The following is a 233,722-nucleotide window of genomic DNA, read 5'->3' as shown; positions in this document are numbered from 1 at the left end:
GGTCCAGGGAACAGAGAGGCATGCCCCACTGGGACCGCTGAATTTCCTGCTCCTAACTCTTTGGTTTCCTTCTGTTCATTCCTGACTGTACAGTTACTTGTTTAAGCACACATTGAACTGGAGATAAATGGGTTGTCCCAGCCCCAGGTATATGCTTTTTTTTAAAAAAAAAGTTACTTCCTGTCAGTGGTGAGATGGGCAGTAACCCACACTGGATTGTATTTCTCCCTACAGAGAAGGAACTTATCACAGTAAGTACCAACATACGCTTGTATCCCCTGCAACCTCCCTCACCCCTATACCTCCCAGATCTTTTCCCCAGCCCTCTAAGGGGGTGCAAAGGGGAGGAGAAGGGGAAGTCCCATGAGGCAAGCAGAAGTCCCAAATGGGTATCACTTCCTGAATTTAGTTTATTAAAGTTTAGTTTAAACTTTATTTAGTTTGCTATTCATACTAGTGTTTGAAACGCACAATTTATTTGTAGAATGGCTTGTTTGTTTATTTTTTAAAATTAGCTTACACATTGAAGTTTGTCAAATTGTTGCACTTGGCAAATAGTTAATTTGCTCTTCTTAGGCTTCTCATAGCCTAGTCCTTTGTTTCTTTACTCTGAAAGATAAGCCCTGCTGAACCCCTGCTTCCGTTTAAGTAAGCACATGACTGTAGTCACTGTCTTCAAAGGGTATATACCGTACATTGTTTTATATAGCATTTGAAATGTGTTTTCAAAGATTTTCAGGCTTTGGGGATGCCTGTGCAAGAAGAGGGAGGGAGGTGTTTCTTCCAGGTGCCAGGCTGATATTTCTGGCTGTGGAGTGTCAACACCAACTCTGGCCTCCCCTCCCCTCCATGTTGGCACCATCTGCTTCTGACTAAGGTAGAACCGCCAAATAAAACCTGGCCGTGCATTCCCTTGCTGCCAGATCAGCCAGCTGAGAGGCTGGGAAAGGAGAGGGGGGGGGACATTCAAATTCCTGGCTCTCGGAACCTGGGAACGCCTTGGCTCCATGCTACTTCCCACTCCACCCCATGAAAACCACAACCTGCAGTCACAGTTCAAAGACTGGCATGGCTTAAGATCAGGATCACCAATTCCATACAACAGTAAACCAGGAGATGGGTCTAGCTTGAGGTGGCTCGCGGTGTTTTTTAACCATTTATTTCCATAAGCTCACGTGAGTGGTTTATCTGTATTCAATAAAGTGAATCAGATCCTACAGTTAGGCAGTTTCTGCCGAATGGGGAGCATCAGTAAGGTAAATGTACCATGTAGCCTGTCATGCAGCCACTACTTTACGTGTGGTGTAAGGGCACTGGCATTTCAAGAGTTGAAGTAAAAATCAGCTGCCTGTCCCCTCTTGTATGTGGAATGAGGTGGGGACACCATCATCAGCCAACAAAATGTCTTGGGCCATCTCCGAAACTTAACAAGATACTTCCTCCCAAGATTAGCTTCTGTCAGAAGCTTTTTTTCTGTTCCGGTGCAGATACAAACCAAGGGCTGTTTCACATGCCACTTGACAGTGAACGTGGTTTTGCCAGCCTTTTTCTTAACCTGTTCACCCTGCTTAAATTAATGGGAAGGTGCCACAGCACTGCACTGGGGTCACTGCAGCACAAGAGCAAGCAAAACAGAACAGGAGTCCCAGTGCGCACTGTGGGGTGCTCTCTCCAGAGAGATTGGCCTCACATCTTCCTTAACTTTTTGGCACCATCCCAACAATGTTGTTTTTTAACCCTGCTGAATTTTCTGCGTGGCTTTTATTATTTTGTGGCCTCTTGGTTTATTAGATTTACATTTTAATTTATATATATTTTTGCAAGCCATTCTACGAATATAATTGAAGGATGGCATAATAACAGATGGATAAATATAGTGGCTATTCACTAATAGGTAAAGGTAAAGGGACCCCTTGCCATAGGTCCAGTCGTGACCGACTCTGGGGTTGCGGTGCTCATCTCACTTTACTGGCCGAGGGAGCTGGCGTACAGCTTCCAGGTAATGTGGCCAGCATGACTAAGCCGCTTCTGGCGAACCAGAGCAGCGCACGGAAACGCCGTTTACCTTCCCGCTGGAGTGGTACCTATTTATCTACTTGCACTTTGACGTGCTTTCAAACTGCTAGGTTGGCAGGAGCAGGGACCGAGCAACGGGAGCTCACCTTGTCGTGGGGATTTGAACCGCGACCTTCTGATTGGCAAGCCCTAGGCTCTGTGGTTTAACCCACAGTGCCACCCGCTTCCCTTACAGAAAGTCTGAGTAGCTACCTGCTCTATGACGTGTACTTCCGGGAATATGTCTAGATCCAGAGCCATTTTAGATGACTGACCTGCACCTTTGACAGAAAATCCCTTCCATTGCACATAACCCTCTACCACTAATTTAGCATGTAAGGGCCACAGCAAGCATGTTCTCTTTAAAAATAGTTTCATCTAAACTCATTAATGCTTAGTTTGCACACAATGGAGTATCTATCTGAGAACTGCTATATATTAAAGCCACATAGGTTTCTGCCTTACACTGACACAGACCATTGGTCAATCTAGCTCAGTACAGTGGTACCTCGGGTTAAGTACTTAATTCGTTCCGGAGGTCCGTACTTAACCTGAAACTGTTCTTAACCTGAAGCACCACTTTAGCTAATGGGGCCTCCTGCTGCTGCTGTACCACCGGAAGCCGATTTCTGTTCTCATCCTGAAGCAAAGTTCTTAACCTGAAGCACTATTTCTGGCTTAGTGGAGTGTGTAACCTGAAGCGTATGTAACCTGAAGCGTATGTAACCTGAGGTACCACTGTATTGTCTTTGCTTACTGGTAGTAGCTCTTCAGGTGTAAGATGGGGGACCATTCCCAGCCTTGCTGGGAGATGCTGAAGGTGGAACCAAGGGCTTTCTAAATGCAAAGCAGATGCTCTACCTCTGAGCTACATCACTCTCCTGGCATAGTTGTGTGAGCAGAGCTGCACACTTTGCAGGTGATACTGTGATTTTAAGCATCTGTTTTGCTCAGTTATGTAATTGGTAGTCCAGAACTACTGTCTTTATAGCTATTCAGACAAGCCTTTGGAAACTACGTAAGTTGCAGACATTGGCTGCTGTCAGGGCAAACTGTATTTTAAGTATTGTTTTTAAGCAGCTTGCTTTCATTATTTTGTATTTTATGTTTTTAAATGTTGTAAACTGTCTTAAATACCACCTTGAGAGAAAGGCAGGCTTTAAGTGTGACTACTGCTAAAATATATTTATTCATGTTGAATTGCTACAGCCTCAACAGCTTTTAGCAATAGTTGGGGTTTTTTCTATCAAATGTATCAAGTTTGATGCCTTCACCCCCACAAAAACAAAACGTTAAAATACACGCAGGCCAAATATTAGATCCTGCCTTTGGCACTACTAGATACGTCCTGCCTTGCAGATTCTGGCTTCTATATTGTAAACTAGGGTGACACCACGTGGTTTTATGTGTGTACTCCACTTTAAATTTTATACTAACTAAATCACATATTGCTGTATGCTACTCGCACAAAGTAGGCTTCCAACATACTTTTGGTCCTATATGCACAAAGTTGGAAGCGAATAAACACAAAGACTCTGTAAGCCAACTCTTCTAGTACTTCTTATCTACAAACTCGTGATCTTGTCCTACAATTGTGAACTGGATGTGACCTCCATCTCGATACCCTTGTCACCTGTGACACATCATTTGATGGCAGAAAGAGGCTGTTGGTTTCTTTTCATCATCAGTGCATTCTAAAAATGGTTTGCATCTCATCAGTTATTGGATGTTCATACCTGTAGAAAAGCAAAGTCCTGGGCCTTGAGCAGGTGTACATTTTTATAGCAACCTGGATGGAGGTCTAGGGAGGTTGGGGCAAATAGGCAAGAAGCAGGCAAGTCACAAACACTGTATTGTAGTCTGCAGTGGATTCTACAGTCATCAAGTCCCCTGATCACTTATGTATTAGACCAGCCTTCTCCAACCTGATGCTTTCCAGATGTTTTGTACTACCACCTAAGTGGGGATGATGGGGGGTTGTAACCAAAACATCTGGGGGCACCAGGATGGCAGAGGCTGTATTAGACAGGGTCAGATTTGCCAGCTATAAATCATCTCTTCTCTGTTGCTGATTTTCATTCCTTCTTCTTGTACAGCTTTTAAATTTGTAACTTTAACATGGAATTCGTCCCATTGGTTAGAAAAGGAGTTCTGCGTGTCACATAATGTACAATTATAATTGCATAGTGAATTAGGGGTTTTGTGGTTCCAAGTTCTTATCAAGACTATGTTTGCTTTACTGGAATAATATTTTTACTCGTTTCTTCTGTGATTCTGATTCTGTAGCTTCTAAAATTGTATTATCTCATCCTTAGATGACCTCCTGTGGGAAGCACACACTTCTCATCTGATGCTGTTTCTGGTGCCAATAGTTCTGTGTATTTTGGCAATGTTGAACCATATCTTCCAAGTTCTCTTCCCCACTGTAATTTCTCCACCGCTGCTTGTGTGGTAGTAAATTATGGATCACAGTCTTCCATTTGTATTGAGTTTCCATACAGTAGCAGAGCCATCATCACTCTTTCTGAAGCACTGAATGATCTCAGTCCTCAGTTTGAGGGGGAAATCGCCTTCAATTGTTTTTCCTTTAGTCTAGTTTCTCTACATAAGACAAATGCTCCACCTTTTTTCAATTACATTTTGAAATGTCAAATGTTGAAGTGCCGTGATTCCTCTCTCACTGCACTTCAAAAAAAGTATTAACACCTGGCTAGTTGTATGAGAATATGGATGGGAAGCCGGATTCAAATGCAACATGCTGCAAAGTACTGCCTACAAGTACTGTTCAAATAAAGATTAAATACTTCGAAACTGAAAACTGTTTGGGTTTTTTTGTTCATACTTTTATATTACCTATTCAATTGTCTGTTCTCTAGGGGGTTCACAATATGTTAAACTTAACCAGCAAAGCATTAGGAGTGTTATGTTTGAATTCCAGATATTGGTTTTGTGGTAATTTTTGACTGCCTCTTTTGAGTTCTGTTTTCTAAGCACTTCATAACACAATGCCAATGCTTATTATTTGTTTTTAAGTCAAGGAAAGTCCCATCAATGAAGAGATTTCATTTCCAGAACCATGACTCCACTGGGGGGGGGGGAGGGAGTGAAGAACCATAAGAGATTAATAATTTATGTTTAAATTTTTTTCCTATTAATTTTATTTTAATTATTGTAAATCACCCTGGCATCATTTTGATAAAGATGTGACATATAACTCTCTAAAATAAATGAAATAAAATTGGCCAGAACCCTTTTTGAACAGTTTAATTGACCATCTTTGGTCAAACTAGTTCCCAGATGTTAGCAAATACGTGAAAAGCTAGTGACACCTTTGCAGTAACATTCTTACTAATATATGCAAAGGGTTGCTTATTTAGTAGAAGATTTTTTAAATGGCCAGTTATCCTGTCCTGTTAAAATCAATGAGAACTATATACTTGGAATTCTGCCCATGAAATGTTACTGGATTGTGGTTTATGGATATCAACAGTCTAATGCTGAATCAAATGCAAACAACAATGAACTAGAAATGCTACCCTATACAGAGGGTCATATATTAGAATCCAATGAGAAATGGGAATGAAAAATTCTATAGTTCAGTAGTTCCCAACATTACAGGACGCAGCATTTTACATTGAAATATGGGATGATCCTTTATTATATAGGACAGGTGGCAACCCTAGTTGGGAAGAGCGAGACAAACTTAACAGCTTGACTGCAATAAGCGAAGAGCAATTAGTTGAGCTGGAAATCAACTGAATAAGGACTGGCAGAGGGAAAGAAGCAATTACGGATGTAGTCAAGATTAATTTAGTAACTGAGCGCCAAAATGGGAGCCGTTAAGGTAAAACGGCCCGCAAGAGAGTGGCAGGAAAGCTCGCAATGGGCTGGAGCCCCGAGAACTTCCAGACCCGCGCGCAGGAGCAGAAATGCAGCACGCCTCTGTGAGTAGACCGAACACAAGGGGAAAGGGCGGGGAGGCGGGAAAGACAGGCTGCTGCTGCTGTTGCTGAAAGGCTTTTGGCAAAGCTGTGGAAATGAGCAGAAAATGGGGGGGGGGGCGCGCAGAGGAGTCTTCCCGCTGAGTTCGCATGCTTGTTTCTGAAGCACAAAAGTGTAGGCCTGGCCTTGCCTGCCCTCCCTGTCAGGGCGCCTCCTTTGCTCGCTCCCGGACAAGAGAAAAACCGAAACCATTAAGCCTAAGAGGAGCAGCGAAGAGTAACAAGCGTCCTTCTCCAATCGCCGCCCTTCTCCTTTCGAAGCACCCCCGCCCCGCCGCCCTTTACCTACTATATTAATGCGAATATTTTGTGGAAGTGGCGCCTATAGTCAGGTCAATATAGTACATACCTGTCTGAAACACACTAGATGAGAACGAGAGGCATCTGTAGCCCCTGCCGAGAGGGGCGAGGGCTCGCCGCTGCTTTCCGGCAGGTGGCAGGAACCTGGGCTTGCAGGGATGTAGACCCGCCGCTCCTTCCCTTCCCAAACTTCCCTTTTTAAAGCGAGCGTCTGACAGGCAGTAGCAGTGTTGTACCAGTGCCTGTGACCCAGGGCCAGATTTAGGTTTGATGAGGCCCTAAGCTACTGAAGGTAATGGGGCCCTTTATATGTCCAGCTGTCCTTTGTCAACAACAAATTGTCGCTGTTTTTTTGTGTTGAATATATTGCTATATGGTAGGTAGATAATTTATTACAGTCAAAGACCAGCTCACATAACATAACACAATAAAAACAGCGTTCATAAAGATAAAATATACAATCGGAGCAGATTGCAGCAATAGCTCATGAGTTGAAATTGAAATATAATATACCCGTCCCACTGAGATTTGGGCTACTATAAAAAATGGACCCTGAGGTGCCCCATAGGGCAACTTCAGCATTTCCCTTAAGCTAAATGCTTTGTGGTAATTTAGGGGCCTAATAATATGTATTTTATCAAAGTAATTGTTGAACTGAAATACAATTAAGAAGTATATTAATACTGAAATACAATTAAGAAGTATATTAATAGTGAAAGAATTATTAAGCTCTAACTTAAAATGCTTGGGGGCTCATTGCTTACATCATAGGAGCCTACACAACACAAAACACTGTTGCTGTATGTAGGTTTTATTTTATTTGTTTTTTATCTTATATTTTGGAAATGTACATCCAGTTTAGTTTTTCTTTAATTTTTTTGGGGGGCCCCCAAGAGTGTGGGGCCCTAAGCTATAGCTTGTTTAGCTTATACAGTACGTAAATCCAGCCCTGCTGTGACCCACTTTTGGATCCCAGTCTACAAGTTGGAAAGATGCTCCTCTAGCTGACCTTACCGTATCCTGCTTTTCATGCAACTGTAAACTAAGGTTAAAACAAGCCTTCATTAATCAACTTGGGTATTATGTGTGAGCCAAGCCTCAGTGCCTTTACTGTGGTTTGTTAACTAAAAGAAATCGTGATATGTTGTGGGCTTGCTGGCATTAAGTTTGGCTTAGCATCCCAACAGTTCTTTAAACGGTTTAAGTGTGGCTCCCCCCCCCCCCCGCCCAACAGGCTCCAAGCTACTGTATAGAGATGCTAACCTAGAACGGTTGAAAAATGAAACCGCTTCCCATGTTTGGCAGTTCCCACTAGCTGTGTTAACAGCAGTGTCATCTTTATCATGAAAGTGTTAACCTGAGCTCAGGTTGCCAGTGGGTGTGGCTTAGCAGGCTCTCAGCAGCCTCTGACCCCACCCCCTTTCTCTTCTCTTCCTAGAAGAAGCAAAGAAACCTCTGTATTCAACAGCAGGTGGGAAATACAAAATAGCTGGAAGGAAATCAAGTCAAGGTTTATTTGATCATATGAGCATAGATTTGTGGTTTGCTTAATAAACTATGGTTTAGTTTTGGCCTATCATGATGTGTGAACCAGGTTTGTATATATTGGTATACTGATCATTCTGGTTATGTCCCCCCCCCCCCAAATTAGAAATTAACCTCTGACTGGACTTTTAGCACAAAAATACACATAAGTGTTGAGAAGTGTGATAGCATCTCCATCTCTCTCCAAAGTTTTTGTAATATTAGTCATGGGGGGGAGGGGCAGGACTGAGACCTGTGACTGTGTCCCTTGTGCTGGCTTCTGTTAAAATGTTGGGTTAGCTGAATCCAAGCTATTATGTTTTTAGTAAGGGCACACTGTGAGGGGGAAAAGTTAATCTCCCCTTCTCTCCTCTGTGGTCCAGTCTCATTCTGGATCACTTTCCTCCCTACAGCCCCAGCTATTTCAAAAGCTTTTTAAAAGATGGGGATACTTTGACATATATCTATCGCCATATATCTCAGAGTATCTGAGTCAAATGAAATACACAAGGTGTGTGTTGCTGGTTTGTTTATTTAATTAAAAAGATTTCTAGCCCACCCCTCTACCAATTGGTCTTCAAGGCAGTATATACATAAACTGCTAAAACAATACAAGAAGAATATATAAAAACATTTTTTAATGGAGCAAAAGAGCTGCTACTATATTTTGGACCAGCTGCAGTTTCAAAAAACCATTTCAGAGGCAGTCTGATGTATACTACATTATAATAATCTAACCTGGACATTACAAACTGTGTCAAAATGCCACAACTGGAGCACCAGTCAAAGTTGGCAAAAGATGCTTCTGGTCACAGATGCCACTCGAGCATCCACACAGGACCTTGTTTGCCCAGCTGAGCATGTGTATTCTATACAAAGCATACTGAAGTGCATTTCTAAGCATTACTTGGACATGCCAGAGAGGGCCCCCACCTGCAGGCCCATGCAGAGCTTGTCTGACGCCTAGGACAGGAGTCTTGTTAGAATAAAGTTACACACTCAAACAAAGCAACCAGTCCCTGGCAGGGTCCCCCGAGGCCTGGGGCAAGTGTACCCTGCTGCCCACCCCTGCTCTGCATGGCCCTGCACCCCTATCAGCAGTGCCCAACAACACATCCTCAAATATTTAGCTGTATATATTTTTCATCCACATCTTTATCACACTAATGTAACACCAGTATAACCTTGGTAAGGATAAGCTGTAAACGGACCTTGGACACAGATAAGAAAAAGCTGAAAGATGGATTTTATAAAGATGGATTTGTTTGTGGAGAAGGGGTTAACTGGAATTTAAACAGATTGTAACAGAGGAGGTTGTGGTGGTGATCTAGAACAGTGTTCTTTAACCTTAAGTCTCTGGCTGTTGTTGGTTTACAACTCAAAACATCCCCAGCCAGTTTTGCCAGTGGTCAAGGATGTTGGGAGTTGTAGTCTAGGGATCCATGGTTGAAGAACACTGATCCAGGAAAAGCTTTTTGGGAAGTGTGGCATGTGAGTAGTCTCTGGAAAGCAGAACACAAACTGGCTAGAGGGAGTGAAGGTCAGGATGTTGCTTGCAATGATGGCAGAAGATAAATCATGCGGAATGTAGGGGATGTAGAATACAAACAAATCTCAAGGCCAGCATATAAATACTACTTTCCACTTGTTCAGGTTCAGCATGAAGGTGAATACTGGAGTCTTTGAATAGGGCATTACCACCAACTCTCTTTCTCCTTACCATGGTTTTCTGTTAGGAGATCTGCTATGTAGGGTCCCATGCCATTGAACGAATGGCATTAAGTGTGTCGCGTCTACAGTATCAGTGTAGGAGGAGGACACAGTTTGCTCTGCCTCATTATATGGGAAGCCAAAGTACTGTGCTTGCTGGACATTTGCTTGCTCTCTAGGAAGTGACTGCAGAGTCAAAATCTGCTGGGCCTCAGTACCAGAAGGATGTGTGTAATGGTCTAGTGTGTTGAATGAGCTGGAATCCATAAAAAATAATGGGTTGTAAGATTTGGTCTGCAGTTGGTCCTTCAAGCCATCCCTTAGCAAACTAGAAGGTGTTTGTGAGGTCGGGACTGACACTGCTGCTGTTTGCATTCTGTAACATCCTTGAAAATTACATATTTGTAAGCAAGGGCAATCCCAGCACAGACTGTGAGGAGACAGAGATGAAGTCTGGTTGTATTTGAGATAATGATCCCTACGTGGGTCACCCACAATGTCTTCATATTTACCAGGTCCAGCAAGAGTATTTCCAGAGTATTTGCTGGCACTGAGAGACAATGCAGTCAGTTGCTTTGACACGGCCCCTGCCTGATCTTGTTGTAATTCAGTTGATTCAGGCTGCCAGTTGTCTTGAGGTATGTTTGTCCAGTCACTTGTTGCATCCCTGTTGTCTTCTCCTTCCCACTGTTGGGGATTACTGTGAAATGTTGCCAAGCTGTGTGCTGAGCTCCTGCCAATAACACTACCACTGTTAGAACCAGGTAAATGTGATGTATTCCCATCTCTGTTCTTTACTGGATTTGCTCTTGTCTTCTCTTCTTCTGTCCTCTGAGCAAGTGAGTTGATCTTTGTCTTAGCTCGGAGCTCATCAGCTACAGAGCGATGGTCCCAAGTCAGTCTTTCTGGGTGGTAATATTTGCACTTGATGCCATATGTGCATTTTTTGCCTGTGGGGGGAAAATGGAGCAGATAATTTGCTAAATACATGTTCAGTGGGATACAACACAGGGTCGTGGAAGCATGCCTGCACTGCAGATAAAAGCCTGTTGGATGCTTTTGAGCTTATCAGTTTATAAAACAATTAATATTAAGAGCGAATGGTATGTTTTTCAGAAACTCATGTCATTCGCTGCCCTGGGTATGCCTAGAGTATTCTGATACTTCATCTTTGTATCAGAAGGGCCATTCAGCCCTTTGTGGCCATTGTCAGAACAGCATGCTTCTCCTAACTTGAGGATAGCTTTGCATGTGCAATGAGAATGTGGCATGTATATTTCTCACATTGCTGTACAACATGTGAAGTGTGGGTATCTTACCCCAGGCTATTGTTTCACTTGGAAGACATGCAGAAGCGTATCATAATGCTTTGCTCAATAATAAACCCCCGTGCTCAATCTGTATGGTGAGAGTCACTAGAAGGTCACCAGCAGGAGAGAAAATAGCAGTTAGCACCCCTGCAGCTGAGAGCCTTCCCTTCAGTTACCAGCAACAATCACAGGAGCCACTGGAGGGAGAGGAAGCCGCAGAACCTTCCACTGTGCTTAGATCCAGCTCCATGACCTGCTGAAATCTAGAACTAAGAGGTAGTGTCTGAATTTGTTATTTTCCTCTACCCTTTTATTCTCTCTGCTTCTTATTTTCTTTCTCTTTTGCCATTTTTTAAAAACAAATTAACACAAAACTAATTCAAATTTAATACAAATTTCTTTTTATGCCCTGTCTTTTATGTAATTGTTACTGTCAGGCTTGCAGTCTTAGTATTGACCTCTGTAACCCACTTTAGGAGTCTTTTTTGGCTGAAGAGAAGGGTGAAAATACTCTAAATAAATAGAGAAACAAATACTGTATAGAGTGGGGGAAAGTAGCTATTACATCACATACTACCTGCTATCTTTTGCAATGAAATGGGGGAGTACTTGCAATTGTTTTTAAGGTGGCAAAAAGTTATGGTGTGCACACCTGCTTTATGTGCTTCTGTTGTCACCTCTGTTGAAATATTTGTGAGCTCCAGAAGTTGAGGGAGCCTGAGCATTTCTGCATGAGGTTGATGCACATGTTCCCCATTTGGATTTTACACTGAAAACATGACAAGCAGGTGCATGAATCACCCACCAGAGGAATTAGAATTGCATGAGGGAGAGCTGGGATGAGCACACTAGGTGCATTTCCCCACTGCTTTTTTCATCATTCTCCACAAATTGGAGGCAAATATCTGCAATGGAGGCAAAAATATTGTGTGGCGTCTACATGCGTCTACATGAGTAGGGAAGTTTCCCCACTTCGGAATTTCTCTCCAACTTGAGTGGAGCAAGCATGTATACATCTGCTCTCCTTGGTTGTATGAGAGATTGGAATGTCTGAATAACACTCGTGTCTTGGTTCTTTCTCTAGAGCCTCAAGTTAATCTCCCACCAGGGAGGCAGATAAAGCTGTGAATGGTATTAAACAAAACCTACCATAAGGACAGAGCTGCCATTTTGGCTCGGGAATCTGTGGCATCTTGCTGAGAAAACTGTCAAGAGAGGGTCCGTGCCGGCCTAAGGGATCATCAGGAGGCATAAATCTGAAAAGGAAATGATCGCAGTTTATTGGACAAACATCACCATATTTTCTGAAGTGTATTTGAAGTTTACTGAAGGGATTCTTAGCAAAAAAGATTTGCAACATGTACACAGTTCCTCCACTGATGGGAAGATAGGTAGCATCTTATATCTAGCTGTATTAACTAGATAAAAAATGGGCAGAATTAACAATCTGTGGCAACATAGGTACATACAATTAAGTTACTTTTTTGGTTATGGCCAAGGTTACAAATAATATGTGTACTAACAGATGCAAAGAAAATGTCTTAAAGGATGCCTTTTCAAAAAGCTAATTACTTTCCCCCCTTAATGTAATGAGAACTGCAGCTGACCATACTAAGGTTCAGTTTCACTCAGATACGTGACCCAAGGTGAAATAATATTTGCAAATAGGCCAGTCTCTTACTTGTCATTGACAAAGGAGTACATCAGTAGTCGCTGTTCAATGAACCATTTCCACTCAGGATTTTCGTTCTGCAGGTCCCGAAAGTTATCGTTGGAAACAATGATCCCATCTTGCTCATACGCCAGTTTAACTATGTACCGATCATCATAGCATACCAGCCTTTTGCCTTTCATTCTGCGGGATGGTGTGTACACAAGAATTGCTTCCTTTGCAAGTTTTTCAAGAACATGCTGATCTATGTAAAAATAAGAGAAGAGAATTAAACAAAAAAAAAGAAGATCCCAAGCAGAAGTTTGGAATAAGAACACCACCACAAATCATGCAGGGAATCCTCAAAAATGTGCTTAAAGGTTACTCCATTCAAGTCACTATATTAGTAACTAACAGCATAATCAGCTGCTCAAATTAAATTTAATTATTTGGATTCAATCCATTTTAATTCCATTGATTTCAGTGTAACTGGAATGTGAACTGATCTGTAAATTACTTGATTAAATTTAAAGAGGGCCAGAACTCCACAATGTGGATTTTGCATGCTCAGCACTTAATAAACTGGACCAATCAAGAGCTCAAGTTGGCTTGTGCTAAGAGTGATGTCATCAGAGTAAAATGGTGGATTAATATCTGAGCTCTGCTCTAATCTGCACTATCAGTGATCTGATCTACCAGTTAATAAGTACGATTCAGGTCTACATGATCACCTTTCACTAGAGTGAGTTGGCTTGCAGTCCCAAGACAATAAAGCAGGTCATCAATTTATGGAACAGACGGGAAGAGAACTAGGTGAATTACAGTGATGCAGTTGAGGATGGTGCATATAAATCTAAAAAATAGTTTGCTGTTCACATAGTAGAGTAGACGTTAACTTTGGGAAGCATAACATTCCACTATGAGTTGGAATTCATTTCTACAGGGATAAGCATAGACAGATAGGTTGAAACAAATGCCACTGACATGGGTGAGGAACTTCAGCTCATGAATCAAATACAACCCTCCTGGCTTCTCTTTCTGGCTCTTGAAATTCACCTCCAGCCATAACCTTCACTTTCCTTAAGTGTTTCTGTGTATTTTTGTAGAAACATATTGCTTTGGGCTGTGCAAGAGTCACATCGGTTGCTCTGAGACTTTTTCTTCTGGACTAACCCACTACTGGCATGTGGCCCCCGGAAGGGTGTGCATGAGGAAATGTGGCCCTTGGTTCCCTTGCCACTCTGTAGTCTAAAAATCACTTCCTCCATAACCATCCTTTAATATTTTCATGTTATTAGTTAATCTGTTAGCTACTGAGTACCTGCAACATCCTTGTGAATTATGGAAATACATAATGTGATATTCTTTCTTTTTTCTTTTTACCAGTGCCAGAGGGAAGAAGGGATGTTTTCATTCATGAGCTGCTAACCCTAGCCATTGACCTGGAGTCTCGGACATCTCAATATTAGTGTTAGAAACACATGGCAGAAAAAGATGCCAGGCTATTTGTAAGAGACATGTTAGTTGGGGAGACAGAATGAAAGTGATTGGCTCTCTTGCACTCTTTAAGCAATACAGCAAAGGTTTGAAAGAAAAATATTTAAATACATAAAAGTCTCTGTTTATAACAGGAAATAATTCAGTTGTATCTACTCTATTTTGCCCATCTTATTCTCATAGACCAGCCTTGGAAGAGTTTTCCAAAGCACACCTGTTTGCACCAACTCCTGTGGGATGTGTCTGAACTAGGAGCCAAAATGGTGACCTCATATTTTGCAAGCTTTTATATCTAAAATATGTATGGGAGGCATGCCTACCTGTAATGGGGTTATCAAATCGGCTTGGTTCCTTTCTCCATGATGGGACAAAGACTTTGATATATTGATGGCCTCTCTGTTTGAACCAGTCCACCACCAGCTGAATTCCCAAGCATGAAAACACTTCCTTATTTCCATGACTGGAAAAAAAAGAAAAGACAGAGAAAGGAAGTATGTTTTAGGGTCAGAAAGTCTTGCTGCTTTTTGACAGTTTCTGCCTATGATATCTGCTCAGTTTACATGTGTTCTAGTATTTTGTATCATTGATATTCTGTAGGTATGTCTCATGAAAATGTGAGGGCAGAGGCAGCTATTATTGCTGACTGTTTCCTTCCCTTCTATGCCCCTGCTGTTCAGAAGTCACCTTGGGGAATGATGAATCAGAGCTAGATTCTTTATCATGGCAAATCAGTTCAGAAATATATGTAGATGGAGGAAATTAAAAGGGCAAGGATATTAAATAGGCAAGGCATGGAACCAAGTACAGTACAGGGATGAATGAAATTTCTAAAGTAATTTTACTTCAGCCTCTACTATCATCATAATTTAATTTGTATGATGCCTTTCCATAGTTAAAATGATGCTCAAGGTGGCTGACAACATGACAAGATTTACCTAATTAGAAACATAACAAAAAGTCACAAACAACACATCAAAAAGTGTACAACCAAATTCAACAATTTCCCACATAAATCATAATGAGATCTAAAAACAAAAATTTATATCAAGAACAACAACAACAAAAATCCCAATACAACACCCTAAACAATGCCACAGCCCAAGAGTCTATTCAGTTGCTTTTTTGACTGGATTCCGTCAGGGCCATGCTCTCCCAGGCCAGGTGCACTGGACTTTATGATCACCAAACTCAAATGCTAATCTAAGTCAGCATCCTTATTACCTCTCTATCAAAGAGATTCTGCATGATCATAGAGTTCCCATCCCCAGGATTGTTGTCCTAGGTTGTTTCCCTTGCCTACCTATATGAACAATTCTAAAATCATTGACTCTCATACGCAGGTCTGTGAGTTTATCTGAAACTGAACTCCACCCACAAGAGAAAGGAACCTTGCAGTTGTTTACCAGGATAAAAAGAGGTGAGTCATTGATTTTATTGGCATTTGCTTAATCTTTCAGCAGCCTGTTGAGTATGAAAACAAAGAGGTTTAATTTAGTTTAGGGCAACAGTATCTAACCTAGTCCAAAATATTTGGAGGGCACCAACTGCTTTAGGGCTTCCCTGGATATTTGATATAAAAAAGGACAATGCAAAATGGAAAGTGTTAATAGTGGGAAGCCAGTAGTGGAGTTTGTGGCTCTAACTGCAATAATACAGGGGCAGGTTGTTGGTAGCTGAAACAGAACCCCCAGTGGCCCAGTTCATGTGCTATAGTATCACGAATGCAGCAGCAATACAGTAAGGAGGAAAGTGGCTCATGAACAGTAAACCATGGTTTATGGTCTACTATGATCTGCAGACACAGCCAAAATCTGCATAATTAAGGAGCAAATGAATACTTAGCCATAAAAAAATAAAATTAATATCCATTATATGCCAATTGTGCTGCCAAGCTTTCTCAAAAGAATCATGGAGATTGTAGTTTGGAGCAGGTATTGAGGTTTCTTTGTTAGGAATCCCCAGTCCACTTTACAGAACTGCAATTCCTAGGAATCCTTAGGAAATTGACATCATTGTTGAACTAAGGTTGCAAGCCTAACCCTGCTAGTCTGCACTGAATTCAGAAGGATTGACTTCTGAGTAGACATGGTTAGGATTATGCTGTAATTTAAGTCTGTAGAAGAGATATACCTCTTAGGGAGGTCCTGTTTGGGAAGCAGAATTCTAGCATGCTAAAGAGATTGGTTGCATGTGTGCTTAATAGGCAGACACAGCCAAGCCAATCTGTTTGTCCCTCTCTTCACATTTCCCCTTAAATGCAAGCTCTTGCAGCTATTTTCTGTCACCATCAACCAATCTCTGGCTTTATCATCAGGAAGTCGGCCGTTTGTATAGAGGCCTGTTACCATAACAAATAACTCTTATCTCCTTCTGGAGAACATAATTTTGCATCAAAGCAGTCAGCGGCACAGCAACTTCCTCATGTGCAAACTTCTGCATGGCTTACTTTAAAGGGATGAGAGAGATGAGATGCATGCCAGTTTGGGAAAATGAGGCAAATGGGATAGTTCACACATGCATGCTTATCTCTTGCTTGATGGCACATGCTTGTATGAATGTGCCATCATCAGTCAACCACCCCAAGAGAAGAGCTTTCAGATCACCACACTCCAAACATGATGCAAATCAGTTATTTGGTTCACTTGGAAATGGGGGTGATGCTCCTCTGAACCCCATAGTGCATTTCCCATACCTCAGGTGTCCCATCTTATATCTACGGACAAGCTTTGGCTTGCACAAAAGGGCAAGCTTAAGAAACAGAGAAGTCGCCGAGATAACAAAATGAAAAAGATGCTTGCCTCATAGCAACATTGCTGCCATCAATCACAATAGCTCTCAAGACACTGGAGGGATCATTTCCTTCCTCGGTAGACTGTCTGGAAATTGGCAAAGGCCTGCATGATCCATGGGCAGCAGGGGTGGAGTGAAAACCTGGCGTCCAGTTCTCAGGCTCCTGAGGCCTGCTGCCCACCTGAACCAACTCTTGTAGCAAATCGTTCTCTGAGGCATCTTGACCTAGTTTCTCCAGCACTTGGCGGACTTGCTCCTTTCCATAGCCCAACTTGTGGAAAAATTCCAGCTTGCTCTGTTGCGCTTCCATTTCTTCTCCAAAGATAGGAAACTCACAGGGGCACTTTAAAAATGGAGACCCTCCTGTGGTTTCGTGTGTGCTGGTTTGATGGCAGACTTCCAGTCAATGGTATTGATCCAATGCAGCCAGTTCAGCTTTAGAGAGGAAACAAAAGGAAAACACTCATTTAGTGATTTGCTGTTTAGTAAATACTAAAGATAGCAACCTTCCTAGTCTTCAAAGTATGAACCATGTATCATTTAATGGATAATAAGCAGCTGTCATGGGCTTGGAGAACGCTTGTCTGATTCCCTCCATTTATTTATGTATGCTTTCTTAAAAAGACAGTGTTTTTATAAATTATAATAAACAAGTAGTTACATCAGCATGTTGGCAGGATTTTGCAAGTAACATTAATATATCAATTAAACTTTTAAAAATAAAATATTCTATTTTCTGTGTCCCTCCTGTTTCTAGCTTGCTGTTGAGCTAACAGATATTTCTGACTGGTGCAATTATGCACATTTTATGTGGATTAAATGATACCGAGTTCCAAAATATTTCTGTTCTTAGAGACTTCAGCCCCCTTTTTCCTAATACTAGGGAGGAGTAATTTGCACCTTGAGAAGAATGAACAGTAAGTTGCCTTTCTAAAGCCAAAAGGGAGGCCATAAGGTTTAGTTTTCTGTTAAGAAAAGCTCAGGAGGACATTTGAGAACCCTTGCTGCACAGAGCTCAGTTCATATCAGCTGCCTTTGACTTACCAAAAGACTCCAGCCTTTCTTCTGATATTCTGAGCACAAATGATCTCCTCTTATTAAATATACCCTCTGGACAACCAATATTCGTCAGAACAGCAGGTATGTTCCTAAATAGGTGTGCAAGAGTGACGTATGCACAAGCCTATACATATGTGCATACGCACAAGCAGCTCAGGCTTATCTCTGATTATAACATCCCAAAACAACGTAACTGAGGGATTGCACTTCTGCAGTGTGGTTAGTAAAATACAGATATCATCTCTCTTAGTTTGTGAAGTGGCTTCAAATGCCGCAAGTGCTTAGCAATTAACAAATCTTTTAAGCATTGAAAAACAAAAACAAATTCTACCCAGCTTGTTGTGGTTATTCAGTTTCTTTGAGGATGGCTGGTCTGTGCTGGGTTGTTTTTTTATTTGTATGTCTACCACTGTTCATAATTGGAAGGGATGAGGTTATGAAACAGGATACTTTACTTGTGGCATTTTTTGGGGGGGCAGCGGATTTAACTCCAAATGATGCCACCATGCACTCCTAATCTCATCAACTGCAATGCTTTGTGACTGAGGGGGAAACACCTGTAAGATGGGGTCCAGCATTATCATGGAATTCAGGCTGCTACGGTGGCGCCATTGTGCCCTAGGGTCACTCTGGGGAAGCCACTGCAATTCTGTCTGTTCAGCATCATCTTGGAGATTTGTCTCACCACTACCAGCAACAGAAAGATTTAATAGACAATGAAAAGAAAACTGGGGCTCGTCGTATACATGGGTAGTGCTGAGGGGTGTTTTCTTAATTTGGAGTCCCTAAAAATAGGGGGCGTTTTATACACGGGGGTGTCTTATACATGGGAAAATATGGTATGTAATACCTACCAACCTCTAGGTATTGTATAACTCAGTGTTTCCCAAACTTTGGTCTCTCTCCAGCTTTTTTTTTGAACTACAGTTCCCATCAACGCTGACCACTGGTCCTGCTAGCTAGGGATGGTGGGAGAAGATCAAAAACAGACCCAAGTTTGAGAAACGCTGGCATAACTAAACACTAATAGCGATTGCAGCTACTTATTCAAAGGCTTTATCAAATGGCAGCCTCACGGGGTGAGAGCCAAACTCCATGTCAAATGCGTATTTTGACCTTGCAAGTCTGGTTATTCTTTTTAAAATAGCAACCTTGAATAGGGGAGGCATTAGAAGAAGAAGAAGAAGAGTTTGGATTTGATATCCCGCCTTTCTCTCCCCTTCAGGAGTCTCAAAGCGGCTAACATTCTCCTTTCCCTTCCTCCCCCACAACAAACACTCTGGGAGGTGAGTGGGGCTGAGAGACTTCACAGAAGTGTGACTGGCCCAAGGTCACCCAGCAGCTGCATGGGGAGGAGCGGAGACGCGAACCCGGTTCCCCAGATTACGAGTCCACCGCTCTTAACCACTACACCACACTGGCTTAGGGTTTGGTGGGGGGTCTAAAAAAAACCCAGCCAGCAGGTGGGTAGCACCAGCAGCAATGGCAGCTGCCCAATGCATATAAATCCCCTGAAGCTGCTATTTACATTGGGCAGGTGCCGTTGCTGCTAATGTCTGCACTGACATACAATCGCTTTCAGAGCACCATTCACAGGGTCATTGCCCTGCTTGTATCTTCACCAAACATGCTCTCAAATGTTACAGGGTTGTTGTTGTTGTTGTTGTTTTGACAATTCTGACAAAGGATGACGTCTGATTTAGACCAGCAGCTGCAACAGTACATCAGATGTTGCCAAAGCAACTTCAAAATGACACAGAAAGGGTGAGCTCCTTATCTTCTCTGCAAAGAGGCTTGCACACGCAAGCTGTGCGCTGTGGTTTCCTTCTGGCCTGTAGTGTTTCCAGCACAAAACCGGAGCCTAGCAGGAGGAAGAGCTACCAGACTGCTCAGCTTAATACTGGCTTCTAACACGTGCCTAATAGCAACGGGTGTGTGCACCTCTACACATTACTAACTGCAGAGGAGCTGAACCCATCCAGCTCTGCTCCAGCCCGTGGAGAAAAAGCTGCCTCATTTAAAGAATGAACCAAAACGGATAAAAATGCTTCCACTGGGCGTGCAACTGGCCTTGGGGGCATAGTAGGCATTGTTCACTCCACATTTTACACTCCCTTTCCCATTATCTAGAGGCTTAGGAAGGGGGCTGCAGTGAGTGCGGCCTGCCTCGGGTGTCATGACTGAGAGGCGTGACAAAATGGCAGGTGAGTGGGCAGCAAACCTTGCACCCAGCGGCATCAGCTCTTCTGACCCAGCGGCAGAGAGCAGCCCTCTTCAGCCGTGGCGAGGCGCACCCAGCTGCAGCAGCTCCGTTGCCGGGTCATGTCTGACCCAGCTGCAGAGAGGAGGAGGAGAGTGAGCAACAGCTTCCCTGCCACTCTCCTACCCTGAACTGTGGCGTGTGGGAGGGCACCCTTCGCGCCCCGCCCCCCTTGGGAGCACGTCCTGCCCTGGGCAGCGTGAGCATATGTTCTGCCTCTGCCTCTATCTAATTGATTCACCTGTGTGCCAGGATAAGCTGGTCAACCTCTTTCCCCCCCACCTGGAGCCTTGGGATGTGGGAGAGGGAGAGCTGTGGGAAACCTAATGCCATGCTTAGGTTTGTGTGTGCTGTGATTAAGACAGCACTCAGTCCAATCACTCAAGAGAGGAACTTCAAAAATTAACTGCTTAAAAATTACTTTGAATCAGGAAGATCAATCTGTGCAAGAATAAATGTTTAATACTGAGAACGTATCAGTCAAGCTGGTGGTGAAGTGAGGGGGTGGACAGATTCAGTTAATCTGTCCACCCAACAATTACTAATTACTGTTGATTATGAAGAAGTCAAGTTTTACACTTTTGCCCCTCAAGGGTTATGCCATAATAATAAAAGTGTTAACTTTTATGGTGCTACACCCTTGATTATTATTTTTTTTGGATCCGCAACAGTCTAACATGGCTATCCACTTAGAAATGGTTCCTTTCTATGGCCATTTCCTATCCTTGGCGCTCCCATCAGTGTTTTCTTCCTTACTGTTGAAAATGAGGTAAGTTCCTGGTTAAAGGGCATGGTGTGTGTGTGTGTGTGTGTGTGTGTGTGTGTATGCATGCATTCAAGTTACTGTAGATAGTGCTGCATAATACAATAGCAACATAACACCTTGAGCTGAAACTCTCCCCCTTTTATTAATCTAGCGCCTAGTTTTAATGAACAGTAGCTGCCTATGGCACAATGCTACAGGTTACAGGCAGGGAAAGTAAATATGAGTATCTCTCACTTTCTGTTTTCCCTTGCAGTTGAAAGTGTGCAAAGCCACAATTTGGTTTTGCCTCCTATATGTTTCAGCAAGATCTTTCTGATCATAAGTAATGTTATCCAAAGGACATGGCACACGAGAATGCAGTTTTGAATCCTTCAAGATGGAACAGTGCCTTGAAGATGGACCTTTTGACCTACAGAACCTCATCCCCAATTCCCTACGACTCAGTGGTAAAAAGCACTCTGCCTATGCTTGCAAGGATTACCGAATTTTTCGCTCTATAGGATGCACTTTTCCCCCTTCAAAAATGAAGGGGAAATGTGTGTGCGTCCTATGGAGTGAAGACGCCATAGCCCCGCGACCCTCTCCCGGCTGGAGAGGTGACGCGCGGCTATAGCAGCAGCCTCTCCGCTGCGCCTTTCCGCTGCTCCCAGATCTGCTCTTTGGGGCTGGTGGTGGGCTTCCCCCTGCCAGCCCCAAAGAGCAGGTCGAAAGGAACCTGAAGCCTGGAGAGCGAGAGGGGTCGGTGCGCACTGACCCATTTCGCTCTCCAGGCTTCCAAGGTAGCCTCCTGAAGGCGACTGAACGCACCTTACACGGCACCTTGTTTTAGAGGGGGGAAACAAGAGGGGGAAAATTCTCCCCCTCTCTGAACAGCGCCTCCTGCCGCTTCGCTGAAGGGGCGCTGGGCAGAGAGGGGGAGAATTTTTTTTCTTGTTCTCCCCCCTCTAAAACAAGGTGCGTCCTATTGTCCAGTGCGTCCTATGGTGTGAAAAATATGGTATATTGGAAAGGCAGGAGACATATGTGGCAAACATTACAACAAGTGGGGCAAGGTCTAAACCCTGGTTCACACTAAGCTCTGCTTTGCTTCGCTAACCCATCCAAGTGCATTTGCTAAACACATTGAAAAAAATAGTTGGTACTTACAATGAAGTGCAATGTCTTCCCTCAGTGACCAGAGAAATGTGAGGCTGGATGAGCCATCGCTGTTATCCAGCAGCTCATTCAGCAGGTTGCAGTGCATTTGCAATTCTATGCACTCAAGGAAATGCTACCTGTTTTTCAAGGCGCATTGTTATTGGTGCCAACTGAAAGTACAATGTGCAAACTGCAACTCATTTCATGGGAACATTTTCACTTCCTTAATTGGACATCTCATAAAATTTAACTCATTAGACTTTGCTTTTGCAAAATGAGGCAAGGAGAGGGGTGTGTCAGGACAAAGGCCATAGCCATTTGGTGATAACGTGCTTTTATAAACCATATCTGTACTTATCTTTGATTGGAACAACCTTTCTTAGCGTAAGCATATACAGAATTTTGTGTCACACAGAACTTTTCATTGATTGTGTTCAAGCATTCAATTAAAAATGGTAAACATGGGGTTTCCCCCCCACTTTCAGCTACTTTCTGAAGATTCAAGACCCTCTTAAGAATATAAGGGGGTAGGCAGGAGGACTCGACTATGTGAAAAATGAACATAATATTTTAGCTGCAGTTCCCGCATTTTCAGCCTTGTATTCTTGTTATAAAAAAGCGCACCTAGACATTCTGTTGTTGTGTCAATAACCTAGATTTAAGGTGCCATTTAGCTCCCAGCTTTCCTATCTCTGTTTCTAACAGTTTTTTTCTATTACTATTGAGGGTTCTCCACTTCAGATTTAGCCATGCTCCTTAGAGTATGCACCTCTTTAAAAAACAAAAACTGGTCACAGACCACTTTCTATACTCTCCAAGAGGAAAAACAGAAGTCCACAGCTAGCAGTATCAGAAGCTGTGTAAGCTCATTGCATAGTCCTGTGGATCCCAGATGTTGGAAGCAATCAAGTGGTGGAAGAACCCAGGCTTCAGTGTGTTGCAAAATGAGAAACCTTACAAGATATTTTGAGATGGAATTGTGAATATTTCAGTACTTTAGAAGCAAAATTAACTCACGCACACCTAGCCCCTACAAATGTCATGGCCTAGCATTAAGCTGGTTTGGTTTCTCATGAGAAGCACATTAAGCCCCTTTTGGAACTCCCGCTGAAGGAAAACCCACCAGCTCCCTTTGCTGCTGCTAGTTAAGGACATGGCAGGAAATCAGTCTGCTTAGGAAGGCAGTTGGCAGGTGAAGGCTTTTAGTTGCCAGACTGCCCTGATGAATCTGTTTCAGTTTTAAGTGTTTTAACATTACAGTGGTACCTCGGGTTACAGACTCTTCAGGTTAGACTCCCAGAAATAGTACCTCGGGTTAAGAACTTTGCTTCAGGATGAGAACAAAAATGTGCAGCAGTGCAGCAGTGGCGCGGCGGCAGCGGGAGGCCCCATTAGCTAAATGTGCAGCAGTGCAGCAGTGGCGCGGCGGCAGCGGGAGGCCCCATTAGCTAAAGTGGTGCTTCACATTAAGAACAGTTTCAGGTTAAGAACGGACCTCCAGAACGAATTAAGTTCTTAACCCGAGGTACCACTGTATTGTGTTATCTGAGTGTAAGCTGGTGTGCGAGTCTTCCCCTCCAGTTCAAAAAAGAGATCTTAAGGAGAAAGGGATTGAGGGGGATGAGTGCATGGATTTCTGAAAACGTACGTTTGTGTCTTGGTACCACCCAAATGTTATGGATTCCCAGCTCCCACCAGTCTTATGCAGCAAGGCGAAAGGTCAGAGGTTATGAAGAGGAGGAGGAGTTTGGATTTGATATCCCACCTTTCACTCCCCTTAAGGAGTCTCAAAGCGGCTAACAATCTCCTTTCCCTTCCTCCCCCACAACAAACACTCTGTGAGGTGAGTGAGGCTGAGAGACTTCACAGAAGTGTGACTAGCCCAAGGTCACCCAGCAGCTGCATGTGGAGGAGCAGGGAAGCGAACCCAGTTTACCAGATTACGAGTCCACCGCTCTTAATCACTATACCACACTGGTCTTGGTGTTGTAGTCCAAAAACATCTAGAAGACAATAGGTTGGGGAAGTCTGGTCTAGAATGCTAAAAACTATTCTCTATCTTTAATAGGTAGGAACTGTCTGCCATGCATGGGAAGCTCATTTTGGAGGAATAGCTTTCACCTGGAAAGCTTCACTTCTGTAAAGATTTTTTCTACAAAAACACTGGCAGCACATCTTTACAAAATATAGTATTTCAGGCACAGGGAGCTTGTGCTGGAAAGTTAAAAAGAATGTGGGAGTTTATGAAAGCTACAGCACAACCCCATGCCAGTTTACAAAGCAGCAAATCCCACAGTATTCAATGGGTCTTCCACTCAAATCAGTATAGAATTACAGCCTCTCTTGTCCGGGGGGGGGACACACACCATATATTCCTTAGCAAGAATGCATTACCGAGATAACATTTAAAAAACAGCATAGTTACATTCCAACCTTTGAGAGATTTGCATATACATTACTGGCTTGTTCTTTTAATACATAACAGAGGAATACAGAGCATCTAAAAAAGAAAATGATAAACACGTGGCAAAACCAACGTCAGTCCTCCCTACAAGTATTTTATACCTTGGGTTGTGGTTTAATAAGCATTTCCTTTGTATGCTGGCTTGGTTTTGCATGCAGCAACAAGTTCTGCTGGCTGTTTCAACTCAGACATTTCTTGTTTGTACACTATGTTAGCTTTCTGCAGTAAAGGGGGGTTAATTACAATATTGAAGGAAGTAGAGAGAAACTAAATAGCCCTACTCTGATTCCTATTTGTAAATTGTACCTGGTGGTGGTGGTTGTTTTTAACTTTAGTAATTTATAGCATGGTGAAACACAACTGTTTGTGAAATGTTGTTCTAAGCTGAAATTTTATTGGACTAAGCCAGTCACTAGCAGGGCATGACTTGGTCTTCTCCAATTCTGTTGTTGGCTTCTGAAGAAAGGATTCTTTTCTCATACCCTCTAAAGTGACATACAGAAACTTCAATGCTAGTGTGGAGTTTGCTTGTTGCTTGCCTTGCAATAACTACAAAGTGGAGAGACTTCTTCCTGCAATGAATCTAGATCTCTGCATATAGAAAACAGCTTCAGGGAGAAGTGTGTAGGTATTAACAAACAAACAAACAAACAAACAAACAAACATGCTTCTGAATTATGAAATGTGTATTGTAAAAGATGGCCTTTTAGTGAAGGCCTCACACAACCAAAGGAATTTAGAGCTACTTTGCACGTGACAAAGTCTTGGATATCAGTTCTGTCTAGGAACTGGATGTACCAACTGTGTATATAGCATGTGTAATTAAGACACAGAACACTACTTCAATACATGTAGCAGGAAGCCCCAACTGGAAGCAGGTTTCCATGGCAAAATAAAGCCATGTCACACATAAAGACACACCCTTCAGTTGCATGCAGTTTCCTATACAGAAAAGATAAAGTAGGAAATTAATTATGAATCAAGTAACTCTTAAGAGCTGACAAAAAAAATGTTTTACGTATGCCCTCTACCATTAACAGCTGACAATACTAAGGTTCCTTTTTGGTGGGTGGTGTCTGTAATAAATCAAATAATGTGGTGGTCTTGTCACCATTCCACCATAAACTGAGAACAAAATGCTTCAACTCCCCCCCCCCAATACAGTCAAAATTCTACTAAATTCCACATTATAGGATGTCATCCTATAGAGCCCCAGGATCAAAAGTCAAAAAGGAAGACTGAAGGGCCTTTGGGGAGTGGTTGTAGCTCTCAAAGGCAGAAAAGCACCGGGGGAAGAGTTTGTTTTTCTTAATCCTCATTCATCTGTACTTTGACTTCTCCTTCTCTCTGGGTTTCTTAGGGCTTCTGGCTTTCCTCTTTTCCTCGTGGTATTTGTCCTTTGACTTTCGGTATCGGTCATCTCTGTCCCAAGACTGGCTACGGCTACGGCTGCGCCGCCTCTCTCGCTTTTCGCTTTTTCTTTTCTCTTCTTTCTGCCTTCGGTCAAGGTCCTGCTTTAAGAAATGTACAGAGAGTTGTAAGGATTAGAAAGGGGTAGGAATGACACAAATTAATTTGAAAAGAATACACAAGCTTGCAATGACATAATTCAGAATCAGATGTAAATGCAATCAGAGCTTACAGCATTCTTTTTGGGGCTGTGGCAAAAGATCAGTTGCATGAACAGCCTTCCTCTCAAACCATCTTTGGATACAACCTAGTATCAGCAATGTGTGGCTGAATTAAAGTGGTTGCTTCATTCACCTGGTTTTTGAACCGTGTAAAGTTAGGTTTCTGCAGCAAGGACCACTTGCTTTAGCAAAAGAATACAGAAACAAAATTTATCATGGGCAATTTTAAAAACTTTAAAACTCTCCCTTCCTTATACAAGAATGTAGTTTCCTAATAATCATTTCACCATATCTGTTATCTCTACCCCACCCCACCCCAAGTATTGTCATTAGTAAAATAGATTCAGCCAACATAACTTGTATAAATAATGGATGAGGAAAGTATGCATGTTTCACAGGCTTTGTATGCTTACATAAAAGCCCTTCCCTTTCCTTTGCTTCAGTCCAACAAAAGTGAAAAATCTAAGCCTGATTCCAAAAATCAAGCATGTTTTACAGGATCAAGAAATGTAATATATATCTGTTATATTTTGTGACATGTGTGCTCTGAACTTTTGATGCTGTTGTGCAACACTGTATTATTCAATGCCTTTCCTTTTAAAAACAAATGAAGTCTACTACTATTTTATTTTATTTGCTTGGTTTTGAAAAAGGACATGAAGAAAGAGATGGTATCAATAAATCATACAGGAAACATCCAGTATAAGAAAGCAAGTGTGGAATTGTTTGAGGCAGGAGACCTTCAGACAGCTGAGAATGGTGCAGCTGTAGGAGCCAAGGTCATGGAAAGAATATATTGGGATATGAGAGCAGAAAGTAAAGTGCTGGAATGGGAAAAGCGGATAAAGCTTAAACTCATGAACCAGAAAGCAAAAGGAGAAGAGAAACAGCAGCAAAGAGAAATGTGGCAGCAAAGAACATGCCAGCCCGGAAGAAAAGCTGCTGTATTAACTTGCTCCTTAAAAGAGAAGTGCAATCAGATCCAGAGCACTTATTTCTTCAAGTATGCTACCTGCACCAGCATCAGCTTCCTTTCAGCTGGACCAGAGTTTGCAGCAGCTGCACCGTCACTAACTGTGAAAACTACCATCTGAATCCATTTCTGATGCCACAGGACCAGAGGAGGTAGATCCTGAGTGATGAGCCAGTGGCCCTGCAGAAACTGGTTGGCAACAACTATTATCCCTGACCATTGGCTATGTTGACTAGGACTAATGGGAGCTGGGAGTCGAGCAACATCTGGAGGGCCACAAATCCCCTATTCTTGAGCTCCATGACAAATTGTATCTATGCTGGAAAAAATGTAAACGATGCTCCTAAGAGACAGGGGAAAGCTGATCCTGAACTGAGAAAATATATGTTTAGGCTGTATGGCAGGCTTCACCAACCTGGTAAACCTAGATTTTTTTTTGGGACACCCAATGCCCATCTGTCCTAACTAGCATAGTCAAGAGTTAGGGATAATGAGATTTGTAGTCCAGAATAATCTGGAGGGTCACAGGTTTACTACCCATGATCTGGCTCTTCTGGCTAATAACCTAATATAGATGGATATTGCCACTCTGGAGATGGGGAATGCATTGTGGAGACATGGGCTTCGGTCCTAACACTGTTAAACAATTCACATTCTTTGACATGCAAATGCCCACTTGCTTACTTTCTCTAAAAAGAGAAGAAACGAGGACTGGAATCCTACAGGAATCTTCTAAAAGGGTGGCTTATGAAGAAAATCTCAACAATCTAATTGTCCAACCAATGTGCTGCCACACCGCTGGAGCACGATTTCTGTTCTCATCCTGAAGCAAAGTTCTTAACCCGAGGTACTATTTCTAGGTTAGCAGTGTCTGTAACCTGAAGCGTATGTAACCCGAGGTACCACTGTATATCTACTGGGTGTTGACTGAAGTGTGATGAAAACATTCCATGCATCTGACCCAATGTTTCCCTGATGCAGCAACACATCATTAAACTGAAAGGACAAGAGCCTAGCACCTTAGACTTTTTGGACCTCTTCTCATCCTCATCGGTATCATCTGAATGGTGGCATTTCTTCTTCTTTTTATCAGAGTGCCTGTGACTTGTTTTGCTGTCATCCTCTTCCTCCTCCAATACAAGGTCATATCTTGAGCTAGAGCAGCCTGTTAAGGAAAGCTTGGGATACCAATATTAGGGATAGCCAACAAGTTGGCCAACAGAGTAACACCTTGCAGCACTATCAGGCAAAAACGTGAGTGAACTGGATCCAGGAGAATAAAATGACAAAGTAAAATGGTCCACTTCAGTGCACCTCTGGATTCATTTCTGGAAGGTCAAAGCCAGTGAATGCACACTACCATTTTAACTGCATAACAAAAACAAATGCCGCCACCCCCATTTCACAGCTATTCTAAGGCACAATTCAAAGGGCACAAGTAGGGAACAAAAGCTGTCAAAAGATATTTCTGCATAGAGATGATGGTTAGACTCCATGTCACAGCATCTGTAATGGGGTTACTATGTGGTTCAGCCAGATTGTACAGTAAGACGACCCAGGCAAGCATCATCAAGTCTGAGGGAGGCAGCATTGGCAGGGCAAGTAGAACACACAGAGCTCCCACTATATGAAAACATGCATTTTTAAAAGTTAACTACTCTGATTCGAACCACAGCCTGAGGATGGAGCTGCTCTGTTTTGAAGCCCACTAAACTGGAATATGGCCCAATACAGATATTTAGCTGGGGCTATTTTGTTTTGGTCAAGGAGTTGGAAACGCCAATTGAAAAGTGATTTCCACATTTCTAAATTCAACTAAGATTTTAACTAAATAAGTGAATTAAAATTTTACATGCACAGAATTACATCGCAAAGGAGTTAACATACAAAAACTACTAGTCTGAGAAACAGTTATTAGAAGTTAAGGTAATAAAAATCTATCTACCAAATTGAAGGTAAAATGCTTTTTGCAATCCTACTGCAAGATTCCAATAAACTAGAAACATAGACCATATGTATCCAGGTTGTAGGCTTTTTACTCAAAAATAGTAAAATAGGAGTTTTTAAAAATAACATATAATTATTTAGTTGCAAAGGATACTCTTGTTTTGGCTTCACCTTCTCCTTCAGACTTAATTTAGGAGTTTTGTCACGGTCCTTTTCATATTCTTTGAAATCATCCTTAGTATACTTCCCACCTGTTTATAGGAAGAGAGAGAAGCTGCCATTGATCTTGAATGCAAGTAAGAAACTCATTAGAGAGATAATCCAGGATCAGTTTTGTAACCAGGACAAAAATCACGAGTCACCTACACACCCAACATTTGGAATTGTCAAAATAATAAATATAAAACTTTTTAAAATGTGGGAGAGAGGGAAAATTCACTGCTTAAACGAGTATCTTTAGCTATGTGCTGCCATCTTATGGTTCAAGGTCACAAAATGCAAATGGCTAAATGTTTTTTAGAGTTGAGGTTCCAAGCTAGCAAGAAGGGACTATTCAGCAAAGAGAGAGAATTGAGAGAAAGGACACCTAAAATAGTCATTAATGTCTCCCTTTCTTGGTCTACAGATTCTCATGCACAGCAGAGCATATGTGCAGCTGCGCACCAAAACTCCTCCACATTCTCATCTGCCTAACAGAAGCTCTGAATTTTTGGGTATGTCTGTGATTCTCAGTACGAAGAATAGATTTTTAGAAAGGTAGTCAATTCAAAACGTTTGAGAAACATTCACTTTCAATGTTCATTGCCTCCCAGTTCCCCCAGCTTCTAATGGCTGCTACCATTAGGGATCCTACAAGTGGCACTCCTGATTGTCTGCATATTTGGTGGCTAGCTGTCTTGGCTAACAGAACTAGGGAGGGACACCTCTGTTTGTTCTAACACCTTCCCAGAAGCCTGGTGTAAGGGAGAGGGTTGGATTGCTTTGCCCTTATTCTCCATCAGCACAAAATACTATACACTACCCAATTTGAGAAGTAGGGTATTTATAGGATGCTAACTGGGAAGAGATCACATTTTATGGTTGTTTGGCAATTTCATAACTAGCAAACCTGAACGTGACTGCTTCAAAAGCTAATGTTTGTCTGCTCTCCTAAAGGAGAACTGATGGTTATAATAAAAAAGTTATAGATATAATGCGTAAAATAAATTACCTTTTCCTTTCCATTTAATCTTTGCAACAGACTGGCTGAAATCCACGTGTATCCGCCTGTCATCTATTAAAACATTATCCATCTTAAAGTAAGCTTTCTCACAATCTTCTTCCTGGTACACATTTTGGAGAAATGTAAAGTTAAAATTAGAAGATGACATTTTAAAAAACCCCAGCAACGGCAGTATATGAATGGAAAAAGGAAATTCCAGTAGCTTAAAAGTCCTCATGCTTCGGATGAGGAACACCAACTGTTGTGTTGGCACTGTGATATTGTGTCATCCATTATTGTAGAGATTTGTTTCAACTTAAAATGTTTGGTACCAAGTTTGTGTAATGAAACCCCAAATGTTTCTACACAGTGGTTATCCAAAAATGCATTAATCTATCTATCTGTATGGTCAAGGAATCCAAAACCATTTCTGCCACAGCCCTGTGCAACGTACACACCACAACTGTTCTATGTATTCATTTATGAGAATTTAAGAGAAGCAAATCAAGAACCTAGTTCTTCCCATGCATTAAAAACTGTCAAGCCATTTTCAATTTCTTAAATGCATAAACTAAACCAGAAATTGAAAGGAGCACAAGCAACATTCTCCCAGGATAACCAGCTGTGGAAACAGGCACCCAAACAGGAACTGACTTTCTGAAAGTTTAGGGAATATAACATTTACAACCATTAATTCTCTCACGATCCCAGTGAAACTGGTCACTGTAAGCTATATTTTATGAATGGGGATCTAAAGCTGAGAGGCAGTGACTTCCCAGAAGTCACAGAAATGAAACTACAGCAGAGCTCATTTGGATCTTCCCAGATGATCATTATGCACTATCCAGGACACCAGAATTGTTCCAACAGAAAATACTTTCCTAAAACTCGCAACAGAAGATTTGTCATTAAAGATTTTGGGTGTGGGTGAGTTGTACTGGTGCTTTGAATGTCATAAGCGGCTCCACCTTTGTAATTTTAATAGCAGCATTATAAAACCATTTCATAAGAAACAAGTAGAACACACCTTTAGGTTTTACCCTCCTATAAAGATGCTACATAAAATGAACTGTGAGTACAGTTTTGCGAAGCCACATACCTTTTCAAACTCGATGAAAGCATAGCAGAGGGATTCACCTGTCTTCCAATCTCGAATCACTTCACAACTGAAAAATGAGTAAAGCATTTTGTTCTGGAAATCGCAGGACAACGACAACAGTGGTATGATATCAATGGGCTGAAACCTTCCTCAACAAGTCCCCAAGAAAAAACAGCTCTGTATCTGCTAACATGGATCACATTTTCTATACAGTGGTACCTCGGGTTAAGTTCTTAATTCGTTCCGGAGGTCCGTACTTAACCTGAAACTGTTCTTAACCTGAAGCACCACTTTAGCTAATGGGGCCTTCTGCTGCTGCCACGCCGCTGGAGCACGATTTCTGTTCTCATCCTGAAGCAAAGTTCTTAACCCGAGGTACTATTTCTAGGTTAGCAGTGTCTGTAACCTGAAGCGTATGTAACCCGAGGTACCACTGTATATCTACTGGGTGTTGACTGTAGTGTGATGAAAACATTCCATGCATCTGACCCAATGTTTCCCTGATGCAGCAACACATCATTAAACTGAAAGGACAAGAGCCCAGCACCTTAAGACTTTTTGGACCTGAAGCGTATGTAACCCAAGGTACCACTGCACTAGCCATTGCTGTTAGGTCTAAAACCAGGAACAGAGGGCTGCCTCCTACATCACAAATTCTGGGTATAGAGTGGCTTCATAAGCAATTGCTGCATCAGAAGACGCAAAATGCATAAGGATATGTGTTAAAAATGCAGGTCTTGAGAAACCCAACATTATGATTTGGATCCAGACATCTTCGTCTGTGAATGGAAGCGCACCTTCCATTTGCAGGTAGAACTCTGCTCCAGAAGAACCTCCTGCTTTTCTATCTGGGTGCTCCAACTGGTGGAAGCAGTGAGGAGAGGAGATCTTTCCCAATCTTCCCTTCCCGCTACAGCCCTCTCCCAAGAGGGTCCCTCATGCAGGAGGCATATGGGGAAGGGAGAATGAGCAAGAATTTCTTGCTCATTCCTTTTGCTTGTGGGATAATCCAGTTAGCAGAGCTCCACTCTGTCCTAACGAGGCATGCATAGGTAAAGCCCCTTCTCTGTGCGCATACCTCCCTCCCCACTCTGTCCCATAGCCCCTGGGGCACTGTTCTAGGGAGCAGACAGCAGCATGCTTGAAAGAGGTAGAATTCAAAAGTGAATTGACAAGAAGAGGCAGGGACAAAAGAGGAAGAAAAAGTGCATCTAAGGGGAAAAGGACTCTCGGAAGGAGAGGGAAAGACACCGCACAACTTCTTGTGACACCATGTTTCCCCTAACTTTGTTTCTACACATGCTGAAGGGGAGGGCAACCATAAAACACCTTCTTCTAGCCATAGTAAAATTCCCGACTCCCACCTACCAGCACCCGCCTCTGCTGTTCAAGTCTTAAAAATTTCTAAAATAGCCCAAGGTTGAAATATAAGATTTATGACTGAAACAAACCCAAAGAAGAGCAATCAATCCCAGAAAGGAAGAGTTTTAAAATTACTTGCAAACTTCTTGCTTCTTGTGCAGATTTTCAATAATTACCTTTTTATTGGTCCGAATCGGGAAAATATGATTTCAAGGTCTTCATCTGTTGTCACAGGATTAAGTTTGCAAACGAACAAGACATTTTCAGGAGGCTTGATATCTGCATCAGGCAAGTCTCCAACCTGGAATACAAGTGTGATATGAGAGGAGATTTTAGTCCCACTTTATAGAGAATCTCAGGCAAGTCACATTTAGACATGTTTTGACATGTAATTATTTAACATATACAACCTTTTAGGCATGCATAAAATCCTTCTGATTTATCTTTATGTCCCATTGCAAGATCAATTATTAGATTTTTTAAAAAAAATTGAACCTACATCTAGATTCAACAGACAGTCCTAGTAGTCATCATATCTGATGCTGTGATAGCTTTATTTATATTCACAAAAAGCACATGCATGTCTGCAAGGCTGACTTTGAGTTAAATAATCGAACATATTTACCATTTCCAAAAGAATAGCCTTAGTTTTTGCTTCTTTCTCTGCCAGAATTTCTTCCACTTCATCAACAGACCTCCCTTTGAAGTCATCAATCTCCTCATCAGCTCCTATTCTTCCACTCTGTCTTATATTTAAAACAAATAAAAGAAAGACAACTATTTAATAATATTTAGCCAGTGAGTATATATTGTTAATTTTTTTCAATTCATTTGTGACTCAATGCATAGCTAAATTGAAACTAACTTTACTGCCTGAACACAAATTGTAAACATACACAGGAAGACATACAGAAGCACTTTACAATCATTATATAGATGTGAGTTCAAGCTTAAGAGATTGATTACAGTCCTGTCCACAGTACAGTCATACCCTGGCTCTCGAACGCCTTGGCTCCTGAACAAATCGGCTCCCGAATGATCAAAACCCGGAAGTTGAGCGTTCCGGTTTTTGAACGATTTTCGGAAGCCGAACATCCGGCACGGCTTCCGATTGGCTGCAGGACACTACTGCAGCCAGTTGGAAGCCGCGCTTTGGTTTCCGAATGTTTTGTAAGTCGGATGGACCTCCAGAACAGATTCCGTTCGACTTCCAAGTTATGACTGTACTATGTACAGTGTTTTTTGAAATTATACACTCAACAAAATGTAAGAAGTTAGCACAGGTTGACATATATCACATACATATATCACAATAATCTATATTGTGAACCACCAGACATGAACATGCTTGATGACAATTATAGCAGTTAATTTGTATTTTTCTCCTTCTAGTATGAGTTACAGGATGACCCTTATTTTTCTCAATTCCACAATGAACGCACCAATTGCTCTCCCCATTTTCTTCACCTTTTAAAACCTGGACAGGGGAGGGGTGTAGATGCCGTTCCATTTCTGAAGTTCAAGGCAGCAGTGTATCTATAAACCTAAAGTTGCCTGCCATGTTAATGTCTGAAGCACAGGCATATAAACCTGCGCCTTAGGAGGCATAGCTACATAATGTGGCATGGATAGCACATGTGCCTGTTTGCCTGTGAAGACACTTATCCTCCTCCTTATCTTTGGTCAGACATATGCCTTCTTTGGAAAATACACCAGTATATCTTTTACATTTCACATATTGCACCTCCATGTTTCTGCAGGCATTGGGGTGTGTGCAGCCATGCATTCCAAATAAAAATGGAAGATATACCCAGAAATAACAATTTTGATAATCTGTCTGTTTGAATGTTTCAGCCCTTGAAAATATAAATTCTTTCACATCACAAAGTGTTAGCTCCAGTCTAACATAGTTTAATCAGAGATTGATGAATGCCTTTCAGGATAGGCTTTTTTATCACATTGCTTATTGAATTGGGAGGAAAGCAGCAGGTGGAGGGAGACTATCCCTCTGGGAACCATTCCTCATGCAAGTCACTCTGCTGAAACCGAAAAACACACATTACTATTGTCCTTGAAGAGGATTCACTGTCAAGACACAGCTTGATTTTTGTTTCAGTAGTAAACTTTCCATCTCCACCAGTTCAGGTTCACTTTTTTCTTTTTGTTTTACTCTTTTCATTTTGCATCTGTTGAATGGGCACCATGATTAAGGACTGAGGATTTGTGTGATGGTGGTAAATATTCCTTGTTTATCTATTTTCTGATCTCCCTCTCCAGTATCAAAAGAAATTAAACAGCAACACTCACATCCAACTGTTCCTTGGTAGGCTCTGGTGAACGATCTGGTATTGCCAAACCAGGAGGGTCATCAAATGGATCATCCAAGATCACTGTATGGTTTATCCTAGACAACAATTGCAGTAAAAGCAAAGGATAATTTCATGCATATGTGTGCATTGTGGCAACAAATGCATCAGTAAAATACACTCACACTCTAACCTCTCAGATGGATAATCAGAATCTGTAAGAAAGTATTTAGGTCAAGTATGGCACACAGCCAGACAGGCAATGAACAGAGCATCACTGTATAGTGCAGGGCTCTTGCAGCTTCCCAAAAACATGTGAGCTGGCTTTTGTTGGAGGAAGGTTCAGATCCTACTGCAGCATATGACTGCAGAGATATTCTCTTGGCTAAAAGAGAAGGCAAATCATATTTGGCCAGTTCATAAGACTGTCGCACTAAAAGCACGTCCAAAATAGCCAAGAGCTGATGGTCATACAACTGACTGGCAACGATTTCAGAACAGACCCCCCCAAAAGTTAAGAAAAATACCATCACGTAAAGCACAACTGAGGTCACCTGGCAATGAAAAGCTGCATATAAACACATTAAATAAATAATAAAAACATTATTTTGTGGAATTCACTGCATATGGTCATTGTAACTAGTTCAATTGACTTTGAAAGACGAGTTCATTGAGGATAGGTCTAGCAAAAACGTTTGGCATGATAGGCCAAATGGACCCTCCAGTGTCAGAGGTGGTATACCACTGATCAGAAGGTATTGGGATGTGGCATTTGGGAACAAGTATTGATTGCTATGTCATGCATGTGGCCCTCTCAAAAGAATCTGGCTGACCCCTGAGGGGGATGCTGGACTAGAAAGACCTTTGGGTCTGATCAAGCAGGGATTTTCTCATATATGTAGTCTATAAAAGCAAAAGAGAGTCAAACCTGATGTCTTGATATGGAACAAAATCCTTGTCAACGAAGGCTTCATTAATTTTCATCAACACATCCATGCCTTCTGTTACTTCACCGAAGACTGTATGTACACCATTCAGGTAATCTAAGTTGTCTCCTGTAGTAATAAGAAACTAAAAAAACAAACAAAACTATTTTGAGTTAACTGCATGGTGGAAATCTCCAGGTATTTTAAGATGTTTCCTTTGAGACTGTTTGCTATCAACAACAGCTTCCAATACCATCAATCATGGTATATTCTGAACGGGATTAGGAACTACAGGAAATATATTGTTTTTTCTGGAGCGCAGGATCCAGAAGAGAGGCTATTGTAATATGTTATGTGTTACATGTGGGGCTGCCTTTTAAGATGGTTTGGAAACTTCAGCTAGGACAAAATATAGAATCCTGCCTGTTAATAAGTGCAGACTGATATTCACATGCATGTTTTGAAACATCTGCACTGGTTGCCGTCCAGTACCATTTGGAAATATTGGTTCTCAGTTTTAGGTCCTGACTCTCTCAGGGATCATCAGCTTTGAGATTTCCCTCTCCTCCCAAAGATTACACATTTACATTTTTATGCCTTTCCAAACCTAAGAGTGCTAAAGTCATGTAAAAATCTAAAACATTTTAAAATTTACATACTTTCCACAATATTAAGAACTATCTCATCTTGCTTGACACTGTGAACAAGTAAAAGGAAGACAATACTGTATAGGAATTTTGTGCATGTGCTTTATTGTGGTTTTTAGAGTCAATGCTCTTCTATTTATCCACAATCTATTTAAGTATTAGTTTGGGTTTTTAATGTTGTGGCAAGTCTTGTTAGTAGCTGTTCTTTAAGAACATATATGTATCATGTGCATGGATTATGCCCAGTCAAATTGTTATTTTAATTCTTTGTGGCATCACTCCTTTCACTTATCCCACCTTTCTTGTAAGACTCTTCCAGTGCTGTGGACTGACCTGAGATCCATGCTGATCACTGCCATTGTTCACCATTGACACTGTACCCCTTTTCTTGTGTTTAATTCTTGGCACTTTTTCTGTTTCAAAAAATCTAGCTTGGTCGCCATACAATTTGCTGAAACACACAAAGGTAATATTCAGACAAAAAAACTAAACAAATGTTATAGTCTACTTACATCTTTCCTCCACAAGAATAGAAAATGATCAGTTATTGGCAGTGCTTGTAATACTGGTAATTAGTGTTTTAAACTTCATTATAAGTGCCTCAGTCCAACAATCAGTTTAAAATGCTCCAATATGCATGCAAAGCTCTTCTATTAAGATCATCACTATTTGTTTCAATAGGAGACCAAGATGCAAGCATGTTCCTTTCAAATGAATAGGGTACATCAAATAATGTAGGAGCTCTCTGTGTGCCTAAGAAACTCTTAATAGGGTAACTACACCCACGTTCACAAGCTTTTAGAACTGCTTTTAGAAAAACAATACATTGGCCTTGATCCGTCAAGCATGCATCTAGTTCCATGTGTTCAAAGGAGTGGTGTGAATCTTGTTGGATTGGCTACGAAGATGAGAAAAATATTCATTTCCATTTTTAAAAGAGTAATGTTCCATACAAGGGAATCTCCCTTCTTTAGACAGCTGAACACAAAATTTGTCAGCATTACTGGAGGGGGAAAGAACACCTAAGATAGTCCAGATAAGGTCTATTGGTCTTTCTGCTGGGTTTAATTACCCAATGAATTGTCCATTCCAATGCATGTTTACTTGGGCAAAGGTCCCACAGTGTCCAAAGAGACTCACTTCCTGGTAAGCATACATAGATTCAAGATCTAAATGAAACTCACCAAAAAATTGATTCACCTCCACGGCCAGTCCCCTGTGGGTCTCCAGTTTGTATGATAAAATCTCTCTGAATGAATGCAAAGCACATAATGTTACCTATCACCATAGTTTATTATTATTATTATTATTATTTATTAATTTTATATACCACCCCTTATCCAAAGATCACAGGGCAGTTTACGAGTTTTAGAAAAATAGGTTTATTAAAATTTACTGCTTGCACTGACATTTGTATGATGCAGACTGTAAAGCTATTATTTCCAATATACAGTACAGGGGGCGTGATCTAAGATCGTCTAGATCTAGGTTCAACTCTCTTTATCAACTGTATAGCATAAAATCTTTAAAGTGTTTAGTGATTTAAATGTTCAGTTAAAATAATAAAAATAAAAACCATGACAATCAATCATAACAAATACTTACTTGTATATTATGTATAAGGCAGTAATTGTAGTACTTGATTTTGCAGAGCTTCAGAAAATTCAGGCAAGCTGCAAGAAATTTAAAGCAAATGAACCAGTCTGCATGTTTTGCTTAATAAAAGAAACTTTCACTGTTCCTCCATTATATGTAAGAACAACAAAATCCACAACACATCAAGGCCTGCAGTAAGAGGCTAGTGGAAACAAACCCTGTGCCAACAAACCACTCTAGTCAACCCTTAACTGAAATTTCAGAATAAATAAGTCATCCTGAGTAAAATAACAGTGAAAAGATGATGTTCAGATGTTAAATGGGGTTACACTCCCTTTAAAGGAGCAGATGTGCAGTTTAGGAATGCTTCTGGAACAACGGCTGTCATTGGAGGCACAAGTAGCCTAGATGGTGCAGCGTCTTCCATCAGCTTTGCCTAGATCAGGGGTCGGTTTACCTCACTTGGGGTAGATCTGTGGGCCAGATCACATGCGCAGCCACGATTTCCGGCGTCTGCACAGACATGATTTCCGGTGTCTACATAGATGCGATTTTCGGCACCTGAGCATGCACAGACATGATTTCTGGCACCGCAGAAGCGAGGCGCTGCGCTGGTTTAGTGCAGCGCACGGGGACTTGCCGAGTGGGCGGCTCAGTGGCGGCTTGTGGGCCGGTTAAACAACCACAAGTGGCCCATGGGCCTTAGGTTGTCTACCCCTGGCCTAGATGCTACTCTATCTGGACAGAGATAACCTAGCTTCAATTACTTATATGCTGGTAACCTCTATGGTAAACTACTACAATGCTTTATACATGGGGCTGCCTCTGAAAACAGTTCAGAAGTTACACTGTTGCACAATTTAGTGGCCAGATTACTGAGACCAGAGGTAAAGGGACCCCTGATCATTAGGTCCAGTTGCGGACGACTCCGGGTTTGTGGCGCGCATCTCGCTTTACTGGCCGAGGGAGCCAGAGTACAGCTTCCGGGTCATGTGGCCAGCATGACTAAGCTACTTCTGGCGAACCAGAGCAGCGCACGGAAACGCTGTTTACTTTCCTGCTGGAGCAGAACCTATTTATCCACTTGCACTGTGTGCTTTTGAACTGCTAGGTTGGCAGGAGCAGGGACCGAGCAATGGAAGCTCACCCCGTTGTGGGGATTTGAACTGCCAACCTTCTGATCGGCAAGCCCTAGGCTCTGTGGTTTAACCCACAGCGCCACCCGCATCCCTTACAGAACGTCTGAGTACAGTACACCAATTATGTCTAGATTGCAATAGCTACTGATTAGTTTCTGTAATCAATTCAAAGTGCTTGCTTTGACCTATCAAGCCCTATAGTTTAGGACCTCAAGGACCACCTCTTCTCACATGAACAAATCCAGACCTTGCAGTATTTATCCTACTCACATAGATAAAAAATTAGAAAAACTTCAGCTCCTTAATCTTTGGGTGTCAAGTTACTGCCAAAGGCATGAGGCAAAACCAATAAACAAAGCAAAAGAAAGATTGCATTTTAAAAGTACCGTATTTTTCGCCCTATAGGACGCACCGTCCCATAAGGTGCACCTAGTTTTTTTTGGGGGGGGAATAAAGGGAAAAAATTATTCCCCCCCCCAGGCGCGGGGCTGGGGAGGCCCGAGCTTCCCCCGACCCCAGCCCCCAAACAGGCAGCTCTCTGCAAGCTGTGGGAGCCCAGCGCTGGCTCCCGCTGCTTGCGGAGAGGTCCGCGAAGCCTGGACGCACTGATCTCAGCGCGCGCAGGCTTCGTCATGCTGGCAACTCTCCGCAAGCAGTGGGAGCGCTCTGTGGAGAGGTCCGTGAAGCCTGGAGAGCAAGAGGGGTCGGTGCGCACTGGCCCCTCGCTCTCCAGGCTTCAGCGAAAGCCTGCATTCGCCCCATAGGATGCACACACATTTCCCCTTCATTTTTGGAGGGGGGAAAGTGCGTCCTATAGGGCGAAAAATACGGTAATCCTGGTAGGACTTCCGAAGAATCAACGAAAGTTGTCTCCTGGAAGAAACTTTACTTGTAGAAATATATATCGCAAGAGAGACTGTGCTAGAGGATCTACGCTTTGCTCTCTTTATCTACAACATTGCAAAGGATGTTGTTTTGCTTCCAGACTGCACAGTCTAGCCCAGCCTTTCCCGACTTGGTGCCCTCTAAATTTGGGGGCCACAACTCCCTTCAGCCCCAGCCAACATGGACTACGGGAGCTCTAGTACAAAAGACCTGGATGACACCCTTCCACCCCCAAAGGTGGGAGAAGGCAGGTCGAGCCACTTGGAGGCACACCACCTAGGACCGGCCCTGCGGGGCGGTGTGCAGAAACCCAACCGGTGCAGCGCAGAAATGCAACGAGGGAAGAAAGGCCGCGCCGGAGAGGGACACTCGGGAAAGGCATCTGCAGCCTGTTCGGCCTTCTGCTGGCGGACGCCGGAGCTTCCTCTCACCTCTCGGCCTCTCCTCCGTGTACAAGTCGATCACCAGGTCTCCCAGCGTGGTTTCCAGGAGCACCGCCATGGCGCCTCGCTCCGCTTCCCGACGGCCTCTCTCGCCCCGGAAGGAGCCGCCTCAGCGCCGCTCCGCCTTTTCCTCCCCTGCTTGGCAACAGACTCACGCGCTCAGAAGCCGCCTACTCCGTTGACTTTAGGCACCATTTTGTGGCGGTGGTAAAAAACCGCCCGGAGAAAACACTGGGTTTTCCATAGGTGTGACTGGCCGGAGCGGGACCGGGACCAGCCTGTTCCCCATAAAACAGGTCGCAGCAGAGGCAGAAGCGTCTGCTCTTTCCGGCGAGGCAGGTCGTGCTTCGCGTGGTGAAGGCGCAGCGCGCCTGCCTGGAAGTGACAGCAGCGCAAAACTTCTGCCTGCAGTTCTGACCGGGGATCCGCTCGAGCATGGGATGCTTGAACTACCTGCGCGGACCTTGGCTGCAAATGCAGCCCGAGAACTGCTTCTAACCTGCGATAGAGTGGTGATTTTCATTGAGCTCCTGGAAGTCGCTTTCCACCACAGACGACAGACCCTATAGTATAATTGCATTGGCATTGGTGGGGCAAAGTTTCAAATGCTTTAAACTCAGAAAAACACATTTTAAAAAAACCACTATGACATAAATCCTTCCTTTCGCCCACTCACAACTGTTCGGAATTTCTCCAATGCAGTCCATTGGCAGCTCTAACTTCTTTCTCCTGGAATTAAACAGCTTCAGAAGGAGCCTGGATGTTATGTCTAACTGCTCTATAACTCTAACTAAACTCCCTATCTCTATGGTTACAGCAGCTGGAAGCAGTGCCTGCAGCGCCGCGGCCAAACAAACCTCTCTGAACGCGCATAAATTGGGGAGGGGGCGCTGCCTGTACCTAACAGTACAGTAAATTGTGCTTTGTGGAGGGCATACACATATTTCACAAGAATACCACTGAACCTGCAATTTGCTGTTTCCCTTTCAATTGCTCCTTCCCTTCTGAGCCACCAGGCATAGAAAAATTCAGGAGTTAAACCATAGGCGTAGCCAGGATTTTTGTTAGGGGGGGGGCTGGACTTTTCGGGGTGGGGGAAGAACCGACGTAATTGTTCAGTTTGTTAAGTATTTCTATTGTTTTACTGTGCTTGATGTAGGGGGGTGCAGCTGCCCCCTGCCCCCCCCCCCACTGGCTATGATCATGAGTTAAACTGAGCAATGAAGGAGTAATGGCTAAGTAAATATTCATATGTCCCCATCAACATTCAACATAGCAACAGTAAATCATTCACTAAACAAATGGAAAGAGATCCCAGTAGGAATTGATTTGACAGAACGAAGTGGTTTAGGAGGAGTTATTGCCATCAATCCCATCCACAAATGAATCAACCGCATTACATTCACAAATTCTAAAAATACGTTTTTATTCTTGACAAGTTTAGATTCTCAGGTATGAACACTTTTTTGTCGGGGTGGGGTGGGGATAAAGTAACTTTTTTCCAGGCACACCTGTTTTTTAATTACTACAGTACTTTCGTCCCATTAATAGACTGGCTTTATGCAGCACATTGATTTCAATGGGATTAGGCAATTTGGATCATGCAGCAAGCTGATTCATGACCTGATAGTTAGTCCATGTGAAATGGACTAACACGCATTTTGCTTCATAGTAAATATTTTTGAAAACAAAAAACCTGATTTTTAGTGTGCTTTTTTAGACCCTCATGAAATGGCAAAACAGCCAAGTCTTTTTAGAGAGGCAACCATACCCACCTTTAGAATAACAACTAACTCATTAACCCATTGCATTGGTGTGTTCATTGGGGTTCACTCTCAGGATTGCAGCCTCACAGCCTCTTAAGAACATAAGAGCCATCCACTGGATCAGGCCAAGGGCCCATCTAGTCCAGCCTCCTGTTCTGACAGTGGCCAACCAGATGCCTGCAGGAAATCCCCAAGAAGGACTAGAGTAAGAGCACTCTCCCCTCCTGCAGTGTCCAGCAGCTGGCATTCAGAAGCACGTTGCCTCTCACCTTAGACAGGGAGCAATAGCCATCATGGCTAGTCGCCACTGCATTGTTTACTCTTCCAGGTTCCTCTGCAATTACAACAGAGATGGCCTTTCCCATGGTGACAGTTCAACTTTGCAATTCTCTCCCAGAGAAGCTTGCCTGGTGCCCACACTAATGTATTTCTGGTGCCAAGAAAAAACGTTTTTTGAATTCCCAGGCTTTTAAACTTTATCTGTTTTATTTGGTTTTGTTTTGTTTTCCAAGTAAAAATGCTGCCTTTTGCTTTGTTTCAACTTTCTGTTTTGTTTTTAGCATTATTCATTTCTGCTGTTTTTAACCCCACCTAAATAATATTCGAAGGCGGAGGAAAACTCTGTATGGCAATACACAAAAAGATAATGCTCTGGTGGGCATTATCAGGGGATGGATGCTGAGGAGCCTTCAGTGCACACTGAATAAAGCGGGATTTATTGCTGACTAAACCTGCATGCCTATTCTCATCTCTGCTAATTTGAGGTAGGAGGACTAATTTATCTGAGACAGGTTGCTCTTTCCCCCGCGCAAATCTCCTCTGGGCTGTTTGGCTCCAACTCCTAAGCCTTTCCCAAGGGAAACCTTTTTGACACAGCCTTTCTCCTGCCCTCAGCAGCACTTCTCCTAATCCTGCATCTTTCCCGGTTGTGTTGTAGTGGCTGCTGCTGCTACCGTCTCCTCCTCCTCCTCTCCCCTCCCCTCCCCTCCCCTGCCGGACTCCTCCCCGCCTCTGCTTCGCCTGCCGCCTCCTCTGGCTTTGTTGATGTTTCACTTTGTTTTAATTCCCGGCTCCCAAGATGGAGGCGGCGCTGGGGCCACGCGAGTTCCTGCGGCTGCTCCCGGGGCTCCTTCTGCTGCTGCCCTCCTGCCTGGCCGCCCCGGAGACGACAGCCGCTTTCTCCCAGCTCGATAGCCAGGTAAGGGAGAGGAAGGGTCTCCGGGCAGCCTCATCTTTATTCTGACGGCACCAGGACGGAGAGTACACGGAGGGAGTGGGGAAGAGGGGCGAGCAGAAGTGGACCCCTCGGAGGAGTCCGATAAAACCAAGAAAGAAGAAATGCAGTGGGTTGGCCCCTAATCTTCCGTGCTCATCTGCCCCTTAATTCGGAGTAAGGAAGCGACATGCTGCTGTAGATAGGCGCGGCGGCGTTGCATTGTTTGTCTTGTCTAAGGTGCCGTGCGAGTGTGCAAGACTGAGTGTGACGTGCAGGAGCTTCGTGTGGACATCCCGAAATGGTGCCCTAGTGCCCACCTGTGTGAAATGCTCAGGCTTGTACACTTTGAAGGTGTTTGGGGGGGGGGTTCTTCCTCCCCCACCCCAGCCCCGTGAAGGAGCGATGTGTATATTAATATGTATGCAGAATTGCATAAGATGTGGCATCAGGCCTTGTGTGGCTTGGATGTTGGTATGAAGTACGTCAGCTGCGTGCTTGCTATATATGCACACAGGCATATGCAAGGGACCGAATGGATATGCGGTGAGAATACAGGATGTCCACTGGGCTAGGTAACACCAAGATTAGATTTTATTTGTCTGATTTGAACTTTGGGATTGAGTGCTTTCTTTAATGCATGTGGTCTGCGTTGAGAGAAGAGCATGATATTCTCAACTGTTTCTGTGCGGAAGCCTTTAATGATAAGCTATCCAACAAAAACAAATTGCTTTTGAGTGGAAAATAAAGAGGAATGTTTAAGTGATTTGTAGGTGTTACAAATCCTGTGATTTGTGGGTGTTACTAGTAGTTTCTTTAAGTTAATCACATGTTATAGCTGTGTTAGCTTGAAGCACAGGAGTGGTTTTGGTACAGTGTCCTTTTCAAGCACTTAAGATTCAACTTCTGATAGCTAGCTAATTGCTAAGAGAGCTAACCCAAAATCTCCATCACAAACATTTGAACAAGCAATGATTAGATTTGGATTAACTTTATCCCTGGTTTTCAGTGTGATGGAGTAGTATATGGAAAGATCCACTTTATGAAGAACTAGCAAAGTAAATACCTCAAGTGAGCATTTATAAGACACACATTCACTCTATGTTTTTTATATCGTTTATGAATGAACTGAAGTTTCACATGAATATGCTGTACTAGAAAAGTCAATAACTTTGCTTTTTGAAAGCATTTTTTATTTTAGAAAAGGAAGGTGCAAGAGTCTGGGGACTCTTCTTTATAAGAGTGGTGCATATTTACTCTTCCGGTAGTGATTCTCTTCACTACTAAGGTGATGGCTACTTGCAAGAAATAGTAGGAAATGTGAGAATCACCCTCTGTGTCTTTGTGGTACGTAATGCACAAAGAGCAAAGGAATAGTTGACACATCATAAAACTTTGATATAAAGAATGCACTTATTTCTTAATAACCCCTAAGAAGTAGATGCTGCTTGCATAAACATAAGGGTAAAAAGATTTTGATCAGTACAGGTGTTCATGACTTGCTAAGGGTCTGGACTGCCAAAAAGAAGTATTTTTGAGGTTCTTTTGTGATTTGTTTTCCTCTATAGCCATCTCAGTGATTCCTAGGAACTATAAAATCAACAGGAGAATATCTAAGAGGAAAGTGCTCAGAAGTTCTGTCCTTCAGGCAAAACACTGCTAGTGTTCATTCCATGAATCTGGAATGATCTTCCTTCAGTTGTTTTACTACTTCCCTACCTCCCTCTTCCCCAAAGAATTCTCATTTTCACCCTCAACATGTAATCTTTACATCTTATATTTTAAAGCCTCCAGAAAGGCTTATTGCACCACTAGAACCTGCTGGTAGAAGTTTACCTTCAGAATACAATTATTTTACAAATATATCTTCTTGAAAAATTGTTAGAGGAAAGGACTAAGAAAGAAAGATATTGAAAGGCAAAATAATAAAATGTCTGTTCAGTCATTTGCTTATGGTGCAATCCTCCTACATGACCACTATTGCACAATTTCTTGAAATTTTTCTAAACTACGTAGAATATGCTCCACAGTTGACTCCCCCCCCCTTTGTTCTGTTGAAATTAGTCATTCTTTGCATTCGTCACAAAGAGAACATTGTGAACTCTGGCCTTTTTGTCATAATTTTGTGGTATAGAGAGTTTTGAACTGAAGGGTCATTAAGTGCACCCAAGAAATACTCTACCCAGTCATGCAGTGTGTGTATTTGGCAGGGCAAAAAATGCTGGGACACCCAAGAGATGTGTAGTGTGTGTGAAAATAATATAATGTGAAAAGTACTGTTTTTTATTGATTTGTATTTTTTATTATTTAAAGTTTTATCACAACATTCACAATATGTGCCAGCATAAAAGGAGGGGAGGGGAAAGAGTGCTGGGCGGGGTGACAGTTAAAGGAAATATAAACCAGGTTATATATACAAAGCCAGCATACCATCAGCTGAAGCACATATGCAGGCTAGTATACATTTGGTAAAATTCAGACCTAAGATGTTCATTGAAACTGCTGTACCTCAGTGAATTATTGTAAGGATAAATGAGCTTGGTGGTAGGGCTGGGTGATATCTGGTTTTCAACATCACAATATACCAATATATCACAATGTCTGAAATAAGGATGGAGCTATGTAGAGGCATTGGCTGGATTCACGGTTTCCCCCACATTGTGATTTTTGCATAGGGCACACATGCACCACCTCCCATGATTTGTGATAAATTGCCAGGTCAAAAATTAAGAAACCCGTATCACAGTATGGACTCCGCCCAGCTCTTCTTGGTGGTTAGGAAATCATGCACATTCTCCTAAGCGTCTTGGAGGAAAGATAGGACATAAATGCAAATAAACAAATAAACAATAAATAAATGAAGCAGTTCCAGAGAGGTTATGCAAACTTAGGTTTGCTAGCTGCAAACCACCCCAAGAGCTTTTTATTTTGTTTTCCTGAAAATATAAATGCCAGCAGTAATTTGGATTCCATCTCTGGTGCTAATTGAATTGTAAGGCAGAGAGCAGAAGTAAAGTATTGGTTAAACTTTTGATAAGTTAGACATTTGTCACAGTGTGGCACGTGCTCTCTATTCATGGCACTCTCATGCACTTGTGTTCTCATATATATAGCTTATAAGCAGTTGGTTGCCTTAATTTTTTTAATTAAAATATAAAGCAGGTGTGGGGAACCTTTGGCTTGTTAGCCCCAGCAATCATGGCCAATGGCTAGGGATGGTGGGAGATGTAGCACTGCAACATCTGGAGAGCCAAAAGTTCCTCACACATCAGCTAAAGGATAATGTGAACATACAACAAATAAGGATATAGTTAATATACCATCATTTTGACAGTTGTTTTAATATAGGAAAACCTGGATATGGAATACAACTGGTGTAATACCTATTCTGGCGCTGTGGGTTAAACCACAGAGCCTAGGACTTGCCAATCAGAAGGTCGGTGGTTCAAATCCCCGCAACGGGGTGAGCTCCCGTTGCTCGGTCCCTGCTCCTGCCCACCTAGCAGTTCGAAAGCACATCAAAGTGCAAGTAGATAAACAGGTACCACTCCGGCGGGAAGGTAAACGGCGTTTCAGTGTGCTGCTCTGGTTCACCAGAAGCGGCTTAGTCATGCTGGCCACATGACCCGGAAGCTGTACGCCAGCTCCCTCGGCCACTAAAGCGAGATGAGCGCCGCAACCCCAGAGTCGGTCACGACTGGACCTAATGGTCAGGGGTCCCTTTAAAAAACAAAAACCTATTCCAGCAACTCAGATGAGAACCTGTTGTGCATTGTAGAATGCAATGTTTATTATTACTCAATATCTGGGGCACAGATCAGGATAAACTGCAGAAAGTGGAAGTAACTTGGTGCCTGTTCATCAGATTACAGTATACGTTTTCTTTACCAACCACACCATGATCAACTGACTGCTAGATCTCACAGCTTTTGAAAACTTGGTTGTATTCAGTTCTTCATAATCTAAAGGTCTGTTATCTAGTTTTTATAAAATTATATTCTACTTTTTGAATATATAGGAAACACTGATAGATTAAAACTGATATTGGAAAGGGTTTTGGAACTGGAAATAGAACCAGCTACCTAGTTGATGCCATATTGAGGAATCTGTAACATGTTTCTTTCTTTGAAACCTCTTTCTCCTTCTCTCATACTTGCAGGAAAGCATCAAGATTAAAGTTACAATGCTGGAAAACAACAGGGATGGGCAGGTATGTCAGACTTCCTGTACTTGCTTTAGCTTAGCCTTTTATCTTGTGATTGTGATCAGTCAGTGGAAATCAAGCATGTATTTAGGGTCTAACTAATCTGTGATAGATACAGAGTAGAAGGTACCGTTGATGGTAGCAAGTGATGGCACCATGTGACTTCTTGTTTTGCTCCCCTAAAAGATGATTGTGATCAGTGGGAATTGCGTATGCCTACTGAATGGCTGGTGTAGCTTTGCAAAGCATTTTGGGGTGTCTCCAGGGAATATGGAGGTGAGAGGATGCAGAATCCTGTGGATCCTCAGCCTTGCTCACTCCATTTTGACCCCTACCACCAGCAAAACATCTACACCTGCAGAGCTTTCCAAACATGTACTGGGGGACCTCTGGTGCCAGCTGCATCCCATAACCACTTGAATGTCAGTTCCATGATTGCAGCCTTAACTTCTTAATGTCTGAATTCTGGTAATTTCTAAAATGATTATTTAGATCAAATAATCTTAACAATTGTGCTTGACCTTGTATTACAAAATGTGGACATTTAACATGTTTGATTCTGTTATTTTCTTTAGGTCATCCTTAATATTACCTATGTAAATGGTCAGGTGTATGTAAATGACTTTCCGCTGAAGAGTGGAGTTGCTCGGATTAAATGTCAGACTTTAATATGTAAGTATTGTTTAATTCCTTACCTGTGCTGTGTGCTTCCATGCAGTTCACCACTCATGAATAATGGTATAATAAATAACACTATACTATATACACATCTGTACTGTTAAAAATAAATCTCCACTGTTAAGGTATATTTAAAATAGAAAAAAATATGGAGTGCCCTCTCTATTTCTCATCCACAGTGCTCATATATTCTGCCCATAAAAAATAATGAGTTCAAACCTTCCCTTTCTGGAACAGTTAGCGAAGTTCCTGTTCAGTTAATTTATTTGTTAAAGGCAAAGAATTTGTGCCGTAGACTAGGCAGTATAAATGCAAGGATGTGACTCCACCCTGATAAGTCCTGTCTGTCTCCTTTCTTAAACTGGCATATATCCAGATACAGTTGTGTAAAAGAAAGAATAATAATAGAATGTTGGGAGAGTCTTTCCGATAATCTTTCTTCTCCTGTAGACTTTCTTAGTTTAAGTTCAATCTCTGCTAGAACTAGAGATTTGATTGAAAAGATTTCCTAGTAATTTTTATAATGTAGTTATTGAAAATGGAAATACTGTTTCCCCACCCCCTCCCAATCTGCTTTGTCCTGGACAGAAACATCCTGATTTGGGTGTACAGGCAACATTTTACATAATGAATGAAGCTAAAGCAATTACTTTCTATGGAAGAACATTTTATGCACAGAGTAGTCTCTTGATGCACTGGTTATGGGTGGTCTCAAGGTTAAGTTCTGAGATCATCTACCCTTTATGATCAGCTCTTGCACTAAGGGCATGCTAATGTGTTTTAAGCATTGGCTTTTGAAAGCCTAAAACATTATGTATTAATAAGTAAACATGGTTTACTTTAAGGAGACCAGGCAGTGGCTCATCATGGTTTGGATGCAGCAAAAGTGCTCCTATGCTTAAAAAAATTAGTATAGATCTTCTAAAGGAAGTAAGTTCTCTTGAACTGAGTATGTCTCAATAACCATATTTAGAAATGAGCTCTCACTGTTCTTTACTCAGATGCAGTCAACTCTCAAACCATCACAATACAAATTTGTATTGATTTAATATAAAATCTAACTGCTGTTGGTTCTGTAAGCCTTACGTTTGAGTTTCTGTTAAATTTCCAAGATAATAATATAAAATGGTTCTGGGGTTGTATAATAAGAGTGCATGTTATTAATTCCCACAATGCATTCAGACATCCACTTTGCCTTACTGGAGGGATGGAGGGAGGTCAGGGTAGGAGGGGGTCTCAACTGACACTAAATACCCCAATTCTTGCAGAAGAAAATAGTGGTAGTTGGAACAAGCCCTTATTTTTTTTTGTCTTAAACTCCAAAGACTGATTTGACTTGTGTATTGTGGATAGAAGCTGCCTACATATTACCAACAGGGTTGGACGCATGCATGTGCAAAGCCAGCAAGATAGCCGCTCCTTCCCTAACAGAAATGTCCATAGGAGCAAGGATATAGTACTTGCCCCTGGGGCAGGGAGTTTGGATGATTGAATGGAAGCAAGTGTCCTATCATTTGCTTTCCTTCATTTTTGTGCCAAAAAGTCGTGGGGAGATTGGTCTTGGTAGACATGGTACACGCGGGTGGCGCTGTGGTCTAAACCACTGAGACTCTCGGGCTTGCGATCAGAAGGTCAGTAGTTTGAATCCCCATGATGGGGTGAGCTCCTGTTGCTCTGCCCCAGCTCCTGCCAACCTAGCAGTTCGAAAGCACACCAGTGCAAGCAGATAAATAGTTATCGCTGTGGCGGGAAGGTAAACGGCGTTTCCGTGCGCTCTGGTTTCCATCACAGTGTCCTGTTGCATCAGAAGCGGTTTAGTCCTGCTGGCCACATGACCAGGAAAGCTGTCCATGGACAAATGCCAGCTCCCTTGGCCTGAAAGCGAGATGAGCGCGGCAACCCCATAGTCGCCTTGGACTGGACTTAACCGTCCAGGGGTACTTTACCTTTACCTAGACACTTGCTGTGTGCACTTATCTGAACACTATACCTGCTCCCCTTTGTCTGCTACCAATTTTCACAAGTCCAAGCTTTAGTGGGAATGCAGTGCTGAACTCAGTTCTTGGGAACCCTATGGAATGAAGGAGGCTGCTTGTGTTTCCACTTGATTTTTAGGAAAACAAATACGCAGATGATAAAAAAGTATTCTTGTTTGCATTCAGGAAAACCTTTGTACTCTCTTGGCCCATGACCACTTCTTTTGAAAGCTGCCTTGAATCCAGCAACAAGCAGTTCTGTTCCAGTGCAGTGAGGAGCCAAATCTAATCTGAAATGCACGGATCACCCATTTATGTGTACCTTGTTTTTAGAGATCATATCTCTCTGTATAACCACTATATGACACACAGTTCTTCATTGATAGTGGAGAGTAGTAACTCTGAAACACTACAGGAAGAGGAGCGATTAGGAATTGTCAGCGTTCGCATTATGGTCCACGAATGGCCGATGGCATCCAGATCCAACTTGCGATTGATTGTTGTTCAAGAGGAAGTGACAGAAATTGATGAAAAGCGGGTAAGTCATACCACTTTAAATTATTATATTTGTTGGCCAGTTTTTAAATTCATTGGAGCACTTTGTTCCACCGTGAATGGGTAGTTTAGTTGTATGATATGATACGGTGTCCGATGTTTATGCTATTATATGTCCTCTTTGGGCAGTGGACCCCAAGTACATTATTTATTTACTTTAAGTATATTCTGCTCCGTATTTAAACAAAAACATTGAAGCTGTTTACTAAAGGAATTAATCTAAAAAAAATGCAATACAAATTCCACATTTAAAACTAAACAGCAGCAGCAGTCACCCCACATTTTGAGTAACATAAGCAACAATAAATATCTTTTAAAATATACATAAGTAAAAGAACTAAAAACCACAAAACAAATAGGATTTAAAAAGAAACCATAACACCACAACAATATATACTGTATATCATCACCAAACAGGGCTTTCCAGGGACAGGGAGAAGACAGAGCTCATCTAGACTGGGACCCATTGGAAAGCCAGCCCTGCTGCTGTCACCTAATGATATTGACCTAATACCTGTTAACAGAATTTCTAGTACACAGCTCTTTTCAACTGTAGTCTGATCTTATTGTAAAATCCACTCCTGTACTGCAGAAATTAATGATTCTAATCAAGAAACTGTCAAAAGAGACACTCTCTTTCTTCTTGTTGCCACACACATTTAATAACAGTGCTTTCAAAGAAAAAGGGTTCTGAGTTCTATAAAAGTGACAAAACTCTTCCTCTCAAATAGTTCTGGTATCCTGGTGATTTACTTAAAATGTATGGTGTTTTTAAATTTTCAGCATGAGATAACTTGCCACACCCAGTTGAGTATTGTGTACCACTGTGTACAGTACAGTACTGTTTACAGTAATTCTGTGTTGTATTGTGTTTAGTGCTCTAATTGTTTTATACAATATGCTCAGAAATGTGAAATGAACTAAGTGTGAAGTGAACTACTAGGTATTTGTTTGCTTCAACTCTACTGTTCAATGCTCAAGTCTAAGTTTCAACAGAAGTGTCAGTGTGGATAGGTAATTCTTGATCATGTCAGCATTCCAGCTTGGGCACCTGAAAGCCTGGCAGAGGGCTGAACGATAAAACTTACATCAACAAACGGCATCCTGCGACATTCCTCTTCATTGACATGTCTCTAAATTGTTAGGGTTTAGCACTTTACAGTCAGATTGGATTCCACCCCCCCTTCACAACTCATCATGTCAGTGTTGGCATCAGGTAGGATGATCTGAATTACTAGTGACAAAAGGGCAGGAAAATAAACAAACCAGTTCTGTAATTAATATATGACGGTGCTCTAATTTTGGTGCCAAGACTTATTCAGTGAGCACTCATGGCATCCCATCTCCTCCTAAAGAGTTAATAGATTGGTGATTTGTTTAGAAAGTTTCGTTTTCTGAATTCCAGCATGAGAGAACTTTCCCCATCCAGTTGCATTCTATGCATAATGGGGAATTGTTGTCCAGTAAGTCTGTGTTGTGTTATTTTTAGCACTCCCATTGTTTTATGCACTACACTCAGTCTGCTGCTTATTTCTGAGTGTGATAAATGCAGCCATTAGTTTGTTTAAATGCCTTTTTTCAGCTGAAGAGTAGGGTAAAAATACTTCAAAATACATATGCCTGCTCTTTCTCTTCCCTTTTAAGGGAGAACCAGTCAGGATATTAAGTACAATTACTGAAGCTGAAATAACAGCAACAGACACTTTGGAAACAAGTTCTACTGATTCAGAGTCATTTACTTCCAGTTAAGCACTTGGTAGAGTTTACACATCATTTATTAAAGATTTCTCATTACCATACTATTCCAGGCGATGTGATTCACAAGATGCCTGTCTCATTTTTATCCCCATGGACTTTTGTAAATTCTATTCTGCATTGAGTTCAGAATGCGGCATATTAGAACAAAAATTCTACACCTTTATAGTGACAACTTGGGAGGAGGGGAAACACCTTGAGTCCTTGGTGAAAAGCCCCTGTGAAAATCAGCCCGACACTTGGTGGCAACTGAAAGGGCAACTTCATTGTTATGAGTGATCAGAAAAGGGAACTTTGTGGGGCTGTATGTTAGTTATGTTAGAAAAGCTCAGGATGTTACTGGTTCAAATCCACACAGAGACAGAAACCTTTTAGGGAGATGGGTGCAGTCCAGGTAGGCTGGAGCTGCTTCCTCTGAAGAGCTGCTTCCAGTCAGTGATGACCGAGCAGTTAACATGCCACTCTCCATATGCCATGGACTATAACTTCCAACTTTCCTGACCACTGGCCATGCTGGAGCCCAACAACATCTGATGGGCACCATGATAGCTGTAAACAATACTGAGCTGGATGGACAAAATAATCTGACTCGGTATAAGGCAACTTATACTATATATTCACAGAACTGAAAATAAAAGGGTGCCATTATTTAAGTCTGTGGGGTATTCCTTCCTTATCTGAGTGCAGTTGTGGTGGTAGAGGGTCCCGTGTTTGGATTAGAATGAGGGGGCAGCTTCCTTCCATCCCATGATTTTGGAACTCAGGAGGCAGAACTTTCCAGGAATTGATGTGTTCATGGTCAGTCATGTCCAAGTATGGGAGCATCGTTTGGAAGGGAGGGGGAAGGAGCAAGCCATTCATTCATTCCCTCCCATCCAGTCAAACAGAGGCAGCTCCTTTCTTCATCAGTTAGGCCACAGCTAACAGATGCTGTTCTGTGGATAGTTCTATTAGCCAGATGCATGAAATACTAGCATTGAGATCATCAGATGAAACTGACAGCTCATACAGGAATTAACATTTGGCACAGAATTATTCGCGATTCTCTTCTTCAATTACTTTAAAACAAAACAGCATTTCCATACCACATGACACTGCTGCTTTTTCATACTTCCCCACATTGGCCCTCATTCTAGAGAGATGTTCAGCATGTTTATGTTGTAGTGGGTAGGCCCCATTTCCTGGTAATGTTTTAATGACAGATTAGGAGCATGGGTTTGTTGGCTATTTGCAGATTAGTTGCACTGTAGAAAGCTTGTTGGGGAGACCACACATTACAAGGAACACAAAATAACTTTAGCTAGGTTTTAATAACAAAAACAAAAACTCCTTTTACATTAAATATATCAATAAGCATAACCCAACCACCAGGGTACTGAGAGAGCTAGGTGCTGCTCTTTATATACTATACCCAATTGCTGACACAGCTTAATTAACAGAACTTAACAGCACCTGCTATACTGCTTCACAGCTGTAAAACTAGGTCACGTTATTTGCTCTGGCCCTTAAAGAAATACACATCTTGTGGAACAATAATGAACCTTCAAATTTCAAGAGACAATTCAACAGGGTTGCTCTTTAGAAGAGAGTCGATATCACATCCTGCACTTCACCTTAATATCTCTTTAGTGAGACTCCAAAAAGGGCTACAGTGAGTGGAATCTTTATTTAACGAGGAAGAACTATGGTTCACTGGTAGAGCATCTGCATTGCTTGAAAAGGTATGAGGTTCAGTCCCCAGCATCTCCAGTTTGGGCTGGGAATGGCTCCTGCCTGAAGAGTGGCTACTGGTCAGTGTTGACAATACTCCGCTAGATGGACCATGGGTCTGGCTCAGTATAAGGCAGCTTCCTATGTTCTAAATCAAACAGACTTTTCATCTTGGCATTCTGTTTATCTTTTATACATCTGCCTTTTTATTTTCACCATTTCAAAAAAGCACCTACTGCTCCGGTTTCAAGAGGATTACTCATAAATAGTTATACCTCTCTTTTGCAGGTTCAGCAAGATGAAGTGACTGAAATAGACATCTTGGTAAAGGACTTAAGAGTCCTTAGGCACTCAAATTACACTGTTCCTTTGAAGGAGAGCATGCTGTATTCCATCCCCAGAGACAACGATATCTTGTTCACACTTCCAAACATTGCAGGAAAAGGTATGCAGTGATGCTGATCTCTGACAAACCGGTTTGACTTCTTCATTACAGAAAGTGTTGCCATAATTTTTTGCCTTTTCATTTAAGTTTTCCTGTATTACTTTTCAGTATCCATACACCGAAAGGGAGAACATCCAATCTATTTTAAGTTGATTGATTTTAAAATGTCTATAGGCTGCTTTTCCGATGTTCTAAGTGGTGTGCATCATTTAAGAACAACTTGGTAAATGAAAGCAGCAAATAATGATAAAACAATCCCCAAACTAGTGAATCAGCCAAAATGCCAGCTAAGAAGTCTTTCAAGTCTTATGGGAAATGTCCAGAAATTGACTCCTCAATTTTAAAGGCAGGTCAAATTTGTTTGTTTGTCATTCTTTTTAGTCTGTTGTATTGTGAAACAAAATGCACAGGTATATTTGGATATTCTCAAAATGTAGCATTACTTTGTTATTTTGCTTGCTTGCTTTCCCCTGGAATTATCTATGGAGGTGGGGAGACATCTACTTGTTAAGCTAACCTCTTTCTTTTCTTTTTAAAAAATAGATATTGAAAGCCCACTACAAACAACCAGTCACTACCTTCTAAGACAAGTAGAAACTACAGTGGATGAAGAGACAATGCCTGGCAAGTTGCCAGAGACTCCTCTCAGAACAGAGCCTCCATCCTCTTACAAGGTCTTTTCTGTTACTGTTACACCACTATTGTAGGGTGGGGCATTCCCATGAGACATTCCAGGAGCCTAAATTATGTGGGGGACAACAAAACAGCAGGGCAGAGTACTGCTGGGACAGAGGAAACTGCTCCCTACCCTTTCCGAAAAATATCATAGAGTTATTCTGATTGCAGAAGGGACTTCAACCCAAAACCCCAATGGTAGGGAAGGCCAAGAGCTGGGAGTACATGAACCTTTCAGAGATGAGAATTCACAGTGCCCGAGGCCAAGCTTGTGTGTTCTCAGCTCCTTTCCTCCTGGCATATGAGAGCACAGGTGTCTTTTTGCACATTCAGCTGAACTCTTACTGGTTGGGAGTATGGTCTTCCTCCTGCTCTACAAGATGATTGAACATATGTGATGTTCATCAAGGAGCTGAATGTTTCTTGCCCTGTAACTGAACACAAAAGAGAAAAGTTAATTTAAACATGAAAAAGAAAACATGAAACCAAACTAAGAACCAATTGTATTATAGTCAAAATCATGTGCAAAAAAAGACATATATACCTTGAGCTAAAATGTATTGGTATTTGTATGCTAATTCTAGAAGTTTCAGATCCAAGATAAGCAAATTAAAAGTTCCTGGAATTAAAGAAAAGCATATTTTTAAAACATAGTTAAAATATCAGAAACCTAATGGTGATAATCTGTTTCCTACTCCTGGGTATAAAAATCCACAGGCCCCACTAGGAGTGAAGTTAGTCTGCATCAAAGAGGACATTACATATAATAAATTTAAAATCATAAAAGAAGAAATCCAATCACAGAAATACCAGGCGTCCAAAATAATATATTATGAACATATTATTATGCTCCTGACCAAAACTCTGATGATGATTTTCAGACAGACAAGCTGGGTAGGCAGCCAAAGGAGAAACTATTGTGATAATGGACAACTTAAATTATCCTCACTCTGGGTAAATATCAGGTCATAACAAAAAGACAAATTTCTAGATACAATAAATACTTTTTTCTCAAATTCAGCATTTCATAATCAGTGTAAGCTTGCCCAGAAAGTTCAGTAGCGTGGCATTCAATTTCAGAAGAGGAAGTGTCTAAAAATGAGAGGTTAGTTACAAAGGAAGTTGAAAAAATTCTGCTTACTGCTGCAGTCCCCAGAGCCATTTTCCACACTGTCACCAATGGTCTCCCAAGTCTCTGGAACAGATTTTTGAGGGACATGGTGGGGTTATAGAGAGAAGTAGTAAATTGGCACCAATTACTTCTCCTTCTCTTATATAAACAGACCCCTCTGCTAGATCAAGAGCTGTTCCAGTATCACCCAATAATTATAACAGAGTCAGATAAAAATGTACAGGTGCAAACGAGTCCAAGAGAACGCCAGTGTGGTTAAATAGCAATGTCAAGGAAGCAGTCAAAGGCAAGTTAGTACCCTTTTTGAACAAAGGAGGGAAACAAAACAAAATCAGCCAAAACAAGTGTAAGTTTATGAGGCAAGCACAGAAGGAATTTGAGAAGCTTCTGGCAACTGGGGGGGGGGAGAGAGGGGAAGGGAAACTTTCCTTCCATGATCTTCTTTTTGTTCACTTATCTTAAGATCTAAGTATCTGTGTGGATTCAGCATATATATCATGTGCTGAAGGCATAGAAGAGGAAAAAGCTGCTGCTGTCAGGCGGTGTTTGCAAACTTCACCTCTAAACTGGCCGCTGTTGGATAGAGTGCAGGCCTAGAGCCACCAGTCTGATCCGCCCCCGCTAGTCTTAATTTCTCAATGGGATGTGAAAGATGCTTTATTAAGAGTGACTCACGCCCACCTTTTACTGTCAGCCCACTGTTTATTTATCAGTAAATAAATAGTGGTTGAGAGCTAAAAAATCATTTAAATTGGAGCAGTTGGGCTTCCAAAGAGGATCTATGGTCTGAGATTTGAAACAGATATAACACCTTCTGTGTTTAGTGGATCAGGGCATCAGTGATGGGTAATTAACTGGCAGTATTGTTGCATTTGCAGGTGATGTGCCAGTGGGTGGAATACTTGAGAAAAGAGCTCTGCAGGTTCTGGCTGCAGTCCTTTCCAGTGTTCTTTGATCTAATGTTGGTCATTGTTGTTGGAGTTGTTGGAGCAGCTTTAATCATCAAAGTCTTAAAAGTGTTTTGCCCCTCATGTGAACCCAGGTAAATGCCTTTCTACATTTCATTCTGTAGAAGCAAACTGTTACTTCAGAAAAAAAGCAGCTTATTTCTGACTACAGTTTTCTTTCCTTGCTTAAATTTTTGTGAGCATAGTCCAGTTCCACAAATGTAGTTCTCCTAAAATATTATAGAAGAATGGTTTTAAAAGGGTCAATATATTATATTTCAGGTGCAGCTGTTTTGAACAGTTGCTCTTCCTAATAGGCACTATAAACGCAGAAGACAAACTTTTTTTTAACAGTCTTAGCTTACCATGCTTACATATCTGTTGAAGTAAACTTGTTTTTGTTGTACAGTTTTCAGTTCTGAAGCTGAAACAACACTGTTAAACTGGGCATGACAACTGGTAAGAAAAACCTTGAATTTCTGAAGTCTAGATTTTAATGACTACCTGCTTCTTTTTCAGGGGAGTCCTTCAGGTTGATCTCAGTGTCGTCCCTGTGGTCGGGATCAGCTTACTTCCAGATATTCCAGAGAAGACAGATAATATAGAGGAAAAATGTATTTAAACACATTCACCTTAATTGTATGAATTTGTTGACACGGTATTTGACACTTGATTCTTAATATATTGTGTACCCTTTCCTATACAGACTATGAACTATCAATGTTTTAAAATGTTTTAAGAGGCCCCAAAGACTACATCTCCACTTCAACCACCTTAATAAGTTATTGACAGAAGGGGGGGGGGAAATAGCAGTTTCCTTCCATAAGGACTTCAGCAAGTTCTAACTTCTATGAAGTAATTTCCCATCTCCTCATAAAATCATCCCGACTACACTGGTTGCATGAACCTGCCACACTAATCTAAATAACCTGCTGCCTTGAAACATCCTGAAATTTCAGTAATGATACGTGAACATAATTAAGACTGCAGCCTTAAGCTCCACAGAGCAATGAAAATAATAAGTCATTAGACCCCAGCAACATGGAATAGCATGGACAGGATTGTACACACCTGTGAGAAAAGGAAAGCTAATTTAGGCCTGCTGTCCTTAAGCGTGCCTTATGGGAGAGGTCGAGAGATAGCTTTCATCCTGCTCTTACAGCAAATTCAGTATTAGTGCGGTGCTTTTTGGTGCATGAAAGGCAATCTAACATTACAAGCACTTTATTCAGTCATTTTTTTAAAAAGGCCTCTTCCCACTAAAAGTTGTGTTTGTAAAACTGTACTTCTTGAAGTTGCAGTACAGTATAAATGCCTCTTACCCAAGAGAAAATGTCTTCAAGATCCCGATTTACTAAGAATTGTTTTACATATGGATTTGTACGATCACAGCTTTACAATAAATCCTTATCTGTTGAGAGAAACTGGAGGCCTTGTATCATTCATGTCTATCAAGGACAGCAAGGCCCGACTCTTGCAAAACTGGTTTGCTTCGTATATTTTACAGGGGGTGGTTTATTTCACAGAGTTGCTACACTACCCTTCAGCATTACTGCTCCGAACATGCCTAACAAAAACACACCAGATGTATTTAACTGCTTAGAGGCGAAGAAAGCAGCAATGTAAAATAAATTCTCAGCAGCAGATAAAAAACCCAATCACAGATTTAAAAAGCTTTAGGACTGTGTTGAAGGGACGCGGGTGGCGCTGCGGTCTAAACCACTGAGCCTAGGGCTTGCTGATCAGAAGGTCGGCGGTTTGAATCCCCGCGACGGGGTGAGCTCCCGTTGTTCGGTCCCAGCTCCTGTCAACCTAGCAGTTCGAAAGCACTAAGTGCAAGTAGATAAATAGGTACCGCTCTGGTGGGAAGGTAAATGGCGTTTCCGTGTGCTGCTCTGGTTTGCCAGAAGCGGCTTAGTCATGCTGGCCACATGATCTGGAAGCTGTCTGTGAACAAACGCTGGCTCCCTCGGCCTATAGAGTCGCAACCCCAGAGTCGTCCGCGACTGGACCTAACAGTCAGGGGTACCTTTACCTTTAGGATTGTGTTGAGGAGTGTTGCTCAGCGGACCGTAAGGAGTCTGTCAGCAGAATAGGGAGGGAAGCAGCATCTCCTCCCCTGCACATCCCTCCTAAGTTAGTATGGAGGGCTGGGGACTTTCCAGAGCAGATTTGGAGAGAGGAAGGGAAATTGCTTTGCTCCTTATTCTGCTGCTGGAAGCCTTACCTTCAGCCAAGCACCACCACTGAATGATCAAATGCTACTTTGGGGGCTCTTTCTACAGCTGAAAGATGGCACATAAATGCCTTTATAACATGAAAGGCCTGGGGAAATAAAAAAATATATTTGCTTGATGCCAGAAAGATAACGGAGGATGCAACAACTGAAATAACCCATATCCTAGCTGCTACCTGCATTACCTTTGGAGATGGGAGGACACAGGGTGATCTCAGCATGAGGGCAGGTTCATGTAGCTATCAAGCCTATGACTTCACATGAAAAGAATGCCTTCATATATTTTATATTGAAAAGCATTCCATTTTTGAGATAACTGCCATGCTAGAACACAAAGCACTACATATTCATAATACTGAAATGCTACTGCTGCTTGGTGAATAAGGTCTCCAGAGCAAAGTGTGAGACAAGGCAAAATATTTATTTTCTTACCAGCACCATGTTACCTTTTATATATTGCCATTGGTTTTCTCCTGTGAATTCTCCTTGTGCCATTTGTGTTTCCCAGCACCACCTAGCATTGATTCCCATTGAATGTTTATGTAATTCGCTAAAGTTACAGAATTAGGGGACTGTTAGTGAGTGGTTCCTTAGGCTGTATGGATGGGAGATTGCCTGCTCCTGATGGGATTATATACTCTGAAGGAGCAGGTATGTAGCTTGGGGGTTATTTTGGATTTTGTAGGCAAATAGCAGAGCAAGCTTACTCTATTTGAATATAAAAAATTGAAAATGTGGATCTATGTCAAAAAGTTTTCACCCTGTTATCTGTAAATAGGTACCTATAACACTTCCCAACTAATACTATTGCATTAGTTGGGTGCATAGATTGAAGTAAGGCTAGTTTACATGCAAATACCTTGTGCAGAGAACAGAAGGGACAACTGGTGCAAGAGGTAAAAAATGAGCTGCAATTTAAAAAACTAACTTTATTAAGGATATTGCTGTTAACTGTAATTACAAAAGTTAAAAAATAGTACCCAGTGCCCTGTTGCACTACTTTTTAATTACTTCTGGAATTGTTTGAAGACTTAAGGCAGATATCTCAAGGTAGGAAGGCTTAGCATGATCCAAATTCGAATATCCATTTCTCATATTTTTCAATGTCCGCAGCAGAGACTGACTTCGAAACTTTCTTTAAAGCCATTTCAAAATCTTCCATTGTGGTTGGCATGTGCATTTCATCTCTGGAAAGATTTCGGATTTCTTCTGGTGTCAAGCCTTCAATACGCCTTCTCATAGCCATTAGTGAAGCATCCCTGTTGGTATGCAAGATTGGACTTAATGAGAATACACAATGCCACTGGTCCTTAGTAAATGGCTAACAGTAGCTGTAGATGAACACTGACATGCTTAAAATATCAAACAGACTGCGTGGAAAGTTTGACCTTCAGCACAAAAACGGAAACACATCTGGGGACTTCGTACTGTATTCAGTACTGCATGGATAGGGAACCTGTGGCTCTCCAGATGTCGGAGTCAGTCCAGCAACATCTGGAGGCGTGCAGGCTCCGACTTCTACAACTGTGGATTAATAACAGTTCAGTAGATCACATAATTCTATTGCAGTAATTTGGAATCTGAGACCCAGCTTGAAACCCCAGCTTACAGAGACACCTTTTTATCATTCTTTTCTCTCTCTCTGATCATGCATGTCTTATCCTTTGTACAGTGGTACCTCGGGTTACATATGCTTCAGATTACAGACTCTGCTAACCCAGAAATAGTACCTCGGGTTAAGGATTTTGCTTCAGGATGAGAACAGAAATCGTGCAGCGGCGGCGGCGGCGCAGCAGCAGCAGGAGGCCCATTAGCTAAAGTGGTGCTCCAGGTTAAGAACGGGCCTCCGGAACGAATTAAGTACTTTACCCGAGGTACCACTGTATATTCACAGAAACCGCTACACATTTTTGGTATCTCCCTTTAGCAAAATGTCACAAGAATCCAGGAAGTTGCCTTATACAGAGTCAGAGCATTGGTCCATCCAGCTCAGTATTGTCTACACTGACTGGCAGTGGCTCACTAGGATTTCAGGTAAGGGATATTCCCAACCTAGGAATTTATGCATTCAGAGCAGATGCTTTACAGCTACAGCTCTGTCAAATATCAAAACTGCCTTCAATGGGAAGACAGTAATTTCGGTATTTCAAACAGTGACACTGGCTAGGCTAATAGATGACAGAAGGCAAGGGGTGTGGAGTCGTTTTGGAGGGGCTGATATGGGGATTACCCTCTTCATTTTGCAATGGCTGAACAGATTCACCTGAGAAATGGCACAAATAGTGCAGTTGAGACTGGTATGGGGGGTTAGATAAAGATTTGAGACAGGGGAAAAATAACGGAGAGGGAGTAGAGGGGAGTGGAAGAAGAGAAGGTAACTGATGTGGATGAGGAAAAAGTGCATATGGCCAGAGAAAAAGGATAAAACAAATGTAGAGCGGAGAGGAACAATACATGAGAGACGTGTGCACCAAGAAGGAAAAAGCCCATCGTGGCAGAGAATGGGGACTAAGGGAAAAAGGTATACAAACCTGCCATTCCCCAAGTTCAAGGAAAGCAGACAAATAGGTTGAATCTGTCTGCTTTCCTTGAACTAGAGGAGAATGAAGAGGGAGAAGAATAAAGACTGCCTGACTGGGAAGTAGTTTCAGTATATTTATATTTTTTATCAAAGCAACAGTAAGCCAGTGGACAAACAGCAACATTAATGTATTTTCATAAACAAATTTTGGATTCCAAGAAAAGCCCCAATTAAATGATTATTCATTCAAATTTCTGAGTAGGTATGCTTAAAACAGGCCTTAATTATTTTAGAAGTGTTACAGTTTTAACGTACCTGCAAACATTAGTAATGTCAGCCCCGGAATAACCTTCCATATTTTGTGCTATATTGGCAAGGTCAACATCATCAGCAAGTTCCAACTCTCGCAGGCTTATTCTTAGAAGTTCTTCTCTACCTTTGGCTAAAACGGAACATTTTTTTAAAAAGTAACAATATAAATAGTTGGAACCACATAGCATAGTTACTAACTTTCACAAAATGCTGAGGCTTTCAAAAATGGGTTCCTAAACCTGCACTTAGTTCTGCTTTTTGCCACCCGAGAAGCTTGTGTGCCAAAGTTTACAAGCAACACTCTACCAAGGAAGGGAAGTGATTTTCACTGCAACCCAAACTGCCACCCTAATCACAGCTCTGGAGGTTCAGGAGACTTCCCAGGGGAGAAGGGAACCCTGGGAGGGAAGACTGGGAGTTGCGGAGCCTCTATTGGATTTCTGCCCCTTCCATAGAAGGCAGCACAAATCTGGGATTCTACTTCTTGGGGGAGTATTTTCCCCGGAGGCCACTTGGAAGCACCACCCCTATTTCCCAATACAGTCCTACACCAAATTCAGGTTCAGAATTCAAAATTCAGCATAAATAAAAAGGTTGGTTTCCCCCAAAATGGAAGTTGTTCTACCTGATGGTAAAGGAATATAAATTCTCTTCTCCAGCCGTCGTCGTAAGGCCTCATCAATATCCCATGGAAAATTAGTAGCAGCTAGTACCATAACCATTTTGGAAGGGTCATCATTTTCAGAAGCCCCTCCAACACCTAAATCAGAAGGAAAGAGGAAGTTATAAGGGGAGGTCACAAAATTCTGGAAGCTATCCAAAGTTAAAGCCAATGTGAATTTTAATCACCTGCATAAAATGGCAACAGATTTGCACTGAACAATTTGAATAAAGTGTCTCTTGGCTATTGAAGCAGCTCCCCCTGCTGCTGCATTTAATTACTAAAAAAGAAAAACAGGAGCAGAACGACTAAGACAGCTTTGTAAAGAGGGAAAACTCTTTTCAGAAGTCTATCCACTGGTCTGCAAAATTAAGTCTGTTCAATGATTCCACAACCATAGTAATTCAGACAGTGGCTACATCCATACGATACATGTATTGCACAAAGCTACTACTTTAAACAGTCATACATAATTTCTGATCCAAAGCAGAAATATTAGTACAGTGTTGCTACTATAATGTCACATCAAAGTTCCTACTTCGAGCTTCACATCTCTTTAACACAATGTGAACTGAGCTTATTTACCATCCATCTGAACGAGTAATTCTGCCTTCACCCTTCGGCTGGCTTCATGCTCCTCAGAAGTTCCTCTGCGACTACAGATAGAATCGATTTCATCTATAAATATTGTTGCTGGTGCATAGAATCGAGCCTTGAGAGACAAGATGAAGGAACATCAATTGAACTTAAATCACCAGAAGTACCGTTGGGCTATGTTTAACAACTTACTGCACAAAAAACATGGCATATAACCTTGAAAGTCCACTCAATTACAGTTTTTCTCTCTCAAGTCAGCAACCAGCACCGGATTTAGGGTGATCTGGGTGGTTCCCCCGCACAGGGTGCCAAGATGAGGAGGTGCATCATCATCATCATCATCCCCACTATATGTACCTATGTACCTCAAAGTTTTTTGGGAGGGAGGGGGAGGGGGAGAATGCCAAATTTTGCCTTTGCTCAGGGCACCATATTACCAAAGTCCACCCCTGAAGCAACAATCTTGGGTTCCCAGATGTTGGACTTCAACTGCCATCATTCCTAGCCATTAATGTTATGCATTAATCCAACATCCTGAGACCCAACAAACTTTCCAATAAAATTCTGGGCAGTGTGCAAGCGGGCTTCGGAGTGCTTCATTTTAAAATAAATAAATTGTCCAGTAGCACCTTAGAGACCAACTAAGTTTATTCTGGGTATAAGCTTTCGTGTGCATGCACACTTCTTCAGATACTGAAGATACGTATCTGAAGAAGTGTACATGCACATGAAAGCTTATGACCAGAACAAACCTAGTTGGTCTCTAAGGTGCTACTGGACAATTTATTTATTTTTTCCGACTGCGTCAGACCAACACGACTACCTACCTGAATCTAGATTCATTTAAAAAGTAATAGAAGTTATACATTAACTTGAATAGTATGAAACCAAGGGAGGTGCTACTATGCAATTCACTGCTAAGTGGCAAAGCAACTTGTAAGACTTTAATGGAGAGGGGTGGTGTGAGAATGAGGCTGGCTACACACGCACACACACACACACACACCCCTCTATATTTTGTGATACAACTGCATCATGCTTGTCTGGTAAAGGAGAATAGCCCACTGCAGTCAGATAGGACTGGTACTGTGTTAAGACAAAATTATGACAGTACAAGGAGTCTTGTCCATGATAGCCCAACGCTGGTCAGGCCTGCTCAATGTAACACAACAACCATTACATACAAACATGCATACCCTTTAGCTGCTGTACAACTAGAAGTCTGAAAAAAGCTTAAATATAAATTTCAGATGAGTAGCCAGGTTTTTGGAACACCTGTATATTCTAGAAACTATTATTCATCCAAAATATATATCAAAGAACCAACAGTGAACTCTAAAATCACCATTTCAAATAGAAGTCGAACAAGTTTTTCAGATTCTCCTCTGTATTTTGAAGTAAGTGTTGACGATGATATGTTGAAAAAGGTTGTCTTGCATTCAGTAGCTACAGCTTTTGCAAGCAGCGTTTTTCCAGTGCCAGGAGGACCAACCATCAAAACACCCTATGTAAAAGAAAGGAAGTCCAAAAAAAGGTTCAGAAAGTTTCTCATTTGAGATATCTAGAACACATTTTCCACTGGAAATTGCTTTAGAACTTCCTTTTCTCCAAATGTGCTTTAATATCATGTCTAAGAAAATGGTATCCTAGCTTTGAGGATCAGAACAGCAGGCATTCTTATTTAACTTGTTTACATATCCAGATCACTACACATTGCATTCAGTGGAATTGTGATATATTTTGCTCTATTGCTAAAATGTGAGAAATTCTAGCCATACAATAATTGCATTCAGATATTAGGTTAATACTAACTCATCATTTTCTCTTAATAAAATTGTGCCCAATCAGGACATAAGAAAACATTAATAATTCAAAACTAAATTGCATGATTTTACCTTCCAGGGCCTTCTAATCCCCTTAAAGAATTCTGGCATCCACATGGGTAAAACCACTGCTTCCTTGAGCAACTTTTTAGCTTCCACTAAGTCAGCTATATCATCCCTGTTTAAGAAAAGAAATTAACAGATTACAACACGCTAGAAGCAACTAATTACTGTTCCATTCAAGAGTCCCTATCACAGTTGGACAGTAACCTTGGGTTAGCTTCTAAAAGATGCATTCCTACCTGCAGCTGAAACCTTCTATGACTCTCTACAGAAGAATATCAAATAAATAATTTCCCATTTGAATTCTATCTGCTCCCAGGTGTCAGCATTCTGTTCCAAGTAAATTTGCATACTCTGTAATTCTGTTCCAGGAGAAAACTATCAATACATCAACACACTTGTTGTTTGTACAAAATGTTCTTTCACATGGAAGTCTATCATAAAGTTGTTTTTAATATAAAAAGTTCAGGTGTTTTTTTCATTTAAGCATTTCAGTAATATTTATCATCCCTTAAAGTAACCTGGCTTAAAATGCTCTCTGAATGCAGGCACCACATTCAGTTAAATTTTGACTTTTTAACACACCAAGTTAAACTATGATTTTATATATAAACCAAGGGCAAAAGTGATTAGAGGTGAAGCTTTATAAATACATGCATTTGTTATACAAATTATAAATATTCAAGAAGTCAAAAACCACAGAAAGGTATTCAGTGGGTGTCCCACTGCTGACAGGAAAAATATATTAGCAGACTGAGCAGGCTGGCTGTTTCCAGCAATTCCTCCTCCCCCTGCAGCCCCTCAAACCACCTTCTCCTCTGGAGAGTTTCAAAATATAAATTAAGTAACAAACATACAAACAATCACAACCACAACCGTTACATTCTAGGTTATGGAGAAACATTATTTTGTACGGTATGTGCCAGCCCTTTCTTTGGGCACAAGTAGCCTAATATTATTCATGTTTACTCAGCAGGGCACATTCCTCAGGATTTAGTAAGAATGAAGTGTTTCAGTATGAAGGAATTTGCTTTTAAAGTACAGGTTCATAATAGAAACAGAAACCAATCCATTGGTTGTATATGGCAAGTAAAGACCAAGGAAAGCAGGCAATTTGCTTCTCTAAGTCAGAAGAGTGTTCTCCCCCCCCCCCTTTCAGGCATTGAACAGGCCCAAATACAGACTACACAAGCTCTAATTTTAAGATGCACAAACTCATTCTCCCACCCTCAATGAAAACTGGCTCATGTAATATTCTAAGAAAAATTCTGTTGAGGCAAATTGATCATCTTTTCCAGGGATTCTTGGTACAAGTGTATATGTTAAGCTCATTTTATAACATTCTTGCCTTATGTATACACAAAGGAGAAAAATGTTAATTCAGATAATTAGCAACTCTTAATAACTGTTGACTGCCCACATTGGGACAGTAGTCATTTACGCTTCAGCCACTAAAACTACATCCTGTTCATACCAAATACAGGGTGCCAACCAATGAGTGAATGGCCACTCAGCTGGCTACATGGTAACAGGATTGCTTCTAAGCAAGGAAGTCTGTATAGCAGCATTAGTTAAGAGTGTGCTTATTATTCTTTCAGACCACTGATGTTGTGGTATAGCATCTAGTTGTGTACCATTATTTTGCTGTTCCTGGCTGCACAGTAGGTATGATGTGGTGATATCCCCTCTATAGAAGCCTTGTGCTAGATTCAGCTGAACGATGCAAATAAGTTGGCAGGTCACAGTGGACAATATTTTGCACTGAGCTAGGCCTGATACACTTAATTCCTTGAATGTAATATCTTGCTATAAACTGAATGAAAAATATTATTAATGGAAGACCTACAATCTGTTGTCAGGTTAAATTTAATTTTTAACGAAGCATTGGCATTACCCTCTTTAAAGGATTGAGCTTACACACATACTTCCCAAGTAAAAAAAATTACAGAGATGGGTTACACTTACCATCGAACATTGGGATTTTGGGAAATGATGTCTCTTTCCAAAGCTTCTACTAAGTCTTTGTCGTATCCAGTGCTATCAAATTTCTTTGGCTCAGATTCTGAAATGTCAGACGAGGGCTTATTCTGCATTACAAACACAGTTTGCATATCAAACCTACATTTGTTATTTTAAAATTGTCCACACAATGAATCACTATACCTGGCTTAATGCCCACTTAATTATAATAGAAGCAAGGGCCCTGTAGGCAAAAGTGGCCATAGTCTACACAGCTTACAGCCATTCCAGAATAATGCAAATTCAAGATGGAAATATGGCACTGGGTGGAACTATTAAAATCATCCCCAAGTGCAGGCTAGCTAATTTAGAAGTCAGCTGAGCCATGAACTGATCAGGCACCTTGTTATAATAAATAATTCCGTTACTGAATTGTGGCATTAGGTATATTTATATAGCATTTTACAATGGAAATGTTTTGTAAAAGCACCCACGGCTCCACCCAAGATTATCAAAGGCTGGAAGGACATAGTGGAGGTCTCTGCTAGTGGAAGAGGGGAAACCATTTTTACCAACCCCATCGATCCCTTCCCCAAAGATATATTCTGGAGCGTTGAGCAGTGCTGGAGTGCCATGGTGGGTGTTGGTGAAAATGGTCCCCTTCCATTAACCGAAGCCTCTACTATATCAAGTTATTCTGTGAATGGAATGACTCCATCCATTTGCGGAAACCACAGGAGAGGGGGATGCTGTTGTGCTCGAATCCTGCTTACTGGTTTCCCACAGGCAGCTGTTCAGCCACTGTGAGAACAGGATACAGTGGTGCCCCGCAAGACGAATGCCTCGCAAGACGGAAAACTCGCTAGACGAAAGAGTTTTCCATTTTGGAGGTGCTTCGCAAAACGAATCTCCTATGGGCTTGCTTCGCAAGACGACAATGTCTTGCGAGTTCCTGCTGGTTTTTTCCCTCCCCCCCCTTTTTCTAAGCCGCTAAGCTGCTTATCAGCTGATCCGATCAGCAGATAAGCCGCTAAAAGCTGCTAATAGCGCTAATCCGTCAATGGGCTTGCTTCGCAAGACGAAAAAACCACTAGACGAAGAGAATCACAGAACAGATTCTTTTCGTCTTGCGAGGCACCACTGTACTTGACTAGATTGGCCCTTGGCCTGATCCAGCTGGCTCTACTTCTGCTCTTATGCTCACTATAGCCTTCAGACTCTCTGAAAGGAAATTCTAATAATATTCATCTTTGTACCATTTGACAAAAACGCCACGTTTAGTTTCATTACTGCTGCAATTCTATACACATTTACCTGGAAACATGCACTACTGAATGTAATGGGGCTTCAAAATTGACATGTTTCAAACTACTCTTCCCTAAAACCTTACACCTCCTGCCTCTTGAGAATGTTGACAGTGTATATGAGAGAGATCCAAATGGGAGAGGGGCACGTCTAAGAACTTGAAAAGCTAGCTTCACATTTTAGACACTCACTTTTTCTTCTTTCATTTTATTCTGCGGATCCTTCTTTTCCCGGCCACGGATTATTTTGCCTTTATCGTTAGAGCTTCGGGAGGAGGGACGGCTGGAGACTTTAGGCGCTGCACTCGCTCGATTATTTTGGCTCCTGCAATCACTGCAATGAGCAGACTGACGTTTCCTGGCTCCTGGTGAACTTCTGGTTAGTTAGAAAATGGAAAAGAGAAAACTGTAATAAAGCTAAACTAAAGCAGCTTTCAGCATAGGGACAAGTGCATAAGCATTTTGTTTGGACCTATGAGGATCTGAATTGTTTACATTATGGGGCAATAGATCTTAGGAATCCCCCCTCCTGGGCAAGGTCTGTGCTGAGGCTCCATGTGGACTGCCAAGGTATATATACTGGGGACAGGGCAGCATGCTTTTTCCCTGACTTAGGAACTGGAACCAGTGTGTGGGTCTCACAGACATTTTAAATGTAATGTTTTGGGCTTCCTTGATCCACTTTACACTCTCGGCGTCTCTTACCTACGTTCAGCAGGTACAGGCAGGGACCAAACTTCTCCATCATGAGCCGGTAATTCTTGCTGCGCAGCTTTCAAAGGCGTGTTGTCTAATTTAAAGCTTTCTAGTGTTTTCATGATATCCTTCACGTGCTTTGCTTCTACACTTATCTCCTGCCTAACCTGATTGAAAACATGAAAAGTATAGCTTTAACAGGTAGAAACGTGTCCCTAGCTGAGCATACGTAGCTTTAGAAAATAAATAGGGCTCCATTAGAAGTTGCTAGAGATGTTTAACTTCAATTGTTTGCTTTTTTCTTTTCTTTGTTTTGATAGTGTATCAGTCTTTTATTTTTATCTTTATTTTGGATGAAGGGGCCATTTGGAAGTTTTCAAGATAAATATGTTACTTTATAGGAAGTTGACCTGGTCTACCAAAGATTCCCAAATCCTGCACCAAAATGGGGAACAAATGCACCACTTATGCTAATTAACTTGGAAGTTCATTTGCATATACCATTCCATATTAAAGGTACAGTATTATTTCTCTGTAATAGCTACTCTTAAGGATCGCCCATATTCTAGGTGCCCTTTGAGGGAGTTATTCCAGAACAGACCTCTGTAATCTAAAGTTCATAGCAAGCACGGTAATGCACCTCAGAAGCCCTCACACTGGTATTTACTGCAGGCCTTTCAAGGTTACCTGGGCTATTACAAGATATTCCAGTACTAAATAAGCACGTCATAATGATCCACTATTATTCTATTTATATCCCACTTTAAATATTTATATTCCAGAGGCATATGTAGGATTTCCATGTGGCCTCCCATCCAGGCATTGATCATACCTTTAGTACTGAAAAAAAATACAACTCCCAGTGTGGCAGGAGCAAATTCTCTGACAGGAAATTTCAGATGATCATTCACACTGAGGTCCAGCGCCAAGAGCCTTCTGGCGGTTCTCTAGCTGCGAGAAGCCAAGTTACAGGGAACCAGGCAGAGCGCCTTCTCGGTAGTGGCACCTGCCCTATGGAATGCCCTCCCACCAGATGTCAAAGAGTAGGACAACTACCAGACTTTTAGAAGACACCTGAAGGCAGCCCTCTTTAGGGAAGCTTTTAATGTTTAACAGACTACTGTATTTTAATACTTTGTTGGAAGCCGCCCAGAGTGGCTGGGGAAACCCAGCCAGATGGGCAGGGTATAAATAATAAATGATTATTATTATTATACATGAAAGAACCACAATATGCCAGAAAAATCACATTTTTCTGTGCATAAAGTTGTGTTTTTGAAAAATATTAAGGGCGAGCATTCATAAATGCAACTCCTCACCAGTAGTCTGAAGTGATACATTCCAGGAAGGGCTCAGATGTTCACATGATAGTGATTAATTAAGACAATTCATCAGAGCAGTAAGTTTTAGATTAATCAACTAAGGCTGCAAATCCAAACTCCACATACCTAGGAGAAAACCCCATTGAATTCAATATAGGACTTGCTTCTGAGTGGACAAGGTTTGGCTTGAACTCTAATTAAGCACTGGCACCAGATTTTAATCAGTGCTGAGTTTATTTTTGAGGCTTTTTAATTATTAAAATAATAGGTAACTTAAAAATTAAAGGTGCCCTTTTCTCTAACAATTAGTAGCAGCTTTTCTTTAGTAAATGTAAGTCAGGAATTCACCAAGAGGAGGTTTTAGAAATGTGCGTGTTTATAAAATTTAATCGATCTGTTGTAAGCAAATTATTATCAAGCAATTTTTCTTAAGCTAAGGACCTTATGAATTAAGTGTAAGTAAGAACCCAATCAATGGAAAAAGGATGACCCACCTGTTGCCATTTCTGCTGGAGGTATGTGTCTTTGACAGAAGAGAGGTATTTATTCATTTGGTCAAGTACTCCCTGGTAATAGACCATTGCAGAGTCATAATTTCCCAGCAAGGCGTACTCACGGGCCAGCTTCACATTCTCACTTATCATGACAAGACTCATGGTCAACATAAGCTGGGGAGGAAAAAAATGCTGCAGTTGGAATACACAACAGCTGGGGTATAAAGAAAACCTGTCAAATGTGTAACATGGAAATGTGGAAGAATGGAAAGGTTCTCATGCTGTATTTCAATTTTTCATACATTATGTGAAAAATAGTACTACAGAACAGTTACATTTTGTCACAAAGCCATCTCTCTCAAAGACCTTTCAATCAATTGTGAATGTGGCTGTTGTCAAATAGTCATGACACAAGCATTACTCAATACATAGTTCTAGCATGTTTTGTCTCCAAAGAACTATACTTTAAATGATAGAAGTTGCACCATAGTCTGTAGATTTGTCATAATTTACGTTAGACTGTTAATTGTGAATAACTATAACATAAACTGAAGAATTAAATTCTATGGTATATAGCAACCAGACACATGGCTTCCCCTCCAGTCCCAGTTTCATTGCTTTGTATTATTCAAATTCAGAATTTGAACTATTTCCCCTACCAGTCTTAAAGCACCTGACTTGCATACAGAAGGTCCTAAATTTAATCCCTGGCATTTCCCGGTATGGCTGAGAGACACAGGTGCAATCTACACACACATAAAAAATGTTCTGAAAATGCTTTTTTAAAAGCATTTTTAAAAATACATTGAATTTTCCATAAGGTTCACCATTGCCATATACAGTGGTGCCTCGCAAGACGAAATTAATTCGTTCTGTGAGTTTTTTCGTCTTGTGATTTTTTTGTCTTGCGAAGCACGGTTTCCCTGGGTATTAACGGTTTTAAGAAAAAGGAAACAAACTTGCAAGACGTTTTCGTCTTGCGAAGCAAGCCCATAGGGCAATTTGTCTTCCGAAGCAACTCAAAAAATGAAAAACTCTTTCGTCTTGCGAGTTTTTTGTCTTGCGAGGTACCACTGTAGTGTCACATCATATATTGCACTTAAAAAGTTTTATTTGCAGCTGTATAGCTGAGTCCACAGAGTGGCCAAGGGCTTTTAAAAGCATAGAAGTACATGAGATGGGCTATGATGGGCAGAAGATGTTCCAGTAAAGCCAAAGAAGAAGAAAAAAACCCATACTTTTTCTCTCAGAATACATTAAATATCCTGGGCTGCCCATATGTATTACAGAAATGCTATCAACAGGAGGGAGGCTGATGGAAGGAGAAGACACACTGTAGTTGCCCAACCGCATTGTGACTTCTTAATTATTATTAAAAGTTCTCTCTTTATATCACTTCAGAAGTGATGTGCCTGACAGTGCGATTCTATGCAAGCCTATTCAGCAGCAAGTGCCATTGAGTTAGCTGGAATCTACTCCCAGCATTCCAAGAGTTCACCCTTAGAAAACCTAATGTATCTTAATGGCTCATTCATAAAAGATCATTGTTCTGGTGAGACTTAAATAAGCAGCCATAAATGTTACATTAAATGTTCTGCACTATGTTCTAAGTAAATTAATCTGGTTATCCATGGAAGAGAGATTTAGGATAGAATTACACTTAAAAACAAATGCAGGATCATTTCTGCAGTGTTTTGTGTTTAGTGGAAATTTTACTCTTTTGATTTCTGCTTGTTTGTAGGTAACACGAGATTAAAACTCAGGGAATGACTCTCACTGAAGTTGGTAAGAGCTCTCTGCTTTATCCCTTTAAAACACATTTCACTGCGTCAAGTGTTGCTATGAGATTTAGTATGCAATCCATTCAGAGTTACATGTTGAAACTAGTTATAGATAGCATTTCTGGCTACAGAACCTATATTAATAGAAACTCAAAACACGCTGACATAACTGGCAGTAAGTAGTGCAGGGTGCGGCAGCAAGTTTGCAGCTTCCCCTGCCGATAACACAGAGGCCCAAACTACATTGACCTGATAAACAGCTATTAGCTGTACATTCTACTGATCACCATGTAATTTTTAGAATTTTATTTTAGGATATTGGTATATAATTTTGATTTTTATATGTTTTGATCGTTTTGTACACTGCTTTTAGATTTTTTTAAAAAAAATTAAGCTGTTTTTAAGTGTCTTAAGTTTTAAAAAAAGTTTAACAAAACCATTTCATTGAAGATACCAACCACACTTAAATTAATGCTAAAATACATTGCTCTGTTTAGTATGTGGCTCTTTAATGGGATTTACTTTTTGTACAGTGCTCTCTCATTTCAAACACTCTTCCTCTGGTTTTCTCCTTGCTTACCATTACTACGGTTTCATTCAGTATTATCTACTTCCTTTCTTTTTTGCCTGCCTATGACTTTTCAGACCACTCTTATCTCTCGTGCTTTACTGCAAAAACCAAACTGTAATATGCTTTTAAACTCTGGAATCCAAAAAACCCAAATCTCCTTTATGACTTGCCATTACTTGCTTAATTGTTTTCATCATCTTGCTAAACTTGTAATTTCAAACTAGTTTAGTCATCAGCTCATGCTAGCAAACAGGTGTATCAGGTATGAGAACCCATCTTACCCATCCTAAACATCTATGAGAAAGCTTGCCGAAATCCTGGAAGCATGTTTTCTCACACAAGTTGTACACTAAAAACTTCACAGCAGTTTCCAAGACTTGTAACTTTTAACAACAGCACTAACAGAAGCTCAGCTTCCAAAGAGAAATTATGAAGCTTATAAAATGCATTTTCAGTCATGACATCATACTTTAGCATTGTTTTTTATTCAAACCATCTATTTAAATATTTTTTTAAAAGTGTGTGTGTGTGTGCGCGCGCTCTGCTGCTAAATGAATCTCTCCCAAAACAATACTTGGGCTGGATCAAGTGTGGGGACAAAGCGGGCAAGTGCCCCTGGATGGCACATTTGGGGGGGGGGCTGCAAAATTACTGGGTTCAACACACACACACACTTCAATGCTGAAAGGAGTGAAAGGGCCGGGAGGAGGCTCTCACTTCACTCTGGCGGAGATCCCAACATTGGGTCTGGCCTGTTGGGCTGGCAGCAGAAGGCAAACAGCAGCCAGACAGTGCAAGAGTGGCAGCAACAGAAGTAGTAGAGCCCAGAACCTCCCCGGCCATTTCTGCCTTGTCTAGGCTCACTGTTGCCTGGCAGCCCTTGTTCCAAGACGCAGCAGGTCCCAAGGCAGACAGATGGGCAGCCCTCCTTGTTTTCCTCTTCCTTCCACTTCACCACTACAGATGCAGCTGCACCCCCTCTGCCTTCTTGCTGGAAATGCCCAGGGCAGCACCCACAGATATGCTGTCATCAAATGCCTCCTTTTTTCTCCCACCCGATCCTCAGCTTTCAGGGTACACACCCCGCCACAGGAGATGAGTCCAGATAAGCGCCTCTGCCTCCTTTCCCTTCCACTCACCTCCTGCTTCCTAGTATCCACTGCACCAAGCAGGGCAAGCACATGAACCCTGGGCAGAGCAAACCAGGAGGGCGGCCCCCTTGCAGGCACTGCCCTATATACTTGCCTCCCATTATGCTTTACAATTAGTAACCTGTGTGTGGGCTAACTGGGAACACTGACAGCTTCATACATCCAAGAAGACAGAAGTGTATGTAACTTGATTTCCTGTATTGGATGGTCCTGGCTACTAAACTATTATTATTATTTAATTTTGCTTTTAATTGAATTTTAAATCTGACAGCGCAGTATAAAGGAAACTAGCAACTCATTTTCAAAGCTCCCTTTCCTTGACTTAACCCACCAACCTATATGAGGCCTTTTTAAAGCATATGTCTTTAGGGAGAATGGGTGGCACCCTAGGACAAAAAACAAGACTTTTGCACCCTATGACAAAACTTGTAGATCCAGCACTGAACAATACTACATAAGGAGAGTGTTGCTTCTGAAATGACAATTCAGAATTCTGCCATCTGCTAGAGTTTCACAGTTAATTTTGAAAAGTTATTTGTAAATGGATAACAGGGATAGACAAAAGCATTGCCAGTGGCGTAGCATGGGGGGTGCAGGGGGGGCCGGCCGCACCGGGCGCAACATCTGGGGGTTAGGGGGCACAAATCCACGGGTTAGGGGGCACAAATCCACGGGTTAGGGGGCGCAAATTACTTGCCTTGCCCCGGGTGCTGACAACCCACGCTACACCACTGAGCATTGCTACCTTCATCCCCTCTGATATGCATGTTACTTTGTTCATTCTTTTACTCTAAAACAGGGGTAAGTCAACCTTTTTATACCTACTGCCCACTAATGCATTTTTCTTGATGGTAAAATTTCCTTACCGCCCACCAGTGCTTGTGCCGTAGAACCCTCTACCACCCACCTAAAATCCTGAAACGCCCACTAGTGGGCGGTAGGGACCAGGTTGACAACCCCTGCTCTAGAAAACCAGAGCATTATGGGCACAATGTACCCAAAGTCAAAGTCCCACCAATATCAATTTTGAGAAAATTAAAACACTGAAATCAAGAGAAAATGCTTGTTGTTGTATTACAGCTTGCTACACTATGCTTCCAGTTCTGACCTGTTTGAAGATCGTTTATTAGGCTCCTGTACACTTATTAGAACCAGAACACTTTGTTGCCATTATTAGTTGTACATATAATAACAAAAATAAAATATGGACTAAATAACAACATTTTGATTACAATGTTTCCAGTTTTTAGAGTCTGAGTGCCTTCCCTGAGAAATGTATATCCCTCTTTGCATCTTTTAAAAAACACACTAGTCCAGTAGTAGTTGGTGGAGCAGGGCCAACCTTCCCACTGCCTCTGCTGACCCTCTCAGTAATGAGCAGTGACCCAAGTGTTGAAAGGAAAGATAAAAAGTGAAGCTTTACCCTGTTCTGCTGAGCACTACTGCCTTAGCCACAAAAGTTATACCCAGATCCCTTGGAAAAGTGAAGAGTGTGGGTGTTCTCGCTTGGGTCTAAAAAACAAGGTGTCTAAAAACCAAGGTGACCGCTGCTTTAGGGGGACTTTCACAAACCACAGCAAGCCTCAAGCTCATATTCCTCCTTTCCTCTTCCTGTGTAACCGGGAAGATGACCTTCTGCTGAACCAGGGATAACCAAAGAGGTGTCCCCCAGATATTGTTAGACTACACCCCCGCCCCGATAACCAAATGTCAGGAGTGATGCAGCTGTAGCCCAACATCTGGAGGGCAAAAGATTGACTACCCACAAAATTTCAACAGATGCAATAATTTTATCAAGACCAAATGCCCATTCTTGCAAACTTCAGGAGCAGACCCTGAGTAATCATTTTACATTAGCTCGCTTGCAACAACAACAGCAATAATGCACAATCCTGATACTGAATTCTCCACTCATAGGGTTTATTATCTACAGGACAAGAAAACAATGAAATATTTAGTCCTATAAACACCAGCATTGTTTCTAATATTTATATACCATCCTTATTATCAAATTTCAGGGCAGCTTATTCTGAACGTATTTAAGAAATAACACAAAGCATTAATGCAACAATAACAGTGGAAAAATAAAAAAATATTTCACTGAAAGCTAGGTGTTTAAAATACAGGAAATGCTTGATAAATGTGGCCAAAACACAAGGTTGGTACCTGCCATACTTAAGGGAAGAGGGAATTCCAAGAGCTGGAAAGATCTCCCCCTGAGTGCTTCAGGATGCATGTGTGCAGGTGATGGAATGACTAGGAGGGCCTGATATAGAGAACTCAATTAACGGACAGGATGATATGAGAGAAGGTGCTCCCTCATGTAACCAGCTGTTCAGGGTCTTATATGTCAATAAGCACCTTGAACCTGCCCCAGTGTAACATGCTCAATAGTAGGCAGCACCATTCAGCAACCAAACCACTGAGTTAGCCACAGGTCCTAAAGTTGCAACAAGCACAACACAGAGCACATTGCAGTAAACCAACCTGGAAGTTAATGGTGTATAGATTAGCCCTGTCCAAGAATGGCTATGGCTGGTGCACCATTCAAGGCTAGGAAAAGGCACTCCTAGCCTCTGGGGCAACCCATGCCTCCAGTAGCAATGATGGTTCAAGGTGTAACCCAGACTACACACCTGAAATTTCAGGAGGTCTGCAATGCAGTCATGCAGCAACTGTGAAAATAGGCAACTTCCATGCTAAAGATCATTAGCAAAGGAATGGAAAATAAAGATCTCAATATCATAATGCCATTATACAAATCTAAAGAAGAAATTATAAAGATGCATAAAATTATGTATTGTTACAAAAGCTGGGTGCCTATCACTCTCTGCTGAGCAGTGGCAAGAGCTCATGCTCATGGGGTTCCAGGCACTGTGGTCCTTTGAAGAACTGAGACATGGTGGAAACTGTCCTGGCTTCAGTCTGCATGGGAGGAGTCCAAATCTTACAGCATGGTCATTTCAAGAGGGCTTGTCCCTGCAGCAGTGAAGCCCTGGAGTCAAGGCATCTCCCTCAGCCAGCCTGCCCAAAGATGGATCCCAGTCTCTCTTCCTCCTCCTCCTTCCCAGACTCCTTTTTCCTGTCACCTCAAACACACAGTCACCCTGCCAACCTTCCAAACCCCAGTCTCTGTTCACACCTTAGGGCAGGGGGGAAGGACAGTTCTCTTGCATTGCCAAGTTATTTTAATTAGTGGACCACTGTTAAAATATTGGTCAGATATCACTGGAACTCTATTGTTCCTTAATGGCCCTGTTTTGAATAGACTAGCCCAGGAATTCCTCTGCAGTTTGTACTTCTTCTTTCACATCCTAAATACTACCATTTATTAATTACTAGGATTTGTGGGGCGGGGAGCACTCCAAAATCTCTAACAGTATAGTATGGAAAACTAGCAGAAAAAGAAATTTTTTCCTTCCTCTCTCATAACTTGGGAACATCCAATGAAGATGAATACAGGAAGATTCCGGACAGGTAAAAGAAAGGGCTTCTTCACACACAGCACATAGTTTAACTATGGAGTTCACTCTCACAAGAGGTAGCATCACCAACCTGGATAACTTTAAAAGAGGATTAGACAAATTCATGGTGAATAAAGCTTTCCATGGCTACTCGCTACAGTGGCCAGGGGTTCTACTTCCACTTTCAAAGGCAGTATGTCTCTGAGCACCAATTGCTGGGAATCACACTCTTATGGCACAGGGAAGAAAGAAGTCCCCCCACCCCTCCAATACTCACGATGATGTCCCCACTCCGCCCCCAACCATACAAAAGGAGAGACTGACTTACTCCAAAAGCAGGTGTTGTTTACTCCGGAAAGCAGTCCAAGGAATGGCAGGACGAGTAGCCCGACAGTGACGTCTCCCGCATCACCTGAAATCCTAAGAGAACACGTAACTGGGCAAAGGGCTCTCCAGTCACCCGCGGGATGCCTCACACGGGCAGGTGCTGGGGGGGGCGGGATAGGAAGGGAAGGGAATGCAAAGAAGGTCTCGAGCAGGAGGAGGAGACGAAACAGGGTCTGGAGCCGCAGGAAACCGGGAGCTGGGGACGCGGGCGCCTCACCTCGCGCTCCCCTCCAGCCTCTTTTCGGGCCTCCTGGACGAGGAGAGGCTGACCAGCAAAGCCCATTCAAAGCCCTCCCGCCAACGCCGCTCGGGGGGCGACATCCCACTCCGGATGCTATTGTGGGGGGGGGGGCAGAAGCCGCCCAGAGAAGCCGCCGAAGGAGGCGGGCGGCGAGGGAGGGGGCGCTCCGGGCTCAACGGACGGGGAAAGCGAGGCTGGCGGAAGGGGGAAGCGGACGCTCACTCACCTCTTCGGCGCGCTCAGCTCCGTAACGGCGGCGACCGTGGCGGTGGCGCTAGGGCCCGACTCATCTCAGCGCCGCCTCCCGCCCACTCCGCGCGGAGGCACTGTCGCTAGCGCGCAGGCGCCAGCTCTTGTCCCGCCCCACGGCGTCCTAACGTCCCTACGGCCCCGCCCACCGGGCGGTTCTTTTTTTCTCGGGACTCTGAGTGGCGTGGGATTCTTTCCCCCCTTGGTTCATTTATATTCTCTCCTCCAATCAGAACTCGCGGCGTCACTGCTGGGCGGGCTCTTCTACCCGCTTTTTCTTTTTTACTTTCTTTCCCCGCCTCTACCTGCCGTATTGTTTGGTTTCTCGAAGTAGAAGGATCCGGCTGGCCTTTCGCTTCTCGCTCTCTTTGGGAAGGGGTCTGGTGGTCCCTGACCTCTTCATGTCAGGGACGGGGATCGCTACGCCGAGGTGCCTTCTCGGAAGTCTTTCCCAGCCACAACCTCATCCTGCCGCTTCACCCCCCGCTTGGCGCCCGCGCCTTCTTGCCTGCTTGGAATGTGCTCTTTATCTCTGACAACAAGGCTTCTTGCACGTCTGAATGCAGGATACAGAGCGGGCTGAGTGTGTACAAACTAGCCTACTGGACCTGCCTGTCTGCCTTCAGGCACTGCAGTCACCTGCAAGGGACTCCCACAGGGCAGGGTTGATGTTGCCATGTCATGTTTGCAGACGTCTTTGTAAGGCAGAGTTGGTCTACCAACAGGTTGGTTGGTGCCTGTAACTATGACCCTGAGGGGATCCTGCCATCTTCCATTTCGTGAATATGACCAAGTCAGCACAGACGTCACCGAAACAGGAGTGCGAACATGCAGGGAATGTGGGCTTGGGAGAGTGCATCTTTGAGGCTGTCCTGCAACCTGCTGCCCAAAATATTTCTGACTCAGCACATGTGGAAGGCGTTGAGGCATCAGGTTTGGTGTTGCCCTCTGTTTTCCTGAAATTAAAGGCTATATGATTTTGAGAAGGGGTCCTCCAGATGTTTTGGTTGGTATCTTCCATTATCCTTGATCATTGGCTCTGCTGCCTGATGGGAGGGGACGTGTGGAGGGTAGATTCCTTCTTTTGCTTAGTGGCATAGCAAAGCCAAGGGAATACCTTTTTACCTTACCTTACTGGCAGCAGTAGGATCATGCTACACTCATAGCATTTCACAGAGCCTCATACATTTCACAAACTAGTATCATAGCAATGCAACAGCCCAGAGCACCTACCAATAAGTAGACCTCAGAGTTAAACTGGGCTTACTTTCAGGTGTGTATAGAAAAGCAGCCTAAAGTGCTGTGTATTTTTTTATAGGTTTGATTTTATATTTTATTATATTTGTACTTTGGAATGCTACTTCATGTTACTTTAGAATAAAGACCAATAGGATAGGGTCTTAGATTTGTACCTAAGTTGGGAAGAAGTTACCAGTCTTATGAACTGTGGTTTTCAAAATACCTATATTTATGGGGGGGGGGGATTCCATTACATGGTAAGATTTATACTCTATTTGTACACTGTCCTGGGATCCCATGGCATGAGAGCAGCTTTAGAAATACAGTAAATAACAACTGGGGGCAAAATCTTAACCCCTGGATGCTTATGTCAGATGGTAATGGGATGGTATGCAGGCCTATCAGCTGATGAAGAGCACCACTGGTGCGGGTGCATGGTACCAGTGGCTCCAAGTTCTGTGAGGGCAGGTGTGAAGATACTGCTGCTGATACCCAGAGAAGCTCCCCCCCCCCAAAAAAAAAACACCCCAGGACGTTAGAGGCCTTGGAGCTCTGAGATCCAAAGACCCGTAGGTCCCTGACAGCTATACAAGCCTAACACTAGTGCAAGGGAAAATGTATGAAAACCACCCTTCACCCATGTGGCAGAGTTTTGGATAAGCTGATAGATGGATCCATCTGTCTGTTGCTCCCTGTTAAGGATTTGGATTGCTCTGTGAGCCAGGTAATCATGGCCAGTATAAACAAATACAGCATAACATTTGAATGACCAGGATTTCAATATCTCCATTCAACAAAGAGGAGGAAGACCAAACCAACACTTTTCATCAGTATAAAATTATATTTGATTAGCAGCTTATTCATTCATTGAATTTAAATTTTATTACCTCAGCAAATGGTACATTAGAGAAAACTGATTTAAAAAGTGGAAAGAGATCCATAAGACACTCAAGGAATTTAATGGATTACCAAGTATTACATGCAGAAATATGTAAAGATGATTGTTACACTGTCCGTCAAGGCACTTCTCTCACACTACAGAATTTTCTTAATAAAAGTGTAACATTTACCAGCAGTGTTTACAATACAAAAGGCATATATACAAAATGCAATATAAAAGTAAACTTGAATAGTGTCTTTCACTGGAGGGTATATTAAGGCATTTTAAAGTTTTACTATCAGATGTTTACCCAAATATACCATTGCTTTCCTTTGGCTGCATTACAGCAAATACTAATGTCTTGTTTAAAATACCAGAGATCTGCAGCCAAAAATTAACAGGTACTTTGGGTAACAGCAGCAGCATCTATGAACCCACTCACACTGCATTCTCTAGTAGACGTACAATATCAACAAAATCCCCCAAAAAACTGGTTCTCCATCACAGCTTTGCATACTGAAACAACATATTTTTTTTAAGTCTCCAAAAGAGAGAGAGAAGTTTTAGTCAAACATTCTGTAAGGTTGGTTATGAATTAGGTAGAAAAGAATCAGCAAGAGGGCCTGCCCAAGGAAAGAATGTAAGCAAATAGTACAACCGCATTTACAATACAATTACATGATTATAGAACATTTTATATAAATACAGGTCATATGTGTATGTGGAAAAGCAAAGCAATGACATTTTTAACGTTTTAACTGAAAAGTTTATTTAGAAACCAAGTGTGGAACAAGTTTATGTTTTCTCTCTTTTGTTCGGTCCCGTCACAAACTTTTTTGTTGAAAATACTACAAAACTAAAAAAATAGAATTTCTTCTACGAAGAAAAATGTAAATTGTGCAGTCTATAAAATATTTGAAATTCACACCAGAGACTACTTTGAAAAAAGTATGAGAAAATCTACACATGGACACAAGGCAACTATAACATCACAATTGCTTATGAGCGTATCTTCTGTTTTTCCAAGGGCACAACTTGGCAATAAAGACACACAAACTGAAGTACATTGCTAATAAAAACTGATGCTACAATAAATCCAGTCTGACTACTGATAAAGAATAGGTTCACCAAGACTATAAGTCACAAAGAGTGGGAAAGCATGACATTGTTTATATGAGGACTCTCACAAACACCAGTTATCCTAATTTAGCACTCCTTCCCCAAGAAAAAGTAGCATTTGTTGGAATGTTTTGGATGGACAGTAGGGAACAAACGAGGCAGAATATTATTTTTAAAATGTTCCAAAATGCAGAGTCACACATCACATTCATAATTTCTCTGAATATAAATATTAACAAGCTTAATTAAAATAATTAATTTGGGGTCTACATTTGTGAATGTTACATCATCACTCCTTACCTGAAAACAGTAATGGGCAAAATTTAGAAAACTTAACAGGCCTTATTTGTGCACCTAAAACTTTTGATATGTTCTTAACATTTGGATTATTATTATGGTTAATTTTTATTTATCACTTGCCCTTCAACCTAAGGTCTCAGGGTGGGTCACAACAATTTAGAATACAACTTTGTAGTTTGTTGTAAACTTTTTAATCACAAAAGTAGGGTAGGGTAGGTTCCACAAATATACATCTCAAGTGTCAAAGGCCTGGATAAAGAGGTGTATCTTCAGCATTCTTCAAAAATTTTGTAGTGAGGGTCCCAGACACACCTCTGTGGGGTGGGAGTTCCAGTTTAGGGGCTGTCACCAAGAATGCCCTCTCTAAGCCTCGCCCAAAGTTCTTGGGGGCAACAAAACTATAAAGAGAGGCCTCCTCTGCCGATCTTAACACCTGAGGGTCTGCAGGGAAGGAGATGGTCCTTCAGGTATATGAGGCCTAAGTAGTTTAGGACTTTAAAGGTAAACAGTAAAGGACCCCTGGATGGTTAAGTCCAGTGAAAGGTGACTATGGGGTGCGACACTCATCTCGCTTCAGGCCAAGGGAGCTGGCATTTGTCCACAGACAGCTTTCCGGGTCATGTGGCCAGCAGGACTAAACCACTTCTGGTGCAACGGAACACTGTGATGGAAGCACCATTTACTTTAAACACTAACATAAACACCTTAAACTGGGCCCAGAAATGAACAGACGACCAATGCAGCTGTTTAAGAAAAGGGATTATATGATTGAAAATGGAATCCCAGCCAGTCATCCTGATCAATTGAGCTTTCTAAGGGCAGACCAATGGAGAGTGCATTGCAATGATCAAATTGGGAAGTTTCCAGGGTCTGGAATACAGTGACCAAATCATTTATTTTCAAAATGGTGCATAGCTGGAAAAAGGCATTCATAGCCACTAAGGCTACCTGAAACTTCAGTTGAATCCAGAAGCCCTAAGCTATGGACCTGCTGCTCCTAGGACAGGGTAACCTCTTCCAAAACAGGCCAGCTTCTGGACTTGAGAACTCGGGATACATAAGATCTCTCTGTTTTCTCTATGAGTTTAGATGATGAACATTCTGTTTTGAGACTGAGAAAGCAAGTTCACATGTGTACTTAGCTGTAGATAGCAGTTTAAATTTATCTGGCTTTAGCCAGGAATATATTATATTTTATTGCAGGACAAAAAACAACAACTTGCCAGTTTAACTGGAACTCCTATCAATAATAAACAAGGGACAACCTTCAAAATCCTCTTTAAAATAGGACTTTTTATTTTTACAAAAAACACATCTCAAAAGTTAGAATAACTGTACACTGCATCCTATATAATGCTAAAGTTAGACATTCCAAGGTCTGATTCACACTTCAGCTCCAAACACAGAATTTATGTTTTGTAGTGTAGGGGAGCAAGACAAGACTATCTGGCCACCCACAGAACTTTCACAAGATTCTCTAGTTAAGACTAAAAGCTTTATACCAGCTAAGGGAGGGTGCATGAATTGTTTTTTTTATACCCATCATATGTAGGACCCACACAAGGTAAATTGTAAATCAGAATGTTAAATGATAAAGGTGCTGGAGCAATTGGTTTTCTTGAAGACAGATATCTATATGCATTTTGCAGTAGCCTATACTCAATGAATATTACTGTTTTTAATAGAAAAATATTAAACATGCCTATTGCTCAAGAGGTAAGCAGGCCAGAGAATGGTCTAAAGGGCACAAGATGTGGTTCTAATGCTGAAAATAAGCAGCCCTGACCATGTTAAACTATACAGGCACAAGATTATCTAAAAAATTCTTATGAGCCATTTATGTCATTATCAGAGGAAAAGCAAGGAATCATAATAAATAATAAATTAACTCATTGCAAAAGAATAAGCACTAATCAGGGAAGGAGATTCTTCAGAGCACATCACATTATTTTTCACAACCAGAGTGATATATACATATTCTTAAGTAGTTGTATGACTACTACAGGATGTTGAATCTGCTAATTCTTCAAGGGTGAAAAGGCTAGCATATGGGTTTGAGAGGGTAACTATTTGTGCATCTCTGTGTTAGAGAGCAGGACGTTTAGAATAATCTGTGCAGGGGGGAACTGCTTTCTAAAAAAAATCAAGCAAGCAAAATTGTATGATCTGCCGTTTTTCCTTTAGTTTAAAGTAGCTGGCTCTGGGATGAAGAACTATTTACCTTCTACAATCACTGAGGTACAAACAGATTTTGTGGGTACAACAGTTACCTGCAACAGCAGCATGTGCCCTCTATACAGGAAACAAGAAATATCTTCAAGCCAACATGTACCATGGAAATCAGGATTTAGCCTGTTATTCTTGGAATGATGAAACAAGACGCTGCAACTTCAAAGGTATCCCAGAAGCAGTCTACTGGAGAGATAAAATTATACCTAATCCCCAGTAAGCAGGATTACTAGTTCAATTCAAATTAGTTAATGAATCTGGGAGTAAGGTACTGAACCACCTGTTTCAAAACAAGCCCTTTGGTTTGAAATGATACAGCACAAGGACAGTAATAATGGAACTGCAGGGAACCTGGTTATGGCGTTTCTTACAGGGATAGGATAAGAATTCATAGTAAGTATGTATCACAGGAACTCAAGTGTTTTCAGTCTTTTCCAATGCAGGATGAGATCAACCAGCAAAGACATTTTGTGATAGGCCAGTATCACTCTACACACACGCTCCCCCGCCTCAATTTTATGTTATGGCACCACAAAGCCAGTAATGCTTCACAAAACAATCAAGCAAAATTAAAATAATTACTAATATGTGGACATCATCATTTATTGTCAGAAGAAACACAAACATTCCTATGCATGTTTACTCAGAAGTCAGTCCCACTACATTCTCAACAGTTTACTTCTAAATGGGTTTTGGATTATAATCCTATGCTTCTTTGTTCCAAACCCACAACCCCCACAGAGTGCCAGAAAATCCCTACTAGTTTACTCTCTGCAGTCTCATCTAGAGTGAGAATTTGATAAATAGTAAGGAAAAACAACTATCAGTTTAGTAAGTACATGGTATTAATGATATTTGGTCAAGCTAAGGCAATTTTAAAAAATGAAAAATTATGGGAGGAAAATAAATGTATGTGGTCTATATACAAATAGACAAGTCTCTAATTTCCTAAAGAAATTACAGTTTCCTAATTTGAATACTTTACAAAGGTGTAACTATTTATTTTACAATTTATTTTTCCTAACATTACTGTTTTCTATATTCCTCTTTAACAATGCTGGGAAAAAATGAATGCTTGAAAAAGGACTTCTGTATTGATAGGGAGAAAAGAAAGACAGGAAAAACCACTAGATCAACAATGATCATGCATCCTTTTTCTCCACCCCAAGTGCGCAGAAAACCAGCTTTCCAATTGTTTTTCAGGTTCTCTTGTAGCATACATCTTGGAAATCCCAAAGAATGGTTTAAGTCCTCCACTAAATATAAACTAGATCATGATTTTGGGCCTCTCTTCTGGTCCTCTCCTCATCTTCATCTGATTCTGACTCCAATCTATGGCAATTACTGTATTCATATTCAATAGGCTTGGGATAGCTGTAAGGGTAACCATTGTCATCAAAAAACCTTCGAAATGTAAATTCATAAAAAGCATGTTCAGGATGTTTGCCATTTTTATACCACCCATTAAGTGTGTCATTTACATTCCCTTCCTTGTCCTCACTCCATAACTTATCTGGGTCAATTGGATCAAAATTTGATGTGTCTGTGGGATGCGTAATTTTAGGGATGTAGGAAGCAGGTTGCTGCCGCAGATCACTTGAAAAATCAATAGATTTAAAAAACGGATGTGCTTTTATTTCATCTGCACCATTCTTGCCTAAGCGGTCTTCTGGCCCACGGCAGAGCTTAATAATAAGGTCAGATGCCTCTGGCGTTAGTTTTGCTTGCAGTGGAATGTGCAGTGATGTTTTCCAATTGATAACCTTTAGATTAAAAACACAAACAAGTGCAACAAAATTAGAAGACTGTTTCAGTAATAAAACACCTAACCTCACCAACAAGTGAAGAAACACTTCTGAAACAAATTCGAAAGTAGATTTTCCTCAGATACCTTCATCTGTGTTTCCAATGGTGTTTGTGCCAGGAAGGGAGGTTGTCCAACAAGCATTTCAAAGAGAATCACCCCAACACTCCACCAGTCACACAGCTGTGTATATCCTGAAACAAAAGAAAACTCAGTAATTCAATATTTCAATAAAAATTCTAGATTTGAGAATACACCAGCTATTTTTTCCATTTCTTTTTTTCCCATCATGTTTTTCAATTTTCTACTGCATGTAACTTTATTTTCAGGTCTTAAAAATGGGCTGATGGTTAGTGATGCTTTTGCATGTGGCACTTTAATGTGTATGCAGTTTGGCTTGATTCATTTTCAGAAATGTTGCTATATTCAATGCTTATATAAATTATTGCTGAAATGTTATTGAATATAATTTGTTTTGTGGAAAGGCAGCATACAAACAGAAGTCTAATCTAATTATTATGCAGCTGGACTGTTAAAAGTCAGGAGCTCTATTACACGTAGCACAATAATACAAAATTTAAGATCATAAAGTGTCACAGTACAGTCGTATTACAATGTTACCTGTATGATAAAAACATTTTGAAAAAATGGTAGGCTTACCAAACAGGGGAAAACCTTCATTGTTCATGTTTGCGTTTGTAGCTGAAATGAGAAGCTACCTTAAAAATAGGTGCTTTTTCTATCTAGGTGTACTTTACCACAAGCAGAGGAATCTATACAATGTTGGATAACTGATCTTCCCCTATTATGATGAAGAGTTCTTCACATTGATACACTATGTTGTGTTACAAAATATAGCAGCATAAATTGTCATTTGTATCACTGTATACAGTCCTGTATTATAGCGGTGCTTCCTTATTATACCAGTTTGCGTTTTTGGGTAATCATTTTCAGAAACTAGCACCAAATTACTTTGTCAAGGAACAACAGGAAACATTTACCTGTCCGCAGCAATACTTCTGGTGCAATATAATTTGGTGTCCCAACTAATGAGTGTGCCAGACAGCGCTGGTGCTGACGTGCTGCTCTACGTTCGAGTGGCTTCAACCTGTCTCCACATCTACAGCTTGCTGGATCTCCCCATTCATTACTGAAATCCATGCTGTCCTGACGTGGGTGGTCACCTGCAATAGAAAACATTTTGCAAACCAAAAGAAGCAATTGTGAAGGGGGTGACTGGGAAGCAAAATCTTGCTCATCTTTGCTGTATATGTACAGTGGTGCCTCGCAAGACGAAATTAATCCGTTCCGCGAGTCTCTTTGTCTAGCGGTTTTTTTGTCTTGCGAAGCAACCCTATTAGCGGATTAGCGCTATTAGCGGCTATTAAAGGCTTAGTGGATTAGCGGCTAAAAGGCTATTAGCGGCTTAGCGGCTTAGAAAAAGGGGGGTGGAGCGGGAAAAAATCGGAACACTTGCAAGACGTTTTTGTCTTGCAAAGCAAGCCCAAAGGGAAAATCGTCTTGCGAAGCAGCTCAAAAATGGAAAACCCTTTCGTCTAGCGGGTTTTCTGTCTTGCGGGACACCACTGTATTTTAAATGATGTCATTTCACAATAGTCATTAATATTTTTTGAAGTGGGACAAGATTACAAAAGACATCTAATATTATATAATGGGTGATTGAGACTACCTCTGCTTTGATAATGACTTCACAAAATGTTATGGTGCTCAATCAGGCAGCAATGTGGAAAACCTGCTAGTAAATACAGATAAACGCTGCTACTATATATGCTAATATGCAGTAACAAAATGCTATTATTGCAAACATTTCTCTTACCACTCTGGTAGTATTTGGAATCATGTGTCCACCGAAAGCCAGTACAAAGCCCAAAGTCAGTCAATTTGATGTGGCCATCACGATCAATCAGAATATTATCTGGTTTTATGTCCCTATGAATGAATCCCATCTTATGGACACTTTCAACTGCGCAGATCAGTTCTGCTATGTAGAACCGGGCCATATTTTCTGGGAAGACCCCCATTCGAATTAACAGACTCATCATATCTCCTCCTGGAATATAGTCCATAACGAAGTATAAATTGTCTTTATCTTGGAATGAATAGTACAAACGAACTACCCATTCATTATCAGCTTCTGCAAGGATATCCCGTTCAGCTTTAACATGAGCAACCTGATTCCGAAGTAACACATCCTTTTTACGTAGAGTTTTTGTTGCATATAAGGCATTTGTATCCACCTTTCTTGCTAAGCACACCTCTCCAAATGCCCCAATTCCAAGGGTCTTAATCTTAACAAACATTGATTTATCCATTTTTGCCCGTTTCAGACGGATGTAGTTAGATTCCTTTTGGCATAACATTTTCCTCATTTGATCCTGGGCTTCTTGGGATAACCCAACCTATGCAACAAATATGAAATTTGACAAGTAAAAAAAACGAATAATTGCTCATGGAAAATGTCTACAAACTCAGGTTTAGGACAAGCAAAGCACCAGTCCTTAAATAGGAAATAATGCCTCCATTTTTATTGTTTTAATTTCTGTATTGCAATATGTTAGGAGTCAATGAAAACACTTCAGAACAAATATGACACAAAATGTAGTTTTCAGGAATGGTTAAAAGGCGTGATTATAACAAAGCCATACACTAAGAGCCATGCACAATGAGGCTCAGGATTTAAGGACAATTGGTTTGATGAGGGTCTTGACTGATGAAAATAGGCAAGCTGAACACAACATTCTGTTACTGCTAAGAGTTTGGGGGACAGGATGGCTTTGACTACTTTCCTTCATAGAAATGTTCTTAATAGTCAGCTAAAGCTAGATCTCATTCACATTTCTTCTGTTTACATGACAAGCAAAGTAGTATTCTCCCGTCAGGATTCAAATCTTACTAAAGAAACTGCACTATTTCTTCCCATGTGACTTTCTACCCTTCACTGTTAAAGGACTCAATTTATAATTGTGTTGAACACAATCTTTAGAAGAAAAGGAGGGTGGAAAGTTATACAAATAAGTGTCTGGCAAAATAAGTAATGAAAGTACTAAATAAACCAGCCACTTTTAAGTATACAGAATTAAGTAAAATACAAAAGTATAATTGTATCATTATCCCTGTGCTACTGCAGACCATAAATAATTTTATAAAACAGGAAAAGGAAGGAAGATTAGTAATCTGATATAAATACATTTAAGTACAGTGAAAGAATACATGCTTAATTCAAATGCAAATAAGCATGCAGGGTCCCTAAGAAAGAGTCCATGCTATTCTGTAAATGCAACACTTTTCTCCAAAATATTACTTGCCTACCCAGTAACGAAGGGTAGAGATGTCAGGAAAGCTTCCAACACCTTAATAGTTAAATCAGCTGTTAGTGAAAGTGAAAAGGAAAGAGACTAAGAATGAACATGTAGAAAAAGCAAGAACTGGAATTTGATTTACACATCAGTTAGCTTACTATTACATAAAGATACAATTTAACAGGGATATTTTTTGAAAACAAAACTGCACTTCTAAAGAATGTCACAGAAGCAGAGAAAGGTGGTTCACCCTTGATTCCAGGGAAAGTGTAAACTAGAAATTAATAACATGCAGCTGAAATTCCAATGCTTATTTTTAACACGGGTAATAAAGGCAATTCCACTGCTTTGTCAAAATATATCTGTCTGTAACAAATCAAAAGAACTCACAACTGATTAAAACAGTTCCTTCCTACATCACATAATTTTGGAGGGTATACAGTTGTTGTTTTCTTTCAAAGAGGCCTTTTACATTCCATCCAATAGCTTAACATAAAATTATCAAGATTAAGGAAAACCCTTATATCTTGTTAGCCTGTATTCATCACAGGATTTATTAAATCTCTCAGTCTACTGAGTCACTTACTTCTAGGCTCATGTCTGCCACAAAAAATAGCTGCAAAGCTCAGATTTAGAAGTAATGGTCCTAGCAGAATCAGTGTTGCTAGAGTTTGGGGAAAATAATACTTAATCTCTTTGGCACATTCCTAGGGAAGCTGCTTCTGACTACACTTGTGTATATCCTTGGCTGGCCACATATAGATAAGTTTCCGACTTCCCCATTCCCAACTCTCATGGCATCAACAATTTGTTTCTCTTCTGAGCAATAAAGTTGAAAGTCTGCATACTGCATTTTTAGATCACTTGTTTCTACCCATTTTCCAGTGCTTCCTGATTGCATGCATTCCTTTTATAGTTTCTTGAATGCACCAACTTGGCTTCAGCAGACATAAGGAGATAGGTTCTTTTTTTGACCAAGAACCCTGTTTTCAAAAAGGAAGGTAGGCCTTTCCTACAAAGGTATAGACAATGGCTAGAGAGCTTCAAGCTCTCCTGTGATTCCAGCCTGATACCCTGATTAGAGCAGCATTATTGCTGATTGTTAGAGGAGCTTTTGGTTTTTCAGGGTTTCCCCCCTGCAAATGAGATTCCTTCCATTAGGACAGGCTTCCTCAACCTCAGCCCTCCAGATGTTTTGAGACTACAATTCCCATCATCCTGGACAACTGGTCCTGCTAGCTAGGGATCATGGGAGTTGTAGGCCAAAAAATATCTGGAGGGCCGAGGTTGAGGAAGCCTGCATTAGGATCTTTAAGTTTAAGAGATATGTAACAACACCTGTGGTCTGAGGCTGAATTCTACCACTACTACATCACAGAGTGAACAACAAGAATCCATAGGACAAAACAGTATCCTGGAAATGCTGCCCTGGGACTTTAATTGAAGGTGAAAGTATAAATTCTGCAAATATATTATGGAACTGAATTTGAGATTGTACAGATACAGGCTTAGATCTTAGGCTCAGAGTCATTTCTGGTAGTCAAACAGCAACTCAGGATCAAAGCCATTTATCTGCTAGGTATAATATTTAATTATTTATTTATAGTTTTAAAAAGAGAGTAAATGTAGAACTATAACAAATGCTACATTCCTACAGAGCTAGACTATCATCAACTGTGCACATGGAAGAGGTAAGTTAGTAGCATATGTCACAAATGCCTGCTATAGAAATGACCAAAAAACCTGAAACAGCTCCTTGCAGGAGCTTAAGTATATTTTGCTCATGCAACATTACTTCAGAAACAATTTTTTATAACTTTTCTTCCTAGACACAAATACCCAACACATCTACCTTCATACTGTTGCATGATATAAGGGAAACAACTCAGATTCAACAAATTATCTAAGTATGAATTTTGGGGGGCTGTGGCAAATGATAGTATTGCATCTAACAGTAACGGCCGATGTGGTACACTAGAGCCATAGACATGTCCTTCAGACACCAACACTGCTGCAGCTTACCTGGCCATCATTGGAGTGGAGTGTCAAAAAGTCGATCTGGTACTCCCATTGGTGCATTCATGGAGCCCCAACCTCGCTGATGCTCCACCTAAACACTGCCCTGGTATGCTGCAGCAATGGGGCTGCCAGGAAGATGGCTCCACAGTTCTAACCCATTACACCAGCTGCTCCTGGCATTTGGGTATAAAAGATCTCAGATTCAGAGTGTTTGGCCATGAGTAAATCACTGAAGGTCAGCCTAGTGCACCTCAGAGATTTGACACAATGATATAAGGCTTGAAAAACATTCCACACAGAAGCAACACAGAAATAGGAATTAAATAATTAGAAGGCTTTACCCGCATCATTTCATTTTCCAGTTGTTTCTTACGATGGAGTCGCTGCTGGTGAGATTTCAGTATGTTTTCGACATGCTGCTCCATAAAGAACTTAAAAGCCTGAGGAGAATAGCTCTGAATGCGGGACTCCCTTCTTTCTTCATCTCTCTTGTTTTTCCTAACAGGGACTGGTGAAGTTGTTATTTGCTTCTTTTCTCTATCCATTCCCTCGCTGTTCTCATTCTTTTCACTTTCTTCTTCTTTAGGGAAACTGGGCTGATCCTCTTTGCCAGGCTTTGCAACAGAATCGTAAGGAGTGACAGGTGGATTTGGGTGTAATAAATGCTTCGGATAAGGTGGTGGTGGACCTTGATATGTTGGAGCCTCTGGCGCAGGTGACAGGACTGCCATATTTGTACATGGTCCCTCAGAAAAGGAGATGGGTTGGACAGCCTGCATTGGTTGTGACATCCAAGAAGGGTGAGTAGGAGCTAAGGCAGTTTGCAGCTCTGGTTTCAGTACACGCATACTTTTTACTGGCTGCTGTATAGGAGCTGGAGTAACAGCAGTTACTGTGGTCGCAGAAGTCTGTGAATTGGTAGCATGACTTTGTCTGCTTCCAAGAGGGTTATTGAAGGAATTTGACCTTACTGGAATATTAGGTTGCCAAGTTGGAATTTCATGTCCAGAGGACGATTGGGGCCAGGATGTTGGGATTCCAGGAACATTTATATTGTACAGCTCCATATTGTGGCTGTTTCTGTTTGGAACCATCATAGACTGAGGAATGTTCCCATTAGGATATGATGGGGCTGCAGAGCCTCCTGCTTGCATTTGCAAAGGTGTGGGGCTTTGCTGGCTTGCCGGAGACATGGGGTAAGGCGGTGGTGGTTGACGATTTGCTGAGTTACCAGGCACAATATTTTGATGAACAATATAATCAGTCTGACAATTGCCATTTTGTATTCCAGCCCTTCCAGATGAAAAACTAAATTTATTGTTAACTGAACTTTGCATGATTATTGGTTGCCTGCCAACAGGAACAGAGCTAATACCTCTTTGTCCCTGTGTGGAAGGATTCATCGATGATGGATTTATAGGTTGCGGAGGATAGCCATCTTGCCATGCCCCTGGTGGCACTGGAGAAATGCGAGAGATCATATATTCCATGCTACCAGAATACCGTTTTGTCTGAGAATTTGTTTCCCAGGAAGGAGGAGGTGGAGTTGTTCCTCTGGGAGGTGGAGTTGTTCCCCTGGGAGGTGGAGGAGGAGGGGTTACACTCCTTACTTGAGGTGGAGGTGGCGGATTTGCTCTTTGTCCATTACCAGGATGAGCCTGAGCAAATCCTGTTATTCCAGAGCCAGACAAGGGTCTTCCTCCATCAGGCTGAGAAATGGTATTCTCGGAATGAAATGCCAGGCCATCTACCAATGCAGGACCATGTCTCTGAGGCACCAAGGATTCTTTAGAACCTTTCCAGCTCTGCCTGCGGTTGACTGACTGCTGCACTCCCCCTATTTGTTTTAAAAACAAAACAACAGTATGCTTTTTATTACACAGTGCACTGTTATTTCAGAACAGGAATTTCATAGCATTAATAAATGTAATGTTTCATGGAAACAGAAGCAAACTTCAAATATAACTTTGAATAAACAATATGAATGATTCATTTGAGTTTAAAAACATTAATTAAAAAGAACTTACTTCTAGGAATAAGGGGAATGAACTAATTCAAATTTATGCACAGAAAAAGACTGGAAGATCCTAAAGAGTTTATACCCTCAGGCATGCTTTCCCCAACCATTTTTTATTTTTAAAAGTTAAGTTTATTTTCCCTCTCTTGGTTGTTTTGTTGGGAGGCACTGTCCATTTTTTTAGGGGGTATTGCCTACTTTGTTTTATTTCTTATTTGAGGAATTAAGAGACCTGACTGGGGTGGGGAGGACCCGAAATATCACAGGTGTTTCTTCTGGATATTTTGTGTAACTACGTATTACAAACAACTGCATGTAACTGAGCCCAAACAGATTCCCCCCCCCCAAAGGAAAGCAGCAACAGGAGGACACTATTTTTTCTATCCAGATATTTATTTGCACCAAATTGTTCCTATGCTCAAGAGGCTTTTCTCTCTTTTGTGGTTAATTTCTGAGTATGATAGGACAAAGAAAATTGTGGAACTCCACAAGAAAGTCTCTGGGGGAAGGAGGCATTTGATTTTCAGCACAGACATGGCAGGTGGAGAATAGACTAAGCATCCCTCCCTCTTACGCTCCTTTCCTGAGGCAGTTTTTCATTTTTTTTTAAAAAAAGGCTTAGTTATGCACATTTGAATATAATATGTTAAGTAACCCATTGCTGTAAAACTTGGTCCAGATCTCTATGTATTGCCTTTCTCCGGCTATACCCAGTTTTCCAGATGCCAACCCAAAGGTGGGAAAGAAATGGGGCTGGAGCTAGCCAGATGAGATGAGGAAGCATTCTCAACTTACTTCCCTTCTTTGTGCAGGGGCTTCCTGGTGTACTGAGTTAGAATGAAAGCAATAGCAAAAAGACACCCCCCCCCCCCCCGTTTCAACAGGCCTTTAATTAAATACCCACTTCAAAAGTTAAATAACACCATCTCCGTCCAACCCGATGTCAAAATGAACTGAATACACAAAATTAATTGAGCTGCAGTAGTTTGTTGTAACATTGTGTAACACTGAACATAAAATTTTGTAGCATATATAAATGAAAATGCTACGTTTTAAAAAGTCTTGTCTTCATTGTTTGGATGTTGAACTTCCAAAGCTTATTTCTCTGTCCTCTGCCATAAGATTTCCAACCACGGCGGAAGTGGCCAGTTTCACATCTTGTTTCCAAGGCCATATATTAGAAGTGGTTTAGTCATTCTGGCCACATGACCCAGAAAGCTGTCTGTGGACAAACGCCAGCTCCCTTGGCCTGAAGCGAGATGAGCGCCGCACACCATAGTCGCCTTTCACTGGACTTAACCATCCAGCGGTACTTTACCTTTTTTATCTTTACACCTACCTGGTGGTTTTGTGCCAGCGTTAACAGGTCTAGCTGCTGCCGCTGCCATTTGTTCTCGCCGAGAATCTTGGTAGCTCATTTTACTTATGAATTCAATTGCTGCTTCTATACTGCGGCTGTTGGTTTGTCTCAGAGCTTGTACAACCATATCCTATTTGGAGAGTGGGAGGAGAAAGGTTTTAAAATAAAACCTCCAATAACTCACAACAAAAAAGGGTGGAAGGAACACATTCAAACCTTTAATGCAGCATGAAGATGTCTAGATAAGATCTAGATTTCAGTTCCCCAAATGTGGCCTAATTTGCATACTATGCAAAGTATTTGCTAATTATGCAAATCATGTGGGCAGTTGGGAAAGGATGTATCAACCGTCTCCTGCTGGTATCTCCCTCCAAATTACACCTTCCAGATGGCAGAGCTTCTTATATACTTTTCCATAGAGAGTGTAATTTAACCCTCAAAGACTAAATAAAAATTCAATAGATTTTATATATTGTAAGAATTCTAAGACTGCAATCCTTTTCTGGGAGTAAGCCCCAATGGACACAGTAAGTCCACTTCTGTACAGTATATGGTTGAATTTACAGTTTAAGTTATTATCAACTCTCTTGCAAAGGCTGATGCATCCTTCGCAGTCTGTCCTTTTTCTTCTGCACGGAAGTGCCTTACTACATTTCTATCTGTCTCTGTAGCTTGGTGATTCTTTTTTTGTCACTCCTTAAGACTTTTAAATGACATTTTATCTAACTCCAATACTGATAACTGTGAAGTTGAAAATGCAATACTATCCTATTCAGAAGTAAGTTCCATTAAATTCAGTTTGGCTTACTTTCAATAAACAGGTACAGGATTGTAGCCTTAGGCTTCTTAGTGCATAGTGTTGTACAATTAGCTATTAAACTTGAGGCAAACTTTCCCTGAGCTCTATTAGAATTTAACATTTATTCTTCCTGGTACAATGTATTTTAAGGTTGGGGATTAGCAGTGTGGGAGAAAGTGTGATGCGGGATTAGGAGGAAAGAGTGAGTGTGGGGATTATACTGATGGCAGGGTGGGATCAAAAGCACACTGAGCTGCTTCTTTCTCTCTCTTTAGAATACATAAGAGAGTGGTCTTAAAGAAAACACAAGGCAGACAAAAAAGAGGGAGAAGGGGGAAAGGTAAAGATAAAGGTAAAGGTCTGAGCTCTCTCCTGACTCAAGTCAGTAGACTGAGGGAAGGTGCTCTCCTTTAGAGGGTAGTTGTGCCTGATTTCAATAGCTCCACTTTCTGGAATAAACAGGAGCAGCAACCCAACTGAGGATATATATTCATCCACCAAATCCATTCCTGCCACCCAGACAAAGGGATGCCTCCCAGCTGCAAGGGAGTGGGAAAGAAAACAGAGGGAAAACTCTCCCTTACATCATGCAGTACGTTTCTCAATTCAGTGGTGTATGTTGCAGGCAGCAGAAATAGCTGCAAGGGGATATCTTGCCACTTTCCCTTGAAACTCCTACTCCCTAGTTCATTACATATTCCTTTCACCAGTGGCAACAAAAAAGCACTGGGTGTGAGAGAAAGTAAAGCAAGAGGTGAAGACTATGAGAAGACAAATACAAGATAGATAAGATGGTGTCCATAGAGAAGAGGTTTAAGAAAAGGAAGTGACAGCTTAAAACTGTCTCTGATAAGGAATTCAATGAAGGTAATTCAAACAACAACCAAGACAGTGGCCAAAATGAACTAAATCAGCAGCAGAGTTAAAAGGATGGAAGAGACCAGAGGAAGCTGAGAAGAGCAAAGCTATAAAGCTATAAATTAATAATTAATACTACACCAGTGCCTTGGCAGTGGAAACGGACAACAAAAAAATACATATTAGTTATATTTATGTTTGAACAATTTTTTGAAACAGCTTGAATAAAGAGAGGAATTAAAAACAACTTTAACTTTAAAGGAGAAGAATGATGCAAAGTAAAAGAAAATAAATATAGTGTACGTAGAGAAGTAGAAAACACCAATAGCCCAGTTTGGCAAACGTTAAGAGAAAGCGAATGGAAACACATCTCGCCAGAAATAGCAAAAACTCAAGCAGAGTTATCAGAAATGGAAACAAATATAGAAGTGAAGCTGCAGGTTCAGCATAAAACAAAATAACTAACAAGATTGTGAGGAAAGAGAAAATGATCAAAAGCAGATGACTGACAGACTCCAGAGAAGAGAGAAATATGGCAAAGGGACTTGCTCTGGTAAGCCTGTTAGGAATGCAGCCTCAAAAACATGATGCATCTTAAAAGTATACAAGTTACACTGAAAGAGTTGGGTACTTGGGCTGATTTGTTGCACCATCTAAAGCACTTGAATTTTATGCACTAATGAAATCCCAAAAATAATAAGATACAAGAAACAGAAAACACAAAAAGAGCAACAGTGTATAAAATAATCATCTCATTAACATTACTTATGGTATTAACTTTAATCAAATAAGAGGTTGCTAGCAATCTGAAATGCTTGTGGAAAAGACCTGAACCACAATCAATAAAGAAAAACAAATCCTTTTGAAAACCAATAGAACTAATTATAATCACTAGAAAGCCAAAGTTATACACTCTGCATTTTGGACTGAATTCTAGACAGGAACATTAAGCTTATACTAGGAATGTGCATAGGAAGCAGCAAAATATTACCCGCAACACTGTTTTCTGAGACCCCAATAACAAATTACAAGCAAAACATTCACAATGATTTCATATGGCTTTTGCACTATCATTAATATAAGTAACCACTTAAATTTGTTATTTTACCTCATCAAATCCAGCAGCTTGTAGATCTTGCAACATCTGCCGATTAACTTCTGATGTTCCTCTTGTTGAAGAACTTGTTTCATTTGCAAAGGGAAGCAGAGAATTTCGAATTTCTTGTAATGCTTTATGGTAGGTCACAAATTTAGGAGGATTTCGACCCTGTCTGGGATCATCAGTTGATATTTTACCCACATTTTGCTCAACTTTTGCAGCTTCAGAGGGCTTAGGCAAATTTCTAAGGCTTTCTCGTATTTCTTGCAACATTTGCCGGCTGCTACCAGTGTAATTACTGGCAGGAAAAGTTTTAGGCCTCATTTGTCTATAACCTTCTGGCTTCTCGCTTCTCTTCATGAAACTGTATAACCCTTAACGAAGATTCACCTTCAATATACTCAACAATTTGGATGGCAACTTCAAAATTCACGGTTGACCTTGATTCCAGGAGGATAACCATTCATTCAAACCTAGGTCAGCCACCCTAAATAAATAAATGTCATTGTTATAACATTTTCCAATTGTTGTTTTCCTGCCAACAGCAAAATCCTATGCATGCTTAGTAAAAAATAACTCCTGCTGGGATCATTTGGTTTTACTCTCAATTAAGTGTGCATAGGATTGCAGCCAGAGTTTTATTTACATGTTTGTTTCCAAATGATTTGATCTGACAGCTTTAGCAAAATGCTTTATTCTTTATAACCTAGCTTGAATTGAGGGAAGCAGGCATGGAGAGACTCTATAAAGACACAACTTCAGAGATATCCGTGTATAACTCACCCAACGTAAATGTTCTGTGTGCTGTCAAAAACTGGGGATACTGATGGCATTGACTGCAGACTCTCAAAACAAACTAACCAAGTCCAAGACTATTATGCAAAAATTCAGACCTCTTTTTGCAAGAAGTCATTTCTGTTGGGGTAAATTAAACTTATGTCTAGTTTGTGGAGAAAGAAATATTTTAAACTGCTTTTAAAATGGGGGAGGGGTGTCCTTGAAATGCACTTTTGGAAAAGCTTTGTTGGAGGTTTACTTTCAGTAGCAGTAGTCCATTTTTCCCCTCTGAAATTTTTAAGTGAAGCTAAGTCATCTGGTGCACATCTGGATTTATAAAACACAACATAACTACCATTTTCTCTGCTCTACAATAGGCTTTTGCAACTGCACACTCTCTGAAATGGACAAGTATGTTATTGGTCTCTGAGCCTCACCAATCCTCAGTGAAATGGATACTTGAAACTTTTATTCCTATTGCAAATTTAATGAAAGTTCATTTTGATACCCAGATCAGGCTCCAAACTGGATTTTCCATTCCTAGGTAAGTTACAGCTGCTGAAAATTTGCTTCTCCTTGCAGCTGTTTGAAGGCACAAGAATCCAGTGAGGAAAAGGTGGCAATTCTACTTGTCCCCCAAGGCATCTTTCTAGACTAGCAGCAGGATTACCAACTTTATTTTCCTGCTTCCGTGAGTTTAGCAGTAGCCTGATATGAAAAGCAGCGTTTCTATGAAGACTGTACTCCAATGCACTTAGGAATAAGGCCACTTCTAAGTACACTGGCTGGAAACTGCTTTCCCCACAATTGATATAGACATGTTATGAAGAGCTTCACCTGTTTACTTTCAGCATGTTAAGCTACTGTCAAAGGCACAGGAATGCAATCCAATATACACTACTTTGGGAGCCAGTCATATTCCATTCAATAAGTAATCATGCATTGGATCGAGCTGCATGTGGCAAAATAACTGTTCCTGAAGGTAACATTTTGCTGGTTTCTCTATAGGAATGATGTAGTGTCACTATGTAATGACTAATTATATTTCTGAAGTAGGACATAGTCAAGATTACTAACACAATCTTACTCAGAAATCCCACTTTGTTCAATGAGGTTTACCCTAAAATAAGTGTGTCTCACAAAACTGTAGTACAGTACTTCCCCTATCTTTAGCTCCATCTCGATGTACCTGGCCCCACCTCCCAATAGCTGCCCTGTCCTCTTTCCCTCTAGTCACCTCTGGGGTTAAAGGGCCCTTTGGAGATTTGGAGGGCATGTAGGGGAGCTAAGGGAGCAAAGGAAGGGGAGTCCCATTGCATACACAGAAATCTGCTGCACAATCAGGTGGACATCACTAGATGTTGTCCTATATATTTGCTTTCAATGAAGGATGTTCAAGGTAGTGCTAAGAACATAGGCCATCAATCCAGTTAAAATACTGCAAAGATAGGCAAAGACCTGCAGGACTATCCACTCACCTTTTAAAAAGGACTACCTACTTAAAGTCTGCATTTTCAACAAAATGATCTACTTCTTCCCATTTAAGTCAGTGGACAATCCAACTTTGATTTTAATGAGCCTGAACAGTCCTCAATGGAAAAAAAGAACAGCTTCTAAAGTTTTTATCCACACTTTACCAATGGCACATTTAGTTCCACATTTCAAATGAGGTGTGGGCTTAAAAAACCCAAAAAAGTATCAGCTACACTGCAATTTGCTTTTGAAGCATAGTACTTTCAAAAGCAGTAGTGAAAGAATGTGGGATCCACACCTGTAATAAAGAAAGAAATAAATCCTACTAGGATGGCCAATATGAAAATACCTCTTTGAATAGGAATCAACTAGAAATGCTCAACACTATATGTGAACTAAAATATTACATGTTGTATTAACTTATTTTTTAAAAGATGATAGGAATTGGCTTGTGTCCCTTCTGTTTTCTTTCAATATATTAAAGTTTAAAACTATTTTTCTCTTCCTGCTAAATATCACTAAAGGTAAAGGTAAAGGGACCCCTGACCATTAGGTCCAGTCGCAGACAACTCTCTTGGATAGCGGTGCTCATCTCGCTTTACTGGCTGAGGGAGCTGGTGTTTGTCCGCAGACAGTTTCCAGGGCATGTGGCCAGCATGACTAAGCTGCTTCTGGTGAACCAGAGCAGCGCACGGAAATGCCGTTTACCTTCCCGCCGGAGTGGTACCTATTTATCTACTTGCACTTTGACGTGCTTTCGAACTGCTAGGTTGGCAAGAGCAGGGACTGAGCAACGGGAGCTCACCCCATCACGGGCATTCGAACCGCCGACCTTCTGATCGGCAAGTCCTAGGCTCTGTGGTTTAACCCACAGCGCCACCCGCGTCCATCACTAGTCATGCTTTAATTCACAAAGAGCTGGATTCAGACCTGCCATGTTACAAATGAAAAAGGCTTCTCTACTGGAAATGTGTTGATTAAAGGAAGCTGCTGCTCTGCAAACTGGACATTCTTGCAGGTAGAATGGAGATGCAGTATTTGCTGATTCCACTTAAGAGTCCTGAGCGCCAAGTTATTGTATTAAAATTTGAATTCCATATAATTTTAAATAAATACTTCAGTATCTAGGACAACACAGTACAATTGCTAAACAAATAGAAAATCATTAAGTGGTCTGCCAAGACACTCAGCAATTTTCAGGTGGTCCAGGAGATAACAAGTTTGGGAACCACTACCTTAGATCACAAACATACTTGGGAGTAAGCCCAATTTAAATAAATTAAACTTGAATAAACATGTGTAAGATCAAGCTGTTAGGAGACCGATAACAATGGAGCAAAAGTCCAATAGCTCTTAAATGCCAATGCAATACTATAAACCAGGGGTCAGCAAACCTTTTCAGCAGGGGGCCAGTCCACTGTCCCTCAGACCTTGTGGGGGGGCGGACTGTATTTGGGGGTGTTGGAATATGAACAAATTCTTATGCCTCACAAATAACCCAGAGATGCATTTTAAATAAAAGGGCACATTCTACTCACGTAAAAACATGCTGATTACCGGACCATCCGGGGGCCGGATTTAGAAGGCGATTGGGCCACATCCGGCCCCCGGGGCCTTAGTTTGCCTACCCACGCTATAAACTATGAGGGCAAAAGACACAGCTAACTTTTATAACTGTTAATACCTACAATCATTATGTCTCAAAAACACCACATTGAGGCACACTTTTAAAACAAAAGAAAATAAAGCACAGTAATCTTTTCATTCCTCCCCCCTTAAGTAAAATTTATATATCTGAGGTTCTGTGTTTTTTGTTTACAATATTCCCTCTCTCCACCCTGGGCACAAGATAATATAGTATGCCATCTAGGCAAAAGTTTGTCTATTTTATTATTTGTATAGCATACAGCAGAATGTTAAGCACCTAATATTTAATAATGACAATCAATACCAAAATACTTGGAAGTGGAGCTGTGGTTTAAAGAGAAAAAAACTTCAACTGCAGGTTTTTCTTCACAATTAGGCTATTTATGACTATAGATCAGTTCAACTCAAAAGTGCACCTATGCAAAGTACTATACAGTACTGTAAACCAGAAAAAGAAAAGCCTATCAGCATCATATCAGTTAGATAATGTTCTCTGTTAAGTGATTTGATCTTGCAGATTAATCTCAGATTCACATTGGTGTTATACTTTGAACAGACATTCTTTTTCATCTAATCATTATTCCAAGCAGTAAGATGAAGCATTAAAAAAATTATAATACAGATCTGGCTGGTTGGAGAAATAGTAGGCAGGTTTCTAAACAATTCTGATCTGCCCTGGGAGAATGTTAGCTACTACCTTTCTTTAACTATCATTTTTTAAAAACCAGTCAGCAAGATAGAGAGATCTGACAGGAAAGCGAAATTCCAAATAGAGAAATAAAAGAGAACAGCTACTTCGTAAAGCTACTTACTTCTCGTCAGCACGGCATGAAAAAGTGGGGAACGGATGGAGAGCAGGAAATAAATAAGGTGGCTGCAAGCGGGTGTCTAAGGTTGAATGGGACGGATGGTCTAATAAGGAACGCCCACGACACCAAAAAGGCCAGAAACCTGCCTGAGAGAAGCTGCGCGGAGACGGAGGAATGCGGGGGGAGGAAGGAGGTGAGACGCTCACCACGCAAGGGAGGCAGCGACGTTCTTGCCGTGGCAGCGAAGGACCCGTTATAACACCCCAGGCCAAGGCGTGCGGTGCGCAGGGCCTTCCCCATTAACTAGCCACCGAGTTTCCTTCCCTGAGGCGGAACTGCAGCCAAGCCTTCCTACCCACCTGCCTGAGGGAGGAGGAGGAGGAGACGGCAGCGCCTCAAGGCGAGCGATTCCCAGAGGGGCGGGAGCGGCGCGTCTCTGCAGCGGCCAGCAAAGCTTCGGTCCCCGGTGCTGATGGCAGCAGTTGCTCGTCCCCTCCCCCCTGCAATATCTCCCACCCCCCCTTTTTCCGGGGTTCAGTTCCGGGCCGCCATTTTGTCGGAGGGCCTGTCGCCCAAGGTTCCCGGATGTAAAACCTTTTCCCGTCTTCCTTTGCGTGTTTCGCCGGCTTCTGGCCTCCTCCTCCTCTCCCCCCGCTTTGGAATGCGAGGAGTCAGAAGCCTCCGCCTTCTGGGGGGGGGGTGCGGGTGATGCAACTGGCGAGGGAAGCCGGGCCAGGCGAGCAGTGGGGAAGAAAGCAGGCGCGTGCCTGTCTCGCAGCGCCTGTGAGCTGCTGCGGGGAGACGGCTCCCTCTCACCGAAGGGAGGCAGAGGAGCTGGCAGTGCCAACGAGCAGCAGCAGCCGCAGCCGCCTCCGCTTGCTTCTGCCCGGGAGGAGCACGCAGCGCAAGCGGCTGCTCAGGCGGGCGAGCAAGCGGGCCAAACAGTAGGGCCTGGGCAATGATATGAGCGAGCGAGAGATGGCTGCGGCAGCTGTTCCTTGCAACTAGTTTCGTTGCTCGGTTGCCGGCGAGCAGTAGGTGGCTGCAAGGAACAGCTGCAGTCTCTACTCATGGGTCGCTTCTCGCTCGCCTGCTCTGGCTGTCGGGGGGTGCGGATTGGGCCCATTGGGTGGGACTAAGTAGAGGACAGAACCAGGCCAAGGCATTCTGATTCCTTCGGCTTAGCCTACCCCCCATTCTTCAGGGAAACAGTTCTCAGACCCAGGACCCACTCTTCACCCAAAGTAGGGGACACATTCCTTAATCTTTTACCGTGCATTTGCATGGTGGTAGTGCTCCTGTTGTGGCCCACCTTGGATCAGGCCACAACTCACAAGTGGCATAGGGCTGTTTAACCTAACCCTAACTGAAGACTTATTGTGGAGGTAAAACTATGGCCTTCACGTGGTTTCTGTAACAGGACAGCCTTCTTTGGAGTGCATCAGTGCCTTCCTACCCACCTACCCCAAACAGCTCTTGGTCCTATACACCTGGAGGAGGGCTGGAACAAACTATTCACTTTTGGTTTAAATAGCTCACTTGGACCCATAGACTAAGGTTACCAGACGTCCCCAGATTTACAAATCAGTCCCCTGACAAAATCCATCTACGGTATTTAGTAGGAAGTTGAAAAGTGTCCCCGGATTCATTGAAAAAAATCTGGTAACCTTATCATAGACCCTTCTCCTGGCAGCCCTGCTTACAGCTATCAAAGACAGCTTTATTATTCAATAAATATGTTCAAGTTCTATAATAATTGTTTAAGCACTCGAGTGTAGGAAAAAGAAAACCAACTTCTATTGACTGTTTAATAAAGTTTTCTCATAAATGATACATGCAGTCAGTGATTTCTTAACAATTTTACAAACAGTTGTGTTTCTTAAATTGATAAGGCTGTTGAACCTTAGCACACTTAACTGGGAAAAAGTCTTCCTGAAATCAGTGGGACTTACTTCCAAGTAAAAATTCATAGTAACAGTGCTAATCTAAATGGAATTTGTATGACAGGCCAAAGATTGATCTTATTGTCAGATACAGTGTTGGAGGTATGCAGTGTCACATTAAAGTTACTATTTCAAACCATTTCATGGCTTACTATTAAAATTTTGAAGCATTTTAACAGTCTACTGTTTCCGTTTTCTTTTGCCAAGATTTATATTTTTTCAGCTTCGATTAGAAGTATTGTAACCTAATTGGTACATACAAATGCAACATAAGTCTCCCCAAAACAAGCATTTGTTCAGAAATTAACCTACTGCCACTATCAGTAACCTAAACATTAATTATACTCTTCATGATTGCTGAAGAACTGTAAAAGTGGCTGAACTATCCTTTTAAATTTTTGAGCTTTAGGTAGCTTACTGCAAAGAGGAGTTGGTAACCCATGAACTAGAAAGAAATGGCAATTATTTTTCTTTTATGTAACATGGTTAAAGAATCGAGGCTGCAATGTGAATTGTAGTTTATCTGCCATTACAAATAATTCCCCTAGTTTATGACTAGAAAATGTATGTATTTCAGCATTTACAAGTTCAAAATCAGCTTTGGTGGAGATAAAATTATGCAAATAGGTTTTTTTTAACATAAATAGATTCTGCATCAGTTCCATATACAAGACACGATCCTAAAACATCTAAACTATTCACAGATAATGTTGGATTTGAAACTAAATTTGTGATCTCCATGCGGTCTTTAGTGGGATCATTGCTCAGCCAGGCACTTGTTACAGATTGATTAACTGCACTGTGAGGCAGATATGTAGTAGTACTTCTCCCACCTAAAATAAAACACAAAATGAGTTAATTTTTAACTTAAATGCAGAAATTAGAAAGTCATTGTTCTCCATAGCAAATGTGATGACTAACCGTTTTTCATGTTGCTAACAGTTTAAGTATTTGGCTTTGCTGCTAACATCCCAGAAATATAGCCTATACCTCTTTCCTTCTCAACTTAGGGATAGGGTGGTGCTATGGTCTAAACCACTGAGCCTTTTGAGCTTGCCCATCAGAAGGTCAGCGGTTCGAATTCCACTACGGGGTGAGCTCTGTCCCAGCTCCTGCCAACCTAGCAGTTCGAAAGCACACCAGTGCAAATAGATAAATAGGTACCACTGTAGTAACTAAAGTGGATGGGAAATGGAGAATCAAACCCTACGAGATGATTAGAGAATATGTGTACGATTGGTTTAGTCACCAACAGATTAACCAGATGCTTAGTAGAGACATTAAAGAAAGAGGGTATGTAGACAAAGACTCAAAATTCCAGACGGAAATAATAAATAACAAGGTGAAAAACATATCTAAAGCATATAGGATGCTGTTAGACTGGAATCTGGGAGACGAGGAGGTGAAATCAGTGATGATTCGTTGGGCAAAAGACGTAGGCCACAGTATACAATATGAGGACTGGGAAAGATTATGGAAAGATGGATTGAATTTCACAGCGTGTACGGCGTTAAAAGAAAATGTTATGAAGATGTTTTATAGGTGGCATCTGACACCTGTAAAACTTTCAAAAATGTACAAGGTGAACAACAAGTGTTGGAGATGTAAAGACGCAGAGGGCACCTTCTACCATATGTGGTGGGAGTGCGGAAAGGTAAAACAGTTCTGGGAAAAGGTATATACAGAACTGAAAAAGATATTAAAGTACACGTTTATAAAAAAATCAGAAACTTTCCTATTAGGAATATTACAACGAGAGATAAGAAAGGAGGATTGCAAAATGGTATACTATGCGGCTACGGCAGCAAGGATCTTAATAGCTCAAAGATGGAAACAGGAAGAAACTCCAACAGTAGAGGAGTGGAGATGTAAACTAACAGAATATGCAGAGCTAGACAAATTAACGGGAAAGATCAGATATATAAAAGATCAAGTGTTCATCAGGGACTGGGGAAAATATGCAAACTATCTGGAAAACATCAGTGATGGACAAATAACGTTAAGGGGGTTTAGAGATGTACTGTGACAGACCAAGGTTATTGTATAAGGAAAATAGAGAACAAAATTGGACACAATGACAATATAAAAGATGAAACGTGTGACTTTACTTATTTACTCCGTATGATTCGCGGCCAGGCTGAAGGAAGTCCCAAAAGAAAGAAATATGTTATGAAAAAACTATGGAAACAAGAACTTTGTGCGCTTTTTTGTTGTGATTGAGAATTTTTGTCTTTTTCTTTATATGTTTGTGTTTTGTTGATCTTTTGTGCGTGTTTGGTCTGTATGGAATAAAAATAAAAAGAATTTGGAAAAAAAAAAAGATAAATAGGTACCACTGTCGTGGGAAGGTAAACGGCATTTCTGTGCGCTCTGGTTTACGTCACAGTGTTCCATTGCACCAGAAGCGGTTTAGTCATGCTGGCCACAAGACCCAGAAAGCTGTCTGTAGACAAACACTGGCTCCCTCGGCCTGAAGGCGAGATAAGTACCACAACCCCATAGTCGCCTTTGACTGGACTTCACCATCCAGGATCCTTTACCTTTTTTACCTTTGCCTTCTCAACTTATGAGAGCCCAGTACAAGAGTGAGACATGGTCCCTAGAGCCAGCTCCAGTTAGTAGGCTATCGGCTGTATTTTATACCAACTGCAGTTTCCAAACAGTTTTCAAAGACAGTATACAGTCAAAGTTCAGTATACAGGTTACCCGACCACCCTATTCATTACCTATGAAGTCCTAAATGGTTTGGGACTTGGCAATCTGAAGGACTGCCTTCCAGAACATGAACACTTCATTCTTCAGGTCTTGTCCATATCCCCTTGACAAGTTAGGCAAGTTGCCCTGAAGTTAGGCAAGTGATAATGGGAAGAGGATTTTCTCTGTCACAGTGTCTCTTATATTAAATGCTCTCCCAGGGAAACTTCCCTGGTGTCTACCTTAATTTCTGTTTGGTGTCAGGCAAAGACTTCATTGCCAATATGTTTCAACATACTTTGTAGATGGTTTTAAGTTGTTATGACTGCTGAATTTTATGTTTTTTATGGGTTTTATTATTAGAAATTATATTTTCTATAGTGTTTAACCATTTGAGTTGTATGGTTCTCTTGGAGTCTTTTACCAAAGGGCTGCCTATAAATAACAGAGTAGCAGCAGCATGGGCAAAACCACTGTTCTTCAGGTGCTACACGTGTTATGCTACATAATGCAACACATTATTTCATTCTCTTCCCCTGGCTCATCTCTGTTTTTAAAATTCATGGCCTAGCCTTCAACCACTTGATTTCAAGGGGATCTCTTCCACCCAACTTTCAAAATTTGAGCCTTTCATTCTAGCACCTCCTTTTCTACATTTGTGTGTTTCCTTCAAGCACTACTAACCTTTCACTTCCTTTATCAAAGCAGTAAGTCACTGCTGAAAGTTTCATTCCCCAAACAGAGTGATTGTAAACATACCACATTACCACACCAACTTGGAAAATTGGCACCAGATACTGTACTACTTTCACCACAGAATCCCTTTGAGATTTCTAGTATATGTATATATTTCCTCCCTCCTCACATTAACCACAGATGGGATAGCAGAGAAACATTAGGCCAGTTTACGAACTTGAAATGTAGATTTGTGCCAAGTTTTACTGCTCTATCTTAATTTGGCTAGAGACACAGCATATTAGAAATAAACAGAAAATGCCAAACTGAATATCGCAACAGAAGAACTCTCTGAAGATGAGCAGACACAAAAATGTAGTAACATATATACTTGATAAGCCCATGTTGTCCCATGCTTTTCCTTTACACTCACTCCCAAGTCTACTGACAGAAGATAAGCTCCTTCAAGTTTCTCAAAAATAGGAGATTTACCTGTATGAAGGAATGATTTTCTTTCAGACACATCAGTGGAAACATCCCAGTGCCACAGAGCTCCATCTTCTGAACAAGTGAACAGATGATCAGGATTGGAGGGATGAAAGTGGACTTCCCATACTGAAGAAGTAAACAAATTTTATTGCAATATACACTAATCTGGACATAATAAAGATACTATATAGCATGAAGGTGTGTAACATTTTACAATAATAGACTATTATTAGAGGTTGAGTCTAATACAGTGAACCTAAGTAGAACAGAAGCTTGAATTTTTACAAAGTAGACTCATACATATATTTTTTCTATGAACTACGAAATTATTTTGAGTATGCACACTGCCTCTGGAACAGAACCCTCACATGGGGTGTGATTGTAGCTTTTCCTGAAATGAATTTTTATTGAGAAAATACAGTGAAATCTCTATTGTTCCCTCTTGAGCACCTTATGAGGGCATTCCACTACCTAGACTATGTTCCCAAGTTACAGTTGCTACGCTCTTGTATATTTTGTAAAATGTGTCATAGTTTCTGTGCTAACTCTCCTGTCTCCCAGCAGAACAGAGGGTGACTGTACTGGGAATAGGTTCTATTTAAGAATTTTGTAATAAATTCTCTTATTCATTCATGTTCTGGAAGGGCTAATTCCCTGATATGAAGACACACACATGCTCCTAGGGGTCCCTTGCAATGCTACAATTCTATTACAGTACCCTATGAATCTGGGGGCACAATGTTAAGAAAGGCTGGCTTAGAGCCATTTCTCTTTTACCTCATAGCTCGTATATATGGACACACCACAGCCATTTGAATAACTGGAGATTGTACAGACCTCCCAAACATATACCCATGTATATGTCAAGGAGGAGAGATACAAGGGTCTATTGAGCTCTATAGAAATCCTGCCTCGCCCTAGTACTGTACTCATGTGTGGAAGGCTTGTACCTCTAGTTGTTGACATTAGGACAGGCGCAAGAATTACACCTGTTTGTTTCGGTACTTACATTCTGCGTCATGAGCATTTAGCAAGGAAACTGGCATGCCGCCTTGTCTTACATCCCAAATACTCAACATTCCATCTTGGCTGCCTGTGGCTACAATGTGCTGCTGACTAGGGTGCCTATCCACACAGTGCAGTGGAACTCTTTCCCCTGTCCTGCAAGGCAAGAGGAACACACCTTTCAATGGGGAATCAAACAGGCTGTAATCCAGGAAGCAAATGACATTTAGTTATAGTGCTTGGCTTTAACAGCATTCCTTATCCGAGAGTACATACTTACAATGAAAATATCTGTGAAGGCTCATTTCCTTGCTGTCTGAAATCCCATACTTTTAGCTGACCAATGGAATTGACTGTCAGGATCTCTGTTGTGCGAAGTTGAGTAACTGCATGGAGTGTACTGCTGTCAGCATTATCTACAGGAAATTAGAAAAAAATTAGAAAAAAGTTCATATCATCTAAAATTGTATCACTCTTAGCAAGCATTGTTTGTTTATATATCAGAAAAGCAGAGTGAACAACTGTTTCTAAGAAGTAACTGTAGGATTTACCCCAGGAGATTAGAATTTTCTGGCATGTAAACTACTAGTTGGATATACTAATATACCTTCTCATTAAGGGTATACTAAGGTTGTAATCCTATAGCCATTTACCTGGGAGTAATCCCCACAGAATTCAATATTACTGTTTCTGATATATTGCTCACACTTCTGTCTACCAAGTGAGACGGGAATTTTTGTACAATGCTTATTAAAGTGCAAAGAATCCAATTAGAAACTTCATGAAAGTAAAGGTCAAGTATTTTAAAGTGTACATGGCCCTTCACAAACGATCAACACCAGAATAACTTCACTGGTGTATGAGAGAAAAGTGTTGCCTCCCTGAGAACTGCTGACTGGTTTGTTATGCCACTATTTAATCATTAAATATCTCAATACCTTGGTTAAGAAACCAGTAGCAATTTTAGATTTTGTGAAATGGCTAAACAGTTTTGGTCTACAGCTTCCATTTTGCTGAAGCTATTGTTTCTTGTTCACTTTTCTAACCATTACTACAAAAGCACTTTTTTAACCATATTCGTTAAGATCTTACTGTTGAAGCTTTGCTGCATTGCATATGAGTTCTTATGAAAACCACAGCAGAACGTGTCTGTCTGTAGGTCCCTGAGAATATTCTTTGCTCTAAAAAAACCTAATAATTTTATTAGAGAATGCTTTTAATGAAAAAGCAAACTACAGGCATTGCAGCAGAGTATACCATTCCTATGGAAATTGGATGTGTGCAGAAGGAGTCTTAACAACTAATAGCAGTACTAACATATAGCAAAGCATGAGCTATACTTCGGTTCAAACAGGAGAGCTGTCAGTTTGGAAAATGTTTATCTCATCTGCTTAAAAACATTCAAAACACCTTGGCATGTAGATTAAGGCAGATGACAAAGGGCACCATCCAAAATTTAATGTCTTCCTGAGCCTCAATGAGCTGGTGGTTTATAGGGTAAGGTAAGCAATGCTGCACATGCCCATCAATGTACAGTATCAGTGTAAATCACATTCCAGTATTTCATAGTTGTATATACTTTGTTCTAAAAGTGTACTTAATATTCTTGTTCCCTACAGCTATGATTAAGTTCACATAAAAATGGCACTCATGGATCTTCCAAGGACTCCCCAGACAATTGATTCATTTTTATCCTGAGCTAGCAAAAGGTGAGCAGGAAGGTTTACAACAATATGTTGCACAAATATTTAGGACTTGAGCTCAAATTACTTACCTATAATACGTTTAGCTTCCTTATGGTCAACTTCAAACACATTTATCCTACCATCTTCACCAACCGTAAAAATTTCAGGGCTGTTGCATATGATCCCAGTGCATGATGCACTGCCACCAGATGCATCATAGTAATGTGCATTTTTCCATTTCTGGTTTAAAGACAGAGTCTAAAAGACAAAAGAGAGGATTAAACAGCCACCCTATGTGGAAAAAGTTAGTACAGTATCTGAATTTAGAGCTGCGATGCACACATTCAAGTTCAAAACTCCATCAGATATAAAAGGTTTTTGGGTAGCTTTATACAAATTACCACTTAGGCTAAACCAATTTACAGAGTGCAGTAAGACTGCATAAATGCAAATTGTAAATAAAATGGTACAATGAAAAATGCTACAGAAGTAACAACTACATAAGTTAGCTACTAAAGTTTCAAAAGTCAAGATAACAATCTATGTAGTATATAAATTGCCAGTAAATATATCTTCAGTTTTGCAAGCAGACACATACTCTATTTCTGTCTGCTCCTATACACCCCACATCTTCCAAAGGATTTTTTAAATGTTTGAAGTACAAATGCATGAGTGACATGTCCAGGTTTCAAGGAAGCGACACAGAGGTATTCTGTTTCCACCTTTCCTGGTAACTAGAATATGTTGGATGGGCAGCATCATGAAAACCTTAATTAATGGTTTACCACAGATGTGCAGATGGCTCTCACCTCACTTCCTTTCTAACACAGTCAGGAGCTACAAATCACAATCCCTAACTTAGTGTTACATCCAAATTGGCAATCGTGGTTTGTTTCACTCCAAACCACAATGTCAAGTTAAGGTTAGTTCTTGACTTAATCGTGTATTTTTCTGGAGAAAAAGACATGATGCTAAACCAGGGGTGGTGGAATGTTGCTTCTTCGAGGGGAAGAGCAAAACAGACATAATCTCTATGTTCAGGGCAAAGCATTTGTTATTGTTAACACAACAAGCAAATTGGGTCGGTGTGTACACACTCACAATTAGCATGTCACAGATAGCTTCCAAAAAAACCTACTGTTTTTCAAAACCTCAGTGCAGCAAGAAGGCAGGAGAGAATGAATATGTGTATGCTGTGAGACAGCATCAGCAAATTTATGTGTGTTGGCCACACCATCAGCTCTGGCCCTATCCACTCTGGTCACACTTACTTTCATTCTGAACCCATTGGCATGTGGCCCCAGAAAGCTGGCTATGAGGGAATGCAGCCCCTGGGTTGAAAAAGGTTCCCCACCCTGATCTACAACATTTCAGGTCAGTGCCTTGCAGTTATTTATCATGAGTAACCAACTCCAAGGAAATCAGATTGCCAGACATATCCCATCAAACCATTCTGCAGGAATGGTTTTACATTTAATCTGAAAGACTGATTACACACAGCAAATCAAATGGTAAGTTATCAGCAGACGTTCAAGGACAAGGGCAAATAATTATGGATGGAATTCAACATAGTGCTAGGTGGGGTATGAGTGAGGTCTGCTCATGCAAACGGGTTTCCAGTTTCTTCTGCCTGCACACCTCCTAAATACGTTCCAGGAATTCCAACCCACCAGAACAGATTTGGGGGGTGTGCAGGAGGGAGGGAAGGTCCCATTGCATGTCATTTAATGACTTAGCTGAATCCCATCCATTGTTTATTTATACACTACCTTTAGGTCAAATAATCTCTGAGACAGCTTATGACGCATTAAAAATACACAAGTACCCAGTGCCCCTTATTCTTCTGGCCAGTGACAGAGACTGGCCCTTGGTTCTACAGTTCCATAACTGCTGATAGTTGCAGCGTAGCCTTTGATGAAGTCCCAGACACAATTGGGGGGGGGAGGAACCCCATCTAATATAGGACTACATTATAAGTGGTCTAATGAAGTAGAAATGTTTCACTGTTTTCTTTTGTATATTGAGCTTTATATTAACAGCACAATCATATGCAGTAGTACTCAGAAGCACGTCTCACTATGATTAGTGGTGATTAGAACTGCAGACTATTCCACAATGAAGGTTTTGTCAACATTAATGTATACTCAGCTAATATACATCAACACGAACCTGACGAGTTGTATGGGTATAGTTCTCATAAAATGTTCCTAGAGCTGCCTAGGGACCACACAATTACACTTTAGTCAACTAAGTGCAAGAGAAAGAACCACTTCTATTAGAGTTTTTTAGCTGTCATTTATATTTAACAGCTTCACACTTGCTTATTTTAGACATGCAGAGCAACTGTCATAGTAGCTGAAATTGAATACTATTTACCTGATTATTTTGATGATGTCTGAATATGGTCACACTTCCAGTGGATGAAGCAGTCACAATTCTCTCCTGATCCAAAAACTAAGGGAGAAGAAATCCTCAAACATGTTAACACACAAATCTATATTTACACAAGATTTGGTAAGCAAATTGTATCAGTGTCCCATATTTAATTTCCCCAACTGTAGAGGTTAGGAACTTCCTTTCTTACTGGTATAACTGCAACACCTTAACTTTATTAACATGGAAATTAAATGTCATTAAGAGCTATTTTTATAGCACTTTTACCTCCATATCCATAACATCACCACTGTGTTCAATATCACATAGCAGATGTGGTTCTCCATGGTATTCTCCATTTGGGGTCAAACTTCCAAAGTCTCCAACAGACCATATTGAAATCTTATTTTCCTGTAGGATTACAAGAAAAGCAAGCTCTTGTACCAGTATAAGAAAAACCAAACTTGGATAGCAACCTACTTCAGCTACACTTTCATTCTTCATGCCAAGCTAAAAAAGCGTCCCAAATGCCATAGTATCATCAACAAATATATGGAGTTAAAAGGTAGATACAAAACACTATATATTGTGCACACCACATAGAGGTAAAAAGAATGGAAACACAAAACTGCTGGATTTTCTTTTTTACACACGTAGTACCTAGTGATCTGTCAATAGACAGCTTACCAGGTTTCTATAATTTTGTACAAAAGCTTTCAGTGATCACATAATCTACTTTATTGCATTAGTGAGGAGAGGGAACAAACAGAGAGAAAGCTATTAAATTACACTTCCAACACAGAATGAAATGATTATTAGTATATGCCAGTTATTTCTAAGCCACCCCACACCTTAATTACAAATGGCTAGTAGTTGTTTTAATCGTTCATTAAAAAAAAAAAGAGAGAGAGAGGGAAAGGGGGGGAAGAGTTCATTTTCTAGGGAAACCCAGCCAGATGGGCGGGGTATAAATTATTATTATTATTAATTTTTATTATTATCCTAACATTCTCACTGGCTCGGGGAGCTCAACAGTTAAATAAGAACAGGCAAAATCACACAAAACACAAAAACCGCCCAGTTAAATCGTAACTACTACTACAAGTTGAATAAACTAAAGAAAAAATATGGGGTCTGGGGCTTCGACGGACCTCTGAGTCTAAGCGAATACAGCTCCACCCCCGAGATTCAGACACGGAAAACGTGCACGTAGGAACGGAAAGCACCGAATACGGGGAGGGGGGAGAGTGCTGCACCCCTCTTTCCAAGGCAGCTCACCCTGAGGCCACAGGAGAGAGGGGCGGGGTGGAAAACCGCGTTACCTCGTTATCCCACGAGCCGGTAGCGAAGACGTCGGGAGGTTGCAGGGCAGCGGCAGACACGGGCCGCCAGCGGGCCTTACTAACTTTCTGGGACACGTACTTGGCGGCCACATCCTCCATGCTTAAGCGGGGAGAACCTGCCGCGTCTCTTACCTCCGCCGGCTTTCAAATGCGCCCTCTTGATTGGTTGACACACGTCACGGGAGACGGCGAAGGAAGCGGGACAAAAGCCTGCCAGGACTGCGCTGCTCTCTCTCAAGGAGGCGTTAGGCTCCCGAGATTACTGGGGGGAGTAACGCGGGATGCTCTACCTTTGGCTTTTCCTTTCGTTTTCTAATAGCTAGAATTGCAGGAAACGCCGAGGACCTGAGGTGGGATGTAAAGCATCTCCAGACGTTCCTTCCATGTCGGTTTCTCTCAGGACGTGATGGTGATGCCCCACATCTCGTAATATATGTCAATACTGAGCACCCTAATAAAGACGAGGGACCTAATGGCACGAGGGAAGGCTTGGCTTTCTGTCATCCTTCTTGGCCACCATCCCATTATGTGCTACTATGGGCGTTGCCAGGATTTATGTTAAGACAGGGAAAGGACACCCACCTGTCATCATCAACTGGTTCTGTCTTGCAGATTTCGAATAAAATGTCTCAACAAGTTGTTTTAAATTACTTTCTTTTCACTCCAAGTGCTCAGAAAAATATCTCAAAATCTGCAATTTCTACTTTTAGTTAAGTATTTTTATCTATTTACTTATTGGGGGGGGGGAATCTGTCTGCCCTGGCTACATCCATGTGTGCTACAGCAGCAACTGTAAACATACCTATTAGGAAATTCTAGTGAATAGAGTGGCTTTTACTTTTGAGTAAACATGCGAGGGATCATGCTACACAGTGTCATTCGAAACACACTTCCTATGGAATAAGCTTCGTTGAACTCGCTGCCAGTGGGATTAGCTGAAGAGTACAGTATTCATAGGCCTGTAAAGCTCCTTCCTTGTTTCTTCTACAATTTCTAAAGCCAGACCTTGATACTTCAGAAACCACATCATGGTTTCCCCGATATGTCGCTTCAAAATTATGGGATGATAGTGTATTTATATGGATGGATGGATGTTTGCTCAGTTCTGGGAGAAAGAAGTGTGTGTATACGTAAGTAAAATATGAGTTTTAGTACTTCATCAGCAAGAGAGACCGAAATGTGTTTGGTTTGGAGGATTAATTTTTGTGCAAGACAAAAACAGCACTCGATTTCATGTGACAGTCTCAATAGCATCATATCCATGCACCCAGATCTTACTTGCTCAGTCATATGTCTCACTGTGTTCAATGAGGTTTATTCTCAGATAACTATACATAGGATTGTGGCTGTAAACTCAAACTGGGCCAGGAATTATTGGTTATTATGTACTTTCAAAAGCTATAATGGCTGGTGGGTATTGCTAAGTTGTGGGTGAACATATCAGACAACACAGCGATTCTTCAAACAGCTCTTGTTTATTCACAGGGCAGAACAGGACTGAACTGAAGGGTTCAGCCAGCCTGCTTATATAGAGCTCCACTAGAACACAACAGTAACCATTTTCTGTAACTATCCAATCACTGAACATCACTTTCGATCCCTTATTTGCATATTTGGACCTGAACTATCTACAGTATCCCCCTGCTGGCCCAGGGTGAGAACTTCAGTACCTAACAGGTATAGGCACACTTAGCTCTGCATAGAATTGGACTATAAAATAGTATAGCATGCATATCGGATAGCTTCTTGGCAGTTACTCTAGCCTCTATAAAAACTACATGATTTCAAGTGGTGTGGTAAGGTAATTTTAGACTCTGTACTTAAAAGTATTAAGGAGGGTACCATCTTTAGAAGGCAGTGTGTATTATTTTGTTACTTCAAAATGTGGTATATCAGCCCTGTTGAGTGGGGCCCTGAACTTCTGCTCCAAAGTTCTGCCCTCTAAGCAGTTTATGTAAGGTAATATTAAATATTCATAGAAAAATGCTGATAAAATCAACACTTTTTAAAAAGTAGGCATAATGTAATTATCATAATATAGATAAAATCAACCTCCTTAAAAACCAATATACACAAAAAATATTTTTTTTAGCAGACATTGCACACATTACAACAAACAAGCTTGCCTATAGGCAGGGAGTTCTGAAGAACAGTGCTGCCATAATAAAATATTTATTTATCTCAAGTGTGCAATGAACAGTAAATGGCTCTTGTTAAAGTAATTCTCCCTCTCCGGTACATAAACTGCAGATTCTGGGATTCTTCCTCATCCAAATCTAGGCAGTTGAGGGAGTGTAAGCAATTACCAATAAATTAATTAAAGAAGCATGTTTCCCTCATTCTCCTCACAGGTTAGATGGAACAGCATTCTTCACCCTCTCGACTTGGCTGTTTAACAAGAGAGCCTCTTCCTCTTTGGGTGGGCCTTATAACTTTAACCTATAAGTGTTATGTGTATACTTTAGGTGTGCCCTGCCTGGGGAGCTATGTGAGTGCTGTGTTGTGTGCGCTCCCCTTCTTGTCCTTGGTGGGTTATGCTCCAAAACAGTGGTTGTGAGGAGCATAAAGGGATTCAGATCTCTGCCTGGAGGGATGCTTCAGAACTCACAGTAGGGGTCAGTTTTGGCTGTGCCGCTTGGGCTGATGAGAGGGAGGGCAGAGTGGCATCGCCATGGGTGCTGTATGTATGGTGATGCAATGGTGTGTGCTACAGATGCGCTTATCTTGCTGAGAGTTCATTGGCTCCCTCCATGGGTGGGCAGCATGTGGGCATGGCTGGCATCGCAGTCGCAGCTTAGTGGGCACTGGCTGTTTTCAGGGGTGTTGAGGGCTTGTTTGCCATTTTCGTATTGTATTTTCTCATTGGGTGTGTTGTCCCTCCCAGCTGAGCACACACCAGAGCCATCAGCGATTCCACAAACATTCCCCAGCCCTATCGTTTTAGTGGACAACATCCTTGTAGCCCCTTTCTGTTGTTTCCACTGTCTCTTTTTGTACGTCATTTGATTTTTTTGTTGTTACGATTTTCTCTATGTTGTACCCAGTGCTGGGGTTGGTGGGCTATGAATCTTTTTTCTTGATACATAAATAAAAATCATGTGGCCCCATTACAGATATGTCCTATGTGCCGCCGCCACCACACTACAGAAAGCGTTATGCGTCCAGCCAGGCGAGTATGTTGCGCTTTGCTCCCTGCCGGCGACGCTGCGAGACTTTTCACCCCCTAAAACTGAGCTCTGCCTCAAAAGCCTACCCACATTGCACTGCAAATAAAACTGCAAATGTGCCTTATGGGCCATGCCACTGTTATTTATAGCCCGACAGGAGAACCAGTCACATGCTTCCGTTTAAAGGAGCAGCCAACTTCCCACAACCTCGGCTGCGAAACCCCTCGCCGTCCTCCGCAACCCCAAGAACCCAGCCTCCTACCCCGCCCCTCCGCTCATCACCAAGAGGTTCCCCCCCTTCCCGGCCCGCTCCCCTTTATTCCATGTACTGCGCCTGCGCACACCAGCCGCGGTTGCCCGGCGGCGGCGCCCGTTCAGAATGTCGAGCGCGCGGGGGGGCGGGGGAGCGGCCCCTCCCTCCGGCGGACGCGAGGCAGCGGCGGCGGCAGCTGCTGCTGCGGGAGGGAAGGAGGCGGCGCCTGTGTCGGCGCTGGAGGTTGTGTCCTTCCTGGGGAAACTGCTGTGCGCAGTCGCGGCACTGAAGGCGGCTCTCTACCTGCTCCGCAGAGTCTGTCTAGCTATGGCCTGGAAGTCAGGAGGCGCCAGTCACTCCGAGCTCATCCACAACCTCCGCAGTGAGTGCGTCTGTGGTGTGCGCGCCGGGGCCGGTGGCCAAGGAAGGGGGTGGGAGGAGGAGGAGGAGGCAGAAGGAGGGGCCAGGGCGCGCGCAGTCCATTCATGTACCACACATACACAAGCGCGCGCGAACCCCGTCGCTAGGGAGTGACCGTTAGTTGTCGGCCCTCAGAAGCGCGCGCTGGGGTGCCTTCGCCAACGGCCTTCGCGCCTGGCGGCTGCTGGAGACGTGGGCGGGTGGGAGGTCGCGAGCACCGCGGGGGGGGGGTGGAGAGAGAGAAGAGAGTCCCCGCAGTCGAGCGGGTGTGTCTCGGTGCGGCGGGAGCTTGCTTGAGGGCGGTGGCTGCTGTCGCCACTACTGGAAGAGAGCAGGGCTGAGTCCCTCCGCTGTTTCGCAAGCGGGGAAGCGGCAGCGGCAGCCTCGGCTGTCCACCCAGCTTCGCCGCTGGGCCCGGCAGTCGTGGTAGTCTCTCTCTCTCTCCCGGTTCCGTTTCCGTTTCCCGCGTCTTAAGGGGGAAGGCAGCTAAACGGCCGGCTCTCAGCTGTGAGCATCGCGCGTCGGACCTGCCAAACGTCTTTTTAATATAAAATAAATAAACATTATGCGGGTTACCTACTGCAGGGGGCATGTGTTATGTAGTATCCCACCCACAGGTAAACAACCGATGCATAGCTCACAAAAGCCGGAAAGTGCCAGGTTTTTCAAGTCGTTAAAGGCAAAGTTAGGTTTCAGGTTCATCTGACTGCAGAGAAGAATGAAACCATCTAAATCTAAAATGTCCCTTGGATAGTGTGGCAGCTGCTCTTTCGCTCTCCCCTCAGACATTATGCAACCGTCTAGTGAGTCTCTTGGGGTGCTTCTCATGGGTTCAGCTGTTAACATCTTTGTTTGCCATGTTAATGTGTGCTGCAAATGCGAATCCCATAATGAGAAAGTTGGATGAAATGGATAATTTGTTGTTTTTATTTATTTACAATAATTGATTAACAGCCTAATCAAAAAAAGTCACTTATTGGTGCACACAAAACAGATATCAATATACAATTCAACAAAATTTAAAAGCAGGTACGCATAACTTGTTTACATGGCCAGGTTTGCTGAAATAAAGTTTTTAGTCGGTGTCTAAAGCAGCATAATGAAGGTGTTTGTTCAGTGCAAGTTTTGCGCATTGAAGCTGTGCAAGTAGGCACATAAGGGGCTAGATGACCCCACAGACAAACTGCTCCCAAGCTGTTACGGGCTTTATATGCTAATAGTAAGACCTTGAACTTCGCCTGATAGCAAATCAGCAGCTAGTGCAGTTCTTTGAGTTGCTAGTAGGTTCTCACTCCTGTCAGCGATAATGCTATAGCATCCTGCTCTGACTGCATCTTTCAGAGCAATTGCAAGGGAAGCCCTGCATATATCATACTTTAGTAATCCACTTTCAGAATTACTAATGCCCTGGGTTACTTTGGGCAAGCTATCCTAGTTGAGGAATGGCTGAAGCTGGTGGAAGGTGCTCCTAGCTACAGAGCTCACCTGAGCCTAGTTAGTGACAGCTGGATCCAGGAATAACCCCAGACCATTTACCTGCATCTTCTGAGGAAGTGTAACTCCCATCCTTGGAGGCAACTGGCCCGTTTCTGGGACACAGGAACCACTCACCCACAGAGCCTCAGGCTTGCTTGGATCAAAGTTCTGTTTATATGTCCTCATCCAGCCTACCATTTCATCCAGGCACTAGGCCACCACTTGTGCAGCCTCTCCTGTTTCAGATTTTATTGAGAAATAGAGCTGAGTGTTCCAATATGTAGTCTTTTTATATGCTTTTTCTTACCCTGAGACCATCTTTTGAGGGGTGGGAAAGGCATACAATAAATTATTATAAGCATCTTGCTTCAAATGTCCTAATAACCATTCCTAGCAGTTTCATATAGATATTAAATAACATTGGTGATAGTATAACACCCTGTGGCACTGTCATGGGACCAAAAATCAATTCCCTAGTCTTACTTTCTGGACTCGGTCCTGTAAGGTAAAATTTCAAAAAATCCCTGTAAGCTATTTAGGAGGATAGCATGGCAGATAGATTGAGGAGGAGGAAGGACTTATTCTTCTTGTCCCATTCTCAGTAAAAGTGATTTATAAGGGCAGCCAAGGCAGATTTGGTCACATGGCCAGGCCTAAACCCAGATTGGAATCAGTAGATAAACAGTATCCAGAAATGCTTACCGGCACCTCCCCACTCCCCAGTGTTAAAAGTGTGGCACTTACTGTATCAACTTCATGGTGAATTCTGGCACAGGGTTGATTTCTTTAGGAGTGGATGTTGTTTCTTTCAAGTCAGGGATCACCCCCTCACACTATGAAGTGTTAACCATGCCCTCAGTCCAACCAGTCACACCCCTCTGCTAGATTTAATAAGCCAAGAAGGAGCCATGGTTTGGTACAGAGGAACAAATGCCTTGTCTACATCACCAGGCTGCATAAATCGAAAGTAATCCCACAATATATGACAATCTGTGGTAGCGATACCACAAATATAAATTAGTGATGTCATTTGTTTGATGGAGTTGTGATTTTTGTTTATTAAAGCATTTGGGGCTATTACTAAATTATATGTGTTTGTACAAAAAGCACCCAAATAAATGAGCAGCAGATCTCGAAAGTAAGAATCTTGAGTTCCCATTCCTGCTCCATGAAGTATTTTACAGGAGAAGCTGGTTGGAAAAGATTTATAGGTCTTAGTCAAAAATCATTTGCAGCAGCTCCTGCTGTCTGTTCCTGCTTTCATATTGCAACTAAGCAAAAAGCTTTAGTATCCTGTTTGTTGTATTTGGGAATGCAGCAAGTGGTTTAAATAGCAGAGTAAAAAACAGTTGGAAAATTTTTGAGATTTGTTTTATATTACATTGTATCTTAATACTTTTTCTGTTATATATGTCTATAAATTCATTATAGGACAGCAGCTTTTAAATTTTGGAGGCAGTTTTAGTATGTGTCAGTCTCTACTTGCTTAATAATAATAATAATAATAATAATAATAATAATAATAATAATAAAGATAATTTTTATTTATTTATTCCGCACCCATCTGGCTGGGTTACCCCAGCCACTCTGGGCGGCTTCCAACACATATAAAAACACAATAAAACATCAAATATTAATATTTGATAATATTTGATAATACAATGTAAAAAACTCACAACATATCAAATAAAGGACTATTCAATAATCCATTAGAATCTAATAGTAAGCAGTTGTTTACCATAAATAAATTGGACATGTGGCTTTTTTTATGCCTCTGACAACAGAGCAGTTAGGCTGCTGAGACCACATAACACCGGTCCCGAAAGACCTACATTGGCTCCCAGTACATTTCCGAGCACAATTCAAAGTGTTGGTGCTGACCTTTAAAGCCCTAAACAGCCTCGGCCCAGTATACCTGAAGGAGCGTCTCCACCCCCATCATTCACTGAGGTCCAGCTCCGAGGGCCTTCTGGCGGTTCCCTCACTACGATAAGTGAAGTTACAGGGGACCAGGCAGAGGGCCTTCTCAGTAGTGGCACCCACCCTGTTAAACACCCTCTCATCATATGTCAAGGAAATAAAGAACTATCTGACTTTTAGAAGACACCTGAAGGCAGCTCTGTTTAGGGAAGTTTTAAATGTTTGATGATGTATTTTTTATATATTTTTATATTTTGTGGGAAGCCGCCCAGAGTGGCTGGGGAAACCCAGCCAGACGGGTGAGGTTTTATTTATTTATTTATACTTCTATAATAGAAACATAACTTTGCAACATTCTGACTTCAACAGCACATGCATAGTTATATTTTATGACTGTGTATATCCATAATACTCATTTTATTTTGTTTCTTATTTATCTATTTCCAGTATTTTATATTTATCCTTTGTAGAAAAATATGCGTAGGTGGCCAGAAGGATCTAGATCAATAAATATACAAAAATAATAATTAAGTGCAGAACAGGAGTCAAAGACAACACCAGAAAGATCTAACTTAAGGAGTTTAAATCTAACTAAAAAGAGAAGGTATGCTGAAGTTAATCTTTTCTGCCTGGCCTGCCAGATATTTAAAAACATTTATCTATTAAGAACATATGGCTTCTTCCACCAACCCATCACTGGAAAATCAATGATACTGTCTAGCAAAGCAATAGCGTTTCCTGAGAATAGTGTAGGGAAGGTGGGCTTGTGTTATTTCTCTTTTTTTTTTTATAATATTTTTTATTAGTTTTACAAAAGTTTTTATAACAGACAAACACAAAAAAGAAAACAAACAAACAAACAAATATAATTTCATAATGTCATTTCATAAACTTCTTTCCTCGGACTTCCCCATACCTCCCCTTTCTGCATCCTCATGTCCAAATTTTATAGCAACTTATAAATGTTTTTTCCAACTCTAATTCGTCATAGTCCTTTCTTATTCTAATCTTATATTACTGCAACCCTTTCTCTCTATAGAATCTCGACATTCTAAACTTCATCAAGTTTATAGTAGTCCTTAAGATAAATCTTGAATTTCTTCCAATCTTCTTCCGCAGTCTCCTTTCCCTGGTCTCGAATTCTGCTCGTCATTTCCGCCAATGTCATATAGTCAATCACTTTCATCTGCCATTCTTCCACGGTGGGTAGATCTTGTGTCTTCCAATACTTTGCGATCAGTATTCTTGCTGCTGTAGTTGCGTACATAAAGAAAGTTCTATCCTTTTTTTGCACCAATTGGCCGACAATGCCCAAGAGAAAGGCCTCTGGTTTCTTAAGAAAGGTATATTTAAATACCTTTTTCATTTCATTATATATCATCTCCCAGAAGACCTTAATCTTCGGGCATGTCCACCAAAGATGATAAAAAGTACCTTCAGTTTCCTTACATTTCCAGCATTTATTGTCAGGCAAATGGTAAATTTTTGCTAGCTTAACTGGGGTCATGTACCACCTGTATACCATTTTCATCACGTTTTCCTTTAAGGCACTACATGCCGTAAATTTAATTCCGGTGTTCCACAACCTTTCCCAGTCAGCAGACATAATATTATGACCAATGTCCTGTGCCCACTTAATCATAGCTGATTTAACTATTTCATCTTGTGTGTTCCATTTCAACAGCAAGTTATACATTCTTGACAAATTCTTAGTATTGGGTTCTAGCAGTTCTGTCTCGAGTTTTGATTTTTCCACCTGGAAGCCAATTTTCCTGTCTTGTTTAAAAACCTCCGTTATTTGATAATAGTGGAGCCAATCTTGTACTTTGGGTTTTAGTTTCTCATGGCTCTTTAATTTCAGTTTCTCTCCATCCTGTTCTAAAATCTCACAATACTTTGGCCATCCGACCTCCATATTAACTTTCTTATGGGCCTTCGCCTCTAAGGGTGACAACCATCTAGGGGTTTTGTTTTCCAGCAGATCTTTATATCTCATCCAAACATTGAACAACGCTTTCCTTACAATGTGATTTTTAAAGGCACTATGCACTTTGATTTTGTCATACCATAAATATGCATGCCAACCGAATGCATTATTGAAACCTTCTAAGTCCAAGATATCTGTATTCTCGAGGAGCATCCACTCTTTCAGCCAGCAGAATGCTGCTGCCTCATAGTACAATTTTAAGTCCGGCAGGGCAAATCCCCCTCTTTCTCTTGCATCTGTTAATATTTTATATTTTATTCTGGGCTTTTTGCCCTGCCAGACAAATTTCGCAATATCTTTCTGCCACCTCTTGAAACAGTCCATCTTGTCAATAATCTGCAAAGTTTGAAACAAAAATAACATTCTAGGCAATACATTCATCTTAATTACTGCAATTCGGCCTAACATTGATAATCTCAAATTTGACCATATTTCTAAGTCTTTTTTAATTTCTAACCAACATTTTTCATAATTGTCCTTATATAAATTCAAATTTTTAGATGTTAAATTAACCCCTAGGTATTTCACCTTCTTAACCACCATCAAACCCGTCTCTTCTTGAAACTTATTCTTCTCCATATCTGTCAGGTTTTTCCCTAAGACTTTAGTTTTTTGTTTATTCAATTTAAATCCAGCTACCTGGCCAAATTGTTGAATTATCTCCAACACCTTTTTTGTGCTAGTGTATGGCTCTTGTAGGGTCAGAACTAAGTCATCTGCGAAAGCCCTTAACTTGTAATGTTTTGCTCCGACCTGTACACCTTTAACTTGCTGGTCCTCTCTAATCATGTTCAGCAACACCTCCAGGACCGAAATAAAGAGCAATGGGGAAATTGGGCACCCCTGTCGTGTTCCTTTTTCTATCTTAAGTTCCTCAGTTATTACATTGTTTACAATCAACTTAGCTTTTTGTTCGGAATATATTGCACCCATACCATTCTCAAAACCTTGTCCTACCCCCATCCCATGAAGGTTCTTTTTCATAAAACTCCAAGAAATGTTGTCAAAAGCTTTCTCCGCATCCACAAATATCAAAACTGCCTTAGTATTTATGTTCACCTCTAACTTTTCCAAAATATCTATTATATTCCTAACATTGTCTGAGAGGTGTCTCTTTGGGAGAAAGCCTGCTTGGTCTCTATGAATCTTTTCCATCAATACTCTCTTAAATCTTTTTGCTAAAATGTCTGCAAAAATTTTGTAATCCACATTGAGTAACGAGATTGGGCGGTAGTTCTTCAATTGAGTCTTTTCAATCTCTGTCTTTGGTATGAGTGAAATGTATGCTTCTTTCCACGATTCAGGTGCCTTTTTTCCCTCTAGGATCTCATTACAGACATCCTTTAACGGTTGTATTAACCATTCCTTTAACGATTTGTAATATCTGGCAGTCAGTCCATCTGGCCCTGGAGATTTGCCCAATTGCATGTCCTGAATGGCACCCTCTATCTCTTGTTCTGTTATTCTCTGGTTTAAATCCACCTTACTTTGAGGAGAGATTTTTTGTAATCCATGTTTATTAAGGAATTTATCTATATCTTCTTCATTTTGTAATCCTTGGGAATAAAGTTTTTTGAAATAACTCACAAAACAGTTTCTTATCTCATTTGGTTTAGATATGGTCCTTCCATCCACTTCCAAACTTGAGACTGTGTTTAATTTCTGTCTTTTCTTGAGTTGCCATGCCAAGAGTTTGCCACATTTGTCTGCCGACTCAAATGTCTTTTGTCTCATTTGCTTTATTTTCCACTCTATCTCTTGGTTCATCAATTCCATATATTGTGTTTGGTACAATTTAATCTCCCTCAAAATCTCCTGGGACTTTGGTTTTGACCTTAATTTTTTCTCTCCTTCTTTTATCTTTTCCAAAATTTTTTCTCTTTTCTCCCTCTGCTTTCTCTTCTTTATGGAGTTTTGTTGAATCAAAAACCCTCGCATCACAGCTTTACTTGCGTCCCAGATCACTCTTCTTTCCACGTCGCCCCTTAGATTAATTTCAAAATAGTCCTTTAAGGTTTTTTGGGCCTTCAGGTGGAACTCTCTATCTCGAAACAGGGTGTCATTCATTCTCCATCTAAACTGACCAGTTGTTGTGAGTTTCATTTCCATCTTCACGGCGTTATGGTCGGAGCAGGTTTTTGGGCAGATTTCTACCTTCTTAATCTTCGGAGCCATTCCACTAGTAATCCAGATTTGATCGATTCTGGTCCAGGTCATCTTTGCTTGGGAGAAAAAGGTTCCCTCTCTTTCAAGAGGGTTCCTTGTTCTCCAAATGTCTATTAAGTCCATATTTTCAGCCATTTCAAAAAAAGTCTTCGGGAGTCTCCCTTCTTTAGTGAGTATCAGTCTTTGTGTCTTGTCCATGTTTGTAGAAACTACACCATTCATATCTCCCATGATTATCATGTTATATTCCAAATAGTCCATCAGGGTTTCATGAAGTTTTTTGAAGAATTCTGCTTTACCTTCATTTGGTGCATAAATCCCAATTATCAAAAATTTTTCTCCTTGTGCTTGAATCTCCACCGCTAGATATCTTCCTTCTTCATCTTTAAAAATCATTTTTGGGGCCCACTTCTCTTTTACATAAATCACAACTCCTCTTTTTTTCACTTTGTCCGACGAGATAAATTCTTGTCCCAATTTTTTATTCATAAGCAGTCTCCTGTGGGCTCTGGTTATGTGGGTTTCCTGTAAACAAATCACGTCCAGTTGTTCTCTGTACAAAATGTGGAATACTTGTCGTCTCTTCAAAGGCATGTTCATCCCATTACAATTCCAGCTAAGGAATTGCAGGGCCATCTTGTTATTTTTCTGGTATTCCTCCAACTGCTCCCAATTGTTGTTCCTCGTCTGTTGGAAGTGGAAGGTTCTGTCCAAATGAGAGATTCAAGATGTCTATTACGTTCCTTTGCTCAGCAATTGGGTCTACCGTTCCTTTCTGTAGATCTTCTTGATTTTTATGCAGGAAGCTGTCTTTGTCCTGTATCGTCTTTATTTTCACCTTCTTCCCCCTATAGTCAAAGGACAGTCCCTGTGGAAATTCCCACCTAAAACGAATGTTGTTCTTCTTGAGCAGGTAAACCAAGTCCTTATAAAAAGCTCTCAAGTCCAGAATGTGTTTCGGGATATCTTTAAAGATCTGTATCGGTGAATTCCCAATTTGTAAGGCCTTTTCAAAATGCAGTCTTAATATTTTGTCTCTTTCCTCCTTTGATCTCAAAGTGATCAAGCAGTCTCTCGGTACCTTTCTATTCTGTCTTCTGCCCAGTCTGAATGCCGTTGTAATTTTAATTTCGTCTTCCTCTAAGTCTTCCCAAGCATCAGCAAACTCCTTCGTTAAAAAGTCTGTAAGATTGTCTCCTTCATCCTCTGGAATTAATCGTAATTTCAAATTCCTTTCTTTTCTTTGTAGTTCCCACAATGCCAGAGTTGCTTCGTGGTCATAGACCTTCCTGGCAATCGGTTCTAATTTTTCCTGTGTCTCTCCGGCAATAGTTCTGGCTTCCTCCGCAATTTGACGTGTGGCAGAGTTCTCTTGTGTAAGCTTATTTATAGATTCTGTATTCAAATCAAGTCTTGCTGTCAAATCTGTCAATTTCTGTGAGTTCTCTGTCAATTTCTTAGTGTTCTCTGCCGTTTGCTTTGTTAAATTCTCCAGGGATTGATTTATCTTAAGAAGGGCTTGCGATACTGCATCCATGGAGACTGCTGTACCTCTTTCTTGTCCTGTTGTCACTGTAGAAGTTATTCCTGAGATCGAGCCTCTTTTCTTGTGTTGCTGCAGCTGTTGTTGCCTTGTCTTGGCTCTCGTGCTTATCTCGTCTGCTGGGCCACTCATATCCCAAGGTCGTTTCCCACAAGAGCCTTCTCCTAGGAAAATTCCACTGTCCCAAAGCGTAGCAACTTTTAATTTACCCTCTAGAGGGAGCAAATCAAAATGTCCACAAACCGAAATAAAGAGTGTTAAAAAGCAAATTTATCAGGAGGCTTCTATAAGTATAATGCAACACTTTCCCAGTAAATAGAGTCCCAGCCTTCCCTGATATAGTGTATCCACAAAGTCCCAAAACTTTGTAACAAATAAACAATAAAGCTTCCACTTTGTTACTTTCACAGGAATCTGAAGTCAGTTCAGTGTTCCTTTGTTTTATGAGCAGTTCGTACCAGGTTGGAGGCTGCAGAAAGTTTCCTTTTCTTTTAAATTAGTCATGCAGCTTATAAAGTCACTTTTTCCTCCCCTCTGCCCTGCAAGCTGGAGGGGATAGTCAAAGTCCAAATGTCGGGTTCAAGCATTTAAAAGCGATTTTCCCTTACGGATGCAGCTTAGTAACTTCCGTTGCTTTGGTTATCATGCAGTCGGGGGAAGGCAGACTTCCTTAATTTTTGCCTTTCCCGTTTTCAGCCTAATTTCAGGCAGTTTTAGTTCAAGTAGAGGTTCAGTCTTACTCACGGGTCTTTTTTGTCCAGATTATTCAGGAAGGGAATCGGCGCTCTCCACTAATGGCGACGCGGCTTCACTCTGCGGGCTGGGTTGCGATTCTCAGCACCGCGCTCCCCCGTTGTCGTTCCGGAGCCTTTAAAAAGGCTCTTTCTGCGGTAAAGAGGGGGCGCTTCGGGTGCCCACCGAATCTCCTTGTTCACAGGATCCGTTCCTGTGATTTTAGGGGTCCCCCGCTTGCCGAAGCAGGTCAGACCCGATCTCGCAGAGCCGTCCTCTCTCCGGAGCTCGGAGAGAGAGCAGCCATTAGCGCTGGCGCCGAACCGGAAGTCGGCTTGTGTTATTTCTCTCCCTACGCCCCTCTCTTATTCTTGGTGTTGTAGGGATGAAGAGTTAAAAGCTACATCATAGTTTATTAATAAGGTAGGGGTGTGAGCAGGGACTTAAATAAGCTGCAGATTTGTTTCAGAACCTTTTGCAACATAAATATGTATGGTGCTTGCAGGCAGGACAACGACATGATGTAGTTTGAATTTTGCTACTAAATAATGAATATGACTCTTAGTACTTAAAAACCTTGGAAAGTGTTACATAAATTCTAGTGCTGCTTTGCAAATTTTGGATGACAATTTCAGAATGATTTTCATAGCCCTAAAAATGATAGAAATGTGATAAAATGAAATAGTAAATATCCAGAAATGTGACACAGATAGGGCGGTATTCAGCTAGGTATTAGTGAACTCATTGAAATTAATGAGCATGACTAAATATTATTTTAAAACCTGATTCTTCCCCTGTAAAATCATGCTCAACTGTCGTTTTTAAATCTTCTGATCAAGAAGCTAACCAATCACTGTGTCAAAGATCACATTTACTTCCAAAGTTCACCCTTAAAACCATTCTAGTTTGAAATCTAGAAAAAAAATGATCTGAAAAAAAATCTAGGCTCTTACAAAGCTCTGTTTTCTGTTGCAGCTACTAAAAAAAGAAAGATTTTTTTTTTTTACTAGTAGATAGTGCTCCACATCTGGGGTGAAATGTTAGTTATCAGACAGTTATTTTTCTCCCCTTCCCCCTTGTTATCTTCTAGTCATTTCCTGATTTAAAAAAACTGTTTTTCAAAATGAAATGTAGTGGTGTTCCAACTGCCTGTGACTATTTTGCTCATTCTCATAGCAAAGGTGAACATATTACGGGTATGAAGATTATTAAACAATTCATAGTTTCTTGAACTCTCTTCTCAGGCTTATCTATAACTTGTACTATTGCTGAACCACAATGCAGTAGTGTATTTCTTATTTTACTACATAGTTGGGAAGAGACCATAGTTCAGTACCTGAGCACATTATTTCACACAAAATTCCCAGTTCAATCCCTGGCACCACCTGTTAAGCGGGTCAGATAGCAGATGGGAAAGACATCTGCCTGAGACTCTGGAGCTGCCAATCAGAGTAGACAGAACTGGACTATGTGGACAAATAGTCCAACCTGGAATAAGGCAGTTTTTATTATCTTAGATGTTGCAGAATTATTTCTTCTGCAAGAATCTAGTTCTGCAATCCACAGAAACAGGGACAACCCTTAATTAGTTTAAAGTGAGGTAAGGAAGCTGGACCAATAGGGTCCATACAGGTACTGTATTCTAATAATGAAGCACGGTTATCATATTTAGTTGTAAATCTATTTTTATGCTGTTGCAGCTGTACTCTGAAGCTTTTCTCATTTGTTCTTCTAAAAAAATGGGAGGTTAGGAACTGGTTGACCAATAAATAAATAAAACAACACACTTATTGAGGGGGTGGGAACCAGCATGACTTGGTATCAGTGCTAAACATGTGCTGATATGATGCTTGTCAACAAAGGTACCATAGCCCCAGCCACTAAATCAGTAATCAAGGCAGTCAGGAACTGGATTGTACATTGTGGATGTTAATTCAATTTGCATGTGTTTTCTCATTGACAACTATGCTGAAATAAGATTAGAAGATACACTCTCAGGGTAATGCCCCATCTAGAGTTCACATATTTTCTTTCTGGAAATTGTGGCACATTTTTCAGAGTGCGGAACTGAAGAAACTCAGATGTGTTGATACACATTGGATTTGCCAGGCTTTATATAACTCAAAGAGCTGCAGTGGTCTATTCTTTGCTGTGTTAGAACAAGCATAGCTGAATTTTGGTTACATGTGTTCTCTGCTGCAGTCCCATTCTTGCCTGGATTTCAGTGCTGTATGTGCTTAGCTGCTCTGCTAAAGAAGAACTTAGGAAATGTGGCACATAACCTTAGCAGGGGGGGGGACACCAATCCAGAAACAGTCAATCACAGGCCAAAGTCCTAGATGAGGAATTTGTCCAAACAGGCAAGACTAATATTTGGCCCACCCCAAAATTCAGGTTTTATCTGGAAGCACTTACACCCAGGCCATCTCTAGAATAACAAAGGGACTGGCAGGGATAGGATAAAGCGCTTTCCCCACTCTGAACCCTTAAATAGCTGACTATAACAATAACATCAGCACTACGCAGTCCAGAAGACTCGTGGTCCAACTTCTAATTTATTTTGACAGTGGGTTTTCATAGTAATGTTGAAGTGATGAATTTCAGCTTCCATAATTTGCAGATAAACTAACAGCAGTATATCACTGCTGTAGGCTATATTTTAAAGTATCATCTTCCTGAAGTTCCCTGATGTGAGTTGGTTCACTTCAGAGCTGCTGAAGAAGGGAAAAGCCAAAACATTTTGCCACAAGAATTAATCTCTTTTTTTTATAATCTCTTTTGTAATATATATATATTGTTTCAGTAATTAACTCAAACCTTCCTGGATTCATAGCAGACATTTGTATTGCTGTTTGGGTCTTGAAAAATTCTCTCCTATAAAAGTTTACAACTGAGCATTACATCAATTGACTGACCTCTTGTGTTTTTTCTGAAGACTGTGGTACATTTTATTTTGTAGTTTCAGTATAATGGTATTGTGGAATAATATTCCCTTATATTTTGATTTGCCTTTCTTCCAGAAAATGGAATAATCAAGTCAGATAAAGTATTTGAAGTAATGCTTGCAACAGACCGCTGCCATTATGCAAAATGCAACCCATATATGGATTCTCCTCAATCAATAGGTATGAAAATTATGTATTCAAAGTCTTTAATGATGACTAAAAGCTTTATTTTCCTAAGGCCTTCTTGTGTTGAACCAAAGGTGAACTGTTCCAGAAGTGTTGCAAATGCCATCTCGTTAGTCAAGATAACTCTACAATTAATTGGTTGTTGTTGTAGCAATGATTTACTCTTGAAAACTGTTTCTTTGTCATTATAATACTTCAGAAATGATATATCTAAGTCCTCATTTGTTGGCTAGCAAAGGTGCTAATGTTGAACATTTTGATAAGTGAGCTGTTTTGTTACTCATATCATTCTTTAAATGTTTCATAGGATTTCAAGCAACAATCAGTGCTCCACACATGGTAAGCGTTATATTTATATACTGTCAGCCTGCCTCCTTTAACAACTAAACTTTCATTTTCCTCTTTCTACCCTGATGAAACACCCCAGTGTAGTACATGGTGGGGGGAACCTAATGCTTATCCCCCACACCCTTTTTAAGTTACAGATAGGTAGCCGTGTTGGTCTGCCATAGATACACTGAAACTGAAAGAGTTTCAGTGTTTCTGAAGAAGTGTGCATGCACACGAAAGCTCATACTAATGACAAACTTAGTTGGTCTTTAAGGTGGTACTGGAAGGATTTTTTAAATTTTGTTTTCGACCCTTTTTAAAGATACTGTTAGTTACTAGTGGTTTAAGAAGGTAGGTTTTTTCCCTCTCCCTCATGTTTTTCTTTGTGGGTGGGGTTGGCTTCCAACTCTGACACCCGTTAACATTCCATATCATAGTTGCTGTCAATAGTAAACTTGATTGATAGATTCACAGCCTGGCACAAGTTTCTTTTGAATGCTTTTCTGTCTTTCTGTGTCTAGGCTCATTATGTAAGCTCAATAGATTTTATTAGGGTTTAGAGAGAAAAATACAAAACTTAATAGCAAATCTTAAGCTCATGGGTTCTTGTCAGATAACCTTTGGGGGTCCTAAAAGCCATTTTTCATTTAGTAACATATTTCTTTGTATACTGGCCTCGATCCTCTGAACTGTTATTGTGTAAATGGACAATTCTGAAATCAAATTTGGGTAGATAAAGGGTTTGGGGATCTTTTTACATTTACAAATTGACAGTTAATATACTTACTTTATGTGGTTTGAAATTGCAGCTCTTAAATTGTGAAATTGTTTGATATCTATAACAGCTTGATTGAGTTCAGTTACTGGATTCTCTGTAGGGAATTGCATAGTTTGAATTCTTTATGAAAGAACATAAAATCATAGCATTGTACACTGGGCAAAACCAAAAGTAAAATACCAACATCTTTTCCTTTTTTCCTTTGGTCAGCATGCATATGCTCTAGAACTCCTATATGAACAATTACATGAAGGAGCCAAAGCCCTTGATGTAGGATCTGGAAGTGGAATTCTTTCTGCATGCTTTGCACGAATGGTGAGAGGACAATTCTTAACCACTTACAATAAATATATGACTCTTGTTAGGTTTCTGTGTGCGTTACAAAATGCTTTTTTATGTCGTTACAAGAGAATTGCAAGGACTTGATTCTGATATTATTTTATACTTTTAGGAGGATAGGTCTTTTTGGGTACCTTTACAGCAATGCCTTACTGTTTCAATAAAGTCCAGCTCATAAACTTCAGTGAAGAACATGAAGCAATACTAGCTCAAATCAGCTCATATTTTTGTTTTTTTGTATTTAATGCCACCTAATAGTTGGATTGAATATTTTGAAGAAAGAACAGCCTATGAAGTATGGAAGTACTCCATTCTGGGGCAAATTCCTGTGTAATGCTTAGTAATTATAACCTGAAAAAAGATCCTCAGGGCTAAGGGATCCCTCCAGACCTCTTTGTCTGGCTCTTGGGACTCTCCCCCAGTGATGCTCATTCTCAGACCTCACTGGCCCTGCTCTGCACCCTCCTTAAGTGCTTTTACCTTGCTGGAATATGCATTGTGAAAATGCCTCTTGTCTGCCTGGGTAGAAGATGCAGAGATGTGTAGAAGCATTTGACTTATATGTGGCTGGAATAAAGCTTACTGTACAAATGTAAGAATTGCATCCATTGCTCTGCTGACTTGTTGCCTCTGGCCCATTGACCATCAGCATGCAGGTTCCCCAGAAGGTTGCTCATGAGGCATTCATGCTGCAAAATGTTTCACATCCCCACTTCAATACCTTCCTTAGTGATTTTTCTTACTGATCATGTAAGAAAGCAAGCAGGGGTGTGCAGGATTTTCTGTTTCTATTTTCTTTTGCAGAGTGTGCGATGTGTATGACATGCCATTAATATAGAAGTAGACTCTAGACTCTGCATTCTTCTTTTAACATCAACTTGCAACATGGAACACACTCTTATTTTTTTTTAAAAACCCACCATATTTCTTTTCCATAATCTTGTAAGAAAATAAGAACTGTCAAGGTCCATCTAGTTCAGTATTCTTTTTCCAGCTAGTGGCTCCTTTCCATCATCTCAGTATATCTTAAGAAACCCTGAACTTTAAAAAAAGTTGCCTTGTCACCTGTGTAATCCTGCTTAGGTGAATCAGCAGTCAATACTAGTGCTGAACAGATTATATTGTATTACATTTCAAATGCCAATAGAATGTTAAGTTAAAAAAAAGTTCTGTACATAGCAAAATAAATTGCTATTCATGTATTTCATAGTAAAACTGCTAACATGCAGCACTGGTTTGAGGCCTTAAAATATTCATATCATCTTGGAATGTTAATTACAATATCTTAATATGAAAAAAAATATTGGGAAATGACTTCATAAGTATGGACCATGAGAAACTCAAAAGTATTTATGGCAATAACTTTATTAGAAGAAACTTGCATGCCAAACATTCTAAGGCAAAATGGATGTGATGAAACTGGGGTAAGAGAAACAGATAGATAGATAATAGGAAAAACCCATATTAGGTTTTATCCTTCATCTCCTGTAGCCTTTGCTTATAACTTCAATTGAAAGTAAAAGTAAGAAACTGAATACATACATAGTACATTCCATACCAAAATAAACATGTTTTGTTTCAGGTTGGTCCCAAAGGACAAGTTGTAGGAATTGATCATATCAAAGAGTTGGTAGATGACTCAATAAATAATGTTAAAAAGGACGATCCCCTATTGTTATCTTCAGGAAGAGTGAAACTGATTGGTAAGTACTGGAGTATATTAACAGTAAAAAATAGGTATAGGAATATGGTTGTTCACTGCAGGGTCTTACTTTTTGTAGTAGGTTTTCTATGAAATATAAACAACTAGAGTAGTTAGGTTTACTATCCAACTTATATAATTTTATTTAATTATTATATTTACTTTTTGATGGGTTTTTTTAAAACAAAAACCTTCCAAACCCACTAATAACTTCATTTTCAGTTACATGTGCTTAGGTCTGTAATCTTTTGCAAGCTACTGTGCTTAGTGACCAGGTCATGGGATCCGATCTAAGAAGTTTAGCGTTGGCACAGGGAGTCATAGCCTTTCAAACTGGGTTTCATTTGTGGGTCCACTCTGTAAAAGTGTTTCCTCTTTATGGCACTGCAGTTGCACAAGAGCAGAAATCACTAGGAGCCCTTTCCAATCCTCATGTACAGCTGCCTTTTGTTGTGTCCACATCTGGCTGCATTTAGTGAACTACTGCTGTTTGGTACTAATTCCCTGGAACCCAGGTCGTTCATTCCCAGTAGAAATTTCAGTTGGGAATCTGATTAAAATTTAGGAGGCTAATTATGGCTATTTTTAATTTCAACATTTTTTTGCTGGTTCCACATAAACTTAGTTAAGATTTCATCTATGAGTTCAGTGTCTTGAATAAGCTGAGGACAATATGAAGTCAGCTGTTCCTCATCCTTGTATATATCTTTCCCCCCCTTGTAGTGGGAGATGGAAGGTTGGGATATTCTGAAGAAGCTCCATATGATGCTATTCATGTAGGAGCTGCTGCACCAGTTGTTCCCCAAGCAGTAAGTGATTTATGCATATATATGGTACATATTGTTTCCTATGATTTTTCTTTATTAATTGAAATGATTAATTGGATGCTTATACCTGCTTTAAATGATGGGCTTTTTAATTAATTTCATTAAATGAAACACATTACAACAGTGGAATTTGATTTGGTATACTAATAGGTGATATTGATGTTTTTTGGAATTGGGGGTGATGGTGGTTTGGAAATGAAAAGCTTTGCACAGGGCAGGCCCAAATCCCTTTTATTTTTTTCAAGGCAAATAAAGACTGGGACATTCCAAACTATCCCCTCTCCTTTTACCTGTTTCCAGAACTTAGCTTCCAGTACTTTTTCAGGGGGAAGGGCTAGAACTGTGGGCTGTGTCTCAGACCATTAGGCCTAAAAGCTCTTACCATCAAGGAGTATAATACAATATTGTTTGTTATTTTACATTGTACAAGGTAGGGATCTTAGAGTTGTATCCATCTATGTAATTAAGACTCAAGAGCAGACCCATTGAAATTAATGGACCTAAATTAGTAATTTCCATTAATTTCAATGGGTCTGCTTTGAGTATAACTAACACTGCTTAGGAGTACACTTGTTGTGAATAATTAACTTTTTTTAATTTATAGCTTATAGATCAATTAAAGCCTGGTGGAAGGTTAATATTACCTGTTGGACCTGCTGGAGGAAACCAGATGCTGGAACAGTACGATAAGCTAGAAGATGGCAGTGTCAAAATGAAGCCTCTGATGGGAGTGATATATGTGCCTTTAACAGATAAGGAGAAGCAGTGGTCCAGGTGGAAGTGATTTTCTGTTCAACTTTCTTCTTCCACACACTTACACATACAAGGTGAAAGGGTCTTGAATCTTGATTCTTAAGACATAGCTTGCCAAGGCTGCTTTTGCTCCCTGCTTTCTGCTTGACTGTACCACCAAAAGCAACCTCTTGCATTGTTACATCACCACATGCAAGTTTTTGTGTGTCTCATTAAATGCTGGGGAAAATACCATTGCACTGATTGCGTTTATTTCATTTTTCATTATAACTTGTGTCTTCTTGAGGTTCTCTAGTATAAGCTAAAAATATTACCTACATTTTGAGACTAAAGTATTCCCAAAATACAAAGTTCTTATTGCTGTCTTGGGTTAGATTTTGATAAGTATGCATTATAAGCAAGGTGCAATATATCAGACTGTGTTTCACACTGCAAGTGTCTGCCTGACTTCTATAAAGGAAAGGAATTTCCCAGTTTTCAAAAGTTAAACATTGCTCAGACACCTTTAGAGCAAGCAATCTAATTACGGATATTTTTACATGTTAGTTGTTTAGCTTTAAGACAAGTTCACTATAGTTGATCAAAAGCAACCCAAGCCCAAATACTTTACATTTGCTATTTTCAAAGAAGTTGGTATTGGATGTGTGATAATGTTTGTCATATTTTCTTCAAGCTGACAAACTTTTCATTTTCAACAAGCTACCAGGTCACAGAGATTTTTAACTCTGGGAGCTGTCAGGGTTTGTGGATAGCTTTGTAGTTTAGGGCACACATAACACAGTAGTCAGTGCTAAAAGGGTGCCTATCATTAGCATGCATATGAATAAGTCAGCAGTCCTGCACAGCTGGCTAGATAGAAATGCTTGTGAACTGTCTTTGTTGATGAGATAAACACATGCCTGATTAGCTCTCCAAATCTATAAAGTTTTACGTTGACATTTAATAAAAATGTAGCATTTCTAGACACTTTACAGCTGTAGAAATATCTGTGCAAAAATAAACTAATTAATTTTGCTTTTCTGCCTTCAATGGAAGGCTCACTGTTTTGTGGGAACAGTATTGAGCTACTGCGTAGCATACCGATAACTTCATGAATGAATTGCTTCTGACCAAAAGCTGCTACAAAAAGCTTGTTTCATATTCAGAGACCTAGATTCTGCTGAGCAAATTAATATTTGCTATTTGTTTAAATGCTATATTAATATTTTATTGATGGATAGCCTTTGCTTCCGAAGCAGATTTAGTAGAGCCTTATAACTTATTACTGCTACTAAAAAACCTGAGCCTATGACAAGCAACAGTTACCGTATTTTTCGCTCTATAACATGCACCCGACCATAACACGCACGTAGTTTTTAGAGGAGGAAAATCCGTAGGCATGCCACCCGTAGGCATTCCCTCCATAACACACACAGACATTTCCCCTTACTTTCTAGGAGGAAAAAAGTGAGTGTTATGGTGCAAAAAATACGGTACCTCTAGGTTAGTGTGCAATTTCCCATTTTCACCAAAATAGTGTTTTTTTGCTGATAATGGAGAGATAGCTCTACACAGCTAGTATAGGCTGTGTATAGCCCTCTTAGCCTCAAATAACTGCTGGCAACAGATGCATGGTATTCACATTCTCCCACTCAGTGAAGGTTGCATATTTGGTTATGTCCTTGTAACGTCCTGGGTAGAAGCAGAAACCTTCACCCCTGCAGTTGCTGTTTGGAAGGCAGACAGGTATATTTTCTGTTTTTATGTAATAGATAGATTAAGGTGATATGGTGTAGTGTGTCATAAAATAGGAAGGTCTTCTTTTCATTAAAATCTCCATTAAAGCTAAACACTTTTGAGCTTAGCTATTAGTCTATCCATTATTTGAAAACTGACTGAAGTGCCTCAAACAGAACCTCCATTTGGAAATTGGTTATAAATATTGACAGATCTGAATGAAGCCTACTGAAGATCATGAAGGTGTTGCAACAGTCATTAATACAGATATTGCTTAAAGAATTTAGAAACATCAGAGCAACTGGAAGAAGATTCAGTTTACAAAAATGTCAGCTAGCACTCCCGAGATACAAGCTAACAGCTAGTGCAGTGAAGAAAATGCAGAATGAGTAAGCTGGTCAGTAGGTTTTATGCTTACATTTCAATTAATCTGATCTCCCTACCTGTAGGGATCAAGCCATGTGTCTACTTATTTGCAAATAATAATAATAATAAATTATTTATATTATTTATACATTGGACACTTCGTTGTGAGAGAAGCTGGATTGGGGCCAGTTCACATAACTGCTTTCTTTTCCCAAGCCTTACTTTTTACAGCACTCCGTTGTGGTGATAGATATGGCTGTCATCACAAGGTGATTGCAAAAATCAGTCTATTTAAATACTGCTCATCAAAGTAATCGTATTTCAGAATGAGCTTACAAACTAAAATGTACATCCATTTATTTGAATGTATGTAAAATTCTAAAAGGTTTCAATTTGAACCACCACAAATATAATCATGAGGAAATCCTATCAGGGTTGTGCTTCTGCAGCAAAAGTTCTTAAGCCACAAAAATGCAAGTCTCCAGAAGACCATGACCACAAGACACAATTCCACCTCAGAAGTCCTTGCTGCTGCTGCTGCTGCTGCTGCTGCTCCTTTGCTCTGCTTTACACCCCAAATCATTGCATGCCTTTTTCTTGGATTATATTTCCCCCCACAACCAGTGATGGCACCAGAAAAAATGGGGGCACAGAAGGGGCTGAGCATATGGTGGGCGAGCTGTTTTCTGAAATTAACATAACAGAATATGCTAATGACAGCAAGGGGGAGGCATGTGGAGGTGGCTCAAGCTCCTTGTTGGGGGGGGGGCACGCCAAAGAGTTGATAGAGTAGCAGTAGTATGAAGTCGTGTATATGGTTTCTGACATTTATGTATGCTTTTACTTTGCCTGTTAGAAAGATACTTGAATACTGTATTTGTATATTCACTATTGCTATAGAAGAAGCTACACACATCTATTCCACTGTGAATCTTTGTCCTTGGCTTCAGGTCTTTCAGTGGTATAGAAACTATTTAGTACTGGATCAGTTAAAATCAGTTGAGAAAGATGTTCTGAAAAACAAGCAGTATTTTATAATTTGTATTGCTCTGTAATTGGCTACTGCTTTGGTCCATGCCTCATCGTTATAACAGTGGCATCAAAGGCTCTGTTCTTTCTGGTTTGTGGATAGGGAACTATAGGTGAAGCAAAGTAACTAGTTCAAACCCCCTCGGTAAGTCCATGACTTGAACTGAACTCCTCAGATGTAAGTCTACCATACTGCGGGCCAACTAGACTTCAAGTGCAGATGTAGGTCCTGTTCAAAAAAACAAATTAGCATTAAGAGGCAATGAAAAGCAGCAGGAGTAGTTGAAGAGTTTAAGCCTTTCCTTGCTTGCTGTTTCTCAGCTACATATATCCTCCTGCCACTCTCCACAAGGAATTTACAAATTCAATGCCTTGTTTGCCCCAGGGTGGTCTACATTCCTCTGGACAGAACAAGGGTCTCCCTGTTCACTGGATGGGGAGCCTGTTAGCAACACTATGAAGTCTAATTTTGAACTTAGGTTTCACATTTTGCAGCCTTTGGTGCAGGTTCCAAGAATAACTGGACTATAATGGCAAATGAATCTACAGTATATGGTATACAAAGAGCTAAAGCATTATCTTCTTCAGTAAAAAGGTAGACTTGTGATTTTACAGCTAATGGCATTTTAAATAACACTGACTGAAGCATAGGAAGTATTTTTGCTTTGATTTATGTGGCACTACTAGTTTGATATTCTTGACCCTTCTTTTGGCTTAAGTACCTGAACAGGCTTATTCAATTTTGCTGCAGTATCTGAGAACGAGTTTAATTTTGAGGAGTTAAAGTGGAAGACTAGACTTGTAATTTTTGTCCTCTTTTTGCAGGGATGAAATGTAAAAGCTACGTCATCTGACCCAAACATAGTGTTAACAGTGGACTGCTCATCTCCAATTCTTAAAAGCTTTTCAAAACCAACAGCATTGCAGCTTGTTTTGGACTTTGTTACACTGTTATCAGCATGGAAAAGTGTGGTGTTTTTTATTTTGTAGAAGTTAATGCAAGTTTGATAATGAACTGATGGAAAGTTTAAATCTGGGCAAATGTTTCTTTTCAACATGCCCTTATTTTCACCTGTTTAAAGAAGTGAAATATGTCTGCAGAAAGCCAGACAGACCTGCAATTTGTTATCTTCTTTATTTTGGATTGGGAAACGTTCTGAACACTTCTTTCAGCTCCAGTGTTCGTCCATCAAACCGCTTATCTGCACTTTCTGACACTACATGCACACTATATGGTTCCTGTGTTCAGCTGTCTTCTAGATGCTACTAAAATGAGATTAAGTTCTTCAAAGCTTTCAGCGTGGTGTCATAGACTAGCATGTAGTATATACAATCAGCTGCTTTCTTCCCTTTAAAAATCAGATATTGTGTATATAAACTTCAAGACATCAGAAGTGACAGCTCTTGTTGAATACACTGCTGTTCAAGATGGACATAACTGACATAGTTTTCTCCCTTTTACTTGTAGAATAACTTAGAGGTTTATAGTAGAGTATTGTTTGCAAATTTGATGTACCTGAATTTAAAACTGTATAACAAATACTGTGTAAGCTATGTCCTAATCATTGAACAGTTTATGCAATGCTGCTTTGCCAAATAAAATTCAAAACAAAAAGGGTTTGCAAGTGCTATTTTTAATGGGAAGGTGTCTGGGTAGTTGACCCATTTGCTAAACATTAGAAAAGACTTTTACCAACAGCTAATTTTCAGAAGTGTGAAAGTTCTTGTGTGATCCTTATGTTGTTTTTGAAACACATGTTCACTTTCTCCTGTTGTACCTGCAAGGAGACACTTGCTTTTTTAAAAAAGCAACACCCCTTGAGTGCTTATTGTAACAGAAGTGTGTGGTTTTGTGTGCAGCTGTTGCTACCTATCAGGTAGTGTACATAATCCCTGATGTTTCAAAGATAGGGCATAGATCTGCACAGAATTTGCATATGATTTGTGTCACATGCAAATTTGTGTCCTTTTTGTAGGTGGAGTGCCTAAAAAATATGTGTCCATAAAAATAATAAAAGGCACACAGAATGTGACTAGGTAAAGCTTTTCCCTTCATATTATTTCCATACTAGAAAATATTTAACCTGTTGAACTCTTCTGCCTGCCACACAGCTATTAAAGACACAATAACCATGCTTTCCCCCTATGCCAACCCTAAACCAAAGCCTAGGTGGCAATCCTATATTCACTTAACCTCAGAATAAGCTCCATTAAACCCAAAGACGTGCAATCTATAAATTTCAATGAAAGCAGCAATGTGTAGTAATTGTTTTACTGTTTTAACTGCTTTATTCTAATTGTGATAAATCATCAGTATCAAGATCAGGGCTTTTTTCAGCTGGAACTCACTGGAACTCAGCTCTGGCACCCATCAGGTGGGCACCATTGCCATTCTAAGGGAACAAGGGAGGTGTTCATGGTGAGTTCCAGCGCCTCTTTTTCTAGAAAAATAGCACTGATCAAGATGACCTTTTGAAAAGCATATCTAATACAGGAACAGGATGAGAGAAGAGATCCCAAAGATTTGAGCATTACAGAAGCACACTGTGAGGATCAATATATTTGCTGTTGCTTGTCAGATACTTTTAAAGGCAAATAGAGTGTTAGCTTATTTTCCAGACAATACAAATCATTATGCAAACAGAGGTTTAGGGGAATGGAGAACACTGGCATAATTGTCTTTGCAGGCATTGTTGTTACGTGGTGATGAATAAATCACCAGTTCCAATAGCCCTGTTGAACATCTTTTAGTTGTTCAAGCACGTTTACAAATGCTGCAAAGGACCTCATTTATTTTTCTTCATAAAATGCATGCAATATGTAATGGCTCCATTGTTTTTAGAATGTTTGCAAAAACAATTATGCTACAGCCTGCCTAGCAAAAGGCTGGTAGGCCTGACAGGAGCAAACAGAACTTGAGAAGCACTGAAACAATGGGAAATGTTTTAAGAAAGAAAAATTAAGGTGAGTATTTAAACCAAAAAGTGCTTTTTTGCACTGCCTCTTACAGTTTGGAGAAATAAGCTCACAGCAGTAGAAAAGGACTGCCTTGTACAATGTTAGCTAGTCCGTGCTAGGTTTTATGTCTTCAGTTAAGTAAATGAGAATGAGGCTATGGGCATGGCAGGGTAGATATAACTCCTCTCTCCCCCCCAACCCCAATGATCCCCAGCTATATTTTTACTGATTTATTTAGATTTAGCCTAACAGTTTGGGCCAGGCAATAAGGTTAATCATTACCTCAGTTAAATTATTAAACTTTCAATGTGCTGTATTCCTGGCCAGCAAAAACCAGCTTGAATACAAATGTCCTACCTTGCTTCCAAAAGATATGTGAAGTGACTCAAAATGCAGCCATGGGTCACATTCTAAAGCAGGAAAGAGGAAACATGGGTGATATCCAGTTAAGCAGTTCCGTAAATGCAAGAAGTTCAAGGACTTCCTTCCCCACTGCTTGTGCCCCTCTTCCCAAATCTACTCTGGAGGTTTCGGGTGGGGGAAACCTCAGAACAGGTACACCAGGAGGAGAAGAGAATAAGCTCCACTGTAATCTGAGGTCTTTCCATTGATGAAAGAACTGGCTGGTTGAGGCTGATGGGAGCTGGAGTCCCAATGGAATCAAGAGAGCCCCATATTCTCTGTACCTGCCCTTAAAGGATTCTGTGAATTGTGGCCTTCAGCTTTGTAGATAATTGTAAGATTAAGAAGGGACAGAATTGGTAGCCTCATAGAGCAGGAATTTCTTGTTAAAATGGATCTGCAGTGAAAATAGTGCGAAGAAGGGGAAAACACATTCATAATAGCACTGTCAATAGTAAGTCCACTAGTTACAGCCCTGCCCCTGTGAAAAATTATAACAATTATTTGTAAAGCTTAGCATTTGGACAAAAAAATGAGGTTGTAACTCTAAACTGATAAGCAAGGAAAGGCAATCAAAGATGATGGAGCAAAGCAGCGTGCAGCTACATTAGCATGTAGTGGGGCTTTTCCTTAACAGCAGCACTTCCACCCTGGGTCACATGATTTTCTTGAGAAGTATACATTAGCTCCACATACCTGAAAGTACTGTCAATTTACTGTTAAAAGTCACGTAACATTCACCATAATTTTGTGTCAAACAAGTAATTTGTACATGGGACTATTGGTTAGAGAACTAACGGCATAGCCTTAACACAAATGTTTCTCTTTTTAATCAGTTAAAAATGCAAAGCAGCTGGTAACAGCAGCAGACCTGCTGCTTTCAAACTCCACAGAGGCCTGCTTCTTAGCAAAGTGGTAATTGGCAAACTGGCTGTCAAGGAGAAGGTTTCTAGCCTAAGCTTCTCAGTATGTTAATTTGCTATGTGAGGAGACTGTTTTGGGTGGAAGTGTTCTATGAGAACCGGATGTTCAACAGTGAAGCCCAGTCCCAGGCAGTAGGTTTTAGAACCCAACTAGGCATGATGAGGCCATCTATCGTGTGTCTGGCCAGTTTGCACATAAAGCAGAAACTGGGTGAGGGGCTGAGCTAATGAAATGCAGGAGATCAATTATATGCTAAGAACAAAAACAGCCCTGGCTACCTCTCTTCCCCTTAGTCGGTTTCTCCAGAACCTTTCCTCTGTTCTCAGCTCTGACACTGGCTCCTTTTATTGTTTAAGACACAACTTCATATTATAATGGGACAGAAATGTGAAAGGAATGCATGTGCAGCTATCACAGACTAGATTACCTGTGTGGTCCCTTCCAACTCTGTAATTCTATGGTTCTGGAATTGGTTCTATGGTTCCACTGTTTTGCAACAATACAGAACCCTGCGAACATATATTTTTGTTTACATAGTTACTGAAAGGAAAACAAGTATTTTGCAAGGTATTAAGAATAAAATAGGTTTATTATCTCTTACTTTACATTATCAGGTTGGGACATTGGCAATGTGGAGGTCTGCGGTAGGATTCAAAGTTGTAAGTTCATTAGAATAAGAGAGACATACAGAATCATTGCATGCCTTTTCTGTATTGATTTGTACCTGGGTCCTTGGATGGGAACTTCTTTGCACGGATGGATAAAGAGGAGGGTTCACACACAAAAGCTGATACACAGACTACAAACTTTACTGTATAACGAACACTTCCGACAATTCAGTCATACATTGAATTCATCAGACGACGGGATGAGCTTTAAAATTGATGCAACTACTGAAACCTTAACTTTGCTGTGAGGGTCCAATCAGCAAGAATCTTTCAAGCTCCATGAAAGCAGGCAGCGTTGTATCAATAGCAGCAATGGGATGTGTTGCTAAACATAAGGCCTAGTCCATATCTGTAGCACAATGAGGTGGCAGAGTCCTGAGCTATTAGCATAGAGTGTACAACTTCAGACTGCTAGGGATGCTATCATCTTTTTGATCTTCAGTTTAAAGCGGGGGATAATGCTGCTCATTGCCCATGATAAAGAGATTGCTTGAAGGGTGGGAATCCTCACTGTGTTTAGAAAAATAGCATAGCAGAGGCCAGTCTCCCCTACGGTCCTTCTGCTTGTGCTGCTAGGTTTGTTTTTGTGTAACAGAACACTAAAACATCTCTCTTCCCTTTTCCACTGTCTGAAGTGATACAAACCACTCATACCACTTTAAGATCCAAGTACTTCATTTTGCTGCCTGTATAGACCAAGCCTAATGTTTCACCTTGGGAAACTCTGCACTTCAACAGAGTGGCTTGTAAATAATCCCATGCCTGTGACAAGTAAGAAGCAAGCCCAGGCAAGTAGGTGAGTAGAAAAATATGCTTCTATTTGAACCAATCTTGAAGTGATAATAGTGCCATGTTATTTTAAAATAAAATAATGGTTTTAAATTAGTAAATAAATATCCTTTCTGTAAAAGGAAGCTAAAGAAAGATCATTTACGGTATGTCAAAGGAATCTAATTTCTCACCTAAGGCCAGATGCAGAGAGCCAACACAACAGGAAATAGATGTGTCTAGGATCTTATATGACTGCTGTATTCTTCCATGCCCTGACCTGTGCCATCCCTTGGGACATGGGAGTGGTGCAGCAATGTGGATCATCAGCCACCCAGAAACCAATATTCAAAGTGGTGCTGTAACACTGCATGATGCTTCTTTGCAAAAAAGAACTGAGGGAGTATTATGGATTACAAGGAGAGGGCAGTTCCTGGAGAACATGGCATTTAATCCATCGCAGGGCTAACTCCAGCCACATTACCTTAGATATGGCAGTATTTTCATGGGACTGAACCGATACACAACCCAGTAAGATGGAATTTGCCTTATTGACAATCACAGGATAGTGCTAGAGCTCTGGCAGAGGGAAGCCAGTCTGTTTGCTGGTGCAGCTACAAACATCTCTACCACTGATGTTAGAAAGAATATTTTAGAAGGTGGCTGCTGTGTTTTCTCTTTAAACATGAGTTTTTACTTTTTTTTTTTTTTAAAAAAGAGGAAAGTGTAATATGCAAGAGGCACACTTTTTTTGAGGAAAGCTCAAGGAAAGGGAAGTCACCTGAACCCTGCTTTAGAGATACATCCCATTTATGAGGTAATCGGATTCCTCAGACATCAGGGGCCGAGCTTTCTTAAGTTTCTGTCTCACTAACCGAAGTCTGCAAGCTACCATGAGCAGCAGCATAGCAGTGATGGCCAGCCCAAGAGCCAGAGGGAGGACAGCACCTTTGAAAGGGAAAGAAAGGAGCAGTTAAACAATGTTAACACTGGAACTAATCAAGAATGTGCTATATAAAGCCAAATAATTAATAATAATAATAATAATAATAATAATAATAATAATAATTCACCAGCATGTTAGTATACATTTCTTTTAATACATACATTTTTGTATGCCGTTTTGCTGAATATACATTTTCCCCCCAAGTGATTTCCCCCCTAATATTTTTGTACCTTATTTTTCCTAACTAGCATTTTTGGTTTTGCACACTTTCCCCCTAATATGCATAATTTTGGGTTGGAGAGATGCACCACAAAACTTGGAGAAGTGTGAATTTCAAAAGACAGCTGTCTTGTGGTTTGTGTGTTGCTTTGGGAACTGCAAAATACGTAGGTTTGCGTTAAAATGTGAAATGAACCAAATTTATCTTTCATCACTAATGTCAACCCAACTTAAAAACATTTGACACCGGCTGCTGTCCCAATTACTAGAAAAGGATTTTCTTAAAAAGTTAACAGAGGATGCTTGGTTTCCAGTAAAACAATTCCAAGTTTTGCAAGAGTGCCTTGCAGGTATGATGCTTAGTGCCAGGGGTTTAAGGGAAAGGTGCCTTTGAAGAGCCAGGCAGCTACTATGAATTGTAACGGTGCTTTTCTCCCCTTGGGCACAAAAACATAACTTTTGCCTAGTGAAACTGTTTTAAAACAACCTATTGAGACTTTGTAGCAATATTACCAGTTGGTTGTCTGTGTCACTTTGATAAACAGGACGCTGTTGACCAGGGGTCAGCAAACTTTTTCAGCAGGCAGACGGTCCACTGTCCCTCAGACTTTGTGGCTGGACTATATTTTGAGGGGGGGGTGAACAAATTCCTATGCCCCACAAATAACCCAGAGGTGCATTTTAAATAAAAGGACACATTCTACTCATGTAAAAACATGCTGATTCCTGGACCATCTGCGGGCCGGATTTAGAAGGTGATTGTGCCGGATCTGGCCCCTGGGCCTTAGTTTGCCTACCCATGCTGTTTACTGTCTGAGCATGCACCTAGATAAAGCTTAGGCCAGTTTTCAACACATTTCTTTTTTATTTGCCATGGCTGCAAGTTACATCAGAATTTTGACTTTATATCTGATCATGAAAATTGGATCCTCTACTCCTAGGAAAGAAATGTGGTCACATGAAATTTAGTGCTTAGGGCTATCAACGCTGCAAACAGCTGTACCTGCAAATAGGAAAACAGTGCTGCAGATTTCTCTCTCCTTGCCTTCACTCTGAAAAATATGGGCACACAACCTCCAAGCTGAAGGCTGATCTCCCCCTGTGTTCCTCTCCATTCTGAGCATCCTGCATGTTTAGCTGATCAATCTGCCCCTTTTTTTCTTATAATAGTAACACTTGCTTTACGCTTTTTGCATACTGGATAAGCTTGCAGGCTTTGGCATGGACACAGTACCCATGAGAACTGTGCAAAGCTGGCATTTGCTGCAAACTGGAAGAACAGGTTTTCCCTGAGGTCAATAGGAGGGAGAAGACTGCGTGTCTAAAATGCAGCTCATATGCTTCTGCAGTGTAGTTGTGCAAAAATTATGTAAGTCTGTATGCACCCTCACACAGGGGTCATTACCAGGAAATAAGCCCACCATTGCTTTTGTGATTTAAAAAGTTTCTCTTTAAGGTCCAGCTTGTTCTGCCTAAGGAAACTGTATAGATGGACTTTTCCTTAAACAAATCTTTGTCAGAAAAGAAGTGCACACCATCAATTGTCAACTGCTGTAAGAATACTTTGTGCTAACCTACACGTCATAGGGATGATACAGTGGTGCCCCGCAAGACAAATGCCTCGCAAGACGAAAAACTCGCTAGACGAAAGGGTTTTGCGGTTTTTGAGCTGCTTCGCAAGATGAATTTCCCTATGGGCTTGCTTTTTTGCAAGTTTGTTTCCTTTTTCTTAACACCGTTAATACAGTTGTGACTTGACTTCGAGGAGCAACTCATAGAACGTGGTGTGGTAGCCTTTTTTGAGGTTTTTGAAGCTTTTCCAAAACTTTTCCGACACCGTGCTTCGCAAGACGAAAAATTCGCTAGACGAAAAAACTCACGGAACGAATTAATTTCGTCTTGCAAGGCACCACTGTATTATAAACCTGGCTCCCATATATTATCTCAGGATCATGCTGAGTTTTCTGCAGGACATCCTTCTGTCCTTGGGGGGAAGGACCGCATACCAGAAGCCCAACAGGTCAGGAAACCCATCTATTATCTACACTGAGGGCCAAAGCAGACACTATGTTATCTACATATCTTTGCAGGGTGGGGGTTGTTTAGTTTTATGAAAAGACAAATTGCTGGCAGTGCTGGATTTAGGGTGGTGTAGACAGTTCCCCCTAACAGAGTGCCAAATTGAGGGGGTGCAAAATTGAGAAGATCCATTTGGGGGTGCCAAACTGTGGGCTCGTACAGGGCGCCATATTACAAAAGATTCCCAAAGTCTGCCCCCATTGCTGGAATAGAAGGTCTGATCTGGAGCAGGATCCCACTGTTGGGGATAGGGGAGTTTTAACCCTTCCCCCAACTATGGCCCTGATCTGGATCAGCCCCCCCCCCCAATATCTTAAATCTGCATATGACAATAACGGTACTGAAATGAGTGGAAGCTTTCCCCCAACGCAAACTGCAGGTCAGTATTCCAGATCCAGATTGGGACAACTGTGAATAAACCACCCTTGCTGACCCAATCCAGGAGATAACCATCATGCAGGGATGTTATTCCTATAGCTTGTGATTAATTGGTGATGCAAGTTGTTAAGATTGTATGGTTAAGGCATTTTGTTTTGTTTCTAATCAGTCCCACTCTGCACATTAATGGGAATTAAAACATTCAGTGACACCTAACTCTCTGAGTTTAAAAATACAGCATTGTAATTACCTGCTTCTGGAACCGGATGGCTCTTTTCGATGGGAGTGCCCTTTAACACCACAATGTTATTTTCATTTTTATAATCTGTGTCTTTCCCTGAGGTTTTAGAGTCTGTAAATATGGAGCAGGATATAGAGCTATAAGTCATATTCCATATACATAACAAATCATTTGCTTTACAGTCTGCCCTCCCTTCTATGTTTTTTTCCAGTAACTACAGCACATAGAGTGCTATCATCAAGTAGAAGCATAGGGGCTCCTCTTCGGCATCTCTTAACAGGCTGCAGATGCATTAGTATTGTTCCTGGCTGCCACTGCATATTTCCTGTCTTCTAATAAGAGGATTATTCAAGCAGCTCCTGGGATTTCAAGGGGCTTATTCTGAGCTAAAAAAACAAGAGATTTTGCAGTTATGTTGTACTGCAATATTCCCCGCTTCTAAAAAAAAAAGTGACTGATTATTACCATGAGCTTTTACACATTCAGCAAGGCAGTCTGATTCTTGAAGGAAGTTGTTTTCATTGCCTTTGCAGCCGCCATAGACGAAATGTATGCAAGTGCCAGAAAAAGCATCAAAATGCCAGCGAGGGAAATGGCCATTGCAGGGGCCAGCAGCAGGAGGCACCAAGCACAGCTCTGCGATTAAAGCAGGAAAAAGAAACTATAAACATTATGTCTTCTAAAACATCTAAAAATAAGCCAGGGTTTAGCTTTTCTAAAGTTTGGTACTTATTGCATTAAGTATGTGATTTAATGGTTGTCACTATTTTATAACACTTCAGATTCTTAACTATGAAACTGATTGATTTTGTTTTTGCTTTAACATGCCTGACTACTTCTGCTCTTTCCACATCAATGGCTAGAACTGTGTCTATCTCACGTTATTAATTGAATCACAGTAGAAAAGGCAAAAGAGTAATTGGCACGCAAAAGTAATCAGCTACGGAGACCATATGGCACCTATTAGAGCCAGATGCTGGGTGAAATGTGTGTTGGAATATGCAGCAAAATGCTAAGAGGTATAGGCTCAGGGTCATTTTGACAATCTTTCCCATGTCCAGGATGAAGGTGTATCATGTTACACCAGCCAAGGAAGACTTTCTACGTAGACCCTGCCACTCTGAATCTTGTGCAACGCTATGAGGTTTGATAATTCAGAAATGCGGAATACAGCTCTAAATCTGCACATGACACTAAGAGCTATCAGAATTAACCAGGGTGAGAACACTTTCTTACTCATAGCATACACAATGATAAATACCTCCATGATCAGAGATGTGGGAGGGAGGGAAAACAGTGTTTCTATGATCAGGCTCAGAACACGCAACATTTTCTTCAAATTTAATTGAGATCAATGGGCTTTAATTCTGCACCGGAGGGTGGTCTTTATTTTTGCCCAGGTTAGTCTTGCAAGTACAGGTGCTTAGCAACATAGTGTTGCCTGTATTGGTTATAAGTGGTTAGGAAGAGGCATACTGAGAACTATACTAATGCTGCAAAACATGACATCAAACTTGCACTGTGGTGGCAGTGTGTTAATGTCAGAGATATTTAAGGTATATTCATTATACCTGGCATTAACCCAGTAATTTGTTTCTTTGGTCCTTGAGAGGATGATTTGTTGATCTTGTCTGCATCAGATGCTTGATTGCTTACAGTAGTTTTCTGGGTGATTTCAAATGCAAGTTCCTTGTTGACATCGTTAGTTTGTCCAATGCTGTTTTGCTGGATGAAGCTAGTGGCTGGGTGAGTTATTGTCTTTTGTCCTGAAGTAACTGAATAAATTAAAACACAGACATTGTCTTTATGGGGTGTGCGTGTATGTTGTTTAAACACTCAAATAATCAGATGACTGACACTGAGAGCGCACTTTCAAAGGAGCTCACTTGCAATGCTGATCAGGAGATTGCTGGTGACAGCAAGCCCCATTGAAATTTTCCATCTGCAGGTGTGGTTTGAATTCAAACCCCTCCTGTCAACAGACATTTTTCCTCTGCAAGTCTGTAGAGGAAGAATGTCCATTTGAAGGTGCATAAGTAAAAGATGCGTGTAAACTCAATGTGCTGTTTACTCACATTTCTGACAAAAAGCTTCATCAGACCCATCCAGACACTGCTCTTCTCCATCACAGGCATAGGTGATATCAATGCAGCAACCATCATCACAGAGGAACTGGTAGCGAGAACATACCCCAAAACATCCTGTAACAAACCAACTCTCAAGTTACATGAAAAGAGAACCACTAAACTGAGTTGTTTAAAACTGGAAATGCTGAAATGGGAGTTACAGAAACTATACATTACGAGATTATTATACTGCCGTTCACCAAAAGTGGTTAGATAAATAAATAAATAAATTCTAAAGCCACTTACAAGCCTCCTTTGGCATTGTGGCATATAAATGAAATAATGATAAAGATAGCAGCAACAACATAATACATAATAAACAAAAGCATTAAGATAGCTCTTAATGGCACACCCTTTCCCCCCTCATCATTAGAGAGTAAGCTCTGTCAATTTCATAATTATGGGCAATATCAACATTGCACAAGTGTAAGTTTGCTTGTGCGATGAGACTTCTCATTCTCCAGTTCACAGTGCTTGACAGATACCATGTGGTTGCAAAAATATTATTTCAACCGTTTTCTCACCTAACATGGAGTGACCCACTGGAAGTACGGTCACTGAGACATTATCTGAGCTTCTTTGGCCAGCTGTGTCTGTCACGGTCAGCTCCAGCATGTATTTCCCTTCTTGCAAATGAGAGAGCTTCAGAGTTCCGGGTTGTGGTACCTGTCCCAAAGAAACCAAGGCATTAATTGACCAAGTCCTGCTCCTCACACCCTTGCTATTTTATAGTAACACAGGCAGAAGCTCTCAGAATGCTACCGAATGAAGCCAACATCCATGCTTTGACACAAGCACAGACCTGAAAGTCTGCCAAGCAGCTGATAAGAATATATATATATAGAGAGAGACTGAAATTGGAAACAGTGAATAGTGGTAGTGTAAAAACGTAGTAAAGCTTCAGCATATTGGACCAGTGCTCTTTTGGTAGCAAAGAGGACAGGCCCAGAAAATAAATATTTGACCATAAGAAGTGCAGTGGTATCCTAAGAGTAATATCAAAAAATAAACAGAAAGGTGATCAACCCATTTCAACTTCTTCCTTCTTAATGAAGATTTCATGCCAACTGCAGGGCTAAATAATAAACCCAAACAGCAGGATTCCATATATGATAATAGTAAACACATATTCATTCCCTTATGCATAATATGAGGAAGGAATGTTTGCAAGGCATGTTCATTTAAGGCTAAATGCCCATATTCTTAATATATTTGCAATATATACATACAGTATACGTATATATGTAATAACCCAATTTCCTGACAAATACCAGCTTTGAGAAATGAATATCAGCTAAACAGTCTACAGTCTCTAAAACATTTCATTTTGGCTTTTATCTGAATGCACTCTGAAAAGTTCACATTGTTATTTTTCCAACACCAGGACAAAATTTAGCAAATAATTAACTTGCACTACAAAGTTATAGGTACCTTCATATCAACTGAAGGGGCACCTTGAAGCAGTCTCCACTCATACTGTATGATTCCATGGTCATCTCTACTTTCTCGGCCATCTAGAATCACCCAGTTAACGGGCAACTGAAGCATAATGTCTTTCCCTGCCTTGCTGAGAGGTGGCTCATCAGCTTCTAAATAAAAGAAAAGCAATCTGGTTACTAAAAGAAAAGAGAGCACACATCCCTGGCAAGTTTTGAGTTCTCTTCTGGCACACAAGTGCCTTCACAGAAACACACTTGGATGGTGAAGGCACAGCACTGTGAGATGGGAAAGAGAAGGGAGGCAGGCATACTCATTGGACTGGAAGGAGAGGACTGAGAAGGCCACACAGAGATCCTACTCGGTTTTCATGCAGCCTTCATGGAACTTTTGAGGGCTCTCAATGCCCCTTTCTCTGGGGAAGCTGCTTCCACAGCCTCCCAAGAGGTGAAAACCCCCACTCTTTAATGGACAAACATAGAAGTCACTTGGTGCTGGTCCCTTGCCAGTCTGAGCAGAGGTGCAGTTGTTGCTGCAGCTGTTCACTTCCCCTTTTTTCCATTCCCTAGCTCTCTCTGCTAGTGAATGCAATGAACTTGTTGAAGAACAGAAGCAGAGGCATGGACCTCTCAGTCCAGGCAAGTTTCTCTCCCTGCTTCTTACCAAATTAAAAAGAAAGAAAAGAGATAGCTTCCCTGAGAGTACTCACATTTTTCTCTAGGACCTAAAGACCTTGGCTCTTACGTCTGAAAACTGGCTGTGGTTCACACCAGTCTTGTGGAAAAAACCACTCTGCTCATCATCAAGGCATTTTTGTCTTCTCAGCATTAGCATGCTTAAACTGCAACCTTTCATTTACTTGTAAGAGAGCAAATATCTTCTGTAAGTAATGCAAAATGAGTTGCAATAACCTCCTTGTGCTCTGAAAATGAAGGTAGAAAAGTGCCCTTCCCCAAATGCCCAAAGCTGCATGCATTTGCATGTCTGGAACTGCCAGACTTGCGTGTTCATGCCACTTCACTCATCACAGGATTTCTATGTGCAGAAATCGACAAATTGTGCAAACAAAGATTTTAACAATTGAAGATTCTGCATGAGCAATGTCCCTACATATAAAGCAGTGATTCACTGCAGATCCCCAGTGTCTGCACATCATGACTGGCGTGTTTATAATGTGTTAATTTCTACATGGAAGTGCCTTGCGCAGAAGCAAGTGAGTCATGCTTCTGTAAGGGCTGCCGCCAAAGACACAGACACTGTGTCATCCTCACCTGAGGGGGCAGAGAGTCTTTGACTGGGAGCTGCTTGACACCAATGCAAAAGCACTGCGGCTACGTGTTGAGGAAGGAAATTCATGCATGCCTTTGTGTGTTCATGAAGGACCTTAAAAATATATTGGGTGGTATTCAACTAAGTTTTACTCTGAGTAGACCCACTGAAATGAATGAATATGGCTAAGGTAGGCTCCTTAATTTCAACAGCTCCACTCTGAGTAAAACTTAGTTGAATACCACCCAGAGAGTGATACTAAACTAAATCCTACTTGGCGCAGACCTAGTGAAATCCAAGGACACTTATTTCAATGGGTCTCCTCTAAATATATCTTAGTTCAGGGGTAGCCAAGGTGGTGCCCACCAGATGTTGTTAGATTCATCAGCCCCAGCCAGCACGAGTGATGGGAGTTGTAGTCCAGCAACATCCAGAGGATGTCATGTTGCTTACCCCTCAGTTGGATATCACCCACAGAATTGAGAGAGGAGAGGAGAGGAGAAGAGAAGAGAAGTGAGTGACACTTTTGCCACTTTGTCTGTCAGCTTTATGTATACTTTTCGAACAAGAGAAGAGGTTGGGCCGAGAAGGAAATAAAAAATGGAGAAGCCCACTACCTTGCTCGCCACCCACCACTACATAGGCCTGTAATAGGGACACAGAGATGTTGTGAACAGCCCTGTGATCTGCAGGTGAAGGGTGGTATACTAACTAACTAACTAAATAACCAGTCAATCAGTCAATCAATCAATCAATCAATCAATCAATCAAGGGGGCCCAGGCAGAAAAAGGGTATGGCACAAAGATGCACTCAGTCTGCCTGAAGCACAGTGGGTGCCTACATAATATATACTGTACAAAGATTCATCTCACTCCATCTATGGGGTCACCATAGGAGAAAGAGCTGCCCTCTTTCTGCCCCCCGCCCCAACCGGCCCCTTCGTCTCCGCTGCGGACAGAAGCTCTAGTATGTAAACAAGGCCACCCTGTAGCGACTGCTATTTCCTTCTTGGTACAAGTCTAAGGTGAACACCAACAGCCATGGCTCAGTTCCAGGCCTTAAACCGCTCGGTTTCCAAGAGCCTCCCGGGCCCCCGCAAAGCGCCTCGTCCCCACGCCCCCAACCAAGTGCCGGTCTCAGAGCGCCCATTGAACCAACAAACCCAAAAGGCCCCAAGGCGGCTGCCGCGGACAGAAGGCCCCTTCTTACCCGGGGCGGACGGGCGGCTGCTGGGCTCCAGGCCGTAGCTGCTGTAGCCGCGCTGCGGGGAGAAGAGGCAGACAGCGCGGCCGCGGTAGGTGCAGTTGAAGAGGTAGCAGCGCAGCGCGGCGGGCGACTGCTGCGGCTGCTGCACGACGGCCAGGGTGCATCGGGCTTCGGCGCAGCAGGCGTCCAGGCACTGCCTGGGCCCCGCCACCGAGCCCGGCGAGTCGAGGAAGGTGGCGCCCGCCGCGATGGAGTCCTTGGTGCGGATGATGGTGTCGGGCCTGGCCGAGAAGAAGCCCGACGGCCCGCCGTTGCCCCCGCGGCAGCGGCCTGCTGCCACCTCCGCCAGCTCGTTGCCTCCGCCGCCGCCCGGGGGCTCCTGCTGCAGCAGCTGGCGGCGGAACTCCTCCAGCAGCGACTCGACCCCGGACGCCGCCGCCGGCGACCGGAGCTGCCCCGACGCCCACCCCGGCAGCGGCAAGAGCAGCAGCGAGAGGAAGAGAGGCAGGCCCGTCGGGCCGGGCACCTGCGCAGCCATGGCTCCGAGAGGGCCGCAGCGAGGCCGGCCAGCGAGAGAGCCGAGGGGACGCTGGGTGGGCAGGCGGAGAGCCCCGCCGCTACCAGAGCCGCCCAGGAGGCGGCGGAGGAGGCGGCGGCGACGGGCGTCCCATGGTGGCCCCTCCCCGCCGGGGACGCGGAGGGAACAGCCCGGCTCCGATCAGCACCACCGAGCGCTGGACAGCTCCAAGACGCACTCTGGCGCCGCCTCCTCCGAGCCTCCGCCCGCGCGCGGAAGGCGGAGGGCGACCCGAGGAAAGCTCCGCCCAGCGGCCGTCGATCCCGGCTCCCGCTTTCTCCGCTACGCCGTATGTTTCACGTCCGAAGGCGGACTTGTTTGGAGATGCGGGTCTGCTTATGCGCGAGAGCCGGCCGGGTATAAACGGCAAGTGGGATTGGCTGCTCGCGAATCATGCGCTTTGGTGCTTAACCTGCCCGGTTCCAAATGGATCGCTGGCTTTATGCACGCAACAAGTTGGCATGCTTCCAAAGGAGAACAAACAGAGTCTCCAAAAACCTTCCAAAACTGCATCAAGCAGTATTTGATTTATTAATTTTATGTTTAACCAACCTTGCATCCACAAATGCTAAGGGTAGTACAGAACACAATGTAAACATAGGACAGAACACCTATAAACACCTCTTGCAACAAATGGAATCAATGGGCTCATGGGCGTAGCCAGGATTTTTGTTAGGGGGGCAGGACTTTGTTAGAGGGGGCAGAAGCAACGTGATTGGTCAGTTAGTTAAGAATTTCTATTGTTTTACTTGATGGGGGGGCAGTTGCTCCCCTCTGTCCCTCCTTGGCTTTAAAGTATAGGAAGAAATTCCTCACTACATAATTAATTCACCACCAGTTGTCTTAATACTCGCCCTATGTTGTACTCTTGGTCATTTGTAACTGAGGATGAGATAGTTAGAGTTATGGGACTCAAGTCTGCAAGCAGGATCCCTAGGTAAGAAGAGAATGGAAATGCCAGTGGTCCATCCTCTACAAATCATTTTGACTATCCAAAAGGCCTGTGCATTGATGGAATGGATGGCCTTATTCATTCACTCTGCATGAAGAGTTAACTCCTTTTATAATGTAGTGGAACGCTCAATTATGTGAATTTTGTGAATTGGCATTAAAAAAATTAAACTTTTATCCGAGTTAGTCCATACTTCTCTTAGAAGAGGGAAAACAGCATCTGAATTTATACATGTGATAGAAGTTTATTAGACTAAACAAGCACCCCAGATGAAGCAATTTTAAAACATTTCTGAATGATACAGAGCAATAAACCTCTGAAGGTAGCCATCAGTGCTTCTTTCCTTTCGTGCATCTCTTCCATTTACTGTAGTTCAAAATAATCTATCAAGAAGCCAAATGCCCATCTTGCTCTTTCCCCCTTGCAGTACTTGACAATAGCAACAGCAAAGAACACAGAGAAGATCTTCTTCTTTAGCAATCACTCGTAGCCAATTAAGATTGTCTTCCATGAACATAGTCTTAACAGTGAGTCTGTAAGTGACTGTGGAGGCCAATTCTGGATCCATATGTCCTTCCACAGTGGGGACATAGGCAGGGACGCGGACTTATAAAAAATATTGGGGGGGGGCCCGGGAAAGCTCATGAATAATAAATAAGCTCATGAATATGCAAATAAAGTGGCGCCGCCTCCTCGTGAGCGAATAGGGGAGAGTGTGCTGCGCCTATTAATCAGCTCCGGAACAGCTGATATGCGGGAAACGTGGGGCTAGCCGGAGAAGAGAGGGCGAGCCCCCTCCGCTCCGGCCCTAAACCGCTGAAACCGCCAGGAGGAAGGAAATTCCCCCCGGCAGTGCCTTGGCAGTGGCGGTGGTGCTGTGAAGCAGCGAGGCAGGAGCCCCCGCCCCCGGGGATTCCCTAATCTCGCGGGGGATGGCCGGGGCTCTCCGACTAGGGCGCGCGGCTGGCTGGCTGGCTGGCGAGGGAGCAGGTGGGGAGGAGGCGGGGGACGGCGGCGGCACTCTGCTGGAAGGGCGCCCGAGATTATTGGGGGGGGGCTGAGCCCCCCCCAAATTTTTTTTGAGGGGGCTCGAGCCCCCTCAGGCCCCATGGAGTCGGCGCCTATGGACATAGGTTTTTGGGAGGGAGTTGATCACGGTGAGGGTTTTCCAAATGTGCTTGTTTCTCCTTTTAGACCTGAGTTTGTGCTTCTTTAAAGTCCATGACACCTTTGGTAAAGGTTGTTCTCCAACTGGAGTGCTCACAGGCCAGTATTTCCCAGTTATCAGTGCTTATACTACATTTCTAAAGATTTGACTTGAGAGCATCTTTAAACCTCTTTTGTTGTCCACCAGTATTTCACTTTCCATTCTTAAGTTGGGAATAGAGTAGTTGCTTTGGAAGACGATATAATCAGGCATCTGAACACCATGACCAGTCCAATGAAGTTGATGTTGAAGAATCATCCTAGTGTTTATTGGTTTGGTATCCAATAGTTTGTTCACAGGCTGCAATAAAATAAGATAACAGATAGTTAGATGCTGGGATGCTTTTACTATGTAAATGCTTTCTGTACCTATGAATGAGTGCTCTTGGTAGATTGGTAGACTAACAAGATCCCCTTTTCCTTGCCACCTATAGCATCCTTTCCTGACTTGGCATTCAATGCATGGAAGTCAGAGTGGGGATAGAAGTTGCTCTGCTTTGAAGATGTGAGTGCCCAAGAGGCTTACAACCCATCTATTGGGCTGCAGTCTTTTGCTTTCAGACAAGCATAGGAGCAGGGGTGTACCTAGGGGTTGGCCAGGTGAGGCCCCACTGAGGGAGCAGGTGCAGTGGGTGCAAAAATCATTCCTCTCCACTCTGGCTCGGAGTGTCTATGAGCCTGCCATGCACTCAGACAGATAGACCAATGGAGGAGGAGGAGGGGAGGTGGAGCAGAGCAGACCCAACCCTGATGGCTGCGGTGGGTCATTGGCAGAGAGTGAAAGGCAATGAAAAGCAAACTTTTTTAGTTTCTGCTCCATGGTCTCTCCTGGCTTTGGAGGTGCTGATACAGCTCCTTCCCAAGGGTGCAAGGGAGCCTCGGTACCTTCCTAGGTACCTTCTTAGCCACTGCATGGAAGATGGTGTTCCTCTAAGATATGAACTCATTCTTTTTTCAATGCTGTTGTTGTAACATAGTTTTCTTTGACTGTGTGTATGTGTATGAGAGAGAGAGAGATAACTCGGACTGTGTGCGTTCTGAGTGATTTCTGAGTTAGGGGCAGAGTAGAGCTTGATCTGATCAACAAAATAATATTTGGAAATTCTTGGAAATTCATTTCCTCACTAAAGTAGCACTCCAAAACCCCTTAATGCCCAGTTCTGCCAGGCTCACTCAGTCTCCCAATGGTGGCTGCCTGAGAATTTTCACATCTGAGACTGTGACATCACAAATGGTTAGAGAAGGGGCTAAGCGTTCCTAACTGTGAATATGTCTGTAATTATGCACAATCAGATGGACTTCTATAACAAGAGTAATTTTAGGTTTTCTTCAGAAGGTGGCAGCAGCTTACTACTTATTACAACAGACTTCTTGGGTGTGGGTTATTAAGATATCTGTCCCATCTTTCTGTATTAATTGTTGACTGATATTGCAGAATGAATAAAACATATACATAAACCAGATTGCTTATCAGCTCAGTGGTTAAGTAAATTATTCATTGTCTATCTCAAAATTCAGTTTTTTCAGAGGGATGTAAAAAGGGAATGAGAATGTAGAGGAAACTGCTGTTAATGTAATCGGTATAGAAATTCTCAAAAATCATAGTTATGATTCATTAGGCAGCTGGCTTGAGCACTCTGTAAAAAGTTTGCTATTATAATCTAACTTCCACCTCCATCACTGGAATGTGCTCAGATTTATAATACAAATTGTAGGAGGAATTCTTTCTAACATGGCAGATTCCTATGACACAGATAAGAAGTTGAATATAGGCAATCCTTGTTTTGTGTGAGGGTTGTGTTCAAGACCCCCGTTTGTGTTGGCGGAGCACGCATGAGCCTGCCCCGCCCCTTTTTGTGATGTCTTTATGAGATTTTGTGGCTACTTCCAGATTCATTGGTGCTAATTCCTGCATGATTGTGCATCATTCTGACACACCTAAATCAGTTGTTCTACTTCAGAGCTACAGTAGAATAGTATCAAAGTGTGTGTGTTCAGTTACAAGTTATACAGGCCCTTTTGATGAAACAAACCTCGACAACTCAGTTTAACAAAACCATGTAACCAGAATTGCTGTGTTCTAGCCTGATTAGACCAATGCAACTTAAAAAAATAATAATCGTTTGGTATCCATAAGGGACGCGGGTGGCGCTGTGGGTAAAACCTCAGCGCCTAGGACTTGCCGATTGCATGGTCAGCGGTTCGAATCCCCGCGGCGGGGTGCGCTCCCATCGTTCGGTCCCAGCGCCTGCCAACCTAGCAGTTCGAAAGCACCCCCGGGTGCAAGTAGATAAATAGGGACCGCTTACCAGCGGGAAGGTAAACGGCGTTCCGTGTGCTGCGCTGGCTTGCCAGATGCAGCTTGTCACGCTGGCCATGTGACCCGGAAGTGTCTGCGGACAGCGCTGGCTCCCGGCCTATAGAGTGAGATGAGTGCACAACCCTAGAGTCTGGGAAGACTGGCCCGTACGGGCAGGGGTACCTTTACCTTTACCTTATCCAGATCATACACTTTTACTAAATACTATGGCCAGACTATCCATTTGGTATAACGGGAAAATTATAGGGTTTTTAGATAAGTGACTTTAATCTCATAAGCTCCTGAGCAAATGCAGGAATCACTGTAGCTTTCTTCTCCTACATATTAACGGACAGTGTGATACAAATACAGAAAACAAGACATGTTGTGTTAGAAAGCACAGAGTAGTTCAGCCTGGACACAGGCACAAATCTGGAGATTGTGCATTAGCTTTGTGGCAACGTACAGCTGAGCAAGGAGTGGTCTGTATAGGGTCACTCATTACCAGTAATCCATTTTACATTTGCTACACCTTGATGGGATTCAGCTTACAAATTGCTGCATCCAACATCTGATTCAAGTTAGGTGTTGGCACCTGGGTCTCTCATGGAGGCCCCAGAACCTTTGCTGCTTCCCCTTCTTGCTAAATCAGACTCCTCAGAATAAATTAGTCAGGTTGAATCTCAACCAGGGTTGGGGAACCTGCAGCCCTTTGGATGTTGCTGGAGTCCAGCTCCCATCATCCTGCACTATTGGCTACACTGGAGTCCAACAGCATCTAGGGCTCTAAATTGCATGGAATGGGAAAACCTAGGAGCTTGTAGCAGAGGATTGTTCCTCTTTCAGTTTCCACTTCTTCCCTTCAACCCTGTGTGCCCTTGTTAGTTCTGGGTGGTGTTGAAATCAAGAAAATTCACTACTATTAGCTTCAGACTTAAGAGATATCTGGCAAGCTCAGAGATGCTAAGAACAGTTATACACATAGGTAGTAAGTTAGGGGGAATGATTCATTCACTTTGGGGTTTGAGCCCCAAAGTGGATGAATCTCATTAAATCTGTTTTTTTTCATCTGCACAGTACAGCTATGTTCAGGTTTTAAAAATAACAGGCATGAAAAAAACCTCCTAATTTTTCTTCAAAATATTGCAAGCTAATTTGAATATAAATCAACACAAAAACAACATCTCCCCAACCTTCAGCAGTTATAGCAGAAGCCCCCTCTTCAGATTTAGATAATTGCTTCACAAATAGCAATAAGCTGTCACAGGTGCACAACATTCATTTATATAAAATATTGTCAGTTAAGTGTTTTTTTATATCAGTCTGGATTATTTCTAAGGCTGTCTTTGGCCTTGAGTGCAAGTGGCACACACACAATCAGATTCTCCCTCCCTCCCTCCCTCCCTTCCTCCCTCCCCTTTAGCCTTCCTAATATGAATTAAATCAGAGAAAAGTGTGCAGAAGCAGTGTTTCCATCCCTGCTCCACCCCCCATATAGATTCTCTTCACCAACTACTTTTTTTAAAAAAAGCCAATTGTATGATATATTTTACTATATAGAGTGTGTGAGAGTGCAGAGATTGTTTCTCTGCCCAGATACTGCATAATTGACTGCACAGCATTCGGTAGACACCACGTGGCGTAAAAGATGAGTACAGCGAGGAACTGGTGCCAGGAGAAATCCCTCAAATCTTGTTTTTTTAAAAAGCAAATGGCAAATGGAAGAAAAGCAATTTATTTGAAGGGTTTATCTTTTAATTTGTCTGTGGCTTTAAGGGAGAAATTCACCCAGGACAGTGAATGGCCCTCTCATGCCAAAGCACGGCTAGTACCTGCTGAGAAGGTGGCCTCTGCTGAGTGAATGCGAGAACCATAGGACAAGTAGGTCACAACTGATGGGTAGTGAGACAAACTTGGCACATGCAGATATGACTAAAATGGGGTCATGACCGCTCTCCTATCAACCGGAGGGCGCCCTTTGCATGGACGCTCACAGCACCCCATCCCTGAGACAACGGCAGAAAGTTCCTGGTCCACCTCCCCATGTCATGGCCCTTTGATGTTCCTGCCAAACCTCAGTTCTAATGAACCTATCTGTGGCAGGGGAAGGCAGAGCTCTTCGCGTAGTTAAAAGGGGTGGATCCTACCTGATAGCGTGCAGTCGGCTCCAGAGCTTCACCTTCCCTCCCCTCCCTTTGTTTAATGCTCTTTTATTACAGGTTAACTTCTTTTACAGGTACAGTATGCAGGCGCTGCTACAGCCTTAGGATGGTTGCTGTTAAGGGACCAGGAAGGAATTTCCCTGCATTGGCAGGTTTCGCCTTCCCCATAGCAGATGCCACAACTTTAGTTTTAGGGCTTGGGTGGAATCCTTTAGTTTATCTTCCCTAAATGGGGGGGGGGTTTGAAGTGGTGATGTCCCCCCCCCCAGCTGTGATTCCAGGGTTCTCCGTTAAAGGGGCTAAGTTGGAGGGGAGTCACTGACCATACGTTGAAAGGTTGTCAGTGCACGCCTCAGTGTTGTGGTGAAATGGGGGTGGACACTCTGTAAACAAATGTCTTCCAGAGCCAGCCCACTTCCCAGACAGACCTGACTACCCTGATGTGTCCCAGATCCCTGGCTGGGGACTGGGAGGGATACACGCCCAATGGTCTTCCTACATCTGAAAGTTTAAATAAAGTTGTGGCCAGTTTAATCCCATAACATGTTGTCATGAGTCATTCATTTCTTCTGGGTGGCTCTTGGGGTTGGGGGTCTCCGCCTGGGCACGCAAAGCACACATATCCCACAACAAAATAATAATGGGGAACCACTCTCCTTCCTTATTGCTATGACTGTGTCTTCTCCATAACTCTAGAGTTACTGGGAGACTGGGACCCGATTTTGCTGGAGCACACCCTGGTTTCTGAAAGTGAGGATCTGTCTCCTGAGGTCTTTGGCTCTTCCGGCCTACAATAAATATAGCAGGATATTGCAATGCCTAATATTGTGGGGATGATAGTTAGGGAGAGGAAGGAGTCGGAAAGAATGTGGAGGGGGGATAGTGAAGAAAGGAGATAATAAAGGAGGAAGAGAGATGGATAGAGAGGAGATGACATGGGGCGTTCTTTCCTCCATGTCCGGGTCAATGATTCCAGCAAGGACAACTTTATCTGTCATGCTGTAATACAGAAGTCTAGGCTGCAATACCTGGAAACGGAAGCAAGACAGCCCTGTACTTCCATTCTCTCTGAGAGACACATTCTCCATCCCTGACAGGTTGTGATCACTAGGAATGGATACACCTCTGGGGAGCACATTTTCTCATCCACCTTCTGTTATCTTCTTTCTTTCCCAACATGACTCTGATCCCTTTATTTAAAGTTATCCCTCTTGAAATCTGTTGCTTTATGATAATCATTTCCCTTTCTTCACATGAAGTTTTAATCTTCCTTTGCTCTGTCTGATTTTGGTGATCTTTCCCCACAGCCCTTACAATTCTAACCAAGAGTATTGGCTTGTTTGGAGCTTTTTCCCCACTCCGTAACAAAATTTGAGACAAATAATGAATAAACCTGAAATGCAGCAAAGGGAATCTTCCTATACATTTTCTCTCTGAAAATTCAGCTGGTGCAATTAAAGTTGATTTGGTGCTCTAGCATGTCAAACTCCCCCCCCCAAAAAAACCCTACCCAGACTGTTTTGCAACAAAGAAAGTGACAACAATATGCACTTGTTCAATGGCTACAACTGAACCAGCTTGCACATTGGATATGATTGCTAGGTCCTCTCTATTTATCAGTGTTAGCTGCAAAACCTCAAATCTAGTATCCCATATGCCAGAGTTTGGGGCTGATTTGTGGTCTATATGTCTTCTTTTATAGTGTAATCATTTAAAGCTTTGCTAGCTGTGTGTGGTGTTAGTCACATTTCTCTGAATTGTGGCCAGAAAAATCTTTATATGTTTTTATTCTAAATCAAGGTTCCCCCCCCCTTGAAATTTACTATTATGTTCTATCTGCGACTTTGAATGTATGAGAATGAGCCGTAATTGCAACACACAGCCACATTTTCCTCCAGTAAGAATAATTTGGAAGGAAAGGCATTTCTCTGGGCTTATCTCATGAAAACACGCCTACATTTCCACATGAAACAAAATAACAGTGGTCTTTCTTGTTCAGCTGACTCTTGCCAAATAATTAGATTACCGCTATCTCATTAGCATTGAAATGGCATCACCAAAGCACACAAAATGAATGTTTCTGTTCTTTTCACAGAGGGAATTTGGTGCATATTTGCCATCATTGTTCAACCATTTGTTGCTGCTGTTCTGCATTGATTCACATGCCTGATTTCAAGGGCAAGGAAACAGTGTCCATCTAGTAGATGTTATTGGACTACACCTGGCCAACTGTCACCATTGGGCATGCCAGCAGTGGATGATGTGAGTTAAAGTCCAGCAGCATCTTCAAGGGCATAGGTTCCCCACCCTTGCCTTATTTGCTAAAACTGTTCACAGCCCAATGGCATGTACAGGAAGTCCTGCGAAAGAAGATCAGCTGCACGGTTTTGGCATTGCCGGTCTTTACTATTGACACGACTGGGATAATTCCACACCTTTTCTCATTCTTCACTGTTCCACATGGTTGATGGAAGGAGAGGGTGGCCAATGCAGTCATCAAGCTTTGCTTTCCAAGGTTTCCCTATGTTTTCCATAGATGCTTTTTCTGGTGAAATTTCTACCTGGATATACTTCCAGTGGCAGATTTATATACTTCATGCATTGATTCTGGCCACATTTCAGAACAGTCATTTATGTGTAAGTCCAATTGAAATCAATGGGACTAGAGAGAGGGGGAGGGAGGGAGGGAGAGAGTTGGCTTCTTGTCTTTATGGAAAAACGTTCCCATAAACTTTCCTTTCCCAGCTATCCAATTATAATATTTTGTTACTGGGAAATTTGAGCTGTGCATGCCCAGTTTGTGGCATGGAATGCTAAGTGCACTGTCCTTTTATGTCATAGGCAGGCACCCATAGTTCATGCCAGTAACACTGATGTACCCAACACAGTGACCTTTGTTTCTGGCTGGGAGAGGGGTGGTCTGAAAATTGGGAGTAGCGGTGATCACCGAATTGCCATGGTCAGAGTACCAGTGGCAAAGTTTGCTCTTATGTGCCAGTCCCCTCCTCTGCAGGGTTAGAGATCCCATTAAAATGGTCAACCCCAGACACTTATGGACTCTGAGGCAGTGGCGTAGCGTGGGGGGTGCAGGGGGGGCCAGCCGCACCGGGTGCAACATCTGAGGGTTAGGGTTAGGGGGCACAAATCCACGGGTTAGGGGGCGCAAATCCACGGGTTAGGGGGCGCAAATCCACGGGTTAGGGGGCGCAAATCCACGGGTTAGGGGGCGCAAATCCACGGGTTAGGGGGCGCAAATCCACGGGTTAGGGGGCGCAAATTACTTGCCTTGCCCCGGGTGCTGACAACCCACGCTACGCCACTGCTCTGAGGGATGTTCTGCTGCTAGAGCTGGTGATTCTCCTAAGGCCCTAGTTGAGCTATGGAATGGGGAGAAAAGAAAGGTCATAGACGCAATTGCTCCTGATTGTCCTCTCTGATGAGTCTGGAAGGCTCCCTGGTTTGATGGTGAACTTCAGGCAATGCTGTTGCACTCAGGTCCTGCTTGTGGGCTTCTCGTAGGTACCGGTTGGCTACTGTAAGAACAGGATGCTGGACTAGTTGGGCACTTGGCCAGATCCAGCAGGATTTTCTTCATATTCCTGTACGTATTTAAGAGTGTTGTACTGCAAAAGTATGTGAGTTATTCTGTGTCATTAAGTGAAACTTGTTGATTAGTTCCCCATTGCCCTATCACTCAGAAAACCTACTGAAGGAATGTTCCATCAAGGAATAACTAGATAACATTGCTGTCTTTTTTATAGACAATAAATGGATATGCACATTAGCACCAAGCTGGCGCAACATTCTGTGCTGAAATAGACTGAACCAGGATGCAAGGACTGCAATTTAGTACATATGCAGTTGCAGGCAGCTTAGTCATAATGTACGATGCACCAATACACACACGTTTCAGATAGAGCAGTATATCACAAAATGATTAGGCTTTGGGTGATAAACTGCATCATTTGTTCTCTTTGCAAAATGGAAGAGTGAAGTCCTTTCTGTGGAATTAGAAACGTTGTGTCTTGAGTTATTTGTCAGGGATTGGTGAAGGAAAGTTGGGATTCATTGAATCATGGGATATAATAGGTATTGTCTTCCATGGAGAAATAACTAAAGACTTGGTCAGAGTGAAGGAACTTTGTTAAGCATAAAGGTCAACATGTGAAGTTTCATTTGAGTCAGGGTTTAGCCTTGAAACTTGTTACCACTGTTGGGATTTAACACTGAAAAAAAATGTGGAAAAGTACTATCGTGCCTCTGAGCACATGCAGAGAACTACAGACTTAGGATGAGATTCAACTAAGTAGTAGTAGTAGTTGTTGTGTGTAATTTGGTTCACTTATGAAACATGAATTATCCTCTTCTCCTCCCCCTGCACCCTCTGTGTGTCCCCTAAATCTGCTTAGGAGTGTTGGGGGGGGGGGACTCAGAAGAGTTTTAGGGTGTGTGCAGGTGGGCCACACAGGGAGAGGAGAGGGTGGAAAAGTCTCATTGTGCAAGCAGACCTCATTCCCTGTGCGCATTCCCCACTTAGTGCTATGTTGAATTCCACCCTAACCTTTTAAAAAAGGAATGCTCTCTGGATTCTACAGCCCCCATTTAACTCCTTCAGAAGTCGCACCTCATGACTTTAGTGAGCTGTACTGATTGACCATTGAAGAGCAGAGTATACATTTTTAATAATAACATTAATAAATAAACTATCGATCCCCTCCAGGCTGCTGAACATGTGGGTTCCTGGAGCCCTTGATTCTTTCTTTGCTGCAAGTATAGTGTGGCTCTTCTCTTTATTCAGGCAAGAAGAAGGTTCTACTTTAACAGTGTTAATGTCTTGTGTCTTGTATTGCTCAGGGTTCACATGGCAATTCTGTGGCATAATGGATGGATCATAGAATCATAGAGTTGGAAGGGACCATGAAGGTCCAACCCCCTGCAATGCAAGAAACTTTTGCCCAACTTGGGGCTCAAACCCACGACCCTGAGATTAAGAGTTTTATGCTCTAGTTCAGGAGTCTGCAACCTTTAAGACAAAAAGAGGCACTTGGACCTGTTTCCGAAGAAAAAAAACTGGGAGCTGCAAAACTCGTCATTATAAAAATAACTTTTTTGTCACTTTTTTATTATTTCTTTGTTTGACCCCTCAGACTTACTCCTCCTCATAGAAATAAACGTTAAATTAACAAGTTACCTTTTTGTGTGTGTGTGTTCTTCACTCCCCTTCAAAACAGTGACCAGCGTACATGCCCCCTTTCAATGTAGCGGGTGGGTGGGCGGGAAGGTGATGTCGGGACGGTGCGAGACTAACGCATGCACCGCCCCCATGTGACGTCACAGCCAGTACAGCGCCCGCCACAGTGGGGAGTGTTGGGGCGCACAATGCGCCTCCTCCCCTCACTAGTATCCGCCCCGGAGCCGCGGCAAAGGTGTAAAAGAGCCACATGCAGCTCCGGAGCCGCGGGTTGCAGACCCCTGCTCTAGTTGGATGACAAGTAAAGTAACAACGGGGGGCTGAGAATGAAGTGGGAACAGGTGAGACCATGGAGAGGGAGGAGAACTACAGACCAGCAGAGAGACCATCCACTGTTGGAGAGGGACCCTATGCTTGATCAGAGGACACCTGTCTGAGACCATCCTGCTTGTTGGATTGCATTCCAAGCCAGTGGACTGAAATAACTTCATCCTAGTAATTTTTATTGGGAATGGCTCATGTCTTTTACAATTTAACTATCTACCTCTGATGAGGGGGTGGTAGTATTTGACTACTAGAGCTGGGCATTGCAGGATCCTGTGACTCGGAGGAAGTTTGTGTTCTGTACTTCTTGCCTGACTTAACATCTGATGTGTCAGATTTGCTGAGATATATCATTGTCATAACTGCCACACAGGCACCTGTGGGTTCTTAACCTACAAGTCTGAATGCATAAAAAATGTGGGGTTTTTCCTACATTGCAGGTGGTTAACATAATTCACCATGCCTTATAAATTTGGTAGTCTGTTTTTTTCCCCTTCAGGAAATCTTTTTTTCGTGATGTACAGAGTCTAAAAACCACCCAAGAACCTCTCATGCATCCTCATCCATAGCTGATGCACCCCCCCCTTGGTGTTTCGTGTGTGGATGACCTGGGCTCTGTGCTTGGACACCAGTTTGATTCGGCTTTTGCTGAGAAGCTCCTTTGCCAAGGAGCCTCAAATCTGCAGCCTTTCAGAGACCGCGGCAGGTGGAATGAGTTTGTAGTTTGGCACCTCCTTGCGCAGCTTGTTGTAAGTAGCTTTGTCAAACCAAACAAGGTTGTTCAACTTGTCTCTTACTTTCCCTTTGGACCACTTATTCTTCTTGGCTTTTCCACCGGACTTGTCCTTCTTGGCTGACTAGCCCACGTCCTTCTTCTTCTTATCGTCCTTTGGAGGCATGGTACTGTTGGAGCGGCTACCATAGCTGCTTCTCCCTAGGTGATTTCTGGCCAGAAAGCTTTGCTGGTCTCTGTTGAGGCAGGACAAGAGAGGCATTGGTCTGGTGCCAGATGGAAGCCTTGGAGGAGACGGGGAGGGGAAGCAGCAAGCCACCAGCCTCTTTGCCAACCAATGAGACGATCCATGCAGTGGTTACAGTGTGAAGCTACCGATGCTGACTTGGGGGTGGAGATGACAGCAAGTTGTCTTTTGAATTTCATACAGGTAGACAAATCATAAAGAATAACTTCTTGGCATTTGTAACAAGAGATCTCTGTGGGCAAAAGGTAAACGGGATAAAACGAATAGCAGTTCCAGGTGAATGGCACACACACACACACACACACACACACACACATTTCAGCACCCAACATGAATGTAAAAACTTGGTTTTGAGAAATGCTGTACATCTGCTAGCCCCAAGGCCTAAGCTAAGCTGATGTTTAGCTAAGGAAGGCTAAGAGGAAGCAGACTCTGGTATCAGCATGTGTTTTAACTTGTTACTTCAGTGTCTGTCACAAAGCAATTTTGGACATAACATACTGTGCTACACAAAGGAGCATTCTTCTGTGGGAAAGCAGTTCTTAAGCACTCCGTTGACTTTTCTGACAGCCAGCAACTTTTTTCATATAGTAGAACTGTATCTCTGAAAGCTGCCACAGACTAGCCTGTAGGTAGGGATGGGTAAATATATCATGTTCTGTTTTTCTCAGTTTCTCATCTTTTCAGTCTTCAGTTCTCCATATTTCCACATCAAGTTTGCATTTTTAAAAAGTCCTCATAAATGTTTTTCAGATTTTAGTGCAAATTTTCCCTAATATACATATTTTAGCAAGCAATTTCCTCCCAGTATAATGTGTATTTGTTGGTTAGTCTCACCAGTATATGCATTTATAGGCATGCTTTTTAGCCTAGTATATACTTTTTATGCATTACTTGGCTGGAGAACTGCATTGCAAAATTCAAAGAAGTGTGAGTTTCAAATGTTGACTGCCTTTTAGTTTGTATGTTGCTTCTGAAACTCTGAATTGAGCCGAATTGAATTTCTCCCCCACCCTGCCTGTAAGTCACCCAGGATAAAAATGGATACCTGATCTGTGCTGAGAAAGTCAGAATTTGAAGCAAAGTATACTGAATATGGGATGCGGGTGGCGCTGTGGGTTAAACCACAGAGCCTAGGACTTGCTGATCAGAAGGTAGGCGGTTCAAATCCCCATTACAGGGTGAGCTCCTGTTGTTCAGTCCCAGCTCCTGCCAACCTAGCAGTTCGAAAGCACGTCAAAGTGCAAGTAGATAAATAGGTACTGCTCCGGCGGGAAGGTAAACAGCGTTTCTGTGCGCTGCTCTGGTTCGCCAGAAGCGGCTTAGTCATGTTGGCCACATGACCTGGAAGCTGTACGCCAGCTCCCTCCGCCAATAAAGCGAGATGAGCTCCACAACCCCAGAGTCGGCCACGACTGGACCTAATGGTCAGGGGTCCCTTTACCATTTTATACTGAACATACCACCCTCCCACCCCAAATTGTGGGATATATTTATCAGAAAGATATGAATTGTGTCCTTAGCTAATAAAAATAATGTATGTTAAAGTGAAATTCCATTCTCCCATGTCAAAGGGAAAGACCTTGGTCACCATGCATTGGTGCAGCACAACTGCATACTATGTCACACAACTAATTGTACCAGAACAATTTACCCTGCGCACAGCTACAAATGCCACACTCTTGACTGCTGATGTGTCACATCATATTAGAAGCTTTTTGCTTTGAGCTTGTGGGATTTCTTCAGTGTGCCTGGTTCTTGACTCACCTCTGGGATTCTTCCATACAAAACAGTTGTTCCAAAACTGCAGATGACCATGCTTGCCAGTTATGAGCTGTACTGAAAATATTTATCATGGACAAATATTGAGGCTAAGAAGTGACATCTTCTACTATGAACAAGATTTGAAGCCAAGTCTCCCTCTTTTTCAGGGAGTATCCTTTGGACCACACCATCAGGGCAGAAGCCGTGACAGAGAAGAGATCTGCTGTTTTCTATTCCTATCCTCATGGCTGCTCATGATATTGAAACAAAGGGAAAGGATTGTCATCTCAAAGGGCCATAAAATTGGGGCCTTGTGCCCCATTCTTGCACTGCATGTAACTGAGAAGTAGCTATTAATAATAAATAACTGGTGAATACTTATTATGGTTATTTCTCACACGCATGGAAGACAATACAGTATAATAAAATTAAATTAACAGTTACAAAACCCTGCCGATGGGTTTATAGTATTCATTCTCATGAGGAAAAGGACAGAAGAGAGTGAGAAGGAAAGATGATGAAGCAAGAGAGATACTAGGTTAAAATCCCAGAAAATTAGAGAAGGGCAAGGAAGATAGACCTTCCCTGAAGCACTTCTCAAAAAGTAGAACGGGACTGAATCATAGGAACATCTGGAGGCACTCCGGCGCAAATATAGCCCTGCCAAAGAAAATGAAGGTAGGAGACAACAATTTCCTTTTAGATCCTGCTACAGGCACCCCAGTCTCCAAGAAATGAGAGGTTTTGGGTTGCCAGCACATACTTTGGGCTTGGTTTCCTCAGGAGCAGAGGAATCTGCCTTGTTTTAAGTCAGACCATGGATCCATCTAGCTCAGTATTATCTACAGACTGGCAATGGCTCTCTGGGATTTCAGACTGGGGACATTCCCACCTGGAGATGCCAGAGATCGAACCAAGGACTTTCTGCAGACAAGAAGATGCTCTACCACTGAGAAGGTCACTGGAGATGGATCTTTGTGATACATGGTTTTATTTGCACATGTAGACAGGCTGAACATTGGATTGAAGGACTTTCAGCATCAATACTCCAATAGAACTTGCTCCCCCATTAGTATTCTATAGCAGTGAGCAAAGTCATACTTTGGTTTCAGCACAGAGAGCAAGTCAGATCTCTGTCTCTTTGAAACCCTAGTTCCAGACTAGCTGAGGTCCATTCTTCTTATGCTCACCGATGACATTGATTCCCAGCCAAGGCAGCGGAGTGAGGCCTGACCCCTTCAGCATCTCCATCTAGTTGTTTCTTTAGCAACTTGTTACCTGCACTCTTTAGTCATGCAAAAAGAGATACTTAACCGCTTAAGCAGCCTCTTCCTCTGCAGAATCAGACTAGCCTCCCAATCCTATAACAATATTTTCATTAACAGTGGCTGGTCCAATTAAAAAAAAAAGTCACCTTACATATTTGTTTAGAGTCAAGTAAAAGGAGCGCTCATTGCAGAACTCCAAAGTAACTCCCCCTTTTCTCTGTTTCAGTCACTTGCAGGCTGCAGCAAAGATGAAAAAGAACTTCTTTCTTCTGGCAGCCTATATTTCCCTTTATCCACATTCAAATCCTGACATTTTTTGCTTCCAGATAGGGAGGGTTTTTCTACATTCATGCTCCATCTTGTTCTGTTCTATTGTCTGTATCTTCAGGCAAGAGCAAGACTCCCAATAGGTTTTGTTGCTGGGTGTTAAATCTTCCAGAAGTTTTCAGCTGCTAGCAGTTTTGGCCAGGCAGAAGCATAGTGCAGGAGGGAGGTAGAATTCCTACATAATATGTGTATGTAGCTGATGAGATACAATTGTTTCCTTAAAAACCAGCAGTCTTCACTGCTGGCAGTAATACAAATGTGTTTGTGGGAGTTTCATTGTCAGTGGCGGAGCTTCATGCTCCAGCACTGGGGTGGGGTGGGGGTGGAGAGCAGGCGGGGGCAGGGCTGGTGCACATTCTGGGGGCGTGGCGCACCACCTACGAGGGTGTGGTGCCCAGCGTGGGTGGGTGGGGCAACCACAATGGCACCCCACCAGGATCGCACTGCCGGGGACGGTGCACTCCCCCCGCACTCCTCTTCCTTCGCCAGTAGGGATTGTTGGCTTGTCTTTGTTCTTGTTTGCTTATGTTTTTTGTCTTCTCATTTTATGTTTTTATGTTATGAATTGCTTTGTGATATTCAGATGAAGGATGATATACAAATTTAACAAACAAACAAACAAACAAACAAACAAACAAACAAACAAACAGTGATTCTGTTCTAGGTAGTAGATCCCCAGTGCATCTTTAAACTCATAAAACTGTTTAAATGTAATATGGGTTAGTTGCTTATGTCGGAGGTTGAAAGCAAAGCCGTGCAAGCAAAGAGCTAACGTTCAATGAAACAACCAAGAGTAAGACCCACTGACAACAGTGCAGGGTTGTTGTGTTTCAGCTGGGCAACGAAGGGTGCATGAGAGTCCCCTCTTGGGTGTCCACCTTCGTCATACTGGATACCTACTTTGAGGCAATTTTGAACATAAGATACTATGGGGCAGAACAGGATCCCATTATGAACATTGATCAGTTATATGAAAACAGGAAATGCAGACTGCATTTTTGTCCACTGCATCAGTAGTGAAGTCACACAATGAAAATTGTATTGCAGGAACATCAATAACTTGATGAAATGAGCGTCATAAATGCTGGTATTGGAATAAAAAAACCCATCCATCATGAAGGCCATTCCAGCTATCTTGTGCTATGGACGAGGTAGGTACTTTAGATCCAAGTGAGGAAGAATGTCCAAACCTGGCACCTCAGTAGCACACATAGCAAACTCCTGCCTTTCCACTGTCGGCCAAAGGACTTGTCCACACTGGAGTTTATTGTGTGTTTGTGTTCCTATTTAAGTGCAATAAGATGTTACCGTCAAACAATACCAGTCTCAAATCTTTCCCCCTGTAAAGTTGGATTTATGCAGTATGGGGATAATATGATAGGTTGGGGTGGGGTGGGGTTCCAAATTGCTCCTGCTCCACTTGGGGTTTTAGGATGGGTGGGTCAATCATCACTTTCTACTAGTCTCCCTTCCACGCCCACTGCTTCCATTTCTTTTCTACCTGTGCTCGTAACTATTTCTGATACGCTCCTGAATGAAGGATGTATTTTCTTACTCTTGATTCCTGAGATTCACACCAAACGAGAAATCTCCAGAAGCATACCACATTACAACTAGTATATGTATATTTCTTTTGATACCTCAGATTTGCACAAAAGCAGAAAACTGCACAAGCAAACCACATCAAACATTTTTACACCAAAAATTGCACAGCAATCTGAAAAGTGTGTGCTGAGAATTTACAATTGCTTTTATTTCTTTTCTGCTGGAGTATAACCAGATAGATAGATAGATAGATAGATAGATAGATAGATAGATATAGATCCCTCAGATTTGCACAAAACCAGAAACTGGTACAAGCAAATCTTCAGTTGCCTGACTTTGTGCTTTTATGCACTTCTTGTGCAGAGATACTTGTTTTCAAAAAAAAAACAAGGTGTGTATGCAGCTATCTGCATGCATACTCTGTCAGTACTTAATTGATATAATACAACCAGCAAATCAGAAGATAGGAACAAACACAAAAACAAGCACCTGGTAGTATGAACAGAAAATACCAAAGCTCCTCCTCATATACAAATACATGTGGATGTGGACTACTCTTGTCTAATCTGAATGAGGGAAAAAGTAGATTAACAGCTAAATAATGCCCAAATGTGGCTAGGTTCTCAGTCACATCTATTATTTCCTTTACTTCCCCTTTTAAACATGTAACATTAAGCAACAGTTTGGCTGATGGGTAGGACTGATCTTTTGGGCTAGGCAAGATCATGCAGTCAATTCAGGGTTCAAATTAGGCTTAAATGTGCCTTCTGTACCTTTCTTATGTTGTTTGTTCCATGTTGTTAATTAAGGGATGATTAGGGAAGAGAAATCAAAATGTATGCTACAGATTTATGTAAACAGACAGATTTAAGTGAAAATTTACATGAGCCTCACATGTGAAAATGTTCTGTGATATCAAAGTGGCTTGCTTAAAATCGCGGTTCAAGCTGATAAGAGTTACAAACTTTTCTTTCTTTCTTTCTTTTTCACCAGCCCCAGTGTTCGATCTGCAGACATTATCAGATTATAATGCTTATCTCCAAACAATGATAATGCTTTACATGTTGATTTCTACAGATTAAGCTACTATTAAAGGCACAAGAGCCAGTCATTTGATAATACAAATGATCAATAAAGAAGCCACATTTACAAAGTAAATGAATATGATAAAGGTAACTTTTATTACCCTAAACAATGGGTTGTAACTGTTACTTTAATTTCTCATGCTTAAGAAAAATTCAAAAGAGCATTTTTTTTCAATGAAAAGTTTCAATGAATACATTTATCATCAGTTAATTCATTTTTCACCTTGTTGAAGCCAGACAGTTTATCAGTAAACAGATAATAATCTCAAAATCAGCTGATTGGACCTTATCTATTTCATTCTGTCACATCCCGAAATCTCAGAGCTGATAACACAACCAATCAATGTATGCCAAGGACTAGTTTGAAATAGAAATTGTCCCCTTAAGAACTCCAAGTGAGAAACTAAATTTGTTGTGGTGATCAGACTCAAGAATGGGGGCAAGCAAGGGTTTGTCTGCACATCTGAGAAAGAATATTGGCCGCCTTTTGCAATGCTACTTTGGCTTCAGACATCAAACCCTTATTTCCAAGGCTCTCCTCCACCTTTGCATGCTGATTAGGCCAGATCTACGCATGCAGCAGAATGAGGTAATGGCAGAATGAACACTTCTATACTTCAAAAGTGGGCATACCATTTATTTATTTTTAATCCTCACGTAAGCAGAAACATTCCAGGAAGAGAGATTCTAGCCAAGCCCTCTTCTTGACCCCATGCCCCTAAAAATGGCATGAGAGGCAAAAGTTCAACCAGTGAAACTTTTTGCCAGCAGAAAGATGCAGTGATGGGTAAAGTCTAAACCCTCTCAATGTTAAAGCCATAGGAGCCCCACTGTGTGTACATTTTGTTTCCATTTTTATGCAGCTGAAGACAGACAGACAGATTTGAAATCCATCCATCCATCCATCCATCCATCCATCCATCCATCCATCCATCTTTCCATCTATCTACTTACCTATTTTTTTTCCAGTGTTTGATCCTAAAACAAGGCAGTCCAATCTACCTGAAGGGTACACTATCTATTAATGCAACTCCATTTCCAAAGTCAGATAAAAACCACACACCAAACAAGAGGGTACATTGTACTCAGATGACTTTTCTGGGATCTTGATTATGCTGGTAAGAGTCAGCTAGGTTCACATTAACCTGGCAAAGAACTTCACAGCTGCACAAAAACTGCTGGAGAAGCACAAACAAGAAACAAGCACAAATACAAATAGCGTTTCATTCTGCAGAAACATATTCCCTGGTGCTACAGGCAGGCTGCCAGGTCACAACCCAGAAAATGGTTGTGATTCCTTCATAACCCAGGAACCATGGGGAGAGATGCAGGGGTGGCATCCTTCATTCCTAGACCTGTCACCCACCCTCTGTCCTTACCTGCTGTGAGGTAAAATTAAGAGTCCAGATTGCTGCAGTGAGGTGCCTGGGGCAGGCCACAAGTGAATAAAAAAAGCTGATCAAGGTTATGTACACATTACCATTTACTCAGGCTACAATGTGCTCTCACTGCTACTGATTTAAGCCACAATTCATACGCATTGTTTCATGCCAGCCCAATCTCTGAGCGGTGTGAGATTCCAGGGGTTCCAGGCATGCTTACCAGGCTCTGTGTTTCCTTTTGGACAATGAGGTCCAGTGGAGACTGTGGTGTCTTTATGATATATGGTTTGTTTATACCTATATACAACCTAAGCCTGGGGTGGGGGTGGGAGGCTTCCAGCTTTAAACTCCAGGAGGGCTTGTCTCTCCCATGGATTGGTTTGGATTCAAACTGTCAGCCCACATTGTGCTGTGACCCCCTTTTCTCCAACTTGCAAACTGCTTCCCCAAAATGTAACTATTTCTCTCTTCCCTACATCAGCCCACTGCAATTCTGAAACTTCCCTTTCCAACTCTGCATTGTCTTTGGCTAGCTACCAGAGCCCCAGGAGGGGCTCCACCCCTTTGTGTCTGACAGAGAGCCTTTGCCTTGTTGATGGCTTCCTTGATAGGCCACAGCCCAGTTTTTTGTGCCCATCTTTTCAGGCAATTACTTCATCAGGAAACCAGCCCAGTTTATATTTTTAACATGGCTTATATTTTAACATGCTGAATTTGATGTCTAGCACCCTGGAATTAAAAGGGGGGTCCAGGCACCCCACAAACATATAACATTATGCAGTAGCTTATTGAGAAACACTCCTGCTTGATGTGTTTCCCCTCAAACCAGCTTCCATCTGATTTGAAAATGTACCATGTGGTTAAGCTGAGGTGTGTACATTTCAGTCGTCTGTTGCACATGTGCAGATGGCACCTTCATTGAACAGAGGTTCAGGGGGGTGCAGGGGCGGGAAAACAAATCAGGTAATGGTGAGTACAGCAATGTAAAAATGGGACTTGCAATGCAGTGAGAGGAAGCTGTTGTGCTGCGTTTTCAACTCTACAACTCTATGATTCTGTGATTCTATGAATGCTAAATATTTTATTTACAAAGTCTGAATGCTTGTCAAGGATACAACTGAAGTGATGGAATATTAAAGTACATTAGAAGAAGAGACAGAATGTAATGGCAATAGAGTGTTTTGGTGGAGCCTCCCTTCCTAGACATAGAAAATCCTTTTGGACCTTTCTCAAGATTGGATCAGAAATGGCCACATATATTCCACACCTATTTCTCCTACAATGCAACAATGAAAACTTAAAGGGGAAAAGATCTATTGACTCTCATGACAGCATCTGTATGCATGCCTCTAAGCAAGTGTATTTTGTCTCATTTATAAAGATGTGGAAATCTTTTATTTTTATGGGAAGAAGGTGATAAATCAATAATGCAAAAAGGTTTTAAAAACAGCACAGCTGTGATGGACAATTAAAGTCTCATAGGCTCTGGTAATATTGATTTTCCTGGTGCCCTTGAGCCCTGCTGTCTTTAAAGAGAAGTGTGTTAACCCTTTGATTTAATGAGCAAATTGGAAGCATCAGTTTTGACACTTGGGCAATGTTTATCACAGGTTTCCTTCCAAGATATTGGGGACTGCCACAACTGCAAGGAGATTAACAGAGCAATTATATGCATAATTGCATGGGGAGAAACACTGCCATCATGCCTGTGGTATTTCCACTGAATCCAAAATATTCTCAAATCTGGCTGAATCAAAATGTTTTTGTTTTTTTTAAACCACACAAATGACAACCACAGGAACAACCAGAGCTCACCGGTCAACAACACCTGCAAGACACTTGGAGGTGTACAGGCAGCCCAACGGGGTCTTGATGATCTGATGACTGCTCCACGTACTTCTGTGTCACAACATGCAGAATGATGCCACAGGGAATGTGGCTCTCATACTGTAAAACTCTGTTTTGTAATATTAAGCTACCATCTAGAAGCCCACTTTCTATCTTCTCCCAGAGCAGGAATACTGTGCTTACAGCTGCTCTGACACGTCACCTTGAGACAGAGACAACATGCTTCTTTTTTCAGAAATATCATTTTAATCCAGATTCAAATCTATGCAGATATGCCGATTAAACATATTAATTTAAGTAATTTAGCTGGTTAACATTCTTTGCAGAGCTATTTCTACTCTGCCCACCCCTCCAATTTTGTGGACATGGTGGGAAAAGAGAGGACCCAGCAGAGGGTTACTCACCTTTTCTTCCCCCCTGGCCTGCCATTGGATCATCAGTGGAAGAGGGGAGACAGCGACCGCAGTGAGGAGGTCCATGATCAGACCTCATGCTCCCCCTCACAGATCTGCAAAGCATTCTCCCAAGGGCCATAACATCACACCCTTAATTGGGCTGCATCCCTATTTTTTGCCATGTTGGTTTTTTTAATACAGTAGGTATTCTTTCCACCATCCTTATCTGTTTGTTTAACCTCCCTGAGGACATTTGGTTGCAGTGTGGTGGGATGCATAAGAGGCCTTTGTCTCCATCTTGGCTTAAGAAACAGTTGCTTAGATACAAAATAAAGTGGAGAGGGTTCAGGATCAGAAGCTATGTACCCAGATGGGAAACCTCTTCCAAATGTGCACTTTGTGGCCACTTCAAAGAAAGAGGGGGAGTGATTTTCCAATCAAGTATTTTTAAAAAACGAGATTAGCCATGGACAATGCTTAGCAGGAAGAGAATAGAGATGGAGCTGCTGATTTTGTACCGGAATTACCTAATCATTTCACGACATACACTGAAATGTATCAGAATATTCTTTGGCATCAACAGTGTCACTAGCCAGCAATCATAGCTAGGGAATGTTCCCTATTAAAACAGTACGCTGACATGCATAGGACTGGGCTGTAAGTATTCCAGCTTGTAAGTAGCTGATCAGGACATCCTGTGTTTTTTTCAGCCAACCACCACCTGTCCTTTGTAAACGGTGGGTTTTATAGTTCTGAGGTGAACAAACATGATGGCTTCTTTTGCTCTGAATGCCTGCCTCTGCTCATCAAAATTAATAGGGAGCTTCAAGCAATCTTATTTCTTAATGCTGCTTCTATATTACTTCTAATTTTCCTAGCAGTATCCTCATTATTAAATGTCATCCTTATTAACAAAGTGCGCTGCTTTATCTGAAACGTTGGTCTTAATGTTTCATCCATTAGAGTCTAATTTTAACAATGACAGAATGATCTCTCTCTCTCTGTTTCACGGTCTACAACCATAGGCTTTTCATTTTTACCTTGTGGCTGTCTAGTTAGGAGACCAGACTGTCTCGACTCTGTTGTTTCCCTTATGGAATTTTCCATGGACACCAGGCACTTATATCCATTGCAAAGTTGTCCTGAGTCAGCCCCACTGAAATGAATGTGCAGCTCCCATTTGTTTCAGTGGGGCAATTAGAAATGTCTTTTCAGTGGATTCTTCTCTGTGCTAAAAGTACCCATTTGATATCTTGTTAATTCCAAAATGTTGCCGGTCCCCATTAATGGCAGAAACAGCCTGTTCAGTGACATAACATGAAAATGGAAGTCTGTGTGTGTGTGTGTGTGTGTGTGTGAGAGAGAGAGAGAGAGAGAGAGAGAGAGAGGGCACTTCCTCAGCTAACATTGGTCCCATAGCTAGCACTACAAGGGTGGGGAACTTTTTGGGGGCCAAGAACCACTTCAACCCAAGAAAAATAAGTTCCAATAGTATGTATCTCTCATACTTCCCCCATCCTGATGTCAAAACAAAAGTGAAAGCATAGAATGTTTTGTCAAAAGAATGCTGGAAGTGAAGAGTGGCTGACACTGCAGGGGTCCCAGTAGCTCATTCCGCACCCCACCCCCACTCCTGGTCTACATGTTATGTGGATCCACCTATTTGAATGAGACATTTACTGGAAAACTCAGTAGAAGGATAATGCTCCCTAGTTATGTTGCTGATTGATACAAAAGGTATACTTCGTTTCTTTTCTTTTTTAAGTGGGTCTTTTCCTTGTAGGGTATATGTGTTGTATGGTTGTGTTTTTTTCTTAGTTGTTGCCTGCCAAATGCCTTGCTTCCTGGGATTTGCTCATGCTGAGGACCACGAGGCCTAGCCTACAGCCCGATGATTAGTAGCTATGAATTTTTATTGATCTAATATGCTAGGGCACTTAGATTTGTTTTGCAACTAGATGGGCTGGATGGAGTTAGGAGTTATGTTATTCACTTTGCTTGTTTTGACAATGCTGCTTACTATTTCATAAGCAAATTATATCCAGTTGCTTTAAATTAAATCATGTAAGTTGCTTTCTTTTCAAATATTTTATCTCATTTTGTATTAATTCCTTTTTCTTTGTAACTTGTATATAAGATCTATTCCAATTCATAGTTCCAATTCATATCATTTTTTTATAATTTAATATCACCATTGAACTTTGTATATTAATTTTAAAAAGAATGATTTGTTTCAGTCACCATCTGAAGCTCTTGTGTTTGTTTTGTTGTGTAAGCTTTACTTTCTGTTGCATTGTGTTGCTACTGAGGAAGATTATTGGCATGGTATGAATTGGATCCCCTTGATGGATCACTGCCTTGCCGTGGCGAAGGGGCTTGAAGAACTCAGGGAAGCTATGAACTACGCCGAGCAGGGCACCCAAGATGAACAGGTCATACTGGAGAGTTTTGACCAAACGTGATCCACCTGGAGTAGGAACCGGCAAGCCACTCCAGTATCCCTGCCAAGAAAACTCCATGGACAAAGACAACAGGCGTATAAAAGTTATGACGCTGGAAGATGAGCCCCTCAGGTCGGAAGGTGTCCAACATGCTACTGGGGAAGAGCGGAGGACAAGTACAAGTAGATCCAGAGCTGATGAAGCGGCTGGGCCAAAGCCGAAAGGACACTCAGTTGTGGCTATGCCTGGAAGCGAAAGGAAAGTCCAATGCTGTAAAGAAAAATATTGCATAGGAACCTGGAATGTAAGAACCATGAACCTGGGTAAGTTGGATGTGGTCAAAAATGAGATGGCAAGAATAAATATTGACATCCTGGGCATCAGTGAGCTAAAATGGACGGGAATGGGCGAATTCAGTTCGGATGACTATCATATCTACTACTGTGGGCAAGAAACCCGTAAGAGAAATGGAGTGGCCCTCATAGTCAACAAAAGAGTGGAGAAAGCTGTACTGGGATGCAGTCTCAAAAATGATAGAATGATCTCGATACGAATCCAAGGCAGACCTTTTAACATCACAGTAATCCAAGTTTATGCACCAACTACTGGTGCTGAAGAAACTGAAATTGACCAATTCTATGAAGACTTACAAGACCTTATAGAAGTGACACCAAAGAAGGATGTTCTACTCATTATAGGGGATTGGAATGCTAAAGTAGGGAATCAAGAGATAAAAGGAACAACTGGCAAGTTTGGCCTTGGAGATCAAAACGAAGCAGGGCAAAGGCTAATAGAGTTCTGTCAAGAGAACAAGCTGGTCATCACAAACACGCTTTTCCAACAACACAAGAGACGACTCTACACATGGACATCCCCAGATGGGCAACATCGAAATCAGATTGATTATATTCTCTGCAGCCAAAGATGGAGAAGCTCTATACAGTCAGCAAAAACAAGACCTGGAGCTGACTGTGGCTCAGATCATCAGCTCCTTATAGCAAAATTCAAGCTTAAACTGAAGAAAGTAGGAAAAACCACTGGACAGGTAAGATACAATCTAAACCAAATCCCTTATGAATACACAGTGGAAGTGAGGAACAGGTTTAAGGATTTAGATTTGCTGGACAGAGTGCCTGAAGAACTATGGGTGGAGGCTCGCAACATTATACAGGAGGCAGCAACTAAAACCATCCCAATGAAAAAGAAATGCAAGAAAGCAAAGTGGCTGTCCAACGAGGCCTTACAAATAGCGGGGGAGAGAAGGCAAGCAAAATGCGAGGGAGATAGTGAAAGATACAGGAAATTGAATGCAGATTTCCAAAGAATAGCAAGGAGAGACAAGAAGGCCTTCTTAAACGAGCAATGCAAAGTAATAGAGGAAAGCAACAGAATGGGAAGAACCAGAGATCTGTTCAAGAAAATCGGAAATATGAAAGGAACATTTCGTACAAAGATTACCATAATAAAGGACAAAAGTGGTAAAGATCTAACTGAAGCAGAAGACATCAAGAAGAGGTGGCAAGAATACACAGAGGAATTATACCAGAAAGATATGGATGTCTCGTACACCCCAGGTAGTGTGGTTGCTGACCTTGAGCCAGACATCCTGGAGAGTGAAGTCAAATGGGCCTTAGAAAGCACTGCAAATAACAAGGCCAGTGGAAGTGATGGTATTCCAGCTGAACTGTTTAAAATTTTAAAAGATGATGCTGTTAAAGTGCTACACTCAATATGCCAGCAAGTTTGGAAAACTCAGCAGTGGCCAGAGGATTGGAGAAGATCAGTCTACATCCCAATCCCAAAGAAAGGCAGTGCCAAAGAATGCTCCAACTACCGCACAATTTCACTCATTTCACATGCTAGCAAGGTTATGCTTAAAATTCTACAAGGAAGGCTCAAGCAGTATGTGGACCGAGAACTCCCAGAAGTGCAAGCTGGATTTAGAAGAGGCAGAGGAACCAGAGACCAAATTGCAAACATGCGCTGGATTATGGAGAAAGCTAGAGAGTTCCAGAAAGACATCTACTTCTGCTTCATTGACTATGCAAAAGCCTTTGACTATGTTGACCACAGCAAACTATGGCAAGTTCTTAAAGAAATGGGAGTGCCTGATCACCTCATCTGTCTCCTGCGAAATCTCTATGTGGGACAAGAAGCTACAGTTAGAACTGGATATGGAACAACTGATTGGTTCCAAATTGGGAAAGGAGTACGACAAGGTTGTATATTGTCTCCCTGCTTATTTAACTTATATGCAGAATTCATCATGCGAAAGGCTGGGCTGGATGAATCCCAAGCCGGAATTAAGATTGCCGGAAGAAATATCAACAACCTCAGATATGCAGATGACACAACCTTGATGGCAGAAAGTGAAGAGGAATTAAAGAACCTTTTAATGAGGGTGAAAGAGGAGAGCGCAAAATATGATCTGAAGCTCAACATCAAAAAAACGAAGATCATGGCCACTGGGCCCATCACCTCCTGGCAAATAGATGGGGAAGAAATGGAGGCAGTGAAAGATTTTACTTTCTTGGGCTCCATGATCAGTGCAGATGGTGACAGCAGTCACGAAATTAAAAGACGCCTGCTCCTTGGGAGAAAGGCGATGGCAAACCTAGACAACATCTTAAAAAGCAGAGACATCACCTTGCCAACAAAGGTCCGTATAGTAAAAGCCATGGTTTTCCCAGTAGTGATGTATGGAAGTGAGAGCTGGACCATAAAGAAGGCTGATCGCCGAAGAATTGATGCTTTTGAATTATGGTGCTGGAGGAGACTCTTGAGAGTCCCATGGACTGCAAGAAGATCAAACCTCTCCATTCTGAAGGAAATCAGCCCTGAGCGCTCACTGGAAGGACAGATCGTGAAGCTGAGGCTCCAATACTTTGGCCACCTCATGAGAAGAGAAGACTCCCTGGAAAAGACCCTGATGTTGGGAAAGATGGAGGGCACAAGGAGAAGGGGACGACAGAGAATGAGATGGTTGGATGGTGTTCTTGAAGCTACTAGCATGAGTTTGATCAAACTGCGGGAGGCAGTGGAGGACAGAAGTGCCTGGCGTGCTCTGGTCCATGGGGTCACGAAGAGTCGGACACGACTAAACGACTAAACAACAACAATGAATTGGATCCCCAGATTAACATTTGGTGCTAAAACCTGAGAACTTAATCAGAACCCAGGAGTTGGAAAGCTTGACATGAGTTTAGTTTGTGAGAAAATTTGACTAGTGGGGGAGTAGCTCTAGCATTTAGAGATATTTAAAGCTGAGCAGCCTCATTATTTCAAAAGTACATGGACAAACAAAATCCCTTCCCTTTTCTTTGGTTTGCTGATGTAATCATATCTAATTTACAGAAATGAATGTTCCAGGGAAAGGGAAAGCAAAAGAGTGTTGCTGATAAGAGTCAGGGAAGTGTGTTGAGTGGCAGTAAACTTTCTATTGCAATTATGACTGATACAAGGAAAATTTGTGTACAGTGGTACCTCGGGTTACATACGCTTCAGGTTACAGACGCTTCAGGTTACAGACTCCGCCAACAAAGAAATATTACCTCGGGTTAAGAACTTTGCTTCAGGATGAGAACAGAAATCATGCTCCGGCGGCGCGGCAGCAGCAGGAGGCCCCATTAGCTAAAGTGGTGCTTCAGGTTAAGAACAGTTTCAGGTTAAGAATGGACCTCCGGAACGAATTAAGTACTTAACCCGAGGTACCACTGTACTTGGTTGAGTGAACCCATAGGTTCAAGGCCCCATGGTGGCTCCACTGGAATGTATTGATGACTTATTGGAACAATATTCTGAAGAGAGGAAACTTCAGGTGGTTGTGAAGAGTAAGTCACAGGTTGCTTATGGCTTTTAGAAACTAGATGGTCACAAGTTAAAAAGGAAAAAGATAAGATGCAGTTTTCTTGACTCTGGGACAGGAGTGTATGAAGTTGCAGATGAAGGGTGATGGTCTTGAAAGAGAAGTAAAGCAAATAGATACATAGAATTTGGGACTCTCTCCTGGACACAGGGGATTTCTGGAGAATTGGAAGAACAGACATCTGGCAACGAGCATTTGCAATGCCACTTGAAGAATATGAAGGAGAAAATTGTAGATTTCCAAGGGGCTATAAAAGTTTTGACACAACACCTTAAAAAGCAACTGGTCAGTGATGGAGAAGTGAATGGTGTTGCTCATCCTCAAGGTAAAGCTTTGGTAAAAAGGATGAACAGTTCCATGCTCACACAACTATTTGGTCAGTAGTTGGAGGAACTTCTTCAGATAATAATGATGTTGATGTCTGGGAATGAGAATGGATACAAGGAAGTGATAACAGGGAGAAAATGGTTGCTTCCACTCCACTGGAGGTGAAGGTTTGCAAGCAGGTCAATATTGGGCTTGCTTACGCTTCTGCTTGTACCGCTTAATCGGAGCAAATGTCAATTGGGTTTTCCATGGATTGACACTTGCCCTGATTCAGCGGTAAAGAGCTGAAAGGGGTGGCAAACGGAAAACTGCTCAAACCCATGCCTGGAAAGCACAGGATAAGCAGAAAACCTCTAGGACTTATGCATTCTCAGCATGGGCAAGCAAAGTGTGGACGAGCCCATTGCTTTACATAGTGGAGCTAAATAGGAAGAGGAATCTGTAGTACCAGATCCTGTTATCACTGCTAAGGATACCACACACACCAATAGGTTATAGTGGAGGCAAGCTTCTTCTGAGCTTGAGGACATAGAGGAACTAAGGGAAGTAGAGGAGGCTGCTGAGGACTTCCTTCTGAGTACACATGCACAGAATTGCACTCCATGAAAATTAAGCATTATGCAATAGAGCCACCATATTGTGCAATTTGGTATTCAGTGCATGCTGTGGAAACAAAACAATCCAATTACACATTGGCTGGAGATATTTGGTGATAACAGGCGAATTATCTTTTTGGCAATTTATCTTCCATTATAGATCTTTGTATCACAGGGTCTTTGGAACTTCAGGATTCCAAAGAATGTTGTTTGATAACAATTGCAGTAACATATTAAAAACATACAAAGAGGTTGCTACATTAGGCCACAGTGGCCAACCATGTGCCTGTGGAAATCCTGCTAGCAGGACCTGAGCACCTGAGCACTCTCTCCTGTGGTTTTTAGGAACGGGTGTTCAGAAACATTACTGCCTCTGACCATGGAGGAGGAGCATAGCTGTTGAAGGTCAGTAGCTATTGACAACTTTCAGTTCCATGAATTTATCCAATACTCCCTTAATGCCTTTTTATATTTTCTGTGGCAGCTCCTAAACTGTGGAACTCCTTCCGCACAGAGGTTCATCTGACACCTTCATTGTATAGCTTTCATCATATGCTGAAGACGCAGCACTTTCCTCTGGCATTTGACCCCTGAGATCTACTGTATATATGGTAGGGCCCATCTTACTCTTCTAATTGTAAATTGTTTAAACTGATTTTAATCTTGTATTTTTTTATTGTTGAAGGTGGTTAAGAAATCCAATTAATAATAATACACCAGATATCAATTTATGATTCTGGTCATACTTTCTGCTGCATTATCAGTATTTAAAAATAGATTTGACTCTAGTCAGATTGGAGATCCAGTTGATCTGACTCTGTCAGTAGTTCAGTACATCTTACTAGAAGCAGTCCAACTTATTTTGCAAGGAATTAGTTGAAAAGAGCTGCAGCTGGTGTCAGAGGACCGGCTCTGTAGCCATAAGGTCTGAGATTCAGTCCCTGCCATCTTCGGTTTATAATATTCTGTCTGAAGGGCTGGGAGATCCTTCTTCTTAAGACCTTTGAGAGCTGCTGCCAGTCAGAGTGAATTGCAGTGGGCTAACATGAACCAGCAGGCTGACTCAGTATAAAGCAATGTCATATGTTCAATTAGCTTTTCCCCTTTTCTGCCAAGTGAAAGAATTGGTGGTGTCACCTTTCATTGAAGGCTCTTTCTCCTTTAATAATGCATTATTCACAGGTGTGGTATCATCGTTTACTGTCACTGGGTGCTAAACTCAGACCAACTGCCGGAAGAAGAAATCACATTTACCCACTCATATTGCAAAGGTTACTACTCAGAGAGCCAGTGTGGTGTAGTGGTTAAGAGTGGTAGTCGCGTAATCTGGGGAACCGGGTTCACGTCTCTGCTCCTCCACATGCAGCTGCTGGGTGACCTTGGGCTAGTCACACTTCTCTGAAGTCTCTCAGCCCCACTCACCTCACAGAGTGTTTGTTGTGGGGGAGGAAGGGAAAGGAGAATGTTAGCCGCTTTGAGACTCCTTAAAGGGAGTGAAAGGCGGGATATCAAATCCAAACTCTTCTTCTTCTTCTACAAATGTATTTGGCAAAAATCTGTTGAGAACACAATAGAGTTCTCAATACTGCAGTTACCGGGGTAAGGGAGATGAGAGACACGGATGAAAAGGTAATGCAGGGTTTGGTTTGAGGCCCAATTTTATTCCCCAAGTATGTCTCTGGAATGTGTGATAAGAGCACTTTTGAGCATGTGCAGAGTGCTTCCCTCTCATCACTAAGTAACCACATGTCTGGAACTAGTGGGAGCCAAGAATTTCCCAAAAACTTGTTTCCAGGTCCAGCCCTGGGATGAATGGAATGGAATATTAATGTCTTTGCACTGTTGTGTTAAAGGAGTGCAGACTGATCGATATTATTAACACCATTTCCAGGCATCACCACCACTATTAAGATTGCTATTTATCATTAGTAAAATATTCCCTGTGGCAATTTTCCTGGTATCATGTAGTCGTTTCGTAATTATATTCTACTAAGACATACTAGATTGATCCCTGACTTGAACAGGTCCTCCATTTAGGTTTTGCTGCTAGCTGTTACTTACTGGTGGCAGTTCCTGGAATCTGCTTCAGAAATGGCCATCAAGCCCTAGAATCAATCTCTGTTCCATATAGATTTATTTATGCACATTTAAGGCCCTCCCCTTCAAAAGGCTAAATCTGTGTGAGAATAAAAAGTGTCACAAAAATCCTCATTAAAACAGGATAAAAGTGTACCAAGGTACAATTACATTTAAAATATAACATCCCCCACCTGTGACCTAACCTTAACCTACAAAATCCAGCTCAAACAGATAGGTCTTACTGGAGATGTTCAGGCTTCGGGCCAGCCAGCACGTTACATTACTATTGTGTTTTATGGCATGTTAGACACGCCTCTTTCTTAACAAAATCTCCTAGAGTGGGATCCTGGTGCTAGGAAGGCTTCTTAAAATACCCTCCTGCCTAATAGAAGCTTTATGGGGTGATTAACTGTAGGGAAAAGGAGGGCATGGAGGGGAGTGCATTTAAATGTCACAATCGAGATTGAGTTCCTGATTTTCATAAAGGAGATGGCAAACTCACTCTTTAGCTCCTTGCACAAAACACACTACAAACATTATTTGTAGCCACTGAGAATGAGTTAGAGGGCCACACACACTGCATATTTTGTCACCGCTTTTGTCCAGTGGTGTATATCCTGTGCTCCCAGCAATAGTGGCTGTGTACACACCATACATTTAAAGTACACCCCCCAACTGCAATCCTGGGAACTGTAGTGAGAGGTCACAGAGCTACAATTTCCAGAAAACTACAATTTCCTGGTTTCTTTTTGGCTTTATTGCGTGTGCAGGACTAGCTAATTGCCCAATGCCATACGGTAAGGTCCAAGGTCTCACTATTCCAGTATAAGCCCAATGTAACTTCAGTGGTTCCCTATGGTGACTGGTGGTGGCTATCCACATATGAGCCTTCCTAGATTTAGCAATGCAGAGCGTTCTGGTATGCTTAAGCGCTACATCTGATGGAAGTTCCATCAGATGTAGCTTGTGCCATCACTGCTTTTGTTCTCCCAGTATAAATCTCCCTTCCATGTAAATCCCTTCCAGTATAAATCTCCCTTCCATGTAATTCGTACAGTCCCATCCTACCCCTGTTCACTTGAAAACCCCTCTGGGTGTCAGTATTTTAAAGGAACAGGGTCTCTTTGAGAAGGACCCACCTCCATGAACAACTAAACAACTATCTGACTTTTAGAAGACATTTGAAGGCAGCCCTGTTTAGGGAAGATTTTAATGTTTGATGTTTTTATCTTGTTTTAAATATTCTGTTGAGAGCTGCTCAGAGTGGCTGGAGAAACACAGCCAGATGGGCGGGGTATAAATAAATTATTATTATTATTATGAACAGGTGGGAGGAAATTCAGCAGGTGAACCATGGGCAAAGCTTCACCTGATGAATTCCAGCCTAGCCACCATGCAGTCACGAAGTGGTAGCCCTAATGAAGCTTGCTTACTTAAAGGCACAAGAGCATCGGCAGGGGGGAACGTTGGTAACCCCAAGAAACGCTTGAGGGGGGCGGGAATCTGCCTGACGTCAGGCGGGCGGCGAGTTGCGCCTTTAAGGCGCTCTCCCCGCCCCGCTTCCAGGCCTCCGCCCTCCTTCCAAGGCTGAACCGGCGGCGAGAGCAGCGCGATGAGAGGCTGCGAGCTGCAGGTGCAGGCAGGGCTGGCAGCGCGCTCTCGCAGGGCGGCGTGGCGGACATAGAGCACCTCGGCGGGCAGCCGTAGCAGAGCCCCCCGCCAGCCCGAGACCCCCGGAGGATCGGGTCTCCCCGCGCAGCAGGGGCTGAAGCAGACCATGTCGGTGGCCACCGGGGGCAGCGAGCCGGGGCCCGCCGCCACCGGAGGAGGAGAAGGGAACCGCGTTTTCTTCCAGAGCGGCGGCGGCTCGTCCCGGGAAGAGTCGGTGGCCCCGTCGGCGGCGGTGGTGCAAGTTCAGCAGCAGCAGCGGCGCCACCAGCAGGGCAAAGTGACGGTCAAATACGATCGCAAGGAGCTGCGGAAAAGGCTCGTGCTGGAGGAGTGGATCGTGGAGCAGCTCGGGCAGCTCTACGGCTGCGAGGTACTCCCGGCTGGGGAACTGATCCGGGGAGGGAGGGAGGTGATCGGGGCCCGGATCCGAAAGGCAGGAGGGAAGGGCACCCCGTCGAGGCCCCCAGACACACCCCACAGCCCTCAGCGGCTCCCGGCTGGTCGAAGAGCGCCCAGCAAGTAGGAGCCACAAGTACCGTACTTTAAATCTGTCCTCCCCGCCTCGGCAAGCGGCATCCTGGCGAGCAGGGAGGCTCAGCAACTCGGTGCCTCTCCAGCGCCTTCTACAAAACCGCTTTCCTGATTTGATCGCATTTTTTTTTAAATTAACCTGCATGCCATTTTTAATCCTCTCATTTGCATATTGGGAATTCCTTTTCATCACGGTCGTTTTATAAATTGCACCGGAGTGTGAAGATCTCCCTGGCTGAGGAAAACGCCGGGAATGAATATGTGTGTGTGAATCTGAATGTAGCCACCTCTAAATGACATTCCCGTGTTCTGTCTCCCCTTCAGCTTCGCCCTCTTAAGGGTGTGTGTGTGTGTGAGAGAGAGAGAGAGAGAGAGAGAGAAGCTATGCAAGATTCCCACTTCCCACAACCAAATAAAAGGGCACGTTGTTGCCCCTTAAAACAAATCCGTGTCTATTTTGCCATAGGTGTGCTGAGTGGGGGGTTCTGGGGGTTCCTGCATGCGGCGCTTCTCCTCGGGATCATGTGATGCTTATTACCCTCCGCGCTTCTGCCTACAGCGGCTTAGCTCAAATCCTCAGCCGGCAGCGCGGAGGAGCGCGCTCACTTCTATGAATGGTTTATTTGCTGCTCTTTCTTGGCTCAAAACCCCACCAGCCTGCCATACCACGTACTGTTGATAATGATATTCATTAGTGTACGCGGAGCTGTCGGTTTGCTAACCTCTCAGTGTGATCTCAGATCGCAGGTTTAAAGTGCAAAGAGATGGAAACTGTTTTAATATCTGAGGCCAGCCTTAATTTGTTAGGCTAAGTGGGCTCTTCGCTTTCGGATAATGCGTAAAATGGGGAGGACATCGCAACCAGTGAGTGCTTCTGTCAGCGTTGCATACTAACTAGAGGTCGTATGTTACTAGATGTTTCTGTAAGGAGAGGAGCATGGGAGGTGGGGTGGAGTGATTAGATATATTTTTAAATCGTGAGTGTTGCCTACCTTAATCTTGTCTGTAGTCAACTTAGTGCCAGAGAGGGGAAAAACCAGATCAGTGCCTTTGGGGGTTCATTTCAACGGAGTTGGCAGTCCTTTTCTCCTACAAAGACTGTTTCATGTTGGAGTTTGGTGGAATGTGTCAAGGCTTGTGTTTGGACTTGTTAAATAAGAACGTTGCTTATTCCCTTACGTACATGTTGGGAATTTTCCTGGTGAAAGAACAGTGAGTGACAGTTCAGTATGTATAATGGGGAAAGCAAGAATCTGCTTTCCTCAGGGATGATGAGTTGTCCCTAAGGGAGCCAAGTGCTCATCAGGTTAGCAAATAGTATCTTGCACAATTTATATTTGTTTGGAAGAATGAATGCTTGATTTCTAGCAGGATTGAATTGCTTTTGAAATTAGGTTCTTTTGACTTTGCTATGATAGTTGGCTTCTGTTCAAATAGCAAATTGGGGAAAGAGCGTTTGTGTTATTTCCAACTATAAATTTCTTAAAGAATTGAATGAGTAACTATTTTACTTTCAGGAGACATCTGAAGGCAGCCCTGTATAGGGAAGCTTTTTAAGGTTTAATGTTTTACTATGTCTTTATATATGCTGGAAGCCACCCAGAGTGGCTGGGGCAACACAGTCAGATGGGCGGGGTACAAATAATAAATGATTAGTATTATTACTATAAATAACAGCTGGGAAGGGGGTTATGATTTAGATCAAAACCTTGGCTGTTTGGGAAATGGAGACTTGCAACTCTGCACTGTTTTCCCAATGAAAATTATCCCCCACACTCAAGCTGCTATTTTTCCAATACCTTGTCAAGGGGGATGCAGGTATCATACCTGTAATATGGTCCTACCATATGTGTACAATCAACCTACAGTGTGGTTGATTGTATTTGGGATTAATAGTGCCAAGGTGGGGCAAAAAAAGTCAAAACTCCTTTCCTTATCCCACCCTGAGCCCCATGGTCCAGATTCAATTCTCTTTTCCCCTCCCAAATTTGTGCGCTGTTCAGTTGTTGTTGCTTTCAACAATTTAAGAAATGGGCTATTTACAGACCTCCCACATCTAGTTCTAGTGATGACCTTGGAAGTCTAGTTGTCATTGAGGTGGCAAACCTGAGAGCTCATTGAATGTAACTCCATACAAAAATCCTGTGGAATTAGAAAACTACGGTAAGTTAGGGCAAAGGGTGGTAGCCTAGTCAACTCACTGACATGCTAGTGTTTTGTAGCAGCTTATCACCCTGCTGCAATGCTCCATGTGCACACACTTAAAGACCACCCCTTTTTTGTCTCACTGAGGGCCAAAGTGGAGGTAGTCGTGATTGTTCACACATTCAGCATATTAATGGATAAAGGTCTACTTTTGTCACAAAAAGAAGTATGCTGGGAAAGAGACTTGAACTCTTTACACTTTGCCTCACAATAGTTTCAGGCACTTCCCTGCCTGTTTCACTCCAGTACATGACGTGAACTTGGCTGGAGAGAGCAGTCATTGAATGGGAGAAGGGTAAGACATTGGGGGAGGTCCAGAATTGGACACCTCCCTTCCCTGCTCAATATGTGAATGAATTAAGCAGAAGAGCTTTGTTGGATCAGGGTGAAGGCCCGTCTAGTCCAGCATCACGCTCTCACAGAAGCCTGTAGGCAGCACCTGAGGGCAATATTGCTCTCCCTACCTGTGATCCCCCAGCAACTGGCATTCAGAGGCAAGCTGCCTCTAACAGCGGAGGTGGAACATAGTCATTGTGTCCAGGAACCAATGATGGTCCTCCATTATGGCACTCCATGTAGCTATTTCTATAGCATCTAGAAACAGGCCAGAAAAAGCATTTGGGTTGAATTCTCCTCTGTTTTATGTTCTAATGGCTTCTTGGGCATCTAGCCTAACTGAAAGCTAGTAAAGAATTAAGAACCTGAGGGCAGGCTTCATTAGTTTCTTGCAGCACACATCGAAGGAAAATGTCTAAATATTAATGCAGTGTAGAATATACATCTTCCATTGTTTTAAGTGAAGTGTACTGTTGTAGCTGGAAGAAGCTTTGTCAGTAAACTGTGCCAATTTAGATCTTGTTCTGATGGTTTTGTCTTATTGGGTGGAGCTGCATAGTGCACAGCTTGTCAGGGGCGTTATTCTATACAGCTGTAGTTGAGTTAGGCATGGTGTTAAGTGCTTTGGCAAGACTGGTCAAGGAATCACCTGAAGTCTGCAAGATGTGAACGTGAAATGTTGCCGTGTCCTTGCCCTCTAACTTGAGTGCTTCTGTTCAAGGTGCCAGCCAGCCTTAATGATATGGAAGGTTCAAGTGGGAGAATTCATGTCTTCCTGCCCCACCTTCCACTAAAGACTCTGTGGCTCTTGGGGAGACATTGAGTGTTGCTCATTCCTCCTTTGATCGTTTTTGGAAAGTGTGTTTAGTCCCTTTAGGTGCATCAAGGCAAGTGGTAATTTTACTGACCATTCAGGTTATAATAAGAAAAGTAAAATATAAATACAGTATATAATTAGGGCATAAGCATAATTAATTTCAGAGACAGGAAATGACTTTGGATTCATATATGTGTTAGGTATAATTATTGTAAAATAAATGGTTAATGAAGCTGCAAGTTCTTATGCCTACAGGAAGGTGAATCCTCAGACAGATTGTGATGATTAAATGCTCAAGCCAGAAACTTGTTCTGATTTCTTCTTCTTGCCATTCTCATGGGGGGTGGGAAGATTGTAAAAACCTATTCTATTCCAGATAATATTTTCAGCAAGAAAGGTAGCATTAAAGTTGTGCATTTTTAACATGTTGGTGCTTAAATAAGCAAGTTTTTTAATCTGAATTTTGAGCTGCAAAAGTTCATGTGTGTTATTGGCAATAGCACACATTTGAATATTTGCAGCCTCTGAAAGGATAAGGCTAGAAAAGTATGCTAGAAAAACCTTGTTGATACTTGTAAGATCAGCTTGACTAGTCCTCTCATTATAAAGGTTGCACTTTGATTTCTTGGATCAAAAGTGAATACTATACATTTGCTAGAATCTGATCAGCCCCAGGCTTGCATTGCTGGAATTGGTTTGGCTCAGCCCAGCTCCATGCAGGCACTGGCACCCACAGATCATGAGATGGTACATGGGAGAATGTGTGAACGGGTGAGCATTCTGGTATAAGAGTTCTTCACTTTATCCCAGGTTAGGCAGAACTACATGTTAAGCTTACAGATCATAGCCATGGTAGCTGGTTTATAACACTGCGAAGGCTTTATCCAGGCATAGGCAAATTCAGCCCTCTGGATGTTTTGGGACTACAACTCCCATCATCCCTAGCTAACAGGACCACTGGTCAGGGATGATGGGCGTTCTAGTCCCAAAACATCTGGAGAGCCGAGTTTGCCTATGCCTGGCTTTATCAGATGGAAAATCCATGATGGTCTGTTGTATGATCTGCCTTATCTACACACATCAAAATATTTGTGGTGTTATTTTGGTACTTGAATATCTTTATTGACCTTAAATGCTTTTGGACTTATTTTAGATATAGCTTCCCTGGTATGCCACCTCTCCTAGCTGACTTCAAGGGCAGATGTGGTGGTGGATGCAGATGACTTAAGTTTTCATTAGTAACTAAGTCCAAAGAAGCCTGAATTGAACTACCTTTTTTGTGGAACTGGACACTTCCACAAAAAAGGGAAAGCATTATTCAGTGCTGGGAAATTGTATTCAAATCCCCAGTACCGCTAAGACTTTTTTGGGTACCAAGGAAGCCGGGTGATGTAGTAAACTGGCTTGACATTATGCATTTGGGGGAAGGCTTGTGTGTGCATGAGAGGAGGATAAGGGCTCTTGTGCAAGGATCTAAGCCCACATGGTAGCAATTGTTGAAGGCCCTGTGCTGCGCCTCTGCATCTTAAGCTTCACTTGCATATGTTTTTGAGGGATCTCTTCACTTTCTTTCTAGCAACTTCAACAGCATAGAGATGCAGACCAGTGCTCAACAAGAAGCCAAGTTCACACTGTTCTATAGCTTGTCATAACCCTTGCCTAAAGCAGTAGCCTTTGCTCTGAAGCGGAGTTGCTGGCTGGATCAGTGGCAGATCTGTGGACTCAGAACAGCAACCTAGGCCCCAACCCTGATGGCCAGACCAGTCATTAGTCCAGTGGCACTGGAGGACAACCCAGGTCCCAGCATCATGACCAAGCCTGAGCCCCACAGATCAGGAGCAGTGAAACATGAGACTTCCCGCCCCAACAGGTTTCGGGAGTTTGTACTCTCTAAGCATGCATTCCCTGAGGAACTACCCCCCAACATCTGGAGGGACCCACATCCCCAAATCACTTTGTCAATTCAGGGAGCACACCTGGATGGGCTTCTCAGAAGGGCTCTAAACCAGAGGCAAAGCACTCCTTCTGGTCTCAAGATGCAGACAACAGCTAGTATCTCATAGAAACCACTTGTGGCTGCGTTAAACCAGTTTCCTAGATCAATTGTTCCTGGTGGCCTCATCTGGCCCTATTTGAGAAACAGCGGCTTAGACAAGATAAATGCACTGCATTGCAAAGCAAGGTTGATGACTAATGTTGCGACTGGCTAACTTTGCCCTCCAGAATCTTAAGTGCAGGTCATTCCTCTTAATAGTTTGTAGTGGGTCTGTGGATCACTCACGCAACACGGCTCCTAGAAGCTGCAATTTTAATAAGGTTTAGTTTATGACAAAGTAGTTTGCAATAAAGCTTGCAAACAAAGTGATGTTTAAAGCTTTAAATATTTTCTGACTTGACTCTTCAGAGAATGGATCATATCTGGAAAGTGTTGGGTAAAGACTTTAAAAGCATTCTTTATGGTGCCTGTTACTTTAAAAATCTTGAAACCTGATGTGAGTGAGATGATGATCTATATTTAGAACATAAATAAATCATTATTCAGGGAACCCTTGTCTTTTCTATTTTTAAAGTAATGGATATGGTAAAACAGAAGGAAGTGATTTCAGGATGGCTAGTTACTACAGTAAGAATGCAACTTAATTACTACAGGAAAAGGAAAATGTTCAGTTCAGTGTGTATATGTTGAAAACAGCCCCCGTCTGATCAAAAGAATCTTGAAACTTGATGAGGTTCATTTTTAAGCCAAGTCCCAAACACAATAGTGTGTGTGTGTGTGTGTGTGTGTGTTAAACAGGGTCACATCAGAATACATATCAGCCTGTTTGTTCCAGGGACTCTAAATAGATTGGCTCGATAGAAAAAAGCAATCTATACTTCATACATTCATCATTGTCTAGCATATTGAGGTGGGATTAATATACAATAAGAGTGTTCATATTGTAGCTAATAAAAGTGGAATATTGAAGCCACTACAGGAGAACTATGTTGCTCAGCCTGCTAGCCAAAGCATCATGGTGAATTATATTTGGGGCACTACTTTGCTGCTCTGGGAGCATTTGGCTCCTTGCTCTGGAGATGATGGTGTGGAAGAAGGGCTGATGGGCAAAGTCTGCCAGTCATTGTTGATAGTATGGAGCTAGAATGGACCAATGGTCTGACAAGCTATGGCAGCCTCTGAAGGTGCACTTTTACTGCTGCTTTGGAAAGTGACACCACTTGTCATATTTTCCCCTCTGGGCAGCCCATCTCTACCACGATGCCATCCTTTGTGGAACTGTCAAAATGCCACATGAAATATTTCAGGAGAAATATGCTTCTCTGTTTGATTACTCAATTGGGTTGAAATTATGCTTTAATTGCTTTATTTTAAGCTATTCCTGAGGGCCAAAATGTGGCACATACAATTTATTTGAAAATAAATAAAAACCTCTCATCCCTGAGGAAATGAACTTGCAGTGGCTGAGAAGATGAGCAGGACACCCACACTTCTATCCAAGATACGTATTATTTTTGTACAGAAGCTCCAATAAGAAGACCTCTGCTGGATCAGACCAGCATTCTGCATTCTCATAGAAAATAGGAGCTGCTCTGCTCCGGAAAGTGTGCTCATCATCCTGCTAAGTACACAGTCTCCTCTTGAGGAGCAAACTCAGAAGGGCGTGTGACAAGCTTTGTCAGTCGGAAGCAGAATTATTAATTGAAGTATTTATCTCGCCCTTTCTCCAAGGTAGTGTATATCACACTCGCCTTCATTTTGTCCTTGCCAAACTGTCCTGTGGGTAAGTTAGGCTGACAGAGCATGACTGTCCCAAGGTTACTTAGTGAGCTTCCTGGCTGACTGGGGATTGCTCAGCAGTCTAACCCCTACTCGCCTGTGCAGTGTACTGACTGACTGAGCAGCTGGGATATCACAAAGGAATCTCCTACCTCTCTCTGTTGAACAGTCTTGTGGCTCAATTCTAGAAAGGGGGTGGGGAGTTGGACACCAGATGATAGTGCAAATAATGCTTTTCGATAAAGGGGAAAAGGCACAGGGGAGAAGAGCAAAACTGACAAGGACATCATTTTTTGGGGTGGAGATAGGTAAGTGTCTCTCTTGAAGCATGTAAGTTTGGAAGGCGTATTCACAGGGGTGAAAAAAACAAAAACCCACCTGTGTTGACCGCCTTTCTTATGTGCAGTTGTGTATGCCCTACATTTCACACCATGATGTGGGATTTTGGTTTGACTGGGTGATCTTTGGGATTCTTTCCAACTCCAGAGCTCGAATTTGTTGATGGTCTTGGTAAAATTGCCCATTTCTTTCCCTTTGTTCAGGAGATTAGCTGATGGCTGTCGATAGCAGGCTTTAGCAGTGACTAAGAAAATAGCCAGAGACTATTTGGAGAAGAGAACCATGTCTGTCTTCCTCCTTTGCCTGGGGATGTTGTTTTTAACTCTATATGTGAAGACATGGCAGTTTGGGAGGAAGGCAAATGGGAGCTGAGTTGGTTTTGGAAGCATTTTGAGGTGCTGGTTGTCCCTGATGTGGCGCTGAACATTGGAACATGTGGGTAGAGCGTTTTTATCCCATTTATTTGTATATAAGCATAAATAAGCATAAATATTACAAAACACTGCTGGCCTCCTTCCACAGTAGACTCAAACTTGAGTAAGCACTGCGCTCCTGAAACTTCTCAGTACCCAGAAATTGGGGAGCATATAATAACATGATTAGTTTCTTGTTGGATAATTCATTATTTCATGTAGTGCTCTCACAAATTGTATATCTGTGTTGATGACAATTAACTTGCAGAAATATTGTAAACCTAGTTTCCAGTTGAAGTTGAGCACATACTTGATGAGCTCCTGGGATATAAAAGTGCTTTACTTTGAATCTAACCTTGTTAGAACACAAGGTTGAAGGATAGTGTCTTGGGGCCCTTCCATGTATCCTGTTTATTGCACATTCATGATGATTTGTGCTTACAGTGCTACTGGAGTCGTTACACGCAGTTCTGCTCTCAGTGCTATTTGCGCATGCAAAGGTTTTGGGATAGTCACATTTCTTCATTTCCATTCAGTGCATATTCTGTAACTTCCACTGAAATCCCATCTCTCTTTATCAGGGCTTTTTTCAGCCAGAACTTGCTGGTACTCAGTTCCGGCACTTCTCGGGTGAGCACCGTTGCCATTATAAGAGAACAAGGGAGGCCTTCATGGTGAGTCTCGGCACCTCTTTTCCCAGGAAAATAGCACACCTCTTTATACCACAAATGTTTGCTTTATTTTTAGGGCTGCCTCTGAACAGCAGCAATGTGGTTGCACTGTGGAAGTATTGCTGAGCCAAGCTAAAGCAGGATAAATCCAGCACTTATTCTCTGTTATTGTGTCAAGAAGATGTTGTAGGATTTGTTGTTGATTAGTCGTTTAGTCGTGTCCGACTCTTTGTGACCCCATGGACCAGAGCACGCCAGGCTCTCCTGTCTTCCACTGCCTCCCACAGTTTGGTCAAACTCATGCTGGTAGCTTCGAGAACACTGTCCAACCATCTCATCCTCTGTCGTCCCCTTCTCCTTGTGCCCTCCATCTTTCCCAACATCAGGGTCTTTTCCAGGGAGTCTTCTCTTCACATGAGGTAGCCAAAGTACTGGAGCCTCAGCTTCACGATCAGTCCTTCCAGTGAGTACTCAGGGCTGATTTCCTTCAGAATGGAGAGGTTTGATCTTCTTGCAGTCCATGGGACTCTCAAGAGTCTCCTCCAGCAACATAATTCAAAAGCATCAATTCTTCGGCGATCAGCCTTCTTTATAGTCCAGCTCTCACTTCCATACATCATTACTGGGAAAATGTTGCAGAATACACATGTAATAAAACAGGTGGGGAGAGGCCCTTGATTTAAAGACATGATACTGAAGTGGGTAGGGAAATATTTTGTTCAGATGTTGGGAATGTTTGGCTCTCCAGGTGTTGCTGAAATACAACTCCCATCACCTCCAGCAAGCATGAACAATTACCTGGTTGATGGGAGCGGGAGTTCAGCAATATCTGGAGGGTCAAAGGTTTCCCACACCTGGTTTTGTTGGGCATGTGCTTCACCCAGTGGCGGAGCAAACCAATTGGACGGTGTGGGTGCCCTGCGCCCGGGGGTGGGGCCAGCCACCTGCAGGGCGGGGCAAGCTGGGGCAGGACACTCCGCAGGGGCCTCAAGGAGTCTGCCTGCCTCCTCCCACTCAGCCACCCTACAGCTGAGGGGGAGGTGGCGGGCGGACTGTTTGGGGCAGCATGGAGCCTGCGGGTGCCTAAGCCACCGCGTTACTGCCAGGAGAGACATGTGGGTCGGGCACACTGCAGGCCGTGCGGTGAGTGCTGCCCTGCATTTTGTTACCCCCCACAGTGGTGACACCTGGGGCGGTCCTCCCCCACCACACACCCCTTCCTTCGCCCCTGGCATCACCCACTACAACGTATTTTCGGAGTCTGTGCCAAAACTGGAGTAATTGGAGGGTCTCCTTGCACCCTCTTGCTAGTAAGAAAAGAATATTTTTTGGTGTACTGTTTTAATACATGAAAAGAGTTTAGTTGCAGAAACTGAAGTGATGCTGAATAGCATATTCTGAGTCAATACCAGACAAATTGCCATTTGTGCAGATGTGTAGGCTTTTCTTACACCTACATTCAGAATCCAAAAAAACTCACAAATTTGACTGGATACTACAGATTCTGTCATTCAACATTTTGTGCTTGGAGGGCAAAGCTTTTTGTGACCATTCATGTAAGATAAACAAGGAGGCAGCTGTCCAATTCAAAAGTATATGATAGAAAAGTGATTATTGTAAAAAGCATATGAATATTCTTTATCCATTATTTTTGTGTAATTTATGCAATAAGTATTGTACTGAGCTGTTCTCAGTTGGCAAGGCAGGGAAGGGGTTAACTAAGCCAACAAATTTAAAGCCCCCTCAGGAGTGGATACTCCTCCCAGTTTCAGGAATTATTTCCTGTCTGCTTCCTCAAAAGTAATGTTAGGACAAGGGAAGCAGTATGAAGGAATGACAGTAATTGTTTTATGGGCTAGTAAGGGTAAAAAAACATGTTGTCCATACCTGGTTACCACAGTATCTGAAATGAACAGTTTTTGTTGAGAAATTGTGTCCCAGATTAAATCCTATTGACTTGTTTGGAACAAGCGCCTACTCTGAGGATCAAACTGGTTTTTGTGTAACTCCAGGGCAGGGCGAGTGCTTTGCATGTAGGTCCCCGATTCAATCCCCAGACTCTGAAAGACTAAAACCTGGATAGTCACTGGCAGTCAGTGCAGACAATACTGAGCTAGATGGGTCAATGGTCTGCCTCTGTGTAAGGCGGCTTTCTATCTTCCATCACTTTGCTAGCAGATCATCATGCTGGGTCTGGGTTGTGGGTTTGTTTTTTTTTTTTTTTTTTGGTGTGCTGCTAAACCAGGCATAGGCAAACTCCAGCCCTCCAGATGTTTGGGACTACAATTCCCATCATCCCTGACCACTGGTCCTGTTAGCTAGGGATGATGGGAGTTGTAGTTCCAAAACATCTGGAGGGCCGGAGTTTGCCTATGCCTGTGCTAAACTGATGAAAGTCTTCAAGATGACATATGCTGTGGCAAGATCATGATTAGACAAGCCTTCATTTCCCTGTTCATACAGCATCTGAGGGTGGCTCCAACAGTAAAGCTATGGATATGTATGTAACATTTGGAATTGGTGTCTGCCATGTTAAAAAGCAAGTGAATAGCTCTTTAAGTGAAAACTGCCGAAATCACCTGCAACCAGTCCTTAAGTGGCACTTCATACTGAACAAATTCCTCAACACTGCTGTTATAGATTGTGGTGAAATCTGCTGAACTAGGTGTAGGTCTACTTCAAGTAACAAGGTTCTCCAAGTTGACGGCATTCTTCAGACTTGGAAGTGGCTGTCAAAGCTACTTAACCCATGATTAATATTGGATTGAGTTTAAAGCATGTATTTCCTCCTCTGGCATTCGGAGCATGGCATGCAAGAATGAGGCTATGCAAACAGTATAAATGAGTGGCTGCAGTTGTTCCCTAGATCAGAGGAGTATTTCAGGCTTGACCAGTCTCTAATGAAATTATATTATATTGTATATTCTCCATGTTGGGAAAGCTCCTTCATAACACATCATCTTCTTCAGAATACTTGCCCCAGGCGGCAATCCACTCATTGCATTCTTCTCTTCTCTTCTCTTCTCTTCTCTTCTCTTCTCTTCTCTTCTCTTCATGATGACCCTTCACCTGCCAATTGGGGTTACAGTCCAAGTTTGGGGAAATTAAACCTTGGTGGATTATCTTTATTTAAGCAAGGCCCATCTTGTAACGGGGTAGAAAATATACATATACTATGCATAGCTAGTCTCATCGGGCTCCATATATATATATATATATATATATATATATATATATATATATATAAAATTTATTTTTCTGTTTTAAAAAATGTACACACCTAAATAATAAAACATAACATGACTGACAAAAAAATGGGTCACTAGGAGGGTAAAATACTAAACATATTATTTTATAGTACATAATAATGAGGTGATGACAGCAAACCAGTTCATTGAATTCTTCCATAAATCAACTTGGAAAACACAGAATGATATGCAAGAGGCTACTTTCTGTATGTATAAGAGTAGAGTAGAGAAAACTTGGGGATTGCATTCCTGTACTCTCCAGCGATGGGAATCCTCCTCACTGCACAATTGTCGTCCTCATGGCATAATTTAGCCAGCAGAAGTCCTAAAGCGATTTATAGAAATTACATACAATATATCATCAAATAATGATTAAAACAATTTAATGGAGAACAAATATTCTGCAGTTTGTATTGCAGTTTCATCTTCAGTATTTGGTATATAATGAACCTGAACCGTGAAAATGTGATAATACAGACATTAAGAAATCTAAACATGCAAATACACTCTTTTGGGGAACATGTACACTAAAGTTATTCTCTAACAAGATATAGGATACCAACTCTTATAGAAAGAGGTGGGTTACATATTGTTGCTCACCACCCCAATATTTGAGCAGCACAACATTCAAAAGGGATTCCAGGCAGTTACACAGGGTTCTTTTTTCCTTCAGAATGCGATACAGTGGAGACTGTAGTGTCTTTAGGATATATGGTTTATTTTCACATATGTACAACCTGAACTTATGATGGAGGGGCTCACAACATCAACAGCCCAAGAGGATCTTGTTCTCTCAAAGCCCCAGCCTTGGATTCAAGCAGAAATCATACATCCCTCTGGCTTTCTTTGACTTCCCAGTCTGCAGCTTTCCCCCCATCTTCTAGTGCACATTACTCAGCTCTCAGCTCTCAACTCTGCCTTTGTTCTTCTAGCTACCCATGAGTTGAATGAGGGGCCCCTTCCCGTTTGTCTTCTCATGCATAGCCCCTTCCTTTGTTCCCTTAATGGCCCATTACCTGGCCTGTCACCTCACCAGGCATCTATACCATGAATGAGAAGGGGAGCCAGGCATTCTGCCTACTACTCCCCCGAACTCAAGACAATGTCTTGCTTGCTACTTCTTATAACAAACTAAGGTGTTTTGGCATTACAAATGTTGTGTTAGCATATCTTGAGAGCAGATTTCATTGAAGCTAAAGAGGCTTTCAAGTAAAGGCTTCATGTGATACTGTGAAATGAACATTTTCCTTTCAAGTGTTGTGTCTTCACGGGTTTAATAGTGAATCAACATAGGCTGTATGGCTAGATGTTAATGGCACCCAAGTGTGTGTAAACTCATTTTGTGACCTACTTTAAATCTGGCTTGTAGTGTTTTTCCATCTCCTGGAATTTCATTCATGTTAGCCAATGACTGATGTATTAATATTTATATTTGTCTGCACCTACTTCAGTGAATGCGTCTCACCTGACTTATCTGCTGTGCACTTCAGAATTGAGCTGGTTGCCATGGTTACCTACAGTCCTGGTTCAGAGGCTGCATAAACAGTATGTCGCAGGCCTTTTGCAGCATTTAGGGTGGGTTCTCATGTACTAAAATCCTCCCTGAATTTGGAAAATCTAAGTAATTACTGGCAAGTGGCCAATACCTGGACATGGTTCTTGAGCAGGTGGTCGCAGACCAGATCCAGGCGCTCTTGGAGGAAACTGATTTTCTAGATCCACTTCAGTTGGGGTTTAGGCCCAGTTTTAGCACAGAAAGTGCTTTGATTGCCCAGTATGATGACCTCTGTTGAGAGAGAGAGACGGGAGAAATGTGTCCCTCTTGATTGTCCTTGACCTCCCAGCAGCTTTCATACCATCAACCATGGTACCCATCTAGAGTTGCTGTCTGAGTTAGGGGGTGGGTGGAACTGCTTAGCGGTGGTTCTGGCCCTACTTTGGATGGTCATTTCCAGAGGGTGATGATTGGGAGGTGCTGTTCAGCTCCATTGAGCCTTCAGTGTGGGGTTTCTCAGGGTTTGATTTTACCCCCAGGCTGTTTAACATCTACATGAAACCACTGAGTGGGGTAATCCGGAGTTTTGGAGTACATGGTCAGCAATCTGTTGATGACACACAGCTCTGCTTCTCCTTTACATTGGCGGGTGTGGCAGTGGATGTGCTAGACCTTTGTCTTGCCTCAATAATGGATGGGATGAAAGCCAACAGACTGAGGCTCAGTCTAGATAAGACTAAGGCACTATTCGTGGATGGTCAGACTGGGTGAATGGAGGTGGCCTGCTCTTGATGGGGTTAAAACCATTGGAATGCTTTGTTATGTATCTTTAGGCACGAGGCAAAACATTTGTCTTCTCCCAGGCTTTTGACTAATTAAACAATTATGGCCTTTTAAACCGGAGAGGTATTGTTTTTGTTTGTTACTGGGTTACGTAGCTTGGTGTTTTATATTGTATAAAAATTAATTATTATTTTTTTTTTAAATGATATTTATTAAAACATAAGAATTTAAAAAAAAATACACACAAAAAAGACAAAATTACAAAAAAGGGAAAAAAACAAAAATATAAAAAGAAAACAAAAATAAAACCATCCTTTTCAAATTCTCCAATTTCCATTACCTTCTTTCCACGACCTCCTCCTCCTCCCATCTCTTGTATCTTGATTAATGATTGTCCCAACAAATCCTTTTCATTACCTTACTCTATTCTCATTTTATCTTATGAAAATAATCTTAGAGCTTAAATCTTTTTTACCAACTTCTCATAACCATTACCTTTTTACCATATTCTTTGAACATTTTGTAACTCTAAAAAATTTTCAATAAATATTATATTAAAAAAAAACACAGAGGCAGCAGCTTGCGAGGATGATTGTGGGGCGAGGGTGATGATGTCATGCACATGAGCGTCACACCTCTCTAAGCCGGGCAGAAGCTTTGTGGGCTTTGGGAAAGAGGTGCCATACCTCTGACAGGACGCTGGAGCCCTCCTGCCTCCTTCCCAAAGGCAGGCAGGCTTTGGGAAGGTGGTGAGAAGGCTTTTGGACCCTTTGGAGCATCACACCTCCCTCCCAAAGCTGGGCAGAAGCTTCCTGGACTTTGGGAAGGAGGTGCCAGGGGACTAGCTTAGTCCACTGACCGCAGGCTACTGATGGCTAGCATTCTTTCAGGCAGAGAAATCAGGCATCCAGAAAAAGTACTACCCAATTCCTCTTATGTAAACCTGATTCTAGTGATAGTCAACGAGCGTGAAAGCAGTGTGATGCTTGATGAGCACGCTTGTAGTATTCATTCATTCATTTTTATTACATTGTTTTAACATCTTAATTTTGCTTCATATACTTAGATTTTTGTTTTTGTTTCCCAGCCCCCTCCCCAAACTGGTTATAACATGCGCATTCACATGCACACACTCGATTGCATGTTTGGCGGTTGTTGAGGATTGAAAAAGCACCATGCTCTGAAACATCTTACAAAAGCATGTTTTAACTATACTTTATGCAAAGTGCTTGTGAACTGTGTCAGATGTTGCTCTTTTGGAGTCCACCCACCAGGCCCATAGCTTTCTAGGATGCTTGAAACTCCTCTTTCTCTTTGTGCTAACAACACATACCTGAAACAAAAATAACCTGGTTAAAGCAGACATTTTTTGTACGTAATGATTTCCTGTGTTTCAGAAATAGGCACAGTTACTAGGGAAAGCTGCACGACGACTGTAGCGGTACTCAGCCAATTGCAGAGTAGGTCAGGCCAGTTTCTCAATACTGTAGAAAGTTACTTAGAAATTGATATAACTTAGTTTACCTCCAAGGACACATGGACAAAGGCTAACATTTATTAGCAACTGACTTTGTTTTCATGCTTCTCAGTGAGAAAGCAAATATGTACAAAAATGGAAAACGAAAAGACGGGAGGGGGAGCTACACAACTCGAAAGGGCGGGGTGCCTCAAAGATGTTCCAGTGATGGCTCAGTGATGGTCAAAACTCTTAGGACACTTGGACAACTGATTTATTCCATTCAAAGGAAAACCAAACTTTTCTTCTACAAGAGTAATTCCCGGAAGATTGTTTTGAGTCTAGGAACCTCTCAGAAATTGGATTAGTACTGCAATGTAAGCAGCTTGTCCCTGAAGGTAAATAACTTACCCATTGGTCCATGAGAAAAAGTAATTTATTTGTTTCTCAAACGATTAGCAAGGATCATTTCCTACTGTTGACCAAATGTTGCTAGTCTGAGTAGATATAACTGGGCTAAATGGACTAATAATATGACTTGTTATAAAGCATGTTTACATGAGGCTGATGCTGGGTAGACTGCTGAGTTCAGAAACCAGGGCACTGCTACAGAGAAGGCTCTGTCCTGAGTTGCCACCCCATGGGTCATACACATTGGCACTGTTCATGGCTTTAGTACACCAGTATTGAAACCTTGAATGGTGTGGTAACTTACAGGGAGTGCAGTGCTTTCAGGACCAGTGACGTATGCTCCCACCTAGCTACCCCACTCAAAAATCTACAACTACATTCTTCAGTGGCTGCAGCTTCTGGACTATCTTCAAGGGTAGCTCCATGTTGAGTGCATTGCAGTAGTCCAGTCATGAATTAGAACCTGCTTGAGCTACATTCTTTCATTTGCTCAAATTTGCTCCCTTTGTCAGTAGGAACACTGTAATGTTAAATAGGGGTAATGTGTTGAGAGACTAATAACAGCAATTTTCCTTTCTTCTACTGCCTATGCCAGGGGTCAACAAACTTTTTCAGCAGGGGGCCGGTCGACTGTCCCTCAGACCTTGTGGGGGGCCAGACTATATTTTGAAGGGGGGGGGGGAAGAACGATTTCCTATGCCCCACAAATAACCCAGAGGTGCATTTTAAATAAAAGCACACATTCTACTCATGTAAAAACACCAGGCAGGCCCCACAAATAACCCAGAGATGCATTTTAAATAAAAGGACACATTCTATTCATGTAAAAACATGCTGATTCCTGGACTGTCTATGGGCCGGATTTAGAAGGTGATTGGGCCGGATCCAGCCCCCGGGCCTTAGTTTGCCTACCCATAGCCTATGCCTACCAAAGGCTAGCTTCCAGAACAGGTGTGAGGAACTGTTGGCCTTCCAGGTGTTGGTGAACCCTGGTGGCCATTGGCCATGCTTGTGGGGACTGATGAGAGTTGTAGCTCAGTAACATTTGGAGGGCCGAATGTTCCCCACACCCACTCTAGAAACTTAGACCTGGCTTTCTCTAACCTCATCTGCATTGCAGGGGGTTGGACTAGATGACCCTTGGGTCCCTTCCAACTCTAAGATTCTGTGATTCTAATTTAATTCAGCTAGGTTCTCATAGCTCCTGCTTTGCAACGTAATGTTGCCAGCCCTTCCAGGGAAACAATACGTCTCTAACAGTCGACTTGTTCATTGAGCAATGTACATTTGGAAGATTTAACATTTAAATTGAATTTCCTAAGGCACTGCAATACACCACATAGCTTGGTCAAATGTTGACTGGGCACTTAAATTAGCTGGAGTAGAACAATTCCTTGGAGATCAGTTAGCCTCCCATTCATAAGTCTGATGAACATATTAGGAGCATTATGAAGGCTGAAGGTCATACCATTGATCTTATTATAAGCCTTGTCTGTTTTCCCTTTATCTTTTGCATGCATCACTAGCTGCTAATCACCTTGGGTCTGGAGAATGGGCAAGAGAGTCTGAGAATTCAGGGTAAAAGATTCAGGGTATTATTCTTCTCAGCCACATCCTTGAATTGCTAGTAATCAACACAAGTGGATGCAACCATCTTTCTCTCCCCCCCCCCCTAAGTAAGATGGATCTTTCCATGCTGCAGTTTATGATCAAGTAAACACACAGTCCCCAAAGACCTGAGTGGATTGCTAATGGGAGGATTTTAAATTTTAGCATTGTGCTCGGGACTTTACAGAATGACAGCACAATCAGTGCCTCCTAGTGAAAATCCTCTTATCAGGCTGTCTCAACAGGATTACTCTGCGGTAACTATAAGCTTTGCTTTTGACTTAAATGTTAATAGGGTAATTGTAGTTCTATAATAGAAAAAATGGATTCAATCTCCTTTGTGGTGTAAACCTATTTCTACCTATGCTTCAAATGACAGGCTTAATTACAAGCTGTTAGGCCCTGTCCCTTTCTTCATAGACGCATACTAGTAGAAAGCATGGGTGTGCATTGCGGCATGTGTGAATCAGGACAGTGTTGTGGTCCACACTTGTTTGTGGTAGGGCCAAATTAGCTTGTCCTGGCTTCTCCCTATTCTCTCCCCCCCCCCTCCCCATGTGTGTGTGCAAACTACTGAAGAGTTAACACCAATGTTGGAACTGGCATCATTGCTGGCTGTTTTCGACTTTTGCCCTTTTAAAATGGAAGCCAACAATGTAAAAAACAGCTAAAACCTTAAGACAAACCATGGTATTAATGTTCTTCTCTGCAATGTGCAAGAGAGAAATGTATAACATGCTTACATTTTGAATTTAGCTCCTAGCAGCACCTGCTGTTTACTTCCCAGGCAAAGTAATTAATAATGATCTGGCAAGAGCCCTGTATTTCATGCTGTTGAAAAGCTTGATTTCGTTCAAGAGCCAAACATATTATCTTCTGTGGGTCTTGATAAGCAAGAATTCTGAATCATGTCTAGAAACTTCTTTTTGAATAGTTGATTAGAACTTAGTACAGTTTTAATAATTACACTTAAGGTTTCAATAGAACAGCTTGAAATGTAAAACTAGTCAAGCAGCTATGTAGCCCATGAAGCTGAATCAACTTCCTGTTGCCTCTGAGCAGGTGATTTCCTAAATTACTGTATTTTTTGCTCTATAAGATGCACTTTCCCCCTCTTAAAATCCAAGGGGAAATGTCTGTGTGTCTTATGGAGTGAATGTGTGGTCCCTGGGGGGGGGGGGACGGGACCCGGGCTTCCCTCGCCAGCCCCGACAAGCTCTGGGAGCAGCGGGAAGCCAGCATGCAGGCTTCCCACTGCTCCCCAGGGCTGGCGGTGAGGGAAGCTTGGCTTTCCCCACCGCCAGCCCCACAAGCTGCTCCCCGACCTGCTCTTTGGGTTGAGCAGCTCTGGGGTAGCCTGCGAAGCCTCTGCAGGGCAGCGGGGAGCCTTCATCCTGCTGCCCTGGGGATGCTTCGTGCGGCTATCCCTGGCTTTTGTGGGAGCTGGCGGAAGGGACAGAGCGAGGCTCTCTCACTTCCCCCACCTCCCGCAAAAGCCCCTAAGAGCCGCATTTTTTTTTTCTTGAATTCCCCCCCCCCAAAAAAAAAAGTAGGTGTGCCTTATGGTCAGGTGCGCCTTATGGAGCTCAGTCGGTTAGAGTTTGTTGCTGATAACTCCAAGGTTGCAGGTTGGATCCTTGTATGGGACAGCTGCACATCTGGGTTGGACTGGATGAGCCTCAGAGTACCAATGATTTTAATCCTTTGCAAAAAAAAGGAAAAAAGAAGATTTGTCTCAAAGGCGCATCCTCTCTGCTTGCAATGTGCTGACTAGCAGATGAGCCTTGCTTGAGCATCTGTTTGCTGCGAGGGGTTACTCAGCAGAAGCAATTACTGGAGGCAAGCTGTGAGTTCCTTATTTGAGGAAGTTCAGCCTACTCCTATACCAGGGGTCTGCAACCTTTAAGACAAAAAGAGCCACTTGGACCCGTTTCCGAAAAAACAACAACAACTGGGAGCCGCAAAAACATTGCAACATTTAAAACAAATATAACACTGCATATATTGTTTCTTGCCTTAATGCTATATATACAGGATCGTGCAGTCAGCTGTCAATCCCAAGAAAAAAGGACAAATTAATAGCTAATTAAAATATTTAATTTACAACCAGGTAACCAGGTTAATGGGACTTTTGCTCCTGAACCTCAGTGCTCAGTGTCTGCACATCAGGGCTGTAAGACGTCACCTTCATTTTCACACAGGCTTGCAAGCTGTCATCTGTGAGGCGTGATCGGTGTTTGTTTTTAATATAGTACATGTTGGAGAAGACCTGCTCACATACATATGTGGAAGAGACCACAAGGGCCATCGAGTCCAACCCCCTGCCAAGCAGGAAACACCATCAGAGCACTCCTGACATATGGTTGTCAAGCCTCTGCTTAAAGACCTCCAAAGAAGGAGACTCCACCACACTCCTTGGCAGCAATTCACCAAACTTTCACCAAACTTTCCCCTGCTTAAGTTTAAAAAGGGGCTTCAATCAACTAAAAAGGGGCTTCAGGCAACTAACTCCACGTGGAATTCCACGCGACCGCGACTGCATAATCAATGCCACAAAATGCCAAAGAAAATTAACCAGGGCCCCAGTGAACCATAAATCATAATCAGTGCCTGATGTAAATAATAATTAATAATGAGGGCCCAATGTCATCCTCGTCATTATAAAAATAATCCCTCTCTTCGCGCCGCCCAGCCTCCCAAGAAAAAAACCCCACTTCAAACGGTCACAAAGCACAAATTCCACGCGACCGCGACTTGCTATGCTCAATAATCAATGCTCCAAAATGCCATAGAAAATTAATCAGGGCCCCAGTGTACCATAAATCATAATCAGTGCCTGATGTAAATAATAATTAATAATGAGGCATTCGTCATTATAAAAATACATTTTTTGACACTTTTTATTATTTCTTTGTTTGCCCCCTCAGAATTACTCCTCCTCATAGAAATAAACATTAAATTAACAAGTTACCTTTTTTTGAGTGTGTGTTCTTCACTCCCCTTCAAAACAGTGACCAGTGTATATGCCCCCTTTCAATGCAGCCTGCTTACAAAGGCGGGACGACAAAGACCAGCAATAAGCTGTTGCATAACGTTCTCCAAGGAAAGTGTTAGCTATTCACCAAACTTTCACCTGCTTAAGTTTAAAAAGGGGCTTCAGGCAACTAAAAAGGGGCTTCAGGCAACTAACTCCCACGTGGAATTGCCTATAGTAAGATGGCGGCCGCCTCAGAAGACCACATGGGCAGATAAGATGGCTGCTGGGACGATCCGGTTACCCAGCAACAGCACAGCTGATTCCGACGCTTTTGAAAGCAGCCGGCAAAGCAAGTGTTGGAGCGCCGAAGGCACCTCACCCCCACAAGGAGAATGCTGTGCATGTGACCAAATAGCGAGGACTTACTTTGCTAGAGACAAGCCCCGACGCTACCACAAGCCTCCCTCTCTTCGCGCCGCCCAGCCTCCCAAGAAAAAAAACCCACCTCAAACAGTCACAAAGCACAAATTCCACGCGACCGTGACTTGATCCGCCCACAACCTGATCCGCCAGGCGCGCCGAGTCCTCCCCAGGAAAGGTAAAATGGGGCGATGAGCTTGCGTAGCGCGCTGGGCTCCCAGCAGCGAATTGACTTGGATAGGCAGCAAGCAATCCAAACGGAGAGGTTTTCGGCGTGATCAAGGTGCCCCCAGTAGATAAGGGAGTGATCCAATCATAAGCGGCTTTTTGCGTGTTTCCGCCCAGAAAATGCGCCTCCTCCCCTCGCCTCCGCCCCGGAGCCGCAGCAAAGGCTTTAAAGAGCCGCATGCGGCTCTGGAGCCGCAGGTTGCCGACCCCCGTCCTATACCAACTCCCTTCTATCACCACATTTACATCTTTACAGTCAGCCACATGGTTTTAATTAAGGTCAGGGCACGGAGACCTGTCACTGTGAGTGATTTGGTTTTGCTACTAGGGAGATGGAGCCCTGGATCTCTAGATAGTTTGGTAACCCATGGAAAAGGAAATTTGCAAGTGAGAGTGGGTGGGGTCACTTAATAACTACTTTGCCTGGATTCTAGATGGTCCATGCGGTGCCTACTTAGAACATTAGCTGGTGCAGATTCTTAGCTCTGTTTTCATTTGGAAATATGCAGCCAAATTCATTATGAAGCAAGTCAGCACCTGCATTTCTTCCAGCATTCCAGCCAGAGACTATAAGCTCCTGTTTTGATTGTTGCCTCTTCACTGGTACATGATTGACTGCACTTTGTAAACTGATCAGAATGGGATCTCTAAATGAGATAACATCCTGAGTTTAAAGGAATGTTTCCTCATAGATGAAAATTGGTTCTCAGAAACTACATTGTTTCTCTAGAAGCACATAGCTATTATGCATTTCGTATCTATGGTATGCTACAGCCATTTCTATATATTCAGGTCTACTCCTTTGCATGTTGAAATGACTGCAGCTCCACAGATACCAGCAAGGAGTGTACAGGAAGAGGAGTCTGTCCCTAACACATTTGCAGACTGCGCAGAGTAGCCCTGAATTTGTGAAAATGGCTTGCGGATCTGGGTTATGAGACTTAAGAGGCAGGTTAAGGATAAGGTAGACAAGTTAGGCTTTTAGACTTCAGAAATTTAAAGGTGCTATTTGTTTGTTGTTAACTTGAAGCGCCAGGTTAATTTCAGTTTAGTCTTGGATTTCATAACTGGCAATATGGGGGCAGAAATATCCATGCATCTTTTGCCGCTCAAAGCCTTAAATTAGAGGAGGGGCTTTCTGTGCCATACAGGTGGGATCCTTTGTGAATGAGAAGAGGTTGTTGACTTGTGTTCACAAAAGTCTGGTCCCTGGGGCTTGGTGCCTTTGTGCCATTGTGAACAGGGACATTTCCTCTCCGCTGTGAATTATTGTATCTTGTGCCTCAGTCTGTTTGCATTGCCCCCAAAATGGTGGTGGGCTGCTCTGAGGTGACCTGAGGTGAGATGGTAGGCAGCTACTTGGCTGAGAGGAAGAGGCTCACTTTCCACTTGGGGCTTGCTTAATAAGGCCAGGTCAGCCTATTTGCTAATTGATTCCGGGGGGGGGGGGCATTCCTGACATCAGAACTGCAAGTGCAGCTTATTCTTTTGCCAGCCCTTCTGTCATATGGTAACTACTTGCTGAAGCATAAGAAAATGAGACATGCTTAGCTCATTCTTCCATCTTTGATGGAGGCCAGCCAGCTCAGAGGCAACAGGTGCTGTCTGCAATCTGGACAGGCCACACGCCTCTTTAAAATCGGAGCCTAACTGAGCTCCCCGCAGCAGCACTGAGGCTTCTGGGTCATGCTCTCACTTGAGGTGGTAGGCTGGGCAGCCATGTTGGTGTGCATAGTAGCCTGGCTCCTTGTCTCATGCTTCCTCCACAGAAAAAGCTAGATTGCCCTCCCTTCAGTCCTGAGAGCCCCCTGATTTCTTGCTAGATTGTTAACCCCACAGAAACTGGTCCCTCTATAGAGGGTGAGGCTCATGGCCTCTCGTTGCTCAATCATGAAGTACATCTGTGTATTATGTTTCCAATGACTGATCTGATTTTTCAGATTCCAGATCAAGGGATGACCTGTGGCCCTCCAGTTGTTGTTGGACTTCAACTTCAGCCAGCATGGCCAATAGTTAGGGACGATGGAAGTCATAGTTTATCAACGTCTGGAGGGCTACTGGTTCCCTACCACTGCATTAGAGTGCTCTCTGCTTTTCAGGGCCGAGTTCATGGTCTCCCATGCCTTCAAGACATTGGGAAAACCTTTTCGCATATTCTGAGTACCGGTATTTGCTACATCTTCTAGTGCACACCACTCATTAGCTTGTCCGATTGACTTTGATAGGTAACTGTTAGAGGCACAGGAGACTTAATACACAAATTTTAGCAAGTGAAGTTTTCCTTATAGCCTCACTGTGGAGAATTACTGTAAGACAATTGTTAAAGACACAGGAGTCGTGCCATAAAGAGAGAGGGCAACTCAAGGTCTCTTGTTATGTCTTTCTGTCTGAGAATAATACTACAAATTTGAAAGAAAGTGGCTTTCACTCAGGAAATGAACTGAGGCGATAGGAACTTAAGACTCAGGACTTGATGGTTTTTTAGATAATGATAAAATGTGTGCTTATGGGGTGGGGTCTTGCTGACTTTTTGCCCCAAAGTCCTGTCCTGAAGGCACCACTGTCATCAGTAAGACTCAGTGAACTCAAGCACTCAAGAGCCATTATTTCCTAGGGAATCGCTCTAGTAGGAAGGCTTCTTTCTGCCCCTTCTCACTTCACTTCCAATGTTTCATATGCATATTCTGGTTCCCATTGGCATGGGCAAATTCCTTAAGTGCATACTCCACAGAAAAGAATTTGACCAGGGGGCTGAAGCTGAAAAGCCTTTGTAATATGGTGGGCAAACCTGCATTTGGGGAGCTGGGGCACAGCAACCCTAGAGGTGGGCATAACAACATCATTCTGAATCCTGTTGAGAACTACCAATAGGCATCTTTGTATTGTTGTATATCTTCAGAAGCAGGTTAAATAGGCTTTCATGAAATAGGAATGGAAATGACAGTCTTTAGGCCCACACCTTAGAAATTCATGGCACTTGGCTTAAGGTTTCGTGACACTGGGTTTTCATTTAATACAAGCAAGATCTAATTTAGATAAAAATGGTGTATGTTTGACTCTTGTGTCTCAGGAATAGGATGGAATGTAATCATATTCTGCTGTGTGTTTTTCACTTAGGAGAAAATACTGTGTTTTGTAATCAAATGATGGTACTCCAACTAGTGTCCTTTGGCTCAATACTGAGATTAGTACCAGTGATATCTGACACTATTAAATGTGCAGTTTTTCTGTGCATTTTGTTGTAATTAAAGGTAAAGTTGAAGATAAAGCTATATTGATTCATTTTCCATTCAAAGGTTGTTGTTGTTTTTAACATTTGAGTTTTCGTTTTAAAACAAAAACAATTCTTCAACACAAAATTTATTCTTTGTAGCTTAGGCAGACACCTAGCCAGTGGCGTAGCGTGGGTTGTCAGCACCCGGGGCAAGGCAAGTAATTTGCGCCCCCCTAACCCGTGGATTTGCGCCCCCTAACCCTAACCCCCAGATGTTGCGCCCGGTGCGGCCGGCCCCCCCTGCACCCCCCACGCTATGCCACTGCACCTAGCACTATGTTATGACAAACTATGTGCTTTGCACACCTAATGATCTGTGTGGTATTTTGCACAAAAGCGTTTTCCATGTACAAATTTTGTAACCAGCCACTTCAGTATCCGGAACTGGTGACCTGGGACTACTACAAAGTTGTTTTCCGCCATGCTGCACCCAATTTCAAAATTGTTTGCTTATGCCATTTGTAAGATCATGCTGAGAATGTTTTGGCAGTGGGCTTATTAGAATAAAAGAGAGGTTTAAGGCAAGATGCAGCTGAGGAAAGCTTAAAAAAAATCTCTTAATACTTTATTAAAATGAGTTGTGAAGAAGCAGGACTTTCAATCACTTTGGGTTGGATTGTTGTTTGTAAAACTTGGGTTGTAAAATGGTTGCTCTTTTGATTTAAAGGCACTTGAGCATAGGAAAGTCAAAAGTTCTTAGGAAGGTTAAAAGCACAATAGGTTGTTTTGCTTAGAAAGGTTTTCGCAGGAAGGTCTAGCGTTCATCCCAAGAACCTAGGGTGGAATCCATCATAGCACTTACGCAATTGTGCTGTGAGAGCAAGGATTTCTGCTTGTGAAACAGAACGTTCTCCCCCTGCACATCCCCCAAATCTATTCTAGAAGTTCCCTCAACCCTCTGAAGCAGATTTGTGGAGGGTGTGGTACAAGCAGAAGAGGGGGAAGTCCCACTATGCAAGCGGAAATATATGCACTTATAGGGCCCATTAGCAGAATGCTGCCCCTTTCAATTAAGGGGAAATGGAAACTTAACTAAGACTCCTCTCACCTCATAATTGACTAATGGGATGGGAGAGGAATTGAAAACATTGTATATAAGTCCAGCTAGTTGACCACTGCAGCAGGAAGAATCCTCTAGAAGAACACAAAGGGCCCCACATTAATATATATTGATTTTGTTAAGGAAACAGTCTAAAATAAATGTAACTGGATACATTAATCACTGTTTATTTTTTAAATCTGCCCTTAACTAAATTGTCCTGTTGGTTCTTTGTGCAACTACTACTACAGATACAAAAAGTGACTAGATATATTGCTTGGTTGTGATAGAAAAGCCCCAAACATCCCTAAACTTCTTGTGAAGCTTAACTAGTTCAGAGCAGAAAGGTCACTCTTCTGTCAATCACACTCAAAAGCTCTTCATTTCAGTGGCCTTTCTCAGTATTCTGATCCATCTCCCTAGCTTTGTTGGGCACTATAGAGTAAATCCAGCCCCGCACCCCATGCTGCTTTTATTTACTCTCAAGTTGCCATTGATCTATACAAAAGTCTGGTAGGCTCTACAAACAGCCTTCTTTTACACACGCAGGTTGTCATGTTGAATAATCTATCCTGTCACAACTTTATAGAGCCCTTGTAGCTGTTGGCTCCGCAGGTGAGCAAGCTCTTCAGTGCGTTTCAGCTGTCCTTTGTTATGACTTTGATAGAAGTGGAGGACTGATATTGGTTTGACACTGTCAGGCAGAGAGGTTGAACGAATCATGGAAAAGAGTCAGAGCTCAATGTTAAGTTTAAAGAAACGGGAAGGAAAATGGAAGAGAGATAATACGGAAGCAAAAGGGGAATGGAAAGGGGCATACTTTCCCCTGCTCCTGACAACCTACCTATCTCATGGCACACATCCCCAATAGCCATTATGGGCTCAAGCAGGCCAATTCTTCCCCATTTTCCTAAAACAACAACAACAACAACCCTACTCTGTCAGTGCCACTGTTTTGCTGCCAAACTGGGGCCATCAAATTGAGCCATCAAAAGGAAAAATTGCTAAGAATGCAGATGTGGTACTTGAGTTTTTCATAATTTGTGTTCTATGTGTATATTTGTGAGCAAAGCAACTATTATAAAGTTGTCATGAATCTGCAGAGGTAGCCAACATGGTGTTCTCCAAATAATCTTGAAGCCACAACTCCCATTGCTTCCAGCCAGGATAGCCAATGGTCAGAGATGATGGGGGCTGCAGTTCTGAACATCTAGAGGGCACTGCGTTGGTGACTTCTATGTGGCTTAACATTCAAAGCAAGCCAAATCAGGTAGTGCTGTCCTTGAACATCTCACTATTTGAGGAAATGAAGAATGAACCACAGAATACAACCACAAAAGACCATATCTTCTCCAGATGTAAATTATTATTATTTTTGAACTCTATTTTTAGCTTGATAGTAAAATTTGTGCCTCAGGTTGAAAGTGTAAATGCTCCATTAGGCTTAGGGGAAATAGGCAGGTTGAAAGATAGCTATTTCCTTGTATTATTATTATTATTAGTAGTAGTAGTAGTCGTCTCAGACATTCAGAACTTAGTGTTAGTTGATAGACTTTAACATTAGAACCTTAAAAAACACTGCTACTGTCTTTTTGTGATTGATTCTAGACAACTATTTATGGAGCAGTAAAAGATTTGCTTCCTTTCATATTTCTGAGCTCAAATTTCAGATTTGGGTATGTGTCGTCTTAAGTGGCTGGTATTGGCAATTTAGTAGAGCTTATTGGCCATCTGCTCTGTCTAGTTCACCACATGGTGAAGTTGAACTGAGCCAAAACATGACAGAACAGAATGTAGCAAAGCAACTTGCTCAGGTAATGTGTTTTATTCTGAATTAGATACTCATTATATATATATATATATCTCCTCCCCCCTCTTCACACCAGTACTTCAGAAGTACTTGGGTGTTACTGGAAACTTTGCAAGGTATAAAGGACAGTGCAGTGCACTGGGGGAACCAAAATGTCTATATTTAGTCAATGTGGACACCTCTAGTCTGCTTGCCGGCACTAACCCTCTTCTCAATGGGTGGGCACCAGAGCCAATTATAGCCTCTTGACTAGACTTCTCACTGCTGCTGCACCCTGCTGACTTATTAGGGTACTAAGAGCATTACCAGCTGTCCTTTAATTTGTACATTTTCTGTGTGCAAGAAACAACAAATACAAAACTGATGTCACCCACCCCTAAAGGAAGAGACCATATTTTCCCTCCAGGGTTCAGAATTCCTGAAACCCAGTACCTCCAGTCAGAAGGTATTGCCCCCTGAAGTTCCAGAAGTGTTTTTGCTCAGTAAAAATTGAAGTGTATCTGTATGGTAAAATGCAGAATGCGTCAGGCTATTTAGAAGTCTCAAATACTGCAAGCAGGCAGCAGTTAAGTGGGCAGTTCATGAGATTGGGGTCACTGAAGACTTCCTAACACATCTGTAGGAGGCAAGCTAAGGAGAAACCGCCCACCCACATCTTCCTAGCAGCTCTGGGCCCTTGCTGGAGCTTGTGATTTTTAACTCCTCTCTGGTCCATCTTGTTCTGTGCATGTTTCAAAGTCTCTGTTGCAAAATCTGACAATTCCAGGGGCTTTTGAGGTTGAGGACACTTTTTGATGTACTCAGATTGATTGATAAAAACTTAATCAAAGAGCTTTCTCAGGGTGGTGCACATAATAAAACACAACCAAAATCCATGAAACTGTTAAACAAGTGTGCATAAAATAAATATCATTAAAACGCAGATAAAAGCAGCAAAGCTTTCTAAAGGAGTATAAGTAACTGAATGATGTCTGGGTAGTCTTGCTGAAATAAAGTCTCAGCAGGAGTCTAAAACAATGTAGTGATCTCTTGATATTTATAGTGGCATAGGCAAGCTAGCCTTGGAGCTTCCCAGCCAAAGGCTGCTGCTCTCCCTGGAAACTAACACACAAAATGTTAATAAAGCTTACAGGCTCTGAACACAGCCTGTCAGCCCACTCCAAGGGAAGTAGCATTCAGAATCATAGGGAGCAGTAGCTAGATGAATTCTGTAAGCTCATAGGCAGGTTAGAATAGGGACTGGTAGGGAAGTAAAAATGAATGACGGTAGCAACAGGGTGGCTTTGAAATCTGTTTAGATTTAGATTCTGGGCTTTATATAGCAGTAGCTAGGAAATTGGGTCACACGAACTGCAAACTCTGAGAAGCTGGAATAACAGAAGCTCGGGAGTCCCAAGTATAGGCAGCTTGGAGAAGTGGGCAACCATTGCATGGTGAGCAGGTAACTTATTGTTTTGACTCTGCAGACTTGAAGATGATCAGCTAAGAAGCAAGCGAAGCATGGCTGTTAAGGCACGATTAGCACACACTGGGACACACAGACAGCTCTTGTGGCTTGGAGTAGATTTACATGTCCATATGTGTACAGTGGATACTCAGGTTGTGAACGTGATCCGTGCAGGAAGCACGTTCGCAACCTGCAGTGCTGTGTCTATGCACACGCGGGTTGTGATTTGGTGCTTCTGTGCATGCGCAAAGTGCAATTTAGCGCTTCTGCGCATGTGCAAGCACTGAAACCCGGCAGTAACCCATTCCGGTACTTCCGGGTTCGGCGTGGTGCACAACCCGAAATCACGCAACCTGAAGCATCTGTAACCCAGGGTATGACTGTATTCATACCAGGGAGGCATTTCTGCAGGGGAAGGTTAATATGAAAGCAGGCAGAATGTAGTCAGAATTCAATGAGAACAGCAAGTGTCATGAGTTCCCATTGGCCTCTGGAGTTGATACAGGTTTGTAATTAGTCCCTCCCTGCCTCTAGTTTTCATTACCATAGTTGGCTGTGCAGGTCCATTGGACTGATTTCCCTCTGTAGCCCAAACAAGCCCTTAAAAGTGGTTTGTATAATTAGGTCTGCTTATAGAAATAGGAAATGCGCCAATGGGACAAATGGCAGTCACTCCCTGTACTTTCTTATTCTCCCCCCTCCCCCCCCCATGGTGCTGAAGCAGAACACTGGCAGTAGAATATCTGATTTCTGATGGAGATGTACCTTTCCCCTGTGAAATGCTTGTTGATTGCATTGTGATGCAAGGAATTTGAAGCTGTGTCCCCCCCCCCTCATTTTGAGATGGTGACACTGCTGCTGGTGTAATTCAATATGAAGCTGTCACCTTTGTGCCAGAGGCAGAACATCATGGCTTTCTGGTGTATGCAGTGCTGTAAGCAAATGAGTGACTTGAGACCTTATTGTGAGTGTATTATGTGTGCACATTTTCCTCTATCTGGACCTATTAGATGTTATCTGCAACTTTGCGTATTTGTCTCCATTTACAAGGGTTGCAAATGCATCCTGTTCCATGGAGTCTCCACCAAGCCACAGCATTCAATTATTTTCCCCAAACAACCCAGAACTTAAGTTTTATCCTGCATAATACGTGCAATTGTGGAAGGGGATATCCTCACTGTTAGCTGACCACTGTTAAGGTGCAGGTTCTTTAATCTCAAGATTTTTAAGAGAAGGTAAAAAGTATACCCAGAATTGCTCGCTCAACAAATGGGTGGAAAACTACTTGGAAGACTTGGAAGATCAGAGTAATAGGATCTGGAAACAAGATCAAATGAGCAAACAAGCAGACAGTGGGACAATAGTCACCTTTTCAGCTAATTATTCTTGAGATGGAGAGGGCAGGATATGGAGTAGGCCCAGTGGTTTTCAACCAGTGTGCTGTGGCACCCTGGGGTGCCTTGAATGATGCTCAGGGGTGCTGCGGGCAGCACTGGCCTCTGTCCCTCTTTCCCTCTCTCCCTCCTCTGATTCTCTTTCGCATTTCTGCCTCCCAAAGACTTGCACAACTGTTTGTTTCAGCAGCCCTGGCTACACGCTCCCCAGGTGAATGATTCCTCTGGGACTGGTCAGGGGGTACTGGTTGGCAGGAGCTGAGGTGGCCTTGGAATAAGCAAGCAAGCAAGTGGGCAAGGGAGCCCAGCCAATCAGTCCGCCAGCCCTTGCTGTTGGGAATGAACAGACTAGTGGAAGGCCGGGCAGGCAGGCAGGTACAGCGATGGCTTTTCTTGTGCTAGCTGTGTGCAAGGCCTGCCTGGGAGCTGAGTGCCCAGTGCTGAAGGGGAGCCTTTCTGCCACACAGGCCTGGCAGTGCTTGCTGCTGCCACTGCTGCCTCCCAAGCAGTGGCGTAGCGTGGGGGGTGCAGGGGGGCCGGCCGCACCGGCCGCAACATCTGGGGGGGCGGGCGCTTGCACTCGCAGCTCTCTGCCCCTACTAAAATCCACGGGTTAGGGGGCGCAAATTACTTGCCTTGCACCGGGTGCTGACAACCCACGCTACGCCACTGCTCCCAAGGTAACGTGCTGATTCACATTCACCTTTGGCCAGTCTCCATTGGGCCACTAAGGCTAGGGGTATCCTCATCCCAGGCCCCTATGGGGCAATGTGAGGAGGCACCTCTTTTGGGGCCAGGAGGGGCAGCTCAGACACCAGGGGCAGCAGCACCTGCTGCCCAGAGGACTCCCAAGGAGAAGGGAAAGAAGAGGAGGCTGAGGGAACACTCCACAAGGGTGTTCAGAAAAGGGTAAGAAGCTGCCAGCTCTGCAGGCAACGGGTGACATAACTGAGTCCCACAGGGGAGCTGCAGAAAGAATGTAATTGGCCAAGAGAGTCATGAACTCAAAAATTTGAAAACCTCTAGAGTAGTCAGTGAATGGCAGTGGCAGGAGCGAGAAGCTGCAGTGGCTGATCGGTCACCTGCCTGTCTTGATACACGTTTGCTCTCCCTTTATAGCATTTTAAGAGAATCCACTGTAGAAGTCTTGCCCAAGGGCTCCTGGACCTGGAACCAGCACAAATAGCATCAATGGTACACTTTGGGTTACCTACCTCTGTAATTTATGTTGAAGTACTTGACATCAGTTACTAACACATTTTGAAGTACTTGACATCAGTTACTAACACATTTAACTACCGTGTCCTACTCTATGTGAAATGGAGGGCTTCTGCCACAGGATATGGAATTTGACAAGAGTATAGTTAAAACACATTGGTTTATATCCAATACTTTTAATGAGTAAACTCGTTAAAATTAATGGACATGACTGATTTAGGCTTATATATGTCAGTGGTCTAAACTACTGAGCCTAGGGCTTGCTGATCGGAAGGTCGGGGGTTCGAATCCCCACAACGGGGTGAGCTTCTGTTGCTTGGTCCCTGCTCCTGCCAACCTAGCAGTTCGAAAGCACATCAAAGTGCAAGTAGATAAATAGGTACCACTCCGGCGGGAAGGTAAACGGCATTTCCGTGCGCTGCTCTGGTTTCACCAGAAGCAGCTTAGTCATGCTGGCCACATGACCCAGAAAAACTGTCTGTGGACAAACGTCGGCTCCGTCGGCCAGTAAAGCGAGATGAGCGCTGCAACCCCAGAGTTGTTCACAACTGGACTTAACTGTCAGGGGGCCTTCACCTTTACCTTTACCTTCACCTTTAGGCCTATTCTAAGTAGGACTAGCATTGGATGGAAGGGACTGTGTCCCACTGGCTTTAAATGATGATAATGATGATCTTCATCTTCCAAGACGATTTCCCACTATTTAGACAATTGCGTGTCTTACATGCTATGTATAAAGAAGTCTTTAAGCTTGAAAGACAGACTAGACTTGAACTGCATGAAGTACAATTTGCCAGCCTTCGCAATCCAAGGATAAAAGCATTTTTACATAGGGATCTGAAAACAGATCTTGCTTTAATTGGTTTGTAATGCAAATGTAAAACCTACAGTGGCCAGAATGTTCACCTGTTTTGTGAAATCCAAGTTTGTTGGTTAGCAAAGATTAAATGTTCACACAGGAGTGGGCAAAGGTGACTGTTTGAAAATGCTCAAAGACTTCAATCTACTTGTGTTTTGGCCTGTTGATACCTATATAAAGCTGCATTGATTGGGGGCAGGTTTTGTTTTTTTTTGCATCGTTTTTCTTTTATAGCCTTCAACAGAAGGGGGAAATGCAAAGGTGCAATGATATCAAAAGGCAACTGTTGCATGTTGGGTGAGGCCGGCACCCTTAATTTGCCCATGAGGAATGCCTTCAGTGATGCAGAAAGGGATAGAAATCTTGGTTTCACTTTGAGGAAATCCTTTGTGCAGGAGGGAGGCTTCCGTAAAGATTGCCCACAGCTGTTCTAGCTCCCTCCTTTCAGCAAATGCATGGGGTCATGTTTTTGCTAGTGTTCCATGGATACAGCTTTTCACTTCCCTTCTGACTTGCCCTCAGTTGCCCCTTGATGGGGAGATGCCCTAACCCACCAAGGGTTTCTGAGGATAAAATGGGGGGGGGGGCTGCTGCTGTATGCTTCCTCAAGATCCTCAAAGGAAAGATGAGATAGAAATATAATAACTAAACATTGGAGAGTAGCCATTAAGTGTTATTTCAGCAGAAATAGGGCCTTGTTGGTTGACAATACCTCTCCTTGGTTCCCCCTTCTAAAAATGGTCCATTTTAGAACCAGTTACCTGTCAATCTCCAGCCAGCCTCACTTAGATTCACTTTTACTGAGCTGTGTTTTCAAGCTATGTCCTCCACCATCCTAGATGGGTACCATATGAAGACGGACTCTCTATATGTGGGCAACCACAGGTGGAAGACATCTTGCACTATTTACTATATTGCCCACTATACATTGGATCCAAGAGGCAATTTCTCACCTTACTGTCCGTACAGGAAATATGTCTCTCCCTGGCAGAGAAGGTTCTATGACTTCTTGGCGATGTAAACGCTTCAGTGATTCATAATGTCCCCCTTTTGGCAGCCAAAAAAAGCAGAAAAAAGACCCTGGACAATATAGCAATGAACTGTAAGGGAGACGCAGAGAACTAATAGAGACCATTATTTGTGGCACGACACCCCTTTTGCTTGTATTTATTTTTTATTCAGATTTGTCATGGCCAATGTCTAGTACAATCAAGTTATTTGGATTGGATTGGTTGACAATACAAGTTACTTAGAAGGGGACAAGGTTTTTAACCTTTAAAGGGTCCACCATTTCTTGCGCTAAATGTAAGTCAGTAGCACCTACATGCCTGAAAGAAACTAGATCCCTTCCAGATCTATTAAGTTATAGCTCAGCATTGCTTCTTGTTGCTTTTGTGCTCCATTTGGAAATGTTGTCCACGATCACACCAGCCAAATCTCTCTCTCTCTCTCTCTCTCTCTCTCTCTCGGGGGGGGGGGCGTGTCTAATACCAGCCTGTTTGGGGTTTTTTGAGCTTTTAACAAGCCATTAAAACAGCAGTCTAGCTGCTTGGGCAGATGGGATGCCCAGCTTGCATCATGTTGTTGGATGTTCACTGGTATGATTTACACCAATAAATCATCAAAGAACACACCTTAGCCTAGTTGAAGCTTGCATGTCAGATTTTGTCGGAGATAGAAAGCAGTTGATCAGAGGCACGCCCTGTTGATGAGGGGATATTTCTGGAAAAGAATTTTTTTTTTCAGGCACCGTTTCCCCAACTTATTAGGGGTGCAAAGAACCCCGTGCTTCTAAAAATTAAAGCTACTGCAGAAGTCGTGGTGGTCTTTACTAAAGAAATAATTTAAATGAACATTTTCTAAATATTCCATACTTTCCCACTTACCAGATTTGAATGTCACAGTTCATGGGAAAGGATTAAACTTTGATCAAGAGAACAAAAGCTCTTAATAATTTCACCCCATCCTAAATGGTAATCTTTTCACCAACTAATTTTTCATTCTTCAAAATCTTTATAAAGCACCCTTTTAAGTTTGGTACTAGAAAATGGTCTAAAAATAACCCTGGTTGTTAACAGTAAAATACTTAATAGTAAATCCAGACATTCATTCACACAGCGACCTAGCTGTGCTTGCTGGTGCCAGCTTGCCCGTGACAAAGTCTTTGAATGGAGCATACTAATTTGCAACTCCTGTCATAATTGCAGTCATTCGCTGCAGCAAAGTGAAGTAATTCACTTTTCAGCTGTGCTGATCCTCTGCAGTAGTGGTTCTTGTAGCAGGAAAATGTGCATTGTAGTTTTCTGAGGTGAAAGCTGTGATCTTTTTCTTCTAGCAGCCACAGGAGTAGTTTGGTGCTGGCTGGGATGAGACAAAAGCCTGGATAGCTCAGTTGGTTAGAGTGTGGTCCTGATAGCGCCAAGGTTGCAGGTTTGAGCCCTGTATGGGATAGCGGCCTTGCAGGGGGTTGGACTAGATGATCCTCAGGGTCCTTTCCAACTCCACAATTCTAGGATCCTGAGATCTTGTTAAGGGTAGCCAAATTCTATGCGATTGCCATAAAACTGTGATTAAGGCCTTAAATGATAATTTCAGGTTATATGTTAGTGTCTAAGTTTTAATTTATATATTTTTAAACTGTTGCTATATCTGTATTGTCCCTGTTATACCTAATTGCAAATTCAAATGTATCCCTATTGTGTTTTATGACTTCCTTGATATTGTATGTGGGCTGGAACTGGTCTGGGATCGAAATAAGAAAATTCATTCTATGATTCTATGAAAAGCCATCTTTGGACAAAGGAAAACACTTAAGCTCCGTCTCTGAGCAGACAGGCATATGTCCTCCTTAACAATCAGTCCATTTTTCTGTCTACACAGAAAAAGCAAGGCTTTTTTTTTCATATCAAGTGGCCAAAGGCAAGGTGTGTTTTATATATTCAAAATGTGTGTGGAGAGTGCAAATTCTCATCCATAAAGTGGGTGGGACGGTGGGGAGTACAGAAACAAGAGGTAATGTAAATGCAACATGCAAATAAATTATTATCCACTGTGTCCCAGATGATGCTCGTCAACAGCTCTCAACATTCCTGACCATTGGCCGCGCTGGCTGGGCTGGTGGGAGTTGGAGCCAAACAACACCTGGCTCTGGTTTACTCCATAAAATACAAAGTGCCACACTCCTAAGAGGGCCCTTTCCCTTGGCTTGGTGAATTGCCTGGTGGCAACTTGAGCTTCTAAGTAACCAGCTCCTGATTAGATTTAAGTAACTAGCAACTTGGAATAACTACTTTGTCAACTGGATGCAACTGACTTTTATTAGGAGATGTTCATAAAACTTGTACATTTTATAAAAGTGCAAATGCATGAGCAAATGGTGATCCAAAAAACATGGCAACATACAACTCAGATGCAGGATTGTTATGGGTTGAAATCTGTTAGGCACCTTTGGGGAAAACCCCTGATTAGAGCTGAAGCCTTGATCATAGGGTCAAGATGCAGCATTATTTGGTGCTTTCTTAAATAGTTTAGCTGGTGGCTCTGTGGTCTAAACCACTGAGCCTCTTGGGCTTGTCAATCAGAAGGTCAGAGGTTCGAATCCCCGCAACAGGGTGAGCTCCCATTGTTTGGGCCCAGCTCCTGCCCACCTAGCAGTTCAAAAGCACGTCAAAATGCAAGTAGATAAATAGGTACCGCTCCAGCAGGAAGATAAATGGCGTTTCCATGTGCTGCTCTGGTTTGCCAGAACTGGCTTAGTCATGCTGGCCACATGACCTGGAAGCTGTCTGTGGACAAATGCCGGCTCCCTCAGCCTATAGAGCGAGATGAGCGCGCAACCCCAGAGTCATCCGCAACTGGACTTAACGGTCAGTGGTACCTTTACCTTTACCTTTTAAATAGTATGGAAAAATTGAACAGTGACTTTTTTTAGTTGCTTACTGAGGATACTTTACAAAACTGAAAAAGTACTGTCTCAACAAATCCTCAGATTTAAGAATCCTCTTAACACAATCTGTCAAGAAGTATGGTTTATGTTCCCGCTCCCTGCTTCTAAACAACTTCTACAAACCCCACCACGTGTCTTTCATGCTTTCCTTATGCCTTTAATTTAAGAGAGTTGTGTTTGAAGTGAATTGCCGAGCAATTCAGAGGGAGCAAATTGTAAATATTTCTGGTGGGCCCCAAAGCCCTTGGACTCAGAATAATTGCAGCCATCTCTGCAATTGCAGGAACATGCATAGTAGCCCAAGTGGGACTGAAGTAAAGGAGCTGATTGCAAAAGGGATGGGCGAACTTATACTAGTCTTGGAAAACAGAGTAGTGCCAAAAAGTCTTTTTTTAAAAAAAAAAAGTCATTACCTCTCCTTCAGTGATGCTGAGAGGACTACAACAAGAATTACAGTTAATGTCATCTTCCTACCAAACATTTAAGCAAACTAAACAAACCTCCAAACCACCATCATACTATTTTTGTTGTTGTAAGAGTACTGACTCTTTTTTAGAACCCTTTTTTAATCACAGGGCAGATGTCTTGATAGACTAGCATGCTGTCATCTCTCAGATGTAGTCAGTCTTGACATTTTAATTTTTTTTTAACTTATGAAAACAATGCTATTGGGGGAAGGCGTACAGATGACAGTTTGTAAACTAAGGGTCTGGTCCAGCTTCTGTTCATGCCTGTTGGGCATATGTGAAGTTTGTCTCAAGGTTGAGTGAAATTGAGTTTGTGCCTTGGTAGCAGCTGGGTTGCACCCAAGAGTGACTTTTAGGCAAATAATGTTATGACTTGTTTTGAATCGGTTTAATGACTTCAAAGTCTTTATATCCTCTTTAAATAATAAAAAGCTGCCCATCTGTTGGTGTAGATGAGCTCACACTGACATAAAGGCTGTTTCAAACCGTCTCTTCTTGTACTAAGGGCCAGACCTGATCATCCCTGGGGCACACACAGATGTGGAGAAACCTGAAGATTCCTCCAGATGCAAGTGTTTGAAGGCTTGTGGGAAATCTTCAGTCACAAAGACTAGAATTGTAGCCTTTTCCTCTGCAGTTTACCTTGACTCAGACTTTTGTGTGTGCATTTATTTGGCTTTCTTGGCTGGTTTTTTCGTAGTTAGCTCTACAGAACAAATATTTACTAATCATTTCTTTTCTGCCTTGAAGTATTCCATAGATTGTCAGTTGTGAAAAGAATTTGGCCATACAAGAGCTCTATCCTTTTAGTGGCTTCCTGGTGTCTAATGAATTACCACCAGGATGCTTTTTCCTGTTTATAATGGTAGGTAGGAGAGGGGAAAGAAAGGAATTGAGTTTGTACCTCCACCCAGCAAACTAATGGTCACACAGCTGAACAAATCTCTCTTTTAGCCCATGTCCCAATTCTTCAGTGAAACCAAACTCTCCTAAATGCCATGTTTATGGCAACTTCCTTCCCACCATGGTCTCTCTTCATAGGGCTGGTAAATGCCATCTTCACAACCACAATTTACTCTGAAGGCAACACACTTAGATTAGCATTAACACGCAACACTAATCCTTTGGCTTCAAAGGTGTAAAATTTAATGTCCTAACCAGCTGTTATGACCTCTAATAAGGCTTAAATGCATCCTTTTAGGATCTGAATTCATGTTCCCAACATTTGATTTAGGAATTATTGCTGATTTGAATGTTTTACATAGCTTAATGTTTTTATTGATAATGTTATTGTTTTATTCTCTTTGTAAATCGCTTTGAGGATTTTTTTTTTACAATCAAGTGGTATATAAATTTTATGAAGTTTACTATATATTTTGGAAAGTGGTTTCAAAAAATTCATGGGCAGCCCTGAACACTACCAGCTAGTATTAAATAAAATAATAAAAATTATGCCGTAGGAATTATCAGAATGGAAAGAAATACATTTTCTCTAAGTTAAGCTGCTCCCATAATGTAGGTGTGAAAAGAGAGATCTTTTGATGAAGGGCAGTATGCAAATCTAATAAATAAAATACGGTAAGTAAAATAAAAAGTCATCTTTTTTCTGGAGCTGAAATGAAGCAGGAAAAGGGAGGTAACCCTCTTGAATACTTTGCAGGTCTCTTCTTTAGTCTGCTTCTCTTTACACCTGCAAAACTGCATTATTTTTACCAGGTAATGGTTACATCTAGCTGTGCTGCTCTTGGTTTCTTAAATGGATAAGCAAGATATTTCAGCCTCTACACATTTCAATGTCTTTCTCAAAAAGCCCACCAAGCAGGTGCTTTCACCTCTTGGTCTGTTTCTTGCTCCAGTTCACATGGTGGTGTATTAGGGGAGAATTGGGTCTCTGCATGCCACAAGTCTTATTAGGACCAAGCCAGCAGGTGGTAGAATGAGGTGTGAATGTATGTGTGCGAGATTGCCATTCAGATTTTTAACCTGGCTAAAATGAAATTGAATGATATAGTTCTGAACCTCCTCTCTTTCCCAGGAGGAAGAGATGCCCGATGTAGAAATCGACATTGATGACCTTCTTGATGCTGCTAATGAAGAGGAGAGAGCACTCAAATTACAAGTTAGTTTGGTTTGATTTTACCAACTTGGGGCAGCAATTAAGATACATGGGCAACCTATGGTAATTAGCTCTTCACTGTCTGAATCGCAAACCTAGAATAATTTTCTGTGCAGAGTTATTGGGGTAGGTGTGGAGGTTACTGCTGCAATGTAGAATAGTTTTTTACCTCAATCCCATTCTAGGTATAACTTGGGAGAAATGAAAGATAAACCCTTAACTGTGGAGTAAAGTAATATGAATCCAGGCACTGATTGCAGTAGGCAGAACTTGTTTACCTAGTTCCCCTAGACTATGAAATACTGACATAGAATAGATGTCTATTCCCCAGCAAATGTGGTGGTTACTCTGAAAGTGTCCAATCCTTAGATGCAAGAAGGATGAAGGAAGACTGCCCTTATTAAAACAACTGATGCTCTTATTTTATTTCTAGGAAGCGCTTGTAGATTGCTACAAACCCACAGAGGTAAACCAATCTTATACTGTTTTAAATTTAAGAACATGATGATAGTTCAGTGTGTACAAATCAGCTTGTCTTACACAAATGAATAAACTTGCACAGATAGCCATAATCTAGATCCATGCTAATGGAGTTATTTGAATACTTTGCCATTATACTTTTGACTAGATAGTTGGATCTCAAATTGTGTTAAGCCACACTGCCCAGTGATCTGCCTCTCTGGTACTCCTCTGCCATGTTTCAAATCCTTATTAACCCAGGCAGCTTCCCATGTGGCTGTGAGGAGCACTGGTGTTCTTCCTGCAACAAACACATGTTGGGCAAACATTGCACACATATTTAAAATGTGTGTGTATGCTCATCACTGTAGTTGCATGGGGAACCTGAATAGATATTCCATAAATGTGTGCAGTGTTGGTCCATGTCAACATGTGTTTAAGATCTACATGTTATCTGTTTGTTAAAAGCAACAGTAGTAGACTACTGATGGTCTTCCTGCAACAATTCTCTGTTGCAGTTTCTAAGTACAAATATTTGCATCAATGTCACCTGTCCTTTAACTGATCCTTTGTAAGAGTAAAGGGTAAGGGGATGAATAGAATTTGATGAATAGCACATAGAATTTTCCTAGTTGTTCCTTGTTTAAGGCAACTGTAAATTGAGCATGAGCCTTTTGTTGAATGTTATGAAATCTACCACCTGAAAAATTATGACAAACAGAACAATCAATGTGGAATGAAAAATTAACTGTTGTGGAAGGGCCATAGCTCAGTCATGAAGCTCGTGTTGTGCATCCTTCAGTTTCAATCCCTGGCATCTCCAGGTAAGGCTGGAAAAATCTCCTGCCTGAATTCCTGGTGAACCAATCAGCATAGTCAATATTGAGTTAGATGGGTCAGTGATCCAAATTATTATATAGCAGCTTCCTGTGTTTAGTAACTTGCAAGTGTGTTGTGCAGCTGCACATAGCATCACGGTGATGTGTTTCAGTGTCTTCTGTGTATTGTAAAATAAGGGCATTTGAGACACCAGCTTTTATACTGTGCTAAACAAGCATACTGTATATACTTGTCAGGTTGTTCACTGCTTCCATGATTCCTTTGTTGCTTTCTACAACAGAGGGACAGAGGGAGAAAGAGTCTCTCTCTCTCTCTCTCCAGTAGTTAGTCATCTGTAAGAAATGAATGACACAATGTTTTGATGTGGCTGCCTTATCTTAAAAGTAAGCTTGTTTAGTGGATGCCAGCAGCTAAAAATACTTTTCTGGGCATGTGGCATCAACCTGGGAAAACACATACTTTGCAAGCAGCAGGGGAAATCTCTGACCTTCTGTGTGTATGTGAGCAGATTGAGTCAGACTGAAACAGCCAATCTTTCAAACTATTGGAGTATTGCACTAAACTTTATGAACAACTGTACCAGGCACTTGGTGCTGCTGAGAACCACATGTGACTTGAGAACTCCTAATGTGAACCCCAGTCACAGCTTGCCGGTGGAAATTCTGGAGATGTGCAGAAGCCACATAAATCTGTTGCCTAGAAAGAGGCACTCTGGCTTTACAAGCCTCTAGGAAATGTTTGGGTATTGTAAATGACTAATGCCTCTGTACTATTAATACACACACTGTCCTTTTCCCAGTAAGCAGGCTAGAAATAGAACTATCTTGAAACTTCACAGCAAAGCAGAGAGTGTTTAGTGATGCAGGTGCCATTCATGTTTGAGCAGTGTGTGTGTGAACGGGATCAGTTTCCCTCTGCCACCATTGTGATTGAGAGAAAGGGAGTGGGAAGGAGGCATTAGGTCTGGGCAAAGTATGCCCTTTGGTTACAAGTAGGGCCAATGGAGTCACTAGGGGAGACGTTCCCCTCTTCTGCCACTGACAGTCTTTTTCTGGGTTCCCGCTTGTATAGACTTTTACTGGCAACTGTGTTCAATCCAGATCACTGGGATTTTAAAGCAGCCTTTTCTAAAAAACATGCATTCAGCAGTCCATGGTCTTGCTTTGAATGTTGTGTTAGAATGAATGTGTGGGTAGGGGTTGCACTTTCTTGGTGATTTTTCTAATGACACGTTTCCCCCAATTCTTTGTTTTTGTAGGATTTTATCAAAGAACTGCTAACTCGGATAAGAGGGATGAGAAAATTGAGCCCTCCTCAGAAGAAGAGTATATAACTGGAAGCAGAGCCCTCTTGAGAGATGCGGCTGCTAAACTGGGACTTTTGATAGATCAACTTCTAGTTTGGTCTTTATGAGCAATTTATTATTACTTTTGGTTGAGTTCTGACATTTTAATGAATTTGACGACTTCTGTTTTTAAGGCTTTTTTTAAAGTGTCAGTTGTTTTTTTATCATGGATATCAACATTATGGATGCTGCTTTTACTACCTGAGGATGCTCAAAGTAGTTGGGGAAACGCCAAATTTAGAGAGACTTCCGCTGTCCCAGACAGTAATCCTACCTGACAAATTCTGTATAGAACTACTAGGGGGTGCTCTTCCTTTGCGACCAGTTGGGATGTTTCATTAAGTTGTGCACCAGACTCATGGATGTTAAGGTTCTTGTGGTTATGTACATAAATTATCGAGTGAGTGTTACGTTTTGCTTCACATGGTTGGAAGGGAAATGTGGTCTAGTTAACAATTTAAACGAAAGTTGTAGCAGATGTGATGTTGGGGGTGGGGGAGGGAGGCAATTTGTTAAAAGTCAATGCTGCCACTGTTTCTAAATGCATTTAAAGCATTGGGGTGAATAGACTCATTCACAAAGCAACATATGAGCAAGCTAGGGGGATTCAAGGGCTTAATTTTGTAGACTTTGAACTTATTTTATTGACTTTTGATGCTTAGCCAGATCATCTCCTCTTCACCTCATGGTCTGTTAGGATTGTGTTAACCTACTGCCTAAGGGTCTGATGCAACAGCAAGGGAAGGGTTGATGCCATTTGAAGGTTTCCAGATGAGGAAATGCAAGTGAAACCAAACAAAACCATGTAATATTGGCCCAATGCAGTTTCTTCCTGCCCTCCTTCTTGTGACAAGAATATTAGACTGATTCTCCAACTTTGGCATCAGACTTGGTAGGTTGTGTGGGTGGTACTGGTTCTTAGTTGTGAAAGCCGGAATCCCTAACACTTCAGGAAAACATTCTAAATGTTTCACAAGCTACCATCTGCTGGTAGATGCTAGTCTGGCATTTTATATCAAGGGTGCTCTGAACATAATATTATTTTTTAAAAGAAGAAATACATGTTTGTGGACTTTATGTATACTGGCAAGCTTTTTAAAATGTATTTAATTTTGTAATGTTTTATCAATGACTTTATTTACCAGATATTTACTCAAATAAATGCAACAAATTGGGGCTTCGTTTTATGTGTATTTTAACCATTAGCAGAAGTGAAAGGTGTTCTTACTTTGCCAACCTGTTTTGAGTACAGAAGCAACCTGATAAAGTTGTGTTAACTCAAGTTTCCTTACAGCATTCCATTGAAAGAAACTATTGACCAACTTATTTTAAGGCGAAAGACTCCACTGTGCCCAGGAAAGGTGTGAAGAATGGATCTTAATTGCTTTTTAATGTATAGTGTTGCATTTTTCTTCAGATTTAATTTTGAAGATTTTAAAAAATGGCATATGCCTATCACAAAGGAAATATGCCGGTACTTTTAGTACATTATAAATAGCTTACATGGTCATAATTGACGCACAGGGCAACAAGATGTCATACTTTTTAAAGGAACGATTGCTACCTCATGCCACATGTATTTCTCTATAGTAGTCCTCTTAAAGTGTGCATTGAGGGCCTGGGGTATATGTGCAGCCCCTTATCTTCCATGCTGAGACACCTACATGGTTATGGCTCCTCCACACATCATTTTATTGTGCCTTCATGATGAGTTGTGCTCATGATGGCGTT

General features: G+C 42.0%; 9 protein-coding genes and 1 pseudogene across 19 annotated transcripts; 3 read left to right on the top strand and 7 right to left on the bottom strand.

Annotated features, from left to right (window-relative positions):
- Positions 1–9,596: 9,596 nt before the first annotated feature.
- ZC3H12D (zinc finger CCCH-type containing 12D) lies at positions 9,597–23,402 on the bottom strand (the record flags this gene model as incomplete). The annotated part of the gene is made up of 6 exons (XM_082216303.1): positions 22,070–23,402; positions 16,847–17,273; positions 14,369–14,508; positions 12,582–12,816; positions 12,050–12,156; positions 9,597–10,540 (listed from the first exon to the last, which is right to left on the bottom strand). Exons 2-6 carry the CDS (start codon positions 17,146–17,148, stop codon positions 9,597–9,599), a joined length of 1,728 nt encoding a protein of 575 aa, XP_082072429.1. The 5' UTR covers positions 17,149–17,273; positions 22,070–23,402.
- Positions 23,403–25,192: 1,790 nt separating this feature from the next.
- Positions 25,193–41,405, bottom strand: PPIL4 (peptidylprolyl isomerase like 4). 2 transcript variants are annotated; one of them, XM_082215279.1, is made up of 13 exons: positions 40,668–41,405; positions 38,222–38,289; positions 37,801–37,865; positions 36,950–37,067; positions 35,972–36,114; positions 35,045–35,141; positions 33,363–33,479; positions 32,914–33,038; positions 31,376–31,442; positions 30,286–30,397; positions 29,230–29,326; positions 28,148–28,283; positions 25,193–26,038 (listed from the first exon to the last, which is right to left on the bottom strand). In XM_082215279.1, the coding sequence occupies exons 1-13, from the start codon at positions 40,735–40,737 to the stop codon at positions 25,844–25,846; spliced, it is 1,410 nt and encodes a 469-aa protein (XP_082071405.1). In that variant the 5' UTR covers positions 40,738–41,405; the 3' UTR covers positions 25,193–25,843. The 2 variants fall into 2 exon arrangements, with proteins under 2 accessions (XP_082071405.1, XP_082071406.1); XM_082215280.1 differs by having other exon boundaries at positions 25,193–26,035; positions 40,668–41,397.
- Positions 41,406–43,484: 2,079 nt separating this feature from the next.
- GINM1 (glycosylated integral membrane protein 1) lies at positions 43,485–59,159 on the top strand. Its single transcript, XM_082215331.1, has 8 exons — positions 43,485–43,643; positions 47,818–47,868; positions 48,438–48,534; positions 50,903–51,054; positions 54,825–54,981; positions 55,525–55,655; positions 57,667–57,830; positions 58,255–59,159. Exons 1-8 carry the CDS (start codon positions 43,524–43,526, stop codon positions 58,355–58,357), a joined length of 975 nt encoding a protein of 324 aa, XP_082071457.1. The 5' UTR covers positions 43,485–43,523; the 3' UTR covers positions 58,358–59,159.
- A 1,721-nt stretch (positions 59,160–60,880) lies between these two features.
- Positions 60,881–79,694, bottom strand: KATNA1 (katanin catalytic subunit A1). Its single transcript, XM_082215275.1, has 12 exons — positions 79,545–79,694; positions 79,019–79,110; positions 71,724–71,897; positions 69,917–70,074; positions 69,404–69,587; positions 67,914–68,035; positions 65,958–66,063; positions 65,408–65,566; positions 64,051–64,177; positions 63,430–63,564; positions 62,808–62,934; positions 60,881–61,230 (listed from the first exon to the last, which is right to left on the bottom strand). The coding sequence occupies exons 3-12, from the start codon at positions 71,892–71,894 to the stop codon at positions 61,032–61,034; spliced, it is 1,488 nt and encodes a 495-aa protein (XP_082071401.1). The 5' UTR covers positions 71,895–71,897; positions 79,019–79,110; positions 79,545–79,694; the 3' UTR covers positions 60,881–61,031.
- Positions 79,695–84,378: 4,684 nt separating this feature from the next.
- On the bottom strand, positions 84,379–103,940 carry LATS1 (large tumor suppressor kinase 1). 3 transcript variants are annotated; one of them, XM_082215219.1, is made up of 8 exons: positions 103,320–103,887; positions 98,620–99,097; positions 95,834–95,984; positions 92,819–94,314; positions 88,976–89,558; positions 88,140–88,322; positions 87,226–87,332; positions 84,379–87,097 (listed from the first exon to the last, which is right to left on the bottom strand). In XM_082215219.1, exons 2-8 carry the CDS (start codon positions 98,968–98,970, stop codon positions 86,591–86,593), a joined length of 3,378 nt encoding a protein of 1,125 aa, XP_082071345.1. In that variant the 5' UTR covers positions 98,971–99,097; positions 103,320–103,887; the 3' UTR covers positions 84,379–86,590. The 3 variants fall into 3 exon arrangements, with proteins under 3 accessions (XP_082071345.1, XP_082071346.1, XP_082071347.1); XM_082215220.1 differs by having other exon boundaries at positions 103,676–103,887; XM_082215221.1 differs by lacking the exons at positions 84,379–87,097; positions 87,226–87,332; positions 88,140–88,322 and adding an exon at positions 90,469–90,526 and having other exon boundaries at positions 89,474–89,558; positions 103,320–103,940.
- A 1,206-nt stretch (positions 103,941–105,146) lies between these two features.
- On the bottom strand, positions 105,147–116,057 carry NUP43 (nucleoporin 43). Its single transcript, XM_082215319.1, has 8 exons — positions 115,503–116,057; positions 114,469–114,591; positions 114,184–114,261; positions 111,897–112,065; positions 110,403–110,538; positions 110,127–110,278; positions 109,121–109,243; positions 105,147–106,092 (listed from the first exon to the last, which is right to left on the bottom strand). The coding sequence occupies exons 1-8, from the start codon at positions 115,620–115,622 to the stop codon at positions 105,875–105,877; spliced, it is 1,119 nt and encodes a 372-aa protein (XP_082071445.1). The 5' UTR covers positions 115,623–116,057; the 3' UTR covers positions 105,147–105,874.
- Positions 116,058–119,054: 2,997 nt separating this feature from the next.
- On the top strand, positions 119,055–141,773 carry PCMT1 (protein-L-isoaspartate (D-aspartate) O-methyltransferase). Of its 7 annotated transcripts, none has more exons than XR_014217506.1 (9): positions 119,055–119,325; positions 132,208–132,312; positions 132,626–132,657; positions 133,637–133,741; positions 135,348–135,468; positions 136,191–136,276; positions 136,899–137,068; positions 139,044–139,160; positions 140,984–141,773. XR_014217506.1 is itself a non-coding variant. In XM_082215350.1 (9 exons), exons 1-9 carry the CDS (start codon positions 119,271–119,273, stop codon positions 141,010–141,012), a joined length of 801 nt encoding a protein of 266 aa, XP_082071476.1. In that variant the 5' UTR covers positions 119,084–119,270; the 3' UTR covers positions 141,013–141,773. The 7 variants fall into 7 exon arrangements, 3 of the variants coding, with proteins under 3 accessions (XP_082071474.1, XP_082071475.1, XP_082071476.1); XR_014217507.1 differs by having other exon boundaries at positions 138,976–139,160; XR_014217508.1 differs by having other exon boundaries at positions 136,899–137,121.
- A 3,239-nt stretch (positions 141,774–145,012) lies between these two features.
- On the bottom strand, positions 145,013–156,689 carry LRP11 (LDL receptor related protein 11). The gene is made up of 8 exons (XM_082215269.1): positions 155,784–156,689; positions 153,299–153,456; positions 152,392–152,533; positions 151,817–151,942; positions 151,313–151,516; positions 150,207–150,377; positions 149,751–149,852; positions 145,013–146,826 (listed from the first exon to the last, which is right to left on the bottom strand). The coding sequence occupies exons 1-8, from the start codon at positions 156,316–156,318 to the stop codon at positions 146,672–146,674; spliced, it is 1,593 nt and encodes a 530-aa protein (XP_082071395.1). The 5' UTR covers positions 156,319–156,689; the 3' UTR covers positions 145,013–146,671.
- Positions 156,690–169,040: 12,351 nt separating this feature from the next.
- On the bottom strand, positions 169,041–169,415 carry LOC309528906 (small ribosomal subunit protein eS25 pseudogene; annotated as a pseudogene). The gene has a single exon. The product of its transcript is annotated as a small ribosomal subunit protein eS25 pseudogene (transcript).
- A 20,565-nt stretch (positions 169,416–189,980) lies between these two features.
- Positions 189,981–233,167, top strand: PPP1R14C (protein phosphatase 1 regulatory inhibitor subunit 14C). Its single transcript, XM_082215368.1, has 4 exons — positions 189,981–190,434; positions 229,267–229,350; positions 229,781–229,813; positions 231,905–233,167. Exons 1-4 carry the CDS (start codon positions 190,171–190,173, stop codon positions 231,977–231,979), a joined length of 456 nt encoding a protein of 151 aa, XP_082071494.1. The 5' UTR covers positions 189,981–190,170; the 3' UTR covers positions 231,980–233,167.
- The last annotated feature ends 555 nt before the right edge of the window (positions 233,168–233,722 follow it).

The sequence above is a fragment of the Podarcis vaucheri genome (genome assembly GCF_965113315.1).
Source record: "Podarcis vaucheri genome assembly, chromosome: 3".
Classification (NCBI taxonomy): domain Eukaryota; kingdom Metazoa; phylum Chordata; class Lepidosauria; order Squamata; family Lacertidae; genus Podarcis; species Podarcis vaucheri.
This window is presented reverse-complemented; position numbering and strand designations above follow the sequence as displayed.

What these genes read in the sequence shown, in the direction of transcription:
- LRP11 (XM_082215269.1), bottom strand. Translation starts at nt 156,318, where the DNA reads ATGGCTGCGCAGGTGCCCGGCCCGACGGGCCTGCCTCTCTTCCTCTCG. An exon ending in CCCCTTCAGTTGATATGAAG is followed by an intron (nt 152,534 to 153,298) that starts GTACCTATAACT and finishes TCTTTGGGACAG; the next exon opens with GTACCACAACCCGGAACTCT. An exon ending in AGTGGGTCACTCCATGTTAG is followed by an intron (nt 151,943 to 152,391) that starts GTGAGAAAACGG and finishes GGTTTGTTACAG; the next exon opens with GATGTTTTGGGGTATGTTCT.
- PPIL4 (XM_082215279.1), bottom strand. Translation starts at nt 40,737, where the DNA reads ATGGCGGTGCTCCTGGAAACCACGCTGGGAGACCTGGTGATCGACTTG. An exon ending in CACGGAGGAGAGGCCGAGAG is followed by an intron (nt 38,290 to 40,667) that starts GTGAGAGGAAGC and finishes AATTTCTTGCAG; the next exon opens with CTTGCCTGAATTTTCTGAAG. An exon ending in GCCTTATACATAATATACAA is followed by an intron (nt 37,866 to 38,221) that starts GTAAGTATTTGT and finishes GCATTCATTCAG; the next exon opens with AGAGATTTTATCATACAAAC.
- LATS1 (XM_082215219.1), bottom strand. Translation starts at nt 98,970, where the DNA reads ATGAAGAGAAGCGAGAAGCCAGAAGGTTATAGACAAATGAGGCCTAAA. An exon ending in AAGCTGCTGGATTTGATGAG is followed by an intron (nt 95,985 to 98,619) that starts GTAAAATAACAA and finishes CTCTCCAAATAG; the next exon opens with GATATGGTTGTACAAGCTCT. An exon ending in TTCCAAATACTACCAGAGTG is followed by an intron (nt 88,323 to 88,975) that starts GTAAGAGAAATG and finishes TTTCTATTGCAG; the next exon opens with GTGACCACCCACGTCAGGAC.
- KATNA1 (XM_082215275.1), bottom strand. Translation starts at nt 71,894, where the DNA reads ATGTTGACCATGAGTCTTGTCATGATAAGTGAGAATGTGAAGCTGGCC. An exon ending in ATTACTCGTTCAGATGGATG is followed by an intron (nt 63,565 to 64,050) that starts GTAAATAAGCTC and finishes CTTCTGATTTAG; the next exon opens with GTGTTGGAGGGGCTTCTGAA. An exon ending in TTATATTCCTTTACCATCAG is followed by an intron (nt 62,935 to 63,429) that starts GTAGAACAACTT and finishes GTTCCGTTTTAG; the next exon opens with CCAAAGGTAGAGAAGAACTT.
- PPP1R14C (XM_082215368.1), top strand. Translation starts at nt 190,171, where the DNA reads ATGTCGGTGGCCACCGGGGGCAGCGAGCCGGGGCCCGCCGCCACCGGA. An exon ending in GGCAGCTCTACGGCTGCGAG is followed by an intron (nt 190,435 to 229,266) that starts GTACTCCCGGCT and finishes TCTCTTTCCCAG; the next exon opens with GAGGAAGAGATGCCCGATGT. An exon ending in AGAGAGCACTCAAATTACAA is followed by an intron (nt 229,351 to 229,780) that starts GTTAGTTTGGTT and finishes TTTTATTTCTAG; the next exon opens with GAAGCGCTTGTAGATTGCTA.
- PCMT1 (XM_082215348.1), top strand. Translation starts at nt 119,070, where the DNA reads ATGTCGAGCGCGCGGGGGGGCGGGGGAGCGGCCCCTCCCTCCGGCGGA. An exon ending in GCTCATCCACAACCTCCGCA is followed by an intron (nt 119,326 to 132,207) that starts GTGAGTGCGTCT and finishes CCTTTCTTCCAG; the next exon opens with AAAATGGAATAATCAAGTCA. An exon ending in CTGCATGCTTTGCACGAATG is followed by an intron (nt 133,742 to 135,347) that starts GTGAGAGGACAA and finishes GTTTTGTTTCAG; the next exon opens with GTTGGTCCCAAAGGACAAGT.
- GINM1 (XM_082215331.1), top strand. Translation starts at nt 43,524, where the DNA reads ATGGAGGCGGCGCTGGGGCCACGCGAGTTCCTGCGGCTGCTCCCGGGG. An exon ending in AGCCTCCATCCTCTTACAAG is followed by an intron (nt 55,656 to 57,666) that starts GTCTTTTCTGTT and finishes TTGCATTTGCAG; the next exon opens with GTGATGTGCCAGTGGGTGGA. An exon ending in TGCCCCTCATGTGAACCCAG is followed by an intron (nt 57,831 to 58,254) that starts GTAAATGCCTTT and finishes CTTCTTTTTCAG; the next exon opens with GGGAGTCCTTCAGGTTGATC.
- NUP43 (XM_082215319.1), bottom strand. Translation starts at nt 115,622, where the DNA reads ATGGAGGATGTGGCCGCCAAGTACGTGTCCCAGAAAGTTAGTAAGGCC. An exon ending in GTGATGTTATGGATATGGAG is followed by an intron (nt 114,262 to 114,468) that starts GTAAAAGTGCTA and finishes CTTCTCCCTTAG; the next exon opens with TTTTTGGATCAGGAGAGAAT. An exon ending in GACATCATCAAAATAATCAG is followed by an intron (nt 112,066 to 114,183) that starts GTAAATAGTATT and finishes TTTGTCTTTTAG; the next exon opens with ACTCTGTCTTTAAACCAGAA.